At 40.4% G+C, this 288,358-nt stretch overlaps 12 protein-coding genes across 23 annotated transcripts; 7 read left to right on the forward strand and 5 right to left on the reverse strand.

Annotated features, from left to right (window-relative positions):
- Positions 1-7,519: 7,519 nt before the first annotated feature.
- On the forward strand, positions 7,520-11,396 carry nars2 (asparaginyl-tRNA synthetase 2, mitochondrial). Its single transcript, XM_047035726.1, has 14 exons — positions 7,520-7,878; positions 7,993-8,102; positions 8,183-8,303; positions 8,607-8,747; positions 8,833-8,913; positions 9,012-9,115; positions 9,246-9,378; positions 9,687-9,785; positions 9,874-9,911; positions 10,037-10,103; positions 10,259-10,396; positions 10,588-10,685; positions 10,804-10,830; positions 10,924-11,396. The coding sequence occupies exons 1-14, from the start codon at positions 7,729-7,731 to the stop codon at positions 11,066-11,068; spliced, it is 1,452 nt and encodes a 483-aa protein (XP_046891682.1). The 5' UTR covers positions 7,520-7,728; the 3' UTR covers positions 11,069-11,396.
- A 279-nt stretch (positions 11,397-11,675) lies between these two features.
- Positions 11,676-40,977, forward strand: gab2 (GRB2-associated binding protein 2). Of its 2 annotated transcripts, none has more exons than XM_047035724.1 (10): positions 11,676-12,113; positions 26,804-27,104; positions 34,809-35,043; positions 36,679-37,259; positions 38,160-38,251; positions 38,371-38,650; positions 38,769-38,859; positions 39,294-39,396; positions 39,551-39,673; positions 39,821-40,977. In XM_047035724.1, exons 1-10 carry the CDS (start codon positions 12,042-12,044, stop codon positions 39,962-39,964), a joined length of 2,022 nt encoding a protein of 673 aa, XP_046891680.1. In that variant the 5' UTR covers positions 11,676-12,041; the 3' UTR covers positions 39,965-40,977. The 2 variants fall into 2 exon arrangements, with proteins under 2 accessions (XP_046891680.1, XP_046891681.1); XM_047035725.1 differs by having other exon boundaries at positions 39,554-39,673.
- Positions 40,978-45,124: 4,147 nt separating this feature from the next.
- Positions 45,125-68,780, forward strand: zmp:0000001236 (mastermind-like protein 2). 2 transcript variants are annotated; one of them, XM_047035695.1, is made up of 5 exons: positions 45,125-46,150; positions 62,790-64,064; positions 67,174-67,344; positions 67,478-67,586; positions 67,764-68,780. In XM_047035695.1, the coding sequence occupies exons 1-5, from the start codon at positions 45,734-45,736 to the stop codon at positions 68,609-68,611; spliced, it is 2,820 nt and encodes a 939-aa protein (XP_046891651.1). In that variant the 5' UTR covers positions 45,125-45,733; the 3' UTR covers positions 68,612-68,780. The 2 variants fall into 2 exon arrangements, with proteins under 2 accessions (XP_046891651.1, XP_046891652.1); XM_047035696.1 differs by having other exon boundaries at positions 67,478-67,574.
- Positions 68,781-69,975: 1,195 nt separating this feature from the next.
- On the forward strand, positions 69,976-74,010 carry tmem123 (transmembrane protein 123). Of its 2 annotated transcripts, none has more exons than XM_047035571.1 (4): positions 69,976-70,288; positions 70,679-70,846; positions 71,013-71,169; positions 71,251-74,010. In XM_047035571.1, the coding sequence occupies exons 1-4, from the start codon at positions 70,234-70,236 to the stop codon at positions 71,276-71,278; spliced, it is 408 nt and encodes a 135-aa protein (XP_046891527.1). In that variant the 5' UTR covers positions 69,976-70,233; the 3' UTR covers positions 71,279-74,010. The 2 variants fall into 2 exon arrangements, with proteins under 2 accessions (XP_046891527.1, XP_046891526.1); XM_047035570.1 differs by having other exon boundaries at positions 69,999-70,103.
- On the reverse strand, positions 72,918-92,440 carry yap1 (Yes1 associated transcriptional regulator). The gene is made up of 8 exons (XM_047035569.1): positions 91,733-92,440; positions 90,501-90,736; positions 83,154-83,272; positions 82,510-82,623; positions 78,024-78,193; positions 75,792-75,925; positions 74,500-74,612; positions 72,918-74,418 (listed from the first exon to the last, which is right to left on the reverse strand). The coding sequence occupies exons 1-8, from the start codon at positions 91,931-91,933 to the stop codon at positions 74,183-74,185; spliced, it is 1,323 nt and encodes a 440-aa protein (XP_046891525.1). The 5' UTR covers positions 91,934-92,440; the 3' UTR covers positions 72,918-74,182.
- A 2,730-nt stretch (positions 92,441-95,170) lies between these two features.
- Positions 95,171-103,329, reverse strand: cep126 (centrosomal protein 126). Its single transcript, XM_047035877.1, has 12 exons — positions 102,954-103,329; positions 102,295-102,405; positions 100,868-101,013; positions 100,510-100,621; positions 100,236-100,428; positions 98,017-99,922; positions 97,351-97,452; positions 96,886-97,001; positions 96,457-96,514; positions 96,179-96,367; positions 95,974-96,038; positions 95,171-95,874 (listed from the first exon to the last, which is right to left on the reverse strand). Exons 1-12 carry the CDS (start codon positions 103,037-103,039, stop codon positions 95,791-95,793), a joined length of 3,168 nt encoding a protein of 1,055 aa, XP_046891833.1. The 5' UTR covers positions 103,040-103,329; the 3' UTR covers positions 95,171-95,790.
- A 2,154-nt stretch (positions 103,330-105,483) lies between these two features.
- Positions 105,484-111,254, forward strand: trpc6b (transient receptor potential cation channel, subfamily C, member 6b). The gene is made up of 11 exons (XM_047035219.1): positions 105,484-106,209; positions 106,406-106,591; positions 106,710-106,874; positions 107,016-107,232; positions 107,795-108,022; positions 108,465-108,729; positions 108,869-109,064; positions 109,613-109,816; positions 110,032-110,088; positions 110,220-110,295; positions 110,422-111,254. The coding sequence occupies exons 1-11, from the start codon at positions 105,484-105,486 to the stop codon at positions 110,553-110,555; spliced, it is 2,454 nt and encodes an 817-aa protein (XP_046891175.1). The 3' UTR covers positions 110,556-111,254.
- A 3,198-nt stretch (positions 111,255-114,452) lies between these two features.
- pgr (progesterone receptor) lies at positions 114,453-121,537 on the forward strand. The gene is made up of 8 exons (XM_047035220.1): positions 114,453-115,869; positions 115,982-116,091; positions 116,648-116,764; positions 117,152-117,457; positions 118,059-118,203; positions 118,435-118,565; positions 118,883-119,040; positions 119,144-121,537. The coding sequence occupies exons 1-8, from the start codon at positions 114,944-114,946 to the stop codon at positions 119,297-119,299; spliced, it is 2,049 nt and encodes a 682-aa protein (XP_046891176.1). The 5' UTR covers positions 114,453-114,943; the 3' UTR covers positions 119,300-121,537.
- Positions 120,444-156,369, reverse strand: LOC124477434 (rho GTPase-activating protein 42). Of its 5 annotated transcripts, none has more exons than XM_047035213.1 (25): positions 156,003-156,369; positions 149,325-149,420; positions 146,547-146,608; positions 139,294-139,365; positions 134,077-134,178; positions 133,749-133,859; positions 131,850-131,954; positions 131,229-131,358; positions 130,736-130,836; positions 129,843-129,952; positions 129,260-129,316; positions 127,813-127,891; positions 127,695-127,734; positions 127,302-127,364; positions 127,098-127,172; positions 126,599-126,683; positions 126,349-126,407; positions 125,827-125,932; positions 125,412-125,571; positions 125,153-125,303; positions 124,376-124,774; positions 123,961-124,117; positions 123,177-123,239; positions 122,996-123,075; positions 120,444-121,748 (listed from the first exon to the last, which is right to left on the reverse strand). In XM_047035213.1, exons 1-25 carry the CDS (start codon positions 156,154-156,156, stop codon positions 121,660-121,662), a joined length of 2,706 nt encoding a protein of 901 aa, XP_046891169.1. In that variant the 5' UTR covers positions 156,157-156,369; the 3' UTR covers positions 120,444-121,659. The 5 variants fall into 5 exon arrangements, with proteins under 5 accessions (XP_046891169.1, XP_046891170.1, XP_046891174.1 ...); XM_047035214.1 differs by having other exon boundaries at positions 124,376-124,762; positions 156,003-156,363; XM_047035218.1 differs by lacking the exon at positions 156,003-156,369 and adding an exon at positions 151,019-151,391.
- Positions 156,370-170,922: 14,553 nt separating this feature from the next.
- cntn5 (contactin 5) lies at positions 170,923-240,373 on the reverse strand. Its single transcript, XM_047036440.1, has 24 exons — positions 240,048-240,373; positions 220,531-220,650; positions 213,494-213,703; positions 210,604-210,727; positions 210,344-210,519; positions 205,755-205,850; positions 203,074-203,277; positions 197,462-197,564; positions 194,536-194,717; positions 193,170-193,306; positions 192,852-192,981; positions 188,871-189,015; positions 184,546-184,673; positions 183,965-184,140; positions 181,582-181,702; positions 180,122-180,280; positions 178,696-178,845; positions 177,967-178,037; positions 173,903-174,137; positions 173,541-173,650; positions 173,183-173,369; positions 172,855-172,967; positions 172,498-172,666; positions 170,923-171,839 (listed from the first exon to the last, which is right to left on the reverse strand). Exons 2-24 carry the CDS (start codon positions 220,583-220,585, stop codon positions 171,736-171,738), a joined length of 3,285 nt encoding a protein of 1,094 aa, XP_046892396.1. The 5' UTR covers positions 220,586-220,650; positions 240,048-240,373; the 3' UTR covers positions 170,923-171,735.
- A 22,640-nt stretch (positions 240,374-263,013) lies between these two features.
- Positions 263,014-267,225, forward strand: LOC124478327 (F-box only protein 40). 3 transcript variants are annotated; one of them, XM_047036578.1, is made up of 4 exons: positions 263,014-263,155; positions 263,358-263,426; positions 263,614-265,509; positions 266,608-267,225. In XM_047036578.1, the coding sequence occupies exons 2-4, from the start codon at positions 263,424-263,426 to the stop codon at positions 266,803-266,805; spliced, it is 2,097 nt and encodes a 698-aa protein (XP_046892534.1). In that variant the 5' UTR covers positions 263,014-263,155; positions 263,358-263,423; the 3' UTR covers positions 266,806-267,225. The 3 variants fall into 3 exon arrangements, with proteins under 3 accessions (XP_046892534.1, XP_046892533.1, XP_046892532.1); XM_047036577.1 differs by having other exon boundaries at positions 263,389-263,426; XM_047036576.1 differs by having other exon boundaries at positions 263,014-263,426.
- Positions 267,226-267,400: 175 nt separating this feature from the next.
- Positions 267,401-269,337, reverse strand: ttc36 (tetratricopeptide repeat domain 36). Of its 3 annotated transcripts, XM_047036580.1 has the most exons (4): positions 269,111-269,337; positions 268,353-268,477; positions 268,007-268,195; positions 267,401-267,777 (listed from the first exon to the last, which is right to left on the reverse strand). In XM_047036580.1, exons 2-4 carry the CDS (start codon positions 268,456-268,458, stop codon positions 267,515-267,517), a joined length of 558 nt encoding a protein of 185 aa, XP_046892536.1. In that variant the 5' UTR covers positions 268,459-268,477; positions 269,111-269,337; the 3' UTR covers positions 267,401-267,514. The 3 variants fall into 3 exon arrangements, with proteins under 3 accessions (XP_046892536.1, XP_046892537.1, XP_046892538.1); XM_047036581.1 differs by lacking the exon at positions 269,111-269,337 and having other exon boundaries at positions 268,353-268,572; XM_047036582.1 differs by lacking the exon at positions 269,111-269,337 and having other exon boundaries at positions 268,007-268,217; positions 268,353-268,512.
- Between the last annotated feature and the right edge of the window lie 19,021 nt (positions 269,338-288,358).

The raw sequence follows: 288,358 nt of genomic DNA on the forward strand, positions 1-288,358 counted from the left end.
CTACACTGCATTGATCAGAGGACGGGGAACAGTGCCTCTCGGTATGAGGGATAAACAGCATGGGACATGATTACACCCTTGATATTTACTCTCCTACTCTGAGTAAAGTTTGAGTCAGTGAAGAACTGGTACAGAACCAAAGCTCGCTCTGGGCTGGAACAACTGTATTATGGTGGCAGCTTTGAGGTGAACCTTCTGGCCCATGGTGGAGTGGTGTCTCTTAGGAAACGAGGAAGGCCTGCTGACTGAATTACCGTAAAATATTGAAATGGCCCTTGGCAAGGATGAGTTTAATTTGGATCGTTTGAAAAAGGATAAACACTATATTCCAAAAACCATTTGTTTTTCTCTGCTATTATAATTTGCACTGCTAATCAAGTCGAACACTTATTTCCATTGATTATGATTTTTTTTCCTGCTTTCTAATTTGGTCAACAGCATTTTCTGGACAGCTATCCTGCGTATCACTTTGATTTACTCTGGTCCCCGGTTGTGGTTGCAAAAACAGCAGTCATCTGCACAGAACAATCATGCTGTGTTGTCGACTGAGACTTTGCCTCTCTCTCTCTCTCACTTTACAATGGCTGACATTTAATCAGGAGAGGAAAGTGACCACTGGCCTACATTTTCCTTGAATGTTTGTCTTACCTTTCTATATAACCACCCTCCCTCATGACTCTGATCCCTTTCTTAAGACTGAAACTCAGGTGATTTGTTTTCTTCTTCCTCTTTTTCCTGCAGATACTGAGGGATATCTACAGATTACTTTCATGCTCCATCAGTTTCCACTTGGTGATAATTTGAGCACTCTGAGCACAGTGTGGGGAAAGCACTGACAAAAATGCATGCCATTACTCAGTCACTAAAAGGCTGATTCCTACTGAGCTTGATGGCCCAACCCTCGTCCCTTGTTGTGTTATTTAATTTGAACCATTACAATCAAACACCTGCTATGTCAGGAACTGTTACTTCACATTGGTCAGCTGCATACCTGTTTCTGGACAGACCAAAATAGGGGTCAATAGAACTTGGATTTGATGAATAGCTGTGGATGTAATTAGCAACACTGTCTCAAGTGCTCCCAACAGCTTTAACGACACTAACTGATGGGCTTCAATGTAATAGTTAATCCACCTGCCCCCGTCAGACAGCCACATGGTTGGATGGGCAGGAGTGTCTCCAAAGCTGTCTTTTATTATTCAGGTCCACAAACTCCTCTCTATCAGTTATGCATGTGGCAGGCAAATCATAAAAGCTAATGAGGCAAGGAATGGCAAGCCAACTGGGCCACAATAAAGAGAGACTGAGTATTCCTCAAGGTTTAGGTCTCAGTTTGAGCCCTGCCAGATGAAATAGTGAACAGCTTCTGCAGCATGCAGAATGTTTGAAATTAGAGACGGTGAAAATGAAAGTTACGGCAACTACCTCTGAAGTGTTGCATCCCTGGAGGTAATTCGAAGGTCAAGGATATCACTCCTTGGACGACAGATCTGGAGTCAGAGTGGAGAATAAGAGTGACGGACAAGAACCTGATGCATCAAATATCCTTGAAAACGTTTATCAAACACACCTGTACCACAAATGGCATTAGACCACATGCATTCTGAGATTGTGTACTGACAAACGTTGACACAAATAGTTAAAGCTTTGCTGATTGTATATTACTTATTTTTACTGAAAGAGCTTTCCATGATTTTGAACTTACATGTTGTGGCTTGTGATCCTATACATAACATTCATAGAAGAATAACATTAACATAGCATTCAGAAAAATGCTGCTTACTTTACCTTGAGACACAGAAAATATATTCTTTTTTATCAGAATATCAAAACTCCTCTGTCAGCCCCCCCCCCCTTTATCTCTCTCTCTGTATATGTGTATACTAAAGAGAGAGAATCAGAGATGGAGGAGTGGGAGAAAGCATATAACAGTGCTGGTTCCTGTGTAATGATGCAGGGCAGAGTGGCTCCAGTCTGAGTGGAGAGGGTCAGAGCAGTAGACAGGCTAGGATTTGAGCCACAGCTGCAGTCTTCATCCACCTTTACATGCCACCGACAGGTGTGAACAGGGACAGGACCCAGAGAATGTCACTGCCGCATTCTTTAAGTCACTTGGACAGTTGCATGCATACAGGAATGAGACTGCCTTTGCACATTATGTAAATCGTATTGACAGCATATCTAATGCTTTTATTAGGCAAATTTGCCCTAAGGTCACATCTGTCCATGGCAAAAGATCAGGCCCTGTAACAGGATCTTAAAACAACTCTTGTCGAAGATAGCTTTCAGAAGGAAGAAGGAGTAGCTGACATTTTCCTGAGACAGCGTATCAGGTTAGGAGCTGCACTATTGTCCATGAAAAAGGAGGTGTTATTGATTGTTGTCTGTGAAATTAGCCATTAGACATGACTGTTGTCTGAACCTCTCTCAGAACTCTTCAGGTTCTATGTGATCCTAATTGGGAGACAATCCTTTTACTATGGAGGGGAATACTGCAGCAAAATGTTAAATTCCCCAAGAAATAATAGAGTATGCAACAACATTTAAAAAGTCTAATTCCACCCTGGACATTTGCATGGCAGCCAATACTGACGGCTCCAAAAGATTTGGAATGAGCCTTAACACCCCCCTATTCATTAGTTGGGATTTATTTCTTTGTGGCATTAGTGGACACCATTCTAAACTAATTTGAGGGAAATTGGCCTCCAGTGTTTAGGGCACACAAATGGAGATTTTAGAAAATCCAGAAAACTCTTTTCACGGTATGATACCCTGTGATGACAGAGGATTGTATGCATAGTTGCCATTCTTGGAAGGCCCAGGAGGCACTGAGCTACCAATAAAGGTCAGATTTGTCCTCTGTAGTGATGCTTTGTTGTCAGGGTTAAAACAAGCCACATGCATATTTCATTAGTTTGGGCTGCTGCAGAGTGCTTGGCAGCATGCCAAATTGAAAATGTATAAAACATAAAGTATTTCCCTCATGAATTAATATCCACGCTAATCCTTTTTTACTACTCCTTTCTGGGATATACTGTTTTTTTATTTTATTGGAGGTTCTCATAAATGCTCCTTGGGACCAAGTTCTAACATAAAAACTTAAATTAAGGCTTTAACGTTTACTGTAAACCACGGAGGCCGGTGGCCAATAAAAGGAACACTGACCTGAGTTTATTTTCAAATAAATGCTATCTCTTTTTCAATCAGCCATATTATCACACATCAATTTTTTCATATTATAGTTTGCATGCAGATCAACAAGCACATACACACATGCACAGACATGCACACGCACGCACACACACTCACACAAACATACACACACATGACTTGAGCCATCTGTGAGAATCACAGCCAGATGAAGAGTTTGCTTTGTAGAACATCTCTACAATGATTTGTATATTCCCTTTGTGGGGGTGAGGTCAGAAGTACATGTATGTGCAGCGAAGCAGGATGGTTTGATTATGATTCAAGTGTACACTTCTCAGGTTAAACCTTTCTCTGTACAAATGCAAACAGAGCATGTAAAGTCAAATTAGTCCTTTTATAAAATGGCTTTGACTGGTTACTCTTCAGCCCATCCACTGTCTAGACATTGCACATTGTATATGTACAGTACATTACAATCAGTTTGCCCTCATTGGAGAGTTAAACAAATAGGTAAGATTTTGAACTATTTCAACATTTGTATTCATACATTTTTATTATTGTTGTTTATGTACAGTGGGTGCAACAGTTTACACTGTAGTGGGTTTCATAATTTATCCAAAAGTATTCCATTAACTTCTCAATTTCTAACAATAAAAAGGTTGCAAATAAAATGTATTTATATTACTATACTGAAGAATATATGAATATGCCAACAATATATTAATATACCAAAACTCTCTTTGGTTGAGTGCACTCATTTTACGTTTAATGTAGGGATTTTCCAAATAGGCCCTTATGGAGACCCAAAACCATGTAATTTATTGTAAGCCTAATTAGTGGGGAGTTGGTTTTGTCTTGATAAACTAAAGTAATTAGTCATGGATTTGTGCGTTGACATCCACTGAGATAGCAGTTGGTAAACATCTATCAGGGAGGATTTTTCCCTTTACATTTTAAACAGCTTTAGCACAACAAAAAGAGAAAAAGTGTTACTTTCAAAGACAGAACATGACATTTACACAAAATAATACAACCTTTTTATATATACCTTTTTATATACTACCTTTTCAGCATACATTCATTTGTACATGAATGTGTTGTGCATTGTGAAGTCTCCACAACTGGGAGAACAACTACAGAACAACAAATTAGAAAGTTATGGACTGGACTGTTGATATGGTACTGTGCCACTGGTATGGTATTAATTGTATTACATGTTCTGTTTAAGATATTGAATGGATTGCTAAATTGGTTTCATTGGTTTCATGGCCTACCAAATGAAACATTTTAAACAAGATGTATTCCTTTGTTTGCCAACAAAGTCAGAGGAGACAGTGAAAGAGAAATTGGTGTAATCAGAGTTGTTGTCCAGTGTTTCCTTATCAACCCTGGAAAGGCAAAGGGTTGAATTGATTTTTTGGGAAGTGAGGTACATCAGCAAAGACATTGTACAACTTTAGAGGGATTTGTCTAGCTAAGCTCATGAAAAATTAAGCAATGACAACTCAGAAAGATCAATAGTGAGCACAAATCAGGATTTTTGTCTTTCCACAAGGCCCCTTAATACAAAATGGTCTCGCCTGAAAACATTAGATCAAAGACAACATTCATCCCTATGATGGAAGATTTTATTTTTGGAAGTCTTTTTATCTGCCTTTGGGAAATTGGGAAACTTCTCAATTCTCAATGTTTCTTTTTCTTGATAGTTCAGTGTGTGGGAATTACTTGCTCAGTTGACATTTTCCCACTAATGTAGATAATTTTACTGTCTAAGAATATGATGGTTTAAATACACAAATATAGCAATGGGAGGTAGAGCAAAATGTATCACATCAAAATCTTCCAAGGTTAGCATAAACGTTCTTTGTTAAACGAAATTTTGAATTGGTTGTTTGTCAATCAAACTCATTCCTTTAAATTACATCAGTATAACGGTCTAATCAGCATTTAACGAGCCATGTTACATAAAATCAATACCTCCCTCGCCCCACTGTGTGGGAATGCAGAATCTTCTGGAAGAATTGATAATAGGCTCATAAGGAGGTTGGTGGTCAATACTGTGCTGCAGTCATTGGATGAAGAGTCCTGCTGGATGTGGAGGAAGTGCTTGCCTTCCAAGAATGGAGTTCAATGGCCCTGCTGAGCTCTGAGCTTTTAAAACTAGATCTCTGTTTGTGTTGGCTAATCACATATTGATTAGAGCAAAGCAATAGAGCTATATAAGGATGTCCAGAGCAGATGTCAGCTGTAGAGGCTCAGAGGAGAGCTTTACATCTCACCTGATGAACCACCACTTGACTTGACTTGTACAAATGGATTATAGAGAGATGCACAGAAGATAATGTGCTATTTAAGCTATTTTTACTTATCTCTTTTGCATAAAAAATGCCACATGAACCTACAAAAAGTTATCACGGAGGGTGTTCTGTCTGATTCCCCACATCATAAATGTGAGTTTGAATCTGTCACAGTGTGAACATCAATGCATATGCAACACCCTCCCACAGTATTTCTCACTAATTGTCTCATTTTATTTATGGAACAACATGTCAGAGAATATCTAAAAGCCACATGGTCGTGTGGCCATGGTGACAGTGTGATAATTAAATGGGACCAAATTATGTGCAACTTGACTGTGATTCTACAAAACGATTTCTTTCCATTTCACAAATTATGGAACTATGAATCTGTGGTCATTGACAGTGGAGTGATTGAATGAGTCAAAGGTGTGTGTAGAATTTGTATTAGCTAGTTTCATAGAGTTATAGCACAACCTGGTGGTAAAAGTACACATTATTTTAACCGATTAAAAAAAGTAAATTATTTACCATTTGATACCTCACAGGATTACATCACATTTGAAAATGCAATTAACTGTATAATGAATTGTCCAATTGAGTACTCAAGCAATGCAGAAATGCATTCCATTTGTCATTTGTAAGGTTTATGAATCTCACATTACACAGTAACAGGAACATGTTATCAACTGCGTCCATTCCAAATAAAGGTTTGAAGTTCTTTTCAAACAGACAACAGTAATATTCTATTAATAATTGTACTGCTGTGTGCTCTCATTCCTTTACCCTGTTACAAAATAAATCACTCTTCTGTTCCCTTCTGGTGTTAGAACTGGTACGAGGCTCTATTACATGCAGCAGATAATTGCGCACAGGAGATCATTAATAACAATGACCCTGTTGACTTTTAAGTGCATCATCAAAATGATGATGTGTCATCAACAGCCAGAGGGGAAGACACTATGCTCTGTGTGCAGCGAATCCAGGGCAGGGCCTCCAGAGTTGACAAGCATGACAGAGAGAATGATTGTCTATGGCATCTCATTACAATGATGCCCTTATCAGATATACTCTAACAGAACTGGTGTGAATACATACACATGTGAATATGCCCAGCAATATGAATTATGTGAGTTATTGAATTAATAGGGTTAAAGCACAGACATATGTCTGGTAATAGCTTTTATAAGCATAAGACTATAGGAAGAGTAGACTGTTTTACTATACAGCCTAAAATATTGTACATGACTTTATACCAGTTGTAAAGAAAGGATTGTACTGTAGAATCTCTATTGGATTCTGGTTGTTTACTCTTTCACTCTGTTGGAGTGATAGGCTCAGGTTCATGTCTGACATGTTTTTATGTGGATATCACAAATGTCATTGGATGAAGAGTCCTGCTGAGAATCTTGATGAGTACCCGAGCACATACTTCAGGTGTTTTTTTGTCTCCTCTAGAACTACTACTTTTATTGTCACCTCCACAAAATCAATTTTCTACAGTAGAATGGCAACATGTTTCTCATGTTTTTCATGCTCAAACCCGCTTGATAGATATATAACGTTATGGAAAGTGTCAGTTTGGTTGGTGAACATGTGTTTGACAGTCGACAGTGAAGTAAAGAGTTTTGTGACATATTGGTCATATTATAATATAATTGTGTTAATGCTTGAATTTCCTCCACTCATCGTCTGTACAGTGTGAGCCAAGGATAATTGAAATGCATCTACTGCAAACTACTGTAGTCTATTTTCTAAAGTACATTTTGTCAAAGTTCACTTACACTATGCAACTAAACTATTGGTCTACTCTCTTTACAATTTTCGCTTTTAACAATAAACTACAGATTGTCTGCCACGACCTTAGTGATGTTACGTGCAGGATAAAGAATTGGAAACCTACTATGGAAACTACTAATATCCTTGTTTGAAATCAGTATGCCTTTGTCAAAACCTACATTACGATTCCGTGGAACAACTACATCTCCCGAAAACCTATGTCACATGCCAAAAGCCGATTGGTTTGTTGGTTGCAGAGAACGTGATCAAGTTGCACCAATAGCCACAAACTCAAACAAGAGAGACGTAACAATCCAGGAAGCGGTAAACGCTCAAAGGTTCAACGTGAATGTCAACTCTTCAAAATTGACAACCCAGAATGTAGAAAAAAAAAACGAATGAAGCCTTTATTAAAGAAATGCATTTTTGGATTTGCCAAATCGAAACAGGTCAATCGATTAAGTCGCTATAATCGCAGTAGTAGACAAGCTAACTTGCTATAATGTTACCAGCTAAGGTGCGTGCATGTGTGTTTGTAGCATCGAGAAGAATACTGAATAGTTGTAGATTTTACTGCCATAAAACAAACAGAAAACAACGAATATGCGAAGCAATTTCAAGCGTAGAAGTTGGAGCACACATTACTGTCCAGGTACTTTGTTGTTTCCATATTGTGTTAGGTAATCTTAACTTGCTACTTTATCTCACTACAGAAGACTAGCTTTAGGATAATGTCATCTTAATGTATTGTTATTTCCATCGCAAGGGATGGGTTCGTTCTGTCAGACTGCAGAAGGATAACTTGTTCCTTCACGTGAATGATGGCAGCTCATTACAATCCCTACAGATTGTGGCCAGCTCAGATCTGAATGACAGGTGGGAGCATTGTGTATTTGTTGTCCATATATCTAGTTAATATTGCACGAGACACTACAATTGTCTATTCTGTTCTGTAGACTGCTCACATTTGGAAGCGCTGTGGAAGTATCTGGAAATCTTGTCAAGAGTCCCAGTAGAAAACAAGATGTGGAACTTCAAGCAGACCAAATACACGTAGTGGGAGAATGCAACCCTGTTGTAAGTATCTGCCCATACAACATTTAGATAATCAATGTATTTTATCAAAATATCTTTAATAGGACTACATTACCATAAGAAATAACATAAACCGAGAACACTGATTTTGTAAGTAATAGAAGGATTATGCCACATGCCAGAACGGGAATTATAAACGGTGCCAAAAAAAGGTTATAATTAACAAAATTGTCCTAGATACCTAATCAAAAACAATCCTATACTAAATACATGGGGTGGCATCCACTCCAAGCCTTGTGTTTTTCACTATCGAGTGGGAAAAACACAATTCTCTTTCTGTTGCAGGACTTTCCATTCAAAATTAAGGATAGGCATAGCCTTGAGTACATAAGGCAATTTCCTCATCTGAGATGTAGAACTAATGTATTCAGCTCCTTACTGAGAATACGCAGTGAGGCTACAGCAGCCATCCAGTCATACTTCAAGGTAATACATATAGTAGGTTAGTATAACTAGCTTTTGAATTGAATGTGTATCAATTTTCACCATAATTTGATCTGTAATTGCGCAGGACAATGGATTCATCCAGATTCATACCCCAGTTATCAGTTCAAATGATTGTGAAGGAGCAGGGGAGCTTTTCCAGGTTGAGGTGAGTATGTCTTGTATAGATAAAGGATGCCTTTTAATTTGGTCTTAACAGATAATGTTAACCAGCTTAACCAGGCTGACATGTCCTTCTTACCACAGCCTTCAGGCCAGGGAACAGACCAGGATAAAGAAAACCCACACTTCTTCTCAGTCCCTGCTTACCTGACTGTCTCTGGACAACTGCACTTGGAGGTGATGTCTGGGTGAGGTCCGTACACCGCTATAGCCACAAATAAAAACATGTCCCATTATATTTACTATCTTTACCCAACTAAGTTACACTTAAATGTTCACTGTTCTCAAAACTCTACTTACATCACGTTACTCCTGAAGGGCTTTCCCCAGAGTTTACACATTTGGGCCGACTTTCCGAGCAGAGAACTCTCAGAGCAGACGTCACCTGGCTGAGTTCTACATGGTGGAGGCTGAGATCTCATTCACCAAATCTTTAGCGGACCTCATGAAGGCAAGTCCATGGCCCATAGATGATCATTGATATTGGGATGTTGGGGACAATTGGGTTTGCTTGTCCCTGACTAAAAGACTGTTTGATATGATGGCAGAGAATCAACTGGGTAATAATATCTTCATAATATTAATAATGAATCCAACTTTGAAAAGTGTATGAAAGTGTCGTATTACTTATTTGGGGTTTCATTATTCAGATCTCTACCAATACAGCCCTACAGTTCCATCATGTTACCTGGTGTCTAGTTTTGCTTAAAAGCAAATACCATAACTGATTCACTGACTTGGACCCCCATATTTTTCCAGGTCATGGAGGACATGTTCAGGTCTACTACAGAGCATCTCTTAGCAAATTGTCCTGATGATGTAGAATTATTTCACAAACATGTGGCACCTGGACAGAGGGTAAGGAAGTTTCATTCTGATAGTATCTACTGTATGGGTGTTCCATATTCTCTCAATCTAAATGTAATTACGTGTTGTTTCTCCCAAGGACATTGTGGATCTTATGTTGAAGAAGAAGTTTAATGTGTAAGTGTGTATCATCGTGTATTCTATTCATAGTGAAAAAGGTTTAACCTTTTCTCAGCCACTTTAACATCCACCAACTGAAGATCATTGAGTCACAATGTGATGGCTGTCTTTCTTTCAATTAGGATCACATACACTGAGGCCATAGACATCCTGAACAACAGCTCACAGATGTTTTCTTTCAATACAAATGTAAGATCATACATTCTCTTTGCTCTATTTTGAAGGCATGCTATACAATATTTTCCTTATCATATACAATTATGTACAACATTTTGAAATACTACATTATTTGATGAGCTAAGAATCTAACACCATAATTAATACTGACTGTTTTTCTGTGTCAGTGGGGCTGTGACCTTCAGACGGAACATGAAAAGTACCTGGTGAAACATTGTGGCAGCTTACCTCTCTTTGTCACCGATTACCCCTATGAGCTAAAGCCTTTTTATGCAAGAGACAACCAGGACCATCCTAAACACACAGTAAGGCCCTTTGTAAATCCGATTGAGCTGCTTTGAAATACACTTTCATTGTTAATATTGTTGTCCTGGTTGGAAAGTGAACTGTACCTATTTAACCATTGCCATTGTGGGTAAATGTAATGTACAAATGTAATTTGTAGTTACCTGAGTCTCTTCTAGTTACCTGAGTCTCCATTGTTGTGTGTCTTGAGGCAGCAGCAGTGGACCTCCTTGTACCAGGAGTTGGAGAGCTCTGTGGGGGCTCCCTAAGAGAAGACAGGCTTGAGCTCCTTACGACTCGTCTGGCGCAGTAAGAACAGTGTACACACACTCTTAAGTTTCCATATACAGTAGTTCCCACACAAGGTATGCTTTTTGATTGTGACCAGAATGTAAATAAACTAATGTATTGGCATGTATGTTTTAAGGGCTGGATTGGAAGAAACATACAGATGGTAATACACGTTTTTCTATTGTGAGTTCTGTAGATGTGATTTACATAGATTTATTGTAACACTAGTATTAACCTCTGACTGTTGTCTTTTCAGGTATTTGGATCTGAGGCAGTTTGGGTCTGTCGCCCATGGTGGGTTTGGAATGGGATTTGAGCGATACTTGCAGTGTGTACTAGGGGTTGACAATATCAAAGACGTTATTCCATTTCCAAGGTTTTCCCACTCTTGCCTTCTGTAAACTGCAGGATGTTTTGTCTGTTATTGCATTGTTCTCTGAGTATTGAGTAAAGGCAAACCATTGGAATTTGTATGTTTATTCATTTCTGAAACATAAGGTATATGAGACAATAATGTATATAATTGATGCTTGTTTTTACGATATAGTGTACCAAACTGTGGTGTATATTAGTGTTTGAGTGCTATGTCAGACACTTTAAGGGTACATCCACTAGATGGGGTCATACAAAGCCATGTTAGTTTTCTCCCAGTTGTGCTAATATGTTTCATCCTGTCAATAGCTCATTATAAACCACATGCCGGATAACAATAAAGAAATATTCTGACAACTTGGAGTAAAGATAGTAAATAGACTATTTACTAAATGTCATTGACAAACAGACTCGCAACTGTATTTACTTTTCTTAGGGGTATGTTTCATACCCTAGCCTAAAAGTACCTTTTCATATATGTTTCAAAAGTCAGCATCTAACTATAGCCTATAACTATTCGGCATCTTATTTTCAGTTCGCTGTTTATGCATTATTTTACGTTTCCTTGGGTTCTTTTAATTGTTGTGCGTAAAGAAGGCAGCTCTTCCCATCCTGATCAGTTCATCCTATTGCAGCCCATCCCTTTACTTTAGTGGGCGTGGTGTGAATTGGAAAACAAACTGCAGACACTCAACACTACTTCCTACATCACTGGGTCAGTTGGTTTACCCGCGATTTGGTGTTCACTGGTCCTGCGTGATTCCCGAAGAGTGCTTTGCGCGCTGGAGTGGGAATCCGTGCGCGAGGTCAGCGTGACACCAAGGACAACACCCCTTCGACTCCAGCCTTTACTAAATGGGGGAGCGGACTGCACCAAAGTCTGACGGAGTCCAATAGCACTATTTATTTTTGCCCATTGTATGATCTGGCAACCACTGGGACTTGTATTGATAGTAAAATACATCAGGAGCTGTTATAGGCATCGGAAGAAACGATTGAAACATGAGCGGTGGAGAAATCGTCTTCCAAGGTTGGCTAAGGAAGTCGCCGCCAGAGAAAAAACTAAGAAGATATGTAAGTAAAGGCAGTCTTTAAACAGTTAGTGATCTGCAGCCGTCTCAAGGTACATTACCTAATATTGAGCCCAAATGTAATGTTTATCACTAAATCGGAAAGGCCGGTATTTCATGCTGTGAAACTAAGGATGCGTTTCATAATAGCAGGTGCACCAAACTGATATTTAGAGAAACAACGTGTTGCCTCATCTTCTCACCTCTCCATTGACACACACCACATGTGTAGCTAGGTTGGATAAGTCTGAACGTACCTTATGGCCAACTTTCATAATTGTTCGATAGAGGCTTCTCTCAACGCGGCTCTGTTTACTGTGGACACCGTTTACTCCCATTCTACTTGGGTCAGTTATCTCCTCACAAAATTATTAGTCACATCCAATCGTTTTTGTAGATAACGATGCTAATCATACATATTATTTCTCTGTTTACCTAATTAGGCTCTTGTGGTAAATTAAGATAGACAAGATACTCTATTGTCATCAAAACTCTCAGCCTTGACTCAGCCAAAGTGTCATGACAGAAGTTCTGAAGTTGTCTTCTGTATATTTCTACCCTGCTAATTACTTCTTATATTAGGATTAATGATTGTAGATAAAGAGCTTTATGGCATAATCTGATAAATAGGCCTACATATACAGTATTACATGTGTTTATATGGTGCTGCATTACAAGGTCTCCCCAAGTTCATATGAGCTGGCTTGGCCATGATGTCATCTTTCTGTTTCATCTGAAAGTCCATCCTTGTGTGTCTTCAAATGCACACTTACTGGCTTCCCTATTGTCTTCCACTTAAAGCCAGCCAGTGTTGACACAGGGACCACCGGGGTCAGTAGGAAACAGCAGCTGCACTGCCACAGACGAGAAGTTGACATCTACTATTGAAATACTGTATAAACAGTATTTATGGTTAGAATCAACATTGCCAGGCATACGCCATAGGTTTGTTTATTGGCCTTGTTCAGATGAGAGGGTGGAGTTTCTTGCTCCTAATCCTCCTCCCCACCGTATCCCAGTCTCGGCCAATAAACAACCAAACACACAGTCTACACAGACACTGCATAACAAGATGGAATGTCCAGAACAGGCCAATTTGTGAACACCGAAATTAACCCATCAAAAATTCCTTCCACTTTAACTGAGAGAGGCAGCATGTGGACAATGCAGCCCTTTTAGACAGCAGTATTGCTGTCATCTGACTTGCTCGATATCTTAATGTTAGGAGATATTTTAAGCAACTGCAGGCTCTTGCATACCAGTGCCAAGGTGTTTTTCTTAGGCTTACTCTGAGAACACAGTTATAATGATCAGAGTGTCCATACTTGGCTAACTAACTTGGTTTCCCAGGGTTACGTAATCTTCTGTGAAAACTGAAAGCTCCACCACAATTATGACATGCAAATGATTGCAGAGTCACAGAGCAAAACACAGTGACAGTTGAAGCTCAACACTAACAATTGATGAGCGAGTGTAGATGTGTTCCACCATAAAAATTCCCCCTTTGTTTGGTTCCAAGCGCCTTAAGGTCTTATTGATGACTCATTACTATCAGCTGTCATCTTGTTGCCTCACATTCACATGAGCAGTGTATGCCTGTAGTAATTTGCAACGGTGTTATGGAGATGTCTAGGCCTTCTTATACACACACACACACACACACACATAAACACACATACCCTGTGTCTGGATAAGGCAGAGTATTGTTCTGTATGACAGAGCCACTATGAATCACATGTTCGGAGTTTGATTATCTTTTTGGGTACCGAGGCAACAGACATGGGCGGTGTTTGAGAGCTGGTGGGAGTGGTCAGGCTCCCTTTGTTGACTGCCGTCCAGAATAAGCAGAAGGAAAATGAAAACAACTGACTAATCTAACACATGTACCACACGGCTGCTTACTTATGTCTGTCTGTTATTCACTCACTAGTCAGACACAATGTGTCATACATTACCGCCTCCTGTGAACATATACATTAATTTGCCTTTGTTTATAGTACGTTATAAATTGAATACCTGAATAGTCATCAACATACTATTAATGTCATAGTAAATTACTTTCTTTGTGGAATAATTGATAATCCTCTGTAAATGTGTTCTTTCAACTGAAGTTTACAAAATGATGTTGTCCCAAAACATGGTAGTAATAATAGTGAGTAGGGGAAGTAGGGGATGACCTTGGTGTTTCCCATTACAAGGCCTCACTGCTTCCTCTTCCTAAGATGACAATTGTCATTCATTTTTACTGTGGTCCCTGATCTGCTGGGAGATCCTACATTCCAAAAACAATAAATGGTATGGACGGATATGTAAGGCTGACATACTTACATTTGTGTCTCCTTCTAACGGAAAATCCTAAGATGTTTACAGTTCTAGAGTGGCAATCGAACATCCAACCGTATGGTTGGTAAGAGCTACCCACGTCCTGTCCCTTGTTGTGTCTGACATCAGTCCACAAACATGTCTGTTCACATAAGGCATTGGCACATACCAGACAGATCATATCGGCAAAGTGATGCTTGCTTCTGCTTTTCTGTGTCACCATTTTAAAAGCCCTCAGTGTGTGAAAAGAAAGGACGGGGTTGAAGGCTGTGAGACAACAGGCTCAGGCCCACTGTCAGCTGCTGGGTCGGGACGGTGGGTTGGTGTTGTTTTGCAGAGGGGCTTTGGGAAGTCCTTGCCCTCAGAGTTCAGCCCAGAACGCCTCCCAGTTCCTGCTTTGACAGACACACGGCTCACACAGACATTTTCCTTGTTCGACTTTATCTTTGAGGCTTCAGATTTCCACTCCTTGTAAAGTCTATAGATTGGGGTGTCTTTTATGACTGTACTAAAAGTGTAATATTAATTTTTGTTAATTAAAAAGATCTTCATATATAGGGAATCTTACCATTAAAGATTAGTCTTTTCCTTGGTTTTTAATAGATTCCAAATGGAAAACTGACTACACTGTATAGCCTGGGCCTACCTGTAGAATTTGATAACTAAAGTAACATTAATTAACAGTACCATAAATCCTAAAATCCCAAAGAATATTCTCTGTCAGAAGACCTTGACTCCATTTACAAAGAAAATCTCTTGATTACCGGTCTGCTTTTAGGTTTTGTCTTTATATTTCCTGTCCTTTGCCATGAACTAAACATGTGTCTGTGTGTATCCTATCCAAAACTTAATTATGGGACCAATAGCAAATGCCAGACTTCCTTTGGATGACACCTACAGGAAATGGTTGGACAGAGGTCCCATGATAGGAAAATGAAACAAATTGGTCTGGACTTTTACTATTATTATATATATATTTTTTATAAGATTGGTTGATCACCATGTTCTATATTAGTTCTGTGTTTTTCTGCAGAAATAAAGTTGATCCTATTGATTATTTTCCTGCAGTCTGGACCAGCTATTTGAGTATTTTTACTATCAGTCATGCAATACAGTGCACACTTACTTTAATATGTAATTTTTGGCTAAGATTAGTAATTTCAGGGACATTGCTGAATTTGATTATTCTTGACCTTTAATTAGATATCAAATCAAAGGTAATTGTGGGGTATCAAGTCAAGGTCCTTTGTTAATGTTATATGACTCTTATCAGAATTGGCTTGTCAGCTATGGACTCAAGACTCTTGCTGAGCATCACAGGTTATTGGGGAAATAACCCTATAGACTACTCAAGTACACTGTGTTGTATTCTACATAGGCTACAATTGGTTAATTAGCTCTGTCATTAATTTTTATTCTTTAAACAACCATGTCATAATGCAATTTTTTAAATAATTCTTTTACACATTTGGTCCTTAGATTTTTTGCCAAGATGAAACCCACAGAACACCCTGTATACATCTGATGCTCAATCTGTCATCCTTTTAATACGTACATTTACAAGCCCGGCATCTCAGTCCATTAGCCAATTGGACTAGGCATGATCTTCAAGAGCTGTTCTTTTTATTGCAGTGGAGGTCAGATATGTCAGTTTGTTATAGCAGTTGAGGGCTCTCTTGATGATGTCATGACAGGCTCCAACATGATGTCAGCTTGAAATTAGATATTACAACCCACACGTGTTATCTCATCCTTCTTGGATAACATTGGTGAATTAGATCCCTGCTGTTACTGTGTGTGCAGATTGAAAATGCCAAAAACACATAGAAACACACTTGTGCAGTCAAACAATTAAAACCAAACTCTCATTACCGCATTAACAGTGTTTTTTTGCGGATTGGTGATTTCCCTTAAAGATGTTGTAAAGTGAAAATGAGTTTTAAGTTCATCACACCACTGAAGAATGTGTTGTTTACCCATCCAAATTCTAATGAAAAAGAACAGACAAGTATGTTAAATTAGGCTTTGAACTTGTGAGAAAATCAGCAGTCTTCTCTGCTTGAGGGGGGGGCGTGTCGCCTGAAGGAGCTGAAGCTCTGCCCCCTCTAATTTATTGAATTTACCAACAACAGCAACACTAGCTAAATCAATTGCAGATATCAGAACAGACCTACCTGCAGTCTCTGAGTGTTTTATGTGTTAATTATTTTGTCTTTGCCTCGTACCAGCTGATTAACAGAATGCAACCGTCTGTGATTTGACGTAGATAGGTCGCTGTGACGTAGATAGGTTGGGTTTTGGCTCTGCCTATACAAAACCTGAGCTCAAAACGGAAGAGAAACTGTTCAACGGTGAAACTCCACATTTCAGTGCGACAAAGTTTTTGCACTTCGCACATGCTTTCAGGAACTAATTTCACACGTATATAATGTACTGAGAAGCAAATCATGGAATTTGCTTTTCAGCATCTTTAATTGTGAATACGCATGTTTTTGGCATTCGCAATCTGTACATAGTAACAGCAGTGATCGAATTAACATACTTTATCCAAGGAGGATGAGATCCTGCCTGTGTTGGGTTTTGATTGTTTGACAGCACACTTTTTTCTGAAGAGAGAGCCAGGACGGAGGACACACGTTCAAACACAGCCTATTAGTAAACAAAGGCTGCACATTTTCAGTACAGGATAAAACAGGATGTTCCCTCGGTGAAGGGGCGACTTTTATGTGGTTGTCGTGAGATATATTCAGTAGGCTATGGATCTTGTAGGGTAATATCAGATTTTTGGTTTATTTGTCAGCCTATTACAGTGTAAGTTGTCCATGATCTGTCTAGTCAAAAACGTCCACCACACTAATTTGCATATAAGTTGTCACACATTTAAATATTTTGTACTTCTGACACAAACTATAAACATACAGTAAAGCAGAACAGCTCTCACTGTAAAATAGCTTTTAAAAAGTAGGACAGTAATATGAACTCAGTCAACCAGTGCCTGACATTATTGACCCCTGTGGGTGTTGTGTGCAGTCACTGTTTACAACTCTAGGAACTCTAATTGGAGAGGCTTCCAAAGAACAAGGCCACGCCACTGACTGCTACTAGCAGGTCTACATCAACATGTTTCTGTGTTGTCTCCAGTGTACTATTCATCATAAAACGTAAAATGTTGCTCAGTGAGACAAAGATGTGTCTGATAATCAGATGCCCATTCAGTTTCCCTTGCATCAATATGTCTTGCATACTTACATCAATACATATTGAGAAGTCTGTGGATTTTTTACCATATTACAACCATTAATAATATTACCATATTATTGTATGTGAATAGCGTCATCAGACTCACAGATAAATTACAGATACTCCCTTAGAGAGGCTTGAAGTGGCAGATCTAGACATTTTCACCTGGGGTGGTTGAAGCATGGCATGGAGGCGTGTAGGGAAGGGGGGACCCGATGCCACCTTAAATTGATAAACATTGTAGTTTGAATAATGCCCAAAATAATCATATTAATATCATTGAATGAAATGTGCTATAATTGACACTTTTTGCATGGGGAGATTGGGGTGGGTAGTCTTTTTTGCTGGGGTGGCAGATGCCACCCTTTGCCACCCCTCAGTTCCGCCAGTGCTGCTAGGTACTGGTCTGAGGTGAAGTTAATGGGATGCTGTGAAGCATGAGGGCTCTGATGACGTGACAAGCTACATCTGCTTCCCTACTTCTCCACTTCCTGATAAACAATACCCTATCCACCCATGCAGTTCAGACAGACACAGTTCAGTGTGTTTTTTGCTGTCGTGTCTCACTCATGTTTTCTCACTTGTACAGCTTTTCAACCCAGACACCACCCATATACTCTACATAGGCTTTGCTGTAGCTTCTAGCCAGTGAAATGAGATGCTCAGAAAGTGTGGCGCATACAGATGCAGGCTTTCTAGAGCAAAGCAGATGGTGGGGGCAGAGGAAATGACACAAAGAGTTCTGATTAAAGATAATGCTCCCCGTTAGTCAAACTGTCAGGGCGGGCTCAGCATGAATGAGCTAGGCCTTTCACCAATGGGAGGACAAGACAAGAGATTACTCTTTTTTTTTATTATGGAAGTGTTCAACTGAGTTGAATTGATGTTGATTATATCACAGCATATATTTGTGGAGGTTTACCACAAGCTAGTGTTCATATTATGGGGATTTTTCTTTGAATGAAGACCGAAGGTCCCAATAAGAGCCTTATAAGAAAATCTGTAGAATATGGTCTTAATCAGCCTATTGGTATCATGTGAGAACACATGAAATAAAACACATTTCTTTATTCCCAGATTTATAAGATTAGCATGCCATCTTGAATATAGTTTATGAATTGCAATGTGGACCTTAATAATTCCATATGGACACCAAAGACATTCCAGTCAGGGGGAAGAGGGGAAGATATGGTCTCTGTCCTTGAGAAGTCCCTTTCTTGGTGTGGCCACTACCAACTCCCTTCTTACTTACCAGAGCCAGCGTGTGTCTGAACTGGTGAGAGCAGAGTCTTATCTGCATGTGTTGTATCTCACAGCTGCCATCTTTCCAAGGCCACTGTTATGACTATAGGGAAACCCGAGCAGTTTAATTCAAGTTGCAGTGGGAGGCTAATGCGTCCGTTGGACATAAACACCTGTGGTTTTATGCTCTCAGCAACTCTGTTTAACATCTTTTCATGTTTATTTCCTTGGGCATATGGGACCATGCCATGTCCAGCCCAACAGCATCTGGATCTCTTCAGACCAGAGCAGAGACAAGGTGAAATAGCCAAAAGAGACAGAAAACGGTCATACATTGTTGGCATACTGTTTGTCTGTGATTATATTTGTGAGACAAAAATGTATTAGTGATTTCACCAGAAGCGTATGATCTAAAGACTGAAGCAGCTGTCTGGTTAGTGTCCCACATATACTGTGAGTCCTGTGTAAACCTCCAGATATCTGAGAAACCTTCTGACTCTGTCTGTGGCTGTGTGGGGTTTATTTAAACCCATGCTGTTATAAACTGATGTCAGCTATGTAAACATGGAGAGATGACACCTGCTTGGAAGGAGTAGAGAACCAGACAGACGCTGTTTAATCCAGATGTGTGTGACTGTGTGTGAGTGTGCGTGTGTGGTTGTTGTTTTGTTATTGTCTGTTACATAGTTTGTGTTTGATTGTGGTTTTGTTGGTTTGTAGCTGTACAGTATGTCATTTTTTGTCACTTTTTCTGGTGAGGTTTATTGGGCAGATATTAGGCTAATACTTGGGATAGAAACTATCTACAATAGAGTAAAAAAAAATCTGCATTCTTGAGGTAGAGAACTACAAACAGTAAGGTTGGGGAATCATTTTGTTGTACTGCTACGCATTACCTCAATGATGACTTAATTCTACTTTAACATAAAAAAGTATCTAAAAATAGCCATATTGTTACATCCCTGTTTTTTTCTGAAGTTCTCTTTTCCTGGAATGTGACTGTCATGCGACACCCTATTGCAGTGTTTCCCACACAGACTAATTTGTGGCGGTGCGCCACAGAATCAACACCGGCCGCCACATATTGCGTTTCGTGAAACATTTTTTTTAATCGCTATTTAGGTTAAAACACGCAGCGTATTCGTTCAGCTGCACTTTCTTTCCCCTGCCCTCCCTCCGTCTCTCTGTCACTCATGCGTCTTTCTCACATATGCACAGTCACAACGTCAGCACACGTTAGCAACAATGCATACATACGCCGTTCTAGTAAGACCGACAGCTATATCAGCGAGCTTTCAGCATTAGTGCCGTAGCTAAAAGTTGAGGAAAGTTGAGGCTACTTTTTGCTAGGTAGGCCTACCTACTCGAAGGTTCCCCTTCGTTCTTTTGGTGAGAAGTCTCAGGAGCTAGCTACTTACCCGGCGTCCTGGAGCCGACCAGTTAAATAGTTGTTTAGCACTAGCGTGGCTACATGCATAATGCAGAAATGATATATTAGTTGTTGTTAATTTTGTGAAGGTGTGAATCATTTAGGGTTAATATTTAATGTAACAAATTATTAACAAATTAACTGTGTAACGAATTATTAACGAAGGAATTATTACGACTCCCCCCCCCCCCCCCGGTCTGACAACCCCCTCCCCGCCACAACTAGATTTCTAATCTGTGGGAAACGCTGCTATTGATTAGCACTAGATAGCTTCAGCTCTGTTGTCACAATCTGCAGCTCAGCGTCCTAATAACAAGATATATTTCCTTCTTAGTAAGAATGTTCCCTCGGTTTAAGCTGTTTTGAAGAGACATTTTCACGTTATAATTGACAAAGTCATTAAATAACTAAATGTTGCTGTTATGTTGCTTTCAAATTTTGTAATTTCTCAAAAGTACAAGTACAGGTACATGACATTGGAACTCAGCCATTCTACAATATTAATTTCTAAATGTCTAAATACATGTTTAAATGTTTATATTAACTAAATAATATAAAAAAACGCTATTGAATGTGTCCAAACTTTTGACTGGTACTGTATGTATGTGGCTTCTATTGTCCAATTTGCTAAGCTCAGTGTAATATCTAATGTACAACAAGGAAAGTGATAAATGCTGGCAGTTGTGGACGTGGGAGTCCTCACCAGACTCCTGAATTTCCAACAACAATGACGACACAGAAAAAGGGATACTTGTTTTGTTTTTGATTTCATTTGGAGGGCCCGTGGAATTTTCCATGTAGTGTAGGAGCTTTCAGAGCAGACAGGACTGTGCTGTACTCTCTGGAGCAGCTGGGGCCTTATTGACTGAAACAAGAAACTAAAGGGCTTGGATGCACACTGCACCAACTCTTCTATCCTGGCTCTGCCCACTGATGGGACCTAGTCCACCTGCCCACAGTAATAGACTCATAAAATGGTGAAAAGATCTCATAAAACATAATAGTTGTGGCAGACTTACAATATGACAGCAGGCCTCTAAAATAAGAGAAGGCCATCAAAGGTTGGAGGGATGTCATCCCTCCAACCTGCTTTTGATGCTTTTGAACTTTTGAATGGAAGAGACATTACAGCAATGATTGTTCAACCATCCTCCACTGGCAGCTCTATGGAGGTAGCCTAGCAGGGGGATGGAGAGACACCGTGATCCCTGAGCCGTCACCGTTCTGGTCTCCCCATGGGACGTGTAGTGGGGGCGGACTGCTGATATGCTGTCACCCAGACTCCTCTGGCTCCTCTGTGACCTACATAATAGAGGATGTCAGCCAGAGCTGGAGTCTGAGCCTGGGGCCCAGACTCTGATCTGCTGAACTCAAGCATCCAACATCACAAGAATCAAATCACTCGTACGCAAAACACAACCTTTACAAGTCACTGGTAATGAGGACAGTGAACGTTCTCAAACAAGAGGTCTTAAACCAGACCCTGCCTGGCTCTGTGATCTTGCTGTTTGTTCAGCTGTGTGCTTCTGCCGCAGGTACAGGTGAGCAGGTAGCAGGTTGAGACTGAGAGCCACCTGCTGTGTGTGTGTATCTGTGTGTGTGTGTGTAGGTGTGTGTGTGTACTATATGTTTCTTCTGTGTTTGAATGGGAGAGGAGGTAAACAATTGACAGTCACTATCCTCACTGAAGGTTAAGATGACCTTTAACTTGGCCATTTTACCTGTTTGGTTAGAGTGTTTGTCTATGCACATGTGAAAACATGATGACTGATAACCACCTCCTGTGTGTTGACTAAGCCCTACAACTAGACTCTCTCTGTGCCACTCTAATACTCTGCTGGCACACCCTGTATAATTGGTTGGAACACAGCCAACAGTGACAACTAGGGTGGAGCACCAATCAAATTGAGTATAGTAGCATAGTTGACTAATGAGTTTGGGCTCACTGACATTTATGCCACCCAGCAGAGTGAAAACATGAAGGTCTGACTCAGTGATGATGATACACAAACTGGATTCAATGAGCAAAGTTTCATTTAATTAAAATACTGGGGTTGTTTGTCTTTATCAATACGTCATTTAATGTTCCTTTTAGTGTTGATTTCTTTGCTTCTATAACAATATTGTTGTACTCGGTTATAAATAGGAGAAAACATGTCCACTTATCAACATACAAAGACACAAAAGGAGTTGGCGAGACAAACCCGTTTGGATTCTATTATTAGCTGCGCGCAGACTCAAAACAATGTTTTTGTGTCCTTTGTCATCAGATGTTTTCCTTTCCTGGTCTAAAATAGATGCTGCAGTCTCTTCCTCTCTGCTGCACTGTAGTGGCTTTGTTCTTCTCTTTCATGGGCTACAGTGTGTTCAAATAAAAAGTACTTTTGAAGCAGCAGGTATACAAACCAGATGATTCAACAGGACTGTTGTGGCTAGTACTGTACTAAATGCCAGGCAACTGTAGATAAGAATGCTCACTGTTCTTTTGCATGATCCCATCACCATGGTACAGTATACTGCTGGAGGGTCATTCTGTACAGCAGGATTGAGTTCTTTTCATGCAAATAAAAGAGGTTTATATGAGGAATCCTTCAGGATGATCTTACTAAATGTAATTGTTAAATACACTCACAGTCTGTCCAAAAGGTATCATATTTTTTACCTGATGTTTTCTTTTGTTGATCACCGTTAAATGTAATATAGACATTTCTAGTTGTAAATGTTTCCCCTTGTTTTTTTTGTATTGTGTTAGCACAGAGATACATGAGAGGGAAAAAAAGATGGTAAGTACAGAGCAGTTTAATTTAAATATGTTTGTGAGCTTGTTATTTTAATTTGATCTCAACCTATAGTAGCACAGACTGGAATAGGAAATCGGTCATTCAAGCAGATTCATTCGTGGCTCTGTGAGTCTTTTTTGCCTTTCATTATTATTTCATTTTATGCACCTGCCACTGCCTTCTTCCCTCATGCCGCTCTGTTAAATGCCAGTGCAGTGAGGCTAGCTCCATCCATGGTCAACCACACGTCACTTACGTAACGTAACCAACTGTATTAGTGAACCCTTTACCCTTTTTACTTCTTGTGGAAAACCTACTTAAATTTTTGGTAAAACAAAACCTGTTTGAAGTAGTTGCTAATACCCTGTGGTCAGTGATCCATTGCTTTTGTTCTGGTTCTGTTAATGGATTGGACAAAAATAATCCACCAGGGTCATAGTAACCTGTTGGGACCAGCCAACAGTTTATGACTCACTTTGCTCCTCCTTGGAAAATGCCATATATTTAAATAAGGAATCCATGGGTAACTGTGCCCACTAAGTCTCCATCTGAGTGGAAAGATTAACCAATAACTGAAACCATGTTAGGTGAAGAGAGATTTATGTTCAAGGTGCAGCAGAAATATGTGAGCAATGTCTTCACAATGGAACAAAGTAGAGCTTAGCAGTAGTCTTCTCTTATCGCATTCCCTTGTTTGATTCCAAAGCCTTTTTCATTACTATAAAGATATCCATGTATTGTGAGGAATTTCACTATAAAATATAGCCTAGTTTGTTTTTAGGTAATTAGTCACTGGTTGGTAGGCCATTTGTTCCTGGTGTCAAATGTTTTTTAACTTGTCTTTATGTAACCACACCCTCAAGCCACTAAACAAGGATGCAGTAAGGATACGTTAACAACAGCAAATAATGACAGCACTACTTCTTTCTTAGTCAAAGGAAGTGTTGTTGCTGGGGATTTTAGCTTCCTGCTGGCAGCTGATGGAAACTACTATCTTAAAATGCATGCTGCAGAACCAGTGCACTATCGCAGCCATTAAATCTGTGCCTTCCCCTAGATGACTACGTTTATCAGTTTGGCAGAAAATTAAATGAGAAAAAAGGCTAACCTCGGGCCCTCAGGTGGACCCTCTGCTAGCCACTGGAGATAAAATCACCCAGTATGCATTTTCTCAAGAACATTTTCCTTATTCTTCTTTCTGACCAGGTTGGGTTCTCTTCTACCTAACTGCGTCTAATGATTACAGTAGAAGATTTTCAATAGATTCTTCCAAGGTATGAGTCAATAACCCATTGTAAGTGCCTTGCAATAGTTTGAACTGCTTTTCAAATTATCCAACTTTTATGTATTAACAAAGTAAGTATTTTTTTATGTTCATTGAAAATATGGAAATATCATTTGCATAATTATTCATGTGTGGATCAACAATAAAGTATGGAAGGTTGAGGTGTGCAAGTCTGATGGGCTACATCTCACTTTTTGCAGATGTTAATGTATTATTATCTATAGCAGTTTAAGCCTCTTCATAAGTACAAATGGGATACATTAGGTCACGTGCATATACAATGTAGCTGCCCTGGCAAGGAAGTATAGACTTACATATTCTTCCACCCACAAGAGTGTGAGAAAGCCATAGCAGAGATCAACAACAGACATTAGGAAAACACAGGAGACACAGCATGATCCATTTTTCCATTGTGTGTGTGTGTGTGTGTGTGTGTGCGTGTGTGTGTGGAGGGGGGTTGGGCATCGGAAAGAGTGGTTTTGGTTCCCTGGCCTAGTGAAGGAGGTGTCTGTGTTGATGGAGAGAGAGCGGGCCTGCAGGATCCTCTGTGTCAGCAGCCTGGATGTGAGAGACGCTGGGCGGAAGTGCTCTGCTGGCAGATGGCCAAAGCCCCCAGTTCCATCCTCCTCCTTTGTCTCCGGACATGGAGGACAGAGGGGCCTTTAAGGCTGTCACTGGGAAACGTATTGAACTGTGCTGCCTCTCCTGTCACAGGCACAGGCTGCTGCCTTGCACTAACTGGCCCTTCTCTCTGACTGCTTTGTTCTTCTGGTTCCAGTTACAACAGGGCTAAATCCATTCGAGGATTTGTGCAAATGGTTGCATTTGACTTGAGATACTGTTGCTCTCCCTATCTCTACTGTGTGTAGAGAGTGCGCATACTAAGTTGGCCAGTAGGGATGGGGGGGGAAAAATCTGGAAGAACTTTGGCTTTCATAATTTACGAGGAAAAAATGAGTTAGACATGAGCAATGCTGTCTGCAAACTATCCCACAGAAAGATAAAGTATTGTGGTAATACCACCAACATACCCATGCCCATATCACACAACACTACCCTGAGTTAGACAAATCAGCGGAGGAAGCCAAACCTGCTTGCAGCAAACAACGAACGCTGGATGCATGTTTCAGTAAGCTCCCCCAGCAGTTCAGTAAAGGCTAATCGCATAACAGAATCATCCTTATAGTGGGTCGAAAATACAGGTTTCGTAACGTGATTTACACTTTAGAGCCGACGTACACAATCCCGAGCAACCCCACCCCAGACCATGTTGACCAGCTCTTGTTTTTGCACAAGAATCTAAACATACCCATGCACTAGCTTTGCATAGCCTACATGCAAACAACAGTGAAGCATAGCCTACTTTTTGTTCACATTTATTTATTGTTTAAAAGTTGCCTAAGTGGCATACATTTCTTAGTCTGTCAGTTTGTGTGCAGTTGACAGGGGCTATACAATAATAGGGCACTTTTTTTTCCTCTCTCTAGTCTCTATTGCCTGCCCTGCAGTCATGAAGTTAATGTTAAGATTTTGGAATTAAAACTTGAAATAAAACTTGAAATAAAACTTGGAAAGCTCTAAGTGAATTTGACTGTGTTGTATTTGGAGGTATGATTCTACTGTTTTTCATGGTCCAGTGTTAAAAAAAAAAATGCTAGAAATCATAATTTCGAATCACAGTACTTACAGAATTGCAATACATATCGAATCGCCACCTAAGTATTGTGATAGTATCGGGTCCCTGCTGATTCCCGTCTCTAGTTTGTCAACAAACAAACCCATCACGAACAATGTGGCGTTGTTGACACTCACTGGCCATAAACCCCTTACCTGTGTAGCCAGCCCACATGCTCTCTGCTCATTCTTACTGGCTGTCAGTTTTGTCTCAGCTCAGGCAGAGGGCAAACCCCTGTCTGCAGGTGTGTTTGCTGGAGACAAGCTGTCAGAAAGGAGCTTTTTTCATGTCAGAAGGGCTGCACAGCCTCTCTTCCCTGACAGAGCACAGCAGCGCAGGAAATAGAGAGGGGGAGTAACACCTGTCTAGAACAAGCAACACCCTAACCACCAGCCCCCCTCCATTCTACAAACCACACGCACACTCTAAGATGCCGAAAAATACATGTACAGCCGACATCTCTTCCTCTGAACAATATCTGCTGTCAGATCAAGGTTTTCTCCCTAACTGTTGCCCAACTGTTTTGAACACTTTGTATGGGGACATGTCCTGATAAACTTAGTCAACTAAGTTCTTGAAAGAATCTGTGATAGGAAGTGCTATTGACTAAGAACTGCCAAAGTTATGTAATGGAAAATGTTTTTGACAGAATTGGTGTTTACCATCACTGGATCTCTTGTGGATGTGTGTTTTGTAAACTGTGATTCTGTTTGTGTGTCAGGCATGGAAGAAACGTTGGTTTATTCTGCGTAGCGGGCGGATGAGTGGTGACCCTGATGTCCTGGAGTATTACAAGAACGACCACTCCAAGAAGCCCATTCGTATCATAGACCTGCACTGCTGCGAACAGGTGGATGCAGGCCTCACCTTCAAGAGGAAGGAGTTCCAGGACAGCTTTGTGTTCGACATCAAGACCTCAGACCGCACCTTCTACCTGGTGGCCGAGACAGAAGAAGAGATGAACAAGTGGGTGCGCTCCATCTGTCAGCTCTGCGGATTCAACCAATCAGAGGATAACCATGGTATGACCCCTGAGTCTCTCTCTCTCTCTCTCTCTCTCTCTCTCTCTCTTTCTCTCTCTCTCTCTCTCTCTCTCTCTCTCTCTCTCTCTCTCTCTCTTGGTCGGTCTCTCAGTCTTTGCAGGTCTCTTTCTCTCTCCCATATTTACAATGTCTGCACCACTCCTCCTCTAGCCTCTCAAATCGTGTTTCATGATGTTATACACCTGGGGATCCCAGACAAGGCTAGGGCTAGAGAGGATCACATGACCAGTAATGGGTTGCTGAAATGAGAGATAGGGACGTTTTGTTTTAGTAGTACCAAATTGATTCGAATTTTGTCTTTGTTCATTTTGTACTTGTTGGCTGTAGACACAGTCAGAAAATACAGACACGTATCTGTAGTTTCCTCTCTGTGTTCTTAAAAGACAGAGCAGAGAACAATATCAAATGGTTTTTCCACTTCTGTTATTTGAGAAGGTAGTACTGGAACACCCCTGCTAAATGGGGATTGGTTTTATTGATCTTTTTTGTTCTGTTAGAGAACAGGACTGATCTCTGTCTATCATCTCCTGCAGAGAGAAAAGGCAGTTAGCAGTGCCATCTTTAAGCCCATAAGTGACTTATTGATATGGAGGGCCAAGGTTAACGGTCATGTTTCCATTTCCAATGCCTCAAAAGACCGTTTAAAGAGACAAGATGAACTTTACACTGAAAAGTTTTTTGTTAAAAAGTTACAAATCCACATTTTACATTGTGTCCCTTGAAGGGGAAATGGAAGGATCACATTCTCACATGTTTAAACTTGAGGTCTAATGATCTGTAATACCACTTTAAAATGGCCAGATGTTAGATTGAGCAACCACAGCGGTGGTGGTGGTGTAATGTCTGCCTTTAGTCCTGTAGCCCCAGTTTGCTTGAGTCTGTTCTTGAATCTGTGTGGGTGGGGCTCTGACAGTGAGCATGTGTGGCAACGAGTGAGATGAGATATATACAAAACTATATTGATTGACAGATTGAGACCCTTTGGTCCTAAACCTCGAATCATCTTGGTGGATGAAGGCATTCCTGTCTAATATAATATCCACATCCTTCAGTGGATATGTCTGTACTGCTAACTCCCTGCTACTCATGACCTGTTTACTACTGCATACGAGTATTCTTCTTTTTTTAGCCTGTCTTCCTCAGTGCTTCTTTGTCAGGTGCATAGAACTAGAGAGGCATCCTCAGAGAATCTGGGTGGAGAGATCAGAACATCCTGCACATGCTCTTCGGCACTCTTATCCTAGTGTCAGTCCTGCAGATCAGACCCCTGTCTGACCTTCTTCTGGAGGGTGCCTATGGGCCTACCGCTGGCTTGTTCCAACATACTGCAGCAATACTATACACACACACACCTCCATCACGGTCGACATAAACCAGTTGCCCTATAAAGAGGAGTTGGAAACGTTCATGTGCCCTGACTGTCTGCTCCTCTGCAATGCAAATCGCCCCGCCCCTCTCTAGATAAGGCCGGCAGTCCTCAGCCTCCCAGATCCCAGGGCTAGTATCAGGTTGCCATCGGCACTGCGTGAGTGAGTACATTACTCCTCAACCTTTTTAGAAACCTCATATGCAAACCCAATAGGAGCCTCAGGCCATAGCTGCATAACAGCGTTTGAGTGTGTGTGTATGTGTGTGCGTGTATGCCTGTGTGTGTGTTTGCTTTGGTGAGGTACTACCCAAACCTGTTCAATTGAAGCCCGAGCTCAAATCTTCTGTCGAGAAAAAGAACCTTGACTCAACTCACCCTGAATCTATTGTACAAATAAAATATGTTGCGGTCCCAGCAGATTCTGCAGTGCCATGATCAAGCAGCAAAGACAAAACTCACCTCTTAACAAGAACTGCTCCAGACTTACATTACATAAAATGCAGAATAATGGATAATACCCATCGGATTCAGGCTTGTGGGATGTGTTAGTGTGTGTGTGTGTGTTGTATGGCATCAGATGAGCACCGCCCTGACACAAAGATGAGTCAGTGTCTTCCAGATGTGCTGTGTCTTTGTTAGGTCTGGACCAAACAAGACAGCAGAAAGATGTCTTTACTCCCTGGGAATAACCCTCATCATTCAAAACCCAAATCAAATGTTTGTTCCTTTATGTTTAGAGCAGGGATCTGGATGTTTATCTGCATGTACAGGGACAGAATGTGTATTTCATGATGTCAGTTGGTGGGGTGTTGGAAAACATGTTGACAGTCTAGTAAAAGGAAAGGAAGGCGATGGCCATGGCTGAGTAAACTTGCACAAACATCTTCCATCATCCACTGTCAGTCTGTCGGCTCTCACTGTCTGTTTTTCAGGTAGTTGAAGCACTAAGGAATTGTGAAAAACAGTGGCAATTCTGTTTCTGGGGGGGAGGAAACAGGTGTAGGTCCCCAGGCACCAACTAGTTATTTCACTGAAGCATTAACACTATCACATCACAGATGGTTCACACTGAAAACATCAGAACAGTGTGGCATACTGCTGTCAAACATCAGCTCATCTGTGTGTCTGGAGTGTGTGTTTATTGCTTATTTAAGGTCTGGTGTGAATGGTTTATTCCATTCAGTGGTAAGAGATACCTACATTTGGCGCTGTTCGGTGCTGTTCGCCTACAGTTTCTGTAGGTCTGTCTGCCCACCTACCTCTCTGGCTGGCTGGCTCTCAGTCTGAAGTGAACAGTTCACCAGGGCTGCAGTGACTCCTGGGACAGGCACTAAGGTTAGCCAAGGGCACATTCTGGGAGCAGCTCATTATTAAACATCTCTCTCAGTGTGCTCTCTCTCTCTCTTTGTCTTTGTTTTTGTCTTTATCCATTTTTATTCTTTCTCTCTTACCATCAATCTCAATGTGTTCACAGTTTCTGTCTTCTCCAACTCTGTGCTTATACTCTATTTTTCTCTCTATCATGTGTATCTTTGTCCCCTCCCAAAGTGCCCTTCACAGCCATTGATTTTAGTTGAAATAATGAGACTCCATGGTGCAGTGAGGTCAGGTTGCTGATGCCACTCTGCCGTCTGGCTGGGACTCATAGCCTCTGCTGCCGCTGCTATGCATCCCAAAATACCACCACTGGTTTCCATGGCAGCACACAGGGAAAAAGGGATGTTCACAGATCTTACAGGTGAAGATAGTTTATTAAAGCACCTCAAAATCCTATTTAGTATATATTTTGTCAATGTACTAGTATGATATAAAATGAAAATTAAATGTTACTGAAGTATTGTATATATAGATATACAATACATTTTAAGGCAAATGTATGGTGACTTGATGGAAAATATATTCATTAGATTAAAGACCCCTTTAAGTGGAGCTATAATTCATCTGATCAATAACAAGCATCACGACAAGACAACAATCGATTGCCATATCCATAAAGCCTAAGCATTCAACACAAAAACAAAAACCTGGGGGAAGCACATCTGCAATAGTCAGAGACTGCCTGTCTGCTACTGCCTGTTAGTGGTACTACTGCCTGTTAGTGGTACTACTGCCTGTTAGTGGTACTACTGCCAGTTAGTGGTACTACTGCCTGTTAGTGGTACTACTGCCTGTTAGTGGTACTACTAGCTGTTAGTGGTACTACTGGCTGTTAGTGGTACTACTGGCTGTTAGTGGTACTACTGCCTGTTAGTGGTACTACTAGCTGTTAGTGGTACTACTGGCTGTTAGTGGTACTACTGGCTGTTAGTGGTACTACTGGCTGGCAGTGTGGCGTGTGTCTGTTCCCAGGGAGACCCACCCCCAAGCGCAATCTAATGAATGGAACAGCATCTCATCAATCACAACCTTTGTTCTAGCCCCCCTATACCCAAACCTAAATTCAATCCCCTCTCTTTCTACCGCCCTGTGTCCTCCTGGTCCACACTTCCATTTGCTTGATTCTAAACAGAAATCCTGTCTGTAAGGTCTGACTGGTAATCTGATTGACTAGTAACTGTTGGAGGGTGAAGCAGTACCAGTCAGAGAAATAGTCGAGGCTCAAAGAGCAGTTTTTGACAGTGAGTGAAACTCCCAAAACAAATCAATTGTAGTAGGTGAAGCTATGGAACTAAGTGTAGAATTAAAGTCAGCGTACTGTTGGAATCCCACCTTGTCCTAAAAGATCAAGAGTGAAAACTGTCTGAGACTGGGGAAAGGGTTGCAAGATTTTAGTGATGCTAGATTGACTAGATCGACTTAGACCTTGTTTTCAATCTTGAACTAGAAAACTAAGATTGTCATTATACACTCACACATGGTCTTCTGCCTAGCTGTAATGTGTTGTCTTCATTGCAGACCACAGGCTTGGGGGCGGTCAGTTCCAAGTATGACTGGTATGAATGGTGGTATGAATGACTGGTATGGTATCTTCTCTAAAGAGAGAATGAAACACAATCTTCTGTCATGACAAACTCGTTTGAATCCATAGATGGGCTCTATCATGCAGATCACTGTGTTTCATTTATAGAATGGAACAGAAGGGGAGGGAGGAGGGGGATTGCTTCTTTTTAAAATGAGCTGAACTCATTTTGTGATTCACCAGTCTAAACAAAGCAAGGCTTTTTAGGCGATTGATCAGTCAGCGTTGTGGGGCAAATTGATGTTGCGGTGTGGTCCTGGGTGGTGCTCACATGATGCTGTGGGCGGGGCAGGCTGAGAGTGGACGAAGGGAGGGAGGGACAACATGAAAGAGGGAAGTAGGTAGTGGGAGTAATGGGATTACAGAGCCCTCTTCAGTCTTTGCTCTGCTCTCCTTTACTCCACTAACAGGGAGGGGGGGGGCATGTCACTTTGTTAATGAGACTCAAGTCAGCAGCTGCAGGAGTTGTAACAGCAGCAGGAAAAGAAGCCATCTCACCCTCCGACGTTCTTCCCCCCCCCCCTCATCGCCTTCCAGGCAGTTGCAACAGCAGCTCAACTCCCCCTCAACTCAGTGGTGTACCAGTACCAGAAGACAATGACAACCTCCTAGGCAGAGAGTTGAACTGTCTCAGGAACAAAAATATGATAGATTTAATGTACCAGTTCTAGGCAGGAGCAGATGCTAATTTGCTTCTTAAGATGCACAGCCTTGTGGATCCCCTGGTGTATCTACCAGGAGTACAGCAGTGGTCCAGGGACCTCAGGAAAAGGGGATTGGAGCCCCATAGGACAGATACAGTGAGGGAAGTTCTGTTGAAGCACCCACTCATATGGCTTATCTCTGGGTTATCTTCTAAAAAGCAATCTTGTTCAAACCTGTTAAGGAAATTGCATTTTTCCAGGAACAGGGGGAATCCTTGAAAAAAAGGCAGACGTAGACAGATGGATTTTATGTTTTGAAAGATTAAAAGGACATATATCGACTATCCAATATATCACAAAGTTAGATATCACAAAAACAACACAAAACATGGGTTGCGCCTTTATACAAAGATTACAACAGGAGGAAACAAAATCATATTGAAAATAAATCAGTGAGTTTTACATTTATTGAAATAAACAATAGCAAAGGAAAGTGGGAGTAATAGTTATAAAAGAACTGCAAAGTAGATATAATCATGAAATGTTATGTTGTAAATCCTTTAAATCTAAACTAGTCAGACTCTGAGGTCAGAACTACCAATTTTAAGTGTTTCCACAAAACAGTCCACTTGCATAAAATATGTGATCTATTAAACACATTCTGTCTTACTTCCTTTCAGGAGGTGGCTGAGATTTTGTATGCCTTCTTTTAGATTGTACTAGCATCCTTGTCTAGTTAGAAGTGTACAAAGGGGAAATGAGTCCTCTACAAAGACGTCCTTGTCCTCAGTGATCCAGCAGAGGTCTAATTTTGGCCTCCGCAAACCAGAAGCTTCTATATTAGATTATGTCCACGCAGCAGATGAGACAGTAGGTGATATATTATAGAACGTAATTGGAAAATTGCTCATGAACCGAGTCTCTCTTTGACCCGGAATAGCTGTGTTTTTGACTCCCATATCCTGCCAAATTTAGATTTCTCCTCTCTTGCCGCACTAATCATTTCATTCATTAAGGAGAAACTATGGTGACTGTCAACAGGCTGAGCTGCAGCCAGCTCTTTTTGTATCTGACGTCTACTTGTACAGCATCATGCCAGAGTAGCCATGTTGTTTTGCTCTTTCTCTTTTGGACCTATTTTAGCAGCATGGCCGCTCCCTCTGTGAGGCACTCACCACAACAGATCAATATATCTACCCATGTCAGAGAGCCTAGTGCTCACCGCACTGGCTGAGAGCTTTTTACAGAGCATGGAGATGTTGCCTTAACTAGCCTAGAGAGAGCAAGAGCCCTCTAACACTGGCATAATTGAGGTCCATTTGTGGAAGTCCTGCCTTAGTGGCTTCAGGCCTGACATCTCTCATGTCCACTGGGCCAGAGTCCCCTGACCATGGGACAATGGCAGCCTCCCCTCCCCTCAGGCAGGGATGTGACCTATTTCAACCAACTTTTGCTGCAGTCCCCCCCTCCCGCACTCCAGTCCCATGTTGCCAGTAAGTCACAGCAGTTATAGTCTGTTTTTATGGTCATCCATACACATGTACACTTCACTGGCTCAGGAATGTTATGATTAGTCCCAATAAATCTTTGAGCTGTTTTACAAAGGTGCCATGCTAAAGTGAATAGATATTTTAGTATGTATCTACAAGGAGGAAAGTTTACTTTTGGATTTCTTTAAACCTTCTTTACTTTGTCATAGTCTAAGAACCAGTATGTGTCTGTTGAAAACCAGTGAGGGTCTTAGAAGAATTAAGTGTTTCAAATGTATGGCTGTTTTCCTCCCAGAGGTCAGTTCTGCACAGCACTGATGGGGGGATGAATCAGTGGGCTGCCCACTCTTCTTCTCCGCCAGTCCCCATTGAGTAAGTGGGGTCATGTGCACTTCCTGGTTTTGGCTCTCTGCCCAGTCTATTTCCAGAATTGAGGCCTGAGATTTGCCTTTAGTCTGTAGCCTCAAAGTGTAGATATCAGAGATGTCACTCAGGAACAACAGGAAAAAGGACATGCTGTTCACACAGGCGGAACTGCAGAAGAACGAAGAGCCCCACAAAATCTCACTGAGCAGAACCCCCGAGTCAACAACTGTAGATGTGGGATAATTAAGGTCAAGTTTTTAGTGAACGTGGGCAAAGAAGGATTTTCTCTGCGTTGATCCTCATACCTCTTCATATTGATTTTGTTGGGAGCTAATGCTTAAAGCTATTGAATACACGTCTATGTGATTGTTAACACGTAGAGTCTTCAATTGAACTTCTTCAGCCTTTGACTTCATTGATTATGGAGGGTTAAACTGAGGTTATCTCCTGACCCTGTGATGCACCAAATGAATACTGCATGATACAGAATGACTATCAAGGCCGTAGCCATGGAGTCAACATTGGGGGGGACAAATTATTTTTTTAAATTATAATTTCGGACAGCGTGCGTGGTTGCCTGTTGTAGCGTAGCACATTTATATTTTTATATCAATATATTGGGGGGGGACGTTTTGACCAGATTTGAATATTGGGGGGGGATGTGTCCCCCCCAATGTGTATTATGATTACGGCCTTGATGACTATAGATGATTAGCATGACAAGTGGAGATTTGTTTAATTCTTTTGACTTGTTTACAATCTTAGGAACAAAATGATCAAATGTTTTCCTTTTGCATGTAAATGAGCCCCTCAGTAAATCACCCCTCTCCTCTCTTTCCTTGGTGGTTGTTCCAGAGGGCAGGTCATCCACGGTCCATATGCCCCGGTCTCTTGCTGCAGATGTCACTGGCTCCATGGGCCCTCTGATTGGGGAGCGCAAGTCATCTGCCCCCGTCCACTCCAGCCAGCCAGTCCTCTTCACCTTCGACGTCCCAGTCCGCCACACCCACCACGGCTCGCTGTCCAACAGCGCCCCCCAGGACTACCTTCTTCTCCACCAGTGCATGAGCAGGAAGACAGAGGGCTCACGGTAAGGACCATGACCCCCTGCTGCCCCTGTGTTGACTTCCTGTCATCCCATAATGCAGGTCAACATCCAGGTTGCAGCACATCCTGAACCTCAGAGCAGTCGAGGGGGGGGGGGGGGACCTTTGCTGTGCTGAGAGAAGCTGCCCATGCTCTCAGGGGTGTGATAATGCAGACATTGTACTAGGCTTTGACAGTGCTCTCTGTGTGTGTGTGTGTGTGTGTGTGTGTGTGTGTGTGTGTGTGTGTGTGTGTGTGTGTGTGTGTGTGTGTGTGTGTGTGTGTGTGTGTGCGTGCGTGTGTGGATGTTTGTGTCTGCCTGTGTGTATCAGTGTTTGACCAGCCCTACTTGTGCTCAGTGTAAAAATGAGTTGCCGGTGTGTTTTATGGTAAGCAATCCTCCCAAGTTTGTAATTAACATTCACTCCTGCACTCACTGCCATCATGACCACTTCCAAGAACCCAAGGCTGCCTTAATGATGATGCCATTCAGTGGCTGGCCTGTACAGTAGATGATCAATGAGGCTAAGACTGCAATTCATCACTTCCATGGGGCTGGGCTGCCTGATCAGCCACAGGGACCAGCACAACATTAACACATCAATCTGGTCCTGGGAGCCCCCAAGGAAAAGCAGGGAATCAAAACCTCACATTCCATCTTTCTATCCATATGCAGATGTTCCTGTCATTCCGCCTCTCCCTTTGATCTATTTCCTTCTTTTATGAGGACGGTTGTGTGACAGGTTGCGCTTCATCTCACTCTGAGGGTCCATATGGCTCTCACGGCTTGGTGTACAGTCAGGGGTTAATCATTCTTGTAAGGTCCAGAGCCCCAGTGATTGAGGGCATGGAGATGAACAAAGATATTGATTAATGATTATACTCCAGAGGAGAGACCGGAGACTGCAGTGAATGTTTAAAGAATTGATTCAGTGCTACATGTCATCTGACAAACAGAAAGAGAGCAAATCCTCATGAGTTGATGATCAAATGATCTTATGATCAGTTCGTTCACACCAGTCATGCTCTAATGATTCGTAACACAGTACTGTTTGAGTCGAGTTCATAGAAGAGTCAAGTGAATGTATGTGTCGTTAATTTTGTCCTGTTCTGCTAATCTCTATTAGTTTTATTATACTCTATGTCCAACCAGAGGGGAGCAAGCTGTAAGGTCTTTCCATGTATACAGTACATAAGCCATGTCAAGCCATGGCGACTGTGGTAAAGGTTACCCTCTCAACATGGATGTCCTCTCTCTCTTCAGAAGTGGCCAAATCAACACCCTACGTTCTAAAGACAGCCTGGTTGATAGATTAGATGCAAAAACATCTGTATAGCAGTGAATTCGTATTTATTTTGAAACAAGAAAACATAAAACAAAATAAGAGAACATCAGTTTCACCCAAGGCAAATGTTACAGTCAAAACCATCAATATTGTTTTGCTGCCAGGGGAAATGCTGCACTAACCTCTAGTGGCCATATGGGGAATAGAACCCTACATCACTGTTAATGAGTGCTAACTAGTTTTAGTACCATATGTGATAGATGTTGGCAGTGAAAGTTATGGCAGATGTCTATTTGGGATGGTGCTGTTTCTGCCCTGCAGAAAGACTAACTCTCTTGTCTGTGTGTTTTTAGGAGTGCCAGTTTCTCTCAGGCCTCGCGCAGCAATCTGTTTGTGGGCAGTGACTCAGCGGTGCAGAAACTGTCTCATGGCTTCTCCCACTGTCTCAACGGCATGGGTGCTCAGCTGCATGGCTTCTACAGCCTGCCCAAGCCTGGCAAACACCAGCTGCCCGCACGCGCAGATTCCCCCCAGGAAGCCTGCTACGTCCTGCCGAGGGGCTACAGCTCCGAGGGCCCTCCCCACGGTGGTCTGGTCGATCTGGAGCTGGAAAACGAGGAAGTGTACACCTTCAAGACGCCCTGTAACACTCTTGCCGCCACACACAATAACGAACGGCTGCCTGACAACTACGACCTCCCCACCCCGCCTGGATCCTTCTACCAGATCCCTCGGACTTTTGACAAGAACCACAATGCCCTGACCCCTTCCAACTCTGAGAGCTCCAGTGCCCCACCACCCCGGCCACCAAAGCCGAGCCAGGGCTCCGAGGGGAGGTGGGGAAGCCCTAACAACGGAGAGGTGACCACGACAGTGTCTGTCATTCCCAGGAGAAACACCTTGCCGGCTGTGGAGAACATCCGACTACACAGAGGTAAACAAACAGACAGAAAGACAGACAGCCTAAGGTATGCAGTAGAAGGATAGATCTATTCAAACTTGCTCGACAGCACTGAATATTCTTTGAATTTATATTAAATCATTTTGTAGTGCTTTAAAATATAATGTGAATGTAATGGTGTTAATGTTACATAATAGGGTATAATGTGTTTTGTTATATATTAATAATTGTTTTGTTGCGTTATTATGGTTCTTTCTGTCAATGATAATTGATCATCATTTATAATGTAACTTGGTAAGTGTAGAGTGTGTTCTGTGTAGAGAAGATTCTTTTGTTGCATGACTCAGAGTATCAGCACCCACTCTTCTATCTGTCTCTTTTTCTTTTCCTCTCTCTGTCTTTGTCTGTTCTGATTTAACACTAGCAGCTGAGCAGAGACAAAGAGCTAGTCTGGCAGACGCTGTTTTGCTGAGACGCTAATGAAATTCTAGCCGTGTGGCCTGTTCCAGAATGCCTTGTTCCAGGCTGATAAGCAGTAAAAAAAAAAAGAGTAAAGACTCGATGCCCGGCCTCTTCGGTACGCCGCACTCTGAGCCGGCCTAGACTAGCCCTTGCAGACACAGAGACAGGAAGTTACCTCTGAACCCTGTCACTCTGGCCACAGGCTGTTCCCACACCTGCGCTGCCTGATGCCACGCTTTCCCAGAAACTAATTATAAAGCAATGGACCATATAATGAAATGCCATGTACATTTGTTCCGTCTGTAAAGCCATCGGTTTACTCATTTACTGTACTCTGCATCCAGATAAATAAGGTGCGTTGTAGAAACCGACTGGACAAAGACTTATAGCTTGCCTATAGCTCTGAACCTGTTGTAGTGTTTTTGTTTTTGAGCCAATGTTGATGGGAACATTCCTCTTGTCTCTCTCCAGGTTCCTCCTTTGAAACTAACAACCATCACCGTCCAATCTATTTCAACAACTCAGGGCAGACAGTGGAATCAGATGGCCTAAGCTCCTACCTGGTGAGTCGGATCCTCCATTACGCTTGACAGACACAGTTGTCACTGTATTTTTATACAATATATATATTTTTTTTTTTACTGTTTGGAACCCAAAGTTTCTGTTTTGTCTTTGCCGACAGAGAGCAAAGACCCCTCTAACCCGCTCAGACAGCGGGGACTCTGAGGACAACTATGTACCCATGAACCCCGGCTCCTCCCCCCTCAACGCTGCCCAGGCCGACAGCCCCAAGAACATCTACATTCCCATGAGTCCTGGACCTCACCACTTTGATTTCCCAGGGTTCTCTGCAACACTTCCAGCCCGTAAGGGGAGCACTGCCTCCCTGTGTCACCGCCCTGGACGCCTCAGTGATGTCACACCACCACCCATCAATCGCAATCTAAAACCCAATAGGAAATGTAAGTGTATTGACTAAGTTAAAGTCAATTGTTACTCCTAAATTTGATTTCTTTCAGGATCCTTTTATCAATGTGCTGGTAGGTTTTGTATTCAAACCCCTTCTCTTTGTGTTCCTAGCAAAGCCTTCACCTCTTGACTTGAGAAACAATGGAATCATTGATGAACTGCCATTTAAGAGCCCAATCACCATGTCCTGGACCAGACCCATGTGAGTCTCGCATACATTGGCACCGGTCGTCCTCCTGGTTTATCTACTAGTCTTCTGCATATGATATTGTATCTACGCCTTCTGTACATCTTGGAGAGAATACGTGGGCTGCTGTCAGATTTTTCATCTACACTACAGCATTATATTTCATAGATCAGCTCACTGGAGCTGTTTTCTTGTTATTGATCAACAAAACAATTGAAGTGTTAGAATTCCTATGTACTTGTATTTGAAGTTGTCTGCACTTTAGCCACATATTCATTTATTTAGTCAAATCCCAAAGTGTAGTTATACATATACCCAACAGTGTCCTAAGACTTTTCATCTTTGTAGCCTAACCCCCAGGGCTAACTAGTGTTGTAATGTAGTCTGGGGATGCAGCGCAGTCCACAGCAGCCCCTAGGAACACTCACAGGCCTCTCCTGTTTCCTTAGGCCTGCCATGAACTCCATGTCCTCCCAGCACTGTCGACCAATCTCCACACAGAGCATCACCAGCACAGACTCAGCAGACAGTGAAGAGAATTATGTGGCAATGGTGAGTACCGATTCCTATGGGGAGATGGCACCTTAGTGCGTTTACTTGAATGACATATGATACCCTCTTCCTTCAGTATATGGCATACAGTAGCTATTCCGGGAAGCAGGGATGTTTCAAGCTGTCCATCCCTCTCCTCTCTGCCCTCCTATAGCAGAACCCGGCGTCTACCTCTCCAGCTGTGAGTGGGACCAGCAGCCCCGCCCCCAGGAAGTGTGGCAACGTGGACTACCTAGCACTGGACTTCCAGCCCAGCTCCCCGAGTCCACACAGGAAGGTAAACGCACAGGAAGAGAGTACAAAAACACAAACCGACATTTAAACAGACAGGTGTCTTTTTCTGTCACACATTTACACAGCTATGAATATTTCTCACTAAACACATTCTCGCTCTGCTTTCTTGTGGTTTTCCGGTCACTCACAGCCGTCCACATCATCTGTGAACTCTGACGAGAAGGTGGATTATGTGCAAGTGGACAAGGAGAAGACCCAGGCCCTGCAAAACACCATGCAAGAGTGGACAGATGTGCGGCAGTCTACTGAGCCCACCAAGGGGGTCAAGTCCTGACGCAGTCTTGGCAACAAGGACCCTCTTCTCATGACAGGCTGATTTCACTGTCTCCACTCCATTTTAGGAATGAATGAACACTGAAAGGTGGCAAATTGGACCTCTGTTGTTCTTGTAACGGAGGAGACTGAGGGGACATAAAGCCATAGCCTACAAAGCCTAAGCCTTTCCTTTGTGTTCACCTTCAGTGCATTGCACAGCTAGTGTATGCAGGACATTAGGCCTTACCATGAACCAATCTGCCAAAGTTCCCCTTGGAAAGACTGTTATTGCATACTATGGACAACTGATACTGATATGGACAGCTGACATCAACTTGCCTTCTAAGTCCTGATATGTACTGTACGCCTGTACGCCTGTACGCCGTACTGTACATGTATTTCACTGAAGTTGTCTGAGCTGAGTTGTTGAGTTGTCTAGTTGTTTATAGAGGTGACTTATGTTTTGTCTCTTTAGCAGGTCAATTAGCAAATTGCTGCCAATTAAGACAGTATTGCTGTTTATGACCACACTAGCTACAGCAACTAATGAGGGAGGCAGTGCAATACTGTTATTTTATCAGGAATGCAAACATGCAGCCTTTCATTGCTAGTCAGACTCTTGCCTTTGACTTCAAGCAAGCTCATTTGAGCTGAGCCTTGCAAAACTAGTGAAGAGGTTCTCTTTATTGCAGGTAGTTATTTCAGCTGTGCATGTCTGCTGAGAGACTAAATGCAGCCTTATAAGGTATTTGTCAGAAGCCTTAATGATCATTTCAAATGACTGTTGCTTTTGCCAATACAAATGACAATGTGTCATATATATTTACCAAGAACAGTCTCTCATGTTAGCAGATCTCCTTAAATACAAGTTAATCAGATGATGGTCCATAAGTGAAAAAAAACATTAATTAATCTGATGATGAAGATTAATCTGATTAATCAAGATTAATCTGATTAATCAAGATTAATCTGATGTCCCTTTCGTTAGTATGTGCATGTAGTATGCATCAGAGAAAGGTGAACAAGTGGGTATACATACAGTGCCCTCCAAAAGTATTGGAACAGTGAGGCCAATTCCTTTATTTTTGCTGTAGACTGAAAACATTTGGGCTTGACATCAAACGATGAATGTGAAACCAGAGATCAACGTTTCAGCTTTTATTTCCAGGTATTTACATCAGGATCTGATGCACAAATTAGAAAATATCACCTTTTTGTTCGAACCCACCCATTTGTAACGTGAGCAAAAGTATTGGAACATATGACTGACAGGTGTGTTTTGTTGCCCAGGTGTGTCCTATTACATACATTATTCAATCAATAAATACCACTGAATGTCTACACTCAGGTTCAGATTGGGTAAGATAGGTTTTGTCTATGCAGACTGTATTCAGAGGTGAAAACAACATGAAAACCGGAGCGCTGTCTTTGGGTGAAAAACAAGCAATTGTGAGTCTTAGAGAAGATGGAAAATCAATCAGAGCCATTGCAGAAACATTGGCCATAGCCAGTACAACCATTTGGAATGTCCTGAAGAAGAAAAAAACTACTGGTGTACTAAGTAACAGACGTCGAACAGGTAGACCAAGGAAAACATCAGCAGTTGATGACAGAAACATTGTGAGAGCTGTAAAGAAAGACCCTAAAACAACTGTTAGTGAGATCAGCAACAACCTCCAGATGGCAGGAGTGAAGGTATCACTATCTACTGTTCGCAGAAGACTTCATGAACAAAAGTACAAGGGCTACACCAGAAGATGCAAACCACTCATTAGCAAGAAGAATAGGAAGGCCAGGCTGGAATTTGCCAAAAAGTACAGAGATGAACCTCAAAAATTCTGGGACAAAGTTTTATGGACTGATGAGACAAAGATTAACTTTTACCAAAGTGATGGAAAGGCTAAAGTTTGGAGAAAGAAAGGAACTGCTCATGATCCCAAACACACAAGCTCATCTGTGAAACACGGTGGAGGTAATGTCATGGCTTGGGCTTGCATGGCTTCTTCTAGGACGGGCTCATTAATCTTCATTGAGGATGTAACACATGATGGCAGCAGCAAAATGAACTCGGAAGTCTACAGAAACATTTTGTCTGCCAATTTAAGGAAAGATGCAACCAAACTGATTGGCAGAGCCTTCATCATGCAGCAAGATAACGACCCAAAACACACTGCCAAAACAACAAAGGAGTTCATCAGGGGCAAGAAATGGAAGGTATTAGACTGGCCAAGTCAATCTCCAGACTTAAACCCTATAGAGCATGCATTTTACCTGCTTAAGAGGAGACTGAAGGGAGGAACCCCACAAAACAAACAACAACTGAAAGAGGCTGCAGTGAAAGCCTGGGAAAGCATCAAAAAGGAAGAATGCAAAAGTTTGGTGACGTCAATGGGTCACAGACTTGCTGCAGTTATTGAAAGCAAAGGATTTGCAACTAAATATTAAGTCTTATTCACTTAAATATGTTTTAAGTATATCTGTTCCAATACTTTTGCTCACATGACAAATGGGTGGATTCAAACAAAATGTGATATTTTCTTAGTTGTGCATCAGATCCTGATGTAAATACCTGGAAATAAAAGCTGAAACGTTGATCTCTGGTCTCACGTTCATTATTTGATGTCAAGCCCAAATGTTTTCAGTCTACAGCAAAAATAAAGGAATTCGCCTCACTGTTCCAATACTTTTGGAGGGCACTGTATATAACACTCAAATAATGCTTTTCTCAAGAAATGTTTACCTCGAGAAAAAGAAACAGCTCTTGGTTAGGACTCACTAATGATGCCAGATAGATGTTCATTGATTACAAAACACCATATGAGGTGTCATATCCAAGGTTTTCTGAAAAGTGTTATTACATTTACTTCTGTAAGCTCCAACATCTCTCTCTCTCATTCTATCTCTTTTACCCACACAAACATACTCACATTCATTTCACATATGGTTATCAGGCATTTTGTAATACTGAATTCCTGGAATCGTTTGTCAATAATATTTCAATCAACACTGTACTTTAAATTACATAATCTACCACGTAACTACATAACAATACCGATCCCAAAAACATTGTGGGTACATGGGAATTGCTAAGTAATTCAGTTGTATATGTTCAAATGTTAGTGGTGTAGGCTATTACAAATGTGTAAGAAGGCATGGAATGGGGGAGAGGTGTAAGTAGATGCAGTTGGAAGGTTATGTTACCAAAATATGATCAATCCTAACATCCACTGACACTTGGAAAACACAACCTCCCCCATTCCAAGTTTAATTTGTCTAATAACTAAACCATAACAACGTCAATTCCAATGTAACTACAATTTTGTTACTACAGGTATTTCTATGTAGCTACATTTTTATGTAGTCAGTTAATACAACCTTAATGTAAAGTGTTGCCCCTTTTTTTTTTATATAATATCTTTACTGATGTCCCTTTTGAAAGACAAGACCAGGTCAGCTCTTTACTGATACTCAAATAATGAAGTGGGGGAATACATCTAAATAAACCTTTACACAATTGTCCTCTAAATGTGGATACTAATGAAAGGATAAGGTAAAGACGGCCTTCTTGAGGCACTTTTTTTCAAATGCCTGAAGCGCACTACTATGTACATTGCAGCATAGAATATTTGCTAACACAATAATTACAGGATAGAAATGTTATCCACAGGATAATCATACATTCTAAAACTAATATCATCTAAGTGTGTCCCCATTCCTTTTGACTCAGACATTGCTGTCATTCATGATTTGTTAACTAATAACCAATTTCATCTGTGTGGGATATATAATTGGCAATATTATTTTGATTTGTGTATCTAAGTCCAGTATTTCAGTGCGGGCTGGGACCCCTGATAGGGGAATCATGTGTAACAACATTGTGGCCATGGAATGCTGTATGATTGTTATTTGGCAAAAGTTACATCCTAATGTTTTTCTACCATTTTTACTGCTTTTGCATTATTGTTATCATATTTTTTTTTACTGGAAATGGTGGAATGGGGAAATGTACACAGGTGGACTCAAATCAATGTGGAGGCAGACCTCAACCTTTTAGAAATATAGATATGTGATCCATACTTCCAGAGAGGTCTGTTGTTAAATTGCACTGACTTAGGCCTTCCCATGTGAACAGTAGTTCAGACTTAAAGACAACGACTGAAAGAAAAAATGTATCTGTGAACTGATACTGTGTCTTGAGAGAGATCTACTAAAAGTGAAAACCCTGTGTATGTGTTGTGGTAGATTGTATGCTGTAGTATGTTAAACTAAACAGACTCAATGGAACTGATATTCTCATTTCCACTGTCAGTTTTCAGAGTTGAGATACTCTAAAAGTAGACTTTGTTTTACCATTCCTGTTGCTACTACTGTAAAACATTGTATCCAGTTCTGGATTGCTTGTGAATTAATTTAATAATTTATTATGTGTATTGCTGTTGAAACTGTAAAAAATTATAAGAAAAAGTGAGAGAGAAGAAAAATTGCTCTACTAACAGTAATTTATGCAAATTGCCTTCATTTTGGGAAGCAATATGCCAAACAATGCCAATGTGATAGTCAAATGTGGTACATTTGGGATAAACAAACCTTTGTTATTCCTGTATTATGTTAAACTATAACTGTGTACATGAAATAAATCTTGAAGTGCAGTTGAAGATAGTGCCTAAACCTTTATATGACTTTATTACAAATTACTGCGGACTCAATGTTTGGCGTTATTACTGTGCTGATGTATGCTTCTCAGTAGCAAGGAGCTACTCCCCTCTACTGTTGGTGTCAAGTACAACCATTTAAAGAGGTCAGAAGGTAAATGCCTAAGTCCTCTGTCTACACTAGGCTACAGTATATAATGTAATCCCTGAAGATAAGCATTAAATACAATAAAAATCTGTTTTCTCTTTCCTTAAAATTTCTAGGCCTATTTTCCACAGTTAAAGAACACAGCTATTGAATCCCAATGGAACTGCCATTTTGTGTGTGACTATAGATTGTTTAATATTTCGGAAAGCAACAACCAACAGCAGGTGGCACTGCTGTTCAAGTGCAGCTTGACATCAATGGTTCTGCAGTAGGACAAACTACGAAGTATTTTAGGACTTGCAAGTGTGCAATTCATAGCTTGCACCACTAGAGCGGGCATTCGAACATATTGCCCAAATGCGTATTTCATGTCCAAATGGAGAAATGCTCATACAATGAGACTCTGTAGTAGGCTACCTCCGCAATTCCCGTGCCTCGGTGCGCTGCTCGGACAAATGATTGTCAATGGAATACTTGAGACAGATCGCAATCGGTTGGTGTGTCGGATCCTAGGCGTTACGGGTTCCGTTGTTTGTGTAGTGTAATTGACCAAGATGTAACTTGATTTCTAATTCGAACCGGGGGAGAATATGTAAAATGAAAATCCAGTCGTGAGTCTGGAAGTTGTATTTTCAACAGAGAATGTGTTTGGCCTAATTTGCTTAGTTTACTCTTGATAGTCTTTAAAAATGGTGGTAGAATAAGTGTCGGCTTTTTCATTAAACTGAGAACTTGGGCTTTGTAGTTATCCGTATAGCTTTTCGAAACAGCGTGTGAAACATTTAATTATGAACGGAATGGCATTTGCCGATGATCTCTAAAGCTGTTACAGCATTTATTTTGTGCCAAATTGTTTTACTTGTCTAGGAGGCGGTTTTGTAGGCTAGATATATGACAATAGAGTTTTTAATCGAGATCGTTGCGGTACAGATCTTTTGTGTGCCCTAGCTGCGGTTTATAAAGTAAACCTATCTATCGGAACTCGGGTATGGGAGAAGCTACTCCCGCACAGCCCGCTGCGGGGGTTTTTGTCCCAATGTTAGGTGTTGGCATGGTAGGACCTATCCCAGGTGGGGTCAGCGGGCCAATTGCGACCTCGAGGGGGTCTGCTGTCCCGCAGTTGCATAGTGCGATAGTTGAGCGTCTACGCGCCCGGATTGAACTGTGTAGGAGACACCACTCGACTTGTGAGAACCGCTACCAGCGCGGTCAGGCCGAGAACTCGGATCGTGAACACGAGACTACTCTACACCTTCTGAACATTGTGCATCAAGGACCAGGAATCAGAAAAACCAAGGGCAGCCGTGCCTCAAGCCAGCAACCTTTAGAGTACAACAGAATTAATGGAGAACAGAAAGCGCAAAGTTCTGCAGCAGGAGAACAGAAGATCTCAACACGCATAGCCGTAAGTTAAGATGATGATGATGGTGGTGGTGGTGGTGGTGGAGGGGGGGGGGGGGCTTGACACTCAAATGCTTGCAAAGGTCAAATGTGGTCGAATCACCTACAATAACCGGCATTAAGACTGCATTGATACAATAGCAGACTTAATTGGAAAAAGGCCATCAGAATCTTCAAAGGGAGCTGTCACACACGAGAATTAAGTTCTGATTCCTATCTGATGAGAACCACAAGTAATCAGATAGACAGAAACATTATAGTTCATCAGGTCGCACTGCAGTCTTTGTTCTCAGTTTCACAAGTTCTGAAACCTCCTGCATTTAGCAGTTCAGAAGAGACACGATAAAATCTTGTGGCGAAACCTGCGTGAAAATGTTATCAGTGCCATTTTGGGTTGATGCATCTAGATTTGTTTTGCCAAGCTGTGCTGATAGAGTTGTTTATGTCATCTGTTAAGGGCACAGTCAGTGAGATGTATTTTGTTGTTTTCTTTCATTGGACACCAGGGAGTTCAACATCTAGACCAGAGGCAATGAAACGTTTCCCAAGGAATGTTTCAATAGAATGTCAAAGGGGTGAGAGACCATATTTACAAGAGCTTGCAGAGGTTTTAGCTGAAAGTTTGCTTATTCAGAAAGTGAATGGAAAAATAAACATAATCATATGTCTGGTTAACAACCCATATAATATAACTAGCACAGGCAGATGTAATTCCATAGGTGATCAAAAGTTGGGTTGATTTATTTTGAATTATTTTTCACAAGCTACTGGCTTTGTTTGATGGACATTGGTGGATAAGTGTCAACAATAGAGATGTAAGTGTATCATCTGACAGAATCACCTGAGCAAATGTAAATCATTAAATTACTTAGTCAACAGCCTCATTAACTGAAGCAGAAATTGAATATTTTGTAGTAGGCCCACTCAATTGTGCTTCTCAATCTATTTGATTTAGGGATTTTGCTTCTTAAGGATTAACTGTTAATTAAAATCCCTGACACTTAATTAAGACAATTCCAGGAAATTGACATCCCACTGTCAGATACAACACCATACTACACCATGGATACAAATGACTTTTTTAGAAGAGACTGTAGAGTCTGCTATTTCATTTCTGCTTCAGTTTATTAGGCTCTGGAGGAACACATTCTGGAAACTGAGAATGCACCACACTACTGCAAAGGAAAATCCTTGTTTGGTTTTAAATATCAAGGGTAAGGTTGAGAAGGTCTGTTTTTAAATGCCATAATGATGATCAGATGACAGGATCAAGTGTATGTCTTGCAATTTAGTGTATGCCAGTCCAGCATGTAAAGTAGCCCAGCTAGAATGTACATTCAACACATTGAGCATACTTGTTTTCACATCAACGAAAAACTAGTTTTTAATATGTTTGTGCACGACATAATCTTTTCATCATTTCAATTCTAGGTTTTGGTGCATGCAGTTACTCAACAACTTAATCCCTTCCAATCTTTTGAATACATGTATTCAGTGGAAAACCAATTTACAGACTCAGGATTAATGTATGTTTTAACAGTTTTACCTAACCTACTGTAATACAATCACATATTTCAGTCTAATCAGTTTTGTGACTGCCTTATTGGACTATAAATGACAGATAAACAAGCAGTGAAATGGCCTTGGAGTGTGCTGCATGCCATGTACTGTCGTGTCCTATTATCCCAGGTTTAACAAATTACTCACTAAGCACCTTCTTGAAAGATGCTCTGCTCATGAAACTGGTGAAATTGAATTAACTAGATGCCCATATAGTCTAAATGTTTAGAGCCACTAAATACATTTCCTGGCTGTGTTTACTTTAAGTCAAACATGCCTTGAAGAAGCAATAGTGGGGAGCTGCTCAGTTATTAACCATCCTGTGCGTCGGGAAGATTCTGTTATTCCCTTATCTTACTGTAGTGAAATATCTGGTAACTGTCAACTTCCAGTATTATGCTTTCACAACAGGGGACAGCTGCTGTGTGCTTGCTGAGCTTACCCAATTAAAAGGACAGTGTCAGTTTATGTTATGCTGATACCCTGAAGTAGACTGATACATATTATTTAATTTTGTTTCTTTTATTGGAGAAGTATCTTAATGAATTAAAAGATGGTGTCGAGGAGTGGGTGGGGGTTTGGGGGTCAGGTTATGTAAGAGATTCCTGGTTTTGTCTGCCTGCCTCTGGGGCAGCTTGAATTGAATCAAAGCTGGAGGTGGTCTGATCTCAGCCTTGCTCTGTTCTGATATGGAACAATTAGCTCAGGTCCTTGGGGGCCACCCACAGAGCTGCACAGAGCTGCACAGAACCATGCCCGGCCCGGCCCAGGGATGCAGCAGGGATTCGGCAGACATCCAGTGAACAGTTCGTCCTAAACATCACTTCCACGTTGTCATGGAAAAGTGGAGGTTTTTCAAGGGTAACTTGCTGGCTTATAGTTAGACTGAGTGCCAGGTTAGTCTTACACGACTCCAGAGCTCAATGCTAGGGCTATGACTGCGGCTGCTGTCTATTGACACTGTGACTTTTCAATAAGCCTGATGTGATTAAACTAGTCCCACAGCACACCATGGGGCCCCACAGAGCTGTACATCTCTCCCCAGCTGATTAAGAAACAGTGGGATGGCACAGAGACAGCATGGTATTAACTCCTCTTTAGAGCCGGGACCAATGCAAGATGTTTTGAGTACAGTAATTTCATGTATTATTTGATTTGGCTTGTACAATACACCGTTTTTGTCTGTTGTCCCTAGGAAAGTGAAGCACATTTTTACCTAGAGGTGTACAATACATCAACAGTCTGCGTCTGTTGAGTTTGAGAGTAATTGTGTGAATTTCCAAGTGCATTTGAATGTGAAATAATAACACATGCACTCACTTGACGATTGTGAATAAGGATCCTTGTCCACAAAGGTGGAGTTTTGTTATTTGTGTTTTAAGTGTGTCTTTGACAGTTTCTTTCTTTTCAAAACACTAATTCTCTGTACCACAGAGAAACACCATACGCTCCAATCTTTATACAGTATACAGAACATGTGACAACATTAAAAAAACATTCCAACGATATACGCCAGAATTATTAGATGTGACACCATCAAACAAAGGTAAAATAAACATATAAAATAACATGTACTCAGTGTCCTTAACATTAGCCATATGTGATTCACAGAGCACAGACCTGTTATAAATTTGATCCACCTCTTAGTTACACAGGACTCTAGCAGTAATGCTAATCCATGTGTGTTGCATCTTAGCTAGTAAGTCCATTTGACTAGAATACATAGTTCCTCCCCTAACTGTCTGGGTTCAATTTCTGTTACACTCAATTATGGAAATAGCATTCTGTGAATCTGGGCCACCTCAGCTGCCTAGTGAGCTTGTATGAAGCATGATACATTTTATTTTATTAATCTATTTTTCTTTACAAATTTCCAAATGTTACCCAAAGACAGGCGCATCATTCTCAAAGAAACTAGGAAGCGAGGAGATAAAAATCCAGGACGATAGTGTGTATCCAGACACCCAGCAGGGCAGTGTGGATGTGTGTGCAATCAAAAGCGCTCCTGGCTCATCTGTTGTAGCTGTAACAGGGGTGTCTTTCTGAGGCACCCCATGCACACACGCCTCATGTTTTATTCACCAACCTACGGGAAGGCTGGAGCTTTGAAGAGTGCTGCTGAAACCATCTAGCAGATCCGTCTTATCCGCGGTCTTCATGGGATAATGCAGTCTAAGTGGATACACGCTTGGAGTAACACAGGCGCAGGCTCTGCTGCTCCACATGGACCAGAATGCTGCTGTCCTCTGGGTTAGTTAGCCTGGGGTTGGACTCAAATTGGGAGTCTGTCTATCTCTATCTATTTTTTTGAATGAAATGAAACCTTTACAATGCGCAAACTCTTTCAATTAGGATGAGCGCTGTTCACACCATGTTTCAGACTATTAAGCAACGGGTACTCAGTGTTCCTGAGGTTAGCCTCAAGTGATTCACAGAGCACAGACCTATTAATAATTTGATCCACCTCTTAGTTACCAAGGAGTCTAGCAGTAATGCTAATCCATGTGTGGTGCAACTTAGCTATTAAATCCATTTGACTGAGGAGACAGCGTTCCTCACTTGATTGTCTGGGTTCAGAAATGCTTGTGAATCTGAGGGGTCTGTACAGAATGTTATGTATATGTCTGGTGGGTGCTCATAGAGGTATCCATTCATGCTTGATGGGATTATTTTGCTCAGAGAGCTCTTTGAGTTTGTCAGGTTTATCCTGCTTGACTTAATTGTGGAGGGTAGACGGTTCCGAGAAAGATAGCAACAGAGAGTGAGTGAGTGTGTGAGAGAGAGAGAGAGAGAGACAGAGAGAGAGAGAGAGAGAGAGAGAGAGAGAGAGAGAGAGAGAAAGAGAGAGAGAGAGAGAGAGAGAGAAAGAGAGAGAGAGAAAAAGAGAAAAAGAGAGAGAGAAAGAGAGAAAGAGAGAGAGAGAGGTTAGCTCAAAGTGTGTCTCCACAAGTGCTGCACTTTGTTTGCATCTCCTGAAACTGGACCCCTGTGGGAACGTGCATGCTCAGGTGTGCGAAGCATGGGGGTGAACTAAAGGGACTTTCTTTGTGGTACATGTAAAACTCGAACAATGCCCCATCAGCGTTGTTTACTAAAACAGACTCTTCCTCTGACAGTGACATTGCTAATCATAGATCTCCACTGGTAGGGAAAATGTCACTCTGGAAAGAGATGTTTTCAGATTTCACCATGTTTACAACTGTGAAAATATAGGCCTGGAAACGACAGTTGGGTGACATGTAGATCTATAGCAGTCAACTGTAACTGCTCTGACACTATCTTCAAATCAGATTGTCACCTGATATAACTGTCTTTCCTGACCTTGCTTCGAGCTCCCTCTCTAACGGTCATAACAGATCTGATTATTCATCTCCACATTTGCCACCATAGAACTGGGTGTGGTTGTGTTTCTGTTTGTCTTATCATTGGTATTCACAAAACATCTCAATTTGTGCTCTTTTAGATCCTTTGCACTTAACTGTGCAAAACCATTCACAAGACAACACTTTGTGGGGACTGTTGCTGAAGGCTTTTAGCCTCATTTCTAGCTTTCCTCTGAGTGAGTATGGTGTTCAGGGCAAAGCAGCTTCATTTGCGTGACTTCAAACAGGCTTTTCTCCCTAGGGTCATTATTCTGGTCAGGAAATGAGAAAGTGGGCTCCTGATGTCACTGACAAACCTCTAGCTGGAATGCAAGGGTACATTCGGGGGGGAGGGGGGTTCTTGGTAGATCTGAGTTCAGACATGTTTACATTACAGCTCGGATATTTCTCAGAGTCGAGCCAAGCTGCCGAGGTTCCCAGGCTCTGTCGTTCGGCACTGAAAAGAAGCACAAATGCTCACTTTTCCTCAACCTCTCTTCCCTCCCTTCCCCTCCCCCACCCATCTCCTCTTCCCTGTACTTAAGTAGGGGTTCAACTCTATTTGCATTGTAGTAAAGTTCTTGTTCCTTCAGGCATCAGGCCTTTGATACTTTAAACAGCAGAACTGTTAAAATATCAATTGTGTAAAGAAGAGGGAATTTGCCTTTTTCCATTTACATCTTTTCATTTTGCACATATTTGTTGAGAGATTGATGGCATACAGCCATCAATAGGAATTGAGCTCCGCTACAATATTCACTCCCTACAGCAAACCCAAATGAATATTCTCTTTGTTTCAAATTTTTTCATAAAAAGCTGTCAAACAAGTTGAATGTTGAGTAGCTGTTGAAAAGTGGCCTTTTTGTCTATCTCAGTCTCTACAGTCAATGCAATCGTGTCTTGCAAAACAGACAAGTTGAACACTGCCCCATTCTTAAATATAAACATTTTAATGTTTCAAAATGCTTGACAAGGCTTTTTGCCTGAAGTCAGCAGCATCAGATCTAGCCTAACAGAACACAGCCGGTCTTGTTCCTCGGTCTGGCGCTGCCACTGGCAGCTGGAATGTTTGTGTTAGTGCTGTGCTGTGGTGAGGTGTCACAGTGTGGGCTCCTCGTTGAGCTTTGCTCTGGCGCCTACCCCTTCTCCACACAGCCCAGAGACACTCACTAACTTACACCATTGTTATACCTACACTGTAGTCACTCAAGGTAAAATCAGGGGACTTTCTTGTCAGTCCTGGGTCTAGCTAATCACGAAGAATCACTGGTTAAATTAACTCACTAGACTAATATCAATGTACAGGTTTTCTCATTTATATTAGATGAAGCAAGTGTACATAGCAACATCCATTCTAATGGTTAGAGCAACGCCATCTCGAGATTTTGCCCATTCATGATCACTTTTAATAGTTTAAGGTCAAGAGTTGGCTTTCTGTTTGTAGACCTGTGCTATAAAGAAGCATTATCATTATGGGGCACGCGGTCTCATGTTAATATCCTCAATTACCGTGACTAACTGTGAGTCTTGTCTTTTGTTAGTTGTTGCTGTGAAAGTTGTATTGTATTATTATGGACTGTATATGATTTGAAGAGAGAGAAGGAGAGAGGGAAAAGAGAACATTCCTTTCTCACTCTCTCTCTCTCTCTACCACACCCCTGTAGCTACTCACTGCCACCCCACCCCCTATTTCCTTCCTGTTCTTTTTTTAGAATCTATTGGATGTTTCTCCCACATCCGGCAACAATGAGACATTTGTGCCATAACCTAACAACATGGTCGTCCATGGCATGGCCACACAAGCATGGTCAAATATTTTCATAATTCAGTGTCCCACTCTTGCACCTTGCAATGTATGGTGTCTATTAGCCACACTAGCATGATGCTGGGTACTAAACAAGTCGTGACAGCAGTCTCAGCTCATAGCAGGTCAATATTGGCTCATAGATTCTATGTTGTGAAATGAATCAACATGTTCAAGACAATTGTGAGAGTTCTACATTTAACACACTGAATTTGTTGATCTCCCTGTCTGGTTTGTTTTTTTAATAATTTCTCCTGGCGTAGCCAAAGCAAGAATAGCAAGCAGCTGGTCAGAGTGGGAAGGGCTTGGCATTGGAGCTGTGAAACATCCACTGCAGCAGGTCAATCTTTCCCCTCAGAGTAAACAAAGATACTGATAGAACAGCCTAGAACATCCAGCCTTGACATACCAGGGCTGGTCTCAGATCAGTCCGTTTAGCGGATGCATTCAAATTTCATTTTTGTAATTAAAAAAAAAGAAGAAATTACGACATTTTTTTAATCACAATATTTGAAAAATGCTAAGCAAATAAAATGCAATACCTCCATTGCATTTCCTTCCTGTCGTTAGTGTAGATTAGCTCAACCCTTACTGCCTACCTGTCTGGTCATTCTCTTGCTGCTGCATGTTATCATGCAAATACACTGTGATTAGGAACAGATTTTTCTTTCACTAACAAATTAGAAGCACATGCCTTCATCTTCTTCCCATCCCTCTTGATATAGTGGGAGGGACAATCTGTTTCTTGATTTGTCCCTCATCTGTTGTTGCCATGCACCTTACTGGCGGTGTGCTGCTCAGTCCTGCACACTGGACACAGTGACGTTGGCAGGATACTGTGTTTCCTCCACCAGCAGCTGTCGTGATGATAGCCAGATGGCTTTAGGGTTTCACTGGAACAGTTTGTTTCGTTTACTTGGAAATATAGTCAGTCGTATGAATTACCATACGTATTACATGAGCAATTAGCATTGGTCTTTTTTCATTCTTTTTTAAACAGTGATACTGATCATAGAAGCCCTCTCCACCTCATCCCTCGCCATCCCAGAAATACAGTTTCTTGAAGGGCAATGAAAAGAGCAGAGACAAGATTTTGGTCTATTTTATTGTTCACTTCGTACTAGAGAAATACCATAACACCTTAGAGAGCTGCTTAGCAACCTACACAGATGAGAGCTTGTTTGACATCAGAAGCACAGCTTAATGGTTGTGAGTCTGGACTGTCTGTTTAACTTGAAACTGCCAAACCAAAGTTTCCTTGGAAGATTAAAATCAACTTGACCTGCAGCTTCTGTAATGGCAAACTACCAGACAAACCAAGCACTGCACAACTTTTCTTTCTTAAGTAATGAGTCTTAATTGTGAAGGGTTACTTTCCCCTTAGTTATGGCCACCAAAAAAGTCCTCTAAACGATTCTAGTCCTTTGTTGGAAAATCACCGCAGTGGTTACGTGCTTGTCGTATCTGCTGAGTGGCTGTCAATGATCAGATCACGAGAAAGACGTTTTTCCAGACACTTAGCGAGATTGCTCGATTATGCTTTCTCACCAGCTGCAACATGTAAAAGACCTAAAGCACTGACTCAAAGGGCCCACTTACCAGCACTTGAAGGAGCTGCCCGCATGCACCAACATGCATGAAACATGGACTGTGTTGCAGCCTTTGTAACTCTCCCTCCTCCTGACATCACCATCCTGGCCAGTGTATAGCTCAGCACCTGCAGTCCAGTAACCCGCAGTAATACCCAGTGCACTGCAACGATACTAAACTGAATGGAGTGAAATACCTTATGTTACTACTATAACATAAGGTATTTCTCTTCACTGCTCAGGCAGCAGAAAGATGCCCTAAAACATAAACTAGCACAACTCCTCAGATGGCTTAATGAAACCTTGTCTTAGCAAGAAGTTTATTCACAATTCTTGGTTTTCTCTCAACTTCAGACACCTATCACCGAGTCAATGTACAGTAGATGTTTGGCTAAACCACCAACAGGCATTTGTACTGTGGGTGGTTATGTCGACCGTATGCAGTCAATGGCTTGTGTTATAATCCAGCACAAAATCACATTTTGTTTCAATTTCTCTCAGGGAAATGTCACGGCTGATGATAGATTATTCTGGCCTTGTTCCCCCTCCCCTGTTCCAGGCTGGAGTCAGTGAGACTGGGCCACTGCAGTGTTCTATGTGTCGATCTCTGCCAGCATATTGGACTACACAGGCCTTATTTGGAATGTCAGAACTGATTTGAGTGGGAGTAGAGCAAAGCTTCCCACTCGTTCACTTTTGATTTTCTTGCTGCAAAAGCACATGTGGACATACCACACGGTTAGAAAGAGGACTGTTTATGTGTGTGCATAGACTGTGTGCATAGTTTGGAGAAAAGAGTGGTGGTGAGAAAGTTGGCGACCTCACCCAGCGTAATATATTGTACTGTGGTAGACAGTTGGTTGAGCACACCACTAACAACATCAAGGGCTTTGCCTGATTCCCATCCAGGCCATATCATACATCTTCTCTGCGAGTGTAATACTAGAAAGACATGTCTACTGAATAACAGTACCATTCTTACCTTGGCTAAGTGAATTTATCCATGCAGCTCTAATGTATTAGAGCCGTTTTATCACAGTAGATGTGTTTTGCTCCTGTCTAAATGAGCAGGAGGCTTATCAAGACCTGAGTGTAATAGCATTAGCCCAGCATTAACCCCTGCGCCTGGCCTTCCCACGGGATATTAAATGGATCCTGGTTTCAATGGAAAATCATAACAACAATGCTGTTAGGAGCACTTTGCTGGAGTCCCATCAGATATCGTGGTCCCGGCAGCCAAAAGATGCCTTTTGCTTCATCGTTTTTGTCAAAGTTTTTTTTTTTTTTTTACGGAGCAGAAAGCTCTCCAGTAATTGTTATATTTTCTGCACAGCAGTTTTTGAATTTTTCATAGTATTAAGCTAGTGGCAAGTTACAGTAAAAGTTAGTTGCATTTATCACATTGATATTAAGTTTTGGAAGAAGGATATCTTGAAGAAGAATCCTATTGTGTTATCTGAGATGGTGGAGCAAGCCTGTAACTTGTTTCCGTAGTAGCCATTGACATGAGAGGAATGGTTTTCTCTCACTCTCACTCTCACTCTCGCTCTCTGTCTCTCTCTCCAGTATGTCTCTCTCCCTGTGTTGCTCAACTCAACAGTGGCACTGTTGGCTCTCACCAATGTGCAGCTGCGGAGCTGAAGAGCAGCCAGATGTTGGAGATGGTGAAATCGGCCTAGCAAGCAGGAAATGGCTCCGCATGCCATAGGAATCGTCTTTGAAAACAGGAAGGGAACTTGTTCTCTGCTTATGGGCCTTTTCCTGTGGCATGTGCAGGGGCAGGCCTTGTGTTTGACATTTGCTGGGAAAAAGGTACTGATGACTGTATGGAAATGCCCATTTACGGGTATACATAAGCTCAGGGAAAGTTGAGGGACAATTTGAGCAACAAGAGGAGCTCAACTAAATGAAAATAGGACAACTCTATAAGATCTTCAAATGATTTGGTTCAAATGTTTTACACAGCTGGCAGAGTTCCCACACTATTCTTAAACTATGGCCCATCCAAACATACTTACCAGGTTCTGTTGTAATGTCATGGTACTCCAGAAGATTTTATATGCCACCTAAAGTTAAGTGGTGGAAAATCTCCTTTTTCACTGAACCCCCTGTGGCATGTCAGCTGGACCACAAAACAAATGACACACACTGAGTGTTTTAATGTGAAACACAATGTCAAGGCTTTGAAATCCACTGCCTTAAAGACACATTTTAACCAGTTGTATTGCTTTTAAGGTTGAACTAAAACTGTGATAAGCCGAATCTGAAATAAATTGGGCTTCAATAGAGCTAACTGTTTCAACCTGTGTTCTCTTCACTACAGACTGACCCGTGTCTTGTGATTGGTGCTTCGCGTCCTCAGTGCTGTCTCGTAAAAAGTTGTTAAAAATCACATTTATATTTTTCCCTCCCACATGCTCAATCTGTCTCCCAGCTTGAAGATTATCTTTCCCAGACTACCTCATGCACACATAGACATATAAACACATATCATTAAGTAAGATGCATTGCGTTTCATGTCATCTATGGTATGCTGACAAACTGTTCCTTTGGATATAAAATAGCATGTAGCGAGAGAATGTTCCCAGCCCTGGTAAATGAAACCAATAAGAATTTAAGTATGTTTTACCACTAAAGAACCCTTTCAGCTGTAGTAGGAGCTTAGTCTGTGTGCAGTTGACAGGCGAGCCCTGTACCTTCAACTATGACCAGCTCAGAAACTGTTGAATAGTGGGAGGTCTTTCTCTGCCTCCCCTCTAATCCCGTTTTTTTTTACATGAGCAGGCCACCACGAGAAGGGTTGGCTGCATTGAGGAAAATGGTGGCTGTTGTTTCCGATTTAAACAATGAAATGGAATACCAAGGCTGAGTGTGAGATCAGGAAGTGCCAGCTAAACCTGGAGAACACTGCACTTTTGTGTCCATCAGTATGAAGGAGGCACCATGGGGCTGTTGTTCTGCCTGCTCTCGGCTCACTCATTATATCCCTGTTAAAAAGCATAGGAAAGCAGTTGGGTCATCATCTGTGTTGCAGCACACTAATTAAATTACACACAAGCCTATTTTCCATAATCATGAAATAACTTATCTAATACTCATATACTACTTGGCGCATAGAGAATTTTCAGAATTCTTTGGGTTTTGAGAAAGGCTCTCTTCCCCCCGAGTTGAGGTCCATTGTAGAGGGGCTCCAGAGCTATGTCCAGCCCCTGGCTGTCCTCTGCGAGAGTCTCTCTGGTCACATTGACATGTGGATGTAAGGCGACAGCTGTGTCGGGAGCCCTGTGAGCCTCATAGCCAGTGGTGATGTGATGTGACGGCCTGTCACTGGTATGTCTGTGACTTCCCGTGTGTCTGCTGTGGCATGGCCTTGCTGGTGCTTATGTACTGACGCCTGGGTAAGGGCCCTCCAACATTTGTTCCTAAGATCACTTCACTGCCACTGCAGAGCATCCAACAGCTTCTTTGTTGGGGTCAGACCATTTTACATTCATGATGCTTTACATCCATCTGTATATATATATATTTTTGTTGTTGTTGTATTTTTACTGATTTAGTTGAACATGTCCCTGATAGAAAAAGCCTAATACTCCATTTGTAACTGTGTGGTCTATTTTTGCAAATGCAACCTTTCTCATCTGGCGCACTCACATCTTCTCAGAAATCTAGTTCTTTCCCAGGGGTGTCACAATGTACTCTTGTCTAATGGTGAACAAAAGACAAGCCTTATCAAGACCTGAATGGCATGCTGTTTTACTCTGAGTTTATGGAATATCGACACAGTCAAGATTGGAATTCAGTGTTTTCAGGCCGGTCCTCTTTGTTACAGCTTACAGGCTGCTCATTATTTAAAATGGGAAGTCTCCATTGAATGGAGGAGTGATGCACCAGGAGTAACAGTTGAATAATGTGCCCTGGGTAAACATAATGGATGTATTTCCCTTCAAAGGCAGTCTTATGATCTCTCCACATTTCCCAGAGGCAGCCACAAAGCTGAGTCGCTCTTCCTCCCTCCCTCCCTCTCTCTCTCTCTCTCTCTCTCTCTCTCTCTCTCTCTCTCTCTCTCTCTCTCTCTCTCGCTTTCTCTTTTCGTCTCTCTTTTCATTTTTTTCCTGGTGCTGCTGCTGCTCATCTTTCCCTCCCGCCTGCTCCCTGGAGGGCAGCCTCAATCTAATACAACTGTGTCAGGAAGTGTGGGGATGCAAAGTGCTGATCAGTCAGAAGGAGCCCATCTCTGCAGTGAGGTGGTGTGTCCCAACATGTGCATCGCCACCTAATTAGGGAAACCCCCCCCCCAACAGAACCATCATCATGGCATGCGCCTAGCAGTAATGGATGGAGTCCAATGTCCTAAAGCGTGGTAAATTCTGTAATGTGCTGATCATCTCAATGCCAAGTTAATGGTATTTACAGTATTATGTTTACTGCAATCCTCCCAAATGACCTAACCTTTCCTGTTACATTGATCTGTTTTGTTTAACACAATTATTAATCTCTCTGCCTAAAGACATACTATATGGTTAAACAGCACATTCATTTTAAACATAGTTCTCATAAATTCTGTGGCAGATCAGCCAGTTTTTGACTTTTTATGGCTTATAATAAGAACAAAAGCCTTGCATTATACTGTGAAGAATGGATTGAATACAAACCTGTGATTTGTAAAAAGACTGAGCATACCAGTGATCTAGAGAGTGTAGCACTGTATGGGATACTGTTCGTGTTACATACTCTCTGAGTAGCTTAACAGCTGAGTCTTTTTGTAAGGAGTTTTGGTAGTGTGTGTTTTGTCTTTAGTGCCGGTCTGATGGCTTCTTCACTGTATCCCATGAGAAAGAGAGATGAAATTCCTCCTTGCGGCATTTTGCAACCTGCGCAACCGCATAAATATTATGTCTCCCTAGGAACACAATAGTCGTATTTATTCCTTTATTTAGGGTTTGTTTTTTTCTGTGTCAGAATCTGAGAAGGTTTTTCAGTCTCATAGGAGCAGATTACAACTTGTCTGGGGGCTCTGGTGAATAGATTAGAGACTAGCGAGCCGGATCATTTCAGTAAGACCTGCATTCAAACACACAATCATAAACTTGCATAAATATTGTGCGTACATCTCTCTCTCTCTCTCTCTCTCTCTCTCTCTCTCTCTCTCTCTCTCTCTCTCACACACACACACACAGCCTGAAACCTCAACCTGCCTGCTTCCATGGGTAGTGCCACCGGTCTGTAAGATGGTAGCAGGATGACCAGTGTGGCATCCCCAGTGTCCTCTGTGACAGCTCTTCAAGAGTCCCATCCACAGTGTTCACCATCAGCAGGCTGCTCACTCGCTAGCAACACAGAGGCTTGTTACTGGTCCTAGAGCTAGCAGGAACAGACAGGCTCTGTTGACACGACCAAGGACAGGCCCGCTCATCTCCGGTCAAAGGGCATCAACTTGATAGTCAGGCAAATAAGAGCAGATGGGCCGACCACAAGATCACCATGAAAGGGTGGAAGTTCACGGATTGATTTCGTGAACAGGACAGAACCTTTCACATGCTGATAGAAGCATGCGTGGGCATCGCTTGGAGTGTTTTGTGGTCTTTTTAGAGAATGCTAGTGAACAGCAAGGTGTTTAAATTTAAGGATCATTTTCACCACAGGATTATGTTACATTAAGACATCAGAGGTCATTTTCTAGTGGATTTTCATCTTCATAGTAGCCATTAATAAACTTTTCATTAAGTTTTACATTATTGTTTGTTCATTTACATACATTTATATTACACACCCAATATAGAAATGGAAAGCTATCAGGATGCTTTCAGCTAGTTTACATGTGTATTATGCATTTGAGCTTCTCATTTACCATCCGTTCATCAGGAAATTCAGTGGCTCTAAGCCTATTAATTGTTAATCAGAAAATCTATTTTCAGATCACTTGTAGATTGTCTGGAGGATTTCAAGAGGACATAAAGCCACTGCATACCGTTTCTAAAATAGTGCCAATTGAAAATTATAGTAAATGAGTTAACTATGTAATCAGTCTATTTCCCAAATTTTCGTTAAGTGTAATGCACTACAATGGTATTTTAAGAAATGAGTCAAACTATTTCTGTTACAAAGCAAAGCTGATGTAATTTCGACTATACGAGACATCTGCTCGTTTAAGCCCTGAAGTTAGAACTTGTGTTGTCCTTAAACTATACAGTCACTGAGGTGAGGCAACCCAGTCCCACAGGATCTCCGCAACAGATCTACTGTTCTCTCCATTATTCATGACATGTCCTCTCAGGCCTGGAGATGTGAGGGGATTTCTGGGCTGGCCTCTGGCACTCATAAACAGGCAGGTGGAATGGGAGAAAGTGTGTGAGCTCCAACCTACTAGGCTGGCAAATAAAACAGATGTCTAGTAATGGGAAGGTTTACATTTAACAGCCTGAATCCTTATGAAGATTATGTGGAGTTGGTGAGGTTTTTAAGATGAGTGTAGCCCATGTCTAAGTTAAACTATCTGCACTGAATTTTTCCATATACTTTTATATATTCTGAATAATAACGGTCTCGTTTTGACAAATTTGTGTCTGTCATCTTGTTTTCTGTGCTGTAGTTCCTTATTAACTGCCATTTCTCATGTGACCAAGTTAAGGTTTACGTTTTTCTCTTTAGTTATTAATGTTTTTTCTTCATTGCTACTAAACCTCTCTTCATAGAGGTACCATTATATAGTCCCTGTTTTCCATGTTTACACTGTGTAATATCAGCTTTGCTTATCCCTCGGTCCCCACACAGCACCTAATCCAGGCGGCATCATCACGCACCATATCATTACACTCAGTATGTTCAAACAGACATTCACCACCACCCCATTTAAGACCCTGCAAACAAAAGAGAGCCCGGTTACATGCTGCAGAGTCACAGATATGTGTGAGTTGATTAAAATGTGGCAATGTATTTTCAAACAAACGCAAAAAGCAAAACAGGCATTGGCAGAGTATAAACACAGTGAAATACAGGAATCACTCCCTGCCTTCAGGCAATGAATCATCCTAATGTGATGTGTGCCAGCAACTGGAAATGACTCCGATTTGTTCCCACAGTGAAATCTGCACTATTCAGATACACTCCTCTCCTTAGCTCAGCTTGGTGTGGAACATGAACACATTATTCCTTCACTGGCATCACACATTAAATGATGAGTAGACAATGACTCATTTCTATATGTAGACAATACCACTGAACATTGTGCTAGGAGACAGCACAGTAACTGACAGGGAGTTCTGGTAACACCAACATCTTATAAATGGGTCATGGTCTCATTGGTCCCAAAGGGTCCCCAAAGGGTCCCCAAGGGGTCATGATTACAGTCAACCATAATGGAAATTAAAGACATCTTAGTAAGTAATATGGAGGATTGGCTATGATAATGTGATTTCAGTTTCTATGTATCTTCTTCTATACTCTAGACTTGGTATTTCATGCTCACAACATTCTTTGTGTGTGTTGCCGCTATGGGCTTATTAGCCGCATTGGCAGAGGGGTGGGGGTGGGGGGTGGGGTGGTATAAGGATCCTCTCAAATACAAAGAATTATTCGGCTATCTTTACAGAGGCACAAAAGAGGAACATATAATTTATGCAAATAAGGGAGACAGATAAAGGCCTTATTCTTCTCTCTGGCTGTCGACAGTAGACCATTCCTAAATATATCTGCTTCCATGCTACATTTTCCTGCATTTAAAGTTATTATTCTCCAAGCCTGTTTTACCATTGTTGCTGTCAGTATTATCCTTAGGGTTGAGGTATGACATGAACTCCACTATACAGGATTATACATAGTCCTGTATATTTGCAGTTGAGTTACTGTAAGTTTATTTAAAAACGTTATATCAGTTGGTCATATTATGTGTACAAGTTTTAAAATGGTAAAAATGAATCAATATCCACCAAGACATTTAATGCTGGAAGTACGTTTTAATGCAGTGGTATTCTATCATCATAATTTTAATTGGTTTACAACATCAAAGAGTCTGTTTGAATGAAGGGCAATAATTATATATAGAGGCCCTTGTTATCTTAAATGTTCCTTTTTCTTCAGGCCACACTTGAACGCTGCATTAGTTATAGGCGTGCACTGTGCTTGATTTGAAATCCATAACAAAGGTTTTCAAAAATGTCTTTGAGTAAATTGTTAGGCAGTGTTCGGTTGGTTACCCTCTCGTTGCTCTGATTTCTTGGTTCAAGAGAGTTCATGAAAGTACAACTGAAAAAACATTCTGGAATTGTAATAAGCCATGGTATTACATGTTTTCTAGACAGATTTCTCACCATTGTGTTTGTGTCTCCACAGCTCCAGGGGTCGTTAAGGAGGAAGATTGAAGGACATGCTCCAGGTTACCCCCCCAAGCAAAATGACCTCTCTGGTGGACCTTCAGGCTATAAGCGTGCACGTATGGAGAACAGTGGGATGGGTCATGGACCCTGTGCTTTCAGCTCTGGCCAGTCCCAGTCTCTGCAGGGTGGTTCCATCATGGGCAACAGTCTGCAGCGGAAGAACTACATGATGCCCCATGGCGTAAGCTCTGATCTGTTCAACATGACCCTTAAGGAGATGAAGAAAGAGCCCATTGAGGTCCAGTCATGTGGACAATCATCCGCAGACCCCAGCATGATGGTGTTTGACTTCAAAGATGAGGGGGGAAGTCAGATTGATCCTGAACTTCAGGACTTGTTTGACGAGCTCACCAAGTCTGTGCCTTCGCTTAACGACCTGGAGTTTGAGAAAATGTTGAAACACGACGATGCGTTCGGTTTAGACCTGGGTCGGCCCAGTTCAGCGGGGGCAGCCAACCTGTGCTCTCAGTTGGAGAAGACCATAAAGACGGAGTTCTCCCCAGATTACAGCCAGACTCACTGCGGTTCACCTCAGCTCCGGCCTGCTTCCGCTGGGCCCTCCTTTACCATGGGAAGCTCCTCCCTTTCCACCTCTCCCATCACCTCTGCACAGAAGGCAGGTAGCCAGATCCCCTCTAGAGGCCTGCCCAGCTGGCCAGAGGTGTCTCATGCTGAGCAGCTGAAACAGATGGCAGCCAACCAGCAGCAGCCCAACTCCCACCTTCACCACCACCAGCAGACTCAGCCTGGAGGGGGCACCAGCTGGGCTCCAGCCATGAGCACCCACTCCTCCAGCAGCTCCTTCCCCCATGACAAGCTGTCCAACCAGGCAGCCTCGCTCGCCCAGCAGAGGATCAGTCCCCAAAGCTCCATCCTGCCCCCCATGAGCAGCAGCCAGAACAAGGGGATCAACAACTGCCTCTTCAAGTCTAACGGACACAATGGTTCCAATCACATTGACATGAAGGTTCTTAGCAAGCCCATTCTGCAGTTCAGCCCCAAATCCCCGCACCCCGTCAACCAGCAGATCCCCATCATAACAGGCCCTCTGAACAAGACTATATCCCAGCAACAGCCATCCACCAAAGCCCAGAACCAGACCCATCACTACCAGAACCCCCAGGTAGCTATGTCTGGGGTCCAGTGTCTGCAGCCCAAAGCCATGCCCCAGAGGACCCCCCTTAATCAGCATGGACCAGGGCTCCACTTCAAACTAGCCCAGCAAAGACAGGTAATAAATCACAGACCAAGTAAGAAATGTGTTTTGTGGAATACCTGATAAACATGAGAAACAGAAACGTTAAAGTACAATAAAGAGATTGGCCAATATGTATTTCTTTGGACAGAAATGGAGTTGCCGACTGATTACACGGGTGTACTGCTTTCTCTTTCATAAGACTTGGCTATATATCACTATGCTATTCCAGAACATAGCACTGAAGGTTTGCACATCATGCTTTGCTACAATATTTAATTGGAACCTCTCGGCACTGTGAAATAATAGAGTATAAGCTCTTCTTTTTCTGCTGATGACATAGTAATAAGATGCATAGTTTGCCCAGAAAGCCTGCCATGCAATCCAGCTCATTACTTAGTTTCCTCACTTTGCTCATGGCAGTCAGCATGCAGTCTCAAAACGTAGGGAACAATGCAAGTCGTTTGTTTTTTGGTGTTGTCGCCATTGACGATACAGTTGTTTGTGTCTTTGTCGTCAACGTGGCTCTTGTGAATATGTATTTCACCCAGAAGCATTTTGACGATGACACGGACTGCCAGAGCATGGTAGATTAACATGCAGGACTTCTAATTTATCTGCCTGTCATGGACGCTCTCCGTCAGGGCATAGATTTGCACAGCAGGATTTGCTAATTGGAGGTTGTTAGCTACAAGGGACAAGTGGTGGAAAATGACAGTAATCTGCTTAGCCCGGTGCCGGAGGTTGAACCACTGATTTGTTATGATTGGGGGGATTTAGAACATCCCCCTTTTCATTTTTGCACAAACAGTATCTCTAGTTGCCTTTGTGTGAAATGATCATGTGAGCCACACATGAGGACTCTTGCAACCACTTTATCTAATAAAAAGCTCCTTAACGATGGGAATGAGGAAGATAGACACAGATATGAACACTAGATGCAGATATGAACACAGTAGGATGTTTAGTCCTTACAACCTCCAACAGTACTTTACAAAATATTTGGTTGGCTCTCAGCATCCTAATAACACATCAGCCAGAAGCTGGAAAAAGGATTCCAAGGGAAGACGTTCGCCTGAAGGTCATGAAGTGGTGTGATTATTGTCTTGCTTGTTGAGACAAATCAGATCATGAACCATCAACTAGGATAGTGAATATGATACTAGTGAACATGGTGGGGAGAATGCTCCTCTGTACTCTGATCTGATGCGGTGATGTATCATTCTTGCTTATTCAAGGCACTGATTGGGTTAATTTCCCAGCTACTGTAGTGTAGAAAAGAAGGCGTCCCTTCCCACAGTGAATTGAATTAGCAATGCCATAGAAATAAAGATCCCAAAACAGTGCATGAGCCCCCTGGAACACCAGCGAGGAGGGCTGAACTTCCTCCCAGTGGGAGAAGTTCAAGATGTGAGTTATGGTTCTTGTTTGCTTGTTCTCACAGTCAAATACTCCATTGAACTTTTTTTTTTTTTAACGTTGCATCTAAGCTGAACAAAGGTTTATTTTATAGTACAACATTTAACAAAGAATCCATAAAGTCATGAAGTACAGGAATATGTCCCAAAACAGAAGGGCCAATGTTAACCAAGCGACTTAATGGATTTAAAAGTACTGTTTGGAACTGTGGCTGATGATCTTGTGGCACAACATCTCAGTAAGGAGGATATGAGCCGCCGGGGGGGGTGTTGGGTGGTGGGGGGGTTGTGAGTGCCAGGTCGCTTGCTCTGACTAACGGCGCTCTGAAGGGAGTGCTTGTGTCCTGGGAAAGGGAGCTGTGGCCAAGTCCAGATGCCGAGGCCCTCCCCTGGGACAGCGTCCTAGCTCCAGACTGGAGGAAGTGCTGTGTGAGAGCCGGCCTGGATCACTGTCAGCTGCCTGGCCCCGCACTGCACTGCCGCAGGATGGGAGGCTGAATCACACCACTCCTTTTCTGAGGCCCAAGCCACATGTGGTATTAATTTACGACAAGCTTGTGAAGAATGAGAGGGGAAAATGATGGAAAACAGCTTTATGACACGTCAGGATGACAAAGAGAGGATTACTGAGTTGTACATGCTAACAAAACACCCCTCACAGAGGTTGTTCTTGCAACAAAAAGGTCTGTGAAATCAGTCTATCCCAGTGTAATGGAAAGACAGTCTGGCTGTGTCGGAAGAACTTCTGTGAGGGCAATCATTTCTCACGGTGCTGATAATTGGATGCAAATGGTGGACTTACTGCTTCCTACTAATTTTCTTTTACATTGAATTTGATGTAAGTAGCTGTTTTGGTTGTCGTGCCAACTAATTCCAGACAAATAGTGTTGCTTCTGTGAATACTTTTAATTACATTTCAGAATCTACGTATGAGTTCAAAAGCCATTGATACACATTTCTTTTGAAAAGAAAAATAATTCTGACATTTAGTTGTGTCCACTTGATGAACCCTCCAACATAGTGAACATGAGTTTAAACAAACCATTGTCTCTGCCACCAGAAATGAATAATTCCACTGATGACAGAGAGCTCTTCCTTTTCTTTCTCTCTTTCCTTGTGCCTTTCTTCTCTTTGGAGCACACTTTTGGAGTCATCCTATGCGAGACATCTGGCTATGCAATAGCTCAGTACTCGGTAGATCTATGTGTTGTGTAACAAATATTTTAACTTATGTATCAAAATTAAATCAAGTTTGTCTTCTCACTTAAATTCCCCTCTTCACCTAATGTGCATCTGGCTGCTGTATTTCTGACTATCTCACGGAGATGTCATCATGCAAACCCAGCACAGTTAGGGTGGCTACTGCCCAGCTTGTTAAGAAAGGTAGTCATGGTGCTGGACATAAACTCCCCATCGGCACACTGTCTTGCTGTCTCAGGGATTCTTTCCACTCTCATCAGACACATTTGTCAGGGGAATAGCTTGCCCTGAGGAGGAGGATACTCCCCCACCCTCACTTTGTTTTCTAGGGCTCCTGTATGAGAATGTAACCACACGTTTGTGCTTTCAATTTGTGGTTAAAGGTCGCCCTCTAGTGGGTATTTGCCATTGCTGTATTGCGGTGCTTGCATACTTTCATTGACTCTGTAGTGCATTGAGCCAGTATCGATGCAGACTAGAGGACTGCAGTCCCTGGCGTGTCGTAAATCCCTTATCCCTCCTTTCAGGGAATTGCACTTGGACCTCGCTTACCCACCAATGACAGTCTAGTGGGCATGACAGCTCAGTCCCAAACACAGCAACGACCTCCAGCTCCCATCAGCCAACACAAGCCCCCAGGCAAGACTCCAGCCATACAGAGACAACTGACCCAGCAACAACACATTATCAATGACTCGGTGAGCTGCGATGCCCAGTATATTCAGTGTTTTTCCACCAATCACCATCTGAGATATGTGCTTAAGTAACTGACGATACTAATTTTGCTGATATAACCATTGTAATAATAATTTGTATCATGCTGTTTTTCAGGACAAGGACAGCACACAAGACCAATTTAACCGTCATCTAACCAGACCACCACCAGATTATAAACAAACAAGAAACATGGTTGGAGTTCAACAGTCAGGTCTGTTCACAGGTAAAGTGATTCATACTGTCAAGTGTCGGAGTACAAAACAACTACATATGTCGTACCTGAAATGTAGATGGTTAAGATCATACAGTACCAACATTAAAGCTGGGATATGCCTGATTAAATGTGTGGTTGTTTTGCAATGCCCCAACCCATAGTTGTACTCCTGTTTTTTTTATTTAGGAATGAACTCTTCTCAGTCTATGCCAGGCAGCAGTCCTGAGAGTGATCTCCAGCCCATGCCCTGTCATCTGTCCAATGGTCCAGGTGCTAAGATGCTCCCCACACCTGACAGGAGATTTGGGAGTGGGACTGACCCTCATCAAGGCTCCTGTATTGGCCAACTCCAGCAACACAATAACCAGAGCAGAATTGGAGTAAACCAAAACAAACCCAGATTCCCAGTGTCTAACAATCAGGGCAACGCATTCGGAATGAGTAATATCAATAGCGTGCAACATCCCAGGGCATTAGTAGGGCAGCAGTCACAAGGCATGCCTGGGAAGGGACTAGGAGGCATGATGACTAGTAACATGGGCTGGTCCTCCAGCTCGAAGCAGGCCAGTTTGGGGCCTGGGCTGGGTGTTAGGAGGCTGCCCAATTCTTTGCAATCTCAGGGAGGCCAGCTGGACATGACAGCCCACCACTATCAACAGAGGCATGTTGGCCCACCCAACCAGGTAGCACCAGACATAGGCATGCTTCCCCTGAACTCTGCCATCAGAGGCACAGCACCCAGAGCTAGCCAGCCGATGATGCCCCCTCGATCAGTCATGGGTAACCTGAACCAAGCTTCTCCTGAACAGAGGGTACCTGCAGGCTCATTTTCAACAACCAGCCAAAACTCTAGCGCTTACCAGAGTAACAGGGTCAACCGGCTGACCTTTGAGTTCCTCCAGGAGGGAGATAACACCGTCCCAGGGATAAACACCGACTCCGATTTCATAGACTCTTTGCTCAAGTCTGGCTCTGGGAATGACGACTGGATGAAAGATATAAACTTGGATGAGATTCTGGGCAGTCATACTTGAACAAAGTTTTCTGTACACACACAAACATTCAAACCATGAGCCTCGTAGCTCGTAAGGGATATGATTTGTAAAAGATGTTGAAATGTAATTTTGTAAACAAAACATATGATTTGTTATCCAAATACATTGGGTAACAGTAAACCTTTAGTTGGGATTAATTACTATGCAACTGTATAGTAATACCTGTAGTTACAACATTATGCCCAATGGAATTACATTGTAAGGTGGTTTACTGGCATTATTGTAAGGCAAGAACGAGACATAAGGGAGGGGGCCTCTCTAGGGGTTAACAATGGTTGTGTTTCCAAAGTACTGTAAATATTAACATCACTTACCTTTGGAGAGCTTCCTTTCCCCCATACCTTGTTCAACCTGTGTTATGTATAAAGTCACTAAACCCTGTGATACCATGCTATTAAATAGCAGTCCCTATGTAAATATAAGGTTGGCATCACAGGTATTACTATGGGCACAACTAGTAATTAATGTAAAGTAGAGGTAAAGTGTTATCCTGCATTGTTTTGTGTATTCCTGTAAAAAATTATATTGTTTTAAGGTCCAATGAATAAGAACCTGCTTTTCTGTGATAGTACAGTACTCTATCTGACTTTCATGTGTCAAACAGTATGGTCAAACAGAATGCACACTGTGAAAAATATGTTCCTGCCATACTTCCAAACTCCATCTAGTGTTTCAAGTTGTGTGTTTTTAATGAGCTCACCATTTTTGAGCATGATAATACAATTATGTTGTAATGACCACATATCCTTTAATTAGACTCCTTTGCTCTACCTAATTATTTTTCAAGCATTCTCACCTGACACAGTTTTGGATGTGTGTCAAAATTGTACCCATTTTATTTGTCATCTAATATTTAATAATCTATTGGAAACCGAATAAAACATTATAAACCATGCAAGTAATAAAGTGGTTTTGAATACACTGGTTCTGTGTGTTTCTGACTCTTCTGAGGTGGTTGTCAAGCTTAATTTTAACCCACAAATATTTCTAATATTGACTGATGGAATGTATTATTGAGGCATGAAAAGGGAACACAGGCCGGACTGGTCTACAAATGTATTTTGGCTTGACTCGGTCGAGTCATTGACCTAGGCTACGCTGCATTGAGTTTGTATTACAAGTGTTATAGAGTTAGATTATACATTTGCATAAACTGGATAGTCTGTAATTTATAGCAGTCATAGTGTCATTCTCAGTGCATAACAATGATACTGCAATTACAGTGTAAAACTGTGTAACAGCTACATAATAACAGTTTATGTAACAAAGTATTTGTATTTTGTAACTCCCTATCTCTGCTTACAAGGCCTTGTCTGATTTTTGGGGAGTTAAACAAAAACAGGCTCCACCTCATAGACCAGACAGACAGTTCAGAACCTGAAATCCAATACCTAAAGTTCCATGATGACAAAAAATCTTTGCTCGCTTTCTGACCTCATTTTCCTACAGTTTCAACGTCGTCAACGAATCCGTAAGTTGTCTGTTTCCCGCAGAAGTTAGATATAATTCTTAGCAATGACATAACTGCTGTGACGGCCACGGCCAGTTGGGTTTGTTGTCAAAACATAACATTTCGCGAATTCAATAAATACAATACAAAAATGTTCGGACTGAATGCCCTGCACATCATGGTGGCTTTCACGTCAGTTTGGTGGGGTAAGTAAAGTACGCCATTTTATGTCCTTTTACTTATTTTTTATTTCCTTTTGTTCGTAAAATAGCATTTTACAAATTGGTTTGAAGGAGTAGGCTATATTATGACAGGTTAACTTCATGCTGCGTACGTGTACAACACCCCTCCCCCCACCGCCAACCTTGTCGCATTGAATGAGTGGCAACTCATAAACATCCATCTCTGCACAGCTTTAGTAGAAGAGGCCTTGGAAACGAAACCTGTCATGACTTGTGTTGACATCTTTTGATTGAAAATAAATGTGTTGGTAGCCTGCGACCAATTTGTTTTTGTCGCAAACTTGATCTAAAAAGTACACTGCTTAAGCAAGGTACAATATTGTGAATTCTAAACTTACATTTTTTCACTGCCAGCATCGGATTCTGCATCATCAGCAAGATTTGACTCTGGTTTAACAAAAGCAGGGGACAGCGTACCTGTCACTACACCGCTGGGGAATCCTACCACAAATCCATCCTACACTATACAGACAGAAGCAATTCTGAAAACGCAAATTAAGCCATCTACAGCCACCTCATCAGGTATTGGAGAAGAAAAAGATTTTCCCAAAAATACTAAAATACAAAGTACCGGGGGGTGAAGGGGGGATATCAAACTATAGCTAATGTAAACATTTTCATATTTTGTGTTTAAGTTTGAAAAGAGAAGAACAGATGCATCATATCAGCTGCTGATCTTTCCTGACAGGCATTGCTTTGGTGACAACTATCCATCCCCGTGCACCCTCCAAATTTGATGCAGGCAGCTTCCTGGGAGGGATGATGCTGGCCCTCATCCTCACACTGGCCATCGCACTTGGATACAAACTAGCGTGCACCAAGCAGGATGTACGCTACCGTACCCTGTAAGTGGACTAACCTCTTCTCCGTAATGATGTCATTCATCATCATATACTTAAATGTACTGCTCTGTGTTGTCCTTTCAGGAGGGAGGAGCATGAGGCTATCATATAGCTTACATCCTGGGACAGTAGGCGACCTACAGATTATGGCATTGAATTAAATTAGCCACTGATCTTGAAGGTTATTTGGTGAAATGTATATTTTGTGATATAGAGTATGCATGATAAAGCATCACACAACATGTATTATTTGATTTTTGGTCTCTAAAGTAACAAATAAATAATTTTGAATACAATAAACGCATCTTTATTTGAGACGAGTTTGATTATACAAATAATTTATCTTTGTTGTGAGCTGCTGTTAGGTCAAGCAGTGTGTAGAATGTCACAAGACAACAATAACAAAGTATATACTTTATTTCAGGCCAATTTAAAAGTATTATAGAAAGAGATATAATGTAACAGAATTTATGGTTCTAAAATACATGCACATATGTATCTATCAAAAATTAACAGATCACAACTTGCTGAATATAAAGTCATTTCATGTGCATTTAGAAATATCTAAATACCAATCCTTTAACTTGTGTGATTAGTTCTACTTCTACAAAGACAGTAAACAGCTACAATATTCAGACAACAACACGTTAACTAAGCATAGAATCATGGTTTCTGTGACAAATACATAATTTATAGTTAAAATTCTGTAGTCGTGCAATATAAGCACTGTAGTGTACTGTACCACCATCTTTAAAAAGTCACTTTAGTTGCATTTTTCACACACCAACACTGTTTGTCCATCTTTAGCCACCAGCAACATACTTGATGCAAGATAAATATAATCTGAGTGGAAAAGTCTTAACCAGAATTAGTTGTCAATTCCCACAATAACACAATCTGTCTCCGATCTGTACATTTGTTCTGTAAAGTTGACACTGCATCTATGCAGTTAACATCAACTGACAATGCATTCAATGTCACAAGTCACTAGATGTTACTGGGTAAAAAAACATCTAGAGAAGGCTGTTGATCTGCTATATACACATTTTGATAGTGTACTCATACTGTAAACATCTAATAATGCACATATTCTGATGAGGAAGAAAAAGCAACTATTAGAATTTAAATGTATTTAACTTTTGCTGTAGTGTCCTCTAGATACAAACGAATGTAAACAACATGTGACACAACAAGCACTCTGGAAGAACCATACTATTTCTGTTCTACAACTCACCGTGTTAGTCAGTCAATACCACCATCACATCTACAAATGAGCTCTCTTAGCTAGATTTACTCACGTCTCCATCAAAAACTTAAATTCAACTGTACATCATTTTCTCATTAGCTTATACATTTAGGCTTACACAAGTTAACAAATCAAATCATTTTGTCTGTTGTTCAAAAAGGGAGATGATACGTGAGAGAATCATGACAAAAACAAATAAACATACAACAACAAAAAAACTCTTTGGAATCTGCCACAACAATTCCTGACTGAAATCATAGCTGATTGTTTTTGATATTTTTTACATACAGTCTGTGTAACTCACCATTTACCGATCAAACCCTGGCTAACTTCTACTCTACTTCTCTAACCCTCATATCACCCTCCTCTGACCAGCTAAAACATGTCCTAACCATCATCTGTGAGCAGCCTCTTCCTTTCAGCACAGCACAGAATGGCACAGGCCAGCAAGATACATCCGTTCGACATGTTACATGCAATGTCACTCATTCCCTGTTGTTTAGACTTCTAATGGATCCAAGTGCATTTGTTTGTTTTTTTTTGTTTTTAGTTTCTTATTTTGGTTCATTTTGAAGCATATTATAGCACAACAGGGATACAACGCAATATATATGGGTACAATATTACTAAAGTCATATAGAACTGTTTACGTGGAAACAAAGTTTGTAATTTGTAAATCTGAAAATTCCCTCTCTGTGAATAAAATCTGTTGCTGTGATGTGCTGAAAGGTGACCCTGTTAAAATGTATAAATCCACCTAAAAACAAGTATCAGCAAATAAGCAGTCTGATCTATAACACATGTAATAACCTAACATACAATATTCTTTAAAGATAAAACAAGACAGAATCAGCCTCAAATAAGTCTGAAATACAAATGAGTCAGTTCCATTATAATATGTTTTATAAAACAGAAATACATTTTTGATTATTGATCATTAGTGTAGGTAATGGAGAGTGTGGTTGGTGTTCACGATGCAGCGTCTTCTCTACTGCTTCATACTGCAGTACAGAAACTTGGTAATGCTTTGCTTCGCTCCTCTCTCAAAAAATACAACTGAAGGCACTTGATTTGACAAAGGATTAACTTAGACTCGCTGGCACAGCCAAGCAGTTATGTAGGTCCCCCAGGCTCCAGCCTCCACCACAATCCCCCCAAGAGACAGCACGTCCTCACTGGGTCTCATGTTACCTTAATTCCAAATCAGTATTGTTCTATTCACTTCAGATACATCATTTTTGGTTTCTCAGGCTCCGAAAAAAAGACAGAAAGAAGGTCTTAAGTGTAAAAGGCCAACGTTAAAATGTTTGTTTTTTGAGCTCGAAGCAATAGTCTCAAACACAGTATTGCTGCTTAACACTGTACTTCAAAACAATGAGGCACCAGAGGCTCCAGATGATGATGGATATCCTGTCTGAAAAGTACATGCACATGCCCAGCTCATCTATGGAAGGGGGGTTGAGGCACCCAAGATGGATTGTATGGACAGCCATGTGAAAGATTTGGGGACCCTTGAATAATTGTCTGTTCATGGGCCAGCCTTGAAGACACAGACAAATAAAAGAGATATAAGAAGTAAACTAGCGAGAGAAAAAAAACGACAGAAGAGAAGGACCGCTGACTCTACAGAGTTTGGCCTCGTACGGCAAAACAGAGAGAGAGATGTCTGCAAAAGGGCTGCTGAAAAGTCTCAGAAGCATCAGGCATCCTTCACAGGTTGGAGAGAAGGCAGCAGATCAGAGCGTCGGAGAGTGAGGACAGTGGCTTTCTCTATAACCATGTGAGGAAGCTCTCCTTGTCAATCTTGGTGGCTGCCAGCACAGACTCCATGTCATTGAGAATGTCGGAGCTTAGGGCCTCCTGCAGGCTTGGCATCAGCTCCTCACCCTCCACCACCATGCTCTCGCTCTCCAGGGTTCCCAGGTCAACGTCTGTGCCCGGAATGGCATCAAGGTAGTCTGGGAAACGGCTTGTCTGCGATGCCAAAGAGGCTGGAAGAGAGTCTCCTGATAACAAAAGAGACATGAGCATTAATAACCATTCGACCTGTGTGTGTCTGAATCACTGAATGGTTCATGTGTTCTCACCTGTGTCCATCTCATCAACACTGTTGAGGAAGTCGTCAGGAGTGCGAGGGACACTGTAGCTGCTCATGCTCAGCCCGCTGTCTGTGCTTTCATCTCTGGAGTGGTAGGTCCCGCTGTACACATAAGACGCATAAATGCAAAACATGAGTCAGAACAATGGCATACTAGGAACAAAAACGGAGAAAAGGGTCAAAGTGAAATCCCCAGTGAATCTGTAGAAACTTCTGATCCAATTGGAACTAAACTCTGGATAAGAGCGTCTGCTAAATGACTAAATGTGAATATAAACTGTATTCCAATTCTAGTTCATATTTCAATGAGAGTGCAGGCTACTAACATAAAGGCCTCTCACTGCATGATAACTTGTTTAGAGATTCAGAAGAAACAATATCTCACTACAAAATCCTCTACTCTACAACCCCCCCCCCCCCACACACACACACACACACACGCACACACACACACACACACACACACACACACACACACACACACACACACACACACACACACACACACACACACACACAGTGGAAGTAACAGAGAAACGGAGGGACATATTGAGAGAGGAAGAGAGAGAGCTTTGACAATCCTATACTAATTAGCAGAGAGAAATGTGTAGGCAGAGTATGGCAGTGGCAGGATGAATGAGACCATTGTGAGCGGAGAGGAGGGGGAGAGGACGGGAGGGAGGGAAAACAGGGGAAGAGCTGGGTGCAGTAGAGAGTAGGGGAGGGGGCCCCAGACTGGCCTGTCTACTGACTGGCCCACATGTTCTCACGGGCTGCTTGCTATTCTGCTCGGCCCCCAGCTCATCCATTCATTGCAAGGCACTGAGCTGTGCTACTTTGCGCACCACACCCCAGGCATCTATGGTGTGTTAACTGTGGCATACGATACGTTTAATATACTGTATGTCCACAAGAGTGAGAGCTACACCACTTGTCCAGCAGAGGTCAACATTGTGCAACCACTTCCAGCAGTCTATTGGTCTGCATGACTCATACCCATGAGAAGACTGTTAAGCCTAAAGACCGGCCTTTTGTTTACTACTTGTGTAACTCAGGCAGTTCCCACCAGGGCTCAAACTCCCTCCACTGCCAGGCACACACACACCCTCTGACAGGACACACAGTTACTAGCTAAACACAAGCCCATAATAAACATGGAGATTTCCATTACCAGGCTCCTAAACACTATCTTTGTTGTTTACTATTGCAAGTTTGGATGTTATTATTACAATTGGCAGTGAAATGCATCTATTTAAAATAGAAATGTAAAATAAAACTCACCTGTTGAGAAATGGGTCAGTACTGTTAGCCGTCATGGTTCTGGCATCCTGGGCCATCCCAGGCGAGGACACAGGGTTGGGGGGGCCTCCGTCCTGCTCCATGCTGGTCGGAGGCTGGTTTCTCAGAGCCAGCTCCTGTAGACACAAACATACACGCTCCATTTTAGTTAACATTACTGAGACATTCCCTTGATCCTACACACTGAAGACAATGTGAGTTCCTAAAAACATGACTTCCTTGTGCGCCGAAACATCCTGCTGGTCTGAGTTCACTGTGTTATATCCACTACATTGGTTATTGTATACAAAGTAAAGTCTAGGGATTATGAAAGACCAGATCAGATGGCTCGACCCTCTCTAACATCATGCTGAGTTTCTAGTTCCGTCAACAGATTTACATTACATTTAGCAGACACTCTTATCCAGAGCGACTTACTGTAAGTACAGGGACATTCTCCCCAAGGCAAGTAGGGTGAAGTGCCTTGCCTAAGGACACAACATAATTTGTCACGGCCGGGAATCGAACCGGCAACCTTCTGATTAATAGCCCGACTCCCTAACCGCTCAGCCATCTGCCCCCCCGATACAGATACTACTGAAGCACATGGCATTTTTGTATAAACACACTATTTGGGCACAGATAAACCCCATACCTGTGGCACTTTTTGGTAAACAATGTACTTCTGCTTGGCTGTCCATCAAATGAAACATTCCAGACAAACCCCACCAGTGCTACTGTATGAACTCCAAATATGTCTGGTGTGACACAACAGTGAATCAAAAAGTATTTACTTCTCTGTGAGATGTGGTAAAGTGAGGTGTTTATTGTGTTTTGTGGGTTGAGCAGACAAAGGATTATGAAAGTTGATTACTGTAACCATCCATGGTTTTACAGCCCTGTCTGCACGCATGACTGATCAAAAATCAGCACAGAATCGTCACCAGGTATTTACATTATTGATGGCACAGATCACACTGTGTGGTCAGTTTAGGCAGGGCAGATGATGCATTACTAACCTGTTATTTCACAAGACAGTTCAAAGTAGAGCCAACACCTCGCCTGGCTGCAGATCACCCTTTGACTAATGATGACTAATACCAGGACTCCCTGCCTTGTAGCCTCATCAAAGAAAATAAAGAGTTACCCTTCCCTCAAATGTTCTTATCAATAGAAGTGACAGAACAGTCTGCACGATCAATATGAACAATTCACACCTGTGAAGGCTCTTGGCGGTTTGAAAGGATCAATATGTTGATTCTGTCTAGTAGATATCCTATCTCCTAACCATGTCTGTTTATTTTGGTTTCCTGCAGGAGGGCCTGTTGCAGGAGACTCAAAAGTATGTTTACATTCCTTAAGAGGGGCAGCTAAGGTGGCCTTTCCCTTCCCCCAAACCCCTCTTTAACTCTCAAACTCTCTCCCCATAAAACACCCCTACATACTACTTTCAGCAGGCACAGACAAGCAGACTCCCATACTCCACATGCTCACACGTGCATGTGCACACAGTGTGCACACTCAGCTCCATCTTCGCAAGCTCTTCTCTGTGAACTTCCTACTTACTGACGTTTTTCCACAATACAGTAGTTAATGATATAGCAAACAAAGCCAACAGGAAACCAGGTTTATGGTTATAAAGCTGTTTCTTTAGCACTGGTCCAGCCTTTTGTAAACTAGCCAGCTCACTATCACAACACTGTGTGTGGGACGGTGACACACCAACAGAGGAAGGAAGTGTCACATGACTACATATGACTCACTTCACCTCAGTGAAAGGTAGTGTGGCATTGATCAAGAGTTGCTGAATGAGGGGATAGGGCTTATTAGCCAGGAGGCAGACAAATCTGGCAGCTCATGTTTTAATTGCTCTGGCAGATGGGACTGGCCACCTTCCCATTCAAATCGATTTCCCTCTGACCAGAATATGGTTGAGCCAATCACAATTGTTTATCAGATATGGGGAAGGTTTAAAATGCTGACTGCACAGAGGAGCGCTGTTGAGGCCTTTTTGTAAACAACCAAGATGACGTTGCGTTGCTCTGATTGGTTCTATCAAATGATTTCCCATTTCAGAGGCATTTTGGCCTGCGCTCGTTGATATCGTCCCTTGGAAATGAAAAATGACCTGAGAGGTTCCATTTACGAATTAGTATGGCGATACCAGGCTAAGGGCTTTTGTCCCATCACAACATCATGTATAGATGTGTGTGGCCTGAGCTGAGGACTACTGACCTGGGGCCTCTGGCGAAGCAGCTCCTGCTGTTTCAATCTTAGCCTCTCCTTCTCCATCTGCAGAAGCCTCATCTGGCTATTACCTCCCATGACTCCAGTCTGGGGGCTGGTAGGCAGCGGGCCGCCCTGCTTCACTGGGGCACTCTGGGTAATACGCTGAGGGTTTAGAGCTGCCGGGAAGGAAACAGAGAAAAGGACAGGTTTGAAATGATGCCATTCATTTTCACTATCAGTACCACAGGAAAAAAGACCCAACATTTCCATAGAATAAATTAAAGTGACCTGTAGACAGAATGTTTGCAGAATGCTGTAGACAGAGAATAGGGTCAACCTCCATGTGTTTAGCACAAAGCCAGTGAAGCAGGTTGTGTAGGTGACGGAAATCCCAAGAGATGTATTTCGCAATGCCTCTGAATCTTTCCTGTAAGACTTGATGTCTTTCTACTTCCTAATGATAACAGGCTTTTTAAGTTTCAGCATTACTCATTACAGATGGGTTTCTTTTTCTTCAAAACGCCTACACAGTTCTCTGGTAGATTAACCGTTTATACTATAGGTGATTTGTTTTACAAGCCAACAGGAGCATTTCACATGCATTGATTTAGATTAGAGTAACAGCTGTAACTGGCTACAATTCGCACAGTGACATCTTCAACTTAACTCATGCCTGTTAGTCATTTAGGTCTTCTAGACACTGAAGATTGCGTTCGGTTTCTGTAAGCTTCCAAGCGAATGTAGAAACCTTAAGCACTGACAATTAACAAATATCAGTATCAACAATTGTGTTTAGGCTATTGCTGTACCTTGCAGCTGATGTCATGAAAAATCTTATTCTCTTTCAGCTCTTCACAGGGATTGTTTGGCCAATACACATGTAAAACACCAAGACTCTATATATGCAAAACAGCCACGCATTTTATCACCACCGAGAAAAAGGAACAAATGTTCTTGACCACAAGAGGTGTTACTGTAATGGAGCCAATGAGGATCACTGTTTACTTATGTGCTTGAGGCACCAATGAAAACAAAGCCTTGACAGGGGCGCAATTTTCATGCAGTGCTGCTTTTCTCTTACGGTGTTATGCCCATATCCCGGCTCTGCTCATCACCATTCAATCACTGTCTGTTTACACTATCTGAGAGGCTGAATGAGCCACGGCTCAGGGCTCACCCTGGGAAGCTGCAGAGCCCCAGACCCAGCCCTGCCTCCCGGCTCCACCTCCCACACTGCTGCACAGGCCACCCCTCCCCCACACGCAGCCCAGCCCTGACAGATTGTACTTCTCTCTCTCTATTCCCTTATCTACTCCTGATACAAAGTCTTTGTGGCTAGATCTCTGTCCATTATCAGGGCACCATTAGCACCTCCCAGGGCAAAGCTGGTGCACATAGACCACTTCACCCATGGTTGATTTGTCAGGAGCAAAGCAACAAGTCAAAGCAAAGCAACGTGAGGAAAGAAAACGATCCCCTGATCCGTCACCACACTAGACCCCAGAACATGTCAACAGACACAGCAGCTTTCCTTTGAGCCACCATTGAAATGCGGGTCAAGGGCTTCTTTAGGGACACGACAAATTCGGGGAGCGGGGAAACATTGGCCGGGGATTCCATCGTGGTGCAAATGGGAAAGAAGGACTCATTCACCTTGGGGTGAATGAGTCGGCTACAGAGCTTGGGTGGAGCTGTGGAGGGCTGGCCTGGGGCCTGAGGCTGTGGGTGGTGGGGCAGATAATGTTTATGATAAGGGACAGGTTAATGCTGTCTGCCTTTTGTCCTCTTCACGCTCCTCTGCAGCATGACAAGCTTGCACCAGAGCCCTTATCAGAGCATCCCATTGATGGGCAGGCCTCTTTGAGCAAGAGATCTCCCTCCCAAAGAAGGTAGAGTTGAGGGAGTGCCTTCTGTGGGAAGTGCCCTATAAATGACCAGCGCACGGCACCTTTGAAGCCTGGGTAAATATTTGTCTGGTGTTGATTTAACAAGTTAAAAAAGGCTCTTACGGGGGTGTTGCATTTCCAGCCTGGAGATAAGCCCAAGTGGGAAGACATTGAGCTAGGAAGAGATACAAGGGCTCTTTAATATCTTACATCACAAAAGGCTATTAAATACATCCTAACACTGACTGAGATCAATAAAAAAAATACAGGTCTACCTTGAAGCCTATAGTCTATCCTATAGGGACTAAGAACAAGTTGACCACCAACAGTGTAGGCCAGACACATCTGGAAATGAGTTTAGTGTATACATTCGAGAGGGTTTCTGGGTTTTCAAAAAGTACATTGCATTTTCATATTCTTATAAACTAATATGTAAATATAAAACGCTAAATGTGTTTGACATTTTCCAATGTGATCTATGGAAAGTGCTGTCAAGCTGCCACACTGCTGGCCCACAAGCCTACTGGAAACGATGAGCACTTTGCAAGAGTGACATCATTAAGCGCCTGGCAATAAGGTGCCAACCTCATTGGTAAAGTGCTATGATAGCAAAGGCAGAACCAAACAGCAGCACATGACTGATAGCTCACGGTGGAACAAAGATTGGCATCGAGGCTTTAGCACAACATACAAAAAGACCGAGGAACAAAGCATGTGTGTTTTAGGCTCTGTGAGTATTTTCTCCTTGCTGTTCTTCCAGAGGATGTGTGAAAAACAACATGAGGGTTCTAGTATACTCTCATAGGCCAGCCCCCTTTTGAACTCAGCCCCAGTGCACCCATGGCTTGTTTGCTGCTCACCACCTCCTCGGATCTTAAAGGGAACGCATGCTTATCCCGTCGGCATTTTTCATCTGTTCCTCCCTTTCTTTTCTACCCCTTTATCCTTGCCTCTCCCTGCCCCCACCTCCCCTCTCACACTGGAGTTCTTTGACTGAAAAGGTCTGGAACAGATTAAGAGCTGGACCACAGAATAAAGAGGCCTGGCACAGACTCAAGTCTGTCTGGAGCTAAGGCAGGATGGGGCTGCGCCTGCACTGGGCCTCACGCAGGGGAAAGCCAGCCGGCAACAGCCCTCAGTTAAAGGCACTCTGGAGCTTTTCTTCTCAGAGCTCAAATTAGCCCCCATTATCAAAGCAGCTGGCTTATGATTTGAGAACCACATAGCAGCAGTGCAGAGCTTTCTGAATCTGGACAGCCAAATCCCATACATAAACAAGAACTTGAAAGGAGGAGCATTTAACATACAGTATCTGGATGCGTTTCTGTCAAATAGTTGCCAAACTTAAAATATCTAATTGAGTTGTCTGAAATGTACAGTACTTAGTAGTTTTCCAAAGTAGTCAAAAATTCAGTAATAGATAACTTGATGCATGTTCATGTTTACTAAAAAAATAAAAAATAAATCTGAGGTCAAAAAGTGTGGTTTTAAAATGACTAGTCTTGGAGAATGAACACTTGTTAAGGTAAAAGCCTGTTGGCTGTGGCACAGAATGAGTTAACCCTGTTGCTCCTCTCAGTCTCTCTTGCTCCCTCTCTTCCTCTCTTTCCCCCCTTTCATTACGTCTCTGATTCAGGGGCCCACCAGGCTTGTGCGTTCAAGACTTATAAATCTTCAAAGAGCTTAACCCATCTGAGCCGACTCCCCTCCCCAGTTTCCCTGCTCCTCCCTCTCTCCTCCTCTCTCAGTAAGTCTGTTTGTCAGCCTCAGAGTTGGGCATGCACGTACTTGCACAGAAACTGCTCTCTAAAGTGTCTGTCAGTGGTTCTGTACCAATATTGCTAAATTTAAACAAAATAACAGACTGTGCGCTTGTTCACACAAGTTGCCTTTATGAGCAGTGTGAGCTTCCCTGGGGAGCAACTCAGTAATGAAGGGATGGCACCTCAAGCGTAAATGAGTCCCAGTGACATAGGCAGGAGCCTTCATCTCTAAGCCTTCATAGCACACAAAGAGATTAGCTCATTCCCATGGCCAAAAGGAACTCTGACCACATGTACCTGTGGCTGTCACCATCACCAACACTGCATAAGTAAACTGTGAAACACTAACTCTACCTTTCCGCCTGCCTGGGGGATTAATAGCCAGCTCAGCTGTTGCTAAAACCCTAAAATGGTGAACAAAAGGGTTGAATGCTGTTTTATGTTTCTTCCTCTCCCTTTGACTTGGTTAAGCCATGTCTGTAGTATCACTGGGATAAGGGGATGTTGAAATGTGGTTTTAATGAAGTAATGGTCCAACTAGTCACTGCAGAACCATGCTGTGGAGTGAAATGAAGTGTGAATCATCACTGAGCTAAGCTCTGTAAGGGGAAAAGGGCACTTGAGTGAATTCAACAGTATCACTAAGTAGTTTGTTTGAACCATCTTATCTGCACTAACCATTATAATGTAATTTCAGTCGCATTAAATATGCTAATGCAGCGTTGTAAAAAATAACTGAAAAAAGTTGCGAACACTCAAGTACAATTATTGTCCATTGTTCTCCATTTTTCCATAAGGAGATTATTTAGAAAAAATAAAATAAATAGCTGTTGTTGAGCTCACCAAAGCGTGGGTCGAGTCTTGGGTCCAACCAAGAGGTGGTTTTGTTCTTGTGGTTGATGTAGTATATCTCGCCCTCTGAGGTAATGGCCTGTTCCCAGCCATCAGGGAGAGGACCTGAGGGAGAACAGGCCAAGTTATGCTTTGGAACCACTATACCAAACTTGCATACACACTCACTGCACATGAGAGTGTTACTGTGTTGAAATAGGCTGGCAGTGAAACTGAACAGATTACCAAATTGTAAACAAAACTATATATGGATGAGTATGCTGACACTCAAACACCATAGTGTAGGGTAGCAATGACCTTGTCCTCTTTTATACATGTACACGTGTTACATCAAACTCAAAGTCCCCGACTTAATATAAATTAAGCTTCCGAACTGAGTGTAGACATGTACACAAATATCCACGTGTACACGTACAAAAGTCACCAACAAGAGCTGCCTCAGTACAACCTGTGTGGAATTTGCCCCAGGTAAGGTTGAAGGTAGAGAGAACTTGACTAGTCCTGTCCAACATGTTTGTGGAGCTGCTCGGCAGTACAGTCTTTTTTTCTCTTCCCTTGTTCCTTCAGTAGTTGTAACAGTATTATTACTCTATTAAAAGAGTACCAAGAGTAGGTATTTCAAGATTGGTACTGACCGGTGGCTGGGCTCATAATGTTCTGTTGCTGTACTGGCACAGGGCTGGCAGGCGCAGCCTGGTTCATCTGGAGAAGGGCTTTGCGAGGGTCCTGCCAGGTGGTGGACTGGTCAAGGTGACTTCAGTAACAAAGAAAGAGAGAGCAACAACATGTAATGAAACGTAGAAATGTATCTATGGAAATAATTAAGAGCAAACTTAAAAATTACTTTCGAATAGGAACATCAAATTACATGATAATCTTTTAATTATCCACCAGAAGTGGCAAATAAACCTTTGCAAGGGAGCAACCCGAACAACATTCAGTAAACTGCATTGCACACTAAGGAGGCAATGATTGAATGCAATGCAACCAACTTCAGACACTGTTGCTCCATCTATTATGGCTTGTCTTTCCCTGAGAGGGCGGGTGGGGGGACTGGGTTACCACATTGTCTTGCGTGCTGTGAAGGCATTGATAATTAGTGCTTTGTTGGTACTTGTTGCTTGATTAAGATGGAAAGCTAATACAGGAAACCCTCCTCTCCCGAGCAGGACCCTCTCTATTCAGGGGGGTCAGTCCCAGGGCTCAACACAGGGGGTCTTTTTTCCTGGAAGCGGCTCGGACACAGTGGAGTGTCAGGGGCTTTAACAATCTGGCGCCACATTTACAAAGCTTTCACCTTCTTGACAAAAGCACAGACTGAGCTACGACCCAAAACCCCACTATTCATTTGTTTTGTTTTTTTTACTATCCATTAAGAAACCCTTCCTTTCATGCAAATGGCTGGGATACTCAAGACATAATAATGCAAGGACAACACTCTGACACACAACAATCATTGAATGATTCAAATAAACATGGCCTTACCAACATTATACATGTAAGCATTCACATTATTTATTTATAGTATAATTTTGCAATTGAAATGTTAATCCCTATTCAGTATGCGACTTTTGGGTTCTATCATCACATTCTGTAGAGAGTAAAAAGTACTCCACCCTATTCTAACTCAGCCAATACAATGTTAATTTAATCCAAAAGTGCCATTAGCACAGATATGTCAGCAGCTGGAGTGAAGTGTGAGATCCAGAGTTTCTCTTGGCCTCTGAGGTAATCCCTGCCTGCCTGTCTGCTCTCTGTCCCAGCACAGAGAGAGAGAGAAGCCTGACTCAGCACTTCTCCCATTCCCCACACACAAAGCCACCCATTTTCAAGCCCCCTCTTGTTTATGCTTTGGTGATCAAAGGAGCTGCCAAATCCCCCCATCAACCCCACCCCCAAACTTCACACACACACACACACACACACACACACACACACACACACACACACACACACACACACACACACAGACACACACAACAAACTGAGCAAAATAGCTCCAACTCTGCTCAGACGTGAGGGGCCCCTTGAGAAGGGTCACAGGGGGTTGGGAGAGAGGACTATCGGGGAAAAAAAAAAGAAAAAAAAGAGAGAGAGACAGAGAGAGATGGAAGGGGGGGGGGGGCAGCACCTACGGAAACAATCCCTCAGAGCTCTATTGGCTGTATGAGTTGCTGTGGTCCTGTTACATTCAATGTGCCCCCTCCTCCCTGCTCTGCCTTCTCCTCCCTGCTCTGGAAACTATGACATTTTCTGGCGAGGGGAGGGGAGAGAGGGCTGAGAGAAGGGTGCGGGGTGAGGGAGAAGGAGGGTTTATTATAAATGTCAGGCCTATATGTCCCGTAAAGCTCATGTAGAACAGGTATTGGACAGGTAAAGCTTGTTATTGGACAGGTAAAGGATAACAGAACTGGCAGTATTTCAAAGCTCACTGTAAGAGTCTAGAGCAGTATTAGTAACATTTAAATACTTCTATTTACAGGGAAAATAGCAGTAAGACTCTTTGTAAAATTGGGTTCGTTCTGAAGATTCCTATCCTTGCAACAACACTACACACAACACTGTCCACTACTCCAAAATATGTGACCCGTTCAGCTTGATAAGGAGAACTATTTCTGATATCATAAATAGGTTGTCCAAGCCTCCAGGAACATGCACTGAAATCACAGACCATATGGTAGTGGATCTCTGGGGGCATTCAGGGAACTGGTGAATGAGTTACCAGGGGCTAGTCATCCATCACTAGGCTTCACATGTGAAAAATCATCCATTCACACATTACGGCGAAGAGAAAAATGATGTTATGCTTAATTCACAGCACTCCCTGTCGACAAACATGATCAGGTCATGGCCAAGGTCACAGTACCTATTGGGCTAGGTGGACACCACCAGCTGTGAGGTTTTCCTGAGGTATGCAGAGGCCTGATGACCAGCTCCTTGATTTGGCTCTTGTATATGCCCTTAGAGTCAAAACAGCTTGTCTCCTGTCTGTCCTCTCTTACTCTTTATCTCAATCCCCCAGGCAGTGTTCTGGCTACTCAGTAAACTAGTACTGGGTCAGTTGGAGACTTAACTCTCTCAGAACCACTGGGAGCTAACTGTAATCCCTGTCATTAGCTCTTTCAGCAGACACTGCACAGCAAATGCCAGAGTGGCGCAACCAGTGAAGGCACAGCTTCCGGTGCAGACTCCAGGATGCTGATCCATGACCGAGCCGGATCCGGTGCCTGGGGCTTGGCTTATACATTTCCACTCCAGCTGTCAACGTGGTGGGGCTGAGGGCTAGCAAAGAACCCTGTGGGCTCTGAATCCACCCAAGCCCTCGACATCTCTTTGATTGATGGCCCAATTATCAGGGTAGTGTTTATTGTCGCAGAGTTATTTATAATGTCACATGCTAAAGGTGGCTATGCTCTTTTGGAATCTACACATCAGGACATAACTTGACTACACTTAATTGATTAGCTACATTGTGTTTTTTATCAATCACTCCTATATATATTTCTCATCACATATGAACCTGCAGTGAGACAAATTTTCTTCATATAGTGTCAACTTCAAATACACTCCACGGACCGACGTTTGCGATGGTGCTAACTAAGGCTCTCCAATCCCCTTCATGGGAGCAAGGCAGTGGGATTGTAGATCTACTTGACTGGGCGTCTGTGTAGGCCAGGCCAGGCTATGACTGTAAAGCTTTCTGAGGGAGGTCAGATATATTCAGTGCTCTCAGATGAAGAACGCCACCTCCACCCTGGCTGGCCTCAAATGCCTGGCTGCTTCTCTATCAGCAGGACATCATCAAGAGAGATTATTGGGCCAAGCTCTGTGACCCTATTGTGGATTCAAGCTTTTCTTTGAAAGATTTACTCATATCGCCCCACTCACTAACGAAGCAATTAAATGACAAAAATCCTGGACTAGTCAGTATGTCACAAGGGATTGATGGCTCTTGTAAGATGCTTGATAGACGGACCTCTTGAAAAATATTTACCACTTTTTTACTGCACCTAGAATGGAGAAATGCATGTGTGAAATGCATTCATCCCTAATTTATCATTATTCAGAGCAGGACAGGACGTGCTGTTCCTAATGGCATACCGGTAAGCACAAAATCTATGAATCTGCCTCTCCAGAAGGAAGACCAAATACATCAAGATGACTTTGTGACATTTGAGGCATTGATGTCTGAAGAAAAGGTTTCATTGGTCAACACTGACATGGCTTTCACACAGTCCCATATGTGTACTGAGCTGTTAAACAGGAAGAGGTTTGCCTGTGTGTGGTCAATAAACCAAAAGTTTGGCAAACACAAAGTTGCTCCAAATGAAGGCTTTACACAGACCCACAGCATAGTTCACCCAACGTCATTTCTAAAATACACTGCCCACTGTTTAAAATAGCTGCAAAAAGAAAATCCAATTAGCATTTTCACAAGTTGAAGAGTTATGCAAAGCATAAGAAGCTTATACTGAAGTGTGATATTATGGCAACAGACATGCAGAAGGCAACAGAACAGTCACAGTAACAGATGGTTGCATTTATATGACTGATTCCATTTCTAAATGATGATAGTTAGACTGAGCACATTTGGTTCAACAGAAAGATACTATGCTATTCCAGTATTTTACACAAATGTGCCAAAAAAAGGACAGATCTTAAAACCCACTCCAGATAGACGAATACTTCAGTTTGTTGCATTAACCCGTTCTGAACAACTTGATAAAAAAGTGTTTAAACATTGTTCAATAAATTAAACTAAAAAGATAATTGTGTTTATATGGGTTGAAACACAGTTGATGCTTGAATGTCAATCAAATAATGAAATACCCTGAGCACTCCTTGCAGGTCTACACAAACTCTGGACAAAAGGCTAACTGTCTGTGTGCATATGCTCCCAATAAAACATGAATTGCTGACTGGCCGAGTGTCCGTATGCTTGTTGTTGTAGACGGTAGAAATCAAGACACCTCAATTTGGAACAGGAAAAATGTGTCTGTCAATTTACAATATAACTGCACTGTAGCAAAAATTAAACATTAGGAAGAAAGAGAACCTGAGTCTCTAAGTTTAACGTTAACCCTAAATTAAATTAATATTAGAAGTGACCATTTCGAGACCACCCCTAAAGGTGAAAGTTTAAAAGGTTAAAAGAATCAGAAGGAGAAAAATAATCAGCGACATAGTTAGCAGTGTGGTAACAATAGTCTTCTTATGAACACCATTGTCTAAAGACTGTTCACAGCCTGATCTAAAAGTCTGCGGGAAAACGGAACAAGTGGCTTCAATCAAAAAGCAACACCCTGGCCTCCAGGTCACACAACAGACACGCCCCCAAAAGCTTCTCTATGTTTAGTCTGGCTTCCCATAGAGTGAAAACCAATGAAAGCTGCATTTAATAAGCCAGCGGAAGCACTGATTAGCCCCTCTATTTCACTGGTGCATCTAAATTAGAAACCTTCATTAGTTTATGACCCAGCCCTCAAAACTAGCCCTGCCCCCATCCCGGCAACAAACAGAGTGACCCTCCCCCTCACCCTGCTGTTATAAATCAAAGGCCACAGCAAACTGCTGGAAGAAAGAGGAGGAAAGGTCAACAGAGCATTTTGACATTTTCCCAATCCTCTCCTTGCTCAGGGTTTTTAATGAAACCACCCAGACAAACTGGGGAAGAGAGGCAGGAGATTGCTCCCACCCCCACCGCTATCTTCATTCAGCAAAACAAATGCTCCAAACAAAAAAACTAACGGGACCATCATTGCTTTGGAGTCCAATCAATAAATAACACACCAGTTCTCAAATTCAATTTCTATAAAACAGTAGTAAAGGAGAAATCGTGCCCCCTTTCACCCCAATCTTGAAACTTGGTCTCAACCATTTGTCTATTTTGGGATGGCTCACATGAGGATGGCCAGGCCTAAGGTCTGAATAAAGCTCACTGTTTCTCTGCAGGGACAAAGGAAGGGCCAGAGCTTCTCTTCCAGTCATCTCCACATGGCTGCCATTGAACTCCATTGACACAAAAGCACCATCATCGCAGCGTCATGACTCTATTCATACTCAAACGGAAACTTGTTTGAAAGGCAGTGGGACAGCAGCAACTACAGTGCTGTGAGTCACCAAACTGTATAAACAGCTTCAAGGGCCCTATCTTGGAAAGGATTCCCAATGACTCATGCAAGACTAGATCCGAACGTTCATTCCTTAATTATGTTGATATATGACTAAAGGTGAATGTGTAGTGGAGGACATAGCACTGGTCACGAAATGAAATACAAACCCTTGCTTCCTGCCTCTCTGCCTTGCTTTGCCCTTCTCTCTGTCTCACTCACTCTCTCCCTCTGTCTCTCTCCCCTTCTCCTTCTCCCTTCTGTACCGCTCCTCCTGGGTCAGACAACCCTTGTTTATAAATAGGAGCTTTTCCCCAGCAGCGCTGCTGAGGTCGCTTTTCATTTCAGATCGAGTTTCTGCACTTTGATCTGTGGCAAATAGAGGATGTTTTCTGGGGGTGCCTCACATGCACAGATCTGATCTGATCTTTACCAGTAATTGGGAAATAATCGTAATTAACATGGAAGGTGTATACTAGAGAAAGTAATTTTCTTTGCATAGACTGTATTGTATGAACTGTATGGACATCAGGTCCACTAAGTATAGGCCTAACAATGTTTTAGATTATGTGAAGAACATTCTGAATCGGAATCAATAGTTTGTCAGTCATGGCATCAACCCAAATTCAGAAACTGTGAGTATGAGGCAATATTCTCAACGTTAAGGAAGTAATTATGAGACGCTAACTGAGATTGAGGAAGTTGTTGACAAACTATATCAGCTTCCTGTGGGAAATTCAACCACTAACATAGTCGATAAGAACAAATTGAATAAAGAACCCTCATTCCAAAGCTAGAGGAGGAAAACTGTGGGAAGAGGTTTGTGCACTCGTTTTTGCAGCCCATGAAGACCATGTACTGTGATAATCAATGCCTACACAACAAAGCAGGATTGACATGTCTATGAGTCTTGAGCCACTGTTTCCAAATGGATGTTTCTCATTGCCTTATATTTTACATTAAATTCCCTGTTTGTCTCAAGTTTCATAAGATGGAGTCGGTTTTCAAACATTCAACAAGTCTGTGTAGCATTCTCTCTCTCACTAGCTTGTATTCTGTCCTACCCCCAACCCTGTTGTACAACTTCAGGAGAAATACCCTAAATTGTCCAGATGTGCTCCAGATGTGAGACGCTTAAACATCTGGTTCTGAAAGCTTTCTTTTCATCCACGTAAATTTGGGTTATCATGTTTGTCCAGACCAAGATGGTCAGAAAGTTATTTTTCAGAAAACTGGAGACAAAGACTACAAAATAAAGAAATAAAAAATGCAGGAGGAGGAGGAGTTGGGTTCCATTTCTAGATTAAACAGAAAACACACAATGTGACATTGCTTCTACAAAAAAATTAAGCAATTTAATATATCTTAACAAATATATGATAGCTTTCTATAACTGACTGGCAGAGAGTCTGTTATGCCCCTAATCCCTAGTACAACAAGTATCTCCTACGTTTACTTTGGCTCACTGAAGTAGAAGAGATTCACTGATTGGAAGATGAGTTTTGCAGACCTGATGGTCCTTTTCAGTTTGGGGCAGCTACAGTGGTCCATTGTTTCCTCTGAAACTTGAGCTCAAGAAACAGACACCAAATACACCAATAATGTACTCAGCTCTAGATGGACAGTTTACACAATAGGGACGAATTCTGTTTGCAGGGGTCAGGGGAAACTATGACCTGTAATTAGTGTATAACTATTGTCATTTTACACCGTAATAGAGCACCTTTGAAGATTCTATACAACATCATCTTAGGTTGTTATTTTTAAAAGCATGTTTATCTTTTCCTGAAACACAAAGTAAATGAAAAGCATAATTGCTTGTTCATACAAACAAAATGTGGACGATTGGGTGTCAAGTGACAGCACACTTACTTGAGGAAGTATCTCTGTCCTGAGGCTGTCTTTGCCATTTCCCACCCGGGGGGCAGCGGCACGTCATCAGGGATCTCATATGAGGACTGGCGGAGGTGCTGAGGGGGGGCCCCTGCAGGGGCCATGCTGGCAAGGGAGCCAGAGGGGACTGCTCCAAGCTGCAGGGAGGCAGGGGACGAGTGGGCACGGACATGCTGGGGGGTGAGAGCGCCTGCAGTGCCTGCGTCTGTGCTGGCCTGGAGTTAAATGGAAGAACATAGAAAAACAGGGGATGAGAGACAGATAGAAAGAGGGGGGGGGGCAGAGAAAGAAAGGGTGGGAGGCAGAAAGAGTGAGCGAGAAGACTTAACATGGGTCAGAATCTCAGAAAATAGTATATTTAAAATTATCAACTGTATTTGACAGGATCAACCGAATATAAAAATGTATTTATGGTTCATAAGGTATTTTGCCTCATGATCTAGGTTTCATTTTGAAGGAGTTAAATTACTATGAAGACAACATGCAATTATATATGGAAAGACATTTGTATTTGTAATGGAGTTTTAAAACAGGACGTGGGTAGAAGCCATATACTGACTGCAACAAAATTACTGGAAATCATCATGGACGTCCCGGGACGTCCCGGGAGCTCATAGGCCGACTCCGACACGTCGGTGCTATTGTGATACTGCGCGTGCACAGAGTTTAGGCTACTCAGCGAATGATAACTAGTTTAGAAAGTTACTAAAGGTAGGCTTCATAATGCATACGAAAACTAAGTTTGTTAAAAATTGCTAGGCTACCTTAAGCCTTAATACATATCCCCATTAGAGGCAGTCAATTCCTCAATATTGCATAAACTCCAAAGTTTAAATAATCATATTAAGCCTAATCATACATCTTTAGACAGATAAATTAAAGGGGTGAGATTTTGGTTTTGGGAATGTTTGGGGTTGACGAAGGCCTACAGATGTAACAGATTGAAGTAGCCTACCTGTCAATTTATAGAACTTTTTCAACTCTCCCTTATAAGGCTACCATTGTGTGACGGTTGAAATAGGCTTTAACTCTAGCCTGCATTGACATAGACTACTGTTCTGCAATGAATTACATATTTTTATGGATTTAAGAATCAGGGACTATCATATAAACTTCATATAAAAGTTTTGAATGCAACTGTGTGTGTTACATTTTTAGTTGTTGTCCAAGTTGGGCATTATGTTCAATTGTGCGAGGGTTAGGCTACTTACTTGTCTGGAATGAGACTTGGGCTCCGGTGGTTTGAAAAAGGAGTCTGGCAGCTTCCTCATCCTCATAGGTACAGAAGGGGGTACGATTGTATTTTTCGGGTTCATCACGGCGTTGAAAAGTGCCTCCAAATCTGTTTCAGAATCCCCCCGGACATGGACGATTTGGTGGCCCGCAGGCGGATTGTGCTGGCTCGGATCCATTATCCCAATGAATTTATGAAAAATGTTGTTTCCGAAAAAAGTTACAACAAAACAAAGTAGGCCCTAGTATAGACTAAGAACCCCTAAATTTCACGGACTTCCAAACTGTAAATCTTGACCAAGTTAATCCAGGTGACTCAAAAAATGAATTCGTTGTGTAGTCTTGTAGGCTTCTTATGTAGGCTAAAGTTATCTTCAACAATATTATGTTAGCTATCGGAATCTCCAGTAAAAGAAAACTTCTTTCTGCTGTTTCCAAAGGCCACGCTTGCACACATAACAACGCGCATATCTACACCACTGTGGAAGTGTATTTCTCCACAAAAAAACATACAGCTACAAGAGATTTCCAGTTAAAAACTCAAATAGGCTGGTAGTACCAACTGCAAACAACTACTGACGGGCCCGCAGCATTTTACCCAAAGAAGAACGAGTGACAGCGTGCATTGCAAATCACTGCCCTTTCACTGTTCTCAAGTTGAGCCTGACTTCGTTCTAAACTTCGGGCAGGACATCAAACTTTATGACTCATGTGATCCTGCCTCACTAGAGGCGGAGCTTGTCATTAATTGGGACAAGAACCTTGTGGGAAGCTAGCTTCATAATAACACTATTCTGTCCAGTTAAAACTTGAATTGATGTTGATTTGTTTTGATAAAATCCATAGACTACATTTAATGCTCGAACATAGGCTGGTTGCCAACACATTTTATGTTTGCTGGATCAATTGTTTTGAATAATTTTTAACTCAATTTAGATTGGCAAATATTTTGACATTATTTCTTAAACTATAAGCATACATTCTTTCAATTCCACTTAAAAAATAACAAATTATGCCAGCTTTGGACCGCACTTGAAGTTGTCCAATCAAAATGCACAATTAAACTTTTTTTTTCTTTCCCTACTGTGCTGCCGAAAAAGTAGTTCTATGCAGTTCCCATAATTGTTATGCAAATTACTCTCCTCGTTCCATTGAGAAATCATTTTGTCAAGATCCAATCTCTATGGATGTTGGGGCTCTGTTTCTGCTCTTTTCCCATACATTTAGCGAGTGAATGATTATGAACCCCTTATTTATCCTCTCCAGGACTGTAAAGGCATGGTGAATGGATTAGGGTGCCACTGTTTCCAGCTATTCTTCTTTACTAGGCAAAAATTGCCATCTTTGCACAACTTACTTTTAATAAAAAAGAGCGCTGTGTAGTTGACAATTCACATACATTCAGTTTGTTTTTATTTGTGTAAACCTGCTCCACACTTTAGAATCTTATAAAGCCAAGAGACAGCAACATTTTCTAATGATCTCTTATGACATTAACTGTTAATTGGTCAAATATGTAAAAAAAAAAAGATATATGTATGTTTGTGAGTGTGTGAATATATTCAGTAGGATGTAACTTAATAGCTGGTATCATTGATGTATTACACTTCTTTCAAATAAAGAAGTAGTAAAACATATATCAATACCCTGACACTTAATAAATTGTTAATGATGACTCTTTATTGCATTATTTGTTCAACGATTGTAGTTCACTGCTTTGCTTGACTAAATTAGAATAAAACACTGCATGCCCGAACAGTCAAGACAAGTCCATTGTGTCGGTAAAGCATTCACTTTCAGATCATTGTAATTCATTCAGACACATTAAAAGATGGGCCCCAATGTTCAAGATTTCCCCTCAGTTACCCTCACCCTGCGGGGACCACCCACTTAGCAGGAATGGGGGCGCTATGGTTATTGGTCAGCTTTGCACTTCTTGTCTCAGATTTAGGTAGGCAGACTGTTCATTTCCATCTGGAGGGTTGTTTTTTGGTATCACTGTACATGGAAAATTCCAGCATTAATTAAATGCAGTTGCAGTCAGATTTCAAGATATTCCTGAATTTAAAAAACACTATAGTAAAAAAAAAAAAAGGATGCACATTAATGCCACTATTTCTTAATTGTCTGTGATAAATTCACTACTACACTTTGATATTTTGGGTTAGTTTGCTTTTGCACTATTATACAGGGTCAAGTGGCATATACCTAAACTTGTCAAACAACACCAGTGGAAATAGTAGTAGGGGTGTAGTACACCCTGTCACAAAGTACACTGTTAATGGCTAGCCTTCAGTTTCAGCTCAGTTTCAGGCAAAAGGTGGATGTGGATTAGTTTGTAGAGCTAGTTTCTAGCTTCTAGTACATTAGCATTCTTAAATTCATTTATTTAGTTGATGCTTTTAACCAAAGTGACGTATATAAGTACATATCTCCTTTCATTTCTGTGTCAAAGATCAGACTTTAAGGGAGAGCACACACTTGACCCAGAACAGATGATTTGTAAAAAGGGTAAGGAAAGATAATCACTGTAATGGTAAGATAATCAACATGTTTAAAATGTAAACAAGAGCAAATAACTAAATGAATCAACTAAATATTATAAAGTGAGCAATATTGAGTCAAAACATTTTGGGATTGTCAAACACTTAGAGCTTTAAGAAATAGCTAAAACCTAAAAAACACAAAAACCTAAAACCAGTTTGACAGGTGTGCAGTACAAAAAGGTTTTGTCACATCTGTTGAGCTAAATTCTTGAGGTGTGCCTAGGTCTCTTCCACCTCCCAAAACAAGTCATGGCAGGTTGACTGGAGGCAGAACTGAACATGTTGTGCTTGGACAAGCAAAGCCTTTACATCACTGATTGCTTTCTTATAGAAAAAGCTGCAATAGTATGCATGATTGTGAATAAGAAAGCATTTGACCATACATGCCAACCACTTAATTTCACCTTTGCACATAGGCTTCAGTTATCAACCAACTGGAACATTTTCAAGACATCTTTCAACAACAAAATATCACAAAAGGATATGCCTAGTTATGTAACTTCAACGGTTTCATAAAACCTACGGCACTGACTTAGATTAGATAATTGAGAACTCTGTGGCAGAAGTTGACATCCCAACCTGGCTGGGCTAGTAGGTGGAGTCTGATGCATAAATTAAGATATAATCTGACTCAGCTGCCATCAAAGAAAAGCAAACACCTTATCTATTTTGACATTGTACCCAACCATCTGTTTCCTTTTCACAGTAGTTTCATTGGTTCCCCTGAAAATGCCCCAAAGAATATAAACAAACCACACCTAGTATCAGCTTTTGCAAAAAACAAAAAGTAAAATGTCACAACATTTGCATTAGATGATTTAATTTCTTATTCACCAGCACACCTCAATATACAATTTTTTTTTTATAATGTACAATGAACAATTACAATTAAAAATAAATATACCGTAAATCTCATACAAAAATAATACATTTGTATTAGGTATTTGTATTAAGCAAACCAATTACAACATAGCCTGGCATTACAAGTTACAATGCATTAATAACCAACTCATTAAATGTACAGTCAATACAGGGTTATACTAATTTCTAAATAAAGGTGGATTCAGCAGGTGTGTAGGGGTGATATTATTTTCAAACCTAAGGTATACAATGAAAAATAGTTTTTAAAAAGTAAACAACTTAAGGATAATAAGCACACGCCACAAAACAAAAATATTGTTTTACTGCAGTTGAGCAACACAATTGGCTCTTCGGATGGATATTTCAGTCTATCTTTACAAAAGAATTGCCCTTTTCAAGTCAAGTTGGAGCCCTTATGATCATTCCATTTTCTAATTTATATGGATATAATGTCACATTGATATTGTAAGAGAAAAATCGACCTTCTTGCTGTATATTTCAAATGTTCTGTGCGTGACCAATTGTGCAGAAAATCTTAAAGCATTCTAAAGTGCTTTTAGTATAGGATACAATATATGGGTCATTGAAGGGAAGAGGCGTGAGCATTAAGGGAGCATACTAAACCCTTGTCAGAATTTCTTCTGGCTTCGAAAGCGGCTATCGGCCGACACGATGCGGTGCTTGCTGGGGTTTGAAGCCTTCCCTTCCCCTCCCTAAGAAAGAGAGAAGACAGACAACAAAGGTCATGTGCAACATAGTCCAGTCAAGAGTGGATATAAACATTGGTCTTATATTGCTTATAAGATGCTCACATAGGCCATAACGTCATGCAAGATGCCTTTGACAGCAGTGTTCCCTCCAGCATACTCTTGTACATCTGTGAAAAACAAAACAATGAGCTGTCAGTGGTTATATGATAACATTAGTTCTCAGGGAATGTGAAATATGCTTCAAAAATGGAATTAGTCTTTCTTCATCATAGAGCAAACAAACTATTTGTCTTTGGGAAATGCTCACATTGCAGGCGATTATTGAGTCTGTCCAGGGACAGCAGGATCTTCTGCTCCTCCACAGAGATGTTGGTGAGACCACGCTGCTGCTGCTTCTGTGTTTGGATTGTTTCCATAGCAGCCATCACATCAGTGTTGGCCATCGAGGTTTCTCCAGGAAGCTCAGCCAGACTAGACTGGGCTACACTCTCAAGACCTGACAGCACAATAAACACAATCACTGCACATCAAATACTCCAGAAAGAAGATACAGCTAGCTGGAATAGTTAACGACGATGAAGTTACCTTCATCTGTTTGTGTCAGGTCATATTTGCATGGCCATGGAGATAACTGGTATGCGGCCTGCGTTAACGCAAATCACATGCATGAAGTCAGGTTCTAGGATGTATGGCAGTTTACAGAGCTTGCAAACACAGTCTACCTTCTACTTGGAGTAATTCAACTTTCCTATGAAAACTCAACCATAAACATGACAGGGCACCGCTTTTGATTTAACACACAGGCAAGTACCTCATCTCTATCAAAATATACAACTGTGCCTGACAATAAAAATCTCAGTGCCAGGCTGTCTTGTGAATTTCCCTTTGGACTGCACTCAGTGTGAGAGGGATTGCAAAACATATAACAAGTTCTAACACACAGCCTACATTAATCTGTAGGAATTTAGTTCACAATACATACCCAGAGGGTAGCAGGGGATTACATGCATGTACCTGAGTGGGTAAGGGAAGCCTCCTGGTCCCCAGGCCTGGGGCCTGTCTGCTCGGCTCCACACATCTCCTCCTGCTTCTTGTGCTCTCTGGGTTCGGTCTTCTGATAACATTCCTGGCTACTCAGAAAAATAGAGTTAGTGTGACTACTACAGCCGCATTAGAGTAGAATTAAAGGCATACATCGTATCAAGAGGCCAGATTTACTGTATATTTTTACTATGGTTAGAGAAGAGCTGAACTGCACACATGACACACAACTGAGCATAATGTATACTCCGTTGATGTTCAATATGCAACACATGCTGCATCTGTATTGTAATTTTAAGTGCTGCTGAATTGCATTTGTGCAGCTTGAAATTGCTTATATTTTCCATCTGTTTAACTCAGTGTTATACAAATATTGTACATCCTAATGGAAATCTTTATTTTATATATTTATAATTTAATATGAGTCTGTGACTTCACCGTTGGAGGGGGAGAGAAAGAAGCCACCCATCCTTGTGACTGCTCTGACGCCATTGATCAGACTATCCCCGTTGATGGTAACTTGGGTCAAATTGGCACGAGCTTGAGAAAGGGCATACAATGAACAGTTGCATGTCAGGAAGTTTCTAAGGTCACTTAAGTTGATCACAAAAATGTCTATGAAAATGTTACAAGCATGCAGTTTTACTTTATTTACACTTTATTTACTAGTTCTCCCTACCGACTTTATGCTACGAAATTGGCATATTGTCTTGACTTTCCAAACCAGTTCTGTCAATAAAGAGATCCATTTGACATATTGATACAACTCAAGCTAAAGTTTTCATGGGGTAAATATTCAGAAAGAATCTCAAACCTCATTGCAACTAGCGAACTCACAAAGAGACTATAGTTTCTTCATGGCATTTTTAAATAACATAACGGATACAATTTAGATGAATAAGAAATTAAACGGTTCAATTCAGCCTACAAGATTAAAAGCATTTAGACTTCCATATTTGTAGTACCCTTTGGATGACTTTGATCAGAAACAGATTAATCAGCACATCAACTTCAATCATACTGATTCTGTCACACCTGGTCAACAAAAACAACAACAATGCACTAGTTGTTTCAGAGAACCAGAAGCCCAGCATTCTACATTACCATTGTTTGTGGATAAGGCACTGCGGACCCCATGCCAAAGCTGTGAGATCTCCTCATCTGTGGGAGTGCGATCCAAACAGAGACCTTTCTCATCGTACAGCATGGCACCCCCCCGCCTCCCTCCGCTGGCCTGGGACTCCTGCTGGCCAGAGGTGGTGCTTCCCTTGGAAGCACTCTCAGACGACGGATGGTAGGATGGTGGGAAAGGTGTGAACATAACACCACTATCTGTCCTAAAGCCATCTGTAATGGAAGGGTTAAGGCAGTCTGAATTTTCCCTGTACAAAGTCTGCTCCATAGGAAGACCCTGTTGGGCATTGGCGTGATCTAAATAGTAAAGTGTGCTGGTGGAGTATCCCGCTGCCTCTCCTGTGATTCCATCCATGGTATCAGTCCTGGGAGGGGGCCGAGGCACCATGACCTTCCCCTGGCTCCTGGTTATGTGATTTAACTCTGCGGCAGACTGGGGCCTGATGACTGTGCCTTTCCTGGAACAAGAGGAAACAGAACCCGACCCAACTCTGGCAGAGCGTACTCTCCGAGGGACCCTGGGACACCCAGTCCTAATGCTACCCCTTTGCACCTTGACCTCCTCTTCTTGGTCCTGAAGCTTGCCACCCTGAACCTCAACATCTGCCCATGCCTGCTTTGTAAATTGATAACTAGTGGAGGCTGAAGGGGTCGTATTGGGGCCAGTTCTCGGAGCCCCTGGGACCACAGTAATACTCTCCTGGTGGTCTGCTGAGTAACTTTTATGTTGAAGTGGATATGCATACTTGCTTTTTGTATGATTCAGTTTCACTATATTTGTGTTTATTTCCTTATCCTCTCCCTCATTGTTCACCTCATCCAACCAACGTAGCTTCTTTTTCATTTTCTTGTTTCCCTCTTCTTCCTCAGCTTTCATTTTGGTCAATTCAACACTATCTCTAATGGACAATGCTACTTGTTTGGTAAAAACCAAATGTCCTGCACCATAAATGGTTTTGGCATTTCCAGACACATATTTGGATTGCTTTTTCAGAATTCCTTTGATAACTCTGACATCACCCATTTGGAAACTGGTACCAGATATTGCATGACACTTAGGTATGTCAGATGGTTCATGTGTATTCGAGTTGCATGTCTGATTAATAGGTTCTGTATGCTTAGTCCTGTCAGCGATGGGCTCTGAATCAGAATTTTTATCTAGGTTGTTCATTACATCATAGGACTTATGTGATTGGTTTATGCTCTCTAATGTTGTTTGGAAAGCAATAGTTTCTTTCATGACTTCATGTGCCTCACATAAATCCTCTTTGTGGTTGTAGTTTCTGGTGGGCAGATTGACCTTTGTTGCTGATGGATTTTTTTCTTTGTTAGTCACATGCAGTCTGTTGTCTAGTAATTTTACATTTTGTAACAAACAAGCAAAATCCAGAGGTGTACTGTCTGGTGAAGCTTTGATCTGAGTTTGTAATGCTATTTTGTTCCTTGTGTTTTCTTCTGACTTCTGGCCCCCTGTGTCTGTACCAATGAGTGTCAAGAAGTTGTGGTGATGGTGAGAGGGCTGGGCTTCAGTGTTGAGTGATTTTTCTGTAGTGGTAGCCCCCCTAGTGGCTTCAGGTAGGTTCTGCAACTTCCTGTTTGGTTCTTCAGGCTCCTGATGCCAAGATTTGCATTGAGGGCTTGAAAAGACTTGGGTCGTCTGGAGTAGGTTATCACTTGAAGATGCATTTGTTGACGTAGGAGTGTTATCACTCTGTGTAATTTGGGTGTTTTTACAGTCAAACATTTTCAACTGGTCCGGTAAGGACTGAGAGTAACATACTATGTTTCTAGAATTGTTATGGTTGAAGTCCTCATTCTCTAAACTATCTAGGCTGGACAGGCTGTCTGAATGATGGCTTTCAGGAACATGGTCATCCTGGAAGACAGAATTTAAGACAGTGTGAGTTATGTGAGTTAAATAGTGAGTTATGAACATCAGAACTTTCTCAATAATGTGTATTGGGTGTATTATGTCCAGTTCGCTAGAAAAAATGTATACTGCCATAGTCATCATTTTTTTGTCTTGTTTTACTGCAATGTATCACCAAGACAAATTCCTGTGTACGTTCTACATTTAGTAAATTAAGATATTTTGATTTTGTGCTTTGGATATAACGTATGCCCTTGGAGATGTTTTGATGTCCATCTTTTGGCCTCACCTCACTGTTTACTCAAGAGGCTTATTGTACCTGAGGACTGGTGGCTTCCTGCTCCCTCACTTGTGTTTCTTGAAGCTCACTGAGAAAAAGCAACTGGCTGTTCTTGAAGCTATGCATGGTCTGCTCTTGCATCAGTTTAGTGTAAGCCTCCACAGCAGACAGTGTTCTCTGGTGACGGTTGAGATTAGGCCCCATTGGAGGCTTTGGAGATGGAGTGCAGCTCCTTGGTTAAACAAAACCGTCTTATTGTTAGTAAAAACAAGATATTAGCGAAGATATCATGTTGGGTGGCAGATTTTTTTACCTGCTTATGGTGGAGTTGCTGGACAGGAAAGAAGACTGTCGGGCGTAGGAGCTAAAAGTGCCTTGAATGTGTCTAAGTGCATCTTCAATATTAGGGTAGCTTTTCTTAATAGCTGAAATACAATAAAAACCATGTATTACTAAAACAGAATATAAATAATTTGTGTTACAACAGTCAATTGGAGTACATTATTCTGTCATTTGTAGTCCAATAACGAGTATGTCGAGTTATTTTGAGAAAATGCCAATGACCATTGTTAATAAAACATATTTATAGTACAGCCTTAGTGTGTTATAAACCTAAAAAATACAAAAGTCATTCAGTCACGTATGTAACGCGGGTAGGATATGATACTAACATTGTCTCCTCCTTTGAGATGGAGGCAGGTGGGCTCTCTGGAAGCGTTCAGTGGCATCTTGAACTCTCTGTTTCCGTTGCTGTAGGATGCTCTCTCTCAGCCTCTCCTCCTGGACATCCCACAGCTTCCTCCGCTCCTCTAGAGCCCTACATGTACAAACTTAACTGAGCACACTAGTTGGGAGGAACATCAGATCAAGTATTACCCCTTCAGTTTCTAGCTGTGCTATGCTTAAGTTAATTAATTGTAGCATCACTGATTAAAGTGAGTTTGTACACATTACTGGAACCTGAGTCCATTCATCAAGGTTTATTTTCAACACCGTCATTAATAAGTTAAAGCCCTCATTTAGCCTACTGGTGGTAAAGTCAAATTCCAAAAGGTAAAAACCTAGCATATGGCTGGCATTTGTTTGTAGGCACCGTGATGTATGACAGATGGATTTTACTGAGCAAATAAGTCCTGCCCTTTATTTTAACTCTCACACAACATTTTTTTTTAATATTTGGCAAAACATTTCAATGAGAAAAAGGGCAGTTAATGGTTACGTTACCAAAACATCATCAATGTCAAAGACATCAAGAATTTCCTATGTGGTATGTTTATCACAATCAGTAGATCAACTTTTGCCTATATTTGTTCATATATCTTATTATTCATATCTAGGCTTTGGTTCCTGTAACCTATATTTTGTTCTGGCCATAGTCATGTGTCGGCCTGAGTGTAATGAACATCTGTTGACTGTATTTTGTCTTTGTTTTTCTATGCTCTATTTCTTCACATCAATGTTAACATCCACTTACCCCTGGAAAGCCCAACCTCCTCCATACCAGGTTTCAGTTGTGTAATAAAGTACAGCTGAAATGTAATGAAGTGTAACAACACAGCAGTTCCAATGTAATTACTGTGCTGTAACTATACAAATGTACTGATTTGAAGTTACATGGTACTGTAGTTAATGTAACCTTAAATTGATACAAGGGTTGCCCAGTAGGCCTCTATATCCTGCTCGTGTTGGTACACCTGTAGCACTACAGATTTAGCAGGGTATTATGGGTCAGGATTTGGTCCTCTTCGAGAATAGATCTAGGCTAGCTGAGTCACTGTTATCAATCCCTCGGATAACTTACTGCAATACCTATTTCCAGAGGACAAAATCCTGACAACTACAGTGTTTACTCACTTAATCTTCCATCACCGCAAGCATTACCTTCAAACAGGTATAGAAACATAAACTGGACAAGAGACAACAATAGCACTATAGACAAGAGACAACAATAGCACTAGTAACTTCAAAGCAGTACATTTGTATAGTTACAGCACTAAAATTACATTGGAACCGCTGTGTAACTCACTTAAAATGCATCCCTAAATGTAGATTATTTGCTTGTGACAAAGATGTAAATGAAATTGAGATGAAATCATACTTTCTACGTCGATTTGTCTCAAGGGAGTGCTTCCGGGCAAGGGCTCTACATGACTTCTGTTCCTCCACCAATATCTGGCGATCATCTTCCAGCACTCCATCAACCCCCAACCTGGTGTCGAGCTAAGGACTTCAACTGGACTGCATGGTCATAAATACTATGCAGCATGCTCCGACGCCATTGTAACTTGTTTAACTTTAATGATTTTATCTATGATATACAGATATTTCCAAAGTATAGAGTGAACAGGGATATTACCTACACATTATAAATATTAGTGTCCAACTTTAGTCATTTCCTGTAATGCCTTGCCTTGCCTATCTCTTACAATACAAACAGTAGCTACCTAGCTAAATACAGTGCATGTTCAAGCAATCATTCTGCGTAATTGAGCGTGAGGCCGTGAGAACCATGAAAATGTAATGATTAGGCCTATAAGCGTAACTTTTAATTCCTATTCTAATGTGATAAAGCAAAACTTTGGTTAAAACTAGCAACATTGTAGCCAATACTTCATTTAAAACACGAGAAAGAATCAGGTACACTATAGCTACAGTACAGTAACCAGTTTGTGTGAAATTATTGTTTTACTGACAGTGAAACATTACCAGTACTGTACTGTAACTTGGCATTGGAAAGTGTCAGTCGGAAAAGGATACGAATAAATTAGGTTGTCCTTCAGAACTTGCATCCTATGTGCTAGCTTGCTAGCTGCTAGTGACAAGCCAGCTAACTGACATACCATTGCTGATCATTAATTCGACCACGATGTTGTTCATTTTGACAGTCCTGTTCAGCTCACGTTAGCAATGGCTACAGTAGCTGGTTACAGTACACTGCAGCAGGCTACATTTGATTAAAAGTACATATCCGAAATACTCCACATTGTAATATTTCTTCGGTGTGAGAGTAAATAATTTGCTTGAAAAATGGTCAACAAGACAGCCACCTTTACCATTTCTGCAAGACGTAAAAAAACTCAAATCCTTCGTTCCCTGCTTTCTACACTGAACAGTCTGTGTACATGTCAGGCCATGTTGGCAACCGAAGACGCGCTTCCTTGACAACGGAAATCCTTTGGAGATGCTCTGTTTGGATTTCTCCAGCAGGTGGCTCTCAGTCATGATGAACACGTTTATTTGACATGAGACGTCTTTTCATACAAAAATGATTTAATCAGTCAAAACGGTCTCTTTTTCAAGTGAGTTCTGCATTGGGGAATAAACTATAGTCTATCGGACATTATACTAAACAAACTAATGTTTGTTTTGTATAATCTTCCAATGTTCCAATTGAATTTGGTCATGGAACTATTTATGATTCCATGTGATTGAATTTGATTATTTGTGCTAACAATTAATCAGTTTAGCTACTGTATAGGCCTACCACTGATAATTAAAAAGTTTCTCCAGTATCTTTGGCATTGGGTAGCTAGTGTCGCTGGCCTTAATATTTTAGCTTGCAAATAAAAATGCTTTTCATCAAAGCGAGACACGCCCCACAATGGGCCCCACAAACAGGCTAGAGCCACCTCTTCCTACATGAATCATTCCATATTATAAATAATCTTCAAACTGTCATCTTATCGGTAGTCTATAAGATGACTGATGTGTTTAATTCCATATAACAGAAGTCACACTATTTTGTTCACGATCCCAGTTTTTTCGTATTTATGTGAGACTGTCAGTGGAAAAAAAGTGGGATTTTGAGATAGTTCTCAACAGTCGAGCGCTGGATCGGTCAACCTTCCACAGCACACGTAGGCTAGTTTTGATCGTTTTGTCAAAACGACGGAAATTCATAGCAGTTCATGACAGATTCAAATGTCCACATCGCACCGAATTTCATCATCACAGGTGAGTTGATTCAGAATTTTAAGCGATAGATCATCTTTTGGACGGAAAAGTTTGGACAGGTATATTGTTGCTTAAAAACATCCCGTCCAAAGATAATGCCTTTAAATCAGTCTACCGTTCTACAGGCAAAGTGGATAAATAAACCAAATAAAAATCAAGCCCTCTGTGACATGCTTGCAAGGGTTAGGGTTGCATGCGTGTAAAGGGCTATACAAATAAATTTGATTTGATCTGTACGGCTGTACGGACAAAAAAAAGCAGCCTAGGTCAAAGACTATCATATAACTTTCAGTTAAAACACAGTAAGAACACCAACTTTTATTGTCATGCACGCATACAAAGGCACTATTAATAGAATGCTACTTTTAGTTGACCATATTTCACTGTAGCCTTGACTATTTTGATCTTTGTAGGCTATGGGTTCATAAATCCCAGTCTTTGTTATATTACATGGAAACAGCCTACAGGCTTTAGCCAGTCTCACAAAACCTAAAGCTTTTAGCAGCCGTACGGTAATGCACAACAACGTTGTGCATTATTGCTTTCAAGCGTCCTAAACTTTGCAGTAGTCTTGACCTCGAATCAAGGTGGAACGGTGGCACACATCATCATTCTAGTCGATAATAGTATTAGGTACTCTGTTATGACAAACACAATTTATATAATTTAATTAAAATGTGCAGTAGCTACATATAGAATATGTTCCTGTTTTAACCACAATTCAATATAATTATTTCAAAACGTGGTAATGTTATTTTTGTACAAAATATATTTATTATGTATTAAACTCACACCATAGGCTATATGCGGCAGTCTCAAGTGTGTCAGAAGAAGAGTTTACCGGAATCCATCTAAAATACGACACCATACGGTAACACAGGTAAAACAGATGACAATGACGACTAAATGCAGTGACCTTTTAAATCACGTGAGTGGTGAGCTATATTTTAACTCCTACCAGCCGCTGCCGATAATCCTGCAGTACATTGTCCCACTGATCTAGACCGTGAGATTTGACCTGTCCGAGATAAACCTCATAGGAAGGCAGAAACGAGTGCAAGTGGGAAATAATGGCACATTATATTTGTAGCATGTAATGATGCAATATTAAGATTCAAACCTCTTTACACATGGACATGGTAACAAAGTAAATACAATAAAACATTAAGCTACTTTGAAAGGCATAGGCCTACTGTAAATATAATGCAACATGTACTGTAGTATGGTCTGCTGCCAGACATGTAATTACATGCATATCTACTTACTATTAAACTGTTGGCATTTTGCTTTGACCAGATGGAACAATAACAAAAAGATTATGTTTTGGCAGAACATGGCCAAACCTCGGAAATTGGCTGTACGGAAGGCAGCCTACATGTTTGGCACTCGTCCTGCCCCTCTGTCCTTGATGGAGGAACGCTTCCTGGATTCTGCAGAATATGGCAACATCCCTGTTGCACGCAAAATGCTTGATGAACTGCCTGACCTTAATGTCAACTGTGTGAACTACATGGGTCAAAATGCTTTGCAACTGGCTGTTGCCAATGAGCATTTGGAAGTAACAGAGCTACTATTGAGGAGGGACAATCTCACTCGCATTGGGGATGCACTGCTGCTAGCCATCAGCAAAGGATACACACGTATAGTAGAAGTTATACTTAGCCACAATGTCTACACTGATCCACAAATACTGACCAGTAGTCCTGGCCAGAGAGAAACACACGATGAATTATTTGCTTACGACGAGGATGGTACACGTTTCTCTTGTGACATCACCCCTATCATTCTGGCCGCTCATTGCCTTGAGTTTGAGATAGTGCACATACTCCTTACAAAAGGTGCCTGTATCGAGAGGCCCCATGACTACTTCTGTAAATGCAGTACCTGCAGAGAACATCAGAAACTCGACTCTTTCAGCCATTCACGCTCAAGAATCAATGCTTACAAAGGTCTTGCCAGCCCAGCTTACCTTTCCCTCTCTAGTGAGGATCCCGTGATGACAGCTCTGGAGCTAAGCAATGAGTTGGCAGTCCTGGCCAGCACAGACATGGAGTTCAAGGTAACAAGAACATTGCACAATGCTGCCATTAAATTAGCCCAAAAACATTCTGTTTTGTATTTGTGACTGACCTTTCAGAATTGTAAACATGGTTAAATTAGTTACCAATAATCTTTTTTTAACAAGAGCTAGGTAAATACACATTATGTTTCTTTTTAATCACACCTGTCCATTGTATTATTTTGTCTTGTTCCAGACTGATTACAAGATGCTCTCCATGCAGTGTAAAGACTTTGTTGTAGGGCTTTTGGATTTGTGTCGGAACACTGAAGAGGTAGAAGCAATCTTAAATGGAGACACCAAATCATGTGAAAAAACTGAGTCAATGGGCAGACCAAGCCTGATTAGGCTGAAACTTGCAATTAAATATGATCTAAAAAAGGTAAACTCAAAAGTGGACAGCATTGCGCTTTTGATTGCAAACGAACACAAACCTAAATTGATGGAATACACTTTTCGTTTTCCCTTTGTTTGTCCGGTCTTGCCTGTTTGGTGTTCAGTTTGTGGCTCATCCGAATTGTCAACAACAGCTTCTGTCCATCTGGTATGAAAACCTGATGAGCTTGCGGCAGCAGACCACAGCTGTGAAGTCGCTGGTTGTTCTGGGTGTCGCTGTAGGACTGCCTGTCCTGGCCTTGTTTTACTGGATTGCACCTACAAGCAAGGTTAGGGTAGACAACGACTAAGAAGAGTACTACTCACATACAATGTATAAGTGTTCTCAATCAAGCAATAAGAACATAACTGTTTTGAATGTATTATATATTTATACATAGCTTAAATAACAATGTCATTTTTTCACTTAGCTTGGGAAAGTCATGCGAGGACCGTTCCTAAAGTTTGTGGCCCATGCAGCGTCCTTTACCATATTTCTGGGTCTGCTGTTAATGAATGCAGCCGACCGGTTTGAGGGGACAACACTGCTTCCAAACATGACAACTCATGACCATCCCTCCCAGCTGTTCCGCATGAAGACCACCCCATTCACATGGATTGAAATTGTAATCATAGTCTGGGTAATAGGTAAAATAAATGCCACAAACACACTCTCTCTTCCTCCCTCTCTGTATCTCTCTGTGTTGCTCTTTCTGTCACACTTAAAGACAAACACATACAGAAACAGTGTTTGTCATGTATGACAATTACACCTGTCCTCTGAAGCCACGACAGATTGACTTCCTAATTCAAGCCTGAATATTTACTTTTGTGAATGTTTCAATCCTGTATTGTTTAAGGGAGGTTCCCACACTGTCATACTTAAATAACTCAAGCACTAGGGGCCAAGGACACTCCAAATCTTAGAGGAGTCGTAATTTTATTCATCGCTCTAACATCTGTGACAAAAGGAAATTGTAACATTACTGAACGGCACGCCATTATTTGTCAATAGTTATTCATGATACATAGTCACAAATAATCTCCTACTGCATATTATATCTGGTTACAGTCTGACATATATAGTTTCATTCAGTACATTCATGTTTCTAATGGGATGTGGGACATGTTATGTATCTAATTTAGCTTTACATAGAGATACAGTAATAAGTAAATGCCCTGTTCCATGTCATTTCCGCATGTCTCACAGGAATGATCTGGGCTGAATGTAAGGAGATTTGGTCCCAGGGTCTTCGGGAATATCTTTCAGAACTGTGGAATCTGCTCGATTTTGGAATGCTGACCATTTTTGTGACCTCTTTCATCACCCGATTTATGGCATTTTGGTGTGCACGTTCAGCCCAGAGCTATGTTGACAAGCACTACACTGATTTATCCAACGTAACATTGCCCTCAGACATAGAATACTACCAACTGGGTGAGTGTAGACAGTTCGCAATATGTTTTAATCAAAGACATTTAAAAGTATCTTTTATCTGAGATGTTTGTGCGTGTGTGTGTGTGTGGAGGGGGGGTTCCTCCATCTTGTGGCTGTTATGATTAAACCCTGCTGTTTTTAATTGCACAGCCCATTAATAGCACCTACGGATTTCCTTGTCATTAATTTAGCTAAAACAATATTGTGTGCCTTACAAACATCAATAGAAATGCAGGAAGTTGGTGGTGATTGAATTGCCCATATTTTTCTGCCTTTTCACCAATTCCTCCTAACTGATTTCATAAAACACAGTTTTGTTGTATCCATTACCTCTTTTTACCATATGATTTGGTCTCACTGATTTCTCATTACTCGGGTGTGCCAGTTGATTGGAGAGTTTGTATCATGCTAACAAACCCATTTTTTCTCTTTTTCTTCCTAGCTCGTATTAACTGGGTGCCGTCAGATCCGCAGCTTGTATCCGAGGGGCTCTATGCAATTGCCGTGGTTCTAAGTTTCTCTAGGATTGCATATATCTTGCCTGCCAACGAAAGCTTTGGGCCTCTGCAGATTTCACTCGGAAGAACGGTGAAAGATATCTTTAAGTTCATGGTGATTTTTATCATGGTTTTTGTGGCCTTCATGTTTGGGATGTTCAATCTCTACTCCTACTACCTTGGTGCTAAACAAAATGATGCATTTACAACGTGAGTTATGGTCTGGTGTAAACATTGACAGTGAAAAGTGAGAAATTCACATGAATCATATTCTGTATGTCATAATTGTATCAACATGTGAGACAACCTATTTTCTATTTAAATCAAGTTTCGTTCCCTTTTTTTCCAGGGTGGAAGAGAGCTTTAAGACTTTGTTTTGGGCCATATTTGGCTTGTCAGAGGTGAAATCAGTGGTCATTAACAATGGTCACAAGTTCATTGAAAACATTGGCTATGTTCTGTATGGAGTGTACAACGTTACCATGGTGATTGTTTTACTGAACATGCTCATTGCCATGATAAACAGCTCTTTCCAAGAAATTGAGGTAATTCTCTTTACTGTATCTTATCTAACGCCTACAATCAGCCTGTCACAGGATGTTAAAATGTATATTTTGAAATTTATTTGCAGAAAATACACCATTAGTCATGTTGAAAGTTTGAACGTACACTGATCAGTTACAATTCATATAGTTTCCAATTAGGCAGTTCAATTTTGAAATACAGCAGTTAAATTGTGTTGTACTCCAGCAGAAAGCTTGATCAATTATCTGATAAAACAAACATGCTCTCTCTGTATTTACTAGTTCATTGAGCATTGGGATTAGATTATTATTCCAAAAACTCAAACAAAAACTTGAAAACTCGAATTTCAAGTAATGTTGAGTTCCAGAGTATACTCCCTGGAAAAAAGATTTAGCTGCAACCTTGTTGGTTCGCATTGGGACATTTGGTCCAGCAATTTTTATATACCACAATCATGTCATTTTTGCATGTATTAGTGCAGGGCTGTTCAACCTTGATCCTTGAGATTTACCCTTCTGTAGGATCCGGTGTTCCGGAGAATTCAGTTTTGTCTTTGTATTTCATACAGGATGATGCTGATGTGGAGTGGAAGTTTGCGAGGGCAAAACTCTGGCTCTCTTATTTTGAGGAGCCGGGCACCTTACCTGTTCCCTTTAACCTCATCCCCAGCCCTAAGTCTATCCTGGCCTTAGTGTTGGGGCTCCGAGACCTCCTGTTGATGCCTTTCAACAGGCACAGATACAGCCTCAGGGATTACACAGAGAAAACTGAGGTGAGGAAGTGATATTGTACTCGTTGCATACAGAGCCCTCTAGTGTCTCACTAACAAAATGCTTTTCTAATGTTTGTTGCAAGGCCTGGTTGGTGATTCAAGAATACACTTTAGAAATCATGTTAATGTATAAATATCTATAATTGTAAACTTGTCATATTTATGCATGCATCATTATATTTATACGTTTTAATATATTTTATCATTTTTATTAGATGGCACAAAACAATCATTCAAGTGTTGGTGATTCCCTTTATCCAAGTCGTCACCAAGTCAGTAGCCTACATTCACATAAACTCTCTCAAACAACAGTATATTGTTAATATACAAAAAATCCTTAATTTAAACGTTGATGGGATAGATGTTTTAAACTAACTTTTTCATATTCTCTATTAATATGCAGAGGATTATGAACCGTCTGGTTAAGAGATATATCATACAAACACAGATTGATAAAGATGGTGATGAAGTGAACGAAGGTTTGTGTTAAATTATTTTTCATGATTAGAACTTAAAATAAATAATAACATAATGCAAGTTGTTACTGTAAATTGTTTAGGTGGAGTGTGGAAGACTAGCTTATCTTTATGAAAATATCTCCCCAGGTGAGCTAAAGGAGATCAAACAGGACATCTCCAGCTTGCGCTATGTGCTTCTTGAAGAGAAGAATCACAACATGGAGAGGCTGGCAGAGTTGATAAGGAGATTTGGAGAAAAAGTGTCTGCTGACTACGAATGAAGAGCATACCGTACCTTTGAGGTCCCGAGTGAAATATACAAGTTATCATTTGAGGCAATGAATGAGGAAGATCTGTACATTTTCATACATTTCTTCTGACATACCACTTTGATGTGTACATTTTATATATTTTTAGTCCTTTAAGTTAAGAGCATGATCTGTTGAGTGAGAATACCACAAGATGGCACTGTTTACCACTTAATTGTCAACAAGATGTGTCACTTGTTTAGGTGGCTACATTTTTTTGAAAATGTGTCAACATACACAATTTATACACACATATATACACAAGCATAGAAGAAACACTTCTACAAGTCTCCTCAGTTGATGGTTGTGTTTGTTTTAGTGTGTTTCTACACAAATACACATATATGCTTTGATTAAAGAAGAAAAACCATCTGTCAGCTGAGGAGACCTGTAGAAGTGTTTCTTTCCCATTTCAGATACACATACTGTTATACATACACACTACACTGGATAATCTGTTGGCCTACACCTACCACCAGACAGCTTGTTGTACCGTTAATAACAAGCATCCTTTGCAATGGCAGTTGTATGATGGCTTTCTAAACACCTCAAGGACATAACTTCCTTACACACTGTACACGGTCATGTTCCCACACTATTCTTGAAATAAGTGTCCCCTCAGAACAGCCTGACCTGAGGTAGAGAAACAGCTTCACCTCCCTCTCCTCCACACACTCGGGCCATTTTCGAAGCTTAAATGGCAACCACATACAGTGTACCTTTGTCATGCCAAAGCTCAAGAAAGATCTTCTTATTAAAGTTAAGTTGAACAAAAACTCCTATTACAGTGGATATTGTTAAGATTTTTTCCCATCTGAGGTAGTAACCCCCAAATAGCAGATTTAATTGATCCGTTATAGTATTATTGGTTGATTGTACGACTACCAGATGTGGCAGTGGTTCACCATTGTTGTGCAGGCCATCTTAACAAACAAGTGACTATCTAAAAGAAGTCTGGCTGTCAAGGAAACCAATGAAAAAGTTGCTATCACAAAATAAACATTTTTTGGGTCACCTTGACCAATAAAGGTTTTAGGTATCAGTATCATATCAAACTAAACTAGCCCATTACAGCATTTGCAAAACACCTAATTTCTAATTACACCTTGCTACTAGACAATGAGGCTGTTACAGACGCCTACATAAAAAGCTAGTCAAAGTAGAAGTATGTTCTATGATGAGTCTGGCTAGTGACGCAGCAGATAGACTCAAGGTCTGAATAAACACCAGATACATCTAGAAAAGTTAAATCAAATGCTACGACATCACCACACTTGACAATTAACAATAACATTAAAGGATGAAGATGGCCTTTCTTGTTTCTGATACTCAGATGATGAATGAGTGGAAAATTAACTTCAAAGGACAAACAATGTGAGTATTTTTGTCCTCCACTCAACCTGTCTCCTAGTTACAAACAAACACCAACCTTGGGTATTCTCATATGGGCTAAGCTTCAACAAATGACTGAAGTCTAAATGCTGTCACCTGTGTAAAATGGTGAGTACATACTGTAAAAATGTATGGCTCTGTGATTTAACCCTGAGTTTTCTTGATATTGAGTATTGTGTACATTTTTCAAGTATTCAATATATTTTCCCTTTAATATTTGTCGGCCTGCATGTGTACTAGTATTTTGCATTGGTAAACAGATTTCCTATTCCGATTTCCTCTTCTTGCTTGCTGCAATGCCTCAATTACCCCTTTGGGGTCATTAAAGTACCTACCCACCTACTGTTTTGGGGCAAGTTTAAAAAGTGGCAAGATTCTCTGCAGGCAAGAGAACCTGGAAGGGCCTTCATAAAACAGTTACCACAAAGTTTGAAATGCAGAATTGTCAACAATGCAATTTTCTGCTCTAGAACTGAAATTTCCTTCAATGGAACTAAGCTGCCAAGCCCAAACCATTAAACAAAGCCCTCATTCGTAATTGATTTGAAATTGCCACCATGCACTGTGAGGCTCATACAGACATGTTGTGCATTTGATGTGGAAGAACTTGACTGGCAAGCATAGATTCTGACTGTGACCTCATCCAACACCTTTGGGATGAATTCCAAAAGCCACTAATGCTCTTGTGGCTGGATACCTATGGAGGATTATAGGGGCCAAAACTAAATAAATAAATACTTGGATAAATAATTATATAACACAAAGCTTAAATAAATGACACAAAATATATAAATGTTGCATGTATTTGTGTGTATATATGTATATGTTTACGTTTTCATGTGTTTACATTTATTCATTTATACTTACATTTATATATTTATACTTACATTTATTTCTTTATACTTACATTTATGTATTTATACTCACATTTATCCACGGTGAAACTTCCTGCAGCAAAATAAATCTGTCGTCCCCCCGTCACCAAGTCAGGGGGCGGGTCAAAGCCTCTGATTGGTGAATGAACAGTATTACACACCAGGCAGGCTCAACCAGTCGATCAAGCTCTCTTCAAGCTAGAGGGATCCTCTATCGCCTCACTCTACAGCTGCTAGGGGTGTGCGACACTGCAGATGTGGTATAGATCCGATACCAAGGAGTAAATACAGGGCCAGTATTGCCAATACCGATACTTTGGGCTTAGAAAAGCAGTGGAGGGGCAAAGTGAGTTTGAGCGAAGTTAGACGGTGTTTGCACAACCACTATGATGTAAAGGGAGTTGTGTACTCAGTGTGGAATTAAACTTAAGTATCGATCTTATCACGCTATCAATCAGGCTATTGATACCAACGTTGGTATCGATAGTTGCGGGTTTCCCAACCCGGCCACTGTCGGTCTTAAGATCGATATGCCCACCCCTATGCTGTATCATCTCGCTGAGGATCGTGAAAACATTTTCATTGATGTCTGTGTCAGTTAGGGCCAATATCATTCCTATAATTTCAGCGAAGCTCTCAATATGATGTAAAAAAAAAGTGAACTGGCAGGTGCCTCCATCTCTTCAGCTTCCGCCAACATTTCGACCACTGTAGCATTCAATATTTAATTCATTGAATCCGCACAAGGTGCTGCCACCTTGGAATAGTCAAAAGCAGTCAAAGTTGAACCACCAATCAGAGGCTTTGACCCGCCCCCTGACTTGGTGACGGGGGGACGACAGATTTATTTTGCTGCAGGAAGTTTCACCGTGGATAAATGTAAGTATAAATACATAAATGTAAGTATAAATAAATAAATGTAAGTATAAATAAATAAATATAAGTATAAATATATAAATGTAAGTATAAATGAATAAATGTAAACACATGAAAACGTAAACATATATATATATACACACAAATACATGTAACATTTATATATTTTGTGTCATTTATTCAAGCTTTGTGTTATATAATTATTTATTTATCCAAGTATGTATTTATTTAGTTCTGGCCCCTATAATCCTCCATAGATACCTTCACAAAAGAGTGGAAGCAGTAATCAAAAATATGTAAATATTTATATAAACCCTTTTACAAGCAATGTCAAAGAGGTCTTCACAAATTGGCACCAACCTAAAACCCTCAGGGAAGACTAGGGAAGAATGGAATAAACATTGGGAGGAACAAATTATTGAGGGATAACCTCTTCCAGAAATGGTTGGTTTTGCAAAGAGGTGTCACAGGCTGAATCAAATTATGCAGTAAGAGATAAAGATAAAAATGTGCAAAGTAATTGATGGTGAATTTTATAATCGATATTCATAAATCTGAATCAGTGAGCATATGCAAAGAGGCTAACTTAATATTTAAAAGTAGTTGTCCCTATACTGTTATATATATGTAGATATTCCCATCTTTTTTGGCATTGTGTGTGACCAGGATACACGGTTGACTGCAACATGTTGGGTCACGTTTGTGACTCAAAGCACAAAAAGGCAGGGCTTTCATGTTTAGTTCATTTCAGTCTAACCCACATAGTGAAATGTATAACTTGTCTTAAGAGGGATAGCTCCATCTTATTTGTTTTGATTACAGTAATTTATCATCTACCATACGAACTGTGGTCAAGAAGTCCAGTCAATGCCGAATCGACGCATCTTTGGACCAAAACACTTTAGGACCTAATTGGACGAGGCCAATTGTAAAAGTGAATTTTTTAAAAGACTGAATCGTGGCAGTGACAGAATGGAAGTTACGTTCATACATTTTGAATGCATTTTTGAATGCTGTCATTTAAAATAATTCCTAATTTGTTGAAGAAAAACAATTGCCGTCTACGCCCTGCCGGATCCCTACAGAGCTACAGCCTTTCGCAACCGGAGGCACATTTTGGGAAGGTCTTCACGCCGCTGCCAGCTACAGTCACGTCTAGTCACCAGTCAAACCCACAGGGTATTTTTCGTTGTATTGTGGGTTAGCCGAGGTCACAACATGGAAAGTAAAGCCAGCGGTAAGTTGGAAAGTTCATCGATTGCAGATTCCGCCGACACAAGTGAAATCGTAAGAAACTTACCTGAGAAGTACAGAGAAATAGTTTTTGGTCAGGAGAAGTTCTCAAATGAGCCTCAGCCTCAGGCAAGCACTTCATCGGCCATGCGTAATTTTGGACACATTGGCGCTTTTTACCCATATCCTGGCGCAAGCAACAACAGTGCCATGTATGAAGACTGTATTTCGACCGATTACTCACTAGGTAATAAATCATATTATGGCCGTGTTGACGAATATCTAAAAACCAACAGTGTCCCAATGGAAGATGTCTTTGCTAAGGTGTATAGAGCAAAAGAGGACACGTCAACGACTACAAACGCTCCGGAAAGTTTGCAGGGCATGCCATCCATTTCAGCCACCGGAGTGTGTAAATTCATTAAAGACGAAGAGGAACCGTCTCTAATTATGGACACTCAATGCCATGATTTCGATGTAACAGCGGACCTTAACATTCTTGATGCCAGTTATACAGAGAGAAAACAGCAAATAGGATTTGTGGAGCCGACACATTTCCCCACCTCGGCAACAGGTGAAGACGTCCTGGACGATGCCTCCCTACTTGCCGACTTGAATCAGACACAGCAGTTTGCGATGGTACCTCAAATAAGGAGTGACACCAGGGGTACTCTATCCGGTAAGGGTATGATGCACTTTGATACGACGAGTAGCTCACAGGCAACCCAACATTTGATGATACATAAAGGAGAGATTCCTAGATGGTCGATACAGAGTACAGAGTTCCAGTTGTGGTGCCAATCAGCTGGCGTCGCAGAGGAGAAGCACCCGTGTGGTTATGTATATCCGGACGGTATTCACGGATCAACATTGCTACAAAGATCCCCTACAACATGTAACGCGTATTCTGGGCAAGTATTAAGCATCAACAATTTGCATGTTTGTTATTTCACACATTTGAGTGTGGAAAATCATTTTTGTGATTTGTATTATGTATGTCTGTATGTTTCTTCTCATTTTCAGCTTACCTCCCCAAAGACTGTGTATGATCTGTGGGGATGAAGCCTCTGGCTGTCATTATGGGGTCCTAACCTGTGGAAGCTGCAAAGTATTCTTTAAAAGAGCAGTTGAAGGTGAGCAGATAATACATAAAATTGTATCATTTATCATTGTTGTAAATAATAATCATTATATCAGTGGTTGATGTCATGACACAAATATACATTCCAATTCATAATATGGAGTTGGCCTTTTCAGGTAACTGTGAATGTACACAATGTATTTTTGGGAAACATAAGTCTGACAAAAGTTAGTGTAAACTAAACATATGGTTAGGTTCTTATCATATATTTGTGAGAATGACCTTCCATGGTGGCTTACAGGGGTCATTAGCAACTGTATCACTTTGACCAGTGTTCACAGTGTTCTTAGTTTTTATCTTGCAATGAGAGATATGTAAGAGCCACTATCTGACCATGACCATGTCATCCCGTCCTCACAACCCAGCCTCTATCTCATCTTACCCTCTCTGTTCAAAAAACACTCTTGAATGAAGGAGCCACAGCCATATAAGACAATATTATCTGCTGCCAAGCAAGACATCTGTCTGTTCATTATTATTATCTATTGTTGGATCAGAGAAGACTCCATTTCAAACATGTGCAATGACTGTGTTCTTTTCTTGAATAGGCCATCATAACTATCTTTGCGCTGGTCGAAATGACTGCATTGTGGATAAAATTCGAAGAAAGAATTGTCCTGCTTGTCGCCTTCGAAAGTGCTACCAAGCTGGAATGATGCTTGGAGGTACATTTCCTTTTATGTGTGTGGTCCTTTGTTCTGATTCTGCTTGGTAAATGTCCAGATAGGTAATAAATAACAACTCAAAAAGGCAAAATAACACGTAATACTGCAAGTCCCTCGAGAAATAACTATACAAAAATGATTTACGAGTAGACATTTACTGATGAACAAATACTTGTTATTTAGTAACAAATGAATAAGAAAACCCACTGGACACCTTCTAATCTAGCAGTAACATTAAGCAACGTTTTTACTCAGTAATTCAAATTTGGACTGTAGCCTAAACCAAAATGTGAGGTTTTTGAATCATATTACTTATTATTGTTGTATTATATCTTTACAATGCAATGTGTTGTATCAATCTTACAAAGCCATATGATGATGTTTCAGGAAGGAAGCTGAAGCGCTTTGGGGGCTTAAAAGCCTTGGGTATGGCCCCATCCCTGATGTTCCAGTCTCCCATGGCCCTGCCTGGAGATAGTCAGGCCTTGGCCTCCATGCCCTGCATATCAAGCCTCCGCGAGCTGCAGCTATCCCCACAGATTGTTAACATCCTGGAGAACATAGAACCAGAGGTTGTGTGCTCAGGCTTTGACAACTCCCAGCCTGACATGCCCCACCTTCTACTTAACAGCCTGAACCGTCTGTGTGAGAGGCAGCTGCTGTGGATCGTCAGGTGGTCAAAGTCACTGCCAGGTAACAACAGACTCTTCTCAGGGTCAGCCTAGTCACCATGGCCACATGCAGGCGACACAGAAGGCCTCACCCCAAATACGGGCACAGATACAGGGCAATATTGTGTAATATGATCTGCATCGTGTAAAGATCAGGAAGACAGAAAGATTGATGAACAGTGAAGCAGTTCAGTGTGAATAACTCTTTGATTTTACATTTGTGTTTGGTGAATATGTTCATAGCTTTAGCAGCCATCACAAGTCAATAGTGGATGAGTGTAACAATAGGAATGTATTCACACTGACTAGCCACAGGTATGCAGGCTAAGAACATGGCGTACTCTCATTAAATGTAATTTATAGTCAACATCACCCACAACAGCCGCACAGAAAACCAAGCATGACTAGGATCAGATATGCAGGTTTTGCCTGAAAGGCGCGTGTGTGTGTGTGTGTGTGTGTGTGGGGGGGGGTAAAAATGCCTAATACATACACATACCGTGACAGTGACTTGTAAAGGGGAGAGATATGATTTTGAAATGTAATAATGTACGCCTACGATTAAAATGGATGGGTAAATGTTGACCTGGCTGACGCCATACTATCTTCCTTTCTTTTGATAGGATTTCGTACCCTACACATAAATGATCAGATGACCCTCATCCAGTACTCTTGGATGAACTTGATGGTGTTCTCTCTGGGTTGGAGGTCCTTTCAGAATGTTACCAGCGAATACTTGTACTTTGCGCCAGATCTTATCCTCAGCCAGTAAGTAATGGAAATTAATTATATGAATTTACAGGAGCTCTGACTAATTGACAGTATTTGATTGTAATTTCAATATGTAATTATTCTTCTATACAGTTGTATTGCAGATCTTCTTTCAGTAACCATGTAATGTGTCTAGCATATCAAACCAGTCTGTAAAATGCTATAATTCAGGTATGTTGTGAACATGTTAATGCTTACTGAGAGGAACTCTTCTTTGTTTCCTTAAAGAGAGAGAATGAGAAGATCACCCATCTATGACCTTTGCTTGGCAATGCAATTTATCCCCCAGGAGTTTGCAAGCCTTCAAGTGACCAGAGAGGAGTTCCTCTGTATGAAAGCCTTGATGCTACTCAACACTGGTAAACAACGACAGAAAAACGATACTTTTTGACCCTGTAACCAATTTTGCGCAAACTGTGGTACAAAGGTAGTGTTATATTTCTGAGTTAGAATGTAGTGTTTTTCTGCTTTGAGATAGGACCTTGACACAGTATTCATGTAGGAGCTGTCAACACCTTCAAATATTATTAAATTGACCTTTTGATCTTAGCATCAAAGAGCTGAATCCCCATAAACACATTCTCAGTAGTTAAACAGAGCACATAGTAGCTGAAACTGCATACTTTGTCCACAATAAGTGTCCATATTAATCATATAACAAACTCCCTCTTCCCAGTGCCCCTGGAGGGACTGAAAAGCCAGGCCCAGTTTGAGGAGATGAGGCAGAACTACATCCGAGAGTTGACAAAGGCCATCCACATTAAAGAGAAGGGAGTAGTGGCCAGCTCACAGCGTTTCTATCACTTAACCAAACTAATGGATTCCATGCATGAGGTAGGCAACACTCGAGGTAGGCTCATTCATCCAAGCCTGCAATTCAACCATTATTAGATCCAGACCAACACTGACACCTCTCCCTTTTTCTGTCCTGGTGCAGATTGTTAAAAAGGTCAACCTATATTGCCTGAGTACCTTCATTCAAGCAGATGCTATGAAGGTGGAGTTCCCAGAGATGATGACCGAGGTCATTGCCTCTCAGCTCCCCAAGGTGTTGGCAGGCATGGTCAAGCCCCTCCTTTTCCATAACAAGTGATGGTGACAATGACCCTGCCTCAAGTCATGGGGCCAAAGCCTGATGTACACAAACAGATCGGAGGGTGTGTGTGTGGGGGGTAATACTCAGTTCAGTTGAAAATGCTTTGCCTTTTAGTGTCTCTAGGTTCATTTGTTTTTGTTAAATATTTAAATCCATCAAGACCATTGTTACTTTGACCCAATGCCTCTAAGTCATTTACTGAGATGGAGAGTTGTTAATAGCATATTTTAGTTGCTGAAAGTTTGGACAGTTGTTTGAAATGTAAAGCACTTCTGTGTTTTGCTGCTCTTGAGTTTGTTTGTAATTTAATTTTTTACTGCACGAGTGTACAAGCAAATCTTTAGTAATGTAGAACTGGACAGAATCAAGAAATCAAGTCAGGAAATTAGGTCAATAAAATGTTGATTGCTATGGCAATTGCATAAGTCTTGTGTTTGTGAAAACAACAAACAATAACTTTATGATAAGGAAATACCATCTGGACACTGCCATCTGAACTAGAAGATAGCATATTCAGTGAGGAGATTGTAATGCCATGGCAAGGGCATATCTTTCTAACTTTCTTATAAAATCAACATTTCAAAGTTACTAAATATATAATATACTGTGGGCTTCCTTTCTGATAAACTACAGTATTTGTCTATCCAATACACCAAACAAATTTTTTCAAGCATTTCATTACATGTACAGGTCAATGGTATAATCTCTCCACATTGCATTTTTGCTGATTTAAATTCTTTAGGTTAAATAAAAATTATGTTCTATATATTACATGTATATAAGCCTTCCTTTATCCTCAATGAAAATATGTATCTATTTACAGACATTTTTGTAGAATAGGAGGATGATATTTTAGGGTTTTGTGTTCTCTGACCTGGAGATCCTAATGGAAGGGAGTACCATTCTTCATTCAGTATTCAAGGTCATCACATTCTCATGGATTAAATGGAAAAGAACACTGTGTTCTTGGCACGTACAACAATCTAACATATCAGGATCTATTCTTTCCTGTCATTTTAAGTCTTATACTGAAGTTATATTTATGTGTTTCATAATCAATACAGTATTTAATTATTATTAGAGTTTTGCTTTCAAGCCTTGATTTACATTTAAAAGCATAATGTAAAAACAAAAATTAAAATCACCTTTATAATACAATCTTTAATATGAAAATCTGAATCAGACATGTTTATCTTGTTTGAAATAATTGTTGCCATTGCTAGCACACCAGTGTACTAGAGAGCATTACAACAGTTAAAGCTTTCTCTTACCCTTACTAAACCATCAAGATAAAAATACATACTGTGTTCATCTATTACAATGATCTGTGAAAGGTAATAACGTTTTAGTCAACTACAAACTCAGAAGAATAGTACCATGTAGCTGCACAAAAGTAAAGGAGTGATAAAGACAATACTGTGAGAGTGTTGTGTCAATTATAGACACAATAATCCCTCTGAAGGAATCACGTAAATCTATTTACAGTGAATGGACTATTATAATATTGTGATTTTTTTATAACACTGATGAAAATAGTAACAAAATATTGGAAGAAAATCAGGAGTTCACTCCATTAACTCAACAGTACAGTTGCATTAGGTATTCAGAAATATTGAAAGACTGTAACCATGGTAACATCCACAGAAAGCTACATTCGTAGCTAGCTAAAATGTTAGTTATCTTGTATCATCAAATTTTAAGACGTCATATTGAATAAATATTTAAGAACATGTGTGCCAACTAACAAAAGGATCTATTAAATAATATCAGAAAACACTGTACTTTTTACAGTTTTTGGAACTATTAATCATTCATTAAGACGGGGACTGGTGGTGGAACATCTTAGCAAACTTCTAGTCTTTGACAACATTTTGTAAGTTATGCCTTAGTTATGCCTGATGCACATACTGATGCATGTAGCATTTTTATGCATTTCTAGTCAAGAGGATTATGTTGGAATACCTGCAGTGATATCATGGATTAATAGGGGAAAATCCTTCCAAAAGTATCTGGGTATCAACCATGTAGGATGGGAACAAAACTATGACATGGAATGTTCAAATGATCTTCTAAAGTACATACATTTGTGTATAAATAAAGCTTGAAGAAACTGTATTGATTATTTTCTAATAAACAACATATTTCACAAGTGCAATCAGGATCAAAATATTATATTAATCACAAAAAAAAGACGTGCATACTTCCAGCACTGAAAACCCAAATCACACAATCGAAGGATATGACTGAATCATTGTTCCTATAGGCTACGCAAAAGCTGAACGTTTTTCAATCACATTTAAGATTCTTGTTACCATGGATACCATGAATTAGGCTCTTTTTCCCCTCTTATAATTTTGTTAGAGAAAGACCACATAATTCTCTGGAATTAGGCCTGTCTTCCCCTCATATGTTGCTTGAAGCCAGCCTGGTTCAACAGAGGAATACACTGAGGGGGAAAAAACAGAAATAGTCAAAAAGAGATGTGAAGCATGGTGTCTCATAGACATCGCTCTTATCATGATCTAATAATGCATTTTATTTATATTATGCCCTAGCAATCTCATAGTACTACAGGTTTTTTTATTCAACCAATACATGTATTGTTGTAAATAGATAAATAGGGCTTTAAATGAGGTAAAAAGTGCTACAATAGTCTAATTTCAGATAAATGCTTTTTAAATAGCTTTAAGAAGGTCTGTCACCTCGGGTGTTCTAAGTTGTTCAGCTGTTAGTTCCACAGTCAATGGGCGGAGCAGAAGGCTTGGCACCTCATCAACCCCAGATTTGTTGTGGAGGCTGGTTTTACGGAAATGTTTTACCTTCTCTCTTTCGTGATCGTAGGAGTCATATCATGTGTACGCAAGGGACTTGTTTAATCATTAGCTAGAGTTTGTTTAGGCCAGAATAAGGTTACAATATTTCCCAAACCTGGGACTTACGAGAATTAAGGTTTTGACTCACTAGGTTTCTCGCCACAGACAAATAGGATGTGCTTTGCTACAATAATTAGCATTGATGACACATCGAAGGAGATACCAAGTCGGATTGCTCTTCAAAATTACACCACCCTATTAAGTAGTTTAACAGACCTCAAAGGCAGCTTTCTCACGCCAGATACAGTATGATTCATAAAACAGATTTTTAACCATGGGAAGTTCTTGCTTATTAGAATCCACAAAAATGGAAGGATGGAAATGTAAAGAACAGATAATACTGCTAATAAAGTTAATGATAAAAAAACAGGTATATTAATGATACGGATTGGAATACTAAAACGCGTAAGTAAACACAGAAATGGTGGGTAGTGAATGTTAGTGTCATGGTCTCAGCAGGCTTTGTTAGCAGAGTGGAACTGGAGTGGTTTCCTTTCATTACTAGGTTACTGTGACCTGCAAGACTGCATTGGGTAGAATGCCAATTTCTTGCCTCATGGAAAATCCAAGAGGTAATAAAAACCCAAAGTATAAAAAATACTTTCATTTTGTCTACACTATGCCAAGTCATTGCTGTGTGCTTCCAAAATAAAATGGATTCCCTCTACTTTAATGTGCAATCTTTAGTGAGCACAGGAAAGCATATTCAGATCACTGTGTCATACCGGGTATTGGAATACAAATAAAGAATGTTTATGACCCCTGTGCGGGATTTGAGGTAACAATCTAGATCTACATAGCTATCTGTGGGGTAACTCACCATTTGAGAACAGTGCCCCCTTTGGGAAACTGAGTTCATGGCTGTGTTCTGCCTCACATGAGTATCTTGCTTTGGCATCTCTGTACAAACAAATAAACAAATGCAGTGATCTAATATAAACTCACAAATGAAAGCGACGCAGCACACACATTTTCACAAGTCATATAACTTTATTCCTTACCTTCCAATTGGCAGTTGCGGTGATGGTGTGGCATTTTCAAACAGCAGTGCTCTTGCAGCGACCCTGAAAGACATAAGCAAAGCTTAACTAGTTTGAACACTTGTTTGGTATGTGTAAGTTACTGATATAAAAGGTGGTTGACATGAAAACACATTTAGTGAAAATTACTGATTTAAGTGTATACTATATTCTTTGACATGAAGTTTATTGTTTGAAGTTTACGTTCATTAAAGTACCAAAGCACAATAAGATAGGTTTTATTTTCTTCCTGTAGGCAAGAAGCAGGTTATATTGTCTTGACCCTGCACATATAATATTTCACATATAATAACTAGACAACAACTCTGAGGGCTAGCTGGCTAGGTGGTTTATTTATAAGGGAACTACTTTAAAGCTCATGTGATTGTCCTTTCCTACCATGACAAGTCAAACAATCTATTTGTCCCAAGAGAGACTGAAAGCATAGCACTGCTGGGTCACATCAACCCTGGAGTAGGCAGAATATAATTAAATCCAGGCCTCCCACTACCGGGGAAATACATAAATCTCTCAGACCTCTCTATTCCCAATCCTGTTAATAGAAGAAAAAGCCCCACACAAACCACTCAGGAAACTAAGCAACTATGTTTTTGTAATAATTTAACTTCTAATGTGTCGCCAACCCCTATTTGTGCATGGTTTGAGATGTAACTATAAATATACTTTCTCACAGCCAACATATTATTTGTGTTTTAGAGTATGCTGACAATATGTTGTCTTTGAAGAATGTTTTCAAATCAATTACACAGATCCGGGCCGCTGGTAGCCATTGGTAGCAGAGGTGTCGTTTCTACGCCTGGTCACTAGTTGCTTGGGTGGGAGGTGGGGATGGTCTGTAGGTTTGAAACTGTCGTGCACCACCAGTGACAGATTTTGGACTGAACTGAAGCAGCTCCTGGTGCCTTGAGGGAGCATGAAGAGAATGTCATTAGCCACAAGAGGAGGAGAGATACAGTGTAAGTACGTACTGGAAACATGTGTCACCGCATCAGGATTTTGTGAAGGTTTCGAAACTTGCTACAATGTACAATTTCATGGCTTTGTGCTGCTGGTTCACAATCTCTGACAAAGTAAGAATGGATCATTTTTCCTGAGCCCCTTGGGTTTCTAAAGAACATGAGTTTTACAGTGCTATGAGTTTTACTATAGTAGCAAACTACCTTCAGAGGTATGTAGTGATCTGAGAGAGGGGGCTGTGGAGCGGTTCAGCTGGGCTCCAAGGGCAGTATGGCAGTGAGGGGCTTTTTGGGGTACAGAGGTCTTAGCTGCATCGTAAAGTGAAGACAGACTCCGAGCGTCCTCTGACTCCCCATCTGTTCTGCCAGTGTCCTCTCTAGAGCTGGAATCTGGACTGCTGACGCAGGGAAGGACCGTGGGCCCATTGCAGGAGAGCTGGGAAGCGGCACGGTGCAGTCCAGAAGAGAGCGTGTCCTTTCCGTGGCAGGAGGAGCCTGTCTTTGAGGAGCTGTTCTGCTCAGAAGAGTGGGAGGATAGAGACTCCATGCTGCCCATGGGAGTGCTGCCCGGACTGCTGCTGAATGTGTCACCTGTACATGGGCCAGAGGGACGCCATGCAAAACACCGTCATTACAACCTGCTGACTAAAACAAGCTACAATTACAAGGTCTAAGGGAACATTTATACACATAAATGACCAAAAATATGTATTTACACTGGCATTCTGATCAGCGAGCACACTTTGACAACCTTGCACAACACAGTTATTGTTTTCACATACTTTGTTGTTCCCTCTAACAACTACAACTGTTATAATCCGTTCTTCGATATTTTTTCCGACAGATCATTTGTGGTAATGTGATCCAGTTGTATTCTACCGGTTAGGCTGATGATGTTGGGTGTTGACGGGCAGACTGGTTCTGTTATGTAGCCTGCAGGTTTACTGTCTAGTCTAGGCTAGTCACCGATGTGGGACTCACTGTCTGCGTCTGCTAGGCAGAGCGTTGGCGTGTAAATACTGCGGGGCTTTCTGGGGCCTGTGGACAGGCAGATGGCCCTGCTTCTGCGGGAGCCAAGTCTGGACTGCGGCACTGGGAGAGGCACATTGGGGTCAGGGGCTTGGTAGAAAATCTAGAGGGGGCAGAGAGTAAAGCTTTACAACTGGAATCTTAATCATAATCAGACTTTAGAATCACAAATAAAACATGTAGTCATGAACTTTGGCTATGATCTGCTTGCCTTGTCAAAGTTTTCGATTAGTATTTCCACCACAATGTTCTGGAATTTGATGTTCATCATGGCTGCCACAGTCTCTTCCTGAGAACGCATAAGTGTGGGGCCAAATATCACCCCTAGGTTGGACACTGTCATTAGGTTGAACTGGCTCTGGGTGGAAACTCTGTAAAGCACATATAGAGAAGGACAGAAACAAACATGTAATCAAAACGTCACCTGTAACACCCTTAACATTATGACACGCTATGGACATTTACTATTCATCTTGTGAATGAGGTAAGACAATCTTAAATGACTGGCCCAAGGAAAAGTGCACCTTCTCAAAATCGTGTAATTATTCCACCAATATGACAAACTCAGTCCTGAATGACTTCTGCCAAAGTAGCATCTGCACAATATCAATTGCAGGGATACTTACGTGACCAGGTGTTTAATCAGTATCTCCAGCATATCCTTATTCCTCTCAGGGAGCTTGTGAACCAAGGCATGGACAGCACACACCCTGTAGTTCTGGTCATCTGACTCTAAGAATAGTGTGACAGGGATATAGGTCAGCACGTTACAGTATCCACATATATCATCTCTAGGTTTAGATAAGACTGCTAAGAAACTGTAGAGCAACTGGACCAAATCATTCCAGTGCACCTATATAGTGTAGTATGCAGTATATTCTCTGTACAGCAGACCTTACGGATGATGGCTGCATAAATGTTATAAATAAACATTGTTTGCAAAGTTTGCAAAGAATAATTCATTTGCTAGATCCTCCGACTTTTAAAGCCTTGAATGTACAAAATACTAGAACAATTGCTAGATCCTCCGACTTTTAAAGCCTTGAATGTACAAAATACTAACAATGAAGTAACATAATGTTTTTCTCCACAGGATACCTCTTGTTGGCAAGCCTGACTTTCCTTATTGGAACAGTCTCATAACTTACTGACAGCAAGGAGGAAATCTTTGTGAAGCTTGAACGTCATAAGAGGCTCAGAGAGGCACCTGATGGAATAAAGGAACAAATGGCACTTGTAATTTGGCACCTAGTAACGCAGTGTTTTAATTCAAATGGAAAAAAGAACATCTTCCTTTGAAAGGGGCAGCAATGATTTAAGATGAACACTTCATAAAAGCATTAAGGGAAATCAGGACGGCAACCAGGCAATGAAACACAGCCAGCAGGGCAAGCTGACCTGAGGTAATTCTTGAGACCGCTGGTGATGGTTTTGTTATCCCATGTATCTGGGTCCAGATCCTTATCCACTGGGGCTTTTGTGGCTGTTAGTAACACAGTTTTTCATTATTAAAACATTATACCTGAATTGCAAATATCATCCTGGCATTATTCTGTACATCCCTACAGTTACAGACACAAATATGTTTGATAATTGCAGATGAAATACATTTTACAGTTAGTAAAATAAAATAAATAAATAAAAAAGTAGTAGCTTATTTTTTGCATGGTCTCAGAAAGGACATTGTGTAATCATTTGAGTGGGTCTGTGTTTGTGTGTGCATTTCATAAACACTGGTCTGGCTTGTTGGACCCAGGAGAACATATTGACCACTTGCTTTTACCATGTTTGACCACAAGAAGGAGCTCTTCGCCTACATATGGTTGCCCACCACTGAACAATGTAGCGATGTATTGTGAGTGCGCCATAACAACATCCTAGGAGGGGGTCTTCTTACCAAAGACAGTGGTCATCAGCTTCTGAACCTTGGAATTGACCCCTCCAATTCTGTACAGTCCCATGGTGTTGATGCCTGTAGGATAAAGCAGAGGTTTGACAGAATTACTCTGCAACCAACCCCTTCAGCAAGACATTTGAAGCAGAGACGCCTACGCTAATGTGAAGTGATTTGCTTTACAGCCTTTCAAAAAAAATGACTCACCTCTCATTTCCACTAAGTCGATGCACTTCCTCACAAAATTAAAGCCAGCCTCGTTTAGAAATGCTGTGATAAAGCATAACAATACGACACATGAATGACTTTCTGGGTCACACACAAAACCTCAATGGAAATAAAATGCACATGGAGTTGTTTGATTCTAAGTTGGTATGCTTCAGGGTTCTGTGGAACATAAATCTGACTTGTGTAGGTGTAGTCAAATTGTGTTAAGGAGCTAAAAAGGATGACTCCTGACACATCACATAGAGATATGCTTAAATATTGAAATACACATTATAATACACTTATACAATTCCATTAAAATGATGTGTATTTTACAGTTAATGTTTCACATTAATCATGTGGGATACGGAATTGGAATACTGAACTACTTACTTTCTTCCTTCTTGCTCAGTATAGTTGGAAGATTGTAAATCTGGAAAACAATAACATAATATGTTATATGAGAGAGAAAGAGTGAAAGAGAGAAACAGAGAGAAATAGAGATCCTTACCGGCTCCTTGCCATCCATGGCCTCCAGCCACAGTCTCCTGTTGGACTCTGAGAGAGCCTGCAGTGTGACGATGCCATGTCTGGAACAGGTTCAGAGAAAACCAGGTCTCTTTCACATCTCATAGCCTCAGGTGCTCAAACAGACCAATGTTTACACTGAAGCTTTTGTAAAAGGACTACTGTGCCTTGACTAGCTGGTGTGAATCTTTGCTCCAACAACGCCTGTCCTCTGTTGTCTTTGTGATTATACTGCACTCCCAATTAACAAATGATTGTGTGCTTGATTTAAGAGGGGTTCATTTTTATTCCCAGCATGCATGTGCCTTCTCCATGTGTGATTCTATAGAGTGTATCACCAGGTGTTCATATGCTTCTTAGCTAATCTCTCTATGCCCCATTACTCTCATGTCTCATCTCAGAGAAGCTTGAGGCCATCATGACATTGAAAGTAACCAGCAATGGTGAATGCGTCCGTGTGGAAATAAAAGTCTTCCCAAAAAAATTCTGGAAAAACTGTCTGCAGCCCTTAAAAGCATTTTTACTATCTTCTAAAGCTGGCACACCTCTGTTAAATAATTTGTCACAATGTTCAATTTTCATACACTGATAAAAAAACGCATGGCCAGAAGTGAAAGTTAGTGCTGGCGGAGAGCTATGTCCTGTTGGTGCTGAGATGGGTGGCCTGATTCTCACTAAGCTGTAAGAATAACATGTTTAATATAATGAGGATGAATGGATGAGCTGGAAGCTGACAGGAGCATTGCCCACATTGCCCTTGTGGTGAGAACAGCAGCTTATGGCATCTCTGGGGGTGATGAATGAGTTGCCCTGCTAGTAAACTGGAGTTATTGTCAATGCTCAGCAGTGGTGGGCAGGGTGAGGACTGCTGCCCCTGGTACAACTTGGTTAGAAGAAGACAGTGTTATACGCGACACATTCCCTTTCTGGGGCGCACCCAGTCATAAATGCGCTGACGCTGTGCATTGTCGAATTATACAATTTGATCTATTCAGCCTTTCTCTCCCAGTGGCAGCTGATTTGCTGGCTTCAAATCTTCTTATCAATCTCTTGCCCCACTCTTGTGGTTTATACCACCATTGCATTAGACACCAATCAACAAGACATGTTCCCTGGTGCCTAGCGGGTCTTCTGAATCTTTAGATTTGAGGTACAATTTATGAATGATTAAATCACTTGTCAGAATGTCAAAATCAATGCATTCCTTACATAATTTGAGATATGGTATTAAACAGGTCAGCTGCATTTCCCCTCATGTTTTTCTCCAAATTCACCAGATGGTATCATTTCATTTGAGCGATTGAAACATTTAAATTGTTATTTAAAAAGATTATCTTAATTTAAGTTTCTAGAGAATCAGTGCATGAAATGATTAGCAGCACACATGCAGCACATGCAACTGCACTAAGAGGGCAACACTGTTCACATACCGGACTTTACAGAAAAACCGAAGTGGTCTGAAAAGAGTTCCATGATAGATGTCATTTCTACATTAACATGAACACAGAGAAAAGGGAAAATGGGTACATATAGAAAACTAAATGAAAATATACTTAAAATACTACACAGTTACAAACACAGTACAAAAAGACGTTTGTGAGACAGAAAATTAGGAACATGCAAGACAAAAACAGAGCTGAAAACATCTAGCCTAAACATTGAAACTAAAAACTATTATAATTACGCCAATTAAGATTAAACTGGAAACATTAACAACTGTTAATCAACAGGAACATAAACCATATGTAGTCTATCTATAGCCATAGCAGTTATGGTTAAGTTCCAGAATCAAACATTGGTCTGATTAGGAGTCACCCAGCAATTGTAGGGACTGAAGCCCTAATTAGCACTTTAATGTATATGGCACCTTAATTCTGCACATCACAAGTAAGTGTATCTGTAATCGTATGACACTATTGTGAATGAATTTCTGTTTCCATTCATGTTTTCAGTCCATGTGAGTGACAGGACAACAATACGAGCACAGAAAAAACTAGATCAATTATGACAGACCTCTCAACCACTTCAACGTCAAAGCAGAATCTCTTGTCGATGGAGTCAGTCTTCCTTCGAATACAGGACTTCAGCTTAAACATCTCAGCTGGGCTCAGTACCAGACCATTCTAAAAGGGAACAGTGGAGTTGATTAAAAAGGTTTTGCATACTTTACTGTAACACCAGAATTCAACACAATTTGCACTAATTGTATGAATCATTTCATTTTTTTCTTTGAAGACACACAGAAAGGTCATAGGGCCATATTATAATAACAAAAAGGTACCTGGCAAAACCAAATTGTCATGTGACAAACACTGTAGGGAAATTGTGCATAAATTAGCACTTTGCTGGTGCAATATCCCTGCCATTACCCAAGCCAATCACAATTTCACAAAATGACAACACTTGTGCAGGTGCTTCATACACAATACAGCACGTTAAATAAATGACCTTACAGTAACAGCTACAATTCACATCATTAGAAAGATCCATAGTTGCCTTATTATAAAAAAAGAATAATGACTGAAATGACTGCAGTAGATAAAAGACAGTAAAGTGACACTGTGAAGTGACACGTCAAGACATTGTGAAGACCATAAACATGAAGCCGATAAGAATGTTGTCAAGGAGAAGACATCACCCAACAGTATGTGTCCAATTCCATATTTAAATAAAATATCCCATTGTGCTTAACACACTGCTCCCAACACTCAGGACATTCTCAATCCAGTCTGTGGAAAACTTTGGAGAGGCTGCACAATTTGCTGTGGTCAAGGTCTTTAATGACTTACGTAAGTATTGACAAAGGATCCCACATGTTTTGATACACTACTCGGTATTGGTACTTTTATAGAAATAAGACACGGTTTGCATGACCACCTTTTTAGCGATTTTGATCTGCCCGTTACCTGCTTTCCAGCTGACTTATTGTCAGTATTGCTCATGGTGAAGGTATTGCTTCCTTTTTCGTATGTGCAGTAGTGTCGTGTCCATGTACACCCCAGAGGCCCTGCAACACAACAGAGGGAGGCAGGTCAAAAAAGAATCCCAAACCTTTGGAATGAATTCTGAATTCTGTAAGATATCAAATGTTGTTGCAACCGTGGATGTAAAGTGGTACTGTGCTGTGTTTCGTCTCCTGTTTGAGAGTACATCAAAGTGCATCAATTAAACAGACTTATGACCTGTGGTGAAGCAATCAATTCTACGGAGGGGAGAGGAGAGATTTGTTTATGTTGATTGGTACTGTATAAAGGCCATGCACTTGTCTGTGCAAGGAAGCTGTGAGCCTGCAGGCAGTCAGGCAGGCAGGCGGGGAGGCATGCAGGGAGGAAGACAATGAGGAAGACAAGGAGGCAGGGACGCTTATGTGAACACAAACTTGATTGTGAGAAAACTCACGTTTCTCCTGAACGTAGAGGAAGCCCTCCATGGTCCACTGGCCTGGGGGGTTATAGTCCTGGTCTGCAGACTTGATTCTTTTCATCAGCTTCTCCACTTCCTGCTTGGTGCTCACAAAGTTGTTCCTTGTCTGCATTAGAAACAAATGGATATATGGCTATAGAAATGCTTGATAACTCCTTGGGAACACTAGTAATATAACCAAATTAAATACCTCCAATAGATCCCAAACCACAATGAAAAATTCAATAGCTTTTGACAGCAGGTCAAACACAGAGCGAGCCATTAGAGTTCAGTGCTATCCCTCTTGTGGTGGCAGTCAGCATAACAGCATGTAGCCTCTAACCCAGAAATGGCAGCACCCACTTGTGTCTGGATACTGGCTGACAGAGTCCTCTTGCATACAGAGTAACTGAGTGGGCCTATTGGAGCCAGTGAACTTGATCAAATCAGGGCCCTGAGGCTATGACTGGCAGTCACCGGAATGGATGGGCCCTTCAGTTGTCTCTAACAATACAATTACATAAACATTTTTGACATAATCTGCGGAAACAATTGTGTTTCTATTATGGGCTGGAGAGTCGATCACAACAAGTATTAAGAGGAGAGAGGGTATCTTACATTCTGCAGGTTGAACTGAAGCTGCTGCTTGTAGGGCTCAAACTCATGTGCAAGCTCATACCCTTCATGGTAGAAAGTGAACAGGCCCTGCAGGAAGGCCAGAAGCTGCCAGGGAACAATACAGGAAGACTACTTAACCATAGACATGGACACACGCATACAATACCTACATGCACACATTGCCCATCGTACAACACTGCTGTAATCATCACAATGGTGTACTTAATATGTGTGGGAAGACTAAAGCAGCCTCATCAACATAAAGTCATCACAAAGTGTACTTGTGTGCAGTACAGTTATGAGGTAAACACAACAGCATTACAGGGGTTAGGCTCAGGCCAACTTGTCATTTGGAGCTTTGATGGACTGGGGAAACAAAATGAGTTTTTAGAGCTAGTGAGCCTGCACTGGGGGACTTGAGGGAAGAGAAAGACGGTACTCAGGAAGGACGTGGGTGGGCTCTGAAATAATATCTGGGACCTGTCTGATGATTGTTTCATCAAAGACAGCTTGGAGTGTGTGATGCTTCCCAACCCGCATGATTATCATGGCTCTCCGTCTTAGCCAGGTAATCTGGGCTTTCAACTGTACACTGAGATCACCAATCCAGGTTTAGATGCCATACTAGGATGGATGATCTCAAATATGGCATGATAGGAGAGGTGCAACACTGTCTGGTTGGCACCAACCAGCCTGACCCTCAGCCTGAGAAGGAAGTATAGCCGCTGTTGGACCCAAGTACAGACATTTTCTAGCACTTATGTATTTATTCTACAGTACAGAAGGAATATAGTATACATTTTGCATTCCAACATGCACTGTATATGTATATCATATAAAAACATTTGAAATTATGTTATTGTGTCTGTATGCACATTTCTGTATCTTCTGTATATGATTGAACAGTGTCAATGTGTCAACATGAGAACTAGATTCTGGTATCGGTATCGAATATGGTACACCAGAACAAGCTTAACAAGGAAATCAGCCAGTTGAGGATTTACAGGGATAAAAGGAAATTGATTTCTCTTTTTGTGTAAAAGATAAGAGCTTGACCACTGAGGGGAAAACTTTGAAGGCTTCTTTGTGAGTGAGGGCTTATCTGGTCTGCTGACTGAAGAGTCTTGTACGGCTCAGATTGCCGCTCGGCAGTGTGGTCACTCTTTCCATCCCCGGACACAATTGCTGATGTAATATCTGAGGTGTAGATACATATCACAATAGTTCACTGTCTGAGTGTCCATATTCATCATGGGCAAGGTTAGGCCTTGTCACCCCCTCCCCCCTTCTACTTAGGGTTAGGAAATTTACATTTTTGGCCCAGGTTCTCAGTGAGCTGCCAGCGATGGAAACAAATGGGGCCCGGGGTTTTTAAAGAGCCGCTTAGCTCGTCTCTCACGTTCCCTGCTACTTAATACCTGAGAACGTAATGCCTCTTCTTAATTTCCTGTCTAAAGATGAGGGCACTGCCAAACACCCTCCCCATCCCTGGAAATTGGGGTTTATGGTGTTTTAGATCAGCCCTTTGTGCATAGTCTTGTTTTATTTGAAATCGACCACTCCACCTTCATAGCAGGTGCTATGGCCTAAATACTTTGTTGGCTTTCAAAACAGATAACGACTTGTGGCCATTCATTATCCCTTCCATAGCCATAAGATTTTCTCCCCAGAGTACGTGGATGTGTACGAGGTTACTCTCTCCTATCTACCCTCTTTGGACATCACACCTGTAGGGGAGGACATAACAGATATGGACATGTGGCAGACACACACAGATTCATGGCATGGCCTGAAAATATGGTCTAGGTCTTAGTCAGATGAGAGGAGAGAGAGACAAAGAAGAATTATCGATTTGTATTTATCTCTTAAACCTAAATAAAGAATTAAACAGTTACTTACGGGTTCAACAAATTCAAATTTCTTCTTTTCTTGCACCTCTTGGATTTTGAACACATACTCAAGAGATGCATCATAAAAGGCGTGTTTTTCTTTGTCAATCTGTGTGTCAGCCTGGGAATGAACAAACACTAGGTTACTCTGATGACACAAGAAGGCCAAAACCTGTGTATGCACAGTGGACAACTGGGACAGAGTAAGTTAATGGTTACACCATCACTTTGGAAACCTATACAAACCATTGCCTGGTAAGGAAATGAGTAACTAATGATGCAAATAATTGTGCTACAGATACCCTGGGTAGTTGTGTGCAGAAGAGTGATTGTCAAACCTCTTGTAGGAATGTCTCCTTCTTTTTAGAAGATAAGTTGAGGTGCTTCTCCAGGATGGAATAGTATTTCTCTGTTTCCTTGTCGAATTTCTTCTTTCCCTCCTAAAACAGGGGATATACAGTTGGACATCTGTGTTGACTCTGATAAACATGCTATAGATTACCGTAGCCATAACAACATGGCTTGGCATAATGAGCACATGATGTCTGTGGTGAAACAGCACGGCCACTAGGTGGGGGTCTAGATTCATTTTGCCGCCAGGCTATTTGTACCAAGTAATATTGGTTTGGCCCATAAATGTATCTCTTTTATTTAGTATTGGTACATGACCCCAAAATGGTCAACAGACAAACAATATGGTCAGTAATAACCTAAATAAACATGTATAATAATAGCTTTATTGTATGGGAAAAGCCTTGTTTTGTGCTTTTGTTTAACAAAGCTGAAATACAAAACAGGTCTTGTAATTGTACAATTGTAACAATCATACTGTTACTAGAAAATCAAAGCATTTTCTTGCTTCACTGTCCAGTTCTGTCGTCATATTCTAAAAACTGAGCTACGGACTCTCGTCAGTGTTGAGCTTACGAGCTGGAAATCGATATTTTATGCCAGATGCCCATTTACTAACCACGTGGACTTGGAGTTTGAACACTTCACCTAACAACAGATCCAATTCACAGGCCGTAATGATACTCTGTCCAAGCAGAAAGGATCCGTCTGGCTGAGGGTAGCCAAGCTTGTCCTGATTTAAAACACTGCATGCCTGGACTCTAAACCAGTCTTCACCCACTTATTCTCCTTCTCACTCTACAAACACACACCAAAGGGCCTGTCGAGAGACTGAGGGGAAGGGATATTTAGAGCAAACTGCCACTGTAACCAGACCTTTGGTAGCTTGTTTTTATTCCCATGGCCCTTGAATTAACCCTGGGCCTAATCTGCTACCTACTGATATGACGTAACACAGCATGATGTTTCAGCAGTCCCATCTCACTTTAAATCATTGGACACAAATTCAAACAGGACCCTCTTACCCCCTACATCACTATTACAATTCCCCACAAAAATCAATATATAATTTCATGTGTTACATTCCTATTTCCGTCTTTCTTGATGTCTGGCCCAAGATGGTATTTTTAGGGGGTTGACAAATCAATGTGTACATACATCCCCATACTCATCTGAAGAGAAAATAAACAGGTATAACACAAAATAAATAAAAAGATAAATAAACATGATATAATGTTGACAGAAAATAAATTTCCCTTTGGGTTTGTACAGTTTTTATTGGAGAGCAAAAGGAGAGTTGACAGTGTCTTTGTGAATGCTGTTGACATGTCATTTGGGAAGAATCCACCCAGAGAAAACCCAGGGGAAGCCACACACACTGGGGATTACGTCAAATGAAGAGCTTTAGGTGCAGTCAGAGCCCCTGCCCTTTCAAACAGAGCGGATGTGAGTGTTCCAGGAAACTCCTGGCATGTGTGTACACTTACTGTTTAACACGCTAACAGACATAGGGATAGAGAGAAAGGGAGAGTGAAAAGGCCGGGTAAGACTACAGTGAGCTGCGGATAAAGTAATTCAACACTCCCTAGCTTTGTTTAGATCCTGGCAGAATGTGTATTAACTGGTTAAACCATTAAATGAACTTCCAGGAGTGCAGATGTTTACAGGTCTGTCCTCACTTTGAGGGCCAACTTCCCTCTCAGGGTCCTATGGCCATCAAAACCGGGTAGCGACACTTTACAGATCCGACACCCTGGTGATGGTGGTGGCAGGTTGTGTTAAAGAGAAGTTTTGAAGCCTGATGTAGAGTGGCAGGGGACATAGCCATTGATAGACAGACCCTGGAGTATTTTACAAGTCCCTGACAGAACCTTATGTCATAGCCTTCCAGCTATCCGACCGCCAAGGACAGATGGAGCCAAACTAGGACTGCCAGGCACCTCCCTGTGGTTTCTCCTGCTAGTCAGACTTCCTCATCTGTTTAGTTTGCCTTTATGCATAAACGAGAATCAAATAGCTAAAGGCTACCCTGGTGCTTACTTTGTGAGCACTGAGATTCCTTGATGAGGAAGTCTCTTGCCAGCATGCTGTCATTATTGTTAGTGTTCTTTGATGGTCCTTTTCTCAGGTGGGTGAGTCTGCTAATTATCCAGGAAGCCTTGCAGAAAGACTAGTCAGCCGGGAGTCACCGGCAGGTGTTCCCCCTCTCCTTAGGTGCAACCAACTTCTGGAGCAAGGTAAGTGCTCCATACTGTAAAACAGACACCAATCCAAGTAAGTCAAACCTAGCAGCCATGTACTGCCTTGGTTTGACACAGGCCCTAACGACCCTTAGGGCCCTGAATTTAGAGCCTCTAATCACCATGGTAACAGTCGCAAGCAGAGGTGTGGGAAGTGGGCATGGTGGGTGTGGAGCAGATCAACACAGATATCAGACACTATTGCCACATTTTGGTCCAACATGCTGAAATCTCCAAAGGCAGTCTCTGCTTCCTTCTATTACAGGCTAGCAGTCATACACGCACGCACACACTCACACACACAGACACTAAATGTGTGTCTGTGGGAAGGAACATGAAAGCAAGAATTCTGCAACCCATCTCTCTCAGCTCATTAAAACTGCGTCTAATTGGAGCAGGGGTCCAGAATGGCGATTAGACAGCAATAGTAGGGTTATGCTGATGCTCCACCACACACGGGCAGGTCTACTTCCAGAGAAGCAGAAAAAAGGGCTTTTGTCAAGCTACAGTATTGTACTTAAAAAGGGGGAAAATACATTATTCCCTTCTGCAGAAGTTAGTAAACATAGAAACAAACAACAGATGCCTTAATTCAAGCCACCCTAATTACGCTCAAACGGAATTGAAGAAAATGCACAAAAAAATCAGTGGAAGACTCTTTCTAAAGATTTGTGTGTATATGCGAAATAACACAATAAAATTATATATATATAACATTTTATTGTGTTATTTCTCGCATGAGGAACAATTGTAGTTGGATGACTTGACTTTTATTGTCTAAAGCAGCTGTGATAGATAATGATAGTTTTTTTTCTTTTTTTAAAGAGAGAAGCTAATTTCATCAGCGGTCTGGCTGGACTATAAAGGTATAATGACAGTCCTGATCACTTGAGCCACCATGATCACCGGTTAACTCTTCACACCCAGGTTGCATAAGACACCCATATGGTGCCCATTATTACAGATGCCTTATAGGACAGACACACCACCTCAGAGCTTTGCAGCCCGCAAGTCAAACCCCTCTGCTGTTTATGTGAGAAAATATCTTTGGAGCCTGCTTAAATTTCAAGGTCTTGCACGCACACACGAGTGTGCACACACCCACAACACACACACGTGCTTGCACAGCTAATGCTGAGTCAGCTCCAGGCAGTTTACCACCCTTGGCTCCAACATACAGTCCTTATGGCTGTCTGGGTTTAAGCCTGAGGTTGAGTCATTAAGGTGCAGAGATTGGTGAGTGATGTCCACAGGAGCTTCATGTGCTCAAGAACCAAGTACACACAGGTAGACTACAGTAGCTACTATATAAGAGGAAATACCTAACCAAAGCAGTAACAAAAATTATACTATAAAATGACTGCATAATGGGGATTTTGATTAATATAATGAAATTACTTATTTTTTGGTTCATTATTGTAAGAAAATATTATTATATTATTAAAGAAGTCTTTGCCAGCCACGTTCCAAGGGTACAAAATCTATCCTACAGTATGGTATTTCCCATGGGACTTAAAAGCAGATACCATTGAAACAAAATTTGAAAAGTACTTCACTCAAAAATTAAAGTATACATAGTAGACCATTTAAAAGCTTTGATTTAGGAAGTCTATAAATGGAATGGAAAGCTTGTTACAGTTCATTTCAGTTCTGTATGCTTCAACCAAATGGCATATGACAACTCTGAGAAGTTTCATTTCTGTATTCAAGTCTTAAGAAAACAAACCAGCCTAGTGTTTGCCTTTTAATTTGTAAATGTACGTTACTGCATTTACACGGCTTGTTAAGATTTTTGTGAACCACAAAAGTGTGTGTGAAAAAAGAGTATGCCTGTTTCTTGTATGGGTGTGTGTGTCTGCTTATGTGTACAGTTCATGTTATTGCCATGAAACTGTTGTGTTTTGGCCTAGGAAGGCAATCCATCAGTGAGTGACCTCACTGGAATAACCAGCTGTATTTCCTAATAAGGTAAGCACTCCCTCGTTTGTTCATCTGATGTCCACCGATATGGCAAGCAGCCACTTGAGGGGTCACACTGCTTTAAGATCCCCCAGGATTCTTGGAATGGTGGAAAGTTATCCTGGCACTCGTGATCTCTGCCTTTTATCTCACTCTGGTACGACTAATGTTCAGCAAAGGAGTGTGGTCTGGGGATTGGGAAGGGGTGGGGGGATGGACCATTAGGAGGAAGTGGTTTGAGGAAACAAAATAAAGAGGAAGGGAATGACAGGGGCCTGGCTTTTAAGAAGCCATTTTATACACAGAAAGCACAGGGCAATAACACTGAGTGCATGTCTGTGCTAGACAAACGGCAGAGAAATTAGTGCTGTTGCCTCAATATGGCTGATCCATGCTACTGACCTTATGTGATATTTGCTTTACCTATCAGTGAGGACACATACTACATACAGTGTCCTATTTCAATCTCTTTGCAAGCCGGTATTTTGTGCAGAACAGATATAAAAAGTGAGATTCTGACTTTGAGGTTGGAATGTTTCTCACAAGGTTGGGCCTATGTACAGATGGGAGAATCATTCACTGTGAAGAGATGGGTCTGTCTCTGGACTATGGATCTCAGTGGGAGGTGATAGAGAGTTGTGTGAAACTCCGACAGCATGTGTGTGATCTCACAACGGAGTGACCACTAACAGTCTGCTAGACCTTTCATGCGCCACAGCTTTGGTATGAAATTAAAGCGGGGCTTGAAGCAACGAGACCGCAGTTCAGAATGTGGTCAGCTACTGCTGGAACAAGCCGCTGCGGCGGCGGTAAAAAGATCTTGGGGGAAAAGCAATGCCCAGGCTAGTCTAGTGAAGGCACAGGTCGAGGTGCTTAATGCGTTTGAGCAAAGTGTACAGTGAGAATGTCATATCACAGTGTGAGATTGTGTTGATGATTGACTTGTTGGAAATTCTTAGTTGATAATGGATGGCATGCTTTGTTCGAGCTTTTGCGTTCACTTACTTTTGCAGCGCCAATCTGTTCCTTCCGGAATTTTTCCAATGGTGTGATTAAAACATCATCTGCATTCTGTATCTGAAAAAAAAGAGTGAAAGAAAACCTTTTGATGATTCTGATTCACTGTCATGCATTCACAGTGTTGGTGGATGTGAGAAAACCATTTGCATATAGTATGCACATTAAAGCTCAAGATCTACTAGTAGTTAATAATAGAGTTCACAGCACATAGAAATAGTAGAGACAGTAGGACACACAGAATCTGAAACCATCTATAACAAAATCAGATGTATCAATATCTTTTAAGCCAGTGACAATGAAAAATGTGTTCCTTTGTGGTCCCGGGAGAAATGAACAGAACAGATATGGGATTCGGTCGCCAGCAATAATCCCGCAAATGAGTGAAATTGAATCTTTCATATGTGAGCTGTGAAATACCAGCATTGTCAGACCTGGTTGAAATATGACAGGGGAGCAGGGAACGAAAGAGCCGTACAATGCTAGAGTGCGATGCATTTACATTTTTGAAGTATGTCTCTATAGATCAGTGGCTGGCTTCTTCTGGACGAGTTTAGCAGGCTGCGTCATGGCCCCAGTGGAGGTTTCTCTTAAGCAGCCTCACACTCATTCCAGCCAGAAACAGATAACAGGAGATATATAGCATCTATTACAGTATATCCTCCATCCTGGCTGGGTGAGCGCTTCAGAGGCGCCCCATTAAGGTTTTGGCTGAATTTCCTGTAGAGGCTCTTCCATCGCTTGTGATCAGGTGACATCACACTCATACAGCTGAGTGGTAGAGGGCTGTCAGGAAAGACATGGAACTCGCCCTGATTTAGCGTGTTATTCTGCGCCATGACTGTATGTGATAAACTAGGGACGGAGCTCCATAATACATTCATAATACCCGCTCTCATTTTAAAGGTGTCTATTCAGATGGACTTTCAGCCTTGCTCGCCCTGCCACCATCCTCCGAGTTATCACTCTCACTTTCTCCCACTATCACTTTGGCTCTTCCCCTCGCCTCTTTCCGGAGAGGGCCGCTTCTGTTATGACCCATACATCACAAAGTGTTCCATTCTCTCAAAATACCCTGCGATCCCCTTCACCCACACCCACACTGATGCTTAATATACATTTTAAAGCTCCAACTATTTCCAGAAATTGCCTTTATTCCCTAACATTGTTACAATCCTCTCTTGTATTCTAATCGCAAGGCAAGCTTTAATAAAAAAACAGCATGATTTGACATATTACTGTATCTACACACAATGTAGCATTTGTCATAAAGCATGAAAAGCTCTAATTTTTGGGGATATCAAAAAATCCAGCTAATTTGCTGATAATAACAGTATTTCTACATGAAATGAATGTGACATTCATCTATCTGAAAAGGCTTACTTGGGGGCTCCCTAGATTTGTAGCATTGTGCATTTGTAGCATTTGTAGCATTGTGGTGATCTGCTCTTACACACACTCTACAACAATAGAATCAAACAATAGGATTGTGTGATGCTGAAGAAGCTACAATACCCCTCAGCAATGTAATTACCAGCTACAGGGATGACTGTCAGTGTGCTGGATTGTACTGTATGTGTGCTCGCTTTGCTTGTACAAATATCAACATTTCAAAGTTGTTCTTGAATTTATTTAACAATGACTGTCATTTAGAGTGATCTTAATGGGGACTCTGGATTTCAAGTCAACTCAACACATGTCATTAATGATTTAGTTATTGGGTGTTCGTTGGTCATTATCAGAAGTTGTTAATTGACATGATTCACGTTTCACAGTGAGTTTTTGTCCCAGCAAGGCCAGTTGAGTGTGTATGCGTGTATGAGTGTGTCAGAAGGCGTGTTGCTGTTGTTGTCTGGTACCCAGGAGGAAGTGGGCCAGTATGGGTATCCAAATGTGACCCGGGGATGGGAATATTTCATGGCAGTCATTTACAAAAGTTAACAATGTCTGTTTTTTATGGATAAAAGCATACAGTATACAATATAATATCAGTAAGTGACGTCTATGAACTTGAAAACTTGATGAGACTCATCTACAAGTACTGAAAAGATTTAACTTCAGTGCTATAATATAACAAAAGCATGTTTGCATAATTAAACATGTCTGTGTGTGTGTTTGGGGGTGGGGGGGGATTAACCCCTTTGAGTCAGCCGTCTTTGTTTAAATTCTGACCAATTTCCATTAGGAATATATATATATATACATTACAAATGTATACCCATATACAGATTCAATGAGTGAATACACTCTAATCATGATAGGTAACATGAAAACTAAATATAAACTCTAAGTTTTTCAAATCTCTTAAAACCATTGCAGCAATTCACCAAGCATTAAAACAAAGCTTGATGGCATAATTAACCTATAAGTTGCCGAGCTGGACAGAGAGACAGGGAGAGGTGAACCATGCCAGCCATATCTAGGTGTCACTGTAGATAAAAATCACTTCCACCTTCACCATGAGGATATGACAGGGCATCACATTTCGAGAGGTTAGAAGAAGCACATGATCTGACCTTTGAAAAAAGGCTGTGAGAAACAGCAGTATGTTTCAGTTCTAGCCCCACATCACATTCAATAGTGCATATAAAAATTGTTGGAAAGTTGCCACAGAGCTAACAGTGAGCCTTTCATCTAAGATGGCAGTAGCACCTAGATTTGTATTTTGTCCTACCCTGTCGAACAACCACTTATTTATATGAGAGCAAATAACACTCTGATTAGAGGCATCGGTAGAGCTTACTGAAAAAGCACTAAAAAATACATTTGTCTTGAGAAGATCCCTAATGGTCTTAAAAGGTTTCTGGCACATAAAGTCCTAGGTTCGCCTGGAAAGCAACATCATGAGACAGGCGAAATAATTTTCCTGCTGAGCTATCAAAGATTTTAATGTTGATGTTTTATACATCGATGAAGGCATGCTAACTGTACTTTTTTGTGGAATACAGTGGAGAGAAAAATTATTCTGTGTGAAGAGTTATTTTAGCACCTCTGGCGCTCTGGCGACCAGTGCATTCCCTTAGTCGATAGCAGAGACAGGAAATGCATTATGTTCCCAAACAGCTCTCCCAGCAGCTCTGTCTAAACGCCCCCTATGCAGTTCAGACACACACACACACACATAAAGCAAGAAAAAGAGCTGCTGTCTCCAGACTGATTATGTGCACCATGAGAGAAAAACTCACAACCTTATAACCAACTTCATTGTGGTGACACATACAGTATTCACAAACTGTCTACTTATACAGTAGCAGGCTTCAGTTGGCACACTGTACAGAGACGCCATCACAGCGGTACAAGTGAAACAGCCATGATACATTGAGTCTTAAAACAGAAAAACAGCTCTGTCCGTCTTTCATTAAAAATAACTGGTTTAATCTTGTGGAGCCCATAACGCTGTATAACCTGCAGAGACCCGTCTGTTTCTATCTGTGTGTATCTCCCTAGCTTGTTCCAAACCACCCTGAGGCATCCTTAAGATGTACTTCTCTAACAAGGGATGGTTGTAGTGGAGAGCACAATGAAATACTGTGTGCAGCTGGAAGGCATAGTTAAGTTCTTGCAAGTACTGTAACAGAGATAAAGTAGTTTGAAACTGTATGTATTCCTAAAAACGTTATTTATTTTTATTTTTTACAGTACAGTATGTCAATGCTCACCACACACAGCATGTACTGTCTGCTGCAAGTCATAAAAGAAAACGAAACACTTTCCACTTAAGACATGCATACCAACAATGTTTACCTGGGCATGCAATTAGGTTACAATGGGCTACATACAAACCACTTAAGGGATTGGGGTTTTCCATGTTCAATTTAATGGTTGTCTATGGACTGGAAGATTACTTTTATTAACTGCAGTTGACTTTGGAGCATGGGGTGCAGATGACAAAGGTCTGATACAAGAGATGTATGCAAATGCTCTTCAGGGTCTCAATAAACAAGCTCTCAAAAATGTGGGGAACAAAGGCCTCCTTTCATTGCTGCTGTTTTGTCACAGTCAATAGGACATTCCTTCATTCACAGGCCAGCGCACAAGGTGCCCACACCCTGAAGTTACTGTACTGTCATGTGGTAAACAGTAGCTGCATGAGCTCTTGAGATTCTCGTTTAGTAGTCAAAATAGCAAAAGGGGGTTCACGACACAGATTATTTGATTTGTTTCTAGATGACAAACAAAACAAACACAATGATTAAGGTCACAAATAAAATAAAACGGGGATGAATAGACAACTTAAACGTACGAAAGAGAAAGTGGTTTATCAAAATTGCAAAGCGTTCCATGCTCACAATTGATTCGGCACCTCAAACTTCTGAACAAAAACAAAGTGTGTTGATAAGCTACAAAAAGGAGGCATAATTTAATCAGCAATGTGGCGCAAGGAGATTTGCATGAGCCTAAATCTAAAAAGGAACACCTGATGATGGCTTCTCTCTGAAAGCTTATCAACAACAGAACACAGGAAAAGGAAATCAATTTTCCACCCAAGCCACAAAAGGCCCTCCCAAAGGGATTTGATCATCACTGCAAAAGCCACAACATCAGGGCAGTGCCCTTCCACTCCGAAATGCCATCCAAACTCAGCAGCGCTGAACCATCTCAAACCATGCAGAACTAGAGTCTCTTTCACTCTCACTCTCTCCCCTTTCTTTCTGCTGACGTGAGCTAACAGCAGGGGAATTATACCAGGCTACTCTTTAAAAGGGGGAATTTGATAAGTCTTCTCCTAGAATAACACACTTGGGTAGCTGGCAAGCCAATCACAGAGTGCACAGGCACAAAGATTCCAGACTTAGCTTCCTGCCAAACCAACAGACAATAAAACTCTTCATGCTTGACAGGGCAGGCCGGAATACTCTGTGCTACCAGTGAGACCTTATCCTGAGCAATGGTGGCACCTTAAAATACATGTTAGTTAATAGCTCACCCTGGGAAGTAGACTTCATTTGAGACGCATGATTGTGCTTTCTACTAGGATGTCTGTGAATTTGCTTTCTTATCAGTCGTTGTCTTTCTATTTTTGGTCCAAGATTCAGTCCAGATGTGAAATCAGGAGTTAGGGGGGATGGGGTAGGTTTCAGGAACTGCTGCTTGAAGCTCAGACTTGAATGACGTTCATTATTTAACAAACTAGTTTCATAGTCCTTGGCTCTGACCACATCTGTTCATAGTAATCAGTTACAAACTCTACTCAAGCTAATTCCCATCTGGCGCAACCTGTGCTTTAACTATAGAATGGTTTTAAAGTCCTACATAACATATTTCATAATGATCGTTGCATTAAAGATACAGTAGAGTCCTAATGATGAAACACTGTACATATTTCAACAAGCATGTTAGGAATTGAGTTATATGAGCCAACTGCACTTTAATTATGTACCCTAGAGAATAGAACCTTCTGGTCATTTGCAGTTCTCTGACTGTTTCACTCCTAACAGATGCAAAAATCATGAGACTCAGGAGAAACAAAGAATGCTGATCCACCTCACGATGGAAAACATTTAGAGCATTTCCTCTTTATGCTGCATCACATTATCCTGTTAGTTACAGGTTGATGAAGAGGAGCCTTAGCAATAGAATACTTCAAAGCTAAAACTCTTTTTTAGGATTTCTATTTTCAGATGTCTTGGCCTATGCCAATGCATGCTTTGCATCCAAAGTATGCCCTAGTATGTGGGCAGTAATAATAAAACATATTTTTTCTTTTAGGGGGAGGGGATGTTTTCTTAAAGCTTTCCATTTAAATTCCAGGGAATCAGTAGTTATAAATGAAGCAGTACAACTACAGGGATTAGCGGTCAAATCGCCCATCTTCAAATGTGGGTAAAGCGTCTATCTAAAATCAAACAGCAGGAAAAAAAAATGTGAAAATGTGATCTAATAAGCTTCCTACTCTTCGTTACATTGCACTGATTTACCAGGCAACTGAAATGCAAAATGTTCTGCGGAACGTACAGTAGTTTCTTTGTACTTTATATGCTTACATCTAGAACACAAAGAAAATGTCATGGGCTCTGGCTTGTTATCATTCAGTACAAGGAGCTACAGTGAACACTGTTCTGAAATGCTTTGTGTTCCATTGTTCCATGTAAGGAAATGTACCTGGCCACACCAATTACCACCACACAAATCCTTTAGTTATCACATTGGTTGTCTTTTTAAAATATCTACCTTACAGTTTTTTGAATTATACTATTAAATCTGGATATTTTGTGACGAGAAATGGAAGGTAGCAAATTTTACCCACTCTACAGTATATAACTTACTACATTACATGCAAGTCCCATGTTTTAGAGGAGCTCTGCTCAAGCAGACATGAGAAGACCGCGTTAACCTCAAAGTCTCAAAACCTGTCCTCTCCACCCCTAACGTGGCCTTCACTCAGAACAGAGCAATCATTATGTGTTTCATGTACTATTGAATTGGAGGAAAGTAAAGATCATTTGCCTGACAGAAGGTTAACCATTTCAAATGTATTTCTCACACTTTTACATTTATTCACACCATGTATTAGACAGGCCGGTTAAAAACTTAGGGACAACATATTCCCCATATCCATAAACATTGCTTTGCGGCAATTCGAAGCATGGTCCTTTAAATATCCATGCTATTAAAATTGTTAGGGTGTTGTAGTCTGTTGTGAGGCATATCCTTATTCAGTCAGTGTCTGTATGATAATTAGATTGGCAGGTCTGTCGCTCTGACCCTGGCATGTCTCAGGAATACAGTGAACAGTAAGCATATAAAATATCTGGCATGTGTGGTCCATTTGCCTAAATCTGTCCTGACTATGCCAGACAGCTCTCATCCAGACAGCGTTATACTAGCGAAACAGTGCCAGAGTCGTGTGCCAGAACACATCCTGAAGGGGTGAGGAGGGCCACAGTTTCACATTGAGTTAAAGGGATTAGTGTGCCACACACTCCAGCCCTGTCCCCTGAGTTCGTCATACTCTAAGGGGGTGTTCACTCATAGGGTTCTATTTGGTGCTTTGGGTATTTGGGACAGTGCCAATGTGAGAGATTTATTAGATGACAAGATGTGTTTCTCTGCCATTATAAAGTCACACAAAGTTGTTGTGTCATTGACAACAGAGGTTTGATGCTATACCGCAATAGATTATTGTGTGTTGAGACATAGCGCTGGGTAATCCAAATTTAAAAACTGCCACATAAAACTGAGGTTGGTCTCAGTGGAACAAAAAGACAACAAATAACTCAAACAAATAATTGTATTCTTACCAAGCGTTTCCTCTCTTCTTCAACTGTGTTCAACAGCTGGGAAAATTCTTTGAACGACTGGGCTGGAACACATAAAACATTTCAACAGCATTATGTCTTTTTCTTGTTTAAAAGGTATTTTTTTTAGGTTAGAAGAGTTGAATCCAGACTTCAGACACCACAAACACCGAGATTATATATGTATATGTTGCACTTACAGTTACTCTCTAATATATTTGTATTCACAGTGCATTCACCTGTGACAGAGACTGGAAATCAGTATATTATATCAATACGCTTTGTTAAAAAACACCAGAAGAGTTTCCCACGGCATATCAAAGCATTCATGCTGTCTGACTGAACACATAAGGATGGTCACAATCTCGACCCATTCAGTACATTATGTTTTTTGTAATAAAGTAAAAATGCATGTGTACTGCCTGCATTCAGCGACAGTCTGGCAGATAAAAGGCAGATGCGTTTAGCTTACAGGCTCGTCTGGCAGAGTGCTGTGCGTTGGTGGCCTCACAGCTTCATTAAGCCCAGGGCCAGATAAGAGCTGGCCTCTGTTGGTCAGCACCTGTGTCACCCTTGTGTTCAGCCATTTAGCAGCAGTCCGAGTGGCTTTGCTTGCCAACACAGCAACATCATTATCAGCCACGGCAACCAGGCACTGGGGCAATGCATCATCTCAGACACTGTCCTTTTCCACAAAGCGTTAAGCGGCCTTAAAGGCAAGGGAGCAATGATTCTGTACCAGTAAACCTGTAGGCAGGTTGGGTGTAGGGTAGGGCTCCTGATAATGCTACATTCTCCTTTATCAAATGAATAACCCTTAGAGGGCGTAAAGGGCAAGGGTGGGACCACAGAAGGGGAAATATTAGATGCTTAAGACAGGAAATGGAAGCTAGAATGGGGTTACAGCCAGCTGTGACGACTTTCTAGATGAACAGGGACAACTATGTTGCATAATGTGATGACTATATATTTAATGGACCTTTGTAGAGGAATGTAATGTACTCAGAAGCCATTAATATGGATGATTTTGAATATCCAACATGTTAACGGTGGCTTCAAACAAGTATCCCATCTTACTTCGAACTCCACTGGGGAAATAGAAGCATGACCTTAGGGGAACAAGACTTGTAACTTTTGGGACAATTAATATTTCTATAGCCACATCAATCTTGTTGTCAGATAGATTTCTGGATAACGGGTGGGAATGTGAATGTCACTGTAGGAAGTCATAGAATGAAATCAATAACAGGTCAGGTGAACCCGTCTGGTTCCACAGACAGGTTCCTGGTGCTCTGCTGGGTAGAAGGAGCATCAAAGTGAATTTCACTAAAGCTGCATCAAGAGGCAGGCTGGGGTTGGTGCAAGGGTCCAGCCATGTCAGTCAGAAAGCACAGTTTCATTGATGAACAGATTGATTTCAGCAAGCCATTATATTTCTCTCTTCTGATAGTGATTCTGGCCTTTTCGCTAGCAGCTGGCAAGGGTTCACGAAGGCAATACCAAAGACTTTGAAAAAGTTTCTCTTTAAGCAAGGTGTTGAGAGGACTATTGTGTGATGTTCCCTCCCGTATTGACCATTGTTTTAGCCCTGTTTTGTGTATAAAGCTGCTGATTACAGCTACATCTTCTCAGTTTCATGCAGTCAATAAAATGCTTTCCAACAAACTCCTGTGATGCTGTTAGTGAGCCTGCTGTCGTGGCTGCCTCTACACTCCGCTTCACGACTATCTGGGCCAACAGAATAGCATAACAGGTGGACAGCTACATTTCCACTGTTCAAACAGAGATCAACAGTGTGTCTGATTGGGGCCAGTTGAGCGCCGTATCGCTGCAAATTGCAGAACGCTACATCATAATGAGGCTTGTTTTCAGGGAGTTTGGGGGTTGCATTGAACATAATTGCTGTTCCTTAAACACGTTCATTAGCAAGCTTCGGCTACAGCTCCATGTGAGAAATAGGAATGCTAGTTACAAACTCAAATGAATATAACAGCTTAAAGCGGATGGGTTCACATTTAGCGCCCACACAGATGGACTGTGATTCGGCAGTCTCTAGGCCCACAGAGCAAGAGGCCTGGAGCTAAGCGGAGAATAATGAGTGGAGGACAAATTAGGGAGAGTGAGAGTTGGGGTGAAAGGATGGGCAATGCGGAGATCTGTGCCCATTAGAGCTTTGAGAGGCTCTTCGTTCTCGTCTGCTTTCATGATCCTGTTGGAGGCCGGGAGGTTTACACCTCCATTAATCTCTGACACACATCACAATTAGTCTCTTTGATCACTTAAAGGGATGAAGGGAAAAAAATGTTGGAGAAACATCATAAGCAAATCAATATCATTCATTATGCATGCAATACAGACGACAGCAAGATCTATACTCATGAAACCAGAATGCTTTTCCAGTAATTAGTATGCTTAAGTCTGTCTGAAAAACATTTCCTGATAATCCTGTCAGGGACCAACCCTTTTAACTGCTCTGCTCTATGTACAGTACTCATTGAAACATCTCATGACTGTATCATCTCTGGTTGGTCTGGAGTGGTGGAGAGGCACAGTCGGCCGTTCACTACCGAAAGAGTGGACAAGCCAATACAGCACAAGATGAGCCTCCCTGGGGCACCTTTAAGGAAATGCCAGAGAAAGGTCATCATTAAGATGACAACCCTGCCAATATGGTAGGGCAACAAAACAAAGAGAGAGTGCGTGTATGTATGTATGTATGTATGTGCGTGTGTTTGTACCTGTGTGGGAGGGGCCAGAGACCCTGGGCTTACTGGGACTTACCTATGTTAACCTCGTCGTCCGTCTCTGCATCGCCGATGCACTCAAACTGGAACTCCTGCAAGGACTGGGAAAACTTCTGGACAGCTGCAGAGAAGTCTATAAACAAGAGAGACGTGCTTAATGTTAGGTACTGTGATGCATGGCCAGGCGCACCACTCACTTCTGTGCAATTAGGGTCAGGACACGGCTCAATGGCCATCATTATACCTTTATTATAAAATAACCTGCCATGTGACTTGCATATGAACATATATAGGTCAAAAGCAAAGTGAAATAACCAACATGAAGCATTGGGTATTTTTTCACAAAGGGCATGAATCACCTATAAACTGCTTTGATTCAATGTTCCTGTATTATTTAAGTATACTGTTAACAGCTAACACTTACTATTCGACATGTAACCTACTTTAGACAGTACATCACAGCTTATTTCAAACTGTCCCTCTAACACCATCAGTGTTAACTCATGTTAACACATTTTGAATGTGTTTAGACAGAAAACTAGAAATTCACTTTAAATTGGCTGTGTTGTACTGCCTAGTACCAGTTGCTGTTGCCATGGCATGACAACTAGTCCAACAAGATCATAATTGAGTATGTATCATATAGTTCACCATCAGGATACATGTGTGTAACAGCTGAAAATATGAAAAAAAATGTGATGTTTGAGATTGCAGCCTACATCCCTGTCTCAAAGACACATTTTACTTGTACTCACTACTGACGAAAACGAGTCACCAATTGTTTTCAGTCTCTTTGGCAGCAATGTCTTTAGTTCAAAGAATTCTGAACTTGAAAGGCTCTTGTCTGTTAAGCAAGATAAATGCAGACATTAGAGAAAATGTAGACAGGAAAAATTCTGAACTATTGGTGTTCAGGCTTGATAGGGAGCTATTGTGGAGAAAAGTTTTGCCTGTTTTTAAACTTGATGATTAGTGGTTTCTATGGACAATAACCTACTATTCTTGTTTCTGGAACTGCTTTAGAAACTGCAAAAACCTACACACAATTTAGACAATGTAGGCTAAATGAGTATGTTCTAATGTACTGTAGGCAATGAAAGGCTTTTCTGCTTACATGTCAACCAAAACAACGTTTTTCGTTTTTTCCTCAGAATAACCTCTACAGTATGTGGACAGATTAGGTCAAAAGGTTCTTGAATAGATGGGTATATATGTATTTTTCAGCACTGCTACAGTTTTTACAATTGAGAGCTAGTAAATGGACTCTGCAGAAGATGTATGGTGTCAATGAAGTGCTCCTTACGTTCCTACCCTGGCTTCAAGGCTGCAGCTCTGAGATCGATACCTTGCTCCAGTTGTCAGCGCAGGCCACCAAGACCATCAATAATGCATAACCTTTTACCTCTGACACTCAACTGGGCTCAGCCCTGCTGGGGTGACCTGCTCCTTGCTTTCCAGGCCAAGAATCCACCTTTTATGTTTATTCGAAGACACTATGAACTGAAGAGGACATCCGTACATGGAATCATGGAAAATGTTTTGCAGCTTTAGAGCTCTATTTATTTAAAGAGGAGGACATATTTCCCCTGGTCCTGCACTGCTCACAGTGTCCATTCCAAGCGACACTTTCAAAAGGCAACTTTCTCCCAGCACTCAAATCCACTCCATGTTGCTAATGGTATAGTGGAAGCTGGTGTACAGTACGACGGCATCCAGGCCCACAGGGCTTACCTGTCACTTTAGTAAGGCATGGTAGCTGTTTCCTATTTCTGCCTCCTTTCAGAGAAGCAGTCGCCATGTGTCACAACACACTCCATGCAGTTTGACGTCTATCTGCTTCATCTTATCTCTGGCCTCAGGATCACTGTGCTCAAAATATTCCACAGCGTTTCGTGTTTCTACCTTTGATCTCCAGATTTCAGCGATAATGAACCTAGGGCATCTTCCAGAGGACTAAAACCGAGTGAATATTGTAATGAGCTGTTTGTATTTAAATTAAACAAACAAAGTCTTAAAAAAAAAAAAAGGTTATTTCTCTGTAATTGTGACACCGAAACTGACATGCTGACAAATGTCTGTTGTGCCTCATCATCGACGCATCCGAAAATAAAACAAGAAATACCATTGCATAAGAATTGGCTCTTGGTGGTTGAAATGGGTCAGGGAAGCATCTACTGGAGCTGTCATCATATCACGTTGTGTTGTGGTGACTTACCAGAGGTACAGAAAGTAGAGTCTGCACATGCATCACCTCACATTTTCATGTTACAACACTATATGTAGCTTATTGCCACCCATGGGATCCACAGAGAGGGAAGTCATGTGTTATTGTGTTATAGTTGTGTAATATAAGTTACACAACTTCTGTAATGAGTGACTAACATAATGAACCATTAGAGTGTAGGCCTAGTGGCCTACTACATGTCATTAAGTGCTACACTGATCATCGTTGGCTTCTTGGAAGGCTGAGGATACTAAAACAGACAAGCACAGATTTGTTCAAATCCCTTCTTTTTTTCAGTTTAATTTCACACAGAGTAACAGAGTGCAGCATGCTCCAGTCTGTTGTGAAATATGAAAAATGTTTGTGAGCACTTCTGCTATATATGCAGTGTAGCCTAATGTATAATTTACTAGCCTAATCATATGAGGTGCAGCATTTGTCACAGCAGGTATGAAGAGAAGGTAGAACTGGAGGAACACAGTTCTGAACCTACTGTAAATAATAGACTTTCAGCTTAATTATTATGGTGTCAACAACTCAAAACCCTATAAGAACATGGGAAATTCCTATGGACTCAAGCCTGGTCTAAAAGAGTGTAGGGTCTAACCGCTAGTCCACAAATAACCATTGTCCTCTGAGTAGACGCTATATCTTGTCTCCATGGCAACCATATCCACTGCACTCCCTCAAATGAAAATTGATGACCATTTAGAAACGAAACCAGAAGCAAAAATGTTTATTGAAGTGGGGAACATCACCAGCCTGGAGCTTCCGACAAGTTTTTAGAAGCAGCAACTCTATTACAGTAAACAGGGAATATGGTAGGTCAGATAGTGGGTCAAATTAACAATTCCTCTTTTGTCTAATCTATCTATTGTCATTAATGTCTTCGGCATTGAGACATAAAATAATGTCTATTTATGTCTCATAAAAAGACATTATTAAAACAATAGAAAAGAGATTGTCTATTGTCTACCCATAAAATAACCTCTGTATTGTATAAAATGCAATTTTATAGCTCCATGAGTAATCCTCAGATATCATATCTTGGCATGGAGACAATACTGATTTGTGAGAAAAAAAGGCCTTCAAAGGGAAACACGTCTCTACTACTAGCTTAACGAGAGACAGGGGATCTTTTTGATGCAGCCGTAGGTGTTCTCTGTCGCTTTGATTCCATTTGGAGGGCTTGCTGACGGGGGAGCATGATGCTCCAGGTAAGACCTCTTTCTCTTGCTCACGGTGACGTTTGCCCGTCAGCCACCCAGCAGGGAAGACCCTGTATCTACCTGAGGAGAGCTAACCAGATGAACCCCAGTACTCCCCAAGCATACCAATCTCCTGGCTCCAGCTGACAGAAGCTACCTGAATATATTACCCTACTGCCAACTTTTTCTTTCTCTCTTAGACTTGCTACACACCCCATTCAAAGACAAAGAGTAACTCAAAATGGGACTTGCTCAACCCCCTTTACACTTTTTGTACAGCATCAGAGAGCTACAAATCAGATCATAACAGTAATATGAAACATGAACTACCTTCGGACCACGTTGTAGTAATATTGTCTGTCCTGCTTACTATATATTTTACCTGCATACAGTAGATGACAACAAGTAAATCACTGTCATATTGTGAGGTCAGCTGTGGCTGACTGCAATCATGTTCACAGCTAAACACAAACATTTAAAACAGTAGTCATAACTTTTTATGTTAAAAGCTCAACTATTTATGTTTCTATTGAGTTTGTTAGGGTGGGGACACACTTGGAAAAGCCAGTGATGAGAAAACAGCTCATGAAACACAAGTGTGGACTGACAACGCACCACTTTTCGAACTGTTCTTCTCAGACTGCACTTGAGCGAGTACTAAAATGTTCATGTGCAAGCAAATGGTCTTGGTCGGCCTTGCCAAAGTGTCCTAGATAAATCAGTAAGAGAAACACGGTGCCTCTTATTTATCATTCGTTGACTTAACAAAGGAGACAGTTACGGCAACTGATTTCAAGGTCCTTGGATTAAGGGAGGCTCTCAGACCAATAATACAGAGAATGTGTACTAACTTTACAGTGAGCTATTGATGAGAATGAACCTCACCTAAACTGGCGTCTCAAATAGACAAAACCGACTTACAGAAGCGGGTTCATAAAAACCAAACATTGTACATTGTACATGTCAACACATTTTAGAAGTAGCAAAGTGATGTTTAACTGCAAGCAGTTCTGTGTTGCTAACATTCATTCATTTGAAGGGACAACGAGCAACATGAGGATCTCATGTATACCTGGCAGCCTGGTTTTAGGGACTACAAAAGGCACCCAGCCGTGATCCCCAATGCTAAACCTAACTACAATAATGACATTCCAAAGAAGGAAACTTTGTCCCTAATGTTGACTCAGATCGTGACTTCAGAAGATCACAAGAGTGACAAATAAATCCTTCTTTGGGTTAGGCATCTTGATCCTTAAAGAATATGTCAGATTGATAGAGTTATAAAAATATGGATGAAGTGGAATACACAAACAACACACCACATCTACACAACCGTGTCACAAGGCGTATTAGTCACAGTCCTTACCAATACTTAATATGGTGCAATATTATAGACTTGGGGCCTATGATACATGGTCCAAATAATATTTGGAACAATACACTGGGAAATCCTAATTCGCAATGTTGCCTCTTATTCAAAGGACATGGATTTGTTTATGTCACTTGAATTTGGTTCATACAATATAGTATGTGAGCAGCTTGGAGGCTAGGACCACAATGAGAAGGAAAATAAAGCATATAATATTACCAATGGCCTTATATTGCTTAATTTGCTTCCTGGCAGAGACAACATGTCTACCCTATGTTTAGTTATCAATCCAATGAGAGGTCCTTCAAAGTGTGAATGGGAAAGATAGCATTTTTGCAACAAAAAGTCACTGTGCTTCCATATATCATATTCAATTACTGTGACACTGACAACAGTATGCAAATTATGTCACAGATCATTTTTAACGGGGTATAACTTACGGAATGGAAACACACAAACAAATAGAATAATGTCATACCAACTGTTATCTAAAAAGGGACAGAGGATGCTTACACAAGCATGTTTACAGCGCATTTCCTGTGGCTGAACCCTGGGACATCATCATTACTCACTCAAACAAACATGCAGAGTTCCCAAAGCTATGAGATATCACTTTGACAACAAGCACGCACATCATAAATGAAACTATACAAAATCTCAAAGATACTCTCATTACACAAAACATTCTCCTTAAAAAAAACAAGATTTCTGTATATAACCTTTTGTATATTTATATTATATTGATATGCACTCTGGACCTACGTCAAAATGACAATTAAACCAGCATTCATTGGCAACAGTCCATATCCCAACTACACCAGACAGTCAGCAGCGCTGCTTGATTCAAACCAAGCCGTTCTATTCTAAAATCTTGTTACTAGACACTACAAAGACTCCTTTCCAATTTTATAGGCCCTGTCTGAACCACAGCAGGAATTGCTACACAGTTGTACGAGATTCAGAATAGGATAATGAGTAATACCTTAGCACCAAATGTCCACACATAACAGTTAATGAGACTAAAAACATAACAATTACATTTTACCTGTAACACTTAAAGGTCTCAAAAATTAAGAGTAATCAATAAATGCATGTTGATACGTGGCTTTTGCCAAGAGTCCTCACTGGTCAAATACATGTATTCAACTTTCTGTCTCCTTTGAAACATGTCGGTTGGAAAACTCAAGAGTTATGTAGACATAACAGGACTAGTTGGTGTAGCAGACTGCCTATAACACCACTGTACTATGACAACTGCACAGTAGGTTATGGGTGAGGTCTTCTTCATCAGCACAATTGCCTACTGCATAACCAGACTTAATGTTCTAGGCCATCCATCTGTCTTACTGTTGTAAATGATACTATATGAGTGGTTTTAATGGTAATGGATCTGATGGCGAAGTATCTGGGGCTCTTACTAATGAAGTGTCTGAACTCTTATCTAATGGAGGTTGTACAGTCATACTGGATACAGACCTCTAACGAATTACTCCAGGGTCTTCACCTGCTAAGGTAGCCTAAAGATGAGTGGTAATAGTGCAATTACAATCTAATTGCAACGCATGAGCGTAAGCTGATTTGCTACATTACCCATTGCAATATGATTGATCTTAGACTTATGAATGGCTAAAATTATTCAGCAATGAAACTGATTTGAACTGAGAAATCAGCTAACGGAATGCATCATTGCCTGTGAAGAACTTTCAGCTGAAGTGTGATTTTTATTAATTCACAATATGGATCCGAGAATTCCTCGACCTGAAAATTCAAAGACCTAAGTAGGTATCTGCCGCTTTAACATGGTTGATAAAAGGCTATCGATGCAGATGTATCTCAGGTAGCCTCCAGCTACAAGCCAAGTCCGCATCATTTAAAAAGAAGACCACCAGGCCACAACTAGCCTACTGTACTTACTTTTCAGCGCTGTGATTAACGTGTTTCCGTCTTTTATAAGTTCTTTGATGAATTTATTTGTCCGGTCCAACTCTATTTCGTGGCATTTCAGACGTTCTCTGAAATCAGGGCTATCCAGAAAAGAATCGCTGAACTCCAATGTAGGGAGCCCCATTGTGAACTAAAGAAGTTCAGTGCCCCTAACTTGCACAGTAGCCAACGCAATCAATGTTTCGAGAAAGAGAACATTAAGGACTTCCGTTACAAATAAATGGCAGTTTTCATTGTGCGATGTCGCCCCTGATATTCGAAGTATATATTGAAACTTGTCCTCCCCTTTCCTCAGACTTCCGACGTGTGATCAGTCCTGAGCAACGTTCTTCGGTATGGCGTCAATTTTAAATGACTAGTGATTGTCTGACTCCTACTGGTTAGTTTAGGATTTGTAGGTTAATGGGTAGGCTCAGAGGGTTGGCAGGTCACCTTATCTTCATTCAGATTACCATGAAATTAAGAAATAAAGAACAGACACATTGAATTGCAATAAACACCTTAACAAATGATAAAAACCTCAAAATCCAATTATCTCATAAAAATTTGAATATTGTGTAAGAGTATACATTAAGCCTGAAACGTACAAACCATAGTGTATAAAACGTTTAGAAATATTACCTTTTGCCACATACGGACAGACAAGAAGATCTCTTCCTTTCTTCCTTGAGCCAGCATATGAAATAGACCAACTAACTTCAACAGTAGGCTATAAATCCAAGACAGTTTACCAACATAGTTTATTTCAGATATTTGACAAAATACTGTTTAAAACAGAGACATATTTTTTTAAGACAGACACAAGACAGTAAGCATTGTGGCAGGCATTATACGTAATTATGCATTCTGAAAGATCATGCTGGAACTAATGAGGGTGTGGGGATGCTGAGCTCTGAATTAATACCTTGGTAAATGGCGGTAATTAGACTTGAGCCTAATTGGAGCCAGAGGAATCAGTCACATACAGTACATGGAAGAAAGAAGGATAATGATGATGATGTCAAACTCCAAATGAGCATTTAGTTGGCACAGACTGGAATTCCTCTCTTAAAATAGGCCCAGTTGCGATGAGCATCCTGTCCCTGTCTCTTTTGAGGTCTGTGTGTGAACGTACACTTTGTTGAGTTGAAAGACTACATGGCAGGGCTGAACATTTTGGTGTTCTGGCAAGGGAGATCATGCAAAAAAGACAGCTATATAGACCGTTTGTCATTACCATGGATGCAGACTAACATGAGCTAAGAATGTTTGGAACCACATTTTCTTCCCTGAAGTGCAATGACAGTCTAGAATAAAGCTTTTCTGACGATGTAAAGTGTGAATACAGTCCTTTTGATGCACCCATACTAGATCAGATTCTAATCTCCAAATCACCAAGGAACAAAGAATGGTCTGACGATAAAGTAATTTCCAACAAAGACAGCACTGAGTAGCACAATAACATTGTGTTTTGCTTGAAGGGAAATTCAACAGGAAATTAGTATTTTTAAAGAACAACATGAGCAGAGGCTTTAGGTGGTTATCTGTGCAAAGCATGGCTAATTTCAGTCTAGAATGACTCCCTGCCATGGCTTTCAAGGCTGTTCTGTTTAATTAGGATGATGCCCAATTCAGAAACATTAACAACCCCAGCCCTCTCTCATTTGCACACTTCCTAATACCTTGAAAGACAAGACTACTCCTCAAAGTCATCACTGCACACTCATTTTAGCCATACATGTGTCTACACAGGCACCTGTAAGTACCCCCCCCCCCCCTGCTCCACACACACACAAACACACACATATACACAGAGACACAAATACAGAGATAAACATAGCCTTCCACACTATCAGTCTCAGTCACAGTGCATTACACCAGGGAACTCTGCCCCTGCCTAATGGAGAACGAGTAGTTCAAACGGAAGAAGGCTTAGTTTTCACAAGAAGCTTTGCAAACCGACTGCTGCTGTTGGATATCAATAAGCCATGCAGAAAATGCATCGATTCGCTTTCTGATGCGGGTGGGTCATCTGTGAGTAAAGCTTCTTAGAATTTTTTTAAAATTTTATTTTCTTCCACATCGGCTTATTATTGTATGGCACTGCATCATGTAACAAAAACCCTTGCCATAATTAACGGTTTGCACACAAATGTGGTTACCTTCTCTTGGTTCCTTTTGCAGCAGCAACAAGGGAACATTTTGTCTCATCAATGTAATGAGCTAAGAAATGTGATGCATTAGTGGAAACACCCTTGCCCAGATTTAATTGCTGTGTGTAGTTTTGTGGCAATAGAATGAGATCCAAAAAACGGTGGTGATTGGTGAAAATGAAAGGCTAAAGGAAGAGGGAATCCACTACATTTTCAGTTAAAATATCATTAACAAAAAAACTGGGTGGTCTGTCAACAGGGTAGAATTGAATCTTACATACTGTACATATCCTCAAGATTTGTGAGGTGACCAAACCAGCATGGTAGTCCTCATGTAAGTCAACTGTCTACATACTGTAATGCAAGCAATGTTACTGTGTCTACTGGTAACAGTGATATTGAATGACAGTCAGGGCTTTATAAATCAGGCTTCTTATTGTTGAAGTGATTGCTTGTAAATGCTGGGTTTTGTTTCTCCCTCAATAGTTGACAATGACCGCAATGAAATGCCCTCCCTCTATTTAAATCAAGTGTTAAGGTAATTGCACAATTTCCGGCAGGCCTTCAGAACTGTCAAGCACAAGACATGTCTCCATTTTTTTCTCTCTGGACCATGATTAATGACCCTAATTGAGATTCATTTCTTATCAATTAGATGGTGGCATTTACTACCAGAAGAGACCTTCCTCATTCTCTTTTGTTTACGTCCCGCCTCAGAGCAATCTGCCAAGGTGGCTTCTACTGTAGACTCTCATTTGTGCCTCCCATGTCCAGATGTACTGTGAAAGGTTTCGCCTGATTACCTTTCCTCCACACAAAGCAGCACTGCTGAAGCATGAGAGAGGCCAGTGGCTGCATCAAATTTATGAATTGCTGTTTTTCTTTGCATGGCCAGGATGGGATGTGTGTGGTCAGCAAGGTACTTTAGCATGCCACTGGCACACATTAATTTACTGTGGTGTCAGGGAAGTTGAAAAAGATGCCTCATATGGAGGAAGGAAATGAATTCAGGTGAAACCAATGCTAAAACCCCTTAGTCTGGACAAACAGTAGTGTCTGAAATCAGCTCTGCGATGCTGCTGTATGTTTCAGCATGTGAACACAGACCTTTGCTCTGACAAATCCTCTCAGCAGAGTTAAAAGAGTTGTTCACAGAAACAAAGCTGTTTTAGTTTCCGTACCCCTGACCTTTATGGAGAGGGACTTGTCTTGTTAGGACCTCAGGCGCAAAGGCTGCTCCAGGTGATGAATTACAAAGACAGTCTCACCAGCTTGGTAAGCAAACCTCGTGTGTACTCTGTTGGGATTTTTCCTTTAATTTGGACCTATGGAGATTCAGGGGGCTTTCTTCCACCCTCATCCATCCTTTGCCCCTGTCGGGACATATAAACTGTCCGGCTGTGACCAGTCTCGCTACATGTAGCCATTAGATATCTTCTAATGGCTACACACCAGTGTGATATTTCAGCACATCAGCAATCATTACATAAACTGAATGCGAAAACGGCTGCAAATCCCAAATCATGGTGCAGAGCAGAGTGCTGAAGGGATTTGGGAGCTCTGCATGGGACGCCTTTGTTCTTGCATTAAAACCAGATAGAAGACCCGGGTTACCTCTTCTGACAGCTGCTTTTGATATCCATTTCTTCGAATGAATCACAAAATCACAATGAAGCCCCAGAAATTCTGTGTGAGTTGAAGGGTGTGTATTTTGTGGCTAACACTTTGGTGGTAACATTTGGTTTTGTAGTTTAATAGTGGAGCCTTCACATCTTACTTCCTTTGTAATCATTGAGCAATTTTTTTGTCAAATGTGGGTTGCCCTGTTAATCTCTACTATCACCTTAATTCCAAAAAACCCTGGATGACACTGCACACCAGAAAATGGTACGTCGGATCGAATCTGTCAAGTAATCTGAGAGTCCCGTTGCAAGTGCAGGATCCTGGCCGTCTGCCGTTTCCTCTCCATTGAAAACAACAGATTGCGTGTAACATTGAAGTCTGCAATCGAATCCGTGCTTGCTGCTCCCACCATCTGGACTGAGCAGTTCAGATCAGCCACCCATTTGACTGTTTTGTGTGACAATAATGCTGAATTCACTCCTGGGGTGGAAAAACTCTTCTTGGTTTATCATAGGAGACTAATGTCAAAGTTGGCTTATAGGTCCAATGTGGGGGGGGGGGGGGCATCTTGGGTTCATAGTACTCATATAGGGTGAAGGGTGCAGGAAGGATCATTCATTGTGGTTAAGCCGATGATGTGCGTAATGTGGCCCTCTGAAAGGAAAACAATTTAGTGTTGTCATTTACTCGCACAAGATCAGGTCCAGACAGACGCCTTGAACAGGAACCCTTATCCAGGCCCTGTCCATGTGGTCTGAATCTGGTCTTTTGTAAGGTACAGTTAAGCATTCAATCATAAAGGCATAAAGGAAGATACGTTTCTGTTTCCTATGTGCAAAAAAAATAATACAGTGTCTGTACATACTGTCCAGCATCAAACAATGCCAATCAAGGGAGCTTTTACCAATGCAGCAGAAAAGCATACTTTGCGTAGACCCAGGGAAATACACACAGCCATGCGCGGTGAGAATACAATTCTTGAGTCACAGTAGGTTGTTTCCAAGAGCAATGGGATATTTATTTATTTCATTCCATGCAGGTGACTTGTTTTGAGTTCTTTAATAACACAGCATTATCCATGCCAGCTGCATTAGAATTCACACAGCATTGCAGAGGTCTGGAGAGAGGGCCTTGATAAGATTAAATGGCATTAGGAGTTTTCACCAGAATAGGGAGAATTACACAGGTCCGGTGTCTGTACAGACTGCACCTCAGGGAATGTTTTTGAAGTTTGTGCTTTTCAAAACTTTTTCAATCATTACTTCTCTCATGGTCAGATTTATAGTCTATTCGTTTTATGTCATTGTGAGAGCTTGGCCTTGAATGTATATTTTCTCTGCTGGCTATGAGAGAGGCAGGGAGATTAAACTGAGCATTGCATGTGAGGAAGCTAAAATCAAGCAAACAACATTCAACATCAGCTTTCCGGAAAGCACTTAGTATAACATCATAAATAAGAGTTTATGGATACAGAAGTACTAGAACTGTTTGATATTACACTGGTCCTCAATAAATTCCCTGTTGAATACAAAATGTAAAGTGCATGACTGTGTGTCTTGGCTACAAAAGTTTGAGTTTAAATTCCATGCAATGTGCTGACAATGTCCAGATTATATAAACATAGATTTTGCCTATGACAAAGCCAATGACATATTCAAATTCATAACATCCATTATATATACAGGTAAGTGTCGCCAAAATAGCAACATTGTTAATCTGCCACAGCAGAGGTGAAGTAAAACGGTGGTTACCACTTTACAGTTTTACAAGGCAATTATTTATCTCTACAGGTGGTGATTGACAGACAGCAGAATTGTGAGCTCTTGATGGCTTTACTTTTAAGATAAGAAAATTGAGTCTTTGTGTGTGTTGACAAATACTCCATGACAGCCAAATAAACCAACATGGCAGCAAGTTAGATAGCTGGCTTTAGATCATCTGAAGAACGTGTCAAAATAAAGAGTTTAAAGCATGTGCTACTGTTTGGTTACCATGTGTTGACATGGACCATTGCATGATTGACATTGACTGCCTCTACTGTAACCAAACACATACAGTTACAGCAGCATGATGGTGCAGTAGACAACGTTCTGAAAATGAGCACAGAGGAGAGGTAGATCAGTGCTGGCAAGGTCTCAGTGATTGATTATGTTTTACTGGGAAGGCATGATATATTCCTCCACCACTGTCCCCCCTCAATATTTAGTGTCTCAAATGGGATCATGCCTCACCATTTCCATAAAAGATTGTTGTGAAAATTGCTACCTCTTTTTTTGATCCGCTATCTACAAAAAGATATTCATATGATATTTACATTACCAGTGATGGTCCATGTGATGGAAATTTGTAAAAAATAAATAGAGATGGGGGTTGCAACAGCACACTTTTGGTTCCTTTTATGAATATTATGATACACTCATGATGAGCATTGAGCAAGGCCAATGTGATAGTATGGCCATGGCACATTCCATCTCTAATGTCAACACTGACTATTGTATAGCTGTCCTCCATCTCTTGACCACCAGTGTCCTTAGCAGACAGAGGTCTGGGGAATATGCAACAGTGTGAACATAGCAGCTGACAGGGCCTCAATAATTCACGGTCATGGCATTTACCATGCAAAGACAAAAGGCTTATCTAACTACTTTTCTCTTGCCTTCCATCACCATTGATGCCAGACAAAGCCAGTGAGTGGCAGGTCCTACTTAAAGATTTATGCTGATCAACAAGACACGGTTTAAATCACTAACCTTGCCGTGGCTGTTATGTCAGGCTTCATGGCCCTGTGAGGACAATACATGCCCAAATTAACTGAAACAGTGATACTTTACTACTGTATTTCCTAATGCCATTAGAACTGTGAATTATGATGACAAAACACATTGAAAGTAAACTAAGAATCATACAAACAGAGTAGCTTCGCTGTTAGTAAAGGGATGTGGTTTCTCCTCCACAAAGACTTCCCTAGAGAATGGAGGCTGCCATTCTTTGCTCCCAAAAAATCATTGAAGACAAATTCAACATCCAGCGAGCCGATTTCAAAGCTTCCATTCTGTGAGTCTCAGATGTTTAGGGGGGCTGTTGCTGTGTTGATGTCTGGATAGCTTGTACTGTATGTTGTCATATGTGTTTTACTGGATACATTTCTGTCAGGTCTGAAACTGTTCATTCCACAACCACTTAAGTACCCAAAATAGATTGTTTATGTGTGTTATATCTCAGAATATGTACCTTTAAGATGCTTCTTTCACAATCATCAAACAATTTCTCTTCAATATTTGCCTCTAAAAAGCATTAAAAAGCATTGCCGTGGTGCAGTGAGAACATGAAAGTTACAGAATCATCAATGAGCCGCAATGGGGCAACTTGTCCTTCCAAACCAGCAGGCTTCTACTGTGTATGTGGGTGGGAAATTTGACTTTAATCCCATGCCTTTTCTCTTTGGCGTAAAACTGACATCCAATTCAGTACAATGTCTTTACAGCAGGAATAGTTTTGGGCATTACTTACGACCCCTTTCACTCAAATGGAAAACTGCATCATGCTGTTTTTCAGAAATACTCCCTGCTGAGTCTGGGCTCAGATACATGCATGAGCAAACAGCTGCATTATGGTTAATATTAAATGGATTTGTTCAAATGGTATTAATACAGATCAACACAGTCCAAGCAAGAAAGTTAACTTGCATGTGACATATTTGTGGTGTAAAACCATAGCCAGTAACAATCAGAATCATATGCACAGTACACTGCATATGGTTTTATGTGTTCTTGGTTAGATCATTTTGGTTCATCATGATGCAGATTAACGGAAGCATGGTTTGTTCCAGTACACAGCTATTAACCTGTTAGAGTACTGGGATGGAACGGAACGGAACGAAAAATAACCAAGCATGTCTTTTTTTTTTTTTGTATTGTTAAAAATATTGAATCAATAATTCAGTAAAAATCAAATTAGTAAAACATATCTAAAGAATGAAGCAATGTGTCAAGCTGTCTTTACCTTGTTTGCATATCAAAGTACTGTTAGTGTCTGAGACTGAAGCCTTAAAAAAACACAGTCAGCAGTTGAGCAGAGTTTTCCCTGAACTATGTCCACTTGAGAACAGACAGACCAGGCTTACAAACCATTGTTTGAAAAATGATTGAACTGAGTCTTGTATGTTATTGTTTAAACGTCTACAAAGACAGTCTTTGTTTACAAATGTCAAACCGAGATTAGCTACATAAGTCATGCTGGCTACATGGAGACTCTAGCTATCATAGTCAGTTGCTGTGATAGGAAATTCACTGCTGCGCAATGTGAGACCCATAGAAAACCTCTAAAGATAATCCACCATTGGCATATGAGTACAAAAGGATCTACTAAGAACTCATATTATGCTGTGTGCCAGTTCTTCCATAATTTATCCGCATGTTCTCACAGGATTGAGAGTGTTGCAAATCAATATCAATTCCCCAAACTAAATATATCACCCAATGTGTGATTTTTACTGTTCTCAAATTTTTGGAAACATCATTTACAGGTTTATACGTTTAATATCAGGGCAAATAAACAGGTACCAACTTGTTCATTGTTTTGCAATCTGATTAATCTGTATACAACATACAATAAATACGTCAAAAAATCAAGACACACATACCACCAAAGGTCCTAACTCCTATTCACTGTGAGAGATGTGCATGCTACAATATTTGGCTAAGACTGGCTCCTTATATTGTATGTATCTTAATTCTCACCTGTGTGAGTACCTTCTTGTTTTTTGAGACTTGTCCATCAAGCTTTCCTCTCTTTTCTTCTCATGTTTCCTATCTTGCTTTCCACCACTCAAAGCAAGACCCTTTAGAATTCTTGATTTGTCACCATGACAACCTGTAGCAGGAGTCCTACAGAGTGAACCTTGATGTCTAGTCCTGATCCATTCAGTTCAGCACACTTAGATCTGAGACTCAAGTCAACTACTGTTGCTGCAGACCTTAAATTCCATAGTAGAAATCTATTTACCCTTTACAGTAGGTAACTGCATGTATTGTGTTCATAATCAATTCTTCATATCCACTGTACAACTGTCTTACAAGCTAACAAATTGACACAGACATTGCAGATAATTTTACCTTCTGTACTAGATGTTGGACCCTCATACAGCTGCACAAATATATATAGACATTGGACACATAACACCAACAATTAGCATTTAAATCACAGATTTTGGATTTTCTTAAACTGTTATCCATAATATCCTCTAGAAGCATGGCTCGCTTCAAACAGTTTATACATAAAAAGATACATTGCCATTCAAGCATGAGGATAGACCATTACATTTACATTTACATTTATTCATTTAGCAGACGCTTTTGTCCAAAGCGACTTCCAAGAGAGAGCTTCACAAAGTGCATAGGTCACTGATAATAACAACAAGATAGCCCCACAGCATTGCGGGTAGTCAAAAACAAGAAGTACATATTGTGGACAACCAAAAAATAGTGCTAAAGGGAAGAAACCATAAGAGCATGTAGTTAAACAAGTTAAAAATTACACAACATTGATCTCTAAGTGCAGGTGTACCTGTAGGAAAGCAATAAAAATAGGATTAACTAAAAAAGAAGAATACAACAGTTTAAATCAGCTACCACTAACCAACAAGAGCAACAGTCTAAGCAAGAGTCATTGTGAACCTTGAGGAAACTAGCGTTGGATTCAGCAAACCATTCCTAAGTACCATTGTACTCCCGGAACAAGTGCGTCTTGAGCCTTCTCTTGAAGGTGGAGAGACAGTCCGTGTCTCTGATGGAGGTGGGGAGTTGATTCCACCACTGGGGTGCCAGGCAGGAGAAGAGCTTGTGCTTGTGCTTGTGCTGACCATACATCATTGATAAATACAACAAATACAAAACAAATGTACACATCTGTTCTGCAATTTTACTGCATGCTCCATTTAATGTTTACTTACAAATATAATATAAACAGTCTTAGGCATGCAAATAAAGACAATTATAAATTATATAAAGAAAATACCAAAATGTCCGACATTCAAAGTTATGGGGCTTTACCTTTGCCTCCATTCTGTCTAACATCACTTAACTTTTAATTCCCAACGACGAGAAGAGTAATAAATATGTATTCATGTTTTATGGTGTCTGAGTGACTGTATGGAAAACATATCTCCTTCAGGTATGTGTCAATAAGGTCAGACATTACTAATTCATCATGCAAGTAAAAAAGGTTAAACTCTTGTCTCCTCAATACAAAGGGAAGTGTTTCTCTAATCATCCAATAATACTAAGCCTGGGTGTTCAACCTACACCTCATTAAATCTGAATTGGATTTTCTTTTGGTAGCCTGTGGTGCAGATCTGTATTCACCTCGGGTGATAAAACTCAACTAGCTGCCAATTAAGGGAAAACATTCTTGAGCATTGCACATTTAAATGCACCACCATCTGAGCAGACATGCCCAATCATATCTCATTCGCTCTCAATGATTTTGTTACTCTGCAGTGAAAAAGCATTCATTTGTATTTATCTTTCATCTAAAAGTCTAGATTTGATTGGTAGGTTTGTCTGAGGTCTGCTTGGAAGTTATATTGTATGTTTGCCATAATGAGTTGCAGAAATACACTGTGAAGCTATTTCAGAAGACTTTGGAATAGAACATCAGACTCAGCTTCATTCGGTAGGTAAGTTTGCACAAAAAAGGAATTTACTATGGCAGGATGGGGCATACTGTGAACACGTAAGAATTTTAAATATAAAATGTAGAAAATATAAAGTATCTATTTAAACATTTACTGTAATCCACAGTCCTTGTGTCAGTATGAAATGGGTATTAAACTAAACGGTCACAGCCTAGAGCAAAGCCTATTGACTGAATTCATTGACTAATTGCAAGAAGTCAGTGGGGACCATTGTCTTATCTAATTGCAACACTATAGACGTTTCAGGTCCTGAGGAGATTTGAAGTCAACACTGACATGGCCTACTGTACTATTGGCAGGCTGCAGGGCTGTGACTGAACAAACGATTGATTGACCATTCAACCATAGGCAGCTATTCTGGGATTTTCACTGCATGTTGTGCGATGACCATTATTAAATTGAGGTCTTTAGAGGCCCATATGGATTTTCAGAACATTGACACATTTGTTGTTGTCAGGAAAATAAGATATGTTGTACAACAGTAGTCTTTTAACTTGCATAACACGCAGATACAAATCATTCTAATAGTTTTTTCCCTGAAACAAGTGATCGAAAAAACTGATCAGCATTTCATCAGGCCACTGTTGACCCTTTCCAACTGCTTTGTTACATGCTGTGGCCTGTTGCAGCAACAAATAGAGATGAAAGAGAGGTGCTTTGTCTTTGTAAAACAGTGACTAGTTCACCAGATTGGGCAAAGTGAGTCAAGATGTCTTAGACCTCATTACATTAATCCTAGCTGGGTCAAACTGTGGAGATTGGTAGACTGCTTATATGTAAAGCAATTTGTGTCACTATAAAACTGGTTTTACATTCTATCTATAAAGATTTGCTCTGTATATGCTGAATAAAGCATGCAACAACATATTTAGTCAACAACACATATAACCACATGGCTGTAAATGTAATACAAGAGCTACTGTACCCGTACTTGATGACCTTGACAGCTTTGTATTTTCTATCATTAGCAGACGCACCGCCAATAGATGGTGATAGATTGTGGTAGACAGTGTTAATAGATTTCCTGAATGGGAGGCTTAGAGGATAAGCCTCTTCTTTCTCTGTTGATAGACACATCTTACCTTTAGAAATTTTGTAGAAATAGGATTGGCCATTCATTGTACGTGTTAACTACACACCAGCTTTGCAACAGTCATTATGTTTGGGCTGATCCGTTTGCCTTTAGTGCCTTATCCAGCACAACTCTGAGGTCTTCCCGGCAGTCTAAATGTAAATTTCAAAAAGAACATACAAGTTGGTCTGTTAGAGTGACCCCTTACAGTTGGTTTTCCTCACACAAAAAATGCCTGCATGTCTCCCAAAATGATTGCAGTCCACTGACAGGTAGGCTGGAAGAGAAGGAGACAACACATGGTTTTAACTTTATTTCCTCAGTAATCAGGGTCAGTGGTAGAGCAGACATCAACAGGGGCAGAGTGGGTTAAAGTATATCGACAGTCACTCAACATTTCGCTGAAAAAGTTATTGAGGGATGGAAGGAAGTCTGGTCTTGTCTATTGTTTCATCACAAGGTTTCACACTGCTGGTCCACTGAAATTGCCTAGACTGATCCAGGGTTTACTGTAGTCTGCCAGCCAGGGAATCCTCAAATCAGGCAATTTGTCAACTCCATGAAGAGTTCCCCTCAATAGTAAAGTAGGTAATGAAGCTGAAGAAGGCCAAACCAATGAACTGGTGCTCCACACACCAAGGCATCGGACGGAGGATATGTTCAACATTGACCTTTTTCTGCTTTCATTTTAAAAGGTAGGGATTAAGTAAGATCTTTGCCATGACAGGCAGTTAAATCCCAGATATATCCAGTGGTGATAACACGCTGATAAGTATTTATTTTCACCCATAACTAAAAGTGATGAATAAAACATAGAAATAATCTCAACATTGAAGTGTTGTATCAAACAACTGCATAGGGTATTGGCAATGTTGACAGTTAAACAATTTGGAATAAACTCAATTTGGGTGAATTTGGTAAATATTTTCTAGGTGACCTTGTATTTAGGCTGAAAGACACTTTGAATAATTCAAAAGATGCTATATAATCTTCCGCACAGACTGGACAAAATTAAGAATACAATTTTTGAGTAATGTCTACCTTCATCTTCTTTGGCATATCACTGGAGATTAAACAGGAGTCAAATTTCTTCAGTCACTTGGTTATTGTCATAAGAAAACCAAATATTGATGCCAACAGTAAACAGATGGTCCGTTATTATTAGCGTTGGAGGAAGTTCCTGAAATTCACACAGCAGCCATTTGCTACACTGATCACTCTACGGTCAATTTGCATAGGAAATGTAAGAAAAAGTGCCCTGCTGGGATTTCTAATTAGAGAAGGGTATTCAAGAATAAATCTTAAAAGACAAAGACAAATTCAGTTGTTTAAATTAATGCCCCTTGTGGCTTCTCTCTTCTCCCTCAGCAAAAAAACGATGTTTACGATTGTGGTCCCACAAAATCTACCTCAACAGACAAGGCCATGAACAGAAAAGTCTTAGACACAGAACAGATTACTGATTTATGAAAAGTAGCATAGTCTGTCCAGTAGCATTACTTGGTTCAAGTAGCATAGCTTGTCACCTCTTCATATCAATAACATTTTGTGCCCAGTGACTTCCCTACAGGTTCTTCTCTAATCCCCTCCACAGTTGGACTTCAGAAGAACATGACTATCTGTATTACTGCTCCTTTTCCTGCATCCACTGCTGAGACGGAGCCACAGGCTGGAATCCTCCACTGCATAGAAACCTTGACACCAAAAATAATAGCTGTCATGTATAAATGCATTGCCTTTAACTTTTTAAAGTAACCATCTTTTTTAAGATACCTACAATTTCTTTAAATTTTGAAAGATGCAGAACATTTTGAATCCTGAGATGTTTTTAATTAGACGTGCCATTTTGAATGGCTGCGGAGCTTAAAGCTATACATGTACAATAGGTCTATCAGGCATACATTTATGTCCTGGAAATAATTAATGGCAGACAATTAATTAAAACATATTGAGAGAAAATCGCTTGCAAAATTAAATTAGAGTAGATTACAGTACAATTACACTGTTTTCAATACATGCAGCGAGAGGGTTATATTATACTCAAACCTAAGAACACAGAGCACTCACACTCTACATGCGGACTCACACACATTGACATATGCACACTCAAACATAAACACGTACATACCCCCACTCTCCAACACATGTAAACAGTACACACACATACACACCTTAGACTGTCGTCAAATCAGCCAATGTTGTCTCAGTTTCAGCATATCCGAATATTTTCAATGTTAACTTAAAAAACTGAGGAGAAATACCGGTAGTTAATTTAAAATCCACTTTTTTCTAAATCTCTTTGTGACATTAACCTAGAGGGAGTTTGTATTTTAATTGCTGACACCATAGCTCCTGGCTCTCTGAACCAAATAGGTCCCCTTGCAGGGTACATAATCCATTATCATAAATCAGATGCACCAACAAAGACAGGTGCTGCATGAATAATTAAAGGTCGCTACATTAGCACTTCTGTGGAGGTATGTGTCGGAACCAACGTCATTGAGCAGAGTAAAAGCACAACAAAAAACGACACTCCATGAGTCTGACTCCATCTGTCTAATGGTCTTTTTCTGACAGAGATGATGTATTGGTCCTAAAAAGGAATTTAAGAAAAAAAAGCATCATCCAAAAACAAAGAGGTCTAACATCAATGCTGTATTTACGGAGATAGACGGCTTGAAGCCACATTTGTCCCCAGTCTTGCAATGTTTCTGGGTTTCTGGTGGTTGAGTTGGTAACCTTGCCTGAACTTGTGAAGGGATAGCCAGGTTATAAGGCCCTGTGATGAGGAGTCCAGGGAGCCGGAGGCAGGGTGGGATTCACTTTTCTACTCGAGAAGAGGTCTGCTCAGGCAAAGCACAGGCACAGGGACTATTCCTGGGGTTACAGATTGCCATTCTTACATTAATTACACTTGAAGCAAATTCATTTGGATTTCTGCCCAGTGGGAGATAAGGCTTGTCTGCTGACAAGATGAGGAGGGAGCCTAAAAGGAAGGAGAAATACCTTGGGTGGATGCTGTCCCGTTTAACTTTGCTGCAGCACTTTTACATTATAGGGAGTTTTACAGACTCCTGTGGCTCATCCATGGAAACCAATTCCTTTCCTATTATGTTAAGCACATGGGGAATGGCCACAGGGAGGTGAGCTGTTCCCCTTTACCACATTTGAATAGTAGAAATGATGTAGGAACAAACATATAGAACGTATTGTACATGATGTAAAGACAGATGAAAAATAAGGTTCTTCAAATTGAGTTTGTGCGGTTTGGATTGACTCTATAGCGTATGTAATGCGCTTACAAAGATATTGTATCATATGGACATGCCTTTACAGAATAATAACCAGACCACAGCCAAATACTAAAAAAAATACATCACATTTATTTGTACTGACACCATGAGTCATCACAGAGTCATCATCTTTGTCTAATGTGTTTGGGCACTACAGGTGAGCCCCTGTCTTCCACCTCCTCTACATCCACCAGTCCACATGGCACCAAGCACTGCTTTTTGCTACCAGGACAACAGAAACTTTGACGTAGCAGACACACACCACTGTTTTTCTCTAAAGGTAACACAATGTACAAAAAGCAAGTCTGGAAATAGTAATATCCTCAGTACTATAAAAAACTTTTTTCCCTTCATGTGTGAATAAGAAAAACAATGCACTTATCTCTACTGAGCTGTTGCTGGGTTGCTTGTTAGGCAGCCAAGGGGTAAATTGATGCAGATAAGTAATGAAAAGAAGCAGCCCGGCTGATCCCTGTATTACAGCCACAGCAGCTTTCGGGGAATTGTTCACGGTCTGTGAAGCCCCAGAGCTGCAGGAGCCGTCTGGAAGTAGTTAGATGCCAGTCAATAGGAAAACGCCCCATAAAGTTAATGTAAATTATAAAACAAGTCTTTCCACACAATGTACACTACAGTACAACACTACAGTGATGTTGGAAAGAATGGCAAAAAAAAGTCAAAAGTTCAGGCTCAACAAGAACAGGAAACAAAAGAGTTGAGGTGTTATCTGAGACCGTCCTTTACTGGCAGAAGCAGTACCCCCTCAGCTGATCCCAGGCCCCAGGCCCTGTGGGACAGGTAAGGCCAAAGCAAGCAGACAGTCTGGGGGATGGAGGAGAAGAAGGCGGCTGGGTCCCACAAGGGAGATGAGGGTGGCTTGGAGGCTTCACTAAGAAGCTGAAGGCACCAGAGGAACCAGGAGCAGAACCGTCCACATCAGGCCCAGTGGCAGGCCACTGTGCAACGAGCACTGGCCACTTTTGGCTCGGACACCTGAAAAAAGGGAAAAACATTCAAAATGCTATTTTTACTTCTTATCAGTATAACCATTGTTCTCTGAAATCAAACAATCCAATGAGTATTCGACAACAGGAATTGTAATGCTTGGTGACAATGTACTAACAATGTAATCACTGATTCTTACTTTCTTTTGGGGACCCCCAATATCCAATAAATAAAACACTGACTTAACTAACAGGTAAAGTAATTGTTCATGATAATTTTACCCAGTTAATGATTCAATAATGTGATAACACGTGGCAGCCAAAACGTATTATGTTATTCCCTCACAATGATATTACATCATGAGACATTAATCCAATATGATTTTTTATTATATATACAGTATGTACCGGCTCAAATGTATTTTTCCCGAATAGCTAATTTGGCATTTTGTACAAAATGGTGTTTCAGCTTTTGTTTGTCTTGTTCTTTGAAACGTAATTGCCTGTGCAGCAGTAAAGGTATGTTTGTGTGGGGGTGGTAATTAAAACAGTATTAGGAAACAAAAAACTTGGCTCACACAAGAGCAGTTACTCAATTAGCGTTCCAAGAAAATATACAAAAGAGAAACCGAATAAAGCAGATGGTGTTCAGGAAGAGGGGGAAACGGACTTTGTAGAGGGACCAAAGCCTCGTCTTTGTACCTTACCAGAGGAAGTGAGCACTCGGACTTGGGAGCTGGCTGCCCCCTCGCCACCCTCACTAACTGCCCGCACCTCCATGATATAGGTGCCACCCTCTGGCAATGAGAGCACCACGGAGGGGTTGATGGTCCTGGTCACCTGATGGTGTCCTCTTCCTTCTTGGCTTAGTAGGACCTGAATGACACACACAACCTGTCTGTTGATTCAACTGGTCATTCTGCCAGAGCTAATAATACAGTGGCATATGGCTGTCCCGAGGTCACTGGCTTCCAACATACTGCTCGATCACTGAGGGTGTTGGCAATGCTTTTTGACCCTCTGCCTCTGAATTTTCCAATTTGAATGCTGGTGAGGGAGATTACCGTGTATCCAATGACAGCGGACTCATTGTCCTTTGATCTGACTGGGTCCCAGCTCAAAGACACATTATTGCCCTCTTGAATCCACATGAGGTTGCTAGGAGGCTGAACTGGAGCTGAGGAGAGAGAAGGAGAGAGCAAAAGAGGTAGAGGCGTGTGGTTCAAATGGATATGTACAAGTACTCAATAAAAGCAGATTTCCTATATTTTCATTCACTTCTTTATTTTTGCCCATTAAACAATACCGTAGATGATCCAATGTACAACATTCAGAAGACATTTAGAAGGACGTATTGTATGTCTCTTTGTTATGCAACAGTGCTGCACTCACGGTCTTTCCTGGTGTTGGCTGTGATAGCACTGCTGGCGGGGCCCTGGCCGATGCTGTTGAAGCCTTTCACTGTGATGGAATACACGCTGTTGCCCTCCAGTCCTGTCAGCACCATGGAGGTCTCATTTCCTAAAGTCCTCCTCCTCTTTCCTGACTCCTCCTGTTCCATGTCCTTCCAGTAGCACACCTACCAAACAAGCAATAAGTAAAAATACATTTGAATCCCCAAACACTCATTGGCACACGTTCACCTGCACACATTCACCTACACACACACACACACACACACGTACACTCTCTGTCTCTCTCTGTCTCTCTCTCTCACACACACACACACACACTCACACAGTACACATACTTCATATCCTTGTGGTCTTCCAGGACCAGGATTGGGCGGTTTCCAAGTGACCCTAATTTCCGATGAAGAAATGCTGGAAGCCTTCATGTCAGATGGGGCCTCTCTTGGCTCTGTGCAAGAGAACAGTGAACTTTACCAACCCCACTGAAACATGCTTCTAAGCTGATGAGGAGCTATTTCGTCCGAGCTAGGGGTGTGAATGAATCATTCCAAATATGATGTCCGATTATAAGATCACTGGACCAAGTTGTATTATATAACACAGGCAGTCAATTAGATTTACACAGACCCATTTCTTGATCCTCTTAATTGAGCAGGTTGTGACTCTTGTACTTTACATGCAACTTGTCAGAAGGACTCACCCCCTTCCGCAGAGTAGACGGTGACCATCCCGCTGAAGGGTCCATCACCCTTGTTGTTGTACACCCCCACCTTCACTTCAAAGGGGGTTAGGGGAGGGAAGGTCTCGTCTCTATACTTGTAAGTTGTGGAATCTGCAGATGTCACCATTTTCTCCTTCCAACCTCGCGTCCCGTTGGCTCGGAATGCCACAATGTACCCAAAGCCTTCACCGTTTTGGAATTCTTCAGACACAGGCTGGAAGCAAGGAAGCAGAAAAAGAACAGAAATCTTAGCCATGAGCATTTTTTATTTAGTAAAAACACAGCTGTCACTGCTGAATTTATTCTCTTTTTATGACAGTTATCAACATTATCCATCATTGCCCTCAATCATGATTTACTAAATGATACTCCTTTAAATAAATAATGTTTCTGGATCAGAGTAACAAGGTAAACCAAACATGCTGTACATAATGCTTTGGCTGATATAAGAGGGTTGGAACTAAACATAGCACATACATCCTCAGAGAGCTGCACTCAAACCCTCCCACCTACAGAAACATTAATTGTGTTCTTTTCATGTGAGACCAATATATTCAACAGGAACAGTATTTGTTTTTCACTGGTATATGAACATAGCAGACACTGGTAATTGTGACTCTTGTCTGTTGGCAGACAACAACTTGTCACCAGGTAATAAGGGGCTAAGGGGGAAGGATAGCTTTCTAATGGTACTTGGCTGAAAGGTATCAGTGTTAAGCACAAGCACATTGGCATTCAACTTCTGTAATTGAAAGGCATATCATTAACATATTTCTATTTTGGAAATCCTCTTTTGTGAAAGCGATCTGTGCAATAACATGTTGAAAAGAAAGGAATAATATCAAAATGTCAATAAGTCCCAGATGAATTCTTCTGTCTTTCAGCTGTAATGAAATAAATCACTTGTAAATGTCATGCTCTTTGGTAGCAAGCATGAACACTTCAGTTAATTGGGATCACTAGATTCACGTAACATTTGCAAAGACACCTTTGATGGAATGTTAAATCTACTGTATACAGTATTTCCCATCAGCTTGGGATCTCGCAGTCTGATTGGGGGTTATTACAAAATATATTTCTACAAAACAAAGATTTTTCATACATGCAGATGGAGTCAAATGCATCATTCTCTTTTTTTCAGTTTCATGTTCTTTGTACGTACAATAATGCAGGATGTAAAACTGCAGCGATAAGTCATTCATTGAAAATGATCAACAATCTGTTACTGTCGTAGAGATTATACCATAGAATGCTGTCAAAAAGTACTGAAAATTCCTTACTCCTTACTGATGTAAATAATAGAAAAAACACACCAATGTATGTGGTCCAAAACGTAAAACAAAAAACGCTTCACTGCTAACATTCCGCTTGGATGATAGTGATAACAAACTCCATCTGCTCCAATTTTTGTTTAAGAGTTGATGTAGGTTTCCATCGACTACAGAAGTTGAGGTATTTGGGACACTCATGTTTGGGTTCTGCCATTAATGTCTGTCTGCTGTTTTCCTAAAGAGATGATCCTGGGAGCTGTCTCCAACACCTGCTACACATTTAATGGAACCAAATGCAATTTATTAGGGGAGATGGAAATGTAATTAAAATATGAGCTGCCCGAATTAAATCTTAGACTAAATTAAATAAATGACAAACAGCTGTACACTCCAGTTTCTAGCATCACGTCTGTCATGTCATGATGTGATGATTTGCACAGGCTTCAAAATAATAATGTCCCCTTAAGGCTTCACCCAGATTAGACAAGCAGCCCCTGAGAGGCAGTGTGAAGGATGGAGATGTAGTTCACATCTTGCTCTACTAGGGCCGATCTCCACGGCTGTCTAATTAACAAGCAAGGGATGCTCATGGAAAATGAATTAGCTTCCATCACAATTTCTAATCAGAGATTGCCTGGCTTTTGAAGGGATGCCTCTGAATCAAGGTCTCTAAAAGCAGTGGGGCCCTTAGCTCATCTGTTAAGTGCAGTATGAAAGGGCTGCTTCAAGTCAGGGTAATTCTCCTAGTCGGTGGCATGCAGCCTGCTGAGTTTAGGGATGGTGACGGAAGGGGTATTTCTAATGGTCCTCTCCATAGTTTACCATGAACCAATAAATGATCTCCCTAATGAGATGGCTGAGAGAAGCACCGGTGACTGTTTAGTTCTATATCCTGCTTAATAACCCTGCCCAACACTGCCACACAGCCTTTGACAGCCGTCCACTGATGATTGGAGAGGATGGGCTGCCGTGGACTCACATGGCCTGGATGCCAAAAGGAGCTAAAATTTTTGCTCCATCTCCTTCCATATTCATCTCCATTGATCAGTGACAAAACCTTGATTAATCTCCAAAATAATAAGTAGGGCAGAGATTAAGTTGTCTTTGAAAAAAAATGCCAAATTGGCTGAAGCAGGCGCCCACTGAAATAGAGCATGTGGACATTGCCACATGATTAACCTCTAAATTGACAAATGTATTGATGAGTGAACAAATCCTGACTCACTGACTATGGGTCACTGTAACTTGCTTTGATTCTTCAAATAAGCTTCAGGGCAAATGGGAGTAAATGCCCTGGAAATAATAACACAAATGCATAAACCCAAATACAAAGTGAATAAAGAAACAGAATGAATGTCCTGATGAAGATCGAGATTGCTGACTGCTAACTGTTGACAAGTATACGTAATACCACCTTTAATTGAACTGTCCGCCCAGAAGGAGCTATAGGAAGTATGATTATATTGTCGTTACTCTAACAGCTTTCTTGAGTGATTAGGAACAGTGTAGAGAATAATGTCATTTTCCTCATGAGAAAGTTATTTTCCACATGCCAGTTGTGCTCTGTCCTAAATAACCACAAGTACAACCATCCTTTACATGCACATCTGTTCACCATTCCCCAGTTAATAGCACCTTTAACTGCCCTCATCTGAACACCCTACAGCTTAGTTTCATTGTGTGCTCATCTGTAAAATGCTATCCCCACAGCTCACTGAAAAGCCAAAGGTGCTATTCTATAGACAAACATATCATGCTAATACTGTATCCTCTTAAAATTGTGTGGGGTAAATCTCATTTTGTACAGGCATTGTGAAGCATGGGATTCCTAACAGATGCTCCCAAAATATCCTTGGATTTATGGAGGGATTGCTTCAAGACTGAAGGTTAATCATCAGTCATGCCTCTCTGGTGAGACCAAACTTGTAATTCACTCTGCCGAGCGACTGCTTCATCACACGCTGCCTCACTACAACACCGCCACGCAGAGAGCCACACAAACACTTTAGTTTACAATGGCTCGAAATCTCTATTTCTGCAGCTGCAGAAAACAGGTAGGATTTTTCTCACACTTACTGTTTTTATATTGTTGTTTTTAAAATGGACACATTTGAAACTACTATCTACACCATATCAAACAAACACTCAGTCTTGACAGTTGACATCAATTGCATCATGCTGAGAAGTTATTCTGGGGTATGTGAGGTCTAGGTGACTTCACATGTCTTGACATCTAGGATCACAGCTCACTGATAAAGCTCATTTTAAATTAATTGAGTGTAAACTAATGGGATCATCTGTAGGTCCTTAAGACAATCATTAACCAGACCATTCCCTCCAATGCTTCTGAACCTACAGTACAAGCCTCGTTCATCAACCGTGCTTAATCATCTTAAAAATGTCTGACAGATATTCCCTAGTAAAAGTGAAGGCCTTTAAATAAAAGGCACATACTGTGGCAACCTACATGATCATTAGAGCGACACTCCACACCAGCATACCCCATCACACCGACTTCATGACTCACTGACAGTTCACTTCATAGGGGAGTAAAGTTACAATAGACCTGCAATCTGTAAATATGGTTGTTTGGAGTGAGCCTAACAGATAGGTATAGTTTAATAAAGGTGGAGGCTGCAGAAATACCAATGGAGGACAAACATGGCCATTAATAATTGTAAACTAGGGCAATATTTAGACAAATGACACATGGGCATTTGGTCACATTTGTTATTACGCTGCTGTTGTCTGGAGGTTAACAGAAGACCTTACCTCCCACGAGATGACCAGTTCATGCCTGCGGCCATTTCCCCCGCTTACATTAGCTGGAGCCACCGATGGTACTGTGTGGCACACAAGAGCAACACAAGTCTTTTAGTAAAACACTTTCTGTACATGTTAGATTATTTTAATAAGACCTGTATACTCCTGAATGCATGACCAACACACTCATTAACTGTGTCTAGCTTGTTAATTGGGTTGAATGGATAAGGCTAGTATGGTGTGGTATTTTTTTATTACCCTTCACCTTTGTTATTTTCATATTATAACGAGAAACTTGGAGTTTAGCGAGGCTGCATATTTGATCCAAACTGTCACAGTGAGGTGTTGTCCATAAATAGTTGATTCTGCCACGTCTTCGCCTCGGGTGTGAGTGCCTAGGTGCTGTAGCTCAAACACTAAACTTATCTAAATTCAAGTAAGCAGCTTATTTTCAATGCCTAGGCCAATTAAAATGGAGAAGGTTCACAAAGGAAATGCAGCATGGTCACGAGGAGTTGTGTGGGGCACCAACTAGGTACATTATATCACTTCAGGTTATGGAAGAAACATTTCACTGCACAGATTTTATATTATAGCTAAAACCAAAATGTTCATCATGATTTAAAATGCCATGTTGTCCAGTGATATTGAACAGTGTCTGCATCTTAATCACAACCTTAATAGAATAGTTGGGTGTATATAAGCCAAGCTGTTTTTCTGTGGGCGGGTGACTTTTACCTGCTTCTTTTGTCCTAACCCCTCTGGAAGGAGCACTAGGGTCCCCGGTCCCAATAGCATTGCTGGCCACTACTCTGAATTCATACTCCACCCAGGGGTTGAGGTCCACAGCCATGGCTGACTCTAGGTCCCCTATGACTGGTTCTGGGTCTGTGAACAAGAAAACATGGTATCTGACTTATGGAAGACAATCCCTATATCGCAGTAATACATATGTAAGTGAATATGGGCTAATGTACTGGCTATGCACTCAGTTATATTTGTATTCACCATTTCAGAGATAGTCTCTGTAAAGCAGGGATGTGTGGATAAGCCTATATCCGCATTTTGTAAATGAATAGCTGACCGAGAGAGAGCATTCATAACACAAATGAGCTGGCAGATTCTCACTGGCTCAGCTCACTATTCCCCATATGTTCAGACTGGTCTGTTGCTAGCAACCTCTTATCATCCGATGCACATTACCAAGAGGCCACTCTTTCAAGCTGCTACTCAAACATGAGCTGATAACTCTGTTTGTAAGGCCTGCAAGCTAAAAGCCCCCTTTGGTTCATGCTAATCTTAACAAGTTCACCACTTACAATGTGTCACCGAGACCCTAATTGTGTTTCATCACCATTAATGTTGTTCAACAGCTGTGATGTAAGAGGAGTAATGAAGAGGGTGATATTATATATATTTGTGTGTGTGTGTGTGTGAGTGCGTGTGTAGGATGAATCATTATCAGGTCATACGAACCTTTATTTTCAACCATTCCCAGTATTTGCAGGACGTAAACATAATTTATAGGATTTTAGCTAGCTATTATCCTTTGACATTTCAGGGTAGTAATAGATGAGTTGTCAAGAACCAAAAAATAAAGCCTGACAGTCAAGTAAAAACTTGGTGCAGCACATTTGCAGTCCCACAGCACTCTGGACGAACAGAAGCCTGCTTTGTAATTCCTGCCAAAAGAGGTTAATTTTCCTTTACCCTTTGACACGATTTTGCATGTAATTCCAACCACTGACACCTAATATGAGCTCAACAGATTTTTCATTAATCTCCATTGAACAACAGCCAAGTTCAAACATAAAATTACAGTTGAACCGAGGACAACAGTCCAACTTTTTGAAACCCTTGCTACTTTGAGAAGAAACTGACTTCATATTTTTGGCATCAGTGTTGAGTAAGAATTAAAGAATTTTGGCTGAGGGAGTTAGAAGACTTGTCAAAAGGAATAAATACATTATAGTGGTACAGACTCACCTGAACACGTAATGATATTTTCAGTAATATATTACTGTAACAGTGACCTTGCACTTTTTAGCTCAGCTCTGTGCCTTAAGACATTTAGCAAGAGGCAGACCTCTGAGTGGACTTCTAGCCACAGCAAGTCCCCCGTTCCCCTAGATCCAGTGGTTACATTTTCCTTTCTATTGATTACCTGTTCTGACAGTCTGCCAGCCTAATGAAAATGGGCTGCGGGCCTGTAAATTATAGGTGCTGATAGGGCTGTGGTTGTCCACCCCACGACTCCAGGACAGAGTGGCGGTGGTGTCTGTGATCTCCTCCACTATCACCACTCCTGGGGGTCCTGGGGGACCTGGTGGGGAGAGAAGAAGGTCATGAGACACAGAGACTAAATTACAAACCTAAACAGCTGGACCACTGAGGCGAGACCTCAATGCGGCTGCACACACCCCACCAGACAAGAAAAGCAACCCAATCTCCTTTGCTGTTTAAATGAATACCGAATGAGCTGGTTCACATTACCATGTCTTTAACACGCATGGCTGCTATTAAAATCCATGCATGCAATCACGCGAGTATGCAGGGAGCAGCGAAATTAGGTATCTATAGCAAAGACTTCAATACATTTCCCTCTTGTAATCTCACGGAACACAAACACAAACACAACGACTTACTTAACCATACCAGGATTTGGGCGGACATAGATCTCTTGCCAAGGATTACATGCTGATTAAGGGCTACTGAAGCTTTTTCTCTGGCTTTTCTGAGGCGGTTTGTCAGCTCTGTTGAGCATGATTGTGTCGCGGCAGACTGTCCTCTGTTTGAAACAACCAAACATATGTTTACCTCAGCCTTCAGAAGTAAATGTAATCTGCAAGTGCAGCAAACGTCTGAGGGCTCTAGGGGTAACAGCTGTAAATGAAAAGCTGACAGCTGGTACGCCCAATGAAAACCAATGTTTTGTGTCCCCAAGAAGGGCCCATTAAAAGGTTGCATTGAAAGGTAGATTAGCATTTTAAAACATTAATATGCATTGTGTGTCATTGTGGGTACAGCAGCAAAGGACCTCTGTTTAAAAATTGAGGAATATGAAGTCAACTTTCCTGTATAGGCTCTGCTATTATTATAAACAGCCATTATGACCAACATGTCATACATCCTAACAACATGTAACTGAAACAATGTCAAATTCGGTAAGAATCTTTGAGGTCAATCAGATCCTGGTCTAATTGGGTACATGTATACAGTATGACAGTATTGAGAAATCTGGGGTTTTCATACATGACGTTATCCTCAAATATTAAAATGGTAAATTCCTATTTCTGTTTTTAAGAACCATATTCTACCCATGTAGAAAATGAGCTTCTCCTTAAAGAGAAAAGAGCAGTAACATTCTGAGCCACTCAAATGGTCTGGGCTGGGTCAACAGTTGAAATGACTTCAACACCTGACCACCTCCACCATCTTCCCTTATTCCCCGAAAATAAGGCAGATTTCAGCACAATGCCAGTCACTCCTGACCTGCTTGGTGCTGAAACACATAGACATGATATTGAGTGACGCTTCCATGGGTAATCTGTGTCAAAGTTGGTTAAGTGCTGGCATATGACTACCAACAAGAGCTAACGAGACCCCTTAAGATAACAAGCTCACCTCTAACAAGCAGCTCTGCCTCTGCAAACACCGTGTCAGCACTGGTCTGAGCCCGGCAGCCGTATTTCCCAGCATGCTTCAGCAGAATGCTCCTTATCATCAAATCCACCGTTGAGGACTGCTGCATGACAAGCAGGGAGTGTTACAGAAAAGTTAGAGAGAAATCCAACATTCATGTGTGCTTGACACCTAAGCAATGTGATCCTTCAAGTATATCCCATACAGGTGCATGGGGCTTAAGAGATTCCTGTTAAATTCTGATGCTTGCTCGCTATTACTCTCCTTCAGTCCCCCTGTGTTTTTTTCTGTCTCTTGAAATGAGAAACGCCCAAGGCAAGACTGGGAACAATTCAAGGTCTACAGGCAGCTGTTTAGCACATAACCTGATTAAAATTACAGACCATGAATCAAGTCGAAGTCCTCTGTGCCTGTAGAGCATTGCCACTAAAAATGCTTTGTCTCTCCAGGGTTTGGATTCTAACTGAGGACAGACCAGGATAGGAATGTCATATTTTTCAACAGCTCACTTCAGGCGCTCGTGGAGAAACAGTGGGATTTCACAGGAATACTGGATATTGGGTGTTCATCTATGAGGGTGTGCTCAGTTTCTTCTTCAATATTCTGTCTCTTTGACTGCTCACTTAAAAGTTAAAACTGTGGTAATAACACTGTATTGACATGATGACTTATATTTTATTAAATATGATTATAGCTGTATACATTATGACATAGTTTATAGTAACATTCTAATAACCTTGTAATTGCTTTAACCTGCATTTACATGACAATTCATTTGTAACCATGTTAATGATACTGGTTGTTATGTAGATACTATGTAGTTATATGGTAATTGATGTTCTGTTCACTTAAGAGAACATTTATATATATTGACAAATAAAATACAATTCAGGAAACTATTGAAAGAGAACATATTACATTAAAAATATGATATCTTTATTATACTGCATAAGGTATTTTACATTTCTTTTAACCTTATTTACAGAACATGTACTTAGGAAGAGGGAATTGGTAATGAGGAGTAAATGCATATACATAATTCAAGTACAACAAAATATTCCTTTTATCAGTTCTGTCAAGCAGCCTGCCTCTAACTTCACTATTTGAGCTGCATTTCATTTTCATAATTTGTTTCGCAGAAACGTATTAATTTATAATTTATTTTATGAATCCCATTTCAAATGCCATCCTTTACATTTGGCTTTCCCAATTAATAATCTCACTCATTCGCTGAGTGCTGATTTGGAGGTAACAGTGTTGAAGCATTTGCCTGCAGAAAAAAGAAAAAAAGACTATATTCCATTATTTAGAGGATAAAACTAATTGCGTTAGCTCTGACAGGTACTCTACTGTAGGCAGGCCGATTCATTCCAATTACAGAACGAGAAATAGAAAGACTATTAACTTGTGCAGGCAGAAAAGTACAGAAAAGCCTTGAAATGATCATCCTTGCAAACAATTATGTCATAAAATGGTTATTTGTTTTGAAACGATTAAGGTGGTAGGGGGGAAGTATAAAAAAAAGTACAAGAGGTCTCGTTTTTATTATTGTACAGATAAACCATTGTCCATCCAAATTGAATTCATTTGAAATAACACAAGTTACAGTCTAAATTATGTAAAGTTGCATACTGTATGCTCGGTTTGTTTGTATGAGTGTGAGTGAGTGGGAAGCACACATGTACTTGTGTGTGTTTGTCTAGCTCACTCTGTGGTTTTTCTCATCACTCACTCAAATCAATTGCCGGAGCCTGTGTTTACCTCCTAATTTCCCTACAAAAAGATGAGATGGTTTCAATCTCTTCCATCATTCATCTTAAAGAGAAAGCTTGCTTTTCCATTTTCAAATAAATGTACAAATTCAGTTGTGCCATTTTAAGATTGAATAAATGAGAAGAAAAATACTCATGAGATGGTCAGCATTGTCTGTGAAGGGTTTGTGCATCTCCTCAATCTAGCAGCCCACTGCTTTAAGAGGTATAAATCACAGCAGCGACCTAACATGCGCTCCGTGCTTATCTGTGGGTTCTTGTTCACTTTGATGAGCATTACGATGTGTTCTACTGCAGGTTCTTAATCATGATGACATCTGGGGTCGCATGACCTTTCAAGAGATTGATTCTCATTCAAGTTTAACAAGTCTGCACGGTGCAACGAGTCGTGCCTAAAATCATTAACTATACTGTACACCTCTGTTGAACCAGAGCAGTGACTATGCATGCATGAAGGTAAGGTATATTTTGTACAAAATCGATCATCTGTTCAATCAATAATAACTGCCCAATATAAGTAACCTTCTAAATTGTTGCTAAATATGTAGCCATTACAAAGTAAAATTGAATCTATATAAATGGTAGTCCCTTACTGTTTGGATGTATTCAAAGTGGTTGCCATCCTGTTGGAAGTTTAAAGGTTTCTGGTTGAGGAGCCACTGGAAAGCCACATCCAGTGATGGGTCATGTGTTGCCTTGCAGCTCAAAACCACGCTCTCCCCCACCGTCACCTCCACTCTGCTGGGACTAAGCTCCACACGCATGGCCTCTGAAAGCACAACACTGCTACACTGTCATGGTGCAACAATCAGACTACCCAAGGCTAATACTGAGCAGCAGCAAAAAAGACATGGTTATTATCACACAAATCACACAACCTTCACTTGGCCTCAACAATCAACTTTGTCCGATACATTCTGGGGTCCTCTGATCTTGACTGTGGATGTTGCATCCATGTGACAGCCCTAACACAGTCAAGGTGTGCCCTTGTGAAATGACGTTTGAATGTGAAAGCCCTAACTTCATGGTCGAACAACCACAATAAATTCTGGTGGCGTTCCGAGCACCCAGGCAGAGGTGTGCGGAGGGGGCAGGGACGACAGAAGGGATTGTTTGCTAGTGGTTGACTTGCGCTAATTTGGCAGAAAATACAGGCCCCGTGGGCATCACTTACCTTTTACCCACAGCATGGCAGTCATCTCTGCTGAGCCAAACTGATTCTCAGCTCGGCACACATAGTTCCCCTCATCCGCTCGGCTGGAGTTAACGATTCTCAGAGTGTTGTTCCGCAACAGCATAATCCTGTCAGAAAGGACACAAAAAATCAATATAGGTATAAGACACAAATGCATGTGTAAATTGCTGGGACACCATGTTATGAATGTTCAGTTGTTTGTAATAGTATTAATGTACATTTATACATTATGTGCAAGGTCAAACAGAACAGCTTGAAAAGACAAAGGGTTTGATACTTTTAGTTAGGAACATGAGGGTTTTTTTGGGGGATCTAAACAATTCACATTGTATAGATTTGACAAGTTTCTTCTGACAAGAAAGTTGCACCAAGTTCTTTGAGGACACAATTGTTGGCAAGTGAAAATTCCTTATAACCTTCAAGGTTACTGTGCCAGTGAGACTGAGCACTGAAACACAAATGTTTGGCCATCTATACAAGATCAATCAACTACTTAAATTCATTAATGATCCCGATCGGCTGATAGTATTAAATAGTCCTATCTGGAAGCGGATTACTCAACAGATGCTATCAGTAAAGATAAGTATTCGTAAACAAGGTTCACTTTAAAATGTAAATTCAACAGAAAAAGAAAAAAAAAACTGAAACAATCCAAAAGCCTTCATTGGACCCAAGTAATCACACAATTTCAATGTCAATAAATATAGTAACACTAACCCTAACCCTTTTAAATGAGTAAAGGCAAGTACTGTAAACAGGGAGTATGGTCCACACATTTCTACTGAAGTGTAGCTTATGCATTCTTTTTCTCATCTGACATGAACTAGGCATATTTGAGATAATGTATATTCAAAGAAGCAATGAATCAATTATACATGTAAGACGCACAGTGGTTGCATAACTGGGAGTGTCAAACTTTGACAACTGTTACCGTACGTCCAATTTATAGAATGCAAAATCCTGTCAAAGCAAGACAAGCGTATCACAAAGCTGTCCTCTGGAGAGAGGCAAGGGTAATGAAGAGGTAAACCAAATCTACTTTAATATAACTACCACTAGTAGCCTGCCTGCTGAATTCACCAACACCACCCTCATCCCTGTTATGCTCAGGAGAACACATGCTATGAAAATACAGTTGAAACTATGCAACTTATAACGAAATTGCCATGAATAGAGTATTCAGTAGTTAACAACATCTCCAACTTGTCAACTGTGTACCAGGAAGGGAAGATGTAACCGAGTTTCTGACATCCTTCCAAAGAACTGGAGAGAGAGTGAGCATCTTGCTTTATGAAGAAGTATCTACTGAAGGGTTAGGATCAAGGTTATGGTTAGTCTACGTTCCCTTAGTGTCTATGGTTAAATCCTTCTATGTTCAGTATCAATATTTTTTACATTTGAACTGGTTCTGGAGGATGACGATATATGATACGCACAAAGGAAGTGGACACCTCATCGTCACACATAACTTGTGCTGTCTGAGATTGTTGGACATCCCATTTCCATAACCATGGCCATTAATATGGCCGTCTTGTTGGCCTTCTCTTTGTGGCTGTAACAGCTACCACTGTTCTGAGAAGGCTGTCTACAAGATTTTGGAGTGTTTTTTTCTGAATTTGCTTGCATTCAGTCACAAGAGCATTTGAGAAGTTAGGCACTGATTGGTGCCTGGTTTTCCATTATAATGTTTTCCAAATGTGTTTGGTGGTGTTTAGGTCAGGTATCTGTGCAGGCCAAGCACATTTCTACACAGCGTACTTGACAAACCTTTCTATATGGATCACCCTTTGTGATCTTTGCCCTGACTTAAACACCATCAAACACTTTTTGGGATCAAATCTAATGCTATCTGCAAGCAAGGTTTAATTACTCAACATCAGTGCCCAACCTTTTAATGCTTTGTGGCTACATGGAGGCAAAACTTGCATCAATTGTCTGTCTATTGGAAAGCCTTGCAGTTATGGACACAAAGTGGGAAACCAACTTCATTTTAATGTCCATGATTTTGGATTGGAGAGTTCAAGAAGCAGGTGCCTGTGTATAAAGTGTACACATGCTATTGGCCGTAGTGTGAATATTTATTAAGTAATCATCTTTATAAAAATTGCAATACCCACCCCAAAGTCAGACAAAAAGCAAAGCAAAATACACCCACACACAGAAAATCTTAGAGTAAACTGCAGCCTGAAGAAATTACGAAAATACTTCACTTACAAGCACACTGAGACCGGAAGGACAGACAATGTGCACCGTAGGGTATACAATATATGCAAATAGTCTAACTTGACTGAGGAAAATAAAAGGAATGTATCTAAACACCCAGATATATCCTATCAAAAAAAGAATGACCATTTATAGCATTTAGTACGTATAACGTTTTTGAATCTGGTGTAATAATGGGTTTATTAGAAAAGCTTAAAAATCTGTTCATTAAAAAGATGGTAAAAATGAAGAATGTTTGGTAATGTTTGTGAACATTCCATGAAATTAACAAATTATGCTATCCTTTTGTCTATCGCTCTTTAAAAAAATATGCTTCGGTTTCACTTGAGCCTGCCACATAGTCTCTGACTAATGGGATTAATACTTTCCATTTACGAGACAAAAGCTCTGAACATTAGCGGAAATCCATGTTAATTACAAACCTTCATTAAGTCAGCACAGCTGTCAATGCCAGATAAACGTGGACCTGCTTCGATTCAACCCCTGCTCATCCCAGAATTGAACTTCCTTCCATCCACAAAGGTCTTTCTTTTCTATTGCTAATGCAGGAAAATCCTTGTTGAAATCCTCCTGGTCAAGCTATCCTGGTCAAGTCGAGAGAAGGATCCACCCCCTTTATTCAGTGATATGTAGAAATATACCCAAAATATCTGTCCTAACTACAGAACCACTTCATGCAAAATGTTATATTCTGATAATTCTATATTAGAAAAGATACACGTTGACTAAAACAATGACGTTATCTTTATATTGCCAATACAAAATGGAAACATTTAAGGGACTTGCAAAAAGAAGTCAGACATTATAGTCTCTCTGGTACACTTCAGCTATACACAATTCAGCCATTTGTCACCATTTTAGTCAATAGCCTATCCCTACCCTTCAATTTCCTTGTAGTCACTAAAACAAAGTACTGTATATCACAGCCTGGGTTTAATACAGCCTGGTAAGAGAGTTGGAAGCTGTTCATGTGCAGCAGGCTTGTATTTGACAGCAACTAATCATGTGATGCTTACAATTAGCAACTTTGTTGCTAAACAACGCTGATATCGCTTCAAGAGGGACCAGAGAAATATAATCAGGAAAATAAAATACATCAGATGGCAGTTAATGTAAGTTGGCCACTAGCCAACTCAAAGAAATCACACTCCAACAAATACATTACAATGCAAAACGCAGAAACTTATTTGCTGATCCTTGAAGATGGCAAATGATCCACGAGTCAACATCTTATGTGACACCCACATTTAAAATGAACTGTGTGTTTGAGTGTTTTAGTGAGAGGACTCAAATCAGACAGAATGATAATCAACTGGCTGCTCTTGTTACCGATGTGTTGACCGGATCGCCACATTTCAGCTGCTAAACAAAGGGCTTGCTCCCTCACTCACAGCTCGGGATGCACTGCACTGAGTGATAATTTCCTTGCTGTCGCTCCAGTTGATTGATGCTCCGCAACCCTGCTCACCCCCTCTGGAGCGCTACGGAGAGTTGTTTCTCATAAAAGATGATGCCTCAAACTGCACAAGAAACCCAGATGCAATCACAGGGCCCTAAATTGCCAGTGTCCCTGAGACGGTATGAAAAACTGCCTCGAAGGCATTGGAAACACCTGAGTTTTTTCTTCAGAAGATGACATTTAATTTTAGAGATTGTAGTGAGATACAGACTTGTTTAAGAGACATATAAACAATTCCTCTAAGGGTTTTCAACTAGAACAATAACATAACAGGGTTTACTTTGGTACACAATTCTGACACTATTTTAGGTAAGCAATTCCCTCTATTATTAAATGATACCATTATGAAACATCTGTTCATGTGTCACCATAGGAATCATCAATTGGAAACATATTTTCTCTATCTATACTCTATACTATCTATACATACTTTACTCTATCTAAACACGTTTTTAAAACAATTTCTTTCCATGGTGTGCACCCTAATCAAAAATATACCAGGATCCCTTAACATTAGAAGTGTTCTTATGGTATGCTTTTGAAATGTGCTTGTAAACTTTCTCTTTTCATGTGTCCTGTCTACAGGCAGAACAGGTCTTAATGTTAGTAGTGCATTCATTACCTCCTGCTGGGCTGTATCCTTCGGTCTCCTCTTCTCCATGTTATCCTTGGCTTTGGTGATGCCCTGGGCTTGCACTCCAGTGACACGTCTTTCCCAAGCGTAGCAATAATCCTGACAGGATTGGAGTAAAAGATTGGGGCTGATGCTGTAGAGAAGACAAACACATTGGTTGGTGAATTATCATAGGAAATACTAATAGTGTTACCGATATTGAAGTGTATGTACTTAAGGCCACATCTAAAAAATAAACATTATAGATCATATGTGGCACCTCATAACTGGAACACACAATTAAATAACCATAATGTTTGTACAAATGCACAACCTGGGAACCAGAAAAATGCACAAGCTTCTGTTTTATTTGCTCTGGCAGATGGGTCTGCCCAGCCTCACATTCAAACAGATGTGTGTAAAATGATGATATTTCTAATGTTTTATAGAGCTAAAACAGCATGACGTCAAATTGACCCCAAAGAACACTGAGGTACATAAAATGTGTACAGGACATTGAAAACAAGTAATCATGTAAAATTCACAACTGTAATATTGTATTAGTTATTCTAAGGACAGACTGAACTGCCATGTAGGCTAATTAGAGAGTCAGTTTAGTTCACTATAGTTGGGCAGATTTTTCGACCTGCGGTAAAAATACATTCAGGCAGTATGATAAAAGTACTTTTTCAAAAAACTGAACTTTAACATTTAAAAGTAATTAACTCCAATAATCCTAACTATCTGGAGGCAATAGGATGACACATCTGATGAGTTAAATTTAGCTAGAGCTACAGCAGCTCTTCAAATTAAGACACATAATTGCAATGCCCTTTCCATAAGTGTCAAACATATCAAGATGTCTAGAATATAACACAAAAATGACAGACAGCAACATCATATTTGTACCCATATTCTCTATACAATGTATTTTAGTTCACGTTCATAAATCCACTATACTCACACTTAAGTTGTACAATAGTTGCAAAAGAAGACGGTAATTAACTTGTACGGCAAAGCACCATGCAAAGGGAACAGTGTAGGAAACATCCACAGTTGGTGTGAATTCTGTTCTATGTGTGTTACAGCTGTTTTAGACATTAGGGCCATCCATTTGCTGCAAGGCTTTGTCAGAACTCATTATTTAAATGTTGAGTGATGCTGTGTAGGGGATGTTATACATGATGACTATTCAATGCCAACTCTGGCTGGTGGCCAGCCCCACTGCCACGCATGCAGCAAGCCTCTACTTGTCTCCTGTGGCAGACCCCTGAAAGGCATCGATCCCCTTGGACATGGACAACAGTAATAAAACAAAGCACTTGTTGTGGGTTTTTGTGTTTGTTTTAAAATTAATAGTAAAAGTTGCCCTGCAGCTGATGGCAACACTCCCCCTGCTGCCCCCCCCCCAACCCCTCCTCCCTTCCTCACTGTCTCCATACCCACAGAGCTAAATCTGGGACAGGATCACACACGTGGTTCAGCCAGGTCCCCACGTAGCCTCCAGTGATCGCTCATCTGCAGAGTGTTATTAGCCATGTAATCTGTCCTGATAGTATTTGCTTGTGGACATCTCACAAAGGACACAGGTCACTGGGATGGTAGGCCCAGGGGACATGCTTAGCAGAACATTCATCACCAGCTTCAAAATATCATCATTCTGACTGTAGATCTGGGAAGGAGGGGGTTTACATCTCCTAGTCATCTTAGATAAACATTATCACAATCTAGGTCTTCATGGTGCCCTAGACACTGCATCTCTGCAAACCTACACAGCAGTTATTCCCTTGAATCTACCCATGTAATAGTTCTCATGATTGCATCTATTTTAAGAAAGTGTATAACATCATAAACACATCTACAACGTGAGAGCAATACAATGAATGTAAAATATCACCGAATTATAGCTTCTATAGTTTTTGTTCACAAACAAAGGCAATAGGGTTCATTTGAAGAAGCAGAGCGAGTAACAGAGATAATAAATCAGACTGACCCACAGCAAAGGAGAAGAAGGGAACACATGTGTCACCAGATGTGTCCCAGTATTGGAGCTGACAGGGAGAAAATGAGTGCATCACCAAGGAGTGGAGGATGGAGGTGCAGTCTGATTCCTGTCAGCTCTTTAGGGCCTTAGGATTCACGTTGTTACTGTCTAAAGTGAGAACAGTTTCACAACATAAAGTCTTCTTTGGTAGTGCAGTTCTTTCTGTAAGGGTGGGTGTCAACCTGCCCCCATCTCTCAAAATGTAAAGTCGGGAGTTCCTGGACAGACTCTCTACTTGTTGGCTCTCACACCCTATTGTGTAACTTACATGGCATTGCTAGTCATATGTTGATAAGTAAGGGTCAATAAGTGGTCTGATTGGTTGTCCTTGTGTATAAAGGGAAATGTGAAGCATTGTTCTGTGGATTCTTGATCTCCTGAGACCTTCTCCTCAGCTCTGACTATGTCCTTGTACTCCTACTCCTTGTCACCTCTTGCTTTCCCTCTGATTTACAATGATCATGGTAGAGTAGGTAAGAGTTAACCTTAATTTTGTAACATGTTTGCCTTCTAATTGATTTCATTCATTTGCAATGTTATTAAATGTTTATTTCATTTAACCTTACTTTGACCATTCTTGCTCTGATTTAACCCATAGACTCAAATAACAGTAATTGTATTTGTATTGGCATTATTTGGTTCAAGTTAATACACTGTTCAGTTTCCCATCTTCCTTTAAACTAAGGGAAATTAATGTGGGTTGTTTGGCCAATATTTAACCCCCTTCATTTCAAAACAATTGTTTTCCAATAATCCACCTTACATATGGTAGGGGAGTCAGATGGCTGAGCGGTGAGGGAGTCGGGCTAGTAATCAGAAGGTCGCCGGATCGATTCCCAGCTGTGCCAAAATGACGTTGTGTCCTTGGGCAAGGGAATGTACCTGTACTTACTGTAAGTCGCTCTGGATAAAAGCGTCTGCTAAATGTAAATATAATTATTTGGATGTTCTGAGAAGATTTTACCTACCCAATTGTGAGAATGTAACAATATAAATTGTTTGGTGGATTGAAGAAAACCAGATCAGAACAAATGTTTTGATTTAAGTGTTCTTTTAACATGGTCATGTGTATTTATTGCATTATCAATGAATAGAACCACTCCTTTCAGAGGAACTAACAGGAGGAATACAAGTCCTGTAAAAATACGCCCTAGTTGAGAGGATTCTTTAGGAGGTGTTGCTCCTTATTCATTGGTTAGTTAAGATAAACCATTAAATCAACCAGCATATTATATTTGCAGATGGTTGCATGTGGAAACTGTAAGCCATTTACACAGCGGATCTCAGAGATCTCAAGCAAAATCTCGTATATTATCCTATGCTAAGAAAAATAGCTAAATCCAAGGATTTACAAGTATAACTGATTTAAAGCATCGTAACACAATTAAAGCGTTTTCCCTGTTGTTTTCCCCTTGAGCATGTCATTGTTTTCCATTGTACCTCTGGCTAAGGGCACACTGCTCTGTGCTACTCTGTGATCCAGTCAGGCACCTCATTGGATATCACCCACAAGGGGGCCTTTTTATTCATGCCAACAACTCTTTGGGTCACTTTTAAATCAGGGACCATTGATTGCCAATCGGCCCACTTCAAGGTTTGTTTTTTTCCATCTACATTTTCTATCTCTCTGCTCGATCCGCCATTGTCTAGTTCAGTGTCAAAATGTCAATACTCTTTTAGACATTCATTGTTTATACTGTGAAGATGCAAACTCAAGTGGAAAAACTGGTTATTTTACATTTACGAACAAAGTGTTTTTTTTTCAACAGCCGATTACTTTTTGCACTTCATTCTGTCAACCTGATAAACACCCAAATAATAACAAACACAAACAAAGTAAGACATGTCAGGCTTCTGTGTGAGGTATTTTTCAAGGTCTGTCTGAACAGAAATTATGAATGTGAATGTAATGTGTCAGATATAATCTACAAACAATGGATAAATACCTAAGATTTTGAGTTCTGCACTGGAGTAGATGGCACCGTATTTATTTTCTGCAACGCACTGGTACATTCCGGAGTCTGCCTGCTGCACTTTCTGGATGACCAGTTCTCCATTCACCATTTCCACTCTGCTCTGTAACAAAGATAATATTTAACTCATAACTGGCATGAAAACAATTGGACACTGACAGGGAAGGGGAAACACAATGTATGTATGCAGTATTTTCTGTTTTCCGATTTGTAGCTCCATTACTATGGTTCTAGCTAACATACCTATGCATCATGGAGTTTTGTTCAGAAACAGCAGCGTTGTGTGAGTACCTGAGGGGTGACTGGGACACCGTTGCGCAGCCAGCGATAGGCAGGTCTGGGCTTCCCTGTGGCCTTGCACTCCCACTGGAGACGATCTCCACTATCCAGTTGGGTGTCATTAATCATGCTGATCCATTGTGGGTAGGCTTCAACGAAAAATACATGGAAAGAAATGAAACATATTCAGTGGATGCAAACACAAACAAACAGCTAAAACACATGCATATACATAGATAGTACACCAAAGTAATGTACATTACAAACAGCATGACATCATGTAGCTAATTTACTTGAATGTAAAATAATCCTGATACAGTACATGGGAGTGTACATCCACTCTCCAGTTCTTGCTTTACAGTTCAAACTTGTTGTGTTTCATTCAGAGTACATATCTCAAACCCAGTTGATGGCAGGACAGCATGAGTAACCTCTACCAAAGACAATGCCTCCTTGAGTTACTGCCCCGGCCCATGGCAATAAACCTTTCTGGTTGGGTGCCTGCTCTTCCTCCCGCCCATCTCCAGGGCTCATACCATGCACACAGAGCCAAGATAATGAACAGCCTCAGCCTTGGGAAGACATGATTCCAAGGCCCCTGTACTCCCTGGCAACTCCCATTCTCCGTACATCACAGAGAGAAAGGGGAGCCTAATTTGTAGCAGGCTCACGGTGAATGTAATTTGCACAGGTCATGCTGTTGTGTGAACCTTCATTGTGAGAGGGACCTTCCTGACCATAATCATTCAATCAAACCACAAGAAAAAAAAGCTATCACACTGAAAGTGGCATATGCAAAGAGTAGAGGAGACCGTGCCTCGCATACCAGTTCAGCTAGCTCAATGGAGGCCTCCTGTCTGTCTTGACAGACCAGGATGATGTGGAGCTCTGATGGGACATAAATGCTGCAGACTCCTCCGGCAAACCACTCACATGTTAGGACATGTGACCTTGCATTTCTGCAACCAATCTCTTTCAACTAAAAGGTTTCCAACCAAGTTTATTTTTGGATGAATCATGCTGGGTCAACAGGACATGGAAGACACAATCTAATAATTATGCGTCTATACAGATTTGTTTAGAATTAAGTACTTCCTTGAAAGTGACAAATGTATCTTTATATGTTTTCCAAAACTATAAAGGATATATTCTTGACAGTGAAGAGATAGGCGTCCAACATATTAGCATTAAAAACATTTCTATAGATAAAGATTGTAAGATTCACCAAGATCAAACCATATCAAAGCCGTATACATATTAATCAGTGAAACTGCTGAGATGGAGAACAGACTGGGACAAAAACACAATAAAAGGCAATAGGTTAGGGCGGCAGAGGAATTTAGCCAGGGCTGTGATAAAAAGCTCAAATGAAACTTACTGTAGACCTGAAGATGGCCTTTGAAGGCTGTACCGCCCCTTGGATTCTCTGCTTTGCACTCATACATCCCTGAGTCTTCCAGCTGGATGTTGGGAATCTCCAGCACAGCCTGGGACTTTCGAAGCCGGGCCTTTTTGGGAATGTTGCCATTGATCTTCCTCCATGTGATAGTTGGCACAGGACTTGGTGGGTGGAATGGAGGAGGGAGAGGGGTGGAGGAAGAGTGGGGAATTGAGGCGTAAACTTAGAACAGTCTGTACCAACACTCACTCAACATACTGTAAAGGCAGGCTGGGAAAATATAGTGCACTATTAATAATACATGCAGTATACTGTACTGTAGCATGTGTTTTGCATCCATTCACTGATATGATGGTTCTCTTAATAATTAATCACTTGTACAACCCTATCCAAGTGACTTTTGCCGCAAGTACACTTCAGTCAATCAACATCATTAGCAATTTGTGATGAATTTGATATGATTTTCAGACGGTGTCTGCTATGAGTAAACTACCTCCAGTGAAAGCGGTGTACTTTAGAATGTCATTATGTTTTGCACAGGTGCGTGTAGTATATTCAAATCAGGTCACCAGTTCTGGTCAGAATGGTTTTCATGATTAGTGTTAGACCAGTGTCGTTCATCAGTGTTTGCTGGTGATATCCCCCCTATGAATCCTCATGACAGATGGGCTGTACATGTACACAGAGGATGTCTCACTACACTTTATCAGTGCTGCACTTGTATGACAGCCCAGGTTGACAGGTCTCAGAAAGATGGAAATGTGACATCGTGGAAACCTCCAGTGCACCCATCAATCATTCAGCTGTGATGAAATTGTTACATCCCATAGCTTTTTATCTGTAAATTCGCAAGGACATGTACGCGTCTTGGCTGTTATGTTCTCTTACTGGGATTCAAAGCACGTTCAGTATTAAGCACAGCCTTAACATCTAAAAAAGCCTTCGGACCGGTATTAGCAGGGGATATCTTCAATCCTTATGTAATGTTGGTGAAACCTGGTCATAAAACCAGGGAGGTCAATGTCTTAGTGCTAAACATTTTCTCTTGGGAGGAACAAACTAAATGTAAATTATAAAATTAGATTTTTTTTATATAAAGTATATCATGTAACATCGTAAAGCAGAATTTAAGATACTCAATGAATGTTTGAATTGATGAATCCCCAACAGGAGAGATCATGTACTGTGTCTGCTAGTCTATTATACTGTCTGCAAGTCCATAGAACTGGCTATACAACTGAATCCAGTCACAGCTGAATCCATTCAAAAGAAAACATTTCTTTCCGATACATTTGTTTGAATTCTGAGGAGATTGTATTGTGATATAATCAAATAATGAACTCCCTCGACCTATTGGTAAACCTTTTGATAGCTTCCTGAGAAAGAAAGCCAAACAACTTAAAAGTTAAGTTAGCTTTGAACTACCGTGCCTTTGCCAGTTACCCACACTACATTTGTTGTTGTTGTTGCAAGGCATTCATTTCAGTTTGCCTTGTCTGAATGTAGATGCTGTGGCCTTTCCACACAAAGAACACTCTGTACTGTCTACACGAGAGGGGCCATCATACATATTGATCGACAGGAGAACAAAACCAATCAAAGTTTGTTTTCAGTGTTATATAAAGACTGACATTTCTTAATAGGGTGCATTGATAAATCATTCATTTGTAGGTAAGGGGGTAAGTCACTAGGATCACCATCAGACTGAAAGCCATAATGCCCAAATTAGTCCTGTGATGGGAGAACAGGGTTCGGTCTGAATAAGTTTGTCTGTTTGCTCAGTCTCCTAAAGCCTCTGCTTATTCTAATGGGAATAAGTAAGGCATGAGGCTGTGCGGTTCACTATGTCTATATGTTTAGGAAATGACTCATTATTCTAATGCTGATAATTAATTGTAAATGACTTTTGCTCCAAAGGAGCCCCTTGAAAGCTTTGTAAACAATTACAAGCTCCTTGCAATTCCGTATATTAGAAGCTGTTTGCACTTAAGATGGGATTCAGCAATGAATTATTCATATCAAATAATGATAAACAATGAAGTAGGGATGATACAGGATTATGTAGTGAAATGAAAATTGCATTGCGTTATGCAAAACACATTAGCTTTGAGTAAGAGATGAACCAAAAAATAGATGAGTCTTTCACTTATTCTCTTGTCATCATCGTCTGAGGATTTTTAGCATTCTTGAATTAAAATTTTCAAACAAGATAGCTATAACATTATCAAGGTTTTCACATTGTGAGAGATGCAGTCTATCCAATAAGCTTATATGTGTAGATTCACCAACACTAAACTACAGTACAACCTTGCCTTTCAGGTTACTTTTTAAACCAAGAAACCAGCTAGGATGACTAATTTTAGCAACCATGAACAAGTACCCTGGACACAATGCTGCTGACAAATGTTATTTTCCCTCCTGGCATTGCACGAGTGGTGGCCAGTTTCATTTTTCAAAGACCTAACCTTGGCCCTCCACACACATAACAGATATTAAAAGCACCCTGCAAACACGGGCATATTACTGGCTCTCTATTATCAGAACACATTGCTCCCTGGGGCTGAGTTCCCTCTTCATTTCTATCCTATAAGCTCTAACATGCCATCAAGTAGGCTAGCTATGATGCTTTGCAGTGCTCTATAGTCATTCAAAATCCAGCCGGAAGACTATTTCTGCATTAGAGGGATAGTGGTCCTTCAGTGGATCAAAATAATGAGCACAGGGTTCCCATTTGGTTGAGATAACACAGATTTTAGAACATGTCTGAAACATTACTTGAGAAGGGTGTTAGCCATACCAATGATGACCCACCAGTGAAAGTGGTGCTGTATCTGGAGGCTTCTATAATTTTACAATAAATAATAAAAATGTATGTCCACAAGGATTTGCTTGCTTGCTTACTTACTTCCCCAGGGCAAAGCACTCCAGTCTCACAGTCACTCCTTTAGCAGTCAGAACAGAGGTAGGAAAATGCACCTCAATTTTTGGCTCATATTCTCCCATTATACCTAGATGACAAAGGGAAAAGAGAATTAAGTTTGCAGAACGAGGATACAGAAGCTCACACTACCTATGCACCCACCTTTAACTTGTCACACTGAGACCAAAATTACTTACTGTAATCACTATTTGTAGCTTTCCCACCCAATCCCTTCCAATAGCACAGATGTAGGCCAAAAATGCAGCCACACAGAAAACAAAGTGCACCGGGTTGTAGATGCTGATCCAAAGGGCCTGAGGTGTCCTGGCGTTAAGAGGCCTGCTCCGGTCTCGCAGCGCACACGGCACACTAAATCATGCAGTTCACCGGTCTGGGACTGCACATTACTCACACCGTCTGCTGCTTATGCCAAATAATCCACCTTGCTGTCTTCCAATCGCTCTCTGTTACACTATCCTCATTAATTATGTGTTCAAGCAAAGAAAGTGTGCCCCAGATTAACAAAAAGTGCACTTTTATGAATTAGTTTCTTGGGGAAAACCAGCACAGTGAATGCAGTTGACGAAACATTATACAATGACATATACTTAATACAAGAAATGATGAATAAAACATTTTTCTAAATTACTTTTTTCCCATCTTTCTGAAGCCAGCACGTATATTGGTACCGTTGTGCATGTATAGCAACACAACAGAAAAGGCTTGGAGTGGGATTTACAGTGAAGCCTAGGTTTTATTTGTTCTGTTCGACATACAGCACTTTGTCACAGGCTGTTGCTAGTCAAAGTGGGCTGAGGAGCCCTGAAGGTTACATAACACAGTAGCTCTACAGCAGCTAGTTTAAAACCTGCTTGCTGCGTATATGGATGTATGGCACAACAAAACATTAACATCCCATGTTCATCCAATGTTTTCTCAGATATAAGTATTTATATTTAATGAGCAATTAAAAGAAACAAATTGTGCCATAAAGGTCACAGGGGAAAATATTATTTGTCTATATGTAAAATAATCATTCAAACTGATTCCAAGCTTTTAGAACAACAAAGTGCCACTTCAGTTGTCCCCCCCTGTCTGTCACAGCCAGGGGACATGGTGTCTTTGTTTATTCAACTGTATTTTAAAGGTCCATCTATATCCATTTGCAACAAAGAAATATCATATGGCATAGAGCAAATAACAAAGGAAAACACTGCCATCCAGGACCTAATTACCATTATCCGTCTTATTAAATGGGAGATTGTGTTATGAATTTTACATGACAGTGTATCTCTTTGCTCAGGCATTTTAAATACTACTACAAACACTGCATGAGCTGGCAAGCTTGAGCATGTTTGCAACAGCACCACTCATGAATTCACATTGACCTTATCAGACAATTTACAGTACCTGAATGATGGTCACTTAGATAAATGACCAATGCCTAAATTACATTTGGCGAACCGCAATTTCACATTCCACATATTGAACCAGCTGTTTGGCACACCTTGTCATGAGATGGAGATGAAAACCAAGTAGTAAAAAGAATACACTGTCTGTACACAATACATTTTACGATGTTTGTTGCAAAGAACTTTTCAAATGCAATCTCATTTTACACATTTACGGCTCCAAAGCAGCCCTTCGCATTTAATGAATTTGCTATATTTCACAGGTTCATGCCAGAGTACATTCAATATCAAACTTGTGATGTGCCTGCAGTGTGTTGTAATATATTGTATATAATTTGACTGTCTAGAATATTTGTGCTAAAACATGACCAACCTACATTTGTGGTCGGGCAGTCAATTTTATTTTCCATTTCCATGTATTTACTACATCACAAACATATTTTTCGTGTTTTGTGCCATGTTCAGACTAAATTACACCGTAACGTATTGTTTGAGCTTTGCCAATTCCTATGTGATGGAAAACAAGATCAACCTTACTAGACATAACTGCCCTTTTCAGCTAAGGGTGAGATCAGAACATTGTCGACCACAATGATGACAATGTTGAGTTTTAAAGGGGCAATTGACTGGGTTTTTTGGGTATTTCACACTGTTCCTTAAGGTCTCCGAATAGGGTATGTAACATTGGTTGGGTTGAAAATGGCCCGGGTGCTGTTCTATGCCCTCTGACAGATCCTCTGAAATGTTCCCGGGAAAAAACAATAGCTTTTCTCCTTTTATGGTATGCTCATTAATATTTAGATCAGCTGCGCGCTGATTGGTTGGTTATCAACGAGTGAAGCTGGGAGCAAAAACGCAACACGGCCAACAGCAGCACTCGCTGAAACACAAAAGTTGGAGACTTGAAATAAAAACGCGCAAATAAATCTATTGTGTCTACACAACACTGTTTTCAACAGATTGACTATTACTTGTTTCCACTTCTGTTGTTGAAGCAAACTGGATTGACTTACGTGGGTAGAACGTTAGGCTACAGCTTAGCAACCAAACCATATCGTGATTCTACTCGGCTTCAGTTAGCTAGCTAGGCTAGCTCTAGATATCTTGCTGTAAAATAACATGACAAAGATCTGGACAAACATGCATCGTGAATTGTAGATTTTCATTACACAGGTTATTTATTTGAATGAAACACAGTCAGGAACATGAATCAACGTTAGCCCCATTGCCAATAAACTAGGCTAAATGATCACACATTCTACCTATGCTCTTGCGTTAACTAGCAAGCTAAACTTGTTTACATGCCTACAGTCTAGGTGTTACTAGTAACAGTTACTAGCAATGCTAACGTATCCTGTATCTAGAACCTGCCTTTCTCCAGTTCTTTCAAATAGATTATCTAGACAGGCGTTAGCAATAAGCCAGACTGCAGTTCGTTTTCTGGCTATTTTTCGGAAGCTTCCCTTCTAATGCCGACTACAGCTAGTCTAGCTAGAGTCATTTGATGTGTGTAGAAACGTATTTAGCATTCTACCTGGTATGCTATATACAGGAAACGTTAGCATTGCTAATAACTGTTAGCACAACATCATACTGTCCTTAGAGCTTGCGGTTGCAATGAGCATACGGTTGGAACAGCACCTCTTTCCAGGTTCAGCTTCCTAGCATATCCTGCTTGAAATTGTCCAAGGTTGTCAAAACTGTCTTGGGTGAAATGTTCAGAGCAAATGAATGATTGAGTGTCGAACTTCGCGGGGATCTTCTCATAGACAACAGCAGCCATGCCTGTTGAATGTTTGGCTCCTTGGGAAGACTGTGAGTGTTAGCCTTCCCTGTACAGCCTGGAACACAGCATTTACGACCGTGGTCCATTTTCAATATCCTTGTTATAATTCGAAATGTTCTTCTTTGTAATTCCTTATAAGTAGCCTACACAGAGCAGCGCGCAGCTAAACTAGTATCGGAGATAGACGCTACCTCGGGCTGGTCTGAATGTAAATTCTGGGGCGTGACAAAGATACAGACCAGAGCCAATAAGAGGGCGATCACCGGTCCTACGTAGGACCGGTGGCTTTGTTGAAAAGCTAGCGTTTTACAGCCAAATTTTTTCTTTTTGAGATTTGAATAGGAAAAAGGTGTCAATGGACTTTGATATTCACGGTATGTTCAGTTTACCCTCCGAACTGTCGTTTTTCAACAATGACAAGGTAAAATCGGTTTTGCAGTCAATTGCCCCTTTAAACTAAATTATATATGTCCAATGTACTAATACTGTATTGTGTTTTTTTTACAGAGGTTAATAGATGAAGCCCTTCCATCAGATACCAACCTTGTATATTTTGAAGATTGACCCAAAATGTTCCCCTCTGGACACAAAATAGTGCCTCAATATGCCGTTAATATGAAACTACAGTGTGACATTGTCGCAAAGGTTGCGAGAAGGGGGATCAAACCTTGTTTGGCTGAAGCACTTTTCCTTTTTCGGACAGTCATTAGTCACATGCTAGGTCAACTGATGGGTGTATTGTGTATGTGACATAGTGTACATACAGCATTGCGTAGTAAATAGCATTTTAACATGCAGTTATAATACATCAATATTTTTCGGTAAATATAAAGCTAATTAAGGCTTTGTGTTTTAAACTAGTCTACAAATAACTACATTATCTACTGACTATCATTATGTTAATATATGTCTTCCACAAAGGAGGTAATCCATCCAGGACCCTATAGGTACTATATTCCTTAGATGTTCCTGCAGACTGTAGTTCAGTGAAGATCCATGATTTAGCGTAGGGTCTCATGGAGCCCAGAAGCACAGAGGTAGCTTTGATTAAGAGAGTCAGAGCAGGAGCAGGACAGGGGGGAGCCGCATACAGATCCAGCATGAACTACCTAGTTTCTAATTATCCATTACTTTCAGAGGGACACATTAAGTGGCTTCTGATTGGTTGAAATCCAGCAATGAAGAAGCACACAGCTTGTGAGCTCTGGAGATTTTCTTGTGAGGTGTGCCAATGTCATTTACAGCCTTTTAGACCCATATTCGCAATACATACGGCTGCTATCTGTGAGAAAATCCCAAAACCACGCCTGCCAAGAAAACATGTGTTGCAATGAGTTCACGGCTGAGTGGAGATTTGAATTGGCCATACTTATGTTCCAGGTGACAGAACCCTCCTTCAACCTACTAAGATTTCCCAAAGCCCAAAACAATATAAACCAAAATAAAGTGAAACTTCTGGGTACAACAAAGTAAATTGTTCTCCACCACCTGTGGTGAGAAAACAACTGCTCTGTCGATATGTTTATGGTATCATCAAGTCGTGAACATCTTCTAATTTCCTATTTTGTTAATGAGAGGAACCATCTTATTTGCAGAGGTAAAATGCTTAACGCTATGTCTGTCTCTAAAGAGTGTTTCGCACAACATGGCTATGCAAATTGAAAGGAAAACATAAGCTGGCAAGAGGGGACGTTGCTCTGGATAGGCAAATATGTGCTGCAACATCCACCTCAACAAGATTTCCATGGGCATAAAAGTCCTTTCACAACTGCACTGGGGAGGCATTCTCAATCGCCATCTGAAACCTTGACAATGACATGCACCTGTGCAGGGTGATGGACACTCCTGTGTAGTCAGATGTGAAAAGGCTATGGGTGAACGATGTACCTGAATCCAACAGCTCCCTAGCACAGCTCCTGGGAGGCCAGTATAAAAGAGTGAAATCCCATCCACATTGAGGACCATTGATTCAGTTAATTTTATGCCAGGAAACTGATTTCCCTGATGGGCAGTTTCACCGAAGCACATTGTCAGTGGAGAAAGCACTCCACAGTAATAATAAAGCTTTGCACACTATCTATTTAGACAGCGTTTAGAATTCATGACACTTTCCCTACCAAAGCCCACTACAAATGCAGGAAAAATATGCTCTTCCGGCAAAATACATGAATGTAATGTAAACGTATTAAACACTACACCACTTGTGGCATGTGTGCTGCCTAATGTGCAAAAGATGCTGCTATTTTCTGCCATTGTACTTGGGACTGGATAGTTAAATAGACAAACAAATTGGATTGGAGAAGTTTTGTAGGAGGGTTGTGGTTGTGGTTGATCCCTACTCGTGGCCTGTCACTAGAGCAGTGCTAAAAGGTTAGGGAGGTGCCGGGTGGGAACCTCACCATCTGTTTTCAGTATCAGCGGTGTCGGTGGGCTCAGGACCCGTGCGTTGGTCACCGTGTTCTTCACCAGACAGATGTAGCTACCCACGTCTGAGGGCTGCACCTTGGAGATGTACAGGTTGCCGGTTTCCTGGGAGATGAAGCGCCGGCTGTCCTCGGCCACGAACGAGGGAAACTCATTGAACACCCAGCTGTATATTATCTCTGGACGAACAGGGAGAGAGCATACAGATGAGACTAATGCACATCACACTAGGTCCCCAAGGACCCTGTTTCTTATTCATATGGAGCAGCGTTCATCTGTTAGAGGGCGGGAGCAGTCACCTTGGGAGCTCAAATTAAGTCTATTTTTGCTTATGAATTCACAGTCACAGGACACAAGTAAACCCGTAACAGCACATCTATAGGGTTTTTTTCTCCCACTACAATGTCTTACAATGTCTTATAGGTATGAACAGCATGTTGAACCATGGCTGAAAAATATGATTTTAGATGGAAAATTTATTTAAAAAATATCTGACTTTTGTGACTGAAATGTTATCTGACTAGTAACATCTGAGTTATATGGCTATTAACATGTAAGTTAACATATAATTGCATTCAAGACAAACACATAGGGATATAAACTATCTCTCCATGGCACACTTTGCGGCACAGATGTGCATATAAATTATACGTTCTCTGTGAAGTCATGCTGGGTTTCAAATCAAACGACAGAAAGTAGAAAGATCCCCTGCTGGTTTGGAACAACATTTTCTGTTGCAGCAGAACCAAATTGTACATGTTCTACTAAACAAACATCAGTCTTATAAGGACAAAATAGTTTGATAGCTTGGTGTTTGATTAATACCAATATCATTCAAAACAGATTCATCCATCATAGGGTAGAAACTGAATAGAATAGATGTCAACAATTAACAAACACTGTGATTAATGCATGCATTTCATAGTCCATTGATTTCTATTTTTGTTATTTGCACATCTCAGATTGTATAGCTGACTAATCACTGAAGAGACTCATAGATGTTTCAACATTGATATATTTACACTTAGTTAAAGAGTTAAATTGCATATACAAATGGTGGAGTCTCATGTTTTGGTGAAGTCCTAATTTCATGTTGTACTTACATAAATTATTTTTGTTGACGTAACTACTTTACATTAACCCTAAAAGTTGAAGATCGTTTGAACATGAGACTGATTAATGCTACGTAGCAGAGCCAAGAGTGATCTATAAATTTGGATTCAGAGGTCATAGTAACTTCATAAAGCATCAACACAAAAACCTTCTCATACAGAGCAAAGCCATAAAATTGAAAATAATAACCTGTTCACATCTCAGCGATTCCAAATTATTTTCAATTATATGACCATTCTAATTTTACAATGCTTCCTCCATAATAATGTAGTTAAATTCTCCAACAACAGAATGAAATACATTAACCTAAAGATTGTTTTATGTTCCCAGAATATTAATTTAGATTTTCTACTCACATTCATCTAATAGCTCATTAAACAAGGCTCTAAACATTTAATTGATGCAATTTATAACTAAATCACAACTGCATCACCTCTATTGGACTGCACACAATACACTTAACCAAAAAGGAAGCATTTGACATGAATGTTTTGTTCCTTCTTGACCTTCGCATGGAAGTTTGAAAATGTATGTATACTATGCAACATATATACATGATTTCAACTTATTAGCTTTTTAAAAATGATTTTGGTCAATTTCAAATGTTCATGATTCGAAGGATGTTTAGTTTCATGTCATTTAAACATATAGGCATTTCAGTGGAACCAGTGGAACACCACCAACATCACTAGATTTGAAAAAATGTCATATGTTCCAGGCACTTTTTTACTATTGGGTCAACCCTGGTCAATGAGTCAAAATGAGAACACCTGCCCAAGGAAGAAATGCATACATGTTTGTGAATCATTTCCTCTAGACTTTGATTTATTAAACTGGGAATAGCTTATGGTGAATGTGATTCGAAAATTCAATCTCCACTCTCCACCAGCTGTGCAGTCTCTGATTTCTACATGTTACCATGACATGCAATATGGCATCCAGGAAATGGTTGTGAAGCTGAAGAGCACTTGGCAGAAAGTCCCTTGGGGAAACTCCAGTGGTGGAGCAGAGCTGATCCAAAGAGAAAACGTGGATGATTCATGGCTACAAAAGAGGGCTCACACAGGAGCTTACATTAGAGGACAACTGCGATTTGAGATTTGCCATTAAATGTCCCCACATGCTGTGTGGCGTGTGTGTTATAATTGCCTATTCTGGATTTCTTTTCATTTCTAATGATCCAGTAAATTTGAACTCTGAGACCCTGTGTCTGCTGGAAGTGGATCATCTTCTAGTTGGATGATAAGCAAAAAGCTAAGAAGAAATCTGACACTGAAGGCTGCATCAAAACAGTATCAGTTGACCATATACTGTACTAGCTGGATAGAATAACAATGGCATTGTTTTTGATACAATGTATGGTTAACAGTGCAATTTGCTTTCATGGCAAAGTACTGTACAGTATGCCATAACACTTTGGTACTATAACCCTCATCCCTGCCACCATTCCCTCCTCTAATGTCACGTCTGAATGGCAGCTTGAATAATGCGTCCGTCACTAAACCTGAGAGCCACACCTGGGATGGGGGTGAGAACCTCCTACCTGGAGAGTGGGCGGGAGGAGTGCACATCAGCACGACGCCCTGTCCTTCACGCACAGAGACGTCTCCTCGTTTTCTCTCACTGAAGGCACCCAGATCTGCAACAGAAACAAAGAAGTACTGAGTAAAAACTCCAACTGATTATGTTTACAAACACTTGGACCTTCATCCAGTACTAATATGACAGACGGTAGCAAAACATTTTCTGGTGTAAATGTATTTGGAAGAACCATCTGTGAGAACTTAAAATATTTTTGACACAATATAGCTTTACTTCACCACTGGGAAACGGCCTATTGCTTATACGTCAATGCAGGTGAGACTTTGCATTTGCCTCAAAGTCTTCAAAAGTAAACTATTCAAGCTAATGAAAAGTTAAGCCTGGCTCCGTTGGGCTGTGAGTACGGGGCGTGTTTCAACAAACTCGTAAAACAAATGCCTCTTCGCTCAATTTGGATAGACATACAACCAATCAAAGCAACGTAATATGTTGTTTGTTGAAAACAAATTCAACCCAAGCACTCTTTGGTGACGTGGTTGATTACGTTACTGTTGATCATCTGTCCATCATCGTATAGAGCCCGTCCTGACAATTTGATTGGTCCGAACAGCTCCTGTTCGGACATAGTTTTTCCCCCAACCGAGGTGCCCCAGACCCAACTTCCCGACCACATTTTTTTTTGTGGGCGGGGCTAAGTTAGGCTGGCAGCCAGGCTATAATAATGTACCCCTACGGCTAAGAACTTAACGCAGAAGACCGTGTTTGAATCTGGCACGGGCCATTTACTGCATGTCTTCCTCTGTCTCTCCCTTCTTTTCTGTCAGTCTCTTTCTCAAAGTAACATGCAGTCAGTTTATTTATTTAATAAATGGCAACATTTAAGTCCAGCTGATTAAATGTGCAAAGTAGATAAAATAAGCACCATTTGAAATTGATTGTACTATACAGTGACATCCCCTGTTCATGATTTTCATAAAACACCACAGTGTGTCTTGCATTGCAAGGCTTGATATTTCGAAAAACCTTGGAACCCATTTACAGAATGGCTCAGTAGAGTTCTAAGATTGTATGTAGCTGCCGGGTACATTAATAGCCTGGCTGTATTTACAATGACGAGGAATAAGGGATACCATCCCCCGCGGGAAGGGAGTGACACTTTGGCCAGCCTATTGACCCTCTTTCATGGGGTGATCCATATGGCCACCTCACAAAAAACTGGGGATATCAAAGGAAGAAAAACACAAAATAAAAAGGCATTTGAGAAGATAAGACAATGTTGCAAACCCCAGAAGAGTTTAGGTGGAAATACAAATGACTCATGCATTACGCTTTGGGGCACGATATGTCCGGGTGTATTGGAGGGAAAAATAATCTTGAGTACATGATTTATCTGCACTAACAAGCTGCATTGAAGTAAAGCTGTGCAGAGATCCTGAAGAGCCCTGTCACCATGTCAACTATCGATTCATCTGTTTATGTCCATAGTCCTTCTGTGGTCTCCATATTTGTCCCTTTTTGGTGCTCAGCACTCCATTTAAAGATGACATTCCAAATATAGCTAATCAATTTCTACTCCTGTAGACAAAATTAGCAAATGGATTTCCTTTTTCTTCTCCAGAGGGAAAAATGAGGAAAATAAATAATTTAAATTTCACTCAAGATGAGGAAACCAAATAGCTAAGGCTTTGGTTTTTAGGGCTGGCTATGAATATCAATGGCAGGTGAGACCAGTAAAAATTACAGAGATGTCAAAGAGTCATTATTGATGATATTGATATTATATGATTTCCACTGGAAGTGTCATGACAAAGCTTATGAGAATAAGTAAAACAGATGCTGGATTTCCAAAGCACTCTCAAGTTCTCTTGACTTATTCCCTTTGTAAAGTGATACGTTATTTAAGTGAATCAATATGTCTTCAATATATCACCAATGGCATATGGTACGACTCAAACATTAAGATTTGTTAATTTGTAAACACATCTGCCACTCTTTTATAAGTTGTGTATAACTACTAAAGCACATTTGCACCTGGCTGGGGTAGTGTGGCAAAATCATACATTTCGATTTTTGTAACAAGTCTTCATATTGTTTGCTATAGGTCTTGTTAATGTTGGATATTATTAAAACATACTAATGTATAGATTGAATGTATTTACTTATTCAAATATTTGTATAATTACATAAAATGGGACAGTGCTCAGTTATATTACTTGATTACCACAAAAGTCAACAATCTCCAACTCTGTGTTTCACTTAATACATCTTGTCTATTTTAGAACAATATTTTCAATGTCACACGTGAATGAGACAACCCTGATTCACTTCTACCGAACATCTCAGTATGGCTCGATCCCAGAGTCTCCCCCACCCCCGTGTCTGCGGGGACTAGAGAGGATCCCACTGGGGAGGAAGATCAGAGGCTTTCCCCTCTGCCTGCTGCTTTCAAAGACAGGACTGAAAAATAGCCCAAGTGTGAGTTCAGCAGCTCAGAATTTCAAAACAAAGAGAGAAAAGAGGTGCTACTGGGACAGGTTTCGAGGCAGAGTACAGGGCTGTTGAGGAGAATATTGAAACCCTTGGCTGCTGTGTTCTTGATGCACTGAAGAAAGGTTGACGCTCCCTCCTCTCCTGTTCCCAGACAGTGCTTGGCAATGCTCAAAATGCATGCACTGGACGCAGAGTAAAGGACCACTATTCAGGGCTGCCCAAGGTAATGCTTTAGAGAGGAAAAAAGATAAGGAGACACTAGAAAACATAACCTCCCTACTCAGTGAAACATCTTCCAAGGACCTGAAACAGCAGCAAAGTTTGAACACCATCTCACAATCCATAAAACATCACTGATGTAGGTGAGATTTATAATAGCAACTTTATACTCTGGGTGGTGAAGAAGGCCATTCAATGCATGAAACTGTGCCATGCCATTATGAAAAAAAGTGAGTTTCAAGCGGAGTGATTAATGATGCCCATTTGTTATGCTGAGTGAGAGAAGTAAGGCTCTGCATCCAAATGTTAGGTGCAGGGCACTTTTCTTTCTACTTCTCTGTCTCTTTATGGCTTATGTCATGTTACTGTAAGGCCAGGCGAAGATACTGTACTGTTGGTTACACATTTTTATGTACGTTTGTACATGTTTATGTGCATAAGAGTTATGAAGCATCTGTACATTTGTTACACACACACACACACACACACACACACACACACACACACACACACACACACACACACACACACACACATACACTCTGGGTTCGCTGTTGTTGACCTAGCCAGGCTCAGCAGGCAGTTGCATCTATTGATCTCCCAGTGGGTCCTGTCAAGGCTGCACACAGCCCCCCATTCTCAAGGTAAACTCTACTAGAATGAGCATGTAGCATATCTCAGTGTTTGTAAAGGGAGCTATTTTAACAGAGTGTATTATAACTACACAATTTGGACATTGACAAGGTCAGAAAGCTGTTAAGAGGCTTTTGAGAGCAATAACCAAACAAAAAGTGTCTGAATCATGAGTCTTGAGAACATGCTAACAGTTTTATGATATTTGGTTTAACATAAGAGAAAACTATTTGAGTCACCATCTGCAGTAGCTTACCACGTTCAACCACACTAGCAACAGGGTATGTATGGAAAAACAGAAAATAGCCTTTGAAGTCGATATTTTAGATGTGTTGGATTGTGCATGGTATCGAGATGCACTATAAATAACAACAAACAGCAACATGCCCTGTCCATGCAATCACACAGAGAACAACTTTTGAGTTAATCCTAGTGATAGGGTACTGTAGCTGCAACACATTGGCAAGACTTCACTGGGTATGCAATGCAAACAAAAACCTCCAGTACACAAGCCAAGCCAACAAACCTTTTCTTTGGGTACAAAGTGAAGCAAAAAACCTTGCTTTGCTTTTTCCTTTCAATGGAGTAATTCATCACTTACACCTTCACTTTTACCTCCAGAAGCAAAGTATAAGTCCCCATAAAATAAAGAAATAAACATAACATCATGTATTTCCTAGAAACAATCCACCGACAGAGCATACTGAAGCATAAGCTCCCTGTGGGCATGCCAATAAGGCTATTATGGTCATTGCTCCTGAGGAAACTGTGAGCAAAACCAACAATGTGTTTTCCACCAAGCACTTCGCCCCTGGCCTCTTCTTCTATGCTTCCTTGGCTTGTGATGATGGTTTGGAGTTTGGCCAGGGGATTACTAGTGGAAGAAATGTGCTTTTTGGTTTCATTCAGCACTGAGGCACAGAGTTGAGGGCACTTTCCCAGCTAATAGGACAATCAGGGGTAGATGGAACCAGTGGAGCCAAATGTGCAAGCAAAAGGTGGTGTTACATGGTGTTTATTTACCCCTGGAACTAAGCAGGTCTAGTTTAGTCAAAAAGACACAGGGCTTGAAGCAAAAAATGTACATCTTATGGAAATGATCCCAATAACTAACCTATTTTTGTACATGCCATTGGCACAGTATTTCATATAATTTGTAAATATTCAGAAATATCACTATATGTGCCAGTGTACTTGTTTTAATTTACAAATATATGCGATATAAAAAAGGTGAATAAAGCAACTTACAAGCAAACTGCAAGAGGGCGTCTCGGCTCAGGATTGTTCCATAGCTATTATCTGCCTTGCACTGGTATCTCCCGTAATCCGTGACTTCGCTTGCATTGGTTATGATCAAGTTTCCGTCGATAAAGGTGTAGCGATAGTCTGATTCAACATCCACCTCTGTCCCATTGATGAGCCAACTTCCAACACAACAAGAGCAAAGATGGGTTAATACAAGAGATAGACAACACTGAGAACGAGGACAGAGCATGGACATACGGTACCTGTACGTAGGTGGAGGATTGCCTCGTGCTTCACAGTTCATCATCACCTTCCTCTCTTCTGAGTCCAACGCAAAAATGCCATCTTCGGGCTCCTGGATGAATACTGGTCCAAACTCTTCATTCTCTTAAGTCAGAACACATGGATTGTGTCAGGGAATTCATCACCTTTTTGTCCAATAGCCAAAGGTGAAAATGATCGCACAATGACATCCAGCCTACATAGTGAAGAGTGAACATTCTCCTTCACTGACTCCATTTGACAGGCCATGTGGGTTTAAAATGTAATTTTTACACAAATTATTCCTTTAATTGTTACTTTGCTTGGTGTTCAAACACAATTAACTGCACTTTACTCTCTCTATGACTGATCTAAACAATTTCTGTGGTTTTATGGATGTATACCCTTCTGAAAATAATGAGTACGCAGTGGGCCCTCATCAGCATGCCGAACTGCTGTTGCATAACTGATACAATACAGCTTTAAAGCTACAGGCTGCTCTTGGGATAGTGATACTGTATATATTTACACTACAATGAATACAGTTGTTTCGATGGACAACATTAAGACCTGAGCATGCATTGCCTTTCATTGAAAATATCCAATCAATGTTTAAGTCTTCTATAATTAAACCTTTACTTCATCCCTGTCTATACATTAGAATCTACATCATTTCATTTATAGACAGGGGTGAAGTAAAGGCTTAATTATGAGTATGAGAGATAGGTTTACAGTATAAACAATAAAGCAAAACATACGTCTTTATGAAGAATGCCAATTAGTACTTTCATATTTCTCTGTTCTAATCAGTCTAAATTGGAGGGTACTGTGGTTCACGGTGCTAATTGTTGCACTGAAGCAAACTTAAAAACAATTAGCAGCTAATCCATGCTAAACAAAGTAGGTCTACATGGAGGAGCCATGTGCTTATCTTCCTCAGAGTGTAAAACAAGATGCCACTGACTGATTCATGGCAAAACTTGCCCTCCGAGATGAAAGAGCTCTATTTTTGAAATAGCACTCCTACAATGTCCATATGCTTACTGGTTTGCTGCCTCTCTCATCCACGGTTCCTGCCAGTCCCTTTGTGAGCAATTCACACTTTGATGTGGTCTTCAGCTACTTTCCAGCCAACTTTCCACATCTTTACTAAAGGTTAAAACTTCTCACAGAGAAAGAAAAGCAGGTCCCTTGAGGCAAATGTTGAATACATTCGAAATGCCATATTAATCTGCTTGTGTATCTGCTAATCTATTGCATACATTTAATCTAAACTAAATTACTTGATTTATTTTGTTAGAGTGTTGCCTACTTTGAAGATACTCATCTGTTGTGAGAGATTACACAGCTGACCATTGTTATGAAACACACATGTCCTGGCATAAATCCGGATCTTCCAATAGCCTGCTGCACTTATTTGCTTCCAAGAATGATCTGATGACAAAATAGCTTTTTTCTTGTAATCTCAACAGCCTATTGGCATCAAAAAAGAACTCCATGGGGAAAATAATGGCTCAGTAGGACTATACATGAATCAGATGTAGACAGAACTCACTGAATGAAGACTAAGCTGTCTCACACAAAATCTTTTAAAATACAACAAAGCGATTGGGTGATGGAGAAGATGATCTACTCCTGTATAAGTGGGTTTCACTCCAAGGTTAGTAGACATAATCAAACATCCACTGCTCAAACAAATAAATAAAAGACAGAAATATGTCTGCACTATTTTCCAGTGACACATCTGGCAGATGTGCTTGTACTTCTGTAACCACCCTGACTTCAGGGAGGTGAAATATGAAATTTGATAGTTTCATGAAACATTTATCTGCAACCACAATGACATTGAAGAGTGAACGGTAAAGGTGAATGATTAGCAGAATATAACTGTTAAGGCTTTCAGGTCCAAGATGACACACGTACTGATAATAAGGGACACTTTTTCATGTGGGGGAAAAAATGGCATTCCAAGAGGCATTTCCTGGATCTGCATGCTCAAAGGATCATGCACACTTTCAAATGTAAACATTGGCTGTATATACAGCCTTATCTTGAAGGCTGTATTGATTCCGTTGACATGGATATAATGCCACAGCTACTAGTATACAGTATCCATATATTTATGCAGACTGAGATGGATGCAAATGTTTCTTCTATGGAGTATGCACAATAACACTGTAGACTTGGTCTGGGCTTTAGAGTGCTCTCCAACTTACTTACTGCCTATTAACTCATAGCATTAGCAGCACTACTAAAAGCAGCTATGGTCCCCTAAGTTCCAGCTCGGAGCTTTTGACCTGTTTTGAGGTAGATTAAGAGTAGGAAGGCAGCTGTCCATGAATAACCTGACTCAGAGCACTTACATGAAAAAAGGTGCTTACGTCCTCAGAGAGGACACTGTAGTGTAGTTTAAATATATAAAATGACAGTTAAAAAAAAATGCCTGACCTTTTTTCCTTCCCCGAGTCTAACAGATTTGAGAGTCTACATGTCAAGACTTTAATAATGATAATGTCAAGGATTTCCTTGCAGCCAATAAAATAAATGTCATGACATCTTTGGACTCATTGTTGCATTAAGGCCCAATCTGACCAATTAATTAATGATTCCACATCTACAGAGCAGCCACGGTCTCCCCATCCTGAAATTAATCCATCCTTTTCTGACAATTGTATCTATCTACAGTTCTAGTGTGGACAAGAGCCGAGGGAGGGGCCGATGCAGCCAACATCCTTCTTCAATTTCACAGAGGGCATGGCCCAGGTCACTCTGGACTGTACACAGTGATGATGGATAGGTGAGATTCATTTTCAGAACTAACCAAGCAGCCGGTGTCTCGTCTGAAGGCCAGGCAGAGATGACTGACCACGGCGCCCCAGATCGGATGCTTACCTTCACTCCTGTAGTCCTCCTGAGAGCTGAGCTGACTTAGGGCTGACAGGTGGTGACTGGGGAAAGACGGCCAGTCAGGAGACGACGGCCCTCTGCTACGGTCGTGTCGAGGTCTGGTCCGTGAATTAAGCAATGAGGAAGAGCTGTCCGGTTTCATCCTCAACAATGCCGCATAAGATACAGGCCTTCCCGCAACGGCTTTGGCAAAGTCTACAATATAACAGAAGGACAAACAGACAGACAGACAGACCGAGAGACAGATAAAAAGATAGACAGACAGATGAGATTTATGAGGAAAATCCTTCCCTTTATATCTCTAGACCATATATATTTTCTTCTCCCGGGAGCTTGTTTTTCCTTTTCCCATTCAGCTTCACAGTGACTTCACATACATCAATGCCATATGCAATATAAGAACAATAACAAAAACAACTCAGTAAAATAACAGAAGATGGACAACTTTCTTTAAAGTGAAATAGTGAACCTAAGAGGTTCATAATTGATTCTTGAACGTGTAAGATCCAGCATGACTGGATTGTCACAGCATATGATTCTCACCACACCTTCCTCGCATAGCGCCCACTTCACATGAGCTGCACAGAACGATTGCCTCGCAATCCTTGAATTGGTTGTTTTGATTCTTTTATGATATTGTCTTTGATTATACTGTTTTCTGGAGAAGGTCAGCGCAGACACATAGTAAACAAAGATTGTGAATTAAAAACATGTAAAAGGAAATAAGGCAAAAAGTATTGTTGACAGAAGAATGTCTGCAAATAAATATTGCTACTAGAGAAAATACTTTAAGGCTGATAAGAGTCTATGAAGAAAGCTTCTGGGTGTTTGTTTCCCTCCATGTGATCAAATGCTTTGAAAGAGTCAAACAGAATAATCCCAAGCCTTAGGGGAGTTATCTGCTGCAAAACATTCTTCTATCTTCAAATGTAAAGTAGACAACTACTATACTTCATAATTGTATTAAGACTTAATTGGCCTTCAGTGAGTTATTTTTATGCCAGAAAAGTTAAATGAGAAAGTTAAATGAGAAACTGTCAAAATAGGAGTTCTTTTTCTCTTTCTCTTTTTTTCTTAATCATCTCGGTTGTCTGTACTTCATCATACCAATGTCATAACAATGCTATACTGTGCTTACAAACAGTACATTTTATTGGTGCATGGAAAGAGAAAATGAACAAAAGATCAACACAACAGTATGACTATATCTGGTTCTTCACATTTAAAGTTCACACTGGGGATAACTTCTGACAAATGCAGCCTATTATGAGGACACTCTTTTGTCTGTTTGAGTGGCGGAACCGGCAAGCGCGGGCTCTTGTCAACTGTCACCTTCATCTGATAAAGGCAATGACCCTTGCAGATCCCTTTGATCCTTATCTTTTGGAAGATAGAACAAGAAAACACTCACTGTGGCTGAAAACCGTCCGACGCCGTATTACAGAGGATAGTGGGGATGATGTCAAAAGTGATCATTTTAAGCCCTAACCTCACGTTTACAAAAGTATTTTCTGAAGGCCCCTTACAATGACATTGCACCGCACTGTCATGGATGTTTTCCTTCAGAGCAAATAATCCAGGTATGTCTTGATACCTGGGGATAGTAATTAGCACTATGTGGGTGGGAAGGGGGAATGTGTTAGATTCACTGTGGAGCCAGTCTGCCAGGAATTCAAAACAGACAAATACAGCTGTGAAAAGATTGTGAACAATCAGTAATGTGGTCACTTTTTCTTGGATCTGAATCACTCTACTAAATTAGATGTGACAAACAAGTGACTTCCATGAGTTCCGTAGATACTGTACCAGACAAAAACACAAAAAGACAATGCCATACAAAAATGCAAGTAATGTGCAGCTGATTCAGGGGAGCTGAGGAAATGACAAATAGAGCCAAGACAATGAAACTTCCCTCATCTGCAGCCTCTGGACCTTAGTGTGGAAAATTAATTAGAATAACATAAGTAGGTGAGGCGTTCATCGAGGCTCAAGTAGACGGACATGATTAGCCATAGCCTGTAAGATTAATGAAGACCTTCAGAGGGAGATTATATTGACAGAAGCTGATTATGCTTGAGAACATTTATTCAGTGGAATATCATTACAGATAGACCAATCCATATATCATTTGCCACTCCCCCCTCCCATCGTTTCTGACATCTTACTAAACCCAGTCTTTTCCCTGATCCTTGGTGCACAGGGGGGAATTTATGTGCTCAAAATGAGTCTAGCTTCAACCTTTCAAATGAAACATTGATACCGTAAGATTAAGACTATATCTGACAATACTGATGTTCTTACTAATTCAGAAGGTGACTTTGAGGACTGTGAACATGTGAAGGGCGGCATATGAGGCTCACAGCCTTTGCTTATAATTGCTGGCCAATGATAAATCACTGCCAAATATAAGTTTGTTCGTATACAGTATCAACTGTTAATATTTAGATGAGCAATATCAACATAATCCAGTAAGCAACAATACGCATGTTTTAATCTTTTTTTCTTTCTAAACGTCATACTGGATATGTCTAATTTATAATGTCATTTTTTACGATATGCTTTGTATTTGTGCACTGCATACAAATACCGAATCTTCTCCAAACAAATGCTTACATAGAGGAACTGTATTTCTGGTACGCGACTCCTTTGCCCTTGGTAAAAATGATTTCATGCATCACTTATGCTGAACTACATATCTATATTCCATCCAACCCACATTCAATATTGAAAAAACTTTCAGAGTTATTTGAGGCTCAAGATGAATTGCAATCACAAACTTTAAATTGTGCAATACTCAAAATAAAGTTCTCATCAAGAGCAGTTAAACAGTCCAGCAGTTCCTTTCCCCCTTGTGAAAAATGAAGACGCTCGCTGTGGCTTCTGGGTGTACGCTAAACACTACACAAAAATGTTGTGTACTATTTATTCAATATTTCTACAATGGTGGCATTGATCATGGGCACTAACTATGTAGAATCTACTTTGAGGCCAAAATGTAAGCCTGCCATTTCAAAACACACTACAAAACTGCATCAAATACTTCCAGACACTTGGTCAGCACCATCAATCTGAGTTTTCTGCTCGGGTTGTCACTGTCATGCACATGCCTCCGCTTGCCCTTTGCTCATGAGAATCACAGAATAAATTGAATTGAATGACAATTTAATGGCATCAACTTAGGATATTGTATTTAGTTAAGTGATAGTAATGAATTGGAACATCGCTACGGCAGCATGACAGTCCGGCACCAGAGAGAGAAAGAGAAAGATTTTGTGTTTGCAATATAGGTTATTACAAAAGTGTAATAATGCAACGTATGGGGAGTGGTACAAGGTGTAAGTGAATGTTGTAAAGGGTTGTTAAAAATGTTGTTACTAAACCAAGATCAATGTTAACATCTGCTTAACCCTGGGAAGTCCTAACCAACTCGTACTAAGTTTTACATGTGTAATAACTTGTACCCCTAAACTGTAATTAACTACTACATAGCAATGTTTTTGTTAATTGTAACTTGTTAGCTCTTGGTTGGCAGCCCCTGTTACTAAGGGTATTGTTATGTTATATATTATAGCTGGAAGATGTAATAGAAAGAATAATAGACTACTATGCATTATATGGCCAGACAAGCAAACCTTCCTTTCAAAAACATAGGGTCTGAAAACTACATGGTGTCTGCATTTCTTCAAGAAATAATCAAAGTGCAAAACAGGCCAACAAGAGGTGAAAGAGTAGTGGAGGGCAGAGAAAGATACCTGCATAGTCCTCTGACTATGAACAAGCTGAGAAAGTGCTGTCGGCTGCAAACAACCCAGGCCCTATGGAATGGATTGCTGAGATCAAAAATCAATGGAAAGAAAATGACTCAGCAGAAACAAATTAACTGTACTAGCCACTCATACCGTTTTGTAAACTTGGTAAACCAGTCAAACACTTTGAGAAATGGTGCATAAATATCTCTAAAGGGTCAGCATTCTCAGGGTGAGTAAATTACTTTACTTTAGACTGTCAAACTACTATTATCAGAGTCAACCCAAGATAGCCAAAATATGAAACCAAGTTTGTCAACTTTAAAGAATATGGGCAAGAGATAGCAAATGGGGTAACGTATATTCATATATGATGACAAACAGTACATAAATCAACATCGTTATAATTCAATTATTCAAAAAAAAATTCATGTGGAAAAGTTACATGCAAAATGCATTGCATTTCTTTGTAACACAGTGTTCCTCTAGAAATTCAAGTGTTTGTACTTTGCTGCCAGTATTATGTTCTGACTGGCTTTTAGATTGACTGATCAAAAGCTTTGACAAGAAAAAAAAAGTATTGCTTTGTTTCACATGGAAAACCTGCCTATGCGCAACTCAACATGCACAGTGTATGCTTAATCCTTTGCTCTTTTCAGTGTTTATCAGAGCTTTGCCAGCACCCTAGCGGCACAATAATTGCCCACAGAACAAGAATAGACCAGAAACAACAGAATAAAAGCCCTTAGAAAAACCTGTCAGAGGAAGCCTGACAGTCTGTGAGTTGTGTAAAAATATTTGCATTATAAACATATTTTCGGGTTGTTCAAACTCCTGCTTCATATTTTTTTTACCCCATGTGCCATGTGAAAAATATATAATTAACTGCCTGTTGCTTCATTGGAGGTAACCCTAATGTGTTAAAACATTTAATTTGTGTAATGAGTATGTTCAGTGGGCCTCGCTAAGTATGCATTAACTTTGTATAAATACTATAATTTTGTCACCCATATAAACAATTATAATACAGTATAATATATCCATCCAGAGCTGAAAATGGTTAGAGCTGGTGAGGTGCAACTGTTTTGTTTTTACTGATATCAGGTAAAGAAATAAATGTAAATGTATTCTTTAATTAATGAGAAATGACTAGCGCTGAATGACCTTTTTAGCCTAATGGTTTCATACTGTGAAGCTAGAGTGTGCAGTAGGACTTACTCTGTAGTAATGTAATCATGTAGTAGACATACATACGCATGTTCAACAATAGATGCACCATTATGCAGACAAGATCACTTTAAATTCATTCTTGACTTCTCTGGTGATGCTGATGGAATCCGGCCAGTCAAGTATATCTCTAATTAAATGTACCTCCTGTAAATAAAGATGCGGATCTTGCTATTGAGAAATGTTTCAATTTAAGAAATGCATTTATAAACTGTTCAATTATCTGTAAAGGTAATACATTTGCATTCAGTCTCTGAGGATACTCATTAGAAAACAATGAAGGCTATGAAAAGTGAGAAAGTAAAAAGAGAATAGTGGGTTGGATGGAAGGAATGTTACAGTGCTGGTTAGGGCTGTCCCACTCAGTCGACTGGTCGATTTTTTGGTCGATATGCGCTTGGTCTGCTGAGATTTTTTTTAAGTTGAGCAGCCGTATGGCAGTGTGAGATCTGATTCCTGCTTGCGTCACCATTGCTGAATTAAAGAAATGCTCTCCAGAAAAGTAGATTGTATTATTTAAGAACAATAAAGCAACAAAAAAAATATATTATAAAAAAAAGGTGTTACTGTTTTTCCTTTTGTTAATCTACGTTTAGTTTTGTTTTTTGCACACGGCACATGAGCACGATTGTAGCTGTTAGCCTAACTCCAAACTCTACCATACTTAGTTTACAGTTAGTGTTATTAATCCTTTAAACAAAATGGCAAAGAAATCTGTGGTACGGAAGCATTTCATCAAAGTACCGGGTGACTCAAAACATGCTTACTATTAGTAATAGCTCATTTTAAAGCGGCTGAATCGAGAAAGTCCAGCAGCTACATTGAGTCAGATCGGGAAAATGTTTGTGTAGTTGTCAATCACCCTTAATACGTATATGTATTTATTGCAGATTATTTCTTAAAACAGTGAGGTAAAACATCACACAAAATGGCTTGATGAAAAACATTGTGACATTTATAGGAAAGAAAAAAAAACGTTTCAAATGTTGATTAGTCGATTTTCAGAAGTGTTCAGTCGAGGTCTTGGTCGAGCAAAGAAAATCTTAGTCGAGGACAGCCCTAGTGCTGGTATTGTAAGGCACGTGTCAACCATCTAAAACCAGCCAAGTGCAGGAACTGTTGTTTAAGGTATATTTAGGTTAACCCTCAGCATTGTACGCCTAACCCTACCTTTATTCACTTGGAGTTACGTACATGGCATTGACATGCATCCTGTGACAAATATATATGAGCAGTTGTTACTGTAACATGTCTATACTCATGACTGAGAAACCATTCTCCTTATTTGCACATCAACTGCAAAGTTATAGACAGGTCTCTCATATCAATTGACATTTTAATTTGAAATCTCACCAGGCGTCCAAAATGAAATGATCCAATATTCAACCCCCTTCCTACTAACAACCATCACTTATTCATCAGTAGACAAGCCCTACAGGCAAGGACCACCAGCTGGGGAGACGTTAATATCTCTTTAGTTCACACCCTTTGGGTGTTTGATGCTGGCAAACTATAGCCCATGGGTTGACAGTGAGACCCTGGGCCGACACTGACAAGGTATAGATGATCTCCATTCATTCTTTTGCGTTACAGAACAAAAAACCTTGATCAAGGCTATTAGAATGAAATTGGAGAAGTTGAAGAGCAGAATTTGTGATTACCGATATAAACGTTTAAATAGGTCACCCTACAGTATCTGTCATGTCATAATTATTTTCCCCAGAGGATGCTTGAAATACACAAGATATCCGTTCGAGATATCTTTCCGACCAACCTGGTTAACATATTGTTTTGTACTATTTTGCTTTGCTATGGCATTTGAAATATACTTTGTATGCAAGATGACAGATCATAGTTATGCAAATATGACTGTATGAAAGATTAAGACAGTAATGGCACAAGAGTATAACATTTTCCGAAATTTGATAAGGGTAGTGACTAAGCTTGTTATCACTGTCCTAGCTGTAGATACCAGTGCTGCAACCAAGTCAACTACACCAGAGAGGAGATAAACCTGGCTATCTGAACACTGCATTGTGCTTTTCTTACCTGAAAGGCCACCGATGATGGACAGGAGGAGAAGTGGTTTCCATGGTGACCCCATACTTGTTCAGGAGGGTCCCCTTCAGCGATATTGTTAGCAGGTCTGTTTCTTCATTAAAGCTGTGTCTAGGAAAAACAAAGTAAGACTGGTTGAAAGACACCTCTGGTTCTCATATACACATTTCATATATGGTCTGATTGACAGTCCAAGAGGCAATTAAAGATGTATTAACCTGGAAGTATACTGGCACCTTGGGAAACAAGGAGAAGACCAACTACCTAGAATATGTATGTAGGTACATGCCTATACATATATTTATGTATTATGTAGCAATCTATGTATCCATCTACCTATCCATTGTTTGTGTGCTGTATGAATACAGGTATCAAACTATTTATTGGTCTGTCTGTCTGTGTGTATATTTATCTCACAATATCTAAATTGTATATCTTATTATTGAGTTTGTCTGTCTTCATGAGCGTTGTTTACTTCACTGGATACATTTAAGTGATGCCACAGACTGCTCTGAGCAATGAGGGCTGAGGGAGCATGTCCAGATCCAGGAGGAGTCTTGCCACATTCATTATTAAAGCCACCTGCTTTCCCTCACTGACTCTCTTTCTTCCCATCCTCCCAGCCTACCTCCTCTCGCTGCACTGAACAGTTCCAACCCCATGTCCTTCATCATCGCACAATATTAGAACAATGAGCTAAAAGCCTTTTAGAGTCTATAGTGTTTAAAGATTTACAGTTCAACTGAGTTTGACCACCAATTTGTTTTGTGCAATAGCGTGGAGGGATGCAGTTTTAGTAGTAATTGTGCAATTCAGTCAAGATACAGAACAAAATGTGTGACACATTTTGCACTCCTAACTGTAAAAAAAAAAATACATAATCCGCAGGCAGATGATGGAGGCTTCACCATGTCTCTCTCATATTTAGTTACTTTCATGTCTTTATAATTAAAGTATACAAATAAAAAACAAATTGCCAAAAGCACTTCTCAGACTAATGGACATGAAACCATGCAACATTTGGCCCACTCAATTCCCTATTACTGCATGTTTATTTTAGTTAAAAATGCTATCTTTTGAATTAATAAGAAAGTGCTACATTCGAAATATGAGAAATGTTGCCAACCTTGTCTACACAGAAGAGCAAGGGAGATCATTTATACACATATTTCTATAGTGTTTACCATATTTGTCAGAAACTGGCTCCGTTGTGTATATTGTATAATCAGGGCCTGCAGTCTGGCTGTCTAAAGTTCATCTCACTTGACTGCTCCACATCAAGTAGAACTCTGGCAGACCTGTCAGCTCAAGCCTCAACCCTCTCATTTCTCAGCCATCTACACGCTGCGCAGATGGCAGGACAGTGGAGCCGTGATCTCAGTGATCTCAGTTTCGGACAGAGGCAATTACACTTTGAGGGCGAAGCTATACAAATTACAACGGCAGCCAGTTACTGCATCCACTGTGAAGCTAAAGTACATGTATCTTTGACATTTGCTAAATTTAAATGAGCACATTCCTCAGCCTATCATCAGCATAATAAATTAAATCAGCAGTTCTCAATCGCTTTGGATCAATTCGCAAATAACAATTATAAAATGGAAAATCTCTGACCAGTTAGTTCATTGCTCTCAGAAATTACTGTAATCTACTGCATAAAAATGTGTATATTCTTTTTATGTGTACTACAGTATTGTACCGTATTGACTTATACCAGTAAACTTTAACCTACTGTTATATCTAAAGTGTGATAAGCTCAGTGTGATACACAATAGCATTGAACTTGACAATATTGGCATTTTTGTTACAGTAAGCAGTGTCAACAACAAAATTGAACAAAAAGGAAATGTTTATACTGTAATGGCAACATTCTCTGTTCATAGTGTTGTCGATGAGTCTAGCAACATGGATCACACACTACAATGTTTCTAAAAATGGTTGCCTGTAAAGCAGGAGATGTATTCATTTTCAAGGTGTCTCTTTGCCTCTGCTGTGTTGCGTACTTTGGTCACACACCACAAGGTGTCTTGCAGGCTACATCTACTGATGCTGAAATATGAAAATTGAAAAGAGGTGGGAAGGTGACAGACACATTGTCTTTGATGTGGCTAGACATGGACCCTGACCTATCGATTCATCACCATACCTTTGGGAATTTCTCAAAGTATTCTGAGAATCTCCAAATTAAAGCTGCTACACATATTTGAGTGAATGAGAGGCATACAAAAATGTACCGTAATAAGATCAAGCATTCATTACTCTTATAAGCCCTACCCAGCAAGTCTCTTAGAGTTGTTCATGAATCAAACAAGCTAGATCCAGAGTAATCTCCCCCTAAGGAAAATGAATTTGAGTGGTTGAGACATGAGACTAGACAAAAACAGTGACCTCTGTGGGCCAGCAGAACATCTAAAGTCAGAAGAACAATATCCCAGGGAGGAAGTACCTATTGAATGAGAATCTAGTTACAAATGGTCACCTGTTTAATGAAACCATTGTAAGATCATAATTCTAGTTTAAATACTATGGATATTAATTATTCTAATGAATTCCATATTTGTACCAGAGGTTATACCATCTCAGTCACATTTGCTATTTAGTTCATGCCCAAAACATGTACACCTGTCAAGGTCTGGTTAATATTCTGTGGTGCCTGTGACAGCCATGCACTCCTACAGTAAGAAAAAAATAGTTATTCAGACTACTAATTTAGCTCTGATGGGCTTTACTGTAAGTCTTCAACAGGGCTAACCCAATGGGAAGTATGGAAAGTGTGTGATGAACAGTCAGATACAGAAAATCTACCTTATTTGTCTGAGGCACAACTAATCTGGCTTATTTATCTTTAACTCTGCCAAAAATAATTTTCCAAGCATGACGCTGTGCCTGAGTGCTACAAGCAGGCTCACACCCTAATGACAAGTATAATTCTCATAGCAATCAGTAAACCTGAGATTCTGATTCTGATTATAGTCTCACCATTCACATGCTTTACCTTGGCAATGAATCTTATTAGCATGTTCTTGTGTGACAAGAGACGTTAAGTAAATCGGAGAGCCAGACCAAAGAATTTAATCAACTTCATCAACCTTGCGCTGGCCTTCAACTCATCGCAAATACTCTGTGGCTGTGTCTCTATTTTTGGAGTTTTGCATAAATTAGGTAAATGTGGATAGACCGTTTTAAGGTTTTTCTTCACACAACCATAAGAAATAAACGTTTTTGTGAGACAGAATTTGTCTGTAAAACTGTCAAAAAACGTATTCAGTGTCAGTATTATTTCTAGAGTTTTCGGAGAGAGATAGAAGGCACTTTAACAACATGCTCTACTATCTACTTGAAGGCCTTAGATTCCCTGGCAGTGGTATTTGCTTCAGGCTGAAGCAGCAAAAGTTCACTCCACAATGAAATCCCCTATGGCCTGATTATGCACAATGTGTAATCTGAGCTTGCAATATTGATATTTGTCTTAATAGTGAAGGTTAGACTTCGACTCCTAGTCCTCATTTGAATGCAATCATTTTAATGATGTATATTGATGCTGAATAATGAGATGCCTTGAGGGACAGACACCATGGTGTTGTTAATGGCCCTCTTCACTGTATCGCAGTTAAATTGATTGTGGAAATTAGGATAGCAGGTCAAAAAAAATGTAGGTACTTGGAGGAAAGGAGACTATGTATTGCTTTGAGTGTCCTGACCATACAGTATCTGTTTTCAACAAATCCCTATTGAAAATAATTAAATTAATTTTTCATGGCAAGCATAATTGCTTACGCTTGGGAAAGTGTGTCCTAAATATGTTTATTTATTATAAATTATATTGTCAAGATAACATTAAAAACTTCATTACCAATTCAACAAATGACAAAACTTGAAATAAAAAAAGATTCCACAAGAAATTTCATTTTGGATAACTTTTGGATAAATACTGCATGCCCTATCCCTTTTGCCACCAAAAAAGCAGAATGTGCTGTATAACTTCCCATACTGTCTAATATGAAACAAAACAAAATGTAAATTAAGTCCCTGCTCATTATTGCCATTAACAACAACCTGTCATTCATTTCCTTGGGAGAATGCAGACTTAGTTGGCTTTAAGCAACATACTTCAGCATGAATTCAAGTCAAGACAAATTGTGCCATTTAATAACATATGAACATCTACTGTATTTCAGGTTTGACTGCATACTACTCACTTACATTGTACTTGTTTGCAAAAAAATAAACCAATAGCAATGGAAAACTAATCACACAATCTCGAATCAATCAACAATACAACATTGTACCTTATGTACCAATATCTAGTGAACGTAATTTTAAATCTAATATATAAAATAGGTTTAATCTGTTTTTGTATCTCTGAGTAAGTTCATAATAAATTCAGTTATGTAACTTATTGTTAGATATTTGTACCTTTAGCTGGCAACATGGATTCTAGATTGGTGGCTATGCTACAATCTTCTTTCTAATCATTTTCAGAAACATTTTTGAAAAACGATTACACTAATCCCATAGCATCTGAAGTATCACAATTCTCTGTAATACTTCCCTGGAGTAGTGCATTTTAAATTCACTGCAAAACTATACATACATGGGAAATAGAAAGTTATGTTTTTTATATAAATGAAAGGCACAGATTAATCACAGAAGATGCTGTTTATTGATGGTGAATTATTATTCAAAGTCATTAAATCAGTTTATAGGCTGCTCTTTGAATGGAGCTATGCTGCACACACAGGATACTTGATTCCCAGTGCTGAGGGATACGCATAAACACTAATAAGGATTACACTCAATACTGCTTATCACTGCTTGATCCTAACAAAGCCTACAGTCTCTCCCTCTCTCCCCAGATGACTGTACCCCATTGTTAGGTCATGGAGTTGAATTCAAAAGACATCTACAACCAGACGATGGAGGCAGTTTTAGCCTGAACACTGAACCTCCATATAACATTTCAATGTTAACCCTGTAAACTGCATCTTCAGTTACATTAGTAGAGGGATTGTTGGTCTGGATTGATGATACCAGTGCATCCCCATACCACCCTTTAAAACCCAACCATACATAAATTGTCGAGTAACTTCAGTCACACTTTACATCTCATTGTTCTTGTTGCATGGATGGATGGATGGATGGATGGATGGATGGATGGATGGATGGCAATTGGCAATGTACAGTCACAAATTGAGTAACGTCTTTGTTCTGTATGAGCCTGGAGAGAACCACAGTGGTTCTTGGTGACCCCTATTTAATTGTAGTGTAGAATTACAGGCTGTTCTATGTTGTAACTGCATATTAAGTACATGTTGTTCCTTAATGGGCATTGCCTATTACAAAGTACTTACTTATGTAGACACTATATAACAAGGATACATTTACATTTACATTTAGTCATTTAGCAGACGCTCTTATCCAGAGCGACTTACAGTAAGTACAGGGACATTCCCCCCGAGGCAAGTAGGGTGAAGTGCCTTGCCCAAGGACACAACGTCATTTGGCACAGCCGGGTATTGAACCAGCGACCTTCTGATACTTCTGGATACTGTAATGTAAAGTGTTACTTTGGTTTCTTTACAAGTAGACAACACAGAGTTTTGTCAAGGTAAATATAGCAGTTTCAGCACAGCATGCTGCCGGGGATGTTGCTTCAACAAGTCTCCCGATTCTCAATCACTGGCTCTATAGCTATTCACACCCTCACTCCAACCCAGCATGTCTGTCTCAGGTCTATTGCTGTCACTTTTCACCCCTTGCCAGCATTGATTGTCCTGATGACCTCAATCAAAAGACAATTACCAAGGTGAGGGCAGTAGGCAATTATCTTCAGCGCTGCGAGACTGAGCACACCTGTATGGTGCAAGGCAACTTTCACTATGAAATGACATGTGGAACCCGAAACCCCGGAAAAAAAACCTTTCTTGATGAAATGTGTGCCTGAGATGCTTAACGGTCCTAAAGACACCGTAGGCTGATGTGAAAAGAAACTGACACTTCAAAGTCTGAAGAGGGAGGGAAGGTTTAAGGCTGCATATGCCTGTAACTGTGCCACAGAGAAATGTGCAGCAAGCTCAGATGAGTTGGAAAAATAGGATTGGAAAAGTCTCTCTGCATCTATTTATTTCCTGCAATCTTGTCTTGTGAAATCATGGAAATCTGATAGATTGCTAAGAACAACTATGTCTCTCTGAGCAGCACTTCTTAAAATGGTGCTCCGTGCATGCAGCGGAGTGGTATTCTACACTTGTTCACCTCTGATTGAGATTGCTATCCTGGAACTATAACAGTTTTCAGCTGTGGGTTGATGTCTTTGTGTGCTTGCCATCATATTGATGGTGTGGTAAGGTGGAAACCCCCACTGCTCCTTTTCAAGGCTTTTCCAATTTTCAAACATGTTGATGAAAATCTATTATTAGAGCAAGAGTAAAAACAACATGCCATTATGATTTAATCATTACCAGCAAAATTCATCCTGAAATCTATTATTTGGATGGATCCCAAAACGTGTGTGCTGTGGCTAGAATTAGTTATCAAAAAGTCAGGTCAACTACAAAGGGTCCTTTGCATGCATAACAACATGTCTAATGTGGTTTAGGTCATCATATATTGTCAATAGGCAGTGCTACTCTCCCTGACAACAGCTAAGAGATGTCCATTTTAAAGTAACACCTCTCTGACCTAAGCTCATTTTATAACTTGAACCTGGAACCTATTGAGATGTGCACAATATCTAGAAACCTCTCCAACATACATCAACTGTGTCTTAGTGAATTTGAATGCTAGAGACTTAGTATACTTAACAATGACAGGCAGATACAAAAAAAAATATCACTGCAAGGCAAATTAGTTTTTAATTACGAGCAGTTTCAGGGCCTGCCCTATTTTCCCAAATGATGTGCACTTGTCAAACAATTCCCTAGAAATGACCACAGTGTCAAGTCATTTGGATCTTGGTGCCACAGTGGAATCTAGAACGGCAATTACATTGGCCTATGCCAGACAAAGCTGCCAGGGAACACACGCACATGCTGTCAAGAGCTGGTGAGTGTATGAAAGGTAACATCAAAAATGATTTATCTCACCCTTTCACATAGCCAGCTTCATTTTTTTTATGTACCTTGAGGCCTGCTTGTTACAGACAAGCATGAAATAAATCATTTTTGATAAGGCAGAAAATATTGAAATACATCTGAAATACACATACTCAGTCTGAAAGCTAAATTATACTAGCAAATCCAACCGCAAATGTAGATTGGATGTGCCACTAGATTCTTCATCTACAGTACAGTACTTTCGGAAACAGTGACAAATGCCTTTGGAAATGTCTGGACGTAAATACTGTGTGATGTTGTACTGTCCTAGGCCCACTGTACTGCCATGAAGGACTGAGTAGAACTACTCTGAACAAGGTGGCATTTAACCATTTTCTAATAAGAAGACTAAAGAACTCAGCATGGGACTCTGGAAGCACAGCATTTCTATCACTGCTGTCAACCTTGTGCTGAAAATAGCTACAATTACCGCATCTATCACTGAGGATGAAATGACAGAAATATGTTGCTTCCTGTCCATGCCAATCTAATGATGGTAACTGATTACCACAGAAGAACTAGCAAATAGTCCCATTCTTGAAATAAAATCAGAGGCTATACACAACACAGATATATTTCATATTTCCACCCGACTTTACGAGTGTGGTAACAATACAGTCATGTTGAATCACAATTATCAATTCAGTTGTCATGGCAGTACAGCAATTATATTGCTTTATCACCATCTGAAACACCACCCTTTGCAAACTGATATAACTGCAATGTATCACCTTATCCATCATGGTGGCATTATAACCTCTTAGCCACTCTACCCAATTCCTGGATTCACCATGTGTTTATCCCTCGTGATGAAATCCTCAGATTTATCAATAAGCCTTGGCTAAGTCCTCCTTTTGGAATTACTGCTTGCTGAAAGTCACACTAGCACACTGACCCACTCCTCGTATCTTGACTTGATGATGCTGTTTCATGGATAGTACACTGTGCCTGTTTTGTTTTTTCGAGGCATACTGGTGTTGCCTTTCCCGGTGGTCCTTGGTACAATCCAGTAAGGAGACTGGATACAGTTCAAACGTTTAGACTTTTTACACTTAAACAATCGAAACAAAATAAAGACAGATATTGAGCTGTTGAATAAATGAATAACTGGTATTAATGAAACCTTATCCTGGCACCAGTATAAACTTTCTTTTGAGAGCAAAAATCTATACAATGAAAACAAGCCTGATTTGATTACTTCGAGGCACATTGGGCTTCATAACATCATGATGGTAAGAGAATACAGATTGTTTTATTGTCATTTGACTCAAGATTATGTTTACAACTGGTCCTTAGGTACTGTAAACTACACCTGACATTTTTTTTAAACCATCATTGTTTTAGAAACTGAAAATAAGTTGTAATACTGTACCTGGAGGGTTGGTGTTGTAGATTTGAATAAAATCGTAAAAATTAAACATTAGTATTTAGCAATATTTTTAGATCAATGAACGGAGGGTCTAATGCTTTTTAACTCTAGACCTGACCATAACCACATAAGTGGAATATCTGAATATAACACATACATAAATCTAACCACAAAAGTGGGATCAGTCCTGCTTGGTAATGCATTTTGAACATGTAGTTGTTGACAGTTTTTCTTTTGAAAACACTGACTGAACACTGAAGATGTTGTTCCAGTGTTCCTAAAAGAGGAAATACCTTTCCTGATTCGCAAATCATGTAGTCTTAATGGTCAGATAAGATCAAATCAGTAGAAGCAGCCAAAATGAAGAGGCTTAGAAGAAGTGGCCTAAACTAAACTTTAATTATCTCCAGTGCACCCCCCCCCCCCCCAACCTTCTAATGCCTTGTCAACTATCAATGATATGGTGAAGAGTTCAAGGCCTGTTTTAGCCAAGACTACCCTGACTCCATTGCTATTGATTGGGCAATGGATATGAGAATGCAGTCATGGCAGAGCACTGGGATATTGATTTTAGTTCAAGCTGCCAACAAAATGATGAAAAACATTGGGGCTTTGGACCTGATTTTGACAGGACATTTGTATTACTTATAATATAAGTTATCATGTCATGGCCCAGTGCTCTGAACATAATGACACTTGATCACTGAAATGCCATCAAAACAGCTGTTCTATGTAATGAGTGAAACTGTTCAATTTCAGGTAATGTTTTACTGCTACGTATTATCAGTGAACTCGTTTCCTTTAATATAAGATTTTTCAGACATACTTTTCTATACGATAAAGTACATTTAAACAGACAATAGATCCATACGCTGATTTCTGGTCCAATATAGCTATTGGATTACAACATGCCCTTTCTAATGGTGTTCTGAAATGAGTTTACATTGATGAGAAAGCTCCTATTACAAGCAGAATGTGAACGTTGGTGATAGATTCCTCCAGCAGTAGCAGCAACAGCAGTGTCTGTCCTGCCGTCTTATTTATTTATCCCCTTTCTCTGAGGAATAAGAAACACAGCAGCCGGTAGAAACTAAAGGATAACTGGAGCTGTTAACCTCCACATACTGTAGAGGCCCCTTTCCAGCCTTCACAAAAATCACTGCATGTATGTGGCCACTGAAGTGAGAACATCTACCAATACGGAAAATAGAACACTGTTAGATGCAGGAATGTTTTGATGGTATAATAAAAGCCTGAAAGATGTATGATGAGGGAATACATACCCAAAGTTGAATAGTTTGGGTGGCATCTTGACATTTTACTGTTGATGGCGGACCAACAGTAATGACTAAATGACTAAATGTAACAGTAATTTGAGTTAGTATTAGTTAGGGTTACCCTATTAGTTAACCACAGACTCACTCAGTGACATTTGTATCTGCAAATAATAAAAATCCTCTTGGCTTGAATATAGAATATAAAAACATATAGAAACAGATAGAGAAGAAACATCAACATCCGAGAAATGTTGCGCAGGTACTTGATCTGGCAACATAGAATCAATGGGGAAATGACTGGCAAATGATAAGACGTTCCGTTCTCAAAGCATTCAACCAGCCTTGCACAGCACAGAAATTATAAAAAAAGGCTGACATTTCTGGGACAGGTGGATAAGTACAACCTGCAGTGAAGGGTGTCACACATGTTTGGTTGCTAAAAGGATTAGGGAGCACAAGAAGACTATGAGACCCTTTGAAGCCATTTCATTTCTTATTTTTTCAGACATATATTTTGAGGCCGGAGTTACACATCAGAGTATATTATTTGCTTTTATGAATCAGTGAGTTCTGTGTTACATACAAAAGGGTTGCATCAATCAACCATAATACACCGTGAGATTCATTGGTCCAGTAGTGTACATTCACTTGTGATTCTATGGAAGAACTGCTTTTGAAAGTGTGAATGCATTATTTGAAAGCATTTAGAAACCACACATGCACTTACTATTCCTCTAAAAACAAACTGCTGTATTCCTTTCCAAGATTTTTTTTTTGACAGGCAGCTGTAGTCAAAGACAAGTTAGAACATAATCCACTAAACATTGGCAGTACATTGTTGATATACCTCATGCATTTCTGTACTGAGACTGACTCTGTTGTGTTTAAGCATTGTAGTGCATCAATGGTTTTAAATAGCACACTGTTCTGCATGCTACAGTACTGAAGCAATAAAGCACAAATAAAAAAACAACCTCCTGTTGCTAGTGAACTGCACTGATAAATGCACCGTGTAATTTCAGCTATCCTCTGTTGATTTATTCAATACTTGATTGCATGCCATTATTAGCAAACTATGCTTCTATTCTATTTGTGGTTACATAAAACTAGAAAATCCATAAGAAACACCTTGAACACATCCAACTGCAGAACGAACCCTGCAGCACACTCTCCCCTGTTCACCCTGTGAAGGTGAGCCCGCTTCTGCAGGACACTCAACTACTGCTCTTTTCATAGGAAACAATAGGACACCCGTTTTATGCACCGAACAAGAGTGCTCAAAATGAGCTCAGTTGAAATGGAACTTTAATGACTATGTGATCTGGCATATGAGGAGGCGGGCCAAGGGCCCATTCTTAGATCTCTTGAGCTAAAGTCAGCACAATTAACACATCCACTCCAGTGTTTCCCACAGATTAGAAATCTAATTGTGGCGGGGAGGGGTGGGGGTTGTCAGACGGGGGGGGGGGGGGGGGGGGGGGGGGGGGGGGTCGTAATATTTCCTTCGTTAATAATTCGTTACACAGTTAATTTGTTAATAATTTGTTACATTAAATATTAATCCAAAATGATTCACACCTTCACAAATTAACAACAACTAACATATCATTTCTGCATTATGCATGTAGCAACGCTAGTGCTAAACAACTATTTAACTGGTCGGCTCCATGACGCCGAGTAAGTAGCTAGCTCTTGAGACTTCTCACCAAAAGAACGAAGGGGAAACTTCGAGTACTGTAAGTCGCTCTGGATAAGAGCGTCTGCTAAATGACTAAATGTAAATGTGAGTAAGGTACCTAGCGAAAAGTAGCCTCAACTTTCCTCGACTTTTAGCTACGGCACTAATGCTGAAGGCTCGCTGATATAGCTGTCGGTCTTACTAGAACGGCATATGTACTGTATGCATTGTTGCTAACGTGTGCTGATGTTGTGACTGTGTGCATATGTGGGAAAGACGCATCAGTAACAGAGAGACGGAGGGAGAGCGGGGGAAAAGAAATGCAGCTGAACGAATATGCTCCGTGTTTTAACCTAAATAGCTATAAAAAAAATGTTTACGATACGCAATGTGTGGCGGCCGGTGTTGATTCTGTGGCGCACCGCCACAAATTAGTCTATGTGTGGGAAACACTGCACTCACACACGAATCATCAACTGCTGCTGACAGTAGAAAGGATGGCCCGGATGGCCCACGCTCAGTGGATGTGAATGTCACATGCCTTTTTAGGCTAGTATGCTATATTAGTGACAGCCATGGCAATGTATGATATCTAGGTGTTTCATAGTTCTATGAATTTAATTCCATATGATGCCATAGCTGACAAGCAACTTCCCATTCTAAGAGATATAACAGGACACATCTATGACATTATTGTTTTCTTTATCTTTTATTCTAAACTTGTTAATAGACTACATAAATGCATAGCATCTCTATGGTACAATGTCCAGTGTGTGGTTGGTACTTAGCAGTTAAAAAACAATTGCAAAAACAAGTGACCTGAGTGACTCTGAGTAGAGTGTAAACGTTTTGCCAAGCACTAAGTACTCGAGGAACAGACGCCCTCCAGGGCTTTTCACACACAACGAAAAGATATACAGAAAATGGTGAGACAAATACATTAAATATCCAGCCAACGGCATTCTTGTGGGCAAAAACATATTGTTGAGTACAGAGGTTAGGATTGAGGTTAGGAAAAAGGCATGAGAGTCATGCAAGCGGGCCACAAACAGGCAACAGTACAACTGGGGTGTGCAGAACAGCAGAACTCGTAATACCTTGTCATGGGCTTTAGGGTATTACTGCAGCAGACAGCCACACTCCTCTAACTGTTAAACCAGAGAAGAAGCAGTGTGCACAACAGTCACTAACACTGGCCAACTGAGAGCAAAATACATACACATAAGCACCTGGTCTGTCAATTCCCAGTTCCTTTTACATCCCACTGATGGTCAGGACCCATCTTGCCTGGTGTTAATAACTACCTATTGTCAGTGTTTCAGGATGGTGGCAAGGGTGTATTGGTAAGGCTGTTTTTTCCATACATGATGGGTTTTCTCCCATGGACGGAAATAACATAGCATTGCAGTGCCATGCATTTTAGAAAAGGCCAGTTCTATTATTCTACAGTTCTATTATACTATATATTTTAAATCCCTGTTTAACTAAATTGGTAACAATAACAATATGACATAAAATGCTAAGAGAATAAATAAACATCTAAGGAGCAGCAAAAACTAAAACACAAGGCTTGCTTAGCGTCTTGTAAACTAGCAGGATAAGTGGAGCTATATCACTAGTTCTTTGATTGTTCATTACCTAGCATTTTACGACATGGAGGCAACTGAAGTGTGACAAATACAGTTAGTGGAGGTGAAACTGCAAGTTTACAAGAGGAAACTATTAGATGGATGGTCAAGTAAAAGACTTAACCTTAAACATGATGTTACCTGACTTGAATCAAAAAGGGCACGTTGTCATGGTTACACTCAAATTGTGGTTTCTACCCAAGCTTACTTGTGGATCATGGGACCAGGTTTTGTAGGCTACAGTGTGTATTTTCAGAATTGTATCTTCAAAACTGTGTTGTTTCATTAAGCCATTGACAATTGGGACACATTCAACAAATGTCTCGTAAAAAAACCGAATGATTATCTTATTTGTGAATAAAATGGGACATTGCTTAATACACCACATTAAGGCATGATGTGGACTACAATACAAGTATATTCAAAGCAATGGATATTCAGTGAGTCATCCCGGAGGGAAGGAGCTTATGAAAAAGACCCTGCCCGAAGCTTTCCCTTCGTTATGTTTGGAAAAAATCTCAATTTCGTAAGGCTGCACATGCAGCAACAGACAACCCAAAGTGGACTGTTGCATGCTTTCAAGCTGCAACAGCAGACGAATGTGTACAGACACCTCGGTTTTGACCACTAAAGACAGTGAGAGCAGACAGAGAGTGAAGCCCAGCAGTTCCCTCCCAGCCTGCGGCCCGAGTCACTGGAGAGAAGCAGAGAAAACCTCCTGGGTCTTCATTTAGTGAGTTCCTCATTATCAACAGCAGTGCTCTGTGAGGACTTCTTTCAGTAAGATGTGTTTGGTTGTGTATTACATTATACTCGAAAAGCAGGCCCCTGTAATTAAACACGTTAGTTCTACAGCTTTGTGTCTGAGGCAAAGCATTTTGTCAAGATGGTCTGCTTTTCCTGTTCACTGAGAATTCTCGGTGTTTGTCATGGTGTAATGTTCAGGAACCATCCATTATACCTTACCTCTAGCCATTTTCTCACCTGTGGCCAAGTTCTGTGGGTGTTACTAATATGGTTTAAGGGAAAAGCCTCCAGCATCCATTTTCAACTCGATGAAGGTATAATATAGAATATAGCGTCTGACAATCCAAAAAGTAAGCACATTTGTTTTTGACAGGGTTATTCAGTCAGCAGTACCACTGTAAGTGATTGAAAATACATTTAGCAAAATGTGCTTATGTAATTAGAAATGCTTTTCAGGAGGTTAAGAAGCAGTATTCATAAGCTTGGTAAGAGGCTTATTTATGAGCACAATTACACTGGATTCATAAGCATGTGCCACTAATGAATGCACTTTCAAATTTGACAATCACCTAGCTACTGGTTTCAGGATAAGGGATAATCTTTTCTTTAAAATCAACTGTGGCAACTATTACAAGAGTATAATATGGCCAATCAATTATTTGTGATTCTCTTGCATGACTTGTAATCAGCCTAGGTCTTAGCCATGAGTACATGATGTACATAACACCAAACAGAGGACAGACCATACTGTCATGACAGTATGGAAGGAAAACAAAATAGCAATGAATTTTCCCTTAGCGTAAAGGAAAGAATAGGTCCTGGATATATTGCATCTTTTGACCTGCTGCACATTTCAGAAAGGCTTTGTGTGCTATCAGTAGGATGCATACAGCCCTGAACCCTACATATGGCTCCATTTGACTTCACAAGTCCTGTATGGCTCCAGTCATTGCCCCTTCATCTCCCTGATCTTTACAGGGCCTGAGCTTGAAAATAAAACATAAAAAAGAATGGTTCTTTATCACAGCCCTTGTAGATAAGGCTCTTGCACTGTCTGTCACGTGAAATCAGGAGCTGTCTCCTCAAAAACATTCCATTCACAGACTACTTACAATTGCAATCATTTCCCCTGCCTCAATTTAACCTCACAGGCTATATGCTTATGTTATAGTAACAACCAAGACAAAACTGTATATAAACCATGGACACATTAATAATACATTTCATGAATATTTGTTATTCCTAAAGAAGCTTGTTAGGCGGTAGTTCAAATAAACTAAGGTTCTCTTCATATGGACTTAATCTTCTATCAATAAGAGCATTCAAAAACAGTTCATACAGTGCGTTCAAACCACTGAAGAAAAAGATGAATCATCTAGTTCTCAGTTTTCTAAACAACCCTGTTCTCTGTGACATTACACCTCTGAACAGGGATACAGTCTAAGAATGTATATTGCACATAAATGGTACTCCAGCATTGTCACCCTGCTGAAATGACATGAGTGATGTCTATATAAATATACACTGGCAAAACAATAAATGGAGTTAGGCCTGAAAAGGTTAACTAAAGTTCGGGAGGAAGGTGGCACACCAAGACTCCTCCTTCTCCAATCAAACTAATGCGCATCAGCCCAGTAAAGCAAGAAAGAATGCGACCAAACTCCCCTTGGTCAATTAAGAGTTCTGTATAACGTATCTTCCATTCCTCTGGTCCCTGTGCTAGCATGTTGTTGTCGTCCTCCCACCCTTCCCTTTCTTCTCTGCTTCTCCCTGTCATCTATACAGGCTTCCCAGGGGATCTGCTTGAGCTGCTGCTCGGCCGTGACCCATTAGGACTCTCCGCCACACCCCGAGTCCATGCCCGGACACCAGGCCCGGCTCTGCTACCGGCCACCACCAACCGCTCCAGGCTCGGCTCTGCTACAAGCCTCCTTCACCATTGGGCTTGGCCCTGCTACCAGCTCTGCTTCAATAAAAGCTATCTATTCAATCTATGGTGTGATTACTGAACTCGTGAACCATTAGGAAAATTACTGCAGACACTTTTTATTTTTATAATCCTGCACGTTAAGGAACTGTACTTTACCTTGTTTAAAGATGGTTGGTGAATTACAAGGCAAAGATTACTGTCAAATATTTTATTCAACATATGTTGAATTTCTCTCATAGTTTCTGAATTTAAAATAATGCAAGAACAACAAAAAAAGAACAGAGCTCTTCTTCTTACACAAGTTTCTGAGAGTGAGACCATTTAGAAAGAAGCTAGAAACAAAAATTGAATCAGCACAACTCCACAGAAATGGTCGAAAGATGAAAAGTAAGACATTTTGCCAGCTAGGCATGGGCCGACTGTTATGTGACAACATCACATTGACTTAAATGTGTCTGTTTGATTCATTGTACATCAAATCACAGTCATACACAACAGTGACAGGTGGGAGAATTCTAAATTAAGTCAATCTTTCCAATGCAGACGCTTACAAGCAATTATATAAATTAACTTGTCAGATGGTTCCGCAGGGATGTTTGTCTTCCCACACAGTCTCAGAAAGACTGTGGGTTTCCATTCCAAATAAAGCTAAACAATAAGACTGCCTTGAGGCTTCACAGGGTGGCATAGAGATTTTGTTCTTGTCAAGCCCACTATATCTCACAAAATGAAGTTGTTTAATTTAACAAATAAGTGGCATCTTTCATGCACCATGAATGGATATGAGCATACATGTTGTCAGTCATTGATGTCCTTAGTGACCAGGGCTTTATCATATAGAGCTCCTCTCCTCTGGAGCAGACTTCCTGTTTCAATCAGGGAGGCTGACAGTCTTGGCGTTTAAGCTTACGTTACAGTACAAAATCTCAATTCTATTGTTGAACCACTGCCCTAGATCATAACCGGTGGGGATTTCACCCATTCTAACACTGTGACCATTGTCTGTTCCTCAACAGTATCTGACCATACCCCCCCTACACACACACACACACACACTCCATATCTCTGGTGTGGGTGGCTGAGCTGTCAACATCTGTCAGGTTGCTGGTTTGCGAATATTTAGACCGAGACGACAACGTGGACATTGGTCTCTAATGCCTTCTGATAGACCATGCAGAACTCCTGGTTCTTACCTGACTGTCTTGTGGTTTTTGATCCTGTGCTTGTCAACCCTGTACTGACCACTCCTTAACTGACAAGCATCAATGCAGGACACTGCTAATGCTTTACAAATTCAAAACTCAGAATGTCTGTGACTTCACAATCAAGTATTTTGTTAATTTGTACTTTTTATTTCTTCTTACTCCATAATTATCTCCAGCCTATATGGACTACAGCTCTCTGCATCACCAACCATCTCTGGGTGAGGGGACCCCTCCCTGAATTGCTCCTCCCAAGGTTTCTTCCATTTTACTCTATGATGTTCTTTTCCATTTTTCCTTTTTTTGGTTGGTTATACATGCTGGTCTGTGGGCATTTCAGGCCTCTGTGGCATTGCTTGTCTAAAGGGGCTCTACAAATTGAGTTTGATTTTGTTTGTTAGCATGTTTATAATGAGCTCAACATCACTGACTCTTTACACATTTTCATTATGGTCTCATGAAATCGTACATAGGGTACATCCTTGTCCACATTCGCTTTGTTAGTCTCAGATCTGTCAGTGAAGCTCCCCTGGGTTCCATTATCTTACCTTGGTGAGACACTATTTCTATCAACAGCGCCGTCTTCTCCCCCACCCCCACACTCCCTGTATACCAAGCATTCTCTTCTTACTGTACGGACACTGTTGCCCAAGTTTCCCACAGGCTAGCCAGTACCATAAACTGAAGTTGTCATTTTAAGTTTAATTTAAATACTAGCCAGTGTCAATAATAATTTCAGTGAGGGGAAAATTACATGGTAGTATCTTCCACATATAAAGCCAAACATTGAGGGTATTTGTTCAGTTTGACACATAAATGTTCAATATATTAATATAAATATGGTATGTACATAATAGAGTATATATCCTAACAATACCACTCAGTTTATAGCTATTCTTCGATCATCAGAGAACATGTCTGTGCTATACAAATTACCTGAATGAACTACTGATAATCCTTTAAATGTAAATTCAATTTGATTAATACAGAAACGTATAAGACCACAGTGTGTGTGCTTGTGTGTGCGTGTGTTTGTGTGTGTGTGTGATAATACGCCAGGTGGAGAGACGTGACTCTTGATTTTGAAATGTGCTTTGTGGTTATGTGCTTGCTAGATGACTTTCTAGCTGTGAGAAGTGAATATCATAGAACTGTCCATTTCAGAATCAAGTGACTGCTCCATACATCTTAATTCCTTTCACTGTGTTAAATTAAGACACTGCTGGAAGAGCATCGTAGATGTCTAGCAACCAAACTGTTCTACTTATTCATCAATCAATCACTTGATCGCTTGCCAACTGGAACAGCAATCTATTTATGAAGTCAACTTTAGAATCAACAGAAAACCGTTATTTCAATGTGCCTAGTTTAGGTCCAGTGTGATCACCTCAGTGATTGTCATGAGCAAAGGTGTGTTCAACCTTGTGGTACTGTGCAAAAGTGTGTTACTAATTGTAATGTCATCTTTTAATCAATGCTATCTCCAAAACAAACAAACATTACAATTCAATATTGAAGGTACATCAGGCAAACCATTTTCAAACTAGGCTACAATTTTCTGCATGAGCTACATTTATTTATCAAGTAAACCTATATCAAGTAAACTCGCATTGAAATGATGACAACCCAGGAGTAGTCCTCGTACATTAGGTACATTATACAAGCCAACTGTCGTAGGTAACACAGCAGTGTCACCTATTCTTGGAAGTACCATGGATGATTACAAATCACTATAAGTATTGAACTGTAAAGCTTAACCAAGTTCAAGAGCATGCATTGCGCTTACGAGAAACAGAAAACAAACATTTCTCTGAACTCTCAGTATATTTCTTGCTTTGCAAATGTAACCCAAATCATGCTAACAAAAGCCAGGATCCCCACCACACCTGCCAATGGATAAATTTAAACTCCCCAAAGGATGAATTGCTCTTGCAGGGCAGAATGTACAGTCCATATGACAGGGGAATTAGGATACCATACATTATCTATGTAGAACCAATTAGTGAAAAAAACCCAGTTAAGAGACATACTGGGTCAATTCAAATACATCATCTGGTTGAAGGCTATTCCATATCTGACTTTGGCTACCTACTAGCCAAAGTGCTACAGTATAGTTGGATGCTGATGATTGCATAGGCTGCCCCTAATCCAGGAAGCATTTGACATTACTTCAGTCGTTGAGGTATCCAAGAGTCAACCCCGAAGATTGAGTTAAACTTGAGTTGACTTAATAAAAAAATTGTCACTACTTTTTGTCATAAAACATAAGCTATGAGTACAGCACTTCATATCCACAGACATAGTGTCTCTTTTTTGTGTGTGAAAGTATTGAGAGGACATTCTGAAGTCAAACTGTAACACAATGTTAGTTTGTATGGTGTTAATACTATTATGTACAGTAGTCAATGCTAGTGGTTATGATTCCCTTTGAGTTCCAGGATTATTGAGCGCAATAACAGTGACTTACCACTTTAGGGTGAGCGCCTGCCACAAGGTTGATAGTCTCATTCATACAGCTCCAAATGTCACTAGTTTCCCCCGGAAAAAAAAGAAGAAAAAAACTACCGAAAACTCAATACTCACGGCCAAATGCTGGGACCAGACGGATTGTTCTGATGTTACGTTACTGTATTTTCGCCTCTCCAGAAACGACTTGAAATCTCGGTCGCCGGAATTGTAAACCTGATTCCAAAGAGCGTGCTTCTAAATGGTAAAACGACATGAATGATACATCCTATCCTTCTTGACGAAATCTAAAGTAGAATTCCTCAGCGTTCACTTTTTCTTGGGGCACTTCACCTTTCCCAATACTTAAGAAAACCTTTCAGCCACTGTCGAATGCCGCCAGGAGGGAAGCAGGCAGGCAATCTGGTTCACAGCACAGTTGTCTCCCTCAGTTGTGCCGCGTGTGCCCTGTTCATGAGCTTATAGTCGTAGCTCCCGTCGTACTAGCTCCCATCCTACCCTCTCTCTCTCTCGCTCTCTCTCTCTCCCTTTCTCCATCTCTCTCTCTCTTTCGGTGTAGTTTACAGTAGCGTCCATTATTAGACAAATTCTGACTGTTATAGTTTACCTTGTAGGCCTACCCTACAGCACATCGATTGGAATATTGGAATCCAAATGTGTCAGATGTAGGCTACTTATTGTGTCAAACGACAATTACCCCGCTCCCATGTAGTTTAATCTTTAAGCATATATAAATAATATTAAAAAATACTGAAACATATATTTATTTTCATATCTATTTGTTCTTTAAAATGTATATATATACTTTTTATAAGAAATTTAAATGGATGTGCATTTTACATGTATTTAACTATTGCGCCATTGGGAACATGTAGTGCTTTCATTCCACCTAAAGTCACGTAGTTCCAGTTGTTCGGCATCCTAATAATTCTGCATTCATCTTGGTTTCCATATGGATGGCAAATATATATAACTGTACTATCACTACTCAGCTTGCTCTTTATGGTGTAAAGACCTCTACACACAAAGACAAGGAGTGACCGAATGAGACTCCTTGGTCACTGTACTGTTCATCAGTGTCAGTTCTCTCGCAAACTTTGCGAATTAACCCTTTGGAAAGAGTAAACGAACTCAATCTGGGACGTTAAGTCACCAGAGACTAGCCTACATTTATTTCTTGTCCCCAAAAAATTATGGAAGATGAGACAAAAGGAAAATCCATCCAATTAGGGTCTTATGATTAGGTTATAGTGCAGAAGTGGAATTTATTTATATTTTTTCTTCCGTGAACTGAATCCTATAATATTACTGTCTTCTATTTGCAAAGGGATGTGATGTGTTTGCTGTGAATCTCCATTAGGGGTGCTATAGAAGAGTGTTATTTTTTCAGTATTATTTTTCCTGTTCAGAAATGGTGATCACTGTAATGTACACAGGTGAATTACTTTTAAATTACATAGAGAGATATTCAATTGGTAATCATTACTACAGAGTCATGTCTCAGTTCCCACCTTTTATCAAAGAGACATTTCATTTATTTCAAGTTAATTAATACACTCAGTAATGTTCCTACTGGGTGTATTAGTCAGAATATTGAAAATGACATTACAATGCATAGTGTTAGTGCATTATGTGGTATTTTGATACCATATTACCCATAATAACCATAGACCAAGACCAGGACCAGATCAGGGAATCTCTAAAATTCTAGAGCTACAATTCTATGACTAAATTGTGTAGAATAATTAGTTGTATCATTCACCATAATGTGAGAACAAAAGGATCAGATATTTCCAAATGATCTTCCTGATAACACATTTGTGTCAAAAAGTGTTTTTGAAAGCTTAACTAGGGTTCATTTTATAACAATGATATCTGAGTATAGATCTTTGTTCCACATATCAATTACATTGTTCATCTTCCCTACCACTGCTGTAAGATTTTCAATGGTAACACTGAGCTAACAGCCTATCTCTTTTCACATCATTAATTAACCATCTCTTATGTCTCTGTTCCTTTCCTCTGCATATACCGTGCGGAATGCTCTTATCTCCTCGTCAAAGCTGTCTAAATGAAAACTGTCATTTTAAGACCTCTTTTGTGGGTCTGGGTAATATATGACATTCAAGTTCTTCCTTCTGAATTCCACCTTGAAAAGCCAGTACTGTTGGTACTGGTTTGTATTGTTGTCTTCTGTTGTGAGATTTTAATGTGATCTACTGACTATTCTGCATTTACAGTGTGATGCAATGTTAAAAAATGGTTAGGTTTTTTAAGGTAATCGGCATACTGTAGTACAATAGCAGATCAGCAAACCATGTTTTATGTACTAATTACAAATGACTGATTACAGCATTTGTAATACTTCATATCAAGAGGACTTTACGTAATCCTTAACTTTGTTGGGTGCCTAGACACAAGGAAACTGGTCCAGCATTACTTCTGCATTAATAAGGGTGTCCCACAGTAATGGGAGTGACTGAGTTACTGTATTACTGTATTTACCAGTACCTCCTAGCCCTCAGTATCCCTTAGCCCCAACCTCACACCACATAGATTGTGGTTAGGATGTATAAACAGATGTATTAGGTGACAGAAAGACAATCTGGCTCTACTCATGTCCATCAAGTCCTTCATCAGTGTGGAAATAAATCGGTCTTTAGTCACCAACCACTACTCCCTTTGACATCTGTGGCTTGCAGATGGCCTGTGATTACGAAAGAGCCCTTTGAGTCCTGTTCTCTTAAGAAATGACAAAGAAGACAATTGGAATCTTTGCCATTTTAACTACCAGAACATGTTCCAAGAAAACACAGATGTTAATTTATCTCCATTACACACAAAGAGAACACAATTGAGGTACACTGCTTTTCAATCAACCAGATCACACACTTGTAGTACCAATCCTTCAGAGAGTGGAGGAAAATAAAACATACTATCACTTCCCAGTTCTCAATGCAACCCACATAGTCCATGCCTGTTTGGAACACAGGACTATGTGACAGCTGAACTTTCATGAAGTCACATAATGTTGATGGCGGTTGGCTTGTCTGTGTGTGTGTGTGTTTGTGTGTGTGTGTGCGTGTGTGTGTGTGTGTACTAAGTGCACTTGTGTGTTAATGTTTTGCATTTGTGGGTATTGTTTTTTTGTTTGTTTTTTACAGTGCTGCACCGTTTAAATATCAGGATGCGAGCAGGTTTTTAAACTACAGATGGTGAGTTGGATTATTGTGCCTGGAAAATGTTATAAATAAATATTTTTACCGTCCAGCAGATGCTGATTAGATTGTGGTGATAAAATATCATTTGAGAGGTAGATTGCAGCTTTATATTATAGACAGCAGAAACATCTGCAGGATGGGGTATTTATGCATGCAAGTGGCGACAGAAATTCACTCTTTTGAGCATAAAAGATTAAGAGTCTCTTTAAAGTGACTGAGAAGAAAAAACATTAAAAAAGTTAATTATAACACTGATTAATCACAGACCTCAATTGTGACAAGGTTTTGCATTCACTTACTCCGAATAACTTTGATAGTGTTTTCTGTTCTTCTACTGCTGCTTAAGACACACGTTCAACCACCTAACATGGAGCTTGCAATGGCCACAGCATTAATAACATTAATTTCTGATATGAAATTGTAATAAATGACCTGCATTGATGATTTATATTGAGTCTTGATTACAGAACAATACATTTTCATAAACACAATTGTATGAACATAATTATTGTAATCTAGCCATTTCTTAGTTCTTTTTGCTAAAGAAGTAACGTTTTATAATGAAAGACCAAGAAAGACAGTGCAAGAATGTAATCCACGCTAATGTCCTCTATGCTTTAGGACATAAGGACCTAGAATTCTTGAGCATATCCAAGCAATGTGTATTTTTTCTGGAGCTGTCTATGGTGAAAAAATACATTCTGACTCCATTTAGCTGTGATTGGATATTACAAAGATAACTATCACAGAGTAATCTGATCCTCCAGTAATGACTGTCATCAGAGTACACCATTTGTCTAATGTCACAACTGATCACCTGGTTGCAATGGACAAGCAGAAGGATCGATGTGAAATGTTGAAAGCCATAATTGAAAACCTTGCATACAGCATATCATAAAATGTAATCCAGAGAGCCTCTAACAAAACACATTTGATTAGATCAAGATATACAAATGGAAGAGAATATGAATTAGACATGGTAACTGTTGGGATGGGTAGAAATGTAGTCCAGAATGAGCCATTTAATTTTTTGAATTTAACTTCTCCTGTCACAATAACCAATATCTAACCTCATATCAGCTGTCATTTCAGACTTCTGAGTCTATGGCGAGATAATCTTACTTTATGAGAGGATATCATTGAAGGTAATTCATACAGTATCAGTTCTTCAGTGATAGTGGAGGGAAATGAACATGCTGATGCCAGAGTTTCTGCTAAATAAAGAGGGGTTAGTGAGAGCTGCCAGATCTCCTTCTCTGTCTCCCTGGTGTTTGAGGGAAGATTACCCTGCCTCTCCCATGTGGCAGGACCCATTTGTCCTGAAGTAATTCATTACCTGTTCACTCAGTAGCGACAACACCTCAACTCCATCTGTCTTCTAGGTCTCCTGGGGCTTTACTACCCTCTGAATAATAAGGACAGCTGGTCCAAAAAGAATTCCCCACCTATAACATCTCTAACTGTGTGATGATCGATTCAGCTAGAATGACATGCCAGGAAATATCCAAAGCTAACTTTATAAGAGATGTACGTATTTGGCATTGCACCTGTTACTCAATACTAAATCACAGGTGCTACAACAACAAACATGCATGTGGATGCCTGAGCAGTAATGTGGAAATTGGACAAAAAGTCATTTCACTCAAACCAGTGCCCCTTTTTTCACTGAGCTGAGATGAATAGATCAGTCAAGCGAACTTGCTTCTGTTTTTGAGAACCAAAGGCCGTGCAAAATCGGTTTCTCACCAAGTGTCTGAATGCTGGGAGCTGTGTCCCTTGAGAAGAAAGAGATATCTTTCAGTAGGCCACCAATGAGAATTACTTTAACCTAAACTGACCCATGTCTCCAGCGGGGAGGAAACAACTCACAAACAAATACAGTACGTGCTTTCTTTTTTTTGCTCAGTTAAATATTACAATATAGTTGGACTTTTACACTCATGCCATACACAATGTCCCGGTAAGTGTGAGACATACAAGTACATAGTGTAAATGCATGTAGTTACTAATTTTCAAATGTCATAAAAAAAATACAATTCAAACTCCAGTGACTTACTGTAATGACATCCTTTCAGGAGATAATACCAAGTTACTGCATTGTTCCTTGAGAAGATAAACCAGACGTTTTGAGTAATTTTTTAATATTTTGTCTCAAAGGAAAGCAGAAAGAAAACATGGATGTGAGGGTATTCAGAAATATTCCAGTGCTCCCACCAGAACCCACTGATAACCCCCAACCCCCCATCCCCCCCTTGGAGTGGCGCTGCCACCCACTGCAGGCTGCTCCCACCCTGGGCGTCACTTCAGAGAGCAGCAGCTGGGCCTGACAGCTGGAAACATGTTCCCTTCCTTTCCCTGTAGGAGGGCTGGGGGAGCCTCTTCGCATCCTGGAGCTATACTTTGAACCCACTCTTGATCATGGCAGGATGTCCAGTCAGGCACAGTCAAAACACACAATGTGATGGGATTCCGATTGTGCCAGTCACCACCCATTTAGCTTTCTATGAGGAATCGTTTTGGTCAGACATTTTATGACTAACCCTTATTTTTACGTGAGCTGTAAATCCAATTTGTATTGGATACTGTACCATGTTGTACATACCTTGAATGTACTTGGTAAGCAGCATGGTTTTACACAATTATTTGAGATACAAAGTTATTAGTGACACCAAACCAAACCGATTGATGTTTGTAATTATAACTACTAGAATTTCTACCACCTCCCATCCTGCTTCATTAAACCACTGTCTTACAGCGAGAAATAGATTGTTCGAAATACAATATCTACCTGATACTTCAAATTTCTCTTAAAACACTCTTACTTTTGGTTGGTGTGCCAACGCTGCACCTTTAACATCTTTATTCCCATTCACCTTCAGAGCTAATCTTTCCCTTTGCCTCCCTGTACTGCATTTTCTCTCTCTCTTTCTCTCTCTATCTCTCTCTCTTTCTCTCTCCCACTCTCTCTCTCTCTCTCTCTTTCTTTTTCCCTCTGACACACACCACACACACTTCTTAAGTCCCTCTCATTCTAAAGATCACACATTTGGGATCTGTTCCAGCTCAACTAAAATTGATTACAGTAATAGTGGACCTAATTCCACAAAACGCTGACTACAGTCCTTGTGACTGTGTGTAGAAACATGTGCCTTCCAGTCTCATCATGAATATGTGTATTTTGAAGAAGTTAATTAATGTAATAAGTCATTAGAAAGTGACTGGGATGGATGTCTTGGAAACAAACTATTTGGCATAGTCTGCTGCCACAGACCTAGAACTGCTGCTGTACACAAACATAGAAAATACCTGCACTGATTATGTAGTCTATAATAACATAATCATACCTTTTGATTGATGGGAAACTTTATAATCGTTTGATTTACAGTAAAACAGCTTAGTCTATCCACATATCGATCTTATCGAGGGAAACAAGACGTTCTAGTGACATTTTTCGGGATATACGGTTAACAAAGTGTGACTGATTAACATTTTTACATATAGTGTTGAAAGATTCCATTAAGAATTTAGACACTGTGACTTAGTCATCCATCATTATTAGTTTTGGTAACTGACTTTTCTCCATGAGTCTAGAGTAATGTTATTACACGCTTGTTGATGTCAGACAAGGGAACAGACCAATGAATCTGAAAACCATCAAAGTTCTTCATGAACACTTTGAATTAGGTTAGGTAAGTTCGTTAAAAATTCTGTTCCATTCTGTGAGTTTACAGCAGCGATTAATAGCACTTTATAAATCCGTAACTCAGCTTTTCTTAGTGAATGAAGATACATATATAAAATAAAAAGTACATTCATGCTTCAAATCCTGCAATCCTCCTTACTTCATGACTTACTTCATATCTTACTGTCAACAAGCTTGGTAACTTCAGTGGAATTAATATTTGTGTTTTAGATGTTTACAATTGTGTAGATGTTGGTTAGCTGTTTGGTTTCATATGGGTAAAAATAAATAAATAAATAGATTAACGGATGAATTAATTAGATTAAAAGTTTTCAGCTTTTTAGGAGAGATACTGTACTGCTAAATGTAAGGTTCAGTCTTCCCCTGTCTACACTAAAGCAGTGGAAGGCACATATAATAAATAACTCAGACTGAGCCTGCAGTGACAAGCTGATCATGTAACCATTAACTGAACGAACATCCAACCTTTAAGCAACACAATCTAAAATGAAAACCTGCCATGTTTAACTTCACTTCATTCTGAATATCCTATAGAGTTGAAGTGGGGCTTATTAACTGTAGACTGAGTGTTCAGTATTAGCAAATAAGTCCAGCATCTTCAATCAAAACACACTCAAAATGTTTCATAGAATTTGCAGTATGCAAAGTAAACATATTGCACAGCAATGTCTGTTTCAGTAAAATGAATGCACTTAAGGATGTCTCCCTAGTACCATGCTGTCAGAAGGCTAGTTGGCTGTTGATGGGAGGACCTTGAACACACACCATTAGTGGCACAATGCATCCTGTCCGGCACAAAATGATGTGAGTCCCACAAGCTCTAATCGTGTGAGCCCACGCGTTAATAAACCTTCATCTCACTATGGACAGTTTAATGACTGTACCTGTGGGTTATGCAAAGTCAAGGCATTGCAGCCCACTGGCCATCCAGGGTGACTTTCAGTCCACTGGCAGAGAGCGGAACGAAGGCTGGACCTCATTAGCATGCTCTATTTACAGGGTGGGGTTTTCCCTGGAGTATATGGATGTTTAAGATGGGGAATCATTTTCTATGTCAATAAATTGGATGTCTAACTGGCACATATGTACATTATGTCCGAAACACAGTACTGGCAGTGTACAATATATCTAATTTAGGCTGCTCTACTGAGGGGTGAACACTTATTTATATTGACTTTTGAGGTGTGGCAATATTACTTGGGTCAAGATATGGTCTCATGGGCTGTTTTCATCCCACGATGCTAAGAGTTGATGGTTGACTGTAAAAGGAAAAGCAGGACCTAGTTCTCTTTCTGAATCCCCTCTTCAACTTCTTGAAACTGCAGAAGCTGAGGATACTCTGTCTTTCCTCTTAGATCTTTGCCAGTTCCCTTATATCTCTGTCTTTGTATATTTTCAACTTCATGTATATTTCTTTATTATCTACATTGGTAATGGGTAAGATACAAACCTTCACTTAACTGTAACCATGGTCTTGTATTGATCTAATTCATTAGAAGTTTTATAAAATATAGCTTTTCTTTCTGGAGTCAGATAATCCAGATATTTGGAAAAGACTAATACACAGGCCAGTTCACCATGTCTTTCAGCTGAAAAGGTATAGTGTTACTTGAGGTACTAGTAAAAATACTACAAACCAAAAATTACATACATAGAGAACAAAAACTCTGAGTATTGAACCATTCGCTTTACTCCCTTCCACTTCTATTGTTCAGCCTCCTTCTCCCATGCTCGACAAGATACCTTTACAACCTCTAGACCCTGCTCCTCCTGCCACAGAAGTGTTCTTTATGGGACTCAAAGGGAATTATTCACAGTCTCCTCAGGGCTCTGACAAGGTCGCAGGCTCTCTCCGTCTCCCTCTCTCTTGGCTTCTGTTCTGAACCATAATTGATTAGGTTAAGCAGCAGGAGAAGGAAGGTCAGGCCTGCAGCAGGAGAGCTGGAACACTTGACAGTGCGTGTGGTCACAGACACATGCTCTTCATCATTTTGAGACAACTGTGGTGTGGGCAGGGCCAACCACTCCCCCAACATGCATCCACTTACATGTTGATAAGACCACAGCAATAAGACACTGAATTACAAATCTAAATTTCAAATGAGTCAAACCAACAACTATTCACTGTACTCAAATGGTAGCCAGCACTGTATCCGTTGACAATACATTTAAATAGAAAATGTATCAACCAAGAACACAAAATAAATAATATCAACAAGAATATGATTCCCCAATCACACTAGACAAAAAATTTGGCTCAAGTTGTACAGCATGGTTGCCTTGGAATCATCTTAGTTTCAATAGCAACTGAGTAAATAGAACATGAAGGACAAAAACAGCCAATTGGAATAAGACACAGCGTGGGTACAGTATAACGTGAGGGAAGAGCTGTTTGCTAAGGCGGACACTGCCACTTGAGTGAGACCAAACGCAGCAGCTGCCTGCTCAGGTTGCCATCATTCAGTCTGAAATATCAAACAACTGACAATGAGATTCACACACACACATGCCACACACACACAGGTGCACACATGCACACGCAACATTGGAAACTGAATAGATCGTTCTTTAATTCAAGAACCTGCGTCCACATTTGAAACATTTTATCTCCTCCTGGACATCAGTTGAACCACAATAAACTACATACTACAATCATTTCAAATGAAATGAACATACCATGTGTATGAACTGTGTATCATAAAGAATGTCATGTCCATGCTTGTTTATGTTAAGTAAAAAAGATAATAGAGAGGTACCCAACCCCAGCTTAATCATGTTTTATTCATATATTCATACACGTTATCAATACTCAGTGATAAAGGTATACTGTTGCCTTGGATCTATGATGTGTACAAGCCATGTAGGCTTCTGTAGTGTATATTGCAGGTTGCCCTACAACCAGGAGCATGACCTGACGTTATTTTCTTCTTATTGGCTTCACAGAAGTGAGATATTAATCTTGGGTGCCTAGACACGAGTGTCATTCCCACCAGATGAGGCCCATCTTTCTCCCATGCTGTTCGCTCTAACTCTAACCATGATAGTCTTGTCAAAGACCTTAAAATACACGACGGTCACTCAGGAATATGATGTGAGGGATTCCCTCTCCAAACCTTTTAATAATTAGGACATACATTTTGAAGAGCAGGCCAATTTCAATCAATATGGAGACACAATGCTATTTGTGAACTGTTTTGCAATTGGTGAACTATAATCGACCAAAGAAGACACAGTGAAACTATATCAAGGTGTGTGTAATGAGAACAGTGTCACACAGATGAGCAATGGGACCTTCTTATTACTTTGCACACCGTATTGGAGCATAGAATGATAGCAGTTCAGCTTTATGACGATTCCAGGTCCATCCCCAGAGAATAAATTGGTTCTGACTTTGTGAGGGCCTTGAAGGAAGGCAAGGAGAATGGAAATTTGAAAGTGCTGTTGGTATGCTGAAGGGTCATATAATAAGGTGAGAGATGCAACAGGAATGACTGGTGAGAATGGGGACAGAGCTCCACCAGGTCCCTGGGAAGATGAGGGATGGATCACCCCAACTATCATGAGTGGCTGTGAAGGTCCCCAGGGAAAAACAGGAGCGCTTTATTGGGGCTACACTTTCCCACTCTCCTTCTACAATGTCCTATGAGGTATGATTAATTCAGAATTATTAGAATAAAAATGTATGCTGGATGAATAATAAGTGCTACAAACAGAAAGTTTCTTACACCCCTACCGCCCAAAAAGTTTACATCAAATCAAATGTCCATTTAACTCAATTTGACAAATTGTGCAAAACAAATGTACAAAGTTCCGATAATATTTTTTTTACTTTGAATGTTTGAGTTTCTGGGTTTTATTAGAGATCTGTTTGATCAGTTTAATTTAGCCCTTTCAAGCATTACTTTGCAAAACACGTTTTGACACCGTTTTGACGCTGATTACAGTAATACACTAAATGAATGAGAATTAAGCTACCTTTCGTATTTTGTAAATAAGTTAACATGCAATAAAAGAGATCTTTTTGTACTACCAGGGTTTTCCTTTTCTCAGACTAGTATTTTACCTGTGATAGCTGGGTCATCTCTTTGCATAAACGGCAAAGTATATTATGAATATTCATTGCCAGAGTCTGCTTTAGACCACTATGCTTAAAGGAATGAATAAAAGACTAAATGTAAAAAAAAATAATCAAGGCAGCAGTATTTAAATGCAATAAAGTTGTATGGCTTGCTGGAGGAGGTCATTAAATTTTGACAGAATAATAAATTCTTTCAAAGAAAAGGAGCCGAAGAGGGTAGTGATAAAGTTAAGCTGTTCAATTATTTAGACCCCCTACCAATACAACAAGTGTGAATTAGCATGAAACTGGTCCAACACGAAAACAGGAGCCAATATCACACAGGTGCACTTGTCATTTTTCCTTTTTTTCAAATATTAGAACAGCCAATGCCTGTACCAAGGCCTTCATCTCATCCAAAGCTCTGTGGGAGTATCACACCCTGCCCTCCAAAGATTGCCATATGTGTAAATGTCGTTCTGCATCTTGCTCTAAAGTAGTGTATTTTCTGCTGAACTTTTTGTTATTTTTCTTCATGTCTTCATGGTCAGACAAATAAAATTAAACTACAGCAATGACATGTTGCATTAAAAGGTCCTCTGATGAGCTACACAAATCTAGACACTTTGCTTTTCCTATTTCTGTGTCATGCTCATTGTGAGCCAGCTCATCACAGTGGGCGTAAGGGTGCCTGGGCTATGTTGGTGCTCTCTGCGTATGTGTGGAGGACTGAGGTCTGAGTGAAGCAGGCAGCTTGTTACTTAGATGTGTGAGCATGAGAAGCGGGCTGCACAACGAGGAAGAGGGGCTCCCTGCCGGGGAGGACGGCTGGGTGCACAGGGACAGAGAGTGATGAATGAGAGGGGAGTGTTGCAGAGGGCCATAAATCAATATCTTCTCCTTTCTCCCCTTTTCTCTTTTTCCAGGGGATACTCTGATATCACGTTGGTCTGTCTGACTATCAAGGCAATGGAGGAACACCCACAACCATCACAGATAAATGCCCCTCAAGTCTGTCCTACCCTGCAGACAACACACTGTGTATGCATTTCTTTTAATAGCTCTGGAAGTTTCTGCATACAGTGCTCTACCACTAAATGCATTGGTCGGTTCTCATTAATATTTTATCAAATGGTTGGGAGCTCATTTCCAACCCACTGTTTTGTCTCCTGAGCAAAGACTTGAGAGCATTTATCCCATAATGCTTCAAAGTACTTCCCCACTGTACTACACCTATTGGCAAGTTAATGGACTGTCTGCTGCTCTGTTCAAGGCTGTCGTATCTTAAACTCCCCCAACACATTGGTACAACTACAAAGAATTTCATTCTCAGCCAACATGAATACGTTTAGACCAGTTAGCTTGAAAGAAAAATTTAATTTACTGTTTCCACTATCACTGACCTGTGTGTCTGAAAACCTCTTACCATAAGTCTAAACCAAGCATCAGCCTGCATACTGCAACAGCCTTTTCAAGCTTGTCATGTCATCCCTGATAGTATCTACAAGCAAATATTGGATTATTAAGGTGACACTCCATTGCATAGAACAACAACATATGGAGATTTCACCGTCATTCCCCACTGCCTTTCTTTTCACTGTGTCTCTGTGAATTGTGAAAAGTTTTAAAGCCAATATGCTGAAAGTGGCAAATAATACAACTCACCTGGGAAATTGTAAATGTCTAATCAAGAATAGTTATACTGACCCAGTTGACTTTGTGCAAATGTAATCTCTCAAAGTTATTTTCATTTTCCACAGAGCCATAAACTTTTAATAGATTCATAATTTACAATATTGCACGTTGTCGCAATTTTTACAAAATTGGTGTTATAAAGTCAAAGTTGTTGCTTGAATCTAACCTTTGTAATGCATTTCTTCTTAATATTGAGATGAGCGCTTATTTGTGTTCTACATCATACTAGATTGAGCCACAAAGAGTATATTTAAATATTACCGGTCTAATTTTTACCAGTTACCGAGTCCGTTATTGTGACCTAATAAGGGTATTATTAGTCGATGTTCAAATAATGTTTCTGTCTCCCTGCAATGCTGGGGCGGGTGTTCAGCTGTGAGTTCCTCCCATCAGGGGTGGTCTTATCAGAGACTAGGGGCGTTCAGGGAACAAGGCGATGCAACGGCACAGAGAACGCAGGCTGTGTATGAGCTGCAGACATAATCTCTGCAAGGTCCCAGGGGAACTGGATTTACTATGCCTGCTGGGTAAAAACAAATTACAAACTTTTGTCCAACTCCCATTGGACAGTCACAACACAGCAGCATATGTGGGGGGGAGAAGGGACTTGGTGGCATAGGAACAAGAGATAGGGATGGATGATTACAAGTCTATGGAGAGGTAATTCATGGAGATTTGGTTGTGCTGAAACAAATGCTGTGACAGGTATTGGAAGTGCTGTTAAGATACAGGAGTTAAATAGTTTCAAGTATCAATTATCAAAGGACTCTTGTCTTTTGATTAGGACATCTCCTGTGAGGTAGTTGTGCCTCACAAACTGTGCTGACGTGTGTCTCAGCCTAAGTCATGTCTGAGCAGTAGGTTGTCACACCAGACTCATGTTGATCAAACTAAAATGCCTGACACAAGCTCAAATATCTCAAACATGACAAGTCACATGCAAACTTTTGAGAAAATATTTGACAGCAAGTAATGTGATTTGAGAATTTGGCAACAAACCATGAACCCTGTTTGCCCCATGTAACATTGGCTATAATCTTTACAGTAAGTTAAATAATATTCAAACGCTTATTGATATGATGTAGCCAAAAACAAATTTTGGACTTCATGAGACATACCAAAATACTATGTGACATTAATTAATAGAATCCTACGTCAGCTCACAACATGCTTCCAACTCGTGGGTGCTTGCATGCAGTATATCGATATAAAAGTGGAAGAAAATTAAAAGAAAAGGAAAATAAGTATTTTACAACAATGTGCCAAGACCATAGATTTTCCAATGCTTTTTCCTTTTAATCTTTTCACTACAAACTGCATCTTTAAAGTGCTACTGGGGAAGTCAATAATCGAGTAGAATTGCACATATATTTGTAAATTTCTATTTCAGTTTTCAAGGATCAATACAAGGAGGAAACCTGACAGGGAATACATACAAAGTAAAACAACAGGGAAAAAACTGGTGGTGCTTTACGATCAATATTCTGTATGCAGTGTGTCAGTGCTACTCTACCTCACAATTACTGAGCACCATCAAAGAAAAAGACTGCAATGTGCTTCCAAAAGCTGCATTGGTAAAAAGTAGTCAAAATAATTTGGGTCTATAAAATAAATTTGTGTGTGTATATGTGCCTTTTGTAAAACCTCACAAAGTTAACAGTGAAATGGTGATAACTAAGAGGAAGAATCCAGGCTAGGTGTCATCTATATTAAACTGTACATTTGGAAGAAGCATTGGAGTTTAGATGGTAGCTGTGAGGATGCAATAGCCTGACAAACAATATTAATATTTTTTTTTACCCTTGGAGGCAACGATAACTTCTACTGGTACAATTTGGTTTGCGTCTCACTGATACCGCCTCCGAGTTAAATCATCCATCACTTTTATGCACAATAGAAAAATGCTGTGTCCTCTAATTGTGTTTGCACACAGTCTGTTGGTATTACATGTGCAAACACTACTGGACCATTCCCCTTCACTGAGCAAGGAAGTAGGTGCACCACATTGTACTGTAAATAAAGAGAGATAAATCTGCCACTCGGTGGAAGACCTCACAAATCAGCTGCATCCCTGAATGTAACATCCCTGTAGATATAAATAAAGAGCAAACATGAAGCATTGTCTACTTTATGGGCTGTCAATACTGTCTTCCTACTTTATAATGAGCGTGATGCCTCGTAAATCAACAAGATACAAAAAACATTTCAGTTCCTGTGATATCTTAATGAAAACATTGTGCAAAATTTGGTTGAAGAGTGCAACCAAGCACCCACTCATTAGCTGGAATATTGTCTTCTTCACCCCGTTGCAGTGTCAACTATGACTGGCATGCTATGTCAGTTTTACCTGGATGCCATTGTAGACAGCTTACAGTGACAACTATGAGGGGATTCTGAATGAATAGCCACAAACAGACACACCTGAAAGAAAGAGAGGTGGAGAGAGACAAACACAAAAAGAACATTGAACACCTATTGGCACATTTAAATGGGGGTCGTAACAAGCAGGTGTATGTAAGAAAATATCACCATAACCGTATATAAAATGAGAGTTGGCTTGTTGTTGATACAAATTACATTTCATCAACGCAAAAAATGTATGGAAGGTTAGGTCTAATATACAACCATTCACACATTAATTATTAAGTTATTGATGACCTTCTCCAGCCTCACAAACTCTTGGCAGTTAAATCAAACTGCCTTGAGCCTCCCCAGCCCCTTAGGGCAATATCCTGTATACTTGCTCCTTCTAGTTATGAGCCTGATGGAAAGGGCTTTTTAGAGACATGGCCTCAATTTTCTCTGACTAATCGTTTTGTATACTTGTGTTCTTACAAACAGAGGAGAGAAATTGCTGGTAGCACACAAGTATACTTGAATGAATGCAAGGATTACATGAAGTACATCACATTCATTCATCCATACATTCATGAAAGACAAGATATCCTTTTGTGTGTCTATGCTTTTATAAACATGTATATGGAGAATGTAAGTCTATGTAATTGCACAAAATTGGCAGAGAGTTGAGTAAGATGCTCCCAAACAGCGATTCACACATCTTATTAGCAGTTGGATGTGAACATACATGAGGAGGAGGTGGGAAACCTGGGGGAGTGTGAATCCACCAAATATTAAGTGTGAATGTATCTCTGTAGAGTCCTTGGTACCATACATGAGTAATTCTTCTGACAACTAACACCTCTGTTTCACTATTCCAAATTGCAACTTTATTTGACTGCAGTCCTCGTTTTTATCCAATAGACAAATGTTCCAAGGACATGCCAGAGGACACACCATATTGCAATTGATTCTGTCAAATCCCAAAAATTCATTTTTTAACAAGGCTCAGAGGCTCATATAACTGTCTCTGAAAAATTGATTTTTAACATACAAATGCTGTACAAAAGAAGTTGTAGGAATAGAAGCACATAAGCATATTTTCACCACCATGAGAAAGCATAGCTGTTTAAGTAATACGCACATTGCCTTTTTCTTACAGCCTTACAGATTGAAATAGCCCTTTTCCCCCACAGTCAAGCCGTATCCATTAGTCTGCCTTGGATTCCTCACCTTTGACGTCTCAATCAGTAGAAAAGAAATTGCTCCTCGAACACACAAAAACAGACGCTCTGGGAACATCAGCAAATCCCTTTTTAAACAGGCCTCACTCACAACTACATAACGGACATTTTAAGTTATTGCCGCTAAATGTAGCTTGAAATTGCTATGTATTTTCTGTGTGTACAGAACAAGTGTCTGGAGATCAGGAACCATGAAAGTAGCCAGTCAAAGACATTTGTTTGCAGTGACCCATTACTGAATAACATATTGTTTTCACTCTCTGAAAATGCTTGCAGTATGTGACTCCTTCATTTAGTTTTCAAATAATCTCTTCACACCAAATTAATTTAGACAAAACACTCAAACATAGAATGGGCTGCATTGACATATGTGGCCTAACGTTGTTGTTAGGTTAGGTCTGGCACTATCCTACCAAAACCAAATGTCAAACCATAGAAAGTTGTTAGACTGGAGATGTGTTACAGATTTCCATACTAGACCAAATAGACCAAACAATTAGCATTTCATATAAACTGACAGATTTCAATAGGGAAGTAGAAAAACATTGCCACAGTATGTCTTTGGCTCTGCTAATGTGTTGACATATTTGTATGAACCTTCTGTAACTGAACAGTTGCAAGGGTTAGTGGTTTGAGCAAAAGACAAGTCAATAGGGGGCCATCTCTGGCCAGCTGTGTACACCAAAGAGTACATCAACAGCAAGAATAGTGCAGAAATCAAAGCATTGATGGAATTGTAAGAAATTGCTAAAGCAGTCGCATACAATATTAGTGATTGTGTGCACAACATAATCACACTTAAAAGTAGGGTATGGCTACTGTAAGAATATGAGTCTAGACACTCGTCCTTCTGGGAGTCCTCTGAAGCCCACTAGACAGTCAAGAGCAGTGGAAGAGCATATGCAGCCCACAGCATGTATAATGACCCCCATCACAGCCATCAATAACCATAATGGTCACACAGACATTTATGTTACACTTACTGGGATGAGAGATGAGGCATTTGAGAGAGAGGACAACCTTTTTACTCACTTGCACTAACTTTATGTTTATCTTTTTCATAAGATTTAATTAGATTCTTATGATTTCATAAGATCAACTATATGTGCACAGTTTACAGAGGCTGCTGGATCATCTTTAAGTGTGCTTGACCTGTTGGATCATTAGACAGGCTACTCTTCACTTTTCATCCATTTGAATGGGTTTGCTTGAAGGTTGACTGGGAATGCTTAGGCCAGTTCTTTATGGCTTCACAATTAATGAACATTGCTGATTTTCAAAATTCTGGATATGCAGACTGAAATTATATTAGAAATTACATAAATATTGATACACTCATAAAACTTTTAATTCAAATGTTTTATCTAACCAATGAATGCTTGATAATTTTGACTAAATAAATGATGGTGTTTAAAATGTGATGTAGCCTAGTTCATCAGTCCCATATTCTTCCAAGAATATATAAATAATTTTTTAAGACACTTTATATAAAGGTTACATTAACTACCATGGTACTTACAAGGTGCACTTCATTGTAGATTCAAATGAATTACTATACACTACTGTACACATCAGTTCATATAGACTACATATGAACTATAGTTCCAATGTAGTACATATGCCATAGTTATCGGTATTACCATAGTTACACAGTAGTTTATGTAACATTGATGTAAAGTGTTTACACTGTTTTTTCTTGCACAATATTTTCCTTGGAGCTTGAGGAGTATGTGCTTTCCACTACTGTTTCTGTATTGCAGTTGAAATGTTGCATAAGAGGCCAAACAATGGCTAACTTCAATTTCAACTTGATCAGTTGATGAGTCAACTGTTTGAGTCAATAATGGCATTCATTTAGCAGAGTATTAACAAGAAGTTTTTCCATTTAAGGGCCTCCCTATTCTCTGGCTCCCCTTAAACTATACAGAGGGGACCCACAAGGCTTTTCTGTACTCACATCTCGTATTAGACCAGAATGATTCAAATGTAATACTCAAGTATGTATCATCCTGGAAAACATATTGTAAATATGTGTATGCTATGAAAGATGTTATATTTACTGGACTATGACAGTAGGCTTGACAGACACATAGCACAATGTGGATTTGTCAGGGAACATACCTGGTCCATGACTTTGTGATAACTCTAAAATGGCTTATTGTTTCAATGGAATGGCTACTGCTTAAAGCAAATATTTTTCTAAACACTTCCCTGTTTTCTTGGCAATGTTACTCTCCCAACAGACTCCCTTTACTTTGCACTTTAAAGTGTTGCACTTGGAGGTGAAAATGTATCTCTTTTCCAAGGAGCCATCTATGTCCAAAGTGTCACAGATGGCTAACTGGTGATAATGGAAAGAAAACCAAGACAAGAGGAGATGAGATGAGAAGCTTTCTGACCACTTAGATAGCAGTCAGACTGCAAGTTGAGAACTGTATGTAATGATATGTGTACATTTTGCCACTGTTAAGCTTTTGTATTAAAGTGTGGATGTATGAGGTTTAGACTTCGGCCTAAGACTAGCCCCATTTAGCAAAAGACGGGATTTAATACAGAATAGTTATCAGATGCTTGATACCTCCATGTGACAAGTTATTAAGCAGACAGTTTAACCTCCAAACAGACAACTGTACCTTGCTGAAAGAACTTGATGAAGCAGTTGGTGCACGTGGACATGTGACCCTGAGTTAAAGATGTGTAAGGGGGTCGTTCGGCCAGCTCTGCTCTGCTCTGTGGGGAACCTGCCAGCATACAGCTGAAGATGCCTGATCAAGGTGATGGATGCCACCCAGCCCTACTCTCATGCCGACATTCACACCTGCTGCCTGTGCCCAGCTTATTGAGTCAATGAATCAATTTAATGAGAGGAAAAAGGGTTCAGGACTTCAATAAACACCCCACCAGGCCCTCAGATTTATGCCTCATAAACGTGGTCTGGTCTGTGCAACAGACAGACAAATTAGATAACTTCTGCTTTGTTTGTAGCAAACTGTCATTCATATTGCTGATCCTATTCATCATTTTACACATTGGATGCCAAAAAATGTGCGCATTGAAAACGCAAACATTAGGGTGTATTGCTATCAGGGAGATACAATCTATTCTATCAGTAACCCTTGAGTAACCTTTTTATTTATTGATGCAATAGGAAATACATGTTAAATGTCTAAAGAGAGAGAGAAACAGGGAGATAGAGAAAGAGAGTAAGAGAGAGATGGAGAGAAAGACATCTTCCATTGGTAATCAATATTCCAGCAGTGACCTGAGCATTTGCTCCCTCATTCCTCCCATTTGGAACTACAGGCCTGGCTGTCTGACAGGGAGTAAACCCGATGATTTCCCTCAGGATTCTGATTCACCCCTCCAGACAGTTTTACTGGTTTCCACAGTGCTATACCTCCACACATACAGTACATGGCAACAGATATACAACACCTATCATGACCAACAGCAGTGGGCTATATTCATGTTATGAGCCTGAGCATAAACAATTACATACAAATATCATCCTTGCCACGCTAAAAAGGACAGCTGCATGCCCAGACTTAAATGAAGAATGCTGTGTGTGTACCATACGTAAGTTGACCCACAGTACATAATAAACAATCCATGACCACCATTCAAAGTCTCCTCCAATGATGCAGTTCAGTCTTACCTCCCATCTCGGTGAGGACATGGTCTTACACATGGTCGCCATTCAGATGTCTGCCGCTGCAGCAGTAGCCCAGCAGTGAATACATTTGTCATCGTCGACTGGGGACATGGCAGCTAATGGTGCATGAGAGTGCCAGATCCCCATGGGTAGTGTAGCTGGACCACACCCATTCCCTCAGAGGAGAGGCTACAGGCCTGGGCTCAGGGAGAGCGAGACGGGAGCATGCTGAGAGAGATAAGTCTGGTCCAGAGGTAAACATGAGGGATGGTAATTGGAGAGCAGTGGCAAGACATGCATGTCTGAACCCCGAGGCTCTGGAGATGGTGTGGCCACGATCTTCTAATAACGGAAGGAGAGAGTGGCAATAGTTGTTAGAAGACAGGGATTATTGTTACTACACTTTCTGCTGTCACTGTCCAGTGATATTGTTTGATTTAGATTATATAGACAGTGTGAAACATATTTGAAACTGATTTGACACCCACAATGTTTTGTCTTGAAAGTGTCTCGGGCAAGGCTGAAGATATTCATCTATCTGCCTTTTGACCTGTTGACAGATTGTGTGAAAGAAGCCATGTAAGACTGGATCGAAGGGGTGTGTTGAAAAGGGGATTGAGTTGTCTATGGAGGTACAATAAATCAAGTATTTGCAATGAGATGGAATCAATATAATTAGTCTCTCATTAAGGGCATTTCTCTTCACTTTGTATGTCCACTTTTAGCTGTACATCCAGAGTTGTCAAGGTTTGTTTACACTTAGTATAGGGCTCTTCCTTTGTTGGAGTAAGAGACCCTATCCATCCAAGTCATTCATGATTATGTCATTGTTACAACTTATGTTTGGACACAAGGCCTCAGTATTACACAGTGTGAGAGATTTTTATCATTGGTCTTCGACAATGTTGAAATGTATTAACACATACAGTACACACCCACATGCACAACTGAGGCATATTAATAAACTGTAAACTAGATACATTTATTTTTTGGTAATGCTTAGCCACAGGCATGGTATTCCATGGGCATGTTCCCAGTCTCTTATCAGTGACTGGTCCTTATCACTTGGCTACACAACAGCAGACACATACAGGTCTATTATACCTTCACCACAAGCAGAGAAATTATCTATATCAAGGTTTGCAGTATGACATTTGGTTGTCTCTCTCTGTCAGTCCCAGATAAAAGTATCTATTATTACAAAGAATAGTGAGTAAGTAGAAGGACACAAGTTGCTGCAACTGCTGTAAATTGTGCCAATAATCCCCCGCAAAAAGAGAAAAGTTACAAAAACTACAATATTTCAAAAATGTTGTATATTGAATATTTACTTCAATTAAAATACAAAGGTGTGAAGCATTGAAGCTTCAAAGTACAAAACAAATTGCTCTGATATTATTTACAGTTACACAGAACAAGTAAACAAGGTAGGAGAAAACTAATGTACTGGGCAGGCCCAGTTTCAAAAGACTGATCATGTGACACGACTTCAAGAATCAAAATAATGTTGGCTTGGTTAGCCTGGAATAAAGCAGCGACTGAAAGAACAGCATGTTGATACAACTTTTTCTGGGTAAAAAAACATTCTTGTAGCTGGTCCCAAGGTCTAAACAAGTTCTGTCAAAGGCCACACTTACCATTTTCCAGGCTATGTTGTGCTTCACTGCATTTCTCCAGTTCCCTTCTCTAGAGGGACCCTATAAAGTCTCCATCCTAATTAAGCTGTAATAGCTGTAAAAGCATCATTACAAGCTGGGTTTAATTACTTTTTAAATTAAATGCAGGATATTGGGTTCAGAAAGGTGTGAAGCTAAATTTATGCAACCATAAACATCTGCATGTATATGAAAAGCCGGCTTTTCCTTAAACAGGCAGTGGATGGTATTCAACTGAGACGACCAGGACTGTCAATGGGCACCAATAATGCTCATTCGAGGTTCATAATTGTAATACTACTTGTGAACTGACATGACACCCACAGCTGACCTTGTAATAAGATACAGGTTTTACCAGGTCATCTCCAATTGTCATTTCTCAATTTTCTCCTCCCCCAGTTCTTGACATGCTTGAGAAATGACTTGGAGGGAATGTTGAAAAAAAGAAAAGGAACAGCATGTAATAAAATGTTCCATAAAATGGAAATGGTTGGACCCTTTATTCTCATCCTCATAAAAAGCAAGTGTCTGGGGTCAGAAATGAGTGTAACATCTTTCTGAACTATCTATTGCAGCCTCATTTCAAGCAAGGATTGAAAGAGGATATTAAAATGTGTAACGTGTCTATGTAGAAAAATCCAATCTGGTCTTTGCAAGAAAACTAATTCAGTAAAAAATACACAGCACATTTTACTAGAATAATAGTGCTGAGAGCTTGTTTGTGGACAACACAAAATCGCTCTGAATAAATGTCTTTACAATGAATACATTTGATTGCACGTCGTTTGAAGAATTTTGGATCTATTTTAAAGATTCAATACACCAGTCTCAGCTGGTCAATTATTGTATGGTAATGAGACAATAAGTGTGTTATTTTTCATTTCAAATCAAATTCTTATCACAATGAGATAAATACTGATTTGAGATCCTACTATATAGAACACCATGCAGCTGCATTTGGCAGCTGTCCAATTTATTATCAGCAACAAGTGACATTATAGTTCAAATCGTGAGAAAGTACATAATTCTTAAGGACCTTTTAAATGTTCTACAAATCATTTAAGAATGGCATAGGGCAAACCAACCACTGTTCTTGTGCTTGTTCAGATGTGTTAAGGGAATTATACCTCTCAAAAATAAACATTTCTAACTATTACAAATTCAGAAAAGACCAGACTTGGATACCATTTTTGGGACACTAGGTCCACCTGGTGGACATGGAGAAAAATGAGACAAAATGTATCCATGGTCCACACCCGACACCTACTGGAATTTTTATTCAATACCCCCAAACAGGACAATATTTAAACTTTATATTATACCTAACACTGTATGAAAACCAAACATGTTGATAATCCAAACCCTCAGGTAGAATCTATATTTGCACAATTTGTAATTTGTAAACATAACAAGCAGATAAAATTAAAGTAAGTACTCATAGACTTGCCTCATTAACGGTACTAAACCATTCCAGTGATAATAGAGGCCGTAACTTGACCTTTCCTGTTAGAGGCTTGTCAAAGGGCTGCCCTGTCCCAGTGGCCTGTCTACAACTCTCCACCGGCTATATATAACACCCAGACATAGGAGAGAGGTATTCAGAGGTGCACAGAAACACAAGCTGACAGACCCGAAGAGAAACAATAGGTAATAAACAAAAGGTAAGAGACCATTGATGGAAAATTATACAGATGCATTTCTGGAATTTAACTTTATTTGTGATTTTATGTGTTGAAGGGTGTTTGTGTTAAAGCTGTGTCACTGTATACTGTTTTAGTACATAGATCATTTTTGACGTGTTGGATGGGGACAGTGGTGAATGAACTTTTTCTGTTCTTTGTTTGTTTTCATTGTACTGTAAAGATTCAGTTTGTTGAGTTTGATATTATTCTAGATGGTTCAAAAATCGGAGTACAATCTGTTGGTGACATGGTGAGTGTTTTTGATGTTTTATCTCCATGCATGAAATCCCTCTCAGCAACAGTTCAAAGGTGATTTTTAGAAGATTAAAGCTATTTTGTTATAGTGGATGAAAATGAAAGTGAAGCATCCTTCTCATTTACTTTGTGTTTGGAGTGATTTAACATTGTGTATTGAGGCATGACTTCTATCTCTAAAGGTGAAAAACAGAAAAACACCCGCAGGACAGCACAGGCACTGTGACAAGTGCTACAGCATTCACTGTCAATTCCCAGTGGAGATATCTGTCTCATGTGTGGTCATCAAGTGCCACCTTCAGTGTGGGGCAGTCTTTCACTTGTGCAAGGAGGAAGAGCACCAGTTACTTTGCCCCAATGAGAAGGTACCCTGCCTCAATGCAGAAAATGGCTGCCCCTCCTCTATGCAGCGCCACGGGCTGGCTAAACACCTGGAGGTCTGTCCAGCCAGTGTTGTTTGCTGCTCTCAGCAATGGAACCGCTGGCCAGTGTCAGAAACAGACACTACCTTCTACACAAATGTCCTGACTGACCCAAAGTCTGGTGGACAACTGAGTCTGGACGTGGCTATTGCACTCAGGGACCAGCAACAGCTCTTTAAATCCATAAAGATGAAGAACATATTCCCTGAATTCACCAATGAAGTTGAAGAGCCTGCCCTCCTAGATATGGCCACTGGGGGTGTCAGCCCTGAAAATGGAGATGGAAATTATTTTTATGTAGATCAACTGACCGAGACTGGCTGCAATGGAGAGGTGAATGGATTGAGCCAAGAGGAGAGGTATGCCCTGGCCAAGAAGAAGGATGTGGAAGGTATTGAAAACTACAGTTCCTGGGAAGGAATATTTCAAAAGGAAATGCAGGGGTGTAACCAAACTGTTAAAAACCTGGACAAGAAGCCAAAATCTCGGAAAAGGGATGAGAAAACTGAAGACTGTGATGCAACCAACTGTCGGAAAGAACCTGGAAAGTCACCTGACCAAGAGAATGGTGCCACAGGTGTCGATCTATCGAGAACTGGCCTGGCTCCATGGGAAGATGGTGTCTTAGAGAGGTTAGGAAAAGAGGTCAACATCGCTGAATACAACATGTATCTGGCACACAACGGAAGCATGCTCATTAATTTTGGTCAGCTTGCTGCTTGTACCCCCAGAGAGAGGGACTTTGTTTATGGAAATCTGGAGCCCATTGAGGTACAAACTCTTCACTCATTCACTGTTCCAACAAGCTACAGACCTAAGCGCAGCCATTTAATTAAAAATCCTTCTTGTACACCTAAAAGAGCCAACCAGAGTGTGGACACATCAGATTTAGGATTGTCCTTGGAAGACCTTCCAAAAAACGATGAGGTTGCCGCCACTTTATTGTGCTCCTTGGAAAAAGAGTTTAGGGGGCACGTCATCTCAGAGACTGTTGGAACTGAAGGTCTATATGTAGATTTAGGCACACAGACCTACAACTTCTCCTCTGCGCCATTCAAAGAGGATCATTCTCTGGCTGACCTTGTGTTAGACAGACCCCAGGGCCTGCATGTGCAGATCCAGAGTGAATGTGTGACCCGAAGACACAACAGAAACAGCTCGGCTTTTAACTACATGTGCGGTAACACCTTTCGCCGTGATGAGTACACTTCTCATTTCAGAAATGTGCATTTGGACATCCAGTCTTGTCTGAATGGTTGGTTTGAACAACACTGTCCCCTAGCGTACCTGGGCTGCACCTTCAGTCAGAGGAGATTCCATCCTGTTGGGCATCAAGCCACTATCACCTACTGCCCAAACCTTCGAACCTTCGCACTTCAACCAGTCTTCCCTTCCTCACTCTGTGAGGGTGGGAAAACCATCCCTAGTGAACGAAAACGTGCTCGCAACTTGGACCCCCTGAGCAGTCTGCCTTTTGAGATCCTCCGGCACATTGCCGGCTTCCTGGACAGTCTCACTCTGTCCCAGGTCTCCCAGGTCTCCCAAAGGCTGAGGGAAGTGTGTGCCACCCTGTTGGTGGGCAGAGGAATGGTCTCTTTGAAATGGGAGAAAAAAACCTATTCCCATGGGGGGTCTTACTGGAAATGTAAAAATAAGGTGAGTACCTACTTTGTGTTTTATAGAAAGTAAAGACATACTATACCTCATCAGAATCCAATATATTTTGTCTGTTAAATGACACCCACCCACTCCCTCTATTGCAATGTTGTGATGTTATTGACATGCTGAGATATGACACAGGCTGTGTACTGAATTCCAATTAATATGACTGTCTGCTGGTCTGGCAGGTTTTCAGGTCATTATCCATAGTCACCAGGTCACCTTGTGCTACTTTGGTGTCCAGCTGCATTCACTGTATTGTTGGAATACTAGGCTGTCTAGGCTGTCTAGGCTGCCCATGTGACAGCTGTTGTAAAAAGCATCCTTGTTGGTTGACTCACCAACGATTATTTGGCACCAGTGAAAAGTGGTCCTGTGTGTGTTTGTGCGAGGGAAAGAGAGCATGCCAGTGGTATCAGTGATTTGGAATGCCACCAAGGCCACAAATAGATTGTACAGCCACAATAACATGGCTGTTATCTCATAACTCACAAAGACATATTCAAAAGAACCCATTTGAAGTCAGGCTATGTACCAACCTGGTACTTTTGATAAAAGATTGCTGTTGCTGTGGTAACATAGTTATGGTTTGGCTGAAACATCGAATATAGGACATTTAAAATCTCAGCCGTATCTATCACAGAGCTTTATCGCAAATCAAAAAAACACTGGAACACTTGGAAAAAAAACACTTTTGTTTCATTATAAACAAAAAAACTACATTTATGTGGCAAATGTTCATGGTTGACTGTACTTCCAACATAATATACTCACCACTTGCTTCTCTGTTGTTCAAACCTCTCAAAAAGTATGTGGAAGCTGTGAGATGGAAAATCCTTGTTAGTACATAAAGTTAGTTGGTAAAGTTATTGTTTTCATGGCTGATTACATTTCCTTTTGTTTAAGGCTTTTCACACACCATAACTCCCCGCAGTGTATTACTTGTTTTTAATAATAGATTCAATTACTGTATGCTTTGATTTTCTTTAGTATTTGTGAATACAATTTGCTTGTCCTACCCACTGTACCGAGTCAAAATCAGAGTGTCATTATATTCAACCTAAACCGATGCTCTTGTTGTTGTTCTTTGTGCAGGTGTGGGAGTTTAGTTGTCTGTTTTCCAGAGTGGACGGATGGAGCTTGGACAGCGTGTCCTCCATGTCTGAACACCTCAGAGTGTGCACATTTTACGAGAAAGACGAAAAGAGAGAGCCTGTGGCTTTATCCGGCATGGGAGAGGTCAAAAAGAGAGGCGACGGTTTGAGTCTTGTCAACATATTCCAGGAAAAATAAAACCTGTGGAAGAGGATGAACTTATTGTATGTTCATGTTTTAATGTAACACTTCATACTGGCACATCGACTTGAAGCTAGTTGTAACTATTTAATCACTGTGCCTCCTTTGGCTTGCATTTAAAGGGTTTTCATTAAATAATACTGGCAGGATGTGTGCCAAAATAATTACAACATTTTAATTTTAAATAGTCTCTATCATTTGTATCCTATCGTTTCCCCATCAAATTGTGTTCATACTTGGGTTGAATTACATGATAAACAATAATTCTGACACCTTTTCTTGTGTAAAAAAAAAATTGTTTTACTTGGTACACTCACACTGACATCTACTGGTAGAAAATTATACTTATACCCAAAATTCACTCAACTATGTTGCTCATGTGACCAGATAGATCACACACTAGAACAATAGAAAAAGTGTTTCTCACCCTAGTAACTAGTAGAATTTAGCACAACGTGCACATCCTATCTGTGCCTGTTAATGTCACAGCATCATGTACTTGAATCATGCCATTTGTAAAATGGCTGTCATTTCCATTACCTTTGGGTCGATTATTAAAAGAGAAACAAAAGCAACAACATTGAGAAAATCGTACATAGACTGAAACATTTATTGAAGATGAATTAATGTTTAAAGGAAATATGGCTTGCTCTGAAGTGCAGGTGTGGGGTGTGGTTAGGGGTAGAGATGGATGCTCTGCTGAAATCTACTCAGGCACCTCAGGGTTGCGTAGTTTGTTAATCACCTCTGACAGCATGCGGTTGCACAGAGCAGCATATGGATTAAGAACCACTGCCTGTTGCCGGGCAAATTCACTCCCCATTGCAGCTGCCCGCTCGAAATCATCTCTGGCTTTGTCATTCTGGTGTGCCAGCCTCAGTATCAGACCTCTCTGCACCAAAGCCTGGCATGCAGTTCGGCCTTTGCCACCACTCAAAGAGATGGCACGCTCCAGGTCCTCAATAGCACCTGTAGAAAGAGCTGTGAGTTACCAACAGGGCATTGACTGGACAGCAGCCCAGGCAGAACATAGCAGAGCCTCTCACAGCCATGCCGATCATACACTGACAGATCACACAAAGAATCCCATTCAAACTGAATTAGAAAAGCAGACAATAGTTTCTGTTGAGTTTGGATTGGCGCAACAGATGTGGGTGCCTTCAAACAAGCCCTGTAGATGTGGTACCATGAGGTTTACCTGCCGTGTCTCCCTGTAGACGACGAGTTTGTGCCCGGTTGTTGTAGGCAGACGCTCGTTTGGGCAACATCAGGATGGCTTGGTTGAATCGTTCAAAAGCAGCTTGTAGGTCCCCAGCCTCTGCTGCAGAGACGCCTTGCATCTCTCGCTCTTTCACCTGTTTCAGCAGCTCGGCATCAAAGCTTCTGTCTGGTAGAGGGAGATAAACAGGCTGAAACACATTCCAACACAACTGTCAGGGCTGATGGCATTACAAACACAGAAATGTACCAGGACATGGAACTCCAATTAAATCCGGCATCTGGTCTAGTTTTTACAGTGATGAAAACAAATGTCCAGAACTCACCATCGTCTGTAAGTTCTTCCTCTTGGTTCAAACCGGGGACATCTCCAACAGGCGTTGTGGGGTTGAAAATGGCTTGGAGGACAGCTCTGTCATGTTCTGAAGCCATCCTACAGATGTGCTTTCAACTGAGGAGAGGAATAAAGCAGAAATGTTAAACTATGATACCAAAGTTGGGCATGATCCCCATCTGTTTTTCTGATTTTTCCTCAGCCAATCAGATAAGGGGGTGGAAGCGGGTGGACTTTGAGATTGCAAGGAGGGGGGACTGGCATCTGTATTTGGTTAACTGCAAGCACTGGAGACTCCAGTACAACACAACCGAATCTACAAAACATTGATGAAAAACATATTCATTGAACTAAGTCCTTGTTACATGGCATTTATTACAAATATCAAGTGAACATGAAAACTATTGAATTACTGGTAAATACATGAACTAGTATTAGATAGAGACAGAGAGAGAAAGAGAGAGAGAGAGAGAGAGAGAAAGAAAGAGAGAGACTTGACAAGACCCTTCCCTGCTAGAATGTAAAACACTGATGAAGACAAATGAACTGAGATCATGTTAATCCCCCTTGCCCTTCAGGAGAAAACTGTGCCTAACATCTCCATCTTAAGTAGGACTACATTTACATATCATTTCATATCCACACTTTAAATCTGACAGTCTCACAATTCAAGTCTATGTTGTGCACTTTGACCACAGTCAGCACACAATCTACTGATGTATGCTAAGATGTATTAACGTTGTGGCTTACTTATTTCAGGAAGTCTGCTGTGTACATTTGTTGTAGATCTGTACCAGGTGATATTGATTCTGTTTCAAAGGATCTGTTTTAAAAAATTGCAGTATTTCCCATCCACTCACGCGATGATGGGCAACAAAAAAGAACAGTCCAATACAATCCATTATTTTCTCAAACATTTCAGAACACAATACTTTCTTATGGTGGAACGCACACATAAAAAACGAACATGATTAAACCGGAAGGTTGCAGAACAGAATGCTGTCCAAGATTTGATTAATGTCTCTTGCGACCACTAGAGAGAGCTCTTGTCATTTCTGTCTTTGAGCCCCTCTCACCATCTTCTCCATCTAAATACAGGCAGTTTGATCTACCAGGACCACTATCCTCCACTTGCTAATAACATCTAAAGAGACAGGGCTGCACTGTATCATGTTTATGGTCAGTCACTAAGCAACGGATTGTCCACAGGAGCATAGTTGGTCCCCTATGGGCTCACCTATGATAGAAAGGTACGAAAGCAATTGTGGGAGGATTATCAGTTCGCCATCACTGAAAATGTCACAATATCAGCACCACTCAGCCTGATTGTGTCAATTGGGAACACACATCGGCAGTGATTGTAGACTAAAACATGAGCTGGAGTCGATTGAGCTTTCCAATGCCTCAGGGCCAAAGGGAAATTAAGAGATAATCAAGAAAAGTTGACCTTGACATGATTGTGGCTGTACTGTGGTCTAGCACACATACAAAATGAGACTTTCTCCCTGTTTACTCTAATAGGAAGCCATTACAAGCACTGACCCTTGACAGATTGGATTTCTAAGTGACAGCAGTGTGGAAATAAATGAATTACAGCTGCTACGGTGATTATCAGGAGGTATCAGGGAGAGACAGCTAGATTTCTCATTCAAGCTTTTCACTGTGTTACTGAAGCATTGTGGAAGGTGGGAAGATGAAAGATCCGTTATTTTCTTTCGAGTTCAGCATTTCAAACTAAATTATTTCACTTTAAGGAACACCAAAGAAAATTGCTTCTTTTCAGCTTGCCACTTTCCTCTTTCTTGCCCTTCTCATTCTTAACAACAACAATGGTCTCTAAAACACAGATACATGATTCTCCTTGTACAAAGAACAAGATCAAAAACCTCCCTCTGCAGACAGCTACCTATCCATCCCCGGTCTGTCACACATGCACTTCGTTGCCTCTGAACACCCGCTAAAGAAAAGAGAGCGACTTGGATATTAAAATAATCCTGAGAGCTTTAGTTTTGCTGCGATGCTGTCTGTGGACCTGACATCAAAGCTGGGGCTTCTAATCCTTCTGCCCTGTGGAGGTAAACAGGGTTGCGCGTGCAGATACCTGGCCCCGTAGTGACGAAGGGGCAGAGGGGGGCCGGGGGGAGACTGTCGTCATGCTGTGTGGGGGCACTCTGAGCTGGATTAGAACAAAGTAATCCGCTCAGTGGAGAAACAGGGAAAACATTTGAGGTGCCAGAGGTTAAGGAAACAAATAATGTGCCCTGTTTATGGGAAGTCATTAACTCACCTCCCAACACCCATCCACACACACACACACACACACACACACACACACACACACAGACACACACACTGTACACACACACAACCAATACTCACACTGCATTGTGTGGTTGATATAACCCATTGAAGATGTATTTGTTCATGTTTAAAGACAACACAAAGGCAGCACAGTCCTTTCTGCGTTTTGTATTTTCCCTCATTTGGAGGGAACACTAAGCAAAATTCATTTCCCCAGAATTGTTCAATAGTAATTGTCAATTCCCTGTGAACAAATATGCTTCTTAGAAAGCCATTGAATAACAAGAACCTTACTGCAATTTCAAAACACAGAATACTCTTTCTACTAAGGACTGAGAAGAAACTTAAGGGAAATATTGATTTCAGAATTTAGGAGGCTACTAGGTTTGCGGTAATGTTTTCCTTAAGTACTGTTTTCTTGCATTGAGAAAACTTTAATTATGAACTGCAAATGATTTATGGTAGACTTTTAGGAATACTAGGTAGTTAGAAAGTGAATGTCCATTATTATTTGAGCTGCTGAGGGCCTATGTTTTGAGATGCACCAACACTATGTAACAATAAATAAATGATAAACACTTTAAACTGCCGGACAGAGGATTCTGTCAGATTCATCCAGCCCATCACCCTTTTATCCAGCATAATTCGGGAAAAAAATGAAATAGTGTACTTTAGAGAGGTTTCAATACACAAGACACAATATCTCTACAAATGTGAAATGTAGCATTATTAGCACATCAATTGGTTGAAGACTGTATCATGTAAGAGGATGATGCATCCAATCAACACTTCTGAGTAGAGCTCAGGGTCATTGGACATTGAGGGATGTAAGGCTTCCTCCAATGCAGTATCAGTAGAGTCTTAGATTAAATAAGATAAGCTGTCTTGGAAAAATACAAATTGAGAGAATATCTGGAGTGTGTCTGCATATATATGGTAACAGCATAGCAGTTAAGTACTATACTGTTCAGCTGAGATCTAAGGGTAGTCTCATTATCAAGTTGTGTTTCTGATGAAAAATGTAAAACCTCGTAAAACATGAAGACGAAAAAGTTATCCTGGGCTTTCATCCCAGGCAGGGTGGAGGAGGAGATATTGCCAGTGGTGCTAAAGATTTTGACAGCGATCACAATTTTCTCATTTCTTAAGTTGCCTCAATTGTGCTCCCTTTGCAGAAATACATACATCCTATTAGGTAGTAATGATGCCTACCAGGATAACATTTGTCATACTTAAATTGCCTTGAGGTAAAACAGACTACTTATCTAAAATCATTTTCAATGTTCTTAAATAACCCATTTATACAAACGATACTAAGAGACAATGGACACAAACATAAATCAAGTTTTAAGCTGAGTGTGGAACTGTCTCATACATAAAAACCTTTCATGGCCTCAGTCTGTTAGTGGGATGGTACTGGACTCTTTCAGTCTTCCTTCAAGTCAACTATAGACTGACAAAAAATGCACACAAACACGCACATGCATACAAACACACGCACGCACACATCACAAGCAAGCATAAATAGAGATTGTGTGGCTCCTACTGACACCCTGTTTTGAAAGTTATAACTAATCGCTATACCAACTATGCTTATCCAAGAAATCATAGAAATCAAAGCAACCAATATAACACAGAAAGCAATATCACAAAGAGTGGCCTGCTGTCATTCATGACTGGAAAGCAAGCTTCCATCCACTATCTCGTTCCTCATGCATTTTTTTAAGTCAGCTGGTCTCATGCCAGGGTGCACTCCAGTGAGCCTATCTAGTATTTGTGAGGAGGTATCTGCATGTGTGATGTCTGAGTCAAATATTTGAAAGTTAAATGAGAGTCTCCCCTGAGATAGTTTACCTGCATGGGCTGGAAAATAAGATTTTTATGGTGGAGCAGACATACAATACAGCCACAAAGTAGAATGGATTGCTGAGATCCAGAGCTTATTTAACAGTTGATGTCATGCGGCTACCTCATTTGTGCAGATGGAGTAACTCATTTGGAAAATTTAAGGTCCGATGAAGTGATGCTGGAGATCTAATGGGCTGCGTTGAGATGAGGTCTTCATATTATCCCAGCCACTCAGGCCACATGATGCAAGGATGGGCAGTGAACGAATCTGGGATTGTCTTTTTGGAGTTCTGTAAACCACACAGATTAGTTTTGCATAAACACCCCATTTTATAACGATGAGGAAACAAAGGTTTGTTTCTTTTTACTCAAAAAGGAATCAAGAAATTGTGGCTCCCATGATCCTAATATGGTCGTTCAGACAGAAATGCTCTGCTTCGTGGGAAACAGCAATGTTCTCAGTTGCCGCTTCATTGTCTTGGTATTTCTCTGACACCTCTACAGAGTCACTTCATTGGCTGGAGATTCTGTTTCACTATGGGCCCACTGTATATTCCTCAAACTACAGAAGCCTGAACAACTGTGGCTTGGTGTAGTTATGCAAATACACCAAGGGGTGGAGCCCAGATACAGAAAGAAACATCCTCTCCAGCAGGTCTGCACTGGGAATCCTAAGAGACAGTCACTAAGTACACTTCAAATGATTTTATAATGTGTTTCACATTCATGGTAGCATTGTCCATTAGGGGAAAGATTTAAGGAAATTACCTGGCATTCTTATTTGCTCTGTTATTTAGTAACAAAACACGTCTCTGGAGGATAACTAATTTCAGTTCCGTTTCTACGCGGCTAACCAACTGCCTGCTCCAAGCTACCTGGAGCTTGGTAGTGTCGTCGGCCTAATTCTAATTCATAAAGTAAGTAGGGTAACTTCCAGCACCATTACGTTACCTGGCCACAGCTTGCTTGGGAGGGAGAATACCCACTGTAGATCTTTACATCTGGAGGTCCACTGAGGTTTTTGTAAACATTTGTAAACATTTGCAAACAGTCAAATCTAACAAAACCAAACAGAGCCCTTTGAGCCTTATAATGTTAGTTTTTTGTTTTTTTGTTTAGGGATGTTTATTCACTGATTTTAATTTCTCATCAGAAAGATGCAAGGCAATCAAACATTTTTGGAAGGCCTTGACTGCAGATGTGCAGGACTTTCAGTGAATACTGATGTCAATCATTCCATAAACAACATTTCTTTGTTGTCAGGCTTTATCCATTGTTCAACAATCAGCCACAGAAAACACATCACTGTTGTCTTTAAACATGTGTCTTCTATTTAATATGTATTTTAAGATTTTTTCTATTAATCTGACCATTCGCTGGTAATATTTGGAAAATAAAATATCCTATGATGGTGAGATTTTATGATCGATGTTTTAAATGCTATACACTACACATTACTGTTCCATTACCTTTTCATGTGCCAAAATACAACTGTTTTGCCATATGGTTTGCTGATTAGATTCAGATGATAAAAAATCCAATAATTCAATCTTTATCGGTTTCACGTATAGGTAAACTGGAGGAAAACATGTTTCACTGTTTGACTTATCAGCCTCAAGTTTGGGATATGGGATAGAGGTCTCTCTTGTGGAGGCATGTAAGGAACACCAGCAGAGAGATGAGATAATCACTGCTGGTTCCCTTCTTTGCTGAGTGACAGGGTTCATATGCAAGAGACATCACCTTGTGTGACAGAAGGTGACAAACTGGAACTAATGTATGCTTCTCTTAAGGGGAATTCAATTTCTCCACAGTCTGTCTGTCAAACACACAATAACACACGTCATGTGGTTAACAAATTACGGAGAGACGTCTTTTGGCTGACCAACATAAAAAATTAACTGCCTGCCCCCATGCATTACAAACCTGTCCTGACAGTCTGCCAATTATTTAATTGTAATGAAATGCTAAATCTGATACTGTTAACAATGTGGTATGTGGTAGTGAAAAGTGTGCTGAATGTTTCTGGGACTGGCACCAGGGGCTGATGGCACAACAAGTAAGCACATGCATAAATGGATGTCACTTTAATAAATGTATCAGACTGTGAAATCAATTATAATTGATCCTCCATTTATGAAACTTGGCAGCAACATTTATTAAGCCTCTAAGGGATACAGGTTTGATTAAATGATTGGATTGGGGGACTTGGGTCTGGTGCTTCGCACGTCAAACCAACACTTACTTTCGAAAGTCCTTTAGCAGTGTGTCAGGTAACATTTACATTGCTGGCTCTCTGTCTTGTCAGTGTGTTGCCAAGGGTTGTCTCCACCTCAGTAAAATAAACAATGTTGGCAGTCCAAACACCTGCGTCCTTCTTTTCTGTTATCTCTATTCATCCTTTGGCTTCAGAGGCGCTGAAGAAGTTTGTATCTGAATAAATTTTGGCAGGTTTATTATGTTTGTGAAAATGTCACATTTACTGTAAGCACAATTTTGGATTTGAAAATATGTGTGCTTGTGTTTGATAGAAATTACTTTTATTGGTTTGCTTTTTATCACAAACAATGTTGATTTACTTGGCACCAAAGCATAAGAACAGGCCAGTTCTACCGGTACACACCGCCATGATAGCAGTTGTATTGTTTCATTTACATATTGGCCACAAGCCATTGAACTGATTAAAGGTTGAAATCCATTTGGATAGAAAACACAAATCAATAGCTCTTCTCTTTACATTCAGCCACAAGTGAAGTCCTCCTCAAAGTTGGTGTAGGAAATGCAACAGAAACAAATTAGTCTCACAACAAAGACCAGAGCAACCCAAGTGAAAACTACTTGGTTTGCTCTATTTCAATGTTCATCAACCTTTTTAAAGTAATAAATTTCTCCTTATCGTGCATACATTCTGCAAGAGTCGCTATGCAAAAAAATGGAAACGATGAGAGAGGTAATTTATTTCCCTCATATGTCATTTTTATAGTCTGAGAATGTAATTATGAAATCCCAGAAATGACTCCACTGCTGATTGAAATATGCTGTAGGTGATGCAGAAAATCCTAAATCATCAGGTGCTAAAGCCTGGACTTTGCCTTTCAAGATGGGAAAGAAATGAATGAAGAGGGAATTGTTGATTTGATTCAGAGCATAATTCTCTTTAGGCACCCAACAGTTCCGTTTGTTAGGTTCAATGGTTGACTGCAACAAAATCATCAAATGCAGGTTTATTTTATCTTGTTTATTGTCATTTCTTTAGAGTGTATACTCGATTGAAGTTTTAATTGATCAGATTTTTTTTTCATTATCGCTAATGATGAAATGTTCTCCTGTTTACACTAAAGCTGAAGAAAACGTGCTCATTAGATCACAATTAATTACAGAGATGTTTTAATACAAAGACATGCAAACACATGTGACCATAATAACAATATGAACAATTAATAAAAATTAAATAAAGAATATACAGTACTTCCACAACAATTAATCTTCTCTAAGTACTTTCTCAAAGGACAATAATCAACCGATTTCCAGATAACTATAAATCCTGCTGCTTGAGTTCATTTTTCCTCACTCTGTGAGTTTTTTTTTAACAGTATTGAACAGCTGTAAAGTTAATGATGTATCTCCTGCCATGAATCGAAGTGCTTGAGCTGTAGGCACCTGGTCTTCTCTCTTTACACTGAATTTACATTAATAGAGATAATGCATTATCTGAAGACTTGCAGATGTAATTGCTTATTTCTAAAAAATGTACTTGACAAGAGCATGGACTGGCTTGTTCCTAGTTTGGTTAATGCTAATGTTTCCATTTTGTAAGCAACAGTAGGTTTAGACAACAGTCAATGGGTTTGAATGATATGTTTGATGCTAGTCATCTAAATGCATCAACAAGTGATTTAATTTGTAGGAAATCGTTTCCTCGATAAATCGTCCCTTGGATTCTATGCTCAATTTGATTCTGTATTATGATGATACATGTGCTGCTTAATAGGGAGAAGTCTTCATAAGGTTTTCTCTCCCATTGGCTGATTTCAGACTGCACTGCATTTAGTCTTGAACTTAATACATTTCACACAGTGTCCTCCTCACATGTGAGTCACCACTCTCTAACCTCTGTTGCTAAGCCCTACGTGCCTTTAGTTTCAAATGCCCCTCCAGTTAGGCTCCTGAGCTTACCACAAAGTACTCAATTTTCTCTGAATCTCTACAGTACAGGGAGAGATATAGAAAATGCCAGGTTTCAGCTGTAGATATAGTATTGATCTGGACTGTAGCGATAGTCAAAGATATGGCTTTACCGTAACTGCTTTACAGCTGACAAAAAACAACGAGAATGTGTATTCTAAACACCAATTTATTTATTTGATATAGAGTAATAGTAAAACATACATGATATTTCAATGATACATAGAATACTGTATACGCTGCTTCTCCTGATGACCTCAGGTGTTTTTGTAAGAACACAATGAACAGGGACCTGGTGCTGCAGTGAGGTTGGGCCAATCATTAAACCATCGTCACTTGAACTTCCAGTCAAGTGAAGACACGGATACAGATTATTTTCTTTCATTAGTCACATTCTAATGGCTTTCACCAGGAACTGGATCTTGACAAGGGAGGTAAATGGTACTTAGCTCCTCCAGGGTGCCTCCCAAATCTTTATTCATTTTGAGAAGCTGTCAGCTTCTCAAATACCTGATGTTAAATATAGCTGATTCAGCTAAACATTCAGTATTAAGAACAATTATGCTTATCACTTGAGCAGTGGCATTTAGACAACCTTCCTTATTTATCTTGTTTGACTTTTGTAATATTACTGTCAAAGCAAAACTGTGTTTGTTGCTGAATCGGGACCAGTCCTCTCATTGCTAGTTGTTAGTAATATTTTTCTTTCCACAGTATCAAATTTAAAATGCAGATCAATATTTTGTTATCTGCAAAAGATGACCTTGTGTTATGGTTTATGAGCTGGTTATCACTGCAGATATTACTCTGCATGCATAAGATAAGTACTATTGCATGATTTTTTTATTTTTTTATTGATACGGATGAATGCATTTTTATTTTACTGGATGCAATTTAGATTGAGATTTAAGATAGTAGCTTAATTTCATCAAGTTTTTACCTTGTTAATTTCTTAATGCATGTTTTGGAAAGCTATCAAAGCAGGCTCTTTTGAATGGGGTTTCATATAAATTTGACTGGTCAGGCTACTTATTAATAAACATCTCTGAAGATTGTTATGGTGCACTTTTGTGGTCATGGTTGCTTTTACCTTCCACTGAAAACTATACACTAAATTGCTTGACGTTGTTTTCTGCCTCATTAATATAATAGGAGTCACCAGAAAGTGTCTCCATCTCATTTTCAGGCCATTTGCATCACTGAAGAGGACAGTTTGAACCCAGCAACAAAGGACAAGGTTACAGATGATAAACTCAGCCTCATCAGAGCCCTTACTCTAGCACCATTCATGGCGGTGAATGTATGAATGATGAATGTATGAATGGTGAATATAGAACCTGTATGAGGTTCACCCTGCCATTTCGACCAGAGTTTCTATCAAAACACGAGATACTCCTTGGAATTTAGCTTGTACTGCAGAAACTGTATGTGGCTCTTCATCAGAGCTTGCATGACATTCTCCTCTGTGATATCTCCATGCAAGGTTATGTAACTCAGACATCCCAGCAGGCAGTGAGACAGAAAACACCGTCTTCAGTTCATTGATGCGTGACAGCCACTGACAACTATCACTGCAGCCTCCCTGTGCTCCCTCCACATCATAGGCATGAATACATTTCAATAACTCACACATGCTCACTCTCAAATGGCAGAGGGGACAATAAAGGTAAACCATCATGTCTCCTGTAAGTTGCACAGTTTATACTGTATTTCTGGCCTAGAGAGGAGAGAAGCTCTCTGGTCTGTCACATCCTAATAGCTTCCTCACAAAAAAATACAAGACAGTGTTGAAAAAAGTATCCTATCTTCCCTAGATAGAGTCAAGAGGCTAATCATTGTTATGAACTACTATGCCAGACAACTCATCTCCAACTCACTGGACTCACATTTGGTGGTGCTAATGGCATATGTAATTTGTTTTGGTATGTGAGTCTGGAGGCCACACACATATATTTGCCTGATCTCTGGGGCAGACACTGGGCATCTAAATGACATGAAATATGTTTATTTATCATGAATCATTGTCAAGTGCAAATATCACGAGATAACTTGGATAACACAGTATTCTTACAGGGGAGTTGTGAAGACCTAAGACTGATGACACCTCACAACAAGGCTTAGCCTGGTTTTACAACAGATAGCACCGCAGTCTGGGCTCAGTCGTTGAGAAAAGAGAAGTATCTATATATCACACTGATGTAGGAAATAACATATTTTCAGACAGAGTAGGTGTAGGTGTGGATATCATTGGTGATAGGGAGTTATTAACACTCAGTGGAAAAAGTTACACTTTAGGGATTTAAAAGAGATACAATCACCCATGAATGAATTTGTAATGTGTTTTTTGCCTTGCTGCTTTCAGTGCTTTGTGCGGCCCCTATAGTCCCTTCATATTATTGAAATAAGTCTCGTGAATTTGTTGTGATCAAGGTAAACTTTGAAATGACTGGTCAGAAAGAGGAGAAACAGTCAAGATGCTTGTAACTACCTTCAACAGTCAAGGAAATATTGACTTTTTCGAAGTGGTAGAAGTGTTCACTGAGAGGGCACTTTCATGGATGAGATGTGATCCTTTACTTTTGATGTGTGAAGTTCACCTGAGTGAACCTTTTGAGGTTCCATTTGTAACATTTCTAAGTTAACAGGGAAACAGCTGAAAGTGCTGGTGTGGCACAAACAAAATGGAATTATTGAAGATTAAAGCCTTCTGAAAGTGCATACTTGAATGTTTTATTAATTTATACTTCTTACATTTCTGACTTTAGCAAATTAAGAGTTTCTGTGATAGAATACTGAAAACACACATCACACATCTGCCCTATCTGCAAAATACTTTCATCTTGGAGAAATCCAACAAAAGAAATATTATGCTAGCCCATACAACTAAGTAATTGGTTTGGAAACTAAGTTTTGAAAGCTCATCATCCTATACCAGGTGTTTATTTTTATAATTTTGTGTTCTATGTACAGTAGTAGTGTTCAATATGCTCTACAGGCTTGTCGCACCTTGGCTCTCGAGTTTTCATGCCCCTCAGATTTGCTGTGCTGACCTGGAAATTGCTACAGCTGGTGGATCACATGACAAGATTGAGTAGTTTGATGTTCTTGTAAGATGTTTTCATTTCACAATTCAGTGTATTACAAACTAAAAAATTAAAATTTGTTTTGTGTCTATTCCTGTCCCTTTACTCGGGCATTACATTTACATTTAGTCATTTGGCAGACGCTCTTATCCAGAGCGACTTACAGTAAGTACAGGGACATTCCCCCGAGGCAAGTAGGGTGAAGTGCCTTGCCCAAGGACACAACATCATGTGGCGCCACAGGGAATCGATCCGGCAACCTTCTGATTACAAGCCCAACTCCCTCACCGCTGAGCCATCTGACTCCCTGACTCCCGCATTAGAAAAATGTCTATGTCTAATACTTATTAGAGAGAAAAAACTCTTCAGGCTGTATGTGGACTTTGAAATATGGAAGAGGGACTCTTAGTGCTTTTAATGTATCCGGTCTCTTCTGGCTAACACCTGTTTTGGACATAACAAGCAGCATAGTCGTCTTCTGAGCAGGTTGCGCTTGCTCTCCTGATTACTTGTTCTCCTCTGAACAGTGGAGATAACATACCACCATACACCACGTTTGATAAATGTCTGATCTGCTTTAACAAGCACAAAATTCATTACCAGCAGATTAGGCTAAATGTAATCTTATCAAGACAGCTGTGGTAGCCTGAAAAAGAAGAAAATCACATGATGGGGCGTCTGAGCGGCTATGATGATGGACTGAATGGGGCGTCTAGATGAGAGAAGTCAGAGAAAAGATCTCTAACAGTCTATGATTATGGGTCAAACCTTACTGGCATTTACAGTATGTAACAGGGTAGCAACAATGCCTTCTGTATTAGTTATCTGGCTGTAGCCATTGTACACAGGCCATTTCAGGGTATAATTCAAACAAGAGGGCTGTGAAGGTAAAACATGGATTGCAGCCGTGTTCATTAATACTATCTTAATGAGTGTTATCTGCAAGTGGAGGAACACATTTATTTCAATTCAGAGATGATTTTAAAACAGGAGAAAGGTAAATGGATTTTAGAATGGGGTGTTGATTTTAATATCCCAGTCCATTTATAACAGTGAAAGCAATTGCACCACATCAGCAAATTGCAAAAGATACTGCACTCCAGAGAAATAAGCTTGAGCTATTCCCCAAAAGTCAAAAACGTTCTGTAATATCACTGTACCTATTCTGGTTATCCGAGTAGAACATTCAAAGTTTAACATTTTGGACATAAGCTTTACGTGAGACCTAAGGGGAACTACTTTGCTAAGATGCAGTACAATATCAAGAATCTGAAGTAATGTTAGATGCTTTAACATTTTTGCATATATTTGCGTAACTGACATTGTGAAGAGGGGAATTATTGAAAACCAACCAGAATGGGTCGTACAGAGGGATGATCAGGGACTGTCAGGCTCGAACCCATATCATTTAGAATGCCAGCCTCATGTTATGCCCTATGCTGGTTCCTGGGTCTCCAGAGAGGGACGGGTATAATCGTGGACTGCCAGAGGGCAGATATCACCACAGACATAAATGTCATTGGAGGCACAAATGGTGTGCCTTTGGCACAGCATTGCATATTAATTAGAAAACAAACCTGACAAACATGAATTAATGTAAGAATATGAATACTTACGAATATTAATTATTCCATAATCGTGTAGAACACAACATTATTTTTGAGAATTAGGACTGCAAGTCACATCTTAACCCTCCTGTTGTGCTCCGGGCAAATTGGATCGATATATTCTAATTTTACAAAGTTTTCTCTCTTATAATTTCAAGTAAATGAGTCTAATTGTCATAAAGTTCCATCACTTTGTACACACAGGGCGAGCAACTGTAGATCGTTGATTGTCATTTTGGGAAGAAAACCCGAACTCCTGTAGAAAACTGCCTTTTGTGTTTGAGAACTAATGCAACTGCTCACTACCGGAAGTTGTTGACCTGGCCAGCTCTGGACTAGGCAAGTGATTTCTTGATGGGGTGAGTAAATACACACAATTTGATTACATGCAAAATAAATTCACAAAAATGTATAACGTCTATGTAAGGGACATACAAGTGTCCATGGTTTAATATGCGGAAGTGATGCGTGCAAAGTGGATTGAAGTGGGCGTATGCAAGTTAAGGCAGAAATGTCAGTTGGTCTTTCGTCAACTTGCCAAGTGTAACTGTTAGCGTTTCGGTCATGTTGAATTAAAGGCAATATGTTATTTGTATATACATATATATAATCATTTAGATGTTTATTCATTTTTCATATTTTTCGTTTTCATTGGTTTGGCAGCCTATCTGTATTACCCCACAAGTTTGGAATCGCTGGTCTAAATCACAGAGTTAACTTCACCGGTAGGTTATTGCAACGCTTTATCAGATCAGCCTGATCCACAACATGTTTTCAGGTGGTTCTGCCTCATCACGCTCATCATTATCATTGCAGTGAAAGCGGAACTGAGGCAGAGACAGGCCAATGTGTTTTCTGATGAATGGGGGGGATGAGATACCACCTCACAGGTGCGCCTTTACAGAGAATTACAAGCGTGGCGGCAGAGCCTGCGCGTGGCAGGGTACAGTGTGCCCAGTGGGGTGCATCCAAGTGAGACAAAACACAGCCAAATACCTGGGGAACGCGCCACTGTAAATCACAGCCTGTGACTCCCAGAGTGTTTGAGTGGAGGTGGCAGCCACACTGCAGAGTTGCGTTGGGATGAGGCAGTGTTGTACTGGCAGTGTGCTGAGGAGCTGATTGAGAAGATGAATAGATGGGACAGATTGAAGAGATGACTGGTTCCACCTGGAGTCTCTTAGTGTATTGCCAGGCGTTTCAAGCCTGAAGCAAACCTTTATAAACTCAACCCTGAAAGGCCATTTATTTCGTTTATTTTTGATAATTGAATTTAAGTATGTTGTGTTTCTTCCTCTTGAATCTTCATCTCATACAATGTGCAGTAAATATTGCATTTTACAGTGAAGAGCAAAAGAAAAAATACATTTGAAGAAAGCTGTAGATAGTGCTCGCACTAAACATGTTGCTTTCACAACATCAAACCTGTGTTCAACAGTTTGGTCCTAAAATGTCAAAACTGGTTTAACGTCATCTTTAACTGCTCCATGTGAAACAAAAATGGAATACCATATATATACATTCTCAACTCTCTCTCCTGGACATAACACGTTTCTCAGGCTTGTCTTGAAGCTGCCATTTTTGCCGTAAATGGCACAGCTGGCAATGGCAGATATCAGATGCTGACCATGCAACAGCAGAGTAATAGGGATATATTTCTTTCAGCGTTTTATAGCTAACAAACACACAGCATGTACACACACAGCATACACACACACACCCACAAACTGCACACACACACAAGGAATATATTTGTACTTCAGAAGCCATGTGAATAGAGCTACTGTTAAGGCTGTGTTTGCCTGAAAGAGAGGTCGCTCTTCTGATTATTTTCCCAACCCTTCTATGTGAAGCTCTACAAAACAGTTCAAAGCACACAACATTTAATTGAGTTGAGTACTTTATTGATCTACTGTACCTCAACTCAAAGTAACACCAAATTGTAATTGCTTATGCTGCAAAGATTGCTGCTTGTCTGATGGTCTGTGACTCACCCTCTTATAAACATGTTGTGAATGGATCAATACACAAACACATCATGGAAAACATAAATAATTGAAATGGAGTAAGTATTAGAAGCTGGGATTTAAGGTACTGTAAACTGTACAGTAACAATGCCTGCAACATTGTGAAAATAAATACACACCACTGGTAGAGAATATCAATAAAGGTTCATTTAGCATGATGAGAATAAGTTGGAAAAATACATAATGTACAAGGTCTTAACTGAAAACAAAACACGCATTAGGAATTTGTACTCCTTAAAATGGAAAACATAAAACGACCACCTTGCCAGCCTTTGAACAATCTCACATCATTATATCCTGCAAGATAGACCAGACCTCATTAACATCTGTGTGGCTTTAGGTTACAGTAATATAGTCACCATCAGCATACAAGTCCTCTTGCAGCAATATAAAACTAAATTCAGGGGAAATGTTTATCTCTCATTCGAAGATGCTAACACTCCGACCGAGGGGCTGCCATTAACTCCAGTCCTTTTTTTGACCCATCACTTTCCTAGAGATAACAAATCTAAACAGCATTATACAGTCGTGGCCATAAGTTTTGGCAATGACAAATGTTGTGTTTGGAAAAGTTTGCTGGTTCAGTATTTGAGGAAAATGTTTTCAAATGTTTCTATAGAATACTGAAATACAATAAGGCACATTTCATGTTTTGTAAAGCTTTTTATGGAGCAAATATTTTCAACATATGCAAATAGTCCCCTCTTTTACAACTGTCAATCTGCTCTTAAAATCCAATCAGAATGATAGAGTGATTTCACCTGGCTAGAACTAGTTCACACTTTCCCCTGTGCTGATGATATGACTTACTGAAATTATGTTAGCAGTCATTTTATGCCAAGGCCCAGCAAGCTTTGCAAACACAAAATGTATGTCGCTCCCAATACTTTTGGCCACGGCAGTAGACTTGATAACTATGCACTGCCCCCTTTGAAGCAAGTTAAAAGAGTTTGTCAAATGAGCAATCAAGAAGTATTCTTCATCACCTGCTAGATAAAAAAAATATAATATGGGATATCTGATCTTAACTTTAAGGCATGAATGCAGCTGATACCTAGTAGGATCTGATATAGATATGCTTTTTGGTTCACAAGACTTGATGCAACATGACAGTGGCATCCTTTATGGAGATTTCCAGTGTGCTTCACTCAGTATTAACATTATGTAATATATTTTGCTCTGCAATGCAGTCTGTTGTCTCCTAGCTATCATGCAGATGACTTATTTCGCTAGCAGATGTGCCTGGGCAGTTCCTCTCATTGTTGTTAAGATTATGACTCATCATATATAGGCAGTAAAAACAGGAAACATTGACGAACCTAGACATTTTCATAGAAACCTGGAATCATGTCCGAATGTTCCTATTGCACAAGCTCGTCTTAGTAGTATTGGTCTCTTAAAGGTCCAGGGAGTTTGGTTGCAATGCATCATTTACTACCTTGAATGATGAAAGCAGCAAGTAAACATTGTTTAAAGAGTTTAGCCCTGGAAAGGTGAGCAGTCATTACTCCAGAGATTAAAACAACCCATCTACCCATACTGATAAGCAAGTTTGACAGTCTGTTCATTGATTTGACTGTATGTCTTTCCCATGAGAAATAAGGAAATAAGTGAATAGGAACCTTTTGCCCACCATGTCACTGCGGCTTAACACTTCTAGGAACCTGATACTAGAATATGACAATCCTTGATAATACTGACAGCTAGGAAATTAGCATTTTTTCCACAGTTTGAAAAAATGTCTCCCATACTTTACCAACTGAAAAGTGATTACATTTTGGGAGAATGTTTATTGGTGAGTTACATTTTACCTCCACATTTTTCCTACTTAAGTCCTAACTTGATTCATAACATGTTTGCTCAACTCTGCTTTAATCCCATCTGGTTTGTTACAATGTGCCAATCTCAATGAGTGGTAAAATTAATTGTAGACCAAGTCCTATTTGTAATCCCATTATTGCTATGGGTTTGATTTTTGATGTTCAAATTTGCATGAACCAATCGAATAATAATAAGAGACTGAGACACCTCTGCTGTTCTCAATAAACATTTTAATGTAGTCGTATACTTCCTGTGAATAACAGGTTATGGAATAAAAAATTGGCACTTTGTCATGTTTTGAATTGAACACGTAACATCCTGATGGTGACATTTAACTATTATATAGTGCATGTTGTATTCTGCAGTTCAGACATTCAGACATTATAATCTATAGGATACAGCTTCATTTTTCCAACTGTAAAAAATAACAACATGAAAATTACATAGATATAAAAATATTGTATTATATCTGCTGAACTGTGTTTGGCAGGATGAGTACAATGTATGGGAAGCTTATTTCCATTTCATCATAAATCTAACACTACAACTGAGACAGAGCCCTACCTTATTTCCCTCCCGTCCCCTTGGTCAACATGAGAAATAACCCTCATTTAACTCCTATCACATGACAAATGCATTTGATGGATCAGCAGCAGTCTAAGTGGAAATACTGAAAACACAATTTAGTTTACATATATACAAGTAAACAATGGATAGAAATCACGAAGGAAGTTTACCTCCCCATACATCCAGGGTGACATCCAGGGTATCCTCCCATAACTCCAAGTAAAAGAAATCTGTTTAGCATTTCAGTGTGTCCTCTACACGGCTCCAGCGTCAAACACTGGCATTATTCCAGATAAGACCAGGTCAATTATACATCAGTCATATACAGCAAAAGGGAGGCACAGTGAATTACCTCCAGTTGCTGCACTAAATTGCTCTCCTCTCCAAAGAAAAGTGGCTAGTTTGAAGTCATGTTTAAAGACACACTATTGCATGGGGCCTCGTCATATTTTTAAACACTTCCTCTTTGTCCTTCTGTGGAGGATGTTCAAGCTACAAGAGGATACATAATAACAGGAACATCTAAACAAACAGAACAATTTCCTTGTAATCTTTCAGTCTACATTGTTTTTTACTTGCCTCCATTTTTACTGACAGTAGGATTGAGATTACATTTTTCATATGGAACAACATTGGGATCCATGTTTTGTAATCATTGAACACATAATTCCTTTGCATTAAGATGAATATCTTATTATCATATTGATATTTTGCTCAATATTTGACTTAAAATCATTAACAGTACTTGAATCAACCTAGATGGATGGATTGATGACAACTCAAAGTCACTGAGAGTGAGTACCTGAAAATATTTTTCTCTCTGACCAAAGGTAAATCTACTGTAAATACTTAATGCCATTTTTGACACTGCTGCAAGGTTGCAAACCATCATTTCAAAGGGAGCATGTCATTTGCATTCAATGTCATCTTAAACATAGGGCCGGCTAAGTAAGGAGACCTGGTGAAGAGACCTGATGACGAGCACAGGAAAAGACAACTGAATTTGAGTCGAGATCAAACACTAATACAGAAAGACATTGATAACTTCAATGGATAGGGTATCATTAGCACTTCCCTGCTCCCCTTGTTTATGGTGGATGTTTGAGTTGGATTAGTCTGTTTAAGGATTACCTAGAAAATGAAAACACATTTTCATTTTCCTGTTTAAATGGTCCCCTCTGCTCTGTTCTGGCCTTCAAATAGCACATGAACAGTTGTATTCAGCTACGCAATTGACAGTTGGCAGTGTTGATTGCCATGGAAACATCCATGTCATTGTCGGATATTTGTTTGTGTTGGATCACATAATTAGTCCTCTTCCAAAGACATGGTCCTCACACAGTTTTGGTAGCACTCATTTTTGGTTACCCAGACAATTGGGCTGTCTTTCCCCCTTCTTTGTCCAGGTGTACATTGAAAGGCACTCAGATTGATTCAATGCGACACTATGTGGGAAGTGTTTGTCTGATGATTTGGATTATCGCTCCTCAGTTCTTAGCTAAGCATGTTATCTCCACATTTCTTTGTTTCTTATTTATATTTAATTTTTTAATCATTATTACGACAGTTATCTAAATATGTGAACTCTTGTGCCCAGGTCCAGCTATTAACCAGATTGGTGATTGTCTGTAGGTTATACATGGCACAGACAGATAAGTCACCTGAGATGGTTTGGTTGGTGTGTCAGGAATGCTCAGCCATTTAACAGGGAGGTCACATAAGAAGCTTAATGAATTATTTAATTCCCTCCAAACTCTAGATGGATTAGAATAGTAGAATGTCTGTTCTGAATGGTAGTAGCAGAAATCTAAATTTCTAAATATTATTAGTGAGCCAAAACATGATTACGTAAAAAAGTTAATAATAAGTAAATAAAAGAAATCACTGGCCAAATCAATTATTATCCAAATTTCACCGTAAGTGTCCACTTTGCACTTTCATAAAATAACTGGGACATCAATCATCGGGGTCTCAGATTTGTGTCTAAAACCAGTGAGATGTCAAATGTATTAAAAAAAATATTGAATAATTTAAGAGAGACTATAAAAGGGTGAGCATATCACACTGCTCCAAATAAATACTTTACGAAAAAATTATTTAGAGAGATTCTACCCTCCTATACATATATATGATTATTGTGTGTGTGTTTGTGTGTGTGTGTGTGTTTGTGTGTGTGTGAAAGAGATAGAGAGACTGACACCATCTTTGTAATGCATGCCACCACATGCAAACATTGGCTTACTACACATTAGCTGAATGGACAAATGCCTACACAAAGGTTCTGTGTGTGGCCCTGTGAGGCTTAGTTGAAGGTAGGCTGGTTTGTCCCTAGACCCTTGTTCTCTTGACCTAAGTCAGGATGACATGTTCACCTCCTATCTCCAGTACCTATTTCTAGATGACTGTAAGTCACTCTGACATTTCTGGCGGCAGTGCTTCCTTCCTATCTTTCACACGCTCCTCCGTGGGTTGCCGTTTGTTCATCATGGTACAATAAGGGAAGGTGAACAATTTGCACCTCATACATAATGATTCACGAGGTGAAAAAGTCACACTGTA

The sequence above is a fragment of the Hypomesus transpacificus genome, chromosome 15 (assembly GCF_021917145.1).
Source record: "Hypomesus transpacificus isolate Combined female chromosome 15, fHypTra1, whole genome shotgun sequence".
NCBI lineage: Eukaryota > Metazoa > Chordata > Actinopteri > Osmeriformes > Osmeridae > Hypomesus > Hypomesus transpacificus.

What these genes read in the sequence shown, in the direction of transcription:
- nars2 (XM_047035726.1), top strand. Translation starts at nt 7,729, where the DNA reads ATGTTACCAGCTAAGGTGCGTGCATGTGTGTTTGTAGCATCGAGAAGA. An exon ending in TGGGAGAATGCAACCCTGTT is followed by an intron (nt 8,304 to 8,606) that starts GTAAGTATCTGC and finishes TTTCTGTTGCAG; the next exon opens with GACTTTCCATTCAAAATTAA. An exon ending in GGGAGCTTTTCCAGGTTGAG is followed by an intron (nt 8,914 to 9,011) that starts GTGAGTATGTCT and finishes TTCTTACCACAG; the next exon opens with CCTTCAGGCCAGGGAACAGA.
- gab2 (XM_047035724.1), top strand. Translation starts at nt 12,042, where the DNA reads ATGAGCGGTGGAGAAATCGTCTTCCAAGGTTGGCTAAGGAAGTCGCCG. An exon ending in AGAAAAAACTAAGAAGATAT is followed by an intron (nt 12,114 to 26,803) that starts GTAAGTAAAGGC and finishes TTTGTGTGTCAG; the next exon opens with GCATGGAAGAAACGTTGGTT. An exon ending in TCTAAAACCCAATAGGAAAT is followed by an intron (nt 38,651 to 38,768) that starts GTAAGTGTATTG and finishes TTGTGTTCCTAG; the next exon opens with CAAAGCCTTCACCTCTTGAC.
- zmp:0000001236 (XM_047035695.1), top strand. Translation starts at nt 45,734, where the DNA reads ATGGGAGAAGCTACTCCCGCACAGCCCGCTGCGGGGGTTTTTGTCCCA. An exon ending in AACTAGCCCAGCAAAGACAG is followed by an intron (nt 64,065 to 67,173) that starts GTAATAAATCAC and finishes CCCTCCTTTCAG; the next exon opens with GGAATTGCACTTGGACCTCG. An exon ending in ACAGTCAGGTCTGTTCACAG is followed by an intron (nt 67,587 to 67,763) that starts GTAAAGTGATTC and finishes TTTTTTATTTAG; the next exon opens with GAATGAACTCTTCTCAGTCT.
- tmem123 (XM_047035570.1), top strand. Translation starts at nt 70,034, where the DNA reads ATGATGACAAAAAATCTTTGCTCGCTTTCTGACCTCATTTTCCTACAG. An exon ending in ATCTACAGCCACCTCATCAG is followed by an intron (nt 70,847 to 71,012) that starts GTATTGGAGAAG and finishes CTTTCCTGACAG; the next exon opens with GCATTGCTTTGGTGACAACT. An exon ending in GATGTACGCTACCGTACCCT is followed by an intron (nt 71,170 to 71,250) that starts GTAAGTGGACTA and finishes TTGTCCTTTCAG; the next exon opens with GAGGGAGGAGCATGAGGCTA.
- yap1 (XM_047035569.1), bottom strand. Translation starts at nt 91,933, where the DNA reads ATGGATCCGAGCCAGCACAATCCGCCTGCGGGCCACCAAATCGTCCAT. An exon ending in CATTATGAGCCCAGCCACCG is followed by an intron (nt 82,624 to 83,153) that starts GTCAGTACCAAT and finishes GTTCTCCCTCAG; the next exon opens with GTCCTCTCCCTGATGGCTGG. An exon ending in TGTTGATGAGATGGACACAG is followed by an intron (nt 74,419 to 74,499) that starts GTGAGAACACAT and finishes TTTTGTTATCAG; the next exon opens with GAGACTCTCTTCCAGCCTCT.
- cep126 (XM_047035877.1), bottom strand. Translation starts at nt 103,039, where the DNA reads ATGGTATGTCAGTTAGCTGGCTTGTCACTAGCAGCTAGCAAGCTAGCA. An exon ending in AGCAACTCCACCATAAGCAG is followed by an intron (nt 100,429 to 100,509) that starts GTAAAAAAATCT and finishes TGTTTAACCAAG; the next exon opens with GAGCTGCACTCCATCTCCAA. An exon ending in CCTGACACAAACAGATGAAG is followed by an intron (nt 96,368 to 96,456) that starts GTAACTTCATCG and finishes TTGTGCTGTCAG; the next exon opens with GTCTTGAGAGTGTAGCCCAG.
- trpc6b (XM_047035219.1), top strand. Translation starts at nt 105,484, where the DNA reads ATGGCCAAACCTCGGAAATTGGCTGTACGGAAGGCAGCCTACATGTTT. An exon ending in CATAGAATACTACCAACTGG is followed by an intron (nt 108,023 to 108,464) that starts GTGAGTGTAGAC and finishes TTTTCTTCCTAG; the next exon opens with CTCGTATTAACTGGGTGCCG. An exon ending in GCTCTTTCCAAGAAATTGAG is followed by an intron (nt 109,065 to 109,612) that starts GTAATTCTCTTT and finishes TATTTCATACAG; the next exon opens with GATGATGCTGATGTGGAGTG.
- pgr (XM_047035220.1), top strand. Translation starts at nt 114,944, where the DNA reads ATGGAAAGTAAAGCCAGCGGTAAGTTGGAAAGTTCATCGATTGCAGAT. An exon ending in CTTGATGCTACTCAACACTG is followed by an intron (nt 118,566 to 118,882) that starts GTAAACAACGAC and finishes CCCTCTTCCCAG; the next exon opens with TGCCCCTGGAGGGACTGAAA. An exon ending in TAATGGATTCCATGCATGAG is followed by an intron (nt 119,041 to 119,143) that starts GTAGGCAACACT and finishes GTCCTGGTGCAG; the next exon opens with ATTGTTAAAAAGGTCAACCT.
- LOC124477434 (XM_047035213.1), bottom strand. Translation starts at nt 156,156, where the DNA reads ATGGGGCTCCCTACATTGGAGTTCAGCGATTCTTTTCTGGATAGCCCT. An exon ending in CGACTTAGTGGAAATGAGAG is followed by an intron (nt 127,173 to 127,301) that starts GTGAGTCATTTT and finishes TTTATCCTACAG; the next exon opens with GCATCAACACCATGGGACTG. An exon ending in TAATCGAAAACTTTGACAAG is followed by an intron (nt 125,304 to 125,411) that starts GCAAGCAGATCA and finishes TGCCCCCTCTAG; the next exon opens with ATTTTCTACCAAGCCCCTGA.
- cntn5 (XM_047036440.1), bottom strand. Translation starts at nt 220,585, where the DNA reads ATGGGGTCACCATGGAAACCACTTCTCCTCCTGTCCATCATCGGTGGC. An exon ending in GTGTCCCAGTCACCCCTCAG is followed by an intron (nt 192,982 to 193,169) that starts GTACTCACACAA and finishes TCTTTGTTACAG; the next exon opens with AGCAGAGTGGAAATGGTGAA. An exon ending in CGTCTACTCTGCGGAAGGGG is followed by an intron (nt 173,651 to 173,902) that starts GTGAGTCCTTCT and finishes TCTCTTGCACAG; the next exon opens with AGCCAAGAGAGGCCCCATCT.
- LOC124478327 (XM_047036576.1), top strand. Translation starts at nt 263,298, where the DNA reads ATGGGGACAGTGGTGAATGAACTTTTTCTGTTCTTTGTTTGTTTTCAT. An exon ending in TACAATCTGTTGGTGACATG is followed by an intron (nt 263,427 to 263,613) that starts GTGAGTGTTTTT and finishes CTATCTCTAAAG; the next exon opens with GTGAAAAACAGAAAAACACC. An exon ending in ACTGGAAATGTAAAAATAAG is followed by an intron (nt 265,510 to 266,607) that starts GTGAGTACCTAC and finishes TTCTTTGTGCAG; the next exon opens with GTGTGGGAGTTTAGTTGTCT.
- ttc36 (XM_047036580.1), bottom strand. Translation starts at nt 268,458, where the DNA reads ATGGCTTCAGAACATGACAGAGCTGTCCTCCAAGCCATTTTCAACCCC. An exon ending in GGAAGAACTTACAGACGATG is followed by an intron (nt 268,196 to 268,352) that starts GTGAGTTCTGGA and finishes TCCCTCTACCAG; the next exon opens with ACAGAAGCTTTGATGCCGAG. An exon ending in TCTACAGGGAGACACGGCAG is followed by an intron (nt 267,778 to 268,006) that starts GTAAACCTCATG and finishes CTCTTTCTACAG; the next exon opens with GTGCTATTGAGGACCTGGAG.